This window comes from Pongo abelii, chromosome 3, assembly GCF_028885655.2.
Source record: "Pongo abelii isolate AG06213 chromosome 3, NHGRI_mPonAbe1-v2.0_pri, whole genome shotgun sequence".
NCBI classification, from domain to species: Eukaryota; Metazoa; Chordata; class Mammalia; order Primates; family Hominidae; genus Pongo; species Pongo abelii.
Window position 1 is genome coordinate 198,336,903 of NC_071988.2, and position 288,358 is coordinate 198,625,260.

At 36.9% G+C, this 288,358-nt stretch overlaps 4 protein-coding genes, 3 long non-coding RNA genes and 1 other non-coding gene across 22 annotated transcripts; 4 read left to right on the forward strand and 4 right to left on the reverse strand.

Annotated features, from left to right (window-relative positions):
- The first annotated feature begins 552 nt into the window (after nucleotides 1-552).
- On the forward strand, nucleotides 553-121,417 carry WDR17 (WD repeat domain 17). Of its 10 annotated transcripts, XM_054554739.1 has the most exons (31): nucleotides 553-791; nucleotides 30,666-30,788; nucleotides 48,566-48,694; nucleotides 52,776-52,959; nucleotides 57,021-57,251; nucleotides 62,250-62,501; nucleotides 65,950-66,072; nucleotides 68,769-68,953; nucleotides 71,768-71,936; nucleotides 74,172-74,263; nucleotides 76,538-76,620; nucleotides 78,629-78,715; nucleotides 83,509-83,673; nucleotides 85,593-85,795; nucleotides 87,256-87,405; nucleotides 87,493-87,623; nucleotides 87,916-88,041; nucleotides 89,260-89,415; nucleotides 93,542-93,606; nucleotides 97,419-97,551; nucleotides 98,347-98,438; nucleotides 99,511-99,610; nucleotides 100,590-100,729; nucleotides 103,541-103,561; nucleotides 105,774-105,885; nucleotides 109,493-109,634; nucleotides 110,384-110,486; nucleotides 111,740-111,841; nucleotides 114,171-114,269; nucleotides 114,585-114,768; nucleotides 116,507-121,417. In XM_054554739.1, the coding sequence occupies exons 2-31, from the start codon at nucleotides 30,723-30,725 to the stop codon at nucleotides 116,624-116,626; spliced, it is 3,945 nt and encodes a 1,314-aa protein (XP_054410714.1). In that variant the 5' UTR covers nucleotides 553-791; nucleotides 30,666-30,722; the 3' UTR covers nucleotides 116,627-121,417. The 10 variants fall into 10 exon arrangements, with proteins under 10 accessions (XP_054410714.1, XP_054410717.1, XP_002815355.2 ...); XM_054554742.1 differs by lacking the exon at nucleotides 30,666-30,788; XM_054554743.2 differs by lacking the exon at nucleotides 83,509-83,673 and having other exon boundaries at nucleotides 577-791; nucleotides 116,507-119,655.
- LOC112133274 (small nucleolar RNA SNORA51) lies at nucleotides 32,349-32,485 on the forward strand. The gene has a single exon (XR_002914944.1). It is a non-coding gene; the product is annotated as a small nucleolar RNA SNORA51 (small nucleolar RNA).
- Nucleotides 59,885-115,807, reverse strand: LOC129059149 (uncharacterized). Its single transcript, XR_008524885.2, has 5 exons — nucleotides 114,904-115,807; nucleotides 86,298-86,353; nucleotides 72,881-73,066; nucleotides 66,528-66,613; nucleotides 59,885-60,092 (listed from the first exon to the last, which is right to left on the reverse strand). It is a non-coding gene; the product is annotated as an uncharacterized LOC129059149 (long non-coding RNA).
- A 283-nt stretch (nucleotides 121,418-121,700) lies between the features above and the next one.
- Nucleotides 121,701-132,697, reverse strand: SPATA4 (spermatogenesis associated 4). 3 transcript variants are annotated; one of them, XM_054554750.2, is made up of 7 exons: nucleotides 132,400-132,656; nucleotides 130,513-130,642; nucleotides 130,022-130,140; nucleotides 129,691-129,911; nucleotides 125,160-125,276; nucleotides 122,879-122,949; nucleotides 121,701-121,927 (listed from the first exon to the last, which is right to left on the reverse strand). In XM_054554750.2, exons 1-7 carry the CDS (start codon nucleotides 132,615-132,617, stop codon nucleotides 121,919-121,921), a joined length of 885 nt encoding a protein of 294 aa, XP_054410725.1. In that variant the 5' UTR covers nucleotides 132,618-132,656; the 3' UTR covers nucleotides 121,701-121,918. The 3 variants fall into 3 exon arrangements, with proteins under 3 accessions (XP_054410725.1, XP_002815357.3, XP_054410724.1); XM_002815311.4 differs by lacking the exon at nucleotides 122,879-122,949 and having other exon boundaries at nucleotides 132,400-132,697; XM_054554749.1 differs by lacking the exon at nucleotides 122,879-122,949 and having other exon boundaries at nucleotides 121,701-121,918; nucleotides 132,400-132,653.
- Nucleotides 132,698-154,556: 21,859 nt separating this feature from the next.
- Nucleotides 154,557-213,723, reverse strand: ASB5 (ankyrin repeat and SOCS box containing 5). 4 transcript variants are annotated; one of them, XM_054554751.1, is made up of 8 exons: nucleotides 213,675-213,723; nucleotides 208,961-209,245; nucleotides 163,073-163,152; nucleotides 160,111-160,218; nucleotides 159,243-159,393; nucleotides 158,948-159,082; nucleotides 155,823-156,014; nucleotides 154,557-154,721 (listed from the first exon to the last, which is right to left on the reverse strand). In XM_054554751.1, the coding sequence occupies exons 1-8, from the start codon at nucleotides 213,721-213,723 to the stop codon at nucleotides 154,594-154,596; spliced, it is 1,128 nt and encodes a 375-aa protein (XP_054410726.1). In that variant the 3' UTR covers nucleotides 154,557-154,593. The 4 variants fall into 4 exon arrangements, with proteins under 4 accessions (XP_054410726.1, XP_054410727.1, XP_054410728.1 ...); XM_054554752.1 differs by lacking the exon at nucleotides 213,675-213,723 and adding an exon at nucleotides 212,984-213,145; XM_054554753.2 differs by lacking the exons at nucleotides 208,961-209,245; nucleotides 213,675-213,723 and adding exons at nucleotides 175,821-176,221; nucleotides 176,333-176,655.
- Nucleotides 163,801-197,735, forward strand: LOC129059150 (uncharacterized). Its single transcript, XR_008524886.1, has 6 exons — nucleotides 163,801-164,202; nucleotides 169,779-169,893; nucleotides 174,401-174,522; nucleotides 176,055-176,135; nucleotides 180,417-180,585; nucleotides 197,583-197,735. It is a non-coding gene; the product is annotated as an uncharacterized LOC129059150 (long non-coding RNA).
- A 28,036-nt stretch (nucleotides 213,724-241,759) lies between the features above and the next one.
- Nucleotides 241,760-261,444, reverse strand: LOC112133040 (uncharacterized). The gene is made up of 6 exons (XR_008524891.2): nucleotides 261,322-261,444; nucleotides 249,384-250,094; nucleotides 248,614-248,771; nucleotides 245,273-245,408; nucleotides 244,563-244,647; nucleotides 241,760-242,173 (listed from the first exon to the last, which is right to left on the reverse strand). It is a non-coding gene; the product is annotated as an uncharacterized LOC112133040 (long non-coding RNA).
- A 33-nt stretch (nucleotides 261,445-261,477) lies between these two features.
- Nucleotides 261,478-274,046, forward strand: SPCS3 (signal peptidase complex subunit 3). Its single transcript, XM_009240473.4, has 5 exons — nucleotides 261,478-261,869; nucleotides 263,839-263,912; nucleotides 265,845-265,921; nucleotides 268,927-269,042; nucleotides 269,965-274,046. The coding sequence occupies exons 1-5, from the start codon at nucleotides 261,727-261,729 to the stop codon at nucleotides 270,095-270,097; spliced, it is 543 nt and encodes a 180-aa protein (XP_009238748.2). The 5' UTR covers nucleotides 261,478-261,726; the 3' UTR covers nucleotides 270,098-274,046.
- The last annotated feature ends 14,312 nt before the right edge of the window (nucleotides 274,047-288,358 follow it).

Consider the following 288,358-nt stretch of genomic DNA (forward strand, 5'->3'; position numbering starts at 1 on the left):
ATCCAGTAGGAATGGCAACATCCAGCATTTCCATTCAACCAGATCCCACAGGGAAAATGTCAGTTTTGTGAAGGCAGATACATTAACCACATACAACTCGATTAATATAAACAAATAATCTTATCCATTGAGCTCTCCCACAGACCTTCTTGGGCCCAATCAGACAATAATGAAGTACAGGCAAGACAGCATTCTGCACTCACATTCCAGGCAATGGTTCAAGTCCCTCCTCCAGGTCCCTCAAGAAAGAGACAGGATGACTGACTGATTGTATATTTGACTCATTTTCCTAGAAAGTGCAGACTCGCTATAAAATGTGTTAGGTGGTGAGAACGCTGGTGGTTCACCGTTTTCCTCCACTTTCAGCCTCAGTGCAAACCCTCTGCCCAAAGCCTCGCTCCAGTACGGAGGAGCTGCGCCTTCAGCACACTTTCTCTGTTGCCAGGTAACCACTTCTCCCTCAGCCTAGTCTCCAGGGGTCACGAGCCACTTCCGCCTCCCCCTCCCGGGCGCTCCAATCAGCGAACTGTGTAGCTGTCACGTGGGCCTCTGGGGCAGACCCTGGAGAGCGGGCTCGCGGCGCCTTCCATCGTGGCTCCGCGCTGGGGCTTGCGGAGCCCGCTTCCCGCCCCTCGGAGCCCGCGGGCCCGGCCGCCCCGACCCCGGGTGCCCGGGGCGAGCAGGTGGGGAGGGCGGGGCGGGTCCGCGCGTTGGCGGTGCTCGCCGCGCAGCTGCGCCCGCCGGCTTCAGCACCTTCCGCTGTCCGCCGCTGCAGCCACCTCCTCCTCCAGGTAAGAAGCCGGTGGGGCCGCAGAGATACCAAGGCAAGCTCAGGCTTGAAGAGGGTAATGCTTGAACTGTCGCGGCGTCGTGCGAGAGGGGCTCTGACCTCCCTGTGATCGCGGACCAGGGTGATGTACGTCCTGCAGGGCTTTGCACACCATGGTGCCTAATGAGATAATCACCTGAGTTTTAGAGCCACACACCTGATTCTTGCAAGGCACAGCAAGCGGCGAATATTTATGTATCTAAACTACCATTGCAGTGTAAACTATGGACATTTCGAGGGACATTGTTTTATTTTAATGGCTATTAAGTATATGTCTAGAGCCTAGATTGCTGTTCTCATCCCTTCGCCGGCCAGACAGTTCTGTATAGATCATTTACCCCTTTGAAGATGGTCTTATTAGTAGGGTTGTACTAAGAAAGTTTTGAGTAAAAAGGAAATGCGTTCCAGAAAAAAAGACGGTATTGGATGTAAGACAGGTATACTATGTATTAAGTAGATCGTAAAATAGAATCTTTGCTGTCCTCCCCTCTCCAAAAACAGACTTGCTTTGCTTGCAAAGATTGGACAATTTAAGGACACCTTTTTACTATATTAATTAAAAGCAATTGATTTGAATGAAAAGTCCGACCATGTATCAAAAATAAGTTATTTTGCATGTTAATATATACATATACATACTATATATATTTAACAAGGGTTTGAAGAGAGATACTACATTTCTGAATCTTTCATAAATACCCTTTAGAGAAAACTATCAAAAAAACACAAGTTCGTTATAAAAGGATACGAAACGGCCAAAGCCCAACAATGTGAGATTATAGTTGCCATTCTTAGCACTCTAATAACATTTCTGCATTGTAAAAATTAGAAATAAATAACAATGAATTTATGAGAATTTATAAATTTGAACTCCACAAGAGTTTAAGCATTAATTTATTTGTAGATTTGTGCCTTATCATTACCCTGCTTGCCAGGAGCTGATACTGGGCGGGTGGTGATTACAAACTCTATGGAGAAAGCACTCTTACATCCTTTTGAGATTCTGCCTGACTGGCCTAAGTGTTCAAGAAGATGGATATAGTTATATCTAACTGTTTTGAAGGCAGACATCTGAGATAGGTGGTCTGAGAACCTTTCCCCTCCTATGATCTAAAATTAAATATAGTTATTAAGTGCTTTTGAAAAGTTGTCAATTCGTTAATATTTTGGGAAACATCCTTTACTGGATTGTTTGGAGATTAATGTTACAAATGGTAGCTTTAGAGTTCCTGGGAAGTTTTAAAGCAATGACTTATTTCAAAGGGCATATATGGAAAGTAAAGCTCTTGAGTTCCACAAACTTAATTATGTAAAAATAACTAGTTGAATGTTATTGTTTACATTGTTCTGACTTTCTCTTATGTTGGTATTAATAGAACTGCTTAAAAAACTGGACATCTGAAGAAGACGTTAAATATGCTTACTTGAAAGTTTTAACATTCTTTATTCTTATTTCTAATGATAAATAGTGGTGTTCTAAATATTTTAAAGTTACCCATTAGTCACATAATAATTCCATAGATTAGAAAGCCATAAATTAATTTAGGCCAGAAAAACAATGCTCCCAGTAGAGGGAAGACTAGGGCTAGAGTGCTTTTGTTGTTGCTGTTTTCTACAGAGTCTATCTTGTATCCTTTAGTCTGGAAAAGGAGGGGCAGGGCCAGTGGCAGTTTTTTAATTACTCGGAGAAGTTTAAGAACAGGTTTCTGTTTGTTTGTTTTACTGTTTTACTCTGATGGATATTAGAAGTCCAACATGAATGATTAGGTTGTCACTATTAATGAAATGTGTAAATTCTCCAGAGTACCTAATTTTGTTGCCTAAATACTTTAATGACGACTAAAATGTAATTCTAACAGTTTTGAAGGATTCACATTTTCATCCTATATTCCAGAATTTCTTTGAAATCTAACATATGCAAGAAAGGTAACACTTTGTCAGATTACTGAATTATAATACTGAATACTTAGAGTTTACCCAGCTATTCATGATAATTATGTATATGGAAGCATCATTGCTACTTTTGACAACTGCTGAATCATCTCATTTTACATTTTGTATACCTGTTCCATTGAACAGATGGAAATATTAAAGTGAAGTCATGTATCTTCCAGTGTGTCTTCAGGAACAAAGATTTCATCGAAATTATATTAATTTATAGAAATCATATGAGGATAGGCCGGGTGAGGTGGCTCATACCTGTAACCCTGCCCTTTGGGAGGCTGAGGCAGGTGGATCACCGGAGTTCAGGAGTTTGAGACCAGCCTGGCCAATATAGTGAAACTCCATCTGCATCTGTACTAAAAATACAAAAATTAGCTGGGTGTGGTGGTGCACGTCTGTAATCTCAGCTACCTGGGAGGCTGAGGCATGAGAATCTCTTGAACCCAGGAGGCGGAGGTTGCAGTGAGCCGAGATTGCACCACTGCACGCCAGCCTGTGCGACAGAGCAAGACAAAGTAAAAAAAAAATTAAAAAAAGAAAAGAAAAAGAAAAAAAGGAGGATATTGGAAGGAATTTTTTATTAATTCATGCTCCTTTTCTTTTGTATCAGAAACATATGAAACTCAAGATTTGTTTGGTGCTTTTTCATCCCCAAGACTGTGCTTTATCCTGTTAAAATAGTATCGTGATTATTCGTTCATTGTTGTTAAGACTATTCCTTGAAATTTGTGAGCAAGAAATTAGATATGGATACCTGAAGAGAATTTTAGAAATTCTCCCAAAGAATCTACTCTATAAGGAAACAAAACCTAGAGAAAAACATTTTTCTTATTTGAGTTTACTTAAAATGTTCACGAAGGACTTGCAACTTTGGTAATAAAAATTGGTAGAAATAATATAAAATGATCAACTTTGTATAGTAAAAGAAAAATTCCCATCATGATTAATTAGAAAGATTTGAAAAGATCCCATGCTTAAAGCATGGGCTGTCACATTAGAAAACAGAGTTCAGGTTGTTTTCATCTGATTTCAGTGACTAGACAGGTATAATTTCAGTGACTAGTCAAATATTTCAAATAGGCTAGATTTTGTAAGAAAAAAAAGAACTTGATATTGGAGCCACAGCTGGCACCTGCCTTCCAGATGTCACACTATCAGCTACTTGAGGAAAATAATTTTTATATATATTGATAAAAATCTTACTTTTTATTGTGTTAAATGTACTTACAAAGTATTGTTCAGTAAACTGTCTTATAAAATTCTGTAATTCTACATTCTAACTTAAAAAATGTACTGTAGAAATGGACAGTAATATAAATCTATAATTAAGATAATACAGGAGGTAATTTAACAATGTTATTTGCTATGATAAGGATGATTGATAATTGTCATATTCAGTTAAATTGTAGCAAAGTGTAAGAAATAAATTTCCATGTGTCAGTGAAGATGTTATAACAGTCAATACTTGTTTTGTACATTCAAATGTTCTGAGATGGAGAACTCAAGATAGAGGTCCTTAAATAATTTTTCTTATGCTTAGGTTGATTGTTTTCTTCTTCCGGATTCTTCCCATTTTTTTTAGTTGTAAGCATGTACCAGTAGCCCAGGCAGACTCATTTACTATGATGTGTAGTAAGTTCAATTTCGTATCACGCACACAAAAAACTTACTTTCAAATCGGAAAGTCGAAAATAATTTTTATTACACAAAGCACTCGTGTTTAATGTGCTATTAAAAAAACCCTTCATTACAATACAAACAGCTCCACATGGAGTATCAAAAAATGAATAATTGGTTAATAAGAAATAGCTAACATTTAATTAAGTTTGATTCTTTAAGATAAAGCATTATGGGTTACTTTTAATGAAAAGAATTATGCAACATTTTATTTTTAAGGTAAACAGGTTTGAAGGGGTCATTTTGGAATTTATGATAGAAGGATCCTGAAGACCAGTTACTCTAACACCGTTATTTTGTTAATGAGGACACTAAACACGTAAAAATTATGTTCTCAAAATTAATAAGGGAAAAGCTGGCTTAGAACCTCGGGCCGTGACACTCAGCTTTGTGCTCCCTCTCTAAAGAGCTACAGAATGTATCACAACATGGTTTTCTCTTATATTATATTTCTTCAAGTGAGTAAGTTAAAAGTTTAAATAATTAAAGTCTAAATCATTTTCGTGTGGTTAAAATAATTGTAGTTAATAAACAATATGCATGTGTTTTGGTCTCATCATATAGAAAGTTTACTTAAAATACTAGTTAAAAATTATTTTCCCAATACTTATATAATTTATTGATTTGCTTATTAATACAAGATTTGCTGCAAAGTCATTTGTGATTTGAGATCTGGTTACCTTAGAAATTTCTTATCCCAATGCACTCCATGGTACGTAAGTAGCCATCACGCCTAAAATTAAATGTTAAGAATATTAGAAATAAGATGTTTTTGGAAGTTGCATCTGAAGCCTGGATTATGGTTACCCTTAGCTACAATTGTAAGGTTGAATACATTTATTTCTTAGGCTTTCTCCCACTTTCGTACTAGATGCTACTTACAGCACTGTTACTCAAAGTGTACCTTAGACCAGCAGCATCAGCATCTCTTGGGACTTTGTTAGACATGCATATTTTTAGGCCAGGTCCCTACCGTATCAGAATTTCTGAGGGAGGGGCTCAGGAATCTGTTTTAACAAGCCTCAAGTGATTCTTATGCATCGTGGAGTTTGAGAAGTACTGATACCGAGTACTTTAAGCCATGCAGGTGAATGGGACATGAACATTATGAGCTCAACAGGCGACCAAGTCTCTTGGCAACTTGATCGCCTCATGAGCTAGTAATGTTCATGTACTATTCTACTTCTGAAGCTTTACTTGGGAGTACCATGAACTACTAAATAAACGAATTTATTCCTGAAAATATAATAGTGGATGTGTTTCATTAACATTTATATATCAATAGTAGCTTTTTGGGCATAATGTCTCACCTTCAAAATTAATTCATTAACTCATGTTTAGGGAGAATTTTGTGTTTTCTAAGAGCATAATATTTGACTTAGGCAGACTAATATGTAGATTACCAACCTATCAGATCTGTGCCTGGGCCCTGCCTTAGGTAATATAGCCCTTTACTTAGCAAATTAAAATCAGACTTATTTCAGGCCTCTGTCAATATATTGAATGCATATATTGAAGAAAGTTTCGAGTTTAGTTAATGTAGATCCTTTTTTCCCTTTTTTTCCACTTCTTTTTTCTTTTCTTTTTTTCTTCTGAGACAGGGTCTCCTGCTGGAGCGCAGTGGTGTGATCGTGGCTCACTGCAGGCTCGAACTCCCAGGCTCAATCAATCCCCCCATATCAGCCTTCTGAGTAGCTGGGACTACAGGCATGCACCACCACTCCTGGCTTTTTTTTTTTTTTTTTTACTTTTTGTAGAGAAGACATCTCACTATGTTGCCCGGGCTGGTCTGGAACTCCTGGGCTCAAGCGATCCACCCAACTTGGCCTGCCAAAGTCCTGGGATGCATGAGCCTCTGTGCCTGGCCCTGTTTCTGTTTTTTGTTTTTTGTTTTTTTTTTTTTAATATTCAAGCTTCTAAGCATCCATTTGATTTTCTTTCCTGGTTTTTCCGAATTGACTTGCCAAAATAATTTTTAACACTTTTTCCCAGAACATGAATATGCCAGCATTAAGTGACTTTCTGCCAAATGGGGAATCCTAAGTTTGATAGACAGGTAAGCATGAAGGCTCATCCTGCTTCAAAAACTCACCTACAAAACCCAACTCACAAACCAGATTAATTAGAAGGGGAGCGAGGGTCCTGGGGATTACATAGCAATTTATGGCAGAGTTCCTCTTTTTTTTTTTTTAAATCAGCAGTGATTTTATTTATAAAAATAGGGGTATACTTTTTGCCACACCCTATTGAAGAAATAATCTTGTATCTTTTTATGACAAATATTTACTTATTTCCTTTCATAGTGTTCTCGCAATGGAATATTTACTTCAAAAATTCTGAGTTTATACTTGAAAATATGTGATTTCTCCCTTTTCTTTTTTCTTTTCTCTCTTTTTTTTTTTTTTTGAGATGGAGTCTCACTCTGTCGCCCAGGCTGGAGTGCAATGACACGATCACGATCTAAGCTCACTGCAACCTCCGCCTCCCAGATTCAAGCAATTCTCCTGCCTCAGCCCCCTGAGTAGCTGGGATTACAGGTGCAGGCCATTACGCCCGGCTAACTTTTGTATTTTTAGTAGAGACGGGGTTTCACCATGTTGGTCAGGCTGGTCTGGAACTCCTGACCTCGGCCCACCTTGGCCTCCCAAAATGCTGGGATTACAGGTGTGAGCCACCATGCCCGGCCTCTCCCTTTTCTATTATTCTTTGGATACCTCTCTCAGAATGATCACATTGAAAGTATATGAATGAGCTTGTTGAAGTAGATGTGGATTACTTCTTTGATCAAATCAAAAATTATTTCCATGTTGCAGCACAAAACATTCTGTAATCCTCTAAGCATCTGGGTAAGTCTAGTTCCAGGATTCAAATTCATATAATTTTCATTTTCATAGCTAAAATGGAGGAAAGTGTAAAAATATATGTAAATAGATAATAAAGGTAACTCCATTCATCTTTCTGTATCTTTGAATCAGTGTCTTGCTCTTTTGATGTTCAGTATTTTGTCTTACATGTAACTCCTGTGTTTTGTTGACCAAGATGGAATTCATACTGGTATAAGTGGTCATTTTGTGAGTCCAAACTAGAACTGCCATAATGACCTTATTCTTCTCTACTTGCTACCTAATCCAGGATTTTAATGTAGGCTAATACTGTGCTTGTGACCTATTTTGTCTTCTAAGCTTTTAAGAACGTCACGATTTGACATATATTGGGAATGCTTAGATAACACTGCCTGTCAAGCATGTAAAAGGTAAACTCAGAAATGCTCAGGTAAACTCAAGCATGTGAAAGGTAAACTAGACATTTCAGAGATTAATCTCAGACAGTAGAAGATACCAGAGGCAGTTTTTCTTCCAACTCATCTTTATAGTCATTGAATTAGGCCAGTAGTTCTTAAGCCTTGCTGTGCATTCAAATTGTCTGAGAGTGATATTGAAAAGCTCCACTCCAAGGTTCTCATTTATTAGAGCTGGGATGTGATTCACAAGTCTGCATTTTTAGCAAGTATCTAAGTTAATTCTGATGCAAAATACTTGAGAACCACACTTTGAGATACACTGATTAAGAGATTTTTGAAATCCTATTTATTCTTGATAATGTATGATGCTATATGTCACAATGAGAATAATGCTCATTTAGAATTATGGATACAAGAAGAGCTCAAGTGAGTGGGCCAATGGATGAATTTTTAAAAATTCCTTTCAGTTTTCTGCATTTTCCAGATGTTTTCCAAAGAGTAACCACCTACGGATTATATGAGAAGACATATTTTTTGCATAGCTCTGAGTATATAGTATATTTACATTTTAAACACTGATATTTCAACAACATGTTTTTAGAGTTTTATTTTTTAGTAATAAAGGCAATACATTTACATTACAGAAAAATTACACAATTCAGAAGAGTATAAAAGTGAGTTTAACAAAACTACCTTGAATCTCTGCATCCTAGTATAACGCTCACCTTTTAATAGACATTTTTAGGTACTTTTATTGATTTTTTCTTACTGTTTCTCAGACATTCCCAGAAACACATCTCAGAGTCTTTATTTTTGTGCTCCCTCTTTTTAGCAAGCTTTTTTCACCAGATGTCTTTATATTTTGCTTTCCTTCAAATGTCTGCTTGGTATCACCTATGAGGCCTTCCTGTGCCATCTTTTAAAAAAATTACAATGTGAACTCTGTCTCCAGAACTCCTTTTTCCTTTTCCCTTTTCCCTCCATTATTTTTATTTTTCTCTATTCCACAAATTATCTTGACGGATATATATATAACTCAAGATAATTGTGATATATACTACACATATACATATATATTTATATATATAATTTACTTATTTGTTTTGTTAATTTCCTTTTTTTAAAAAAAGACAATCTCACTTTGTCATCCAGGCTAGAGTGCAGTGGCATGATCATAGCACACTGCAGCCTCGATTTCCTGGGTTCACGTGGTCCTCACACCTCAGCCTCATGAGTAGTTGGGACTAGAGGTACATGCACCACACCTGGCTAATTTTTGTATTTTTGTACATATAGGGTCTTGCTGTGTTGCCCAGGCTGGGCTTGAACTCCTGGCCTCAAGTGATTCTCCAACCTTATCCTCCCCAAGCACTGGGATTAAATACACGAGCCCCTGTGCTAATTTTGTGATTCCCTGCTACAAGAATAAAAGCCCTGGGCACGCAGGATTTTTTTTAATGCTCTTTTTTTCTGTTCTTGCCTAGCACATAGTTATTGCTCAATAAATATTTATTGAGTGGATGAGTAAATTGTGCAGTGATTACTGAAAGTTTAAAAAGTCAATGGAATAATAAACTTCCCCAAATTTTACTATCTAGAAATAGCCAAATATTTACCTTGAACTGTATATTCTTTTAGTTTTTAATGTGTATGTGTATATATATATATTATTTTTTAAATGCAGAAACATAATTCTGACATGCCTTTTAAATTAACTATATAGACTTTATCAAATGATTGATTTATAACTACTCTTTTCATATTAAGATGTTTTATGTATATGTTAATAGTTTTTCCAGTTTTTTCTTTCAATTTTATGATATATTTTAACAAAAATAATAAAATTCAAGATTTCATTTCATAATTTTTGTAATTTCATTTTTTTAATTATAAGATGACTGAGTCAATTTCTAATATTGTGAGTCAATTTTTCCCTAAATATCAGGAAACAAATTGTGTCTACTGATTACCTTTGTTAAATGAGAAATTTACCATATCTTTGTTTTCTTCTATTCTTCTCCTAAGCTCTAGTACCTAGGAAAACAATATGAGATTTTAAAGTTTTGATAATGAACATTTTAGGTTATCTGTCTTCTCTTTCAGTCATTACTTTGTCATTTCCATTTTCATAACCATATTCCAGTTTCTTTGCTTAATACATTTTAAAAATTACATTAACTTCCATATGTGAGCTCTTTGTTTTGATTCATTTTTAAAAAGACTGTCATTTTTTTCAAGTAATCTTTTAAGAAGAATACATGTGTAAATTGCCTTCTAAATCTTTCCAGTATGAGAATGTCTTTCTGTTCGTTTTCCCTTCACACATGTATGATACTTTGGCAAATTATAGAAGAGTGAGATCAGCATTTTGGGAGGAGGCAGGAGGCTCACTTGAGGATAGTTCAAGATCAGCTTGGGCAACATAGTGACACCCTATGTCTACAAAAAAGAAAAAGAAAAAGAAATTAGCCAAGAGTGTTAGTGTGTGCTGTAGTCTCAGTTCGGGAGGCTGAGGCAAGAAGATCACTTGAGCTCAGGAGTTTGAGGCTTGAGTGTGCTATGATCGGGACACTGCACCCCAGCCTGAGTGTTGCAACGAGACCCTGGCTCAGAAAAGGAAAAAAAAAGTGAGATCACAATAGTTCTTCAGTTTAATAAAGTTATTATATCACTGAATTTGGGAATTTTGTGCAGTGGTGAAAAATGATGCCAATCTGTTTTTTTCTGCTTGTACATAATATTTTTACAAAATTCTTCTTAGTTGCTCATTAGAGTGTAAAGAAATAAATTAGCCTTGAATTTGCCTTAATATACCTAGGTATGGATAGTTAACTATATGTTTACATATATATATATTTAAGCAAAATATGTGTATCTGTATGTATATATTTAAGCAAAATAAGTATATTGCTTAAAACAAAAGCACTTTTGATCTGCCTATTTAGAGTCTTTTTTTAAACCCAGTAAATGAGTTGTTGTTGTTGGTTGTTTTTTTTTTGGCTACATCTCAGATTGTTGTTTCTGTTTCTGTAGTTTTACTTGTGCTTTAGCTTTTTCTAAAAATATTTTTAATATTTTAGTTTGAGGTTTCATTCCTTGTATACTGTATCTTTCAATTTCTCTCTAAATTTAAAAAAATCCCTTATTTTCCAGTGTTTTGGAAGAGTTTTTTCACTTTGTTCTCTGAATCATTGATATGATTTTTTTTTTGCAATTTCAGTTTGGCTCTTTATTGCTCTTTAATGTGGATTTTTATTCTGCTATTGTCTTTTTTTTTTCATAATCATTATTTTAGCCATCTCATTCTGCAGCCTCTTTATCTTAGCTGATAGTATGCTCATTCCTACTCCTGAATGAGAGGCGGCCCATATAGGCTACTGATTACCAAAACACAGAATGTGTAGGTTTCTGCAGGCCCCAAACTCTTTCTTCTTGGATACTGGATCAATTATATCACTATTTGATCAATGTCAAATCTCCTTCTTATATCAACATTGATAAAAATCTGTGTCAATATCCTAATCTAATAGGCATTGTCTAGCAGACTTTCTATTATCTAGTAGATTCTTTTTTCCTGAGATGGAATTTTCTCCTTTCTGCATTGACTCAATCAATGGGGAAATGCATGAAAAAAATAAAAATACTTTTTGCTTCCACCTATAATATATTGCTAAAGAGCTACACTTCTTTGAGTATAGTACTGTTGTCTTATCTCACTTTTTCTCCCAATTTTTTTTTCTTTTTTTTTTTTTTTTTACTAAGAGCCGTAGTCACTGAGTAAATAATACAAGGGCAGAGGTCATGGACTGAGTGAAGGATAGAAGAGGCACATGATGGAAATGAGAAAGACAGTACTACAGCTCCCAGGCCATGCATGGTTTAATACCTCTGTTACTTTCTGGTTGACATTGATCTTGTTTTTCTAAATTGGGGGCATTTAATGAGGCAATGACAATGTACATTTATACATACGTCCTGGGAGAAAGGCTTCTAAAATTTCTAGCAGCATTGTGGGTGGTCCACCTGTGACACTCTGTAGTTCCTTTCACGTAGTACCTATGACACCGATTATAGTACCTTAGTGTTTAGAGGAAATTCCTCCCAGATTAAAATGTCGTTGATGCTGAGACCTTATTTTATGTGTGACTATGAGTTTTTTGGTGTATTTTTCCTGTGATAAGTGCCAATTAGGGTTCTTTCAGTTGTAGGCAACAGAAAATACACTCATTTTACTAGCTCACGTAACTTAAAAAAAAAATCTAAGGATAGAGTTGGATGATTGTATGTATCATTCATAACTAGCTTCATTGTTAAATTGATGTCATTGTGACTCAGCCCCTCTCTACTGTGCTGGCTTTTTTCAAGCTCCAGGTAGTAGCCTCGAGCAATTCTACATATCTCCTCATGATAGTAAAATATTATCTCTGATTTCACACTACCTGTGGTTTAGTCCACAGAAGAGAAAGCTTCTTTTTCTAGTAGTGCCCATAAAAGTCCTAAATTTCAAGATTAAACACATTTGACCCAGGCAACCACTAATTGCTTTCTGTCACTAAATATTAGTTTGCATTTTCTAGAACTTTCTATAAATAGAATGATACATTGTGCACTCTTTTTGTCTATATTATTCTACTCGGTATAATTATCTTGATATTTATGCATTTGTTGCATGTATCACTAGTTCATTCCTTCTTATTGCTGCAGAATATTCCATTATATGGATACATTTTTTAAATCCCTTTGCCTACTACTGGATAGTGGGTTGTTTTTAGTTTTTGGCTATTATAAATAAATCTGTTTGAACATTTATAATAAATAAATAAATAAATAAACACATTTGAGCTTTTTTCCCATCACTGAACCATTACAATGGCTAAGGAAATGACGAGTATAAACTGGAATCACCTGCTCTAGTTCAGGGACTGGAATTTTACCTAAAGCTGGACTGAAGCAGAGGAGAGGATCATCAAATACAAATGTAGTGATTGCACAAAGAAGGGAATGGAGGTGGTGGGGAGGCAAACAACAAGTCTTCATTATGGTGTTTAAGTGGAAAGTTGGAAGAGATTCTGTCAGGATCTGCTAGAAATGCTATTTTAACCTGGAACACTTGTATGCCTCTATAGCACAGATGACTCAGGCATATTGAACCTACGAACAAAATAGAACTTTGAATCTTGAAATTTGTGGGAACAAAATTCTTCAACTGGAATATAAAAGTATAAAATCTTCAATTAAAATTATATTTTGCTGCTTATCTCTCCAATTCTACTCATATTTTGATCTTTGTCATGGGCTTTTTGTCATTTTTTAATTAATTTATTTTGTTCATTGAAACGTAGTTATATGTGTTTATGGGGCACATATTTATGATACATGCAATATAGAGTAATCAAATCAGGATAGTATATCTGTCACCTCAGATATTTATCATTTCTTGTATTGGGAACATTCAAAGTCCTCTCTTCTGGCTATTTGAAAATATATAATAAATTATCATTAACTATAGTCTTCCTATGGTGCTTAGAACACTAGAACTTATTCCTTCTATATAGCTATAATTTTGTATTATTTAATCCATATTTTCTTATCTCCCCTACCCTGCTACCCTTTGTGGCTTCTCATAAGCAGCATTCTACTCTTTAGTTGTATAATACCAACTTTTTAAGCTTCTGCGTAAGAGTGAGAACATGCAGTATTTACCTTTCTGTTCTTGGCTTATTTCACTCAACATGTCTTCCAGGCTTATCTATGTTGCCATGAATGGCAGCATTTTATTTTTTTATGGTTCAATAGTATTTCATTGTGTATATATACCACATTTTCTTTATCCATTCATCTGTTGATGGACTTTAAGTTTGATCCTACATTTTGGCTATAGTGCTGCAGTGCTGCAGTAAACATGGGAGTGGAGGTATCTTTTTGATGTACTGATTTCCTTTTGTCATGGGGCTGTTTAATCAGTAAGTAAGTAATGAAATGTAAACTAATAAGAAATGTATTAGAATTGGAAAAATAAAACCCAGTTTTTATTAGCAGTACTGCAAGTAGTCTGTATTTCTTAATGCTTTTAAAAATTTACACATAGTCTTTACTAAAATGTCAACATACACATACACACTCATACGTATCTCAAATGGAATGTCTCTATCACCAGAAGGTGATTCATATTGAATCAAATTAAGGAAACATCAGTTATTCTTTATACCTAGTTGTCTTCATACATTTTCTGGTGCTTACAGAAGAATACCTGAAACTGGGTAACTTGTAAAGAAAATAAGTTTATTTCTTACCATTACGGAGGCTAAGGAGTCCAAGGTCAAGAGGCCACATCTGGTAAAAGCCTAAGAGCCTTCCTGCTGGTTAGGACTCTGAAGAGTCCAAAGGCAGTACAGGGAATCACAAGACGAGGGGGGTGAGCATGCTAACATGCTTAACATGCTTGTTGAGGTCTCTTCCTATTCTTATAATGCCACCACTTCCCCTCCCCTGATAACCTACTAATCCATTGAGCCACTAATTCATTAATCCATGAATGGATTAATTTGTTCACAAGGGCAGAATCCTCATGATCTAATCAACTTTAAAGGCCCCACATTTCAATGCTGCCACATTGGGGATTAAGTTTCCAACACATGAAATGTAGGGGATGCAGTCAAACCACAGCAGCAGTCATCAGTAGCTATTTATTATAGTCAGATTGGTGGCCATTTACTGAATTAGAAAAAAACAAGTAGGAGCATATTTTGTGGGGAACATCATAAGTTTTTCTTTTAATAACTTAAATTTGAGATTCTATTTAAAATTCATGTGGGGATGTTAAACAGGAAATTATAAATATGAATTAGACTCAAGATAAAAACTTGGGGGTAAATGCATATGGTATTTAAATTTCAAAAACTGGATGGGATCACCAAGAGAACAGGTGTGGAGAAGAAATCCAAGGACTGATCCCTGGGACTTTCTAAAGTTTGAAGTTCAGGGAGATGATGAGGAATCAAAACAAAAAGATTAAAAAAAAAAAAACAATGGGGAGAAGGCACTGAAGTAGTAGGGAAATCAAAAGAAAACTCTTTTCTAAAAGGCAAGTGAAAGAGATGTTTCAGGAGGGTGGATTCAACTGTGATCCAAAGTGGCAACTACTGCTGCTAAAGTAGCAAGTAAAATGAGGACCGATCATTGACTAGTGGAGGTTTTACTAATTTTGCTAATTAACAACCTACTTCTTAATCCTCAAATGCAGGATGAATACTTCAGTCTTAATTTTACTTGGCCTGTCTGAAACATTTAACCTGCTTGAGAACATTCTCCTTTGACAGTTAACATATTATTTTCTCTATTATTTTTATTTATTGTATCTCTTTGCTCAGTTGTCTTTTCAGTCTCCTTTTTCTTTCCTGTACTTATCCCTCAGACATTGGTGTTGCTCAAAATTGTGTATGAAATGCTTATCCGGACCTCTGTATTTTAATTTTAGGAATCTCCATCTACATGTCGCACTGACGTTTTGCATTCAATATCTTTTAATAGAGCTTTACCCCAGACCTGGAGCTCCTACTGAATTCTCTGTCTCAATGAATGGGGCTAAGTTATTCAGTCAGGCAGAAGTCTACAAATCTTAAGTTCTCTCTCTCCCTTGCTGCCAGTTAATTAGTTCAGCCCCTTGTCTTTCTCATCTGCTTATACATGTTTTGCCACCGTGTCCCCCAGAGGCCTTTTCAAAATAGTGTCAGGATGATATTAGTAAATCACAAAATGGGACTTTTGTGTGATTTTAAAATATCGTTAGCATGTTGAAAATGTTTCAAAGACTCCCCATCCCCTATAAAGTAAAATTCACAATTCTTACCATGATCTACGTGACTTTCCATCATTCCGTCTCGCCTGTCTGTTCATTCTGATGTTCCACTACTTGTTTTCATGTGCCATTGTACTTTAGGCACAGAAAAATAATTTCTGTCTCAAAGTTCCAACCCCACCTTTTTTTTATACAGCCTTCTTGGCCACCTAAATCATAGGCACATTTTTCTTTCTGTTCCTCCGAGTATGTGTTCATTCTCTAGTATAGCAGCTATTGCATATTGTTTCATACATTTATTTGTGTCTATTAGAAATGAAGTCAAGTGCAAATAACAGAAAATCAGTAACTAAAACAGACTTCCTTTTTTCTTATAACAAGATGCCTGAAGATGGTACAACAATAGTGTTAGTATTGCAGCATCTCTGCAGTTTTCTTGGCCTTTCCTTTGGGGATGCAAGACAGCTGCAGCGACAGCATCATATCAATGTTCCAGTCAGAAGGGCAGGAGAATAACACCATAGATTTCCACTTGTATCTCCTTAGCTGAAGCTGGATCAGATGCCCACACCTAGGCCTCTAATTGTCCAAGGATGATGAAATTACTATGACTGACAAAGACCAATCATCATTCTCCTCCTAGGAATAGGTAAACAGCCTTTCCTCCCTGAGATCAATGTAATTCCACCTGTACCAAAAGAATGTGGGACTCTATTGGCAGGGAAAGAGATGAGTGAGAATGGTTGTTGGTAGATTAGACAGCATATGTGCCTGCTGTGTGTCTAGCTCTTCTGCTGGAAGTTTCTTGAAGCAGCTTTTTTTTTTTTTCTGCTTTGTTTACTTCTTGTTTATCTTTGTATCTTTAATAACTGGCTTTAGTTCCTGGCCATGATTTATACTATTTGCCAAAATGAATGAAATAAAATGATGCAACAGATATATACGGATTAATTTTTTTCACTAAATAATATGTGATATTAATGAGATAGAAACATAGGCAAATAATACATTTGGTAAGGCAAAATGACACCAGTTCTGCTTATTGTATTACTATAGACAGTAATGACTGAATTTTAATAACCATGTATACTCGGGGTGATGAAACATGGTAATTATATTTAAAGACAAGAAATTAAGAAGGCTTTAATTGACATTATTGACTAATTGAGAATTCCACTTTGTAAAATATGATTTGAAAATAGGCAACCTAAGAGTTGACCTGAGGTTTGGCTGCATAACGGAGACATGCAGCATTACAGTGGCTTAAAAGTCCAGGTTTTCCAGGATTGAGACATCTTCCAGTTCCTGTTCTACTATTCTTTGGTATAACCCTTGTCCTTATGATCCAAGATATTTGCTAATGTGCCAGCCTTCCTTTCCAGGTTCCAAATGGAAGAAAAAGGGTGAGCTGAAAATGGTATGCCTTTTCTCTTAATGCAAACAATAAATCCCAATGCTTTTTATTTTCAAAAATTTGTGGAAATATAGTGTTTAAGATACTTTCCATTTTAAAAATTATTTTCTCCAATGTTAGATTCATCTGGATTTTTCAAAATGCTTTTCATGGGATATTTTTAATTTATTTACTTTAAGTCTTAGGAAATAGCAAAGATGAAGATGAATTTTAGGCAGGGAAATATAGGCTTATCCAAAAATATACATACTTTTGAACAGCTTATTATAATTTTTCTGCTGCATCAAGCCACTTTCATAAAAAAGTAAAATGTTTTTCTTTGAATTTTAATAAAGACTGCATTTATATTTCTTAGAAATAGAGTGTACTTAAACTGTTTGATAGATTTTCTTAGAAAGCCAAATTATATTAAATAGCAATTAACTTAGAAGTCTATTTTTTCCTCTAAAAATTAATAATATTTTATTCATGAGGCGCTGTGGCATATGTGGGACATTTTAGACTTGTTATATTACCCTAATGCAAGTGATTTTTTAATGTTTAGACTAGAACAATTAGGGATTCTGGCTAGGAATTTTCGTTAAATTTTCAGGAGATGGGGGCTGAGTAATTCATTAAAAAGAACTCATTGACTATGATGATTATGATTCATACTACACAGAGGCAATTCTTCCCTTAGGTTGTTTTTATTTTTGTTTTTAAGCATAAATAGAACATTATCAGCACTCACTACCACCACCAAGGATACCACTAACAGAATAGGTAAATATTGTACGTTTTTGTGCTTTGTATTCATGGAATACAATATTATTTTTATATCTGGCTTCTTTCATTATTTGTGAGTTTCATCTGTAGGGTTGCATGTAGTTGTTACTTATTCTCATTATTATAAACTTTTCCACACAGTATGAATATACTGTATTTATCATTGTACTATTAAAGTATACTTGAGCAGTTTATACTTTATAAATAGAAATACTGTGAATATTCTAATACATGTCTTTTGATGAACATTACCCATTGCTGTTGGCTATACACTTAGGAGTGGAAATGCTGGTCACGGGGTATGTATTTGTTCGGCGTTAGAGGATTCGGCCAATGAGTTGTCCAAAGCATTTGCTCCAGTTTACATTCTCCTGAGCAGTATATGAGTTTCAGTTACTCTGCATTGTCGCCAATCTGTGGTATTGTGCATTTTAGTCCTTCTGTTGGGAGTATAGCAGTATCTCTTTGCAGGTTTACTTTGTATTTCCCTTATGACTAGTGTTATTGAGCAACTTTTTATATGCTACTTAGTTATCTGGATGATCCAGGTTCTGAATTTATCTTCCCTTTTGTCCATTTTTCTATTGGTTTGCCGGTCTGTTTTTTTTTGGTTGTAAGTGTCCTTTGTTGAACATAGGTGCCATAAACATTTTCTCCCTTGCCTTTCACACTTTTAACAATGTCTTGATGAATGCAAGTGTTTTAGTCTGTTTTGTGTTGCTATAAAGGAATGCCCAAGGCTAAGTAATCTATAAAGAAAAAAGATTTATTAACCTCATGATTCTAATGTCTGGAAAAGTTCAAGATTGAGCATTTGGTTAGGGTCTCAGGCTGCCTCCACTCATGGCAGAAGGTGAAAGGGAACTGGTGTGTGCAAAGAACACACAGCAAGAAAGGCAGCAAGGAGCTGGGAGTGCCAGGGTCTTTTTAACAACCAGCTTTCCTAGGAGCTAGAGTGAGAACTCACCCTTTTCCTGAGAGAAGGCATTAATGTATTCATAAGAGAGCTGCCCCCATGATACAAACACCTTTCCATTACATTCATCACACCTCCAACATTGTGATCAAATTTCAACATGAGGTTTGAGGGAAGACAAACATCCAAATTATAGCAATAAGTTTGTAACCATAATATTGTCCTATATGTGAATGTTTTCCCTTGTGATTGGCATTTTTTGTGTCCTATTTAATGAGTCTTTTCCTATCCCTAAGATAAGATGTTATCGTTAGTTTTCTTTTAAAGCTTTAATACTTTACTTTTGTATTTACTTTTATAATCATCCTCTCTTTTTAAAATTAAGTTAGCTTACTGTCGAGATTTTATATATATATTTCATATATATATATATATATATATACACACACATACTTATATTTCCATAAGGGTATTCAATTATGCAGACTCATTTACTGAAAAGTCTGTTCTGTGCCCCACTGAATTATCACCTTTGCCATAAATCACTTAACGGTATATGAAGAGATCTATCCTGGACTCATGCTGTTCCATTAGTCAGTTTGTGTATCTTTGCATCACCACCACCCTGTTTTAATTATAATAGCTTTATAATAGATAGTATAACATTAGGCTTGTTCATACAAAACCTCAGTCTTTTTCAAGACTTTCTTGGCTATTCTTGGGCATTTACATTTTCATATGCATTTTAGAATTCGCTTGGCACTTTTCATACATAAAAAAAAATCTGCTAGGATTTTTGATTAGGATTGAATTAAATCTGAAGATTAATTTTGAGAGAATTTACGTTTTCACAACATTTGATCTTCTAATTCATTAACTCGATGTATCTTTACTTTTTTGTTTAAGATTTTTATGTTTAATTTATGAGAGACATTGCTGTGTAGTTCCCTTCTTACACGTCTTTTTCAGGTTTGGGGAAGATATAAAGAAGTGAGAAGTGATTCCTTTTACTATATTCTCAAAGAGTTTGTGTAACATTTCTTTTTGAACTATTTTAAAGAATTCTCCAGTGAAATGATCTGGGCCTGGAAGATTATGTGTGGGAAAAGTTTCACATGTAGACTTATATTCATACTCAGGCTAAATAGATTTTCTCATTCTTCTATCAACTTTGGTAACTTGTATTTCTTTTTGAAGAATGTGTCCATTCATCCAAGTTATCCAGTATATTGGTGTGAAGGTGGATATAGTATTCTTATTTTTTTATGTCAGTAAGTTCTATAGTGATGTATTTTTTTATTCCTGATAAGGATCTGATATGGGTATTTGTGCTTTTTCTGTATTTTTCTTGATCAATCCTTCTGCGAGTCGATCTAAGGGAAGCAGTGTTTGGTTTAGATGATTTCCTCTACTGAATGTTTGTAAACTATTTCGTTGCTTTCACCTCTTTTTGGAATGATTTCCTTTGCTACATTTTTTGGGCTTGATTTGCTTTTCTTTTTTCAGTTTTTAAAGATAGAAACTTAAATCTTTGACTTTTCTTCCTTCTCCCTTTCTACTAGAAAAAAGTGAAATATAATTGATGCTGTAATCCTCCCCCACTCAAGCATTGATCTAGCTGCAACCCACAAATTTCTATGTTTAGACTTTGCTATTTAGTGCTAAATATTTTCTAACTTCCATTTTTATTTCTTTTCTGATTCCAAGATTATTTAGAAATGCATTCTTTAATTTCTAGATAGTTGTAGATTTTGTAGTTTTATTTATTGATTTCAGACTTAATTCTATCCTGATTTTAAAATATACTCTGAATGATTTCAGTGTTTTAAAGTTTGGTTAAATTTTCTTTATGGCTCTGCACACGGTTTATTTTTGTAAGTAGCCCATGTTTATTTGAAAAGAATGTGAATTCTATCATTATTGGGTACAGTATCATATATGTGTCAGTTGAGTCCTTTTCTGTATGTTGTTCAGATCCTATGGGGTTTTATCTGTTTATTCTATCAGGTATTGAGATTTGTTACTTAAAATCTCCCATTATGAGTGTAGATTTACATAGTTTTCCTTTAATTGTGTCATTCTTTTTTTTTGTCATTCTTGCTTTATATAATTGAAAACTATGTATGTCATTTGGATGCAACCAGTTTTAGGATTATTATACATTTCAGTCTCAGTGTCACCTTTATCTTTAAGCAATGTTCCTTTCTTTTTGGTAATATTTCTTGCCTTAAAATCTATTTTATCTTTGATTTACATACGATCTTTCTTTTGGTTAATATTTGTATAGTTTATCATTTTCTGATCTTTGACTTTCAACCATTCTGTAACCTTTTATTAAAGTGTGCCCCATGTAAAGAGTTGAATTTTTTAATGTAGATGCTAATTTTATTTTGATTTGTAATTTTATTTTCTCTTATTCAATATATAACTGTTATAATTTTATTTATATATACAAAGTTTTTCTCATTTACAATTTTTGTTTTCTGATTTACAATTTTTAATTAATTACACTTTCCTTCAATTAACTTGCTAATAGTATGTTTATTTACTGTTCTTTTTTGTAATTACCCTGGAGGTTCCAGCATGTAAATTTGACTCATTATGGTTTAATACAAATGATTACTTTTACCTCTTCTTTAATACTAATACTAACTCCATTTATCCTGCTGTCTTTTGTGTTACTGTTTTCATATAATTTAGTGCTACAAATATTTTAAATTTCATAAGACATTACAGTGTTCATTTTATATAGTTAATATTTATTTATATTTAACTACGTATTTTCCCTTTCTGATGATCTTCAATATTTCTAACATTTTCATGTTTCTTATCCTTCTACCTAAAGAAATCCCTTACATTTTTTTTTCTAGAATGGGTCTCCTAGCAATGAATTTACTAGGTTTTGTTTGTATGAAAACTTACAATGAAAACGTTCATATTCTTCCATTTTTAAATAATACGTTTACTGAATTTTTAGTTATCTTTTCCTCAGCACTTTAAAACGTAATTTCTTTGCATTCTCACTTCCATTATTTCTGTTGATCTTTGACTGTAACATGACCATTTTTAAGATTTAATATTTTCTTTTTGTGGTTTTTGGCATTTTAGTGTGATGTGCATAGATAAGGTATCGTTTTAACTTACCCTGCTTGGAGCTTGGTAGCTTCAGAAATCTTAGTTTTAAAATCAGTTTCAGAAATTTCTCATTCTTTGTCTCTCTTTGGTTTCACTATATTATCCCTTTCCTCTCCTTCTTATACTACTCTTACATACATGTTTAACTTTTCAGCATACCTTATCTGTCTCTTATGCTTTGTTCTGTTTCTCTTTTTCTCTATGCATTGATTTTGGCCTATACCATTTATTTATGTTCCACTGCACTAATAGTGACTTTTGGGGTATCCAGTCAACTAATAAACTCATCCATTGAGATATAAATTTCAGCTATTGTGTTTCTCAGTTTTAGAGTATAATATTCATTTCATTTTTATTTTAATCAATTAATTTTTTTTTTTGAGATGGAATCTGTGTCACCCAGGCTGGATTGCAGCGGTGCGATCTCGGCTCACTGCAACCTTTGCCTCCCAGGTTCAAGCAATTCTTGTGCCTCAGCCTTTTGAGTAGCTGGGACTACAGGTATGTACCACTACACCCAGCTAATTTTTATATTTTTCGTAGAGACAGGGTTTCACCATGTTGGCCAATCTGGTCTCAAACTCTTGGCCTCAAGTGATCTGCCCTCCTTGGCTTCCCAAAGTGCTGCGATTATAGGCGTGAGCCACCATCCCTGGCATTTATTTTTATATATTTTTGTATATTCCAATTATCTGGTAAATATACTTCCTTTTTCAACTATTTTACTTTATTTGTTACTGCACGTTAAAGATAGTATATGGCCTAAGCTAAAGAGAAGCATAGTATATACTTTGTCACTAAAAACTTCAAACTCAGCCAGGAGGGTACTGTGATGCATGCTTGTAATCCCAGCTACTTAATGACTGAAGTGGAAGGACTGCTTGAGCCCAAAAGTTTGAGGCCAGTCTGGGCAACATAGTGAGACCCTATCTCTTTAAAAAAAATTTCAAACTGGAATCACTAATAATTGGAGAGTGTTGTCAGCTGCACTATTTTTTCTTGTTGTTAAAGGGTGAGCTTGGAATGTCTGATCAAAGTATGAAATACTGAAGCAGAAATATTTTTCTATGTAGATTTCTTCAGGCCTTTCAGAACATGATAGTGGAGATCTGCTCAAGTACACATTTTCTGTGGTAATAGTAAGAATTAAGGACGTAGAGGACCTGCTATAGATGTGACATGAACAGGCTGAGATCATTATGGCAAAGTCAATACATTTCCTGTTGGTATTTCTTTGGATCCCAAACACATTTCCTTGATCTAATCCATCTTCAGCTTATTTAGAAAGACTTCTGTTTTTATTCCTGCCCCATTATGGGGACTATTTATTTTTTGTTTCTGCGTTCTTCATCTGCTTGTCCCTGACATTGCTTCTAACAATACTTGTGGATTAGAGAAGAATTTGTACTATATCCCAGAGATAGATTTAAGTTGATGTGTCCTGAAATATTGATGGTTGGGGTTGGTGGACAGAAAACTCTAATGGAAAAGTGAAAAGGAGAAATGAAATTGCCCAAGTGAAGTTAGAAAATATAATCTAATTACACTGTATCTCTATGTGGACATGTTAATTTCTGCATTTTCCCCTTTTAATTTTGTTAATATTAGAAAGCACTGCTGTGGATTTTTAGTATGTAATTTCTTTTTATTTAGATTATATACCTGAAAGCAGAAATTATAATCTAATGTTTTATAGCAGCAAAATATACTCATTAGCATAATTAGCGTAAAATAAACGTTGTAAACTCCCTAGAAATCTCCCTCAGGGCTTCTTTTAGTTACAGTTTCTGTCCACCCCCCCCAAAACTCTTTCACAACTTCTAATAACACAGAATTAATTTCACTTATTTTAACTTACTATAAATGGAATCATGCAATATGTATCCTTTTATGTTTGACTTTTGATTATCATAGTTCATTCTAATTATTTTATAGTACACTAATGTAGTATTATACTACAATTTTGATCCCCAGTTTATGAGAGTCTGGTTCTTAGCAAAGATTTGTGGGTCTCTCCTATACCCCTAAACCCCTTTCTGTGGCAGCCAGTCTCTGCTTTGTATGTATGAGTGTTGAGTGTTGTATATGTGAGTGTTGAGTAAGAGAGCTTTTTTTGCATTTCCTCAAACAGTGGCAGATCTATGTCTTGTTTTTGGACAGAACTGGGGACTAAGTTTTTTCCCAACCTGCTCCCTAGGGTATGACAGCTTTTGCTTCTTCGCTTTTCCTAGAACTGGTGATTTTTCCCTGGTTCCTAGGGTCAGAAAGGAGAGTTTTCTATCCCTCCTCAGAGACAAATGAGGTTTGCTTTCACTCCTTCTCCATCGTTCCTGGAAATGAAGGTGTTCCATTTATATATAAGTGGAAACAAGCATAACTCGGAATTTCTGTATTTTTGCCTGCCTGGTCATTATTTTACTAAATGCTGATAATTTAATGTTATCTTCCTCCAGAGCGAATATACTTTTGCTTATGGAGGATATTAGAGTAGGGCAGTGCTATAGATTGGATGTTTATCCCTGAAAAATCCATGTTGAAATTTGATCCCCCATGTTGCAGTTAGGGTATAATGAGGTGTTTGGATCATGGAGGCAGATCCCTCATGAATTGTTTGGTGTCATCCTTGCACTAATGAGCAAATTCTTGCTCTATTAGTTCCTATTAGAGCTGGTAGTTTAAAAAAAAAAAAAAAAGAGTCTGGCATCTCCTTCCCCTTTTCTTGCTCCTTCTCTCTTTCCACGTCATCTCTGCACACACCAGCTCCTCTTCCCCTCTGCAATCAGTGGAAGTAATCTGAGGCCCTAACCAGATGCAAATTCTGGTGTCATGCTTCCTGTACAGCCTGTAGAACCATGAGCCAAATAAACCTCTTTTCTTTATAAATTACCCAGCCTTATAGCAAGACAAACAGACGAAGACAGGCAGGTCACATTATTCTAGTCATTAAATGAATTTACCCAAGTTGAGCTTCAGGCTTTGTGAAAAATGGTCTATTTCCATTTCTTCCTTATTATTAAGATATAGGCCCATATGGTCCTCACTGAAAAGACATCGTTATCACCCAATGCCAAGACCAGCTTGGTCAGGGAGACCCTAGCGGTACTAGAGGAATTAAAGACACATACACAGAAATATAGAGTGTGGAGTGGGAAATCAGGGGTCTCACAGCCTTCAGAGCTGACAGCCTCGAATGGAGATTTACCCACATATTTATTGACAGCAAGCCAGTGATAAGCATTGTTTCTATAGATTATAGATTAACTAAAAGTATTCCTTATGGGAAAAAAGCGATGGGCCGAAATAAAGGGATGGGCTCTGGCTAGTTATCTGCAGCAGGAGCATGTCCTTAAGGCACAGATTGCTCGTGCTTTTGCTTGTGGTTTAAGAATGCCTTAAGCAGTTTTCCGCCCTGGGTGGGCCAGGTGTTCCTTGCCCTCATGCCGGTAAACAACAGCCTTCCAGCATGGGCGTCATGGCCATCACAAGCATGTCACAGTGCTGCAGAGATTTTGTTTATGGCCAGTTTTGAGGCTAGTTTATGGCCAGATTTGGGGGTCTATCCTCAGCAACCTAATAGATATTTACAGAACATTTTATCCAACAGCTGCAGAATAGACATTTTTCTCCCCAACACATGCGTCATTTATAAGGGGAGACCATATGTTAGGCCACAAAATGTCTTAAAAAATTCAAAAAAGTTGAAATCCTATGAAATATCTCTTCTGGTCACAGTGGAATAAAACTAGAAATTAGTAACAAGAAAAATTTTGGAAACTCTACAAACACATGGATATTAAACAATATGCTCCTGAATGACTGGTGGGTTAATGGATGAATTAAAGAAATTGAAAATTTTTTGAGGCAAATGAAAATGGAAACACAACATACCAAAACCTATGGGATATATCAAAAGCAGTATTAAGAGAAACATTTACAGCAATAAATGCCTACCTACATCAAAAAAGTGGAAAAACTTGAAATAAACAAACTAATGATGCATCTTAAAGAACTATAAAAGCAAGAGCAAACCAAACCCAGAATTAGTAGAAGAAGTAATACATATCAGAGCAGAAATAAATGAAATTGAAACAAGTACAAAAGATCAATGAAGTGAAAAGTTCGTTTTCAGAAAAGATAAATAAAATCAACAAACTGTAAGCCAGACTAATAATAAAAAAGACCTAAATAAATTCAGAGATGAAAATAGAGATATTACAACTGATACTACAGAAATTCAAAGGTTCATTAAAAATGCTATTAGCAATTACATGCCAATAAATCAGAAAACCTAAAAGAAAAGGACACACAACCTACAAAGATTAAACCATGAAGAAATCCAAAACCTGAATAGACCAATAGCAAGTAATGATATCAAAATGATAATAAAAAGTCTCCCATCAAGGAACAGTTCAGGGCACAATGGCTTTACTGCTGAATTTTACCAAACATTTAAAGAAAAACCAGTACCAAATTTACTCAAATTATTCTGTAAAATAGAGGAGGAAAGAATACTTCCAAACCCATTCTTTGAGGCCAGTATTACCCTAATACCAAAACCATACAAAGACACAACAGAAAAAGAAAATTAAAGGCCAGTGTTTCTGATGAATATTGATACAAAAATATTCAACAAAATACTAGCAGACTGAATTCAACAGCATATTAAAAAAAGACCATTCATCAAGACCAAGTGGGATTTATCCCAGGGATGCAAGGATGGTTCAACATATACAAATCAAATTATACATCATGTCAACAGGATGAAGGACAAAAACCATATGATCATTTCAATTGATGCTGAAAAAGCATTTAGAAAATTCAGCATTCCTTCATGATAAAAACCTTCAAAAAACTGGGTGTAGGAGGAACATAACATGACACAATAAAAGCCATATACATACTGAATGGGAAAAAACTGAAAGCCTTTCCTCAAGATCTGGAACAATACAAGGATGCCCATTTTTACTATTGTTATTCAACTTAGTTTTGGAAATCCTAGCTAGAGCAATCAGACAGGAGAAAGGGATAAACGGCATCCAAATTGGAACAAAAGAAATCAAATTATCCTTGTTTGCAGAGGATATGGTCTTATATTTAGGAAAACCTAAAGACTCCACCAAGAAAAAATAGAACTGATAAATTCAGTAAAGTCACAGAATGCAAAATCAACATACAAAAATAAGCAGCATTTCTATATGCCAACAGTGAACAATCTGAAAAGGAAATCAAGGCTTGATGTGGTGGCTCACATCTGTAATCTCAGCACTTTGGGAGGGTGAGGTGGGTGGATCACTAGAGGTCAGGAGTTCAAGACCAGCCTGGCCAACATGGCAAAAAGCCGTCTCTACTAAAAATACAAAAATTAGCCGGGTGTGGTGGCGCACGCCTGCGGTCCCAGCTACTTTGGTGGTTGAGGCATGAGAATCGCTTGAACCCGGGAGGCAGAGGTTGCAGTGAGCCCAGATTGTGCCACTGCACTCCAGCCTGGGTGACAGAGTGAAATTGTGTCTCAAAATAAAAAAGAAAGAAAAGAAAAGAAATCAAGAATGTAGTCCCATTAATAACAGCTTCAAATAAAATAAAATACTTGGGAATAAACTTAACCAAAGAAGTGAAAGAGTCTATAATGAAAACTATAAAACATTGATGAAACTGAAGAGGACACAAAATGGAAAGATCTTCCATGTTCAAAGATTGGAAGAATCAATATTGTTAAAATGTCTGTACTACCCAAAACAATCTACACATTCAGTGCAATCCCCATCAAAATACCAATGACACTCTTCACAGAAATAGAAATAATAGTCCTGAAATGTATATGGAACCACAAAAGACCCAAAATAGCCAAAAGTCATCTTGTGAAAAAAATGGAGAAATCACAGACTACTTGTGTGCTTGACCATTCAATGCGTGCAATAAGTTTTCTGACAATGAAAACTACTTTACTTCATTTTCTATTTTATTTAAATTAGTGATATTTAATATTTTATTTTTTTCATTTATTTCTATCACCAATTTTAATAGGTAGTAAGGATTTTCTGGCTAAAATAAGTTAAATGGTGATTTTAATGAAATATCAATTAGACTCGTGGACATAGATACAGGGATGAGATGATGTGTAATAAATTTCCTCAAAAGTTTCTTCTTATCTCAGTTACTACTGAGTGATCATGACATGCTTCCCCTCTGATGTCAGGTAAAGGTTTCAACTCTGCACCCCAGGGAGGGGTAAGAGTTAAAACCCATTTACCATTCTTATACTAAATGAACCAGATCCCACCTATTCTCATATAATCAAAATACCTGGAGTACAACAAAAAAAGTATTTTTTATGCAAGATAACATTTAATCTGAGATTACATAATGTGAAATATCCTGCTTTTCTTATTCCTTGCAAATATAATAAATAGTGCTCATGGAAAAGTATCAGGACATAAGAAATAAGAACTATTATATGCTCTATGAATAAGGTATTTTATTTACACTGGATTTATAATAGTACAATAAAGACACACTTGGTGATGGCATGATGACAAAGAACTTTTACTCATTCAAGTTTTATTTTACTCTTAAAAAAACACCAAAAACAATTTCTTAAGTGATTTTGTTTAGCTGCTTCCCCACAAGGAATTGGATAGTAATCCCATTTTACTTAGATACATTTCGTTAGATCTTTTCCAAGTTTCAGTAATATATGCCTTCAGTTCATGTGAACTGTCACTAGGTGACCAACTTTCATAGCACTGCATGTGCCAATTCACTCAACATACATTTTGTATCTTCTATACGAAAATGATTAAGGCTTGGTCTTTTGGGGAACTCACAATTTATATCTACACAAATAATCACTATCTAATACCTACAAATATAGATATGAAGGAGCACAGACAAGAGATTTGAGGATTTGAGAAAGAAAGTCTTCAAAAGAAGGAGACATTTAATTTGAGTCTTGAAAAACTTGCAAGAGCTCACTACTCGCAGGAAAAGGTGAAAGGGGAAGCCTGGGCAAGACATTTAAAAGCTTCCAGGCAAAAAGCCTTGAAAACATAGAAGGACAACATATATTTCGGAAATAGATTGAAAGCAGAGAACAGTAAGTAAACTATTGCATTAGTTTGTACAGTACACAATGAAAGGTTTCATTAAAAGTAGTGGCGTTAGTAATGAAGATAAGGGCCTTCTGAATAGACTTTTTCAAAGTATTTGATAAGACTTGGTGATCAAATGTAGTAGTAGGAGGAGATGAGGTTGATGGAATAATCAAAGATGACTTGATATTTTCATCTCAGGTTACTATCTAGAATATAATGATAGTCATTGAAATGGAGAATGTAAGAGAAAGAATATTTGGGGTGGTAGAGAGGAAAACCTTACTTGAAAGAGATACATTAGGTTTTAAATATGTTAATATTGAGATTATCAGGTAAAGGGCTGAGAGATCTAGATTCAGCAGGTAGCTCGAAATGGAGTTTAGGAGCTTGGTATGGCCTGTAGGTTGTGTTATGAGAGACACACTGGAATCACTGAAGCAGAGACAAGGTTGGTAGAGTTGTTGGGCCAGTACTAGGTAAAAAAAGTTCAAGGTAGGGTAAAAAAAGCTGATGGCAGGACTTAGATAAAGAATTGCAACTCAAAATACAATAAGCCAGAGACAACAATGAAGAGAGGACAGATCCAGAGGATAGGATAAGGTAGGTGATTAAAAACCTGAGCAGATAGGCAGGAACAAGGGGCTTTGTGGAAACTAAAAGAGCAGGGCAGAATAGCCAAGGTAACGGATTCAAGGAAGTCATCGAAATGTAAACAAATTAAGCAAGAGATTTTGCCAGTCCTGGAGCTTATTGCAGAAGCAAGAACCTATTCCCAAGCATTTTGACTTGAGGCTTCACTCAGATATTATTGAAAATACTTCTAAAGAGTAAGGAATCACAGTAGAGATAAGGCTGTTCTCAAGTAGCTGCAGTGATAATTATATTTCATACAAGTGTATCTTCCCATGCCAGAACAAAAGCTTTCTTACTTTTTGGATATTGAAGAATGAAACACTCAAATTACAAAAATTGTAATTTCCCCCCTCCCCTACCTTCCTTCTTTCTTTTCGTTTGTTGCTTAATACTCTTTTTGTTACTTTACTCATTTTCTCTTTTTCTCTTCCCTTCCTCCCTTCTTTCCTCACTTCCTACCGTCCATCCTTCAACCGTTTGTCCTTCCTTCCTTTATTTTGTCTCTGTTGAAGAAAAGATCACTTAGAACCTGTTTTATGTTGAGTTAAGCATCCAAACATTATAGAGGATATTTTGAAGTCCAAATATTCTCCAGTGTAGGAAGAAATATCTTACTCATCATGGCTAGTAAATATTTCCTTCTAAAAATGAGTAAAACTAAAATTAAATTACATTCATGTGATTTTGACTCTGTTGAACATATTGGCACTGTATTAAATGGTGTCTTTAAACTTTTTGACGCAGTTAGGTGGTTAGCAATTAACTTAAACGTAAAATGATTTAACTCTCAACTATGGAGCTGGAAGCAAACAGAAATATAGGATTGGTTTTGTCATTGTATACCTTTTAACTTAGAAAGCTTCAGTTCCTGAGGTTGAAAATGTAAATCATTTTCTGCTGCCCGTTTTGTGATTTTTATGGATACCTTATTTTTAACTTGGTAACTTTTAGAAATCATTGACCTGTTTCTTATAAAAGTTGAATCTAAGATTGTTTTTTAAGAATGTAAACAGAAAGGTTAATAAAATATTTGATAATAGCATTCTCTGGTACTATCCAACATTATTATCGATTTTTTTCTTATTTTCTTATTTACTTGTAAATAATTAAAATTGTTTCAGCTGAAATATTTGTGCAGTTCTAGCCTTTTGTACTGAACATCATTTCACAAGGGAGATTTTGGTAAATCTTGTTTTGTTGAAACACATTGTTGTTACTTTAGGTGCTGACTATTCTGATGCCGAGTTTCCAATTGCCTTGATTAAAGTAGAAACATTCTATGGCTTGGATGACTTACATTTCAAATTGGTTTGAGCAAGATGATTGGTATGAAGGACTACAAAGAGTAAGATATATTTATTTGTAATTACGATTTCCTGTGATTTTTTTCTGCTTTGCTTCTCATATAGTTCTACTTCTGTGTAATTTATATTGTGGACATTTTCACATTGCAAAGTTCTGAGTGTGAATAAGACATTTATTTGCTAGTTTTAAAGCAAAAGTAAGAATATAATAAGGGTAATTATATATTGAAGAAAGGGCATTTTTTTCTATCCTAATTTCAGATGAGTTCTTAATGTTTTCAAATTCTCTTAGGCTTTAAATATAAAATAACATTTTATATATTGAGATTAATATATGAAAATAGCAATAATTTCAAGCAAGTCTTTCCCATAAAGAAAATCATTTAATGAAACAGAAGATAAATGTATGCTGATACTATTTATTAAACAAATATTTTAAAAGGAAATGAAAACAATTCTGAAGAAGAGTGCCATGTTGCATCTGATAAATTTTTAGGCACTTAATTATGTTTGAAAATAAACTGCATTGTTAGTGTGGCAACATTTGCATAGTATTTTGAAAATAGTATTCTAACCTATTATTACAATAATAGAAAAAAAAGCTATTTAAAATATACCTTGTCAAATGGATTTAGTCTAGAATAATATATGATTTCTCTTCGATTATTTTCACTTTTTAAATTTCTTGATTATTTAAATGAAGACAATTTGTGTATTTTTATTTTATTAATTAGTGGGACAAAAAAACCAGACTATGTGCAGTTTTACTAGATTTTTCACCACTGTTATTCAAGGGCATAGGCTGCCAAAGATATACAGTACTTTGTTTTTCTTTCTTTTTCTTGAGATTCCTATCCTAAGCACATTAATTACAGATATTTTCTCAGTATTACTTCTTTTTAATTATAAATCCTCAACAGTTTAAAGCCTTTTGGACTTTTTTTTCAGATACTTTTTTTATAAGCTGTGAAAAAATCTGGTAAACATCTCTGGAGCCAGTAAATATCTGACTCTGAAGAATCATACTCATATTGTAAATCCTAAAGCATTCTTCAGAAAAGGAGTTGAGAGTTAATGAGAAGTTTTCCATCCTGAGTTTCAATTTCAGGTATAAATGATGGAAATACTTCAGCTTATGAGTTTAATAGTAATACTTCAAGACCCACTTACACACACACACACACACACACACACACACACACACACACACAATGCCAGTATCCTTGTTTGTATTGTGTGCAGGAATGGGAACTGATTTTAAGAAAAATTCTTTTTAATGAAATGTGTTTCCTTTAAAATGACTTTAGAACAGCTCATGGAGATTATGAGAATTCAAAATCTTTCCCTTCTTGCCCCTTATACTACTATGGGCCTTTATAAATGAATGCCTGGTTTTGAAACATATTAAAAGTGTAGCTGTTGTTAAAATATAGAAATAGATTGACCCTAAAATTACTCTATTATTGTGAGTTTGAGCTCCTTCTGGCTTAAGTATTGACCAGCTCTCATACATATGTAGATGAAAATGAAAGATCCTATTCGGAATGAAAAAAATTGACACATGAATATTGACCTTAATTTCTTTCAAAAATCCAGCTTATGCCCTCATGGTGCTTACCACAGGCTGTGTTCTTACACTGACTGTATAGAAAGAGAAGGTAGAATAAACCTACCCCATATGCACTTCAGCCCAGGACCTGTGCTGTGCCTGGTCTGTATTGTGAATGGGGAAACATAGAATTGAAAAAAATTCAGCGTATTATTTTTCATGTTATTTGTATATGCATATATTTTATATATAATAAGCATTCAGCATAGCAGATCTTTAAAGTTGTTTTTTAAAATGTTCACAAGAAGAGATAAGTTGTGTTTTTGAGTTAAAAATTGTAAATTAGAAATGTAATGTTTGGAAAGTCACATACAAGTGTGAATTTGATCTTTAGAGCACTAAGTTGACATTGGTATTTTGACATAATTAGTATTTATGGCATGTGACTATGTTTATACAAACACATATATATGAACTTTTAGTTTTATAATTTTTGTTATGATTATTTTATATAATAATAATCTTACATATTTAAAACCAAGCTTTATTACCTATGCCAAACTAATGTAGATGTATCCTTATCACTTTTTTTATTCACTTTGCGAAAAGCATCTTCACCATCTATTCCCTATTGAACCTAAGAGTATATTTAGTATGATTATTTGTGTGTGTGTGTGTGTGTTTCATATGGTATGAGATTGAAACCAAAAATAGAGTTTCAGTTAAAAAAATAATATCATTGCAAGGGCTATAGTTGCCAGACTACTGATGCTGTCAGTTCTATGTGGGATGACACAATGCTCAGGGTTTCTTCCTGAATCCATTATAAATCTGCATTATTCAGTGAGCTACAGTGTTTAGTACTTCATTGGCAAAGTGTGTGTGTTGTTCCTGGGCCAAAAAGACTGTATTTTCTGAAGCAACAAATCTTTGAAATAGACATGAAAATTCTTGAGTGGTTCACATATTAATGAAACATTCTAAAGTAAGGGTATTAAAGGCTTTGTAAAACATTTATCTGCAATATATTACCTGTCACAATTAAATATGTTTATTTACCTTTATATGTGACATATTTTGTAGGATTTATATTTAAAATATAAATATATATTTTGAAATGGACCTTCAGTGGACCACTTTCTGTTTTTAGTAATGCAGAATCATGAACTGAGTAACAATTCATGCTGACTACAAAGATAACAAAAGGTTCTGGACATTTTGTTTCATCTCCTTGGCAACTGTAGATATAATTTAATGAAGACTGCATAATTATTACATATCTTTTTTAGTCCTTTTGCAAAAAAAATCTAGAAATTCACATATTAGACTTTGCTTGAATATGTAATTCAGATTTTAAATGTAATAATATATATTCAATAATGTATGATATGCTTTTTATCTTTTATTTAGAATCATAGATTTTTAAAAATATCTATTTTGTTTTGAAATAGCTATTTTGTTTTGTCCTATTTATTATTTTAATATCTGGTTTAGCAAGTTATTTGACTCTGAATTTTAAAAGGATTTAAGTTGTTGGTTTGTAAGACCTGTAAAAGCTATTTAAGAACAAAGGTACACCAAATTTTATGTCAACATAGAAATGCTTGTATTATCTAATTTTGGAAACTAAAAAATAATAAATCAAGATATACTCTGAGTTAAAGTCCAAATGTATTGGCATAAATTTAGAAGTTTATTTTTGTTTTTAATAAATAAGCAGAGAAACTGCTGGTTTCTAGTTCAGTATGTAAGCAGCTTAGAAGTTGCTACTCCATTTTAGCCAATAAAAAATTGAACGCATTGAAAAATCAACAACTCTTCCTAGATCCACCTGAAAAGTAAGGGCACAAGGCAAATCACTGCCCTCAAAATTATTGAGATAGAAATGCAGTTACAGAGAATCACAACTTACCAGAGCAGAAATGAATTAGCAGAAACCAACCTGGGCATCACTGCCAGAGTAAGAAAATCTGAACTGTAACTGATAAATTGATGGAAGCACAATATGTTCAAGACTGAGAGTTAAAAACTTCATGGGAACCCAGTAATGGGGGTGGCAGGGGATCTTTTGTAAGTTTTACTTCCAGGAGCTCTAAACGGGTGCTCACAGTGAATATTAGAGAAGAATATCCTCTTGCTTCCAGCAGGGAGAAGGGAAAAGAAACCACTTAAATTACACTAGAGCATTCTGTTCTTTATTTTTAACCAACTTTTAAAATAATTTGTGTAAAATTATGGAGTACAAGTACAGTTTTGTTACATGCATAGATTGCATATTGATCAAATCAGGGCTTTTAGGGTATCCATCACCTGAATAATGTACATTGTACCATTCAGTAATTTCTCATCATCCATCCCCTCCCACTCCTTCACACTTTGGAGTGTCCCTTGTCTAACATTCCACTTTTGCGTCCACGTGTACACATTTTTTTTACTACCCAGTTATGAATGAGAACATGTGATATGTGACTCTCTGTGCATGGCTTGTTTCACTTAAGATAGTGACCTCCAGCTCCATGCATGTTGCTGCAAAATACATGATTTTTAATGGCTGAATAGTATTCCACTGTGTATATATATGCCACATTTTCATTATCTGATCATCTGTTGATAGACACTTAAGTTGACTCTATAGCTTTGCTATTGCAAATAGTGCTGCAGTAAACATATGAGTGCAGGTATCTTTTTGCTATAATGATCTATTTCCCTTCGGGTAGATACACAGTAGGAGGATTACTGGATCATATAAAGCTCTAATTTTAGTTATTTGTGAAATCTCTTACTGTTTTCCATAGAAGGTGTATTAATTTTCATTCCCACCAACAGTGTATGAATTCTCTTTTCCCCATATCCTCACCAACATCTATTATTTCTGTCTTTTTAGTAACAGGCACTCTGAGTGGTGGAAGATTATATCTCATTGTGGTTTTAATTTGCATTTCTCTGATGATCAGTGATGTTGAGCATTTTTTCATATACCTCTTGGTTATTTGTATGTCTTCTTTAGAAAAATGTCTACTCATGTCCTTTGCCCACTTTTTAATGGGATTATTTGTATTTTTGCTGTCGTCAAGTTGTTCGGTTTCTTTGTATATTCTGGATATTAGTCCCCTGTTGGATGAATAGTTTGCAGATATTTCTCCTATTCTGCAGGTTGTGTGTTCTCTCTGTTTATTTCTTTGGTTGTGCAGGAGCTCTTTAGTTTAATTAAGTCCCATTTATCTATTTTTGTTTTTGTTGCCTGTGCTTTTGAGGTCATAGTATACATACCTTGCCTAGATGAATGTCCGTAAGAGTTTCCCCTAGGTTTTCTTCTAGTATTTTTATAGTTTCTGATCTTGCATTTAAGTGTTTAGTACATCTTGAATTTTTTTTTTTAATATGGTGGTAGATATGGATCTAGTTTTATTCTCCTGTATATGGATGTCTAATTTTTCCAGCACTATTTATTGAAAAGGGTATCCTTTCCTCACTCTGTGTTCTTGTTGGCCTTCTTAAAGATCAATTCACTGTAGGTATGTGGCTTTATTTCTGGAATCTCTATTCTCTTCCATTGAGCTATATGTCTATTTTTTATACCAGTACCATGCTGTTTTGGTTACCATAGTCTTGTAATATAATTTGAAGTCAAGTAATGCATTGCCTCCAGCTTTATTCCTTTGGCTTTGGATTGCATTGGCTATTAGTGCTCTTGTTTGGTTCTATATGAATTTTATTTATTTATTTATTTATTTATTTATTTATTTATTTATTATTATTATACTTTAGGTTTTAGGGTACATGTGCACAATGTGCAGGTTAGTTACATCTGTATACATGTGCCATGCTGGTGCGCTGCACCCACTAACTCGTCATCTAGCATTAGGTATATCTCCCAATGCTATCCCTCCACCCTCCCCCCACCCCACAACAGTCCCCAGAGTGTGATGTTCCCCTTCCTGTGTCCATGTGTTCTCATTGTTCAATTCCCACCTATGAGTGAGAATATGCGGTGTTTGGTTTTTTGTTCTTGCGATAGTTTACCGAGAATGATGATTTCCAATTTCATCCATGTCCCTACAAAGGACATGAACTCATCCTTTTTTATGGCTGCATAGTATTCCATGGTGTATATGTGCCACATTTTCTTAATCCAGTCTATCATTGTTGGACATTTGGGTTGGTTCCAAGTCTTTGCTATTGTGAATAATGCCGCAATAAACATACGTGTGCATGTGTCTTTATAGCAGCATGATTTACAGTCCTTTGGGTATATACCCAGTAATGGGATGGCTGGGTCAAATGGTATTTCTAGTTCTAGATCCCTGAGGAATCACCACACTGACTTCCACAATGGTTGAACTAGTTTACAGTCCCACCAACAGTGTAAAAGTGTTCCTATTTCTCCACATCCTCTCCAGCACCTGTTGTTTCCTGATTTTTTAATGATTGCCATTCTAACTGGTGTGAGATGGTATCTCATTGTGGTTTTGATTTGCATTTCTCTGATGGCCAGTGATGGTGAGCATTTTTTCATGTGTTTTTTGGCTGCATAAATGTCTTCTTTTGAGAAGTGTCTGTTCATGTCCTTCGCCCACTTTTTGATGGGGTTGTTTGTTTTTTCTTGTAAATTTGTTGGAGTTCATTGTAGATTCTGGATATTAGCCCTTTGTCAGATGAACAGGTTGCGAAAATTTTCTCCCATTTTGTAGGTTGCCTGTTCACTCTGATGGTAGTTTCTTTTGCTGTGCAGAAGCTCTTGAGTTTAATTAGATCCCATTTGTCAATTTTGGCTTTTGTTGCCATTGCTTTTGGTGTTTTAGACATGAAGTCCTTGCCCATGCCTATGTCCTGAATGGTAATGCCTAGGTTTTCTTCTAGAGTTTTTATGGTTTTAGGTCTAACATTTAAGTCTTTAATCCATCTTGAATTAATTTTTGTATAAGGTGTAAGGAAGGGATCCAGTTTCAGCTTTCTACATATGGCTAGCCAGTTTTTCCAGCACCATTTATTAAATAGGGAATCCTTTCCCCATTTCTTGTTTTTCTCAGGTTTGTCAAAGATCAGATAGTTGTAGATATGCGGCGTTATTTCTGAGGGCTCTGTTCTGTTCCATTGATCTATATCTCTGTTTTGGTACCAATACCATGCTGGTAATTAGGCAGGAGAAGGAAATGATGGGTATTCAATTAGGAAAAGAGGAAGTCAAATTGTCCCTGTTTGCAGATGACATGATTGTATATCTAGAAAACCCCATTGTCTCAGCCCAAAATCTCCTTAAGCTGATAAGCAGCTTCAGCAAAGTCTCAGGATACAAAATCAATGTACAAAAATCACAAGCATTCTTATACACCAACAACAGACAAACAGAGAGCCAAATCATGAGTGAACTCCCATTCACAATTGCTTCAAAGAGAATAAAATACCTAGGAATCCAACTTACAAGGGACGTGAAGGACCTCTTCAAGGAGAACTACAAACCACTGCTCAAGGAAATAAAAGAGGATACAAACAAATGGAAGAACATTCCATGCTCATGGGTAGGAATAATCAATATCATGAAAATGGCCATACTGCCCAAGGTAATTTACAGATTCAATGCCATCCCCATCAAGCTACCAATGACTTTCTTCACAGAATTGGAAAAAACTACTTTAAAGTTCATATGGAACCAAAAAAGAGCCCGCATCGCCAAGTCAATCCTAAGCCAAAAGAACAAAGCTGGAGGCATCACACTACCTGACTTCAAACTATACTATATGAATTTTAAGATTGTGGCATTCTGTTCTTAAGACCTACCCTCAAGAGAACCTGTTTGTCCAGAGCGTAACCCTCTGGGGTTTTAGAAGAGCCTTACCTACCTGGGAGAAGGAAAATACCCAACATCAGCCCGCTTCAGCCATCCTGTTCCACCTAAGCAGGGCTGGGGGGACTGAGAAGCACTGATCATGGGCACATGACTGAGACCTAATCATAGGACTTTAGAATGCTCACTCTACCCCCATATCTTACCACTACATTATTAAAGGCCTATTTACAGCACTTTCTTTTATGTAGTTCATCATGTGCACCTCACAAACATTTACATGATAAACAAAAAGGCAAAAATATACAGTTTGAAGAGACAGATAAAGCATCAGAACCAGAGTCAGATATGACAGAAATGTTGGTATTATCAGACAAGGAATTTAAAAAACTACAATTAATTTGCTAATAGCTTTAATGGTAAAAGTAGACAACATGCAGGAATGGATTGAAGGAGAACAAAGTTGGGTAATTAACACTACCCAACTTAAAGACTTACTATATAGCTCCAATAAAAAAGACAGCCGTGGTGTCTGCAAAAGGATAGACAGATAGATCAATGGAACAGAATAGAGAGCTTAGAAATAGATCCACATAAATATACTCAACTGATATTTGATAAAGGAGCAAAGGCAATACAGTGAAACAAAGATAGTCTTTTCAACAAATGAGGCTGGAATAACTGTTAAAAAAAAAAAGAATCTAGACACAGGCCTTATATATTTTACAAAAATTAACCCAAAATGCAGCATAGGACTACATGTAAAATGCAAAACTATAAAACTCATAGAAGGTAACATAAGAGAAAACCTGGATGACTGTGGGTTTGGCTAGCACTTTTTAGATACAAAAGATATGTTTTATGAAAGAAATAATTGATAAGCTGGACTTTATTAAAATGAAAATCTTCAATTTTTACAATATCAACAGAATAAGAAGGCAAGCCAGAGAATGGAAGAAAATATTTGCAAAAGACACATCTGCTAAAGATCTGTTATCCAAAATATACAAATAATTCATATAACTCAGTAACTAGAAGATTGAACAACCTGGTTTTAAAGTGGGCAAAGGGGCTGAACAGATACCTCACCAAAGAATGTATATACATGACCAGTGAGCATGTGAAAAGATGTTCAACATTATTTGTCTTTGGGAATTGCAAATTAAATCAATTAGATACCATACACATCTATTAGAATGGCTAATATCCAAACACCGGATGCTGGCAAGGATGTGGAGCAACAGGAACTCTCATTTCTGATGGGAATACAAAATGACACAGATCTTATGGAAGACAGTTTGATGGGTTCTTACAAAGCTAAACATATTCTTACTATATGAGCCAGCAGTTGTGTTCCTTGGTATTTATCTAAATGAATTAAAAAGCTGTGTCCACACAAAAAGCTGCACATGGATGTTTATAGCAGCTTTAAGCATAATTGCTAAAACACAGAAGCAACAAGTATGTCCTTCAGTAGACTGGTGGATAAATAAACTGTGCTACATCTAGATAAATAAATATTATTCTGCACTAAAAAGCAATGAGCCATTAAGCCATGAAAGGCGCTAGAAATTTCTCTCCCCACCTAGACAACAATTGCACTGGTACAGTCTGTCTCATGTAATTATTTTGTAATACCAGAATCTATGAAGGCTTGCAACTTCCAGGGGAAGGCCTGGAGGATAAATTGAAGTTAGTAAGTTTTAGTTCTCAGCACAGTGGCAGCTACTCATCCCTCACCTCAAGCCCCAGGGCAGACAACTGAGCATATATCCCAAAAGTATCTTGCAAGCAGCTTATGTGAACCAGGGTGGAAAAAAAGCACTCTGTCCTTTATATATCAGTGATCTTCTGCTTCTGATCACAGAAGTGCAGACAAAGAGGCGGGCAGCCATTGTTATTGCACCTACCTCCGTTGTTACAAGCTCCTCCCCCTCCAGCTGAAGTGATTTCGAGGGGACTTAAAGGGCTGAATCACTTAATTTTTTTCTTTTTACCCTATTGGGAGCCAGCCATTAAAGCCTATGCAATTAAAAGCAACTGCCTATACAAAGAAAATTAGGAAGTTACTGTGCATGAACAGAGAAAGACACAGGTTCAGAATAACCCTGAGAAGTCCTTATGTTTATACCTGAGGATGATCCTTGGCACAGAGACAGCCCACAACAATTGAAAACAAAAACTAAAAACAGAAACAGCAAGTACTGAGGAAGGAGACTCTGATTTCCAGTTACCATATAACTAGATTCAAGTGTCCAGTGTTCAACAAAAAGCCACAAGTCCTAAAAAGAAACAGAAAATTATGGCTTTTTCAGTGGAAAAAAAAATAAACAGATGCTTTCTGAAAAAGACCTGATGAAAGATCTACTAGACAAAGACTTTAAAACAACTGTCTTGGGATGCTTAAACACTAAAGGAGGATATGGAAAAAGTCAAGAAAACTATGTATGAACAAAATGGAAATAATAGAGAGAAAACCAAAAAAAGAATTGTAGGGCTGAAAAATATAATAACTTAAGTAAAATAGAAGAATTCAAAGACATATTTAAGAAGAAAATATTAGCAAATATGAAGATAAGACAATAGAAAATATTGAATCTGAGGAACAGAAAGAGATTGAAGAGAAGTAAGCAAAACCGAAGGGACATAAGGGACACTATGAAGCCCACCAATATGCACTCATGTGGGAGTACCAGAGGAGAAGAGAGAGAGATGGAAGAGAAGAAAGAATATTTGAAGAAATAATGGCAGAAAACTCCTCAAATTTGATGAAAAACATGAAGTAAATTTCCAGAAGTTTCAGCAAACTCCAAGAATTTGAACTGAAATAGACCTACATGGAGATACATCATAATCAAATCTTGAAAAACAGAGTGAATCTTGAAATCAGTAAGAAAGAAGTGATTAACACATACGTACAGAGATCCTCAATAGTATAAATAACAGATTTCTGATATGAAACTTTGGAGACTGGAAGGAAATGGGCCAATATATTTAAAGTGCTAAAAGAAAAAAAATGTCAACCAAGTATCCTTTATCCTGCAAAACTGTCTTTCAGAAGTGAGGGTGAAATTAATACATTTCCCAGTAAATAAAAACTGAGGGAGTTCATTATCTTTAAATCTGCTTTGGAAGAAATGCTCAAGGAAGTTCTGCAGGGTGAAATGAAATGAACTGGACAGTAACTCAAAGCCACATGAAAAAATAAAGAACTCAATAAAGGTAAATACACGGACAATTGAAAGTGCCAGTATTTGGAAACAATGCTATTGTTTGTTTTCATCGTCATTTAAGATAATAAAATATTTTAAAAATTCTTAGTATACAAGTAGTATTATTGTAACTTTGGTTGGTGATTCCACATTTTGTTTTCTCTTAATTTAAAAAACTAATGTATTTAAAATAATTAATTAGTTTGTGTTTCAGGCCACACAATATCTAAAGATGTAATTTGTTGACATCCACAACTTAAAGATGTGGGGTTGGAGTTTTAAAGGAGCTGAGGTTCTGTATGTAATTGAAGCTAATTTGGAATAAATTTAAATTAGAGTGTTGTAACTTTAGCATGTTAAGTTTAATCCCCATGGTAGCCACAAAGAAAATAGCTATAGGACATACACAGAAGAAAATGAGAAAGGAATTCAAAGTTTCACCGCAAAAATTAAACACAAAAGACAAAAGTGTTGCAGGAAATGAGGACAAAAAAGCTATGAAGTATATTAGAAATGAATAGCAAAATGACAGAAGTAAGTCCTTTATCAGGAATTATTGTAAATGTAAATGGATATTAAGTTCTTCAAACAAAAGAGATTGGCAGAATTGATTTAAAAAAAGATCCATCTATATGCTGTCTACAGTTGATTCACTTGCGATCCAAAGACACAAATAGATTGAAAGTAAAAGGATGAAAAAATTTTTTTCCATGCACAGAGTAGCAAAAAGAAAGCAGGCATGCCTATGTTAATATTAGACGAAATTGATTTTTAGTCAAAAAAGTTCAGAAAAGCCAAAGAAGGACACCATATATTAATAAAGTTTCAATGCAGCAAAATATAACAATTATAATCATTTATATACCTAAAAAACACCATCAAAATCTATGAATCAAAAACTAACTGAATTGAAGGGATAGATAGTTCTACAATACTAGTTAGATAATTCAGTACCCCATTCTCAATAATGAATACATCAGACAGAAAATAAGTAAGGAAACTGAGGACTCAAACAATATGTTAATCCAATTAGATCTAACAGACATATACAGAACACCCTACTCAGTAACTGCATACACATTCTTCTCAAATGCACATGGGACGTTTTCTAGGATAGACAGTATGTTTGGCCAAGTATTAAGCCTCAATAGATTTTAAAAAGTAGTTATCATACATTATGTCTTCTCTGAACACTGTGGGATAAAGTTAGAAATCAACAGAAAGAAAACTGAAAAATTCACAAATTTGTGGAACTTAACACACTCTCAAACAACCAATGGATGAAAGAAGAAATCTCAAGAGAAAGTAGAAAACTCTTAGAGATGAATGAAAACAAAAGCACAACATACCAAAACTTATGGGATGCAGTGGAATCAATGCCAGGGGGCAAATTTGTAGCTATAAATGCTTTCATTAAAGCATTTATAAGATCTCAAATTAGCAACCTATTTTTACAACTTAAGGAACTAACAAATGAATAAACTAAACCCAAAACTAGAATGAAGGATATAATATCCAAGCAGAGATAAATGAAATAGAGAATAGAAAAAAAAATAGAGAAAAATATCAACGAAATTGTCATACCTGTAGCTGGATAGACTAAGAAAAAGAGAGAAGACTCAAATTATTAAAATCACCAATAAAAGTTGGAACATCTCTACAGATTATAAAGAAATTAAAAACATTATAAGATAGTAGTAGGAACAATTGTACACCAACTAATTCAATAACCTAGATGAAATGGGCAAATGCAACAATTTTAAAAAGCCATCCTAAAATTGATATAGAAACTCAAGAGACCCTGAATAACAAAACTGAAGGACTCGCACTTTCTGATTTCAAAACTTGTTACAATACTACAGTAATCAAAACAGTGTCATACCAGCATAAAGGCAGTTATATAGACCAATGGAATAGAATAGAGACTTCAGAACTATCCTCTTACATATATGGCCAAATATCTTTTGACAAGAGTGGCAATACCATTCAATGCAGAAAGGCCAGTCTTAACATATGGTGCTGGGAAAATGAAATATCCACATGCAAAAGAATGAAATTGGACTCTTACCTAACACCATATAAAAAAATTAAAATGGATCAAAGACACTAAATGTAAGACCAATATCTATAAAGCTTTTAGAAAAAAACAGAGGACAAAAGCTTCACAACATTGGATTTGACAGCAGTGTCTGGGATATAATAACAAAGGCACAGACATCAAAAGCAAAAAAACATGCAAATTGAATTTCATGAAAATTAAAAATTTTGTGCATCAAAAGAAAAACACTGGCCAGGCATGGTGGCTAACATCTGTGATCCCGGCACTTTGGAAGTCTGAGGCAGGATGATCACTTGAGGCCAGGAGTTCGAGACCAACCTGTGGAGCGTGGTGAGACTGTTTCAACAACAGAAAATAGCCAGGCATGATGGCGCATGCCTATAGGCCTAGCTACTTGGGAGTCTGAGACAGCAGGATCATGTGAGCCTAGGAGTTTGAGGTTGCAGTGAACTATGATCATGCCACTGCACTCCAGAAGGAAACCTGTCTGTAGAAAAAGAAAAAGAAGAAGAAGAAAACAAAAACCCTATCAACAGTAAAGTGGACAGCAACCCACAGAATGAAGAAAATATTTATAAATCACATATCTGGTATGGGATTAATACCGCAAATATAGGGAGAACTCCTAAAACTCAACAATTACAAAGAAACATGATTTACCTGATTGAAAAATGGACAAGATACTTAAATAGATGTTTCACCAAAGAAGTTATGGAAATGGCTAAGAAGCACATGAAAAGATGCTCAACATTATTAATCTTTAGGGAAATGCAAATCAAAAGAATAATAAGACACCATCTCACACCAATTAGAATGACTATTATCAAATAACAGAAAATAGCACGTGTTGGTGAGGATGTAGAGTTATCCAAACACTTGTACCCTGTTTGTTGTAATGTAAAATGGAATTGCTGCTGTGGAAAACAGTATGGTAGTTTTGCAAAAAAGTAAAAATAGGATTATTATTTGATCTAGTATCCCACTTCTGCATATAAACCCCCCAAAATTGAAAGCAGGGTGTGGAAGAGATATTTGTGCATCCATTTTCTTAGCAACAGTTTTTGTAATAGCTAAAACATGGAAGCAATCCAGGTGACAATTCACAGACACGTGGATAAGGAAATATGGCATATATGCACAATGGAATATTATTCAGCTTTAAATCAGAAGGAAATTCTGACACACACTGCAACATGGATGAAACTTAAGGACATTATGTATTAAGTCTTTTGCCCATTTTTGAATCAGATAAATCATGTTTCTTTGTCACTGTTGAGTTTTAGGAATTCTCCCTATATTTGGGATATTAATCCCTTATCAGATATGTGGTTTACAAATATTTTTTCCCATTCTTTGGGTACTATTGATAGTGTTTTTCCCTTCCTTCCTTCCTTCCTTTCTTTCCTTCCTTGCTTTCTTTCCTTCCTTCCTTTTTTTCCTTCCTTCCTTTCTTTCCTTCCTTGCTTTCTTTCCTTCCTTCCTTTTTTTCCTTCCTTGCTTTCTTTACTTCCTTCCTTTTTTTCCTTCCTTCCTTCCTTTTTTCCTTCCTTTCTTCCTTTTTCCCTTTCTTCCTTTTTTCCTTCCTTCCTTATTTTTTTCCCTTTTGTCCCTTCCTTCCTTCCCTCTTTCCTTCCTCCCTTCCATCCTTCTTCCCTTCCTCCTGCCCTCACCCCTTGCCTCCCTCTCCCCTATCCCCCAAGACAGGGTCTCTCTCTATCACTCAGGCTGGAGTGCAGTGGCACGGTCATAGTTCACTGCAACCTCACATTCCTGGTTGTACATTATGAATGTATTTAATACCTTTGAATTGTACACTTAAAAATGGTTAAGAAGTTAGATTTTATGTTATGTGTATTTTACCACAATAAAAAAAGGAGAAAAAGAAAAGAAATGAGCTATCAAGCCATGAAAAGACATGAAGGCAAACTAAATGCATATTACTAACTGAAAGAAGGCAGTCTGTAAAGGCTACATATTGTACGGTTCCAACTATTTGACATTGTGGGAAGACAAAACTATGGAAACATTAAAAGATTAGTTGTTGCCAGGAATTGGGGAGGGGGAGGGATGAATAGGCAGAGCACAAAGGACTTTTTAGAGCAGTGAAGCTGTTCTTGCCCATACTGTAATGGTGGATACCTATCTTTACATGTTTGTCAAAACCTGTATGATGGAGAACATCAAGAATGAGCCCTAATGTAGACTGTGGACTTTGAGTGATAATGATGTGTCACATAGGCTCATCAGTTTTAACATATGCCATCCAGTGCTGAGTGTTAATAGTGGGGAAACTTGTGTTATGGGGTGGGGGAGGCTATGAGGGGTATATGGGAAATCTCTGTACTTATTGCTCAATTTTGCTGTTTTTCTAGGAATTATTAATTATTAAAAATGTGTAAAAAAGTTACCAGAAAGTGAAAATTTTAAAATGACTTTTATTTATTTATTTATTTGAGACTTGCTGTGTCTCCCAGGCTAGAGTGCAGTGGCATGATCACAGTTCACTGCAACATGCACCTCCCAGGCTCAAGCAATCTTCCCACCTCAGCTTCCCAAGTAGCTGGGGCTACAGGCACACACCACCACCCCTGGCTAATTTTTGTATTTTTGTAGAGATAGGGTCTCCCTATGTTGCCCAGACTCATCCGAACTCCTGGGTTCAAGTGATCCACCCATCTTGGCCTCCCAAAGTGCTGGGATTACAGGCATGAGCCCCTGTGCTTGGCCAAATGACTTCATTTTAAATGTGTGTTTAAAGATTTTTCTTTAATTATGTTTCTTTTCCAAATATAAACTCAATATTTGGTTAAACAGAAATCAAAAGACATTTTTACTTAGATGCAAATGTTATAAATAGTAATTTAATAGATCTCCACATAATCTCCAAAAGTCAATGTAACTCACATTGTGTCTGAAATAATGTACGTTTTCAGCGAAAGATACTGTAACATTACTAAGTGTAAAAAAAAAGAAGTGTATATCTTTTTTATTTACCCTGATGCTAATATTTGAGGAAATACAGGTGTTATTAGAGGAGGAGGAAAGTTTCTGAATACATAAAAGCACTCAAGATTGGTAGCCCTGTTTCTTTGTCATGCCAGTTTGTACTTCAAGTAATTTGTTTACTTTTTTCCTAAATCTATCACTAATTCTGCTCAGATAAGGGGATTTAATGAGATGAAGACAGAAAGAATTGGAGAAGAGAAGAGGAGATGAGAAGAAAGTAGATCCTTTTCAGAAGTGGAAATATGAAATAGAAAAGATAAAATGAAGAACGTAGTTTTGTAAATAAATATGAGTTAGTGATCTATGGGAGAAAACGTAACCATTTAAAATTTACTAATTGCTGAGCATTAAAAGAATTGGATTAAGAGTTGGAAGTTTCAGAGTATACACTGAACAAGCATCTATAAGACTTGAGATGTAGATCAGATGTGTATAAATTTATGTGTGTAGGTTTTGTATGTGTGATATTTTTACATGTTGTGGTTTTGACATTAACATTATGCAAAGCTTTTGAGCAGCATAAACTAAATATTGACTACCCAATGTATTAGTCACGTAAAACAAAATTTATTATAGCTCTCAGTTTTCTACTTAATTTTCCAAGCCAAAATATTTAAGATTATAATCACTACTTACATTTTTTCCTTATTTAAAAATCATGAAATTGACAATAGTGAAAAATTGAATTTGCCTAGTATGACTTTGTAGTAGTGTAAATGGAAGATAGTCTCTCATATTAGGAGCTCCTATCTTTATTTTTTCTTTATTTATTTTTATTTTTTTTGAGACGGAGTCTCCCTCTGTTGCCCAGGCTGGAGTGCAGTGGCGCCATCTCGGCTCACTGCAAGCTCCGCCTCCCGGGTTCACGCCATTCTCCTGCCTCAGCCTCCTGAGTAGCTGGAACCACAGGCGCCCGCCACCAGTGGACCCGGCTAATTTTTTGTACTTTTAGTAGAGACGGGGTTTCACCGTGTTAGCCTCCTGACCTCGTGATCCGCCCGCCTCAGCCTCCCAAAGTGCTGGGATTACAGGCGTGAGCCACCGCGCCCAGCCTGTCTTTATTCTTAGACCAGTATTTTAGACCGTAATGGAAAGATAGCTAATAATGGCTTGGATTCTACCTTTAAACAGTATTTTTTGTCAATAATTTCTTTTTAAATGTGATTTATTAGATAACCACAGTTTAATACTCTGCACAAATGTGTTTTTTGTCTTAGTATGATTTTGTTATGATGAGTTTTCATTATGATCATAGACTTACAGCCTCACCGTTTACTGTCTGTTCTCCAGTATCTTAGAGGAATTTAGAGTTTACATATAGATTCATAGCATTTTTTTGATCTGAGAGGAATCTGATAGAAAATATAGTTCAGAAGCTGTATTTTAGACACAAGAAGTAGAGACGTAAGGTTTAATGCTTGACTCCAATTCACACACTATGTGTGGTGCAAAGCTTGGTCTAATTCCTTATTTCCTGAAGTCTCAGCCCAGGCCTGCTTCTGCGGCACTACATTGTCTGCATCTCTGGGGTTGTCTCTTCCAACATCCTCTGTCCTGCCACATAGACAATTTTTATTCAGATGGTTTTCAGCTTCTTTCTGCCAGATCCTAACAGTGAACAGTATTGTTAACCTAGCTTGTATACCTGTCTTATGCACCTCAAATAGATTTTGTGAGGATGAAGAGTCGATGTAAAAACTGAAGTTCTATGACACAGGTCACAACCCTTCCATTATTGGCCCATAGTGTTTTAAATTTAAATGTGATGCCTTGAATGAATTGCCAGTATTGAAAAATGGATACATTTCACATAAAAATCTGGGTATTTCCGTTTTTCTAGGAAGTTCCATAAATCTTGCAACATGGGATGGCCTTCTTCAGTGATACTATTAAGACAGCATGTGCAATTTCTATTTCACTAGAGTTCCTGTCACTGTGTATGTGTTTCCCAGTCCTTGGCCAAATGTCAGCCGTCGTTCCTTCATTATCGTATTTCCTGCTTTCCTCATTTAAATTAGTTGCCTTGATGTCTGCAGACATTTAGGGAGTTCAACTGCTGTTCTCTGAAAATAAAAGTCAAAATTAATAGTACTAGTAAAATGTTTTTCAGGGCATACAGGTAAGGGTTGGGGAAGACAGATGTAAAACAATGAGGAAGTTTGTCAATAATGGAAATCACTGACATTTCTTCCAATTTGTTTCTCAAGGCAAACATGTCCCAGGTAAGGCAAGTGGGATTGCTGGCTGCTGGATGTCAGCCATGGAACAAGGATGTATGTGCTGCCAGTGGAGACAGGTTTGCATATTGTGCGACCCTGGCTATCTATATTTATCAGGTAAAATAATAATTCTTTTCCATTTTTAATTATATCAGGTAAAACTAATATTTGATTAATACATATTTTAAGTCCTTGTTACATGAAAAGCATAATGCTATAATTTCATTTATATTTATATTTTTAAAGTTTTGTGATTTATACCATATGTTTTAAAAGTTAAACCTTTAGAAAACACTTACATTATTAAATTATTAGTAAATTTGATATAAGAAAACTCTTTTTTAAGTTGAAGAATGTGGGTAGTCCATTAGAGATCATTATAGTAAAATTAGGACAGACATATATTGTGAGATATTATTGGGAGAAAAACTTGTATAACTATTTTTTTCATGTCCTAGCTCCATTCAGATATCCCTTATCAGTTCACAATTTATAGAGCCAAAAACCGCCTGGATTTCTTCATATAGAAGTGCCATAAGCATGTTAAAATCAAAGTCCAGTTATTCTCCTTAAATTCAAAGTCAGTATCTCAGTGTCACCAGCTAACCATGCATCTAAACCAGAAATGTGATAGTTATCTTTGACTCCCTCTTCCACTCACATCCCGTGCCCTTGGTAGCCAAGAGTGATTCTAATATGTTCCTCATATCTTTCTCACCTAAACTATTATAATAATCTCTTAATAGTCTCTACTTTTAGTTTGGCTCCCACTAATTTATTGTTCAGTGTGATCAGTTATCTGTAATGCAAATCTAAATTTTAAAGCTTTCAGTTGCTACTCATTCCCTAATAGTAACATGTAAACTTCATAGAATGGCATTCAAATGCTTTTGTGATTTTCCTGCCTCTCTCTTACTCTGTGTTCCAGACATACCAAAACAAATTACATTTTTCTAAGACATCTCAGTCTTTCTTATCTTGCCTTCGCTTACACTAATTTTTCAGTTTGCTTACATTGCTTGTCTAGAGAACACTCTCATCTTTCGAGTCTCAGCTCCTGTATGAACTCTTTTCCATATTCTATTTCCCCTCTTTCTTAGCAGTAAAGGACCTCATAAAACGGACTGCTCTCTACATGCTTTCATTTATTAGGAGTCTTTCCCATCTATTAATTCTCAAATTTTTGCACACTTTCTGGCACTTAGAAGACATTCATTAAATGTCTTAAATGAATGAATCAAGGAAAGAATCTTGAAACTCCAACTTATTTCAGTTAAGACTATCTTGTTTTATTCTAGAGTAAAAATTCTTTTCATTACTACATATTAGTACATTACTAATTGCATTCTGCTTTATTCAAAATTTAAGAAATATAGCATTAATGTATAAAACAATCCATTTTCCACAATATAGAGTAAGATTTTATGTAGTCCATTTCTTAAGACCGTAGAAATATCTAGCAACCAAAATGTAACTTCAATATAACTCACACTTCTTCATTTTCACCCCCTTCATACACAACGCAGCAGCAAGATTTCTAAATGCCTCTTTTTTTCTCCCATCTACCTCCTTTACACTCTTTATATACTCCCAAGCTTGTCACTCCCAAATCCCTCCTACATAATTTCTCTCCTAATCCTAAGTCCCTATCTTGTCTTTTATTTCCTCTTAAAGAAGAGACAGTTATCAAGCAAGTCAAACTATTCTTCTGAGGTAAGGATGGTAAAGAAACTCAGTGGATGAAACCGTAACTTCATTTTTTCAAGTTTCTATGTCTTAAATTTTGTGATGACATTTTATGATGAATATTTAAAAATACTGAGGTAAAATTAGTAATATAAACAATGTACATGAAAGTTGTCATGTCATTAAGGACTGAAACAAACTAAATATTATCCTAATTTAGAAGCTGATGCAAATAAACTTAGGGGACAGTTCATTACAATGTCCACTATAAAACCTTGTTTCAAAGTATGCCAATAGAAAATTACATAATTAAATGGTGACATTAATATGAAATTTATGTTAATAAGTATTGTTTTAAATATTATCATCTCAATTAAAGTGCTTTGAAAATTATGCTACATAAATGTAACATGATACAATTATTTTCAGAGGAAATATTTATTAAATAACACTTAGTGCCAATGCATAGTCAAAGTCTGATAATCGGTCACACTCTGGATAATGACACTCTTGTATTATATTTTTCTGAATGATTAAATGATAATGGGAAATGGTATTAGAATTTTTCTTTAACTGTTGTTTTGTAATGCACTAATATGTTAATGTGCCCTAAAAGTAGAGTAATTTATGGTCAATCTCAATGTAATAGTACAGTTCAATATTACTGAATTGTAAGTATCATAGGAATGCATTAGTAGATTAATTCCTGCAAATAGTTCAGTGTTCTCTAGTGTGCTTACAGTTACTATGTAGATAATTTGTATGGTAATGTCAGTGAAGATATGCAACATAGCTTCTTCACTCATTTACTATATTAATAGATTCTTCTACTGAATTTCTAAATAATGTAGGTTTTTTTCTTTTGGATACATTAGATACACTCACTGTATCTACCATAGGTGACTTAAATTGCTGAATAATTTAAAACTTAAAAACCTATTTATTCCTAAATGTATAGAAAACACAATTATGTATTTAAATAAGTCAACTTAAAATTGCTATTGCTGCAGTGCTAATCAAATTAAAACTTCATTGGTTTTGGCTTATCTTTACTAATGTTTTAATCCAAAGTTGTCCAAGAATAGCTGAAGTTATAGAAAGAGAGAGAAATATAGAAGAAAAAGCCTTAGAAAATACTTATGTGATTAGTCAAAAAGTTTACGTACAATGTTCACTGCAGCATTATCTGCGATGGCAAAAATTAAGTTACTTAAGTGTTAAACAGATCTTAAGTGTTTATTCTTTCAATATTAACTGAATCTCTTCAATTGGCCAAGCCGTACTCTGTACCAGGATCGCAACTATGAACAAACAGGCAGAGTCTTCTTGTGGAACTTATATTCTTGTAAGGTGTAAGGAAAGGTGATAAGATAAATAAGTAAACAAATAGGTAAAATTTTCAGAAAGAAGTGTGCTCTACAGAGGCTGAAAGAACAGGTATAATAAGATAGAGTCATGGGATAGGTTCTGGGGAGAGTTATGAATTAAGATAGCATGGTCAGAAAACATCTCTCAGAAGAGGTGCATTTAAACTCAGACCTCGGTAGGAGAATGAATAACCATGAGCAAATCAGTGGATAGAGTATTTAGAAGCCAAGGAAGCAGCAAGCAGAAGGCCATCAAGTGGAGGTCATTGGCTGTAATGGAGAAACAAGAAGTTCAGAGTGAACAGGGAGGAACATGATTTCAAATTACTTTGGCAAGATAGCAGAGATTTGATCGTGTAGAGATTTGAAGGCTGTTTATCAGTTAGGATTTTATTGCAAGCATAGAGCTTTAAAAAGTTTGATGTAATAAATATTTAATATCATAATGATTTTTAAAACTTAGAATAGCGCTGTGAAAGGCTCATTATATGCTAAAGGGGAAGAAACTACAACAAAAGGACATAAACAACATATTCGAAAACATGCTAAAAATGATAGAGATTAGTTCACTAATTAATGGAGGCACACTTACAAAAGAAATAGGAAAAATTAGGCTGTTTGTTTTTTCTATTTACATATAAAAACACGATATAATGTCCCATCCAAAAAGACAATAAAATAAAAAGAGTGAATGACATCATTGCTCTGGAAGCTTTGGACATCTTAATAGTTTAATAATGAGCAGTTGGTGTATTTAACCCAAATTTTCTTGATTCAAGTATAAGTGAAAAATTGCAGAAAAAAACATTCCAAAACCAAGGGTTTTTCTTCTCATAAATAGATATAGCTATGGAAAATATAATAAAGTTCTAAATTATTATGCATATTTAAATGTGAAACATTTATTTTTACTTATTTTTAAAATGGATATGTTTTTATTCTCTGTTTTTAATTTTTTTTTTTAGCTGGTTCAATATTCTTGAATACACTTGAATGTAGACCAAGGCTTGAAATATGTTCATATCTTTATTATTAGGTGAAATAATTTTCATGTATGTAGCTTTAGTTTTGTGTAATGTGACTATTAACAGTGTATTATCTTAAAAAGGAGCACTAAAATATTTTATTTATATATTTTGTTTTAGTTGGATCACCGTTATAATGAATTCAAACTTCACGCAATTATGTCTGAACATAAAAAAACAATCACAGCAATTTCTTGGTGTCCACATAATCCTGATCTGTTTGCAAGTGGCAGTACTGATAATTTAGTGATCATTTGGAATGTTGCAGAACAAAAAGTCATTGCTAAACTCGACAGTACAAAAGGTATAATTACAACTGGGATTTATTTTATGGAATAAAATATTTTTATTTCAACAAGCACTATCAATATTATTAGTTCAGGTTTTAAAACGGTGTTTTCAAACTTCCTAATGGTAATCTGTATAAGAAATAAATTTCACATAATGACTCGTGTCCATAGGTACAAAACTGAAACAAAATTTCATGAAATAATTATACTTAGAACGTATGATCGACTAAAATCATAGCCAATACCAAATAATTTTATTAATGTTTAAATATAATGTAAGAATTTCCAAAATAAATATAAAAATAATAATCAGAAAGATTTTCTTATTGAGACAAGTAACAAGCCTTGGCTGTTCATTACTCTAGTCCAACCTCTAAATTACAAAGAAAGTATTATGCATATATTTGATGCATTGTTGAGCTGGTTTCATGCCTTTGTTTTTAATTTGGTCGAGGTAGAACATCCTCATTCACACAAATTGGACTTTATGAATTGGAATAATAGCATTATACTCTTTCTACTTAGAATTGGGAACTCGCATTTAATCTTATCCCATCATAATGGTAAAGTTAAGTAATAATTATCCTGTGTTCAGTGTCACAGTAATTAACTCTCTTTTTGAGCACCATATTTAGCTTGATTGATTATGGTTTTGAAAGCTACTGCTAGATATGTTTTTCAATTCAGCTTCTTCTCTAAAAATAATTGTTATAAATTTGAGATATAAAACTGGACATGACAATCTCACTAACCTTATTTTGTTCAAATTTATTTGTAATATTCTAAGGCAAAAATACTGGGAATTTATGGGCAATTATCTTTAAATTTTGTTTCCATAATAATAGTAAAATAATATATTTTGTAACTTTTAGACATATTCGATATTTTTAGTATATTGGTTTGTCTTTTCAAATTTAGGTCATTAAGAGTGCTTCAAATATCAGTGTAATACATAAATTTTATTACTCAACTGTTAAAGATATTTGTCAAATGAAGTTAATTTTCAACTAGAAATATATGGATCTCATTCCCAAGTTTATGTACCCTGTTTTTTATTTTTACTTAGAACAACCAATGTATTAGACAGTGAGTAATGTTTGCTCCAATCTCTGAACAAAATACTGTAAAAAGTCAGCTATTCGGTGAGCTTCCATTAATGTAACTAGCAATTTTTCTTAAGGCTTTCCATGAGAAAAAAACAAATTACTTTTGGCACAATGCTTTGTGATATATAAATTGTGATTGATAGCCTCAATTAAGACTTTTCGTATCTCCCCATGTTTTCTGGTCATATCTGTTTGTCCACCAATCACAAATTCTACAGGTTACTCCATTACTGTTTATATTGATTGATAATGCATTTCCAAGTACTTTAAATCCAGGTTTGTGTGAGATTAATTTTAAATAACACAACAAATTTTTCTTGAAATTCTTTCCATATTTTATGTGCCATAAACTAAAATGTTGCATGATATTATTGTTCTCATAAAGATGTAACACAAAGTCAACGTTAGGTTATAACTGCATATAATAAACATAAATTCTAAATGTTTTGCAAAAGTAATGATTAATTTTATTATCACCTAGTGTATCCATGGATTTATCATCAAACACTATATACATCACATCCATTCATGGGGGAAGATTTTATTTATTCATCAGCTATATGCACCATAGTTTCTTTTGTCACTGGATGTACAATTAAATAATACTTTCTAATTAACAGTCCCAGAATGATTAGATAATTGTGGAAAACTTTTGGCAAATTTTTCATGTTTTTCCTTTCTTTGAAAATTTTCAGATATCAGTATCTCCCTTATCCAAATATCTTCTTAATTTGAAGATTGAAAGCTTTGCTATTTTATTTGCAAAAAAAATTATGACTAGTTTTGGTGATTTCCATCTTAAGTAACACCTTTGAAATGTTTTAGGCTTATTTTTCTTTTTTTTTTTTTTTAATAGATTTTATTTCTTAGAGCACTTTCAGGTTCACAGCAAAATTGAGCAGAAGGTACAGATATTTCCCTTATAACCCTGCCCCCAGACAGGCATAGCTTCCCGTCATTAGCGATATTTCCCATTTTTCTTTTCAGAATCCAGCTTAAGCAAAGTAGAAATTTGCATTAAGTGAACTTTTTTTTCAACTTCCAAATACAGTTGTTGAATTTGATCTTGCCTCTGTATTTTTACTTCTTCTTCCTTTTGTTTCTAATAATCTAACAATCCATTTAAATGAAAATGCATATTAGTTTTTCCAAATGTAAAATGTAAAAATTGTCACCAACTTGAAAATGTCACACTTTATGTAACAGTGGATAATAATACTACCTACCTATCTCAGAATAGTGTTGGGAGAATTAAATTGCAGCACTCATTGGAAGTGCTTGTACATAAGTCACTATAAAAGTGTTTTCTATTATTATTATATGACACTGTTTCTGGTCCTTTCACTTTCCTTGCTGTCTTTCTCTAAATATATAGTCAGAGAACCAGTATTCTATTGTCTTTCCTCTACTGTGTTGTGGTGGTTTGATCCATAGATCAAAGAGAGTACCTCATCTCTTTTTTGGGTAAATTCTACTTCTGTTAATGTATCCTAAAACCACATCAACAATTTTATTGGCCTTTTTCATGTATACATTCATTCATTCAGCAAATATTTATGGAGTCCTCATTATGGGTCAGGCCCTGAAGTAGGCATTAGGCTTTGTTTTTGCCTCTTGGAGCACATAGACTATTGACACAAACTGAACTTACTGTCAGTCAGGAAATTTCAACTCTGTGTCTTTGTTCATATCATTTTCTCTTCCTGGGAAATACTGCTCATTCCATGTATTTAAACTCTACCCCTCCTTCTAGGTGTAATTCAAATCTAATTTCTTTCCAGGACAGTAGCACAGTGGTTTCTAAACCTTTCTGCATATCAAAATCATTTGACGAAGCTTGTTAAAAATAAATTCCTGTGAAACCTCGTCTCTACTAAAAACACACACAAAAAAATTAACCGGGCGTGGTGGCGGGCACCTGTAGTCCCAGCTACTCGGGAGGCTGAGGCAGGAGAATGGCATGAACCCAGGAGGCGGAGCTTGCAGTGAGCCGAGATTGCATCACTGCACTCCAGCCTGGGTGACAAAGCAAGACTCCGTCTCAAAAAATAAATAAATAAAATAAAATAAAATAAATAAATAAATAAATTCCTTGGCTCAAACTCCACATGATCTGATATGTTATATTCCATTTCATGATTTTGATGCAGCCAACTAATATATCAGTGTTGGAAGATGCACAATCTCTCTCTCATAAATTTCTCATAATACTTATTTTATATATGATTTATTTGATCACAGTAGCAGGTATATTAACAATTAACTTTTATATTCCATCTTATTGATTAAAAGGTACCTTTACATAAATGATTATATTTCCTTGACTTTCATGTGAAATAAGTGGTCAGCTATTTTTATTGTTATCTCCATTTTATAGATGAGGAAACAGAAATTTAGAGAAATAAAATGACTTGTTTATCTGAGGCAAGGCTTAGATTTGAATCTAAATTCCTGATAAGACGTAGATTATAACATTAAGTCCATTGTTTTTACATCCTTATAGTAGCATTCATCTTTTTATTCACTAATCCCTGTCTCCCTAACACACATTTCAAATTCTCTAAAGCAGGAATCTTATCCCACACTACCTTGTATACCTAGAATGCCTAGAGGTCTTATATACAAATATACAGTAAGAATTTATTACTCTAATCTTTAATATATAGTCTACTAAAATAAAAAAATCTATAAATGTATTTGACTATATGAAGCAAATGATCATGTAAGTAGTATTTAAACCTAACTAGATACATTTTCTTTCATCATGGACTTTCCCTGCCTATGTTCCCTGCAATCTTTGGGATTTCTTTATAAATCCAATTCCCAAATAAGAAAGTAGTGTATCTTAAAAATAATAAATATGCTCTTGTATTTTAATTTGTTTTAGAAATGTAAACAGGGCAAGTAATATTTAATGGTATAATCTTATGCTATATCTCTATTATGTATCTGTATTTAATGTATTCCAGGGATCCCTGCCTCTCTTAGTTGGTGCTGGAATGCAGAGGATGTGGTGGCTTTTGTTTCCCACAGAGGCCCGCTGTTCATTTGGACCATCTTAGGACCAGATAGTGGAGTGACTGTACACAAAGACGCTCATAGCTTCTTGTCTGATATCTGTATGTTCAGATGGCATACACACAAAAAGGGGAAAGTTGTGTTTGGTCATATTGATGGAAGTCTATCAATTTTTCATCCAGGTAAGAATTTAATTAGCAAGGTATCTTAAATAGTATATTTTTCTTATATATAATTTTGTACTTGCTTGATCTTTCCAGTGACCGGTCCCTATTGTGAATAAAACCAAAAGTGACAAAATTTCAATTTTGATAATATTATTGTTAAAATGTTATCCAGTATTGTACTGAGTCTAAATATTCATTTGAAGTAATATATATATATGTATATATATAAATACATTCAACACAGCTGTTAATATTTTACTTGGAATTAACCTAAATCAGTCATTTTTCCCTTATTTGTATTTTTAATCAATTCTTTATTTCTGTACATTTACTAAAAAACAACCTGAGTGAACAAGGACATACAGCTAGAGGATGTGATGGTTTACTAATACTAAATATTTCCCCATCTGCTTGTAAAAATACCATTCTGATGCCACAGCTCCTTGGCAAAGGCTTTGAAACTGGCATAAAAGAAAAATGATAACCCTTTGAACCCCTAGTAGTTAATTGATTTGGCTGAATGAAAGGGTCTGAGAAATTAATGTTCACTTACAAAAGTATGATTAAAAAATCAAAAATTACCTGAATTACTTGCTTTCCCCTCAAAAATAAGTATTTTTAACATTTGGGAAACATACTTTTAGCCATCTAGTATCTCTGTTGATGTATGTGACTTCTGGCTGGCTAGATGGATGAACGAAAGTGCTTTCTCAGGAACACGATAACTACTTTCACAAAACAAATTACATTTAATTTATCTGAAATTAATAGAAAAAAGAAATTGAAATTGAACAAATGAAATTGAAAATTTAAACAAATCTTTCTTCAGGAAATAATGTTTCTAAAGTTAAAAAGGATTGTGTAAAACTTTGAAACATTGGGGCCATTATATTCTAAATACATTTTAAATAGGATCTATTATTTACCTTTCAAAGAAAGATAAAAATAAATGTTCATATACTTCTTCCCCAGCTTCTCTCTCAGCTCTTTGTACACGTCCTCTGTTGTTCTTTCTGGTTGTACCAGGTTTACGTGTGGACAGTTTCATTGATTTGTCAAAGATTAGTATGAGGAGGGATCAATGATTGGTGCTTCTTCTGGATTTGTTGTACCAAGTACCTGCACTGCAACTTACCTGTTCCATCCTTGCGTTGGAAGCAGATCCTGTTTTATAGTTGGTCATTAAGGCTCATAGTTAGGCAATATAATTCATAGCTTTCTTTGTTTTGGTCTGGTGAATACCACTTCTTTCTCTGTAACCTTTGTCTCTGGCAGTCTTCCTTAGTCTCAGGAATGCAATCTATAATAAATATGGCTGTATGCTGTGTGGTTCCTCCTCTTACCTCTCTGGGTTATGTAACCAAATCTCACTAGTGATATTCCTCCACTTCTTCCCTGGCCTGCACCCAAAGATTTCATCAGGATTGTGACACTTTCTTTTCAAGCTGGATCTGAAGAAGATATGAGGAGTGTGTTTTTATTTTATTCTAAATTGCACTCTAGATATTTTTTATATTTTATGATGTGTCATTTTTACCCTTTCCTTTATCATTGACTAAGGTTGTCTTTTTTCTTGCTTTATTATTATTAGGCATCTTTGAAAGTTTCAAGCCATAAGACATTGAGACTTTTTATTGTGTATCTAAAACATAAAACATTGAGACAGTGCATGCTTATTTTGACATAGAACAGAAAAGAAAAAAGGCTACCTTTGTTTTCTCTCTCTTAGGTTTAGAGGATAGAATGTTTAATATTTGAACAGTCTGAGACATGTGCCTTCCAGAAGAGACCATTGTTTTTCAATAACCCAATCTTCCAGTTGTTAAACCAAGTGAAACCATCTATACCCAAGTCAGCATGTGTTATTTTTCTGTTCCACCCATGTATTAGTTTACTAGCGCTGATGTAAGAAAACTATCACAAACAGGATAGCTTAGAACAACATAAATTTTATTATCTCACAATTCTTGAGGGCAGAAGTATAAAATAAGGTGTCAAGAGGGCCATGCTCCCCCTGAAGGCCGTAAGGAAGGATCTGTTCCAGGCCTGTCTCCTGGCTTCCTGTTCCTTGGCTTGTGGCAGTATAACTGCAGTCTTCACGTGGCATGTGGCATCCCTGCTGTGTGCATGCGTGTCTCTGTGACAAAATTTTCCCTTTTATAAAGACATAGTCATATTGGACTAGGCTGTACCCTAAGGGCCTCATCTTAGTTTGATCATCTGCGAAGGCCCTAATTCCAAATAAGATCACATTTGCAGGTACTGGGGCTTAGGACTTTAACGGCTTTTTTGAGGGAGCACAGTTCAACCCAAAACAACCCAATACAGACTTGTTAACCTCATTTATTCTGTAGGATTTATTTATCAATTAATATGCACAAAACATTATAAAAGGTACAGTCCTGATAGGTATTTTCCTTTTGCATATACATGAGCGAATGGATCATGAAGGAATCACTACCTTTTAATTCCAACACTACATTCTGGATTGTGAGTTAGAAACTGTTAGCATTAATACCAGTATAGCTAGGCTTCTTACTTTTCATGAGTTGTTAACCTTATCTTCTTGATGACTGACTGGCACCACAGATGGTTCTATCCGTATGTTACAACATAGGATTTCTGTCCTCCAGGTTTTTGCAGGAACCTATGACCTCAATATCTCTGTTGTTTAGTCCTTCTCAGAAGAAAAAGTAAATATTCATGAGAACTGGCCACAATAATGTAGTTCATCATTTTAAATCAGTAATTTTTGAACTGTGCTTTGTATGTCTGTATACTTATGTGTGTGTATTGAGGGTAGGAGGGCTTCATAGATGATCCAGCTGAGCTTTAAGCCTTCTTCTCCATTTCAGCCTGAAAAAAAAAAAAAAAGCCATGTTATCATGTATTATTTACTGGATTTTCTTGTAAACATTCTCATATGAACAGAAGATTCCAGGGCAAAAAAATTGGAAAACTGCTTTAGCTATCTCAAATTGTATTCTCAGGCCAAGTTCATCGGAGAAACTTTTTAAAAATCTTTATTATAATCATGTTTAAATTGAATTGATTTTGGTATTACTCCATGAATGTGCCTTAATAAAATTTGCCTTGTTTTATTTTAGGAATATTGTTGATGACACTGTCTCTATATAACTGTTACTTTGTGGAAAAAACAGACTCAGTTTCTCCTACTATACTCTCACAACACAGTTCTGATACTAGATGTGTGAGAGGCTTCTCCACACATTAAGCAAGCAGTCACCTCTACAGTAGACACTCGTTGAGTGTCCTCCAATTCAATTCCGACACTACCTGGAGATAGTCACAACACACACACTGAGGGATCAGTCCCCATGACTATCCTCTCTTCTGATGACAGTTGTAAACCCCAGCTTATTTTGCCTGTGCTTCTGAATGACTGGCTATAAATCGAGGTTCCCATGGCCCCCTCCTTGGATTTGATTAGTTTGCTAGAGTAGCTCACAAAACTCAGGGAAACACTTTCTTACCTTATTATAAAGAATATTACAAGGATACAAATGAAAAGATGAAAGGGATAAGGCATATGGGAAAGGACATGGGGCTTCCGTGCTGTCTCCAGCCATGCCGCCCTCCAGGAGGCTCCATGTGCTCAGCTCTCTGGAAACTCCCAAATTCTGCTTCTTTTGGGTTTTTATAGAAGCTTTATTATATAGGCATATTGATTAAAACATTGGCCCTTGGCGATCAGCCTAACCTTCAGTCCCTTTTCCCTCCCTGGACATTGGGGGATGAGGCTGAAGGTCCCAACTCTCTAATCAAGCCTTGGTCTTTCCAGTGACCAGTCCCCATTGTGAAGCCACCTAGTGGCCACCAGCTACCTAATCAACTCATTAGCATACAAAAAGACACTAGAGATTCCAAGGATTTTAGGAGTTGTAATGCCAGGAAACAGGGATGAAAATCAAACATATATTTCACGATATCATAGTCTCCCTTTTAAAAACACACAGGAGACATTTATTTCTGGTCTCAATTCTGTAATTATGGGATTGCAGCAAGAGTTGTATTATCTTTCAATTGTGCTTTTTAAAAAAGAAACACACTTCCTTTATGATACTTAGGACTAATTGGTACTTTCTCTTAAGGCTGTAGTCTCTCTAACTAGATGCTTCACTGCCTCTCTTGAGAATGAGAGGACTTGCCCAGTGGAGTTCCCATGTGGTATCTCAGCAGAATTATTTTTTTTCCATATTTCCAGTTGTGTACATAAATTACAAAGAACAAGAAGTTTGTTTGATGATCCTTTGCTCTATTTAATTAGTCTTGTTAACTCCCTATCTTTCTGGCTTCCCTATTGTACTGTTGGTTGGGTGGGAATTATAATTATGGCAAATGACAAGATGAATGAGAAAGGAATAACAGTAAATATTAAGATGCTGTTTAAAATGTGCACCACTATTCTAAACATTTTAATCAAATTCATTTAATCGTTTTTAAAACTCTGTGAGATAAGTATTGTTATATTCTCCATTATTAAAAAAAGAAAAAAGCCACAAAACTGAGGCACAGGGAGATTAAGTATCTTGTCTGAGGAAGCAAAGCTAGTAAGAAGCAGAACTAGGATTGGAACCAGGCAGTCAGCCAGCTCTAACATTTATCCTTTTAAATCACTATATGATATTCTTCATTTCAATAAGCATTTTCCCTATTTCTATGCTGCTGTAACCCAGTGAAATTTGTAATTGTTGACAAGATCTGAGTATATCATTTATCTGTATATTTTCTTACCGCTTTTCGGTAACAAATGGGAGACACATTTAAGGCACTGGAAATTGCCAAAACAGAGTATTGAGCCTGACTTTCATCATTAGGACAAACAGATCTTTCTGCATTCATATGTCAGTTATGCCTTCTGCATATAAGCACCACATTTGTATTTTCGATACCCTCAGAGATAGATATTGTACAAGGAAAAAGTTAGCATCATCTAAATTATTGATCTTTTTTGCAAGTTTTTTGGAAATAATTATCTCTGTATTTTAATAGGTAATAAAAATCAGAAACATGTTTTGAGACCTGAATCTCTTGAAGGGACAGATGAAGAGGATCCAGTTACGGCCTTGGAATGGGACCCACTATCTACTGATTATCTTCTAGTGGTTAATTTGCATTATGGAATTCGCCTGGTAGATTCTGAATCACTTTCTTGCATAACAACATTTAATCTTCCCAGTGCAGCAGCTTCTGTACAGTGCTTAGCCTGGGTTCCCAGTGCTCCTGGGATGTTTATAACTGGAGGTAAGCTAATCCCCATAACCCAGAGTTTTAAATATGTGTATATATTCTTTCATTGAGTTTAGGAAATTGTCCTTTATAGGTTGATTTTGTGTAAAATGTATTAATAGCTCAATTATTATTTGTACTAGTAATTTGTACAAATAATTTGTACAAATTTTTTGTACAATAATTTGTACAAAAAACTCAATTTGTACTAGTAATTACACTAGTAAATTACTAGTGTACTTTTATTTATATTGTATGTCATTAATGATAAATAAAATGAAATGACAAATAAAAGTGAAAAATAAGGTCCACTCTGCCAGGTTTCTGGAAATACCTTGGAATATATTATACATGTGCACACATGTGAGCATGTCTGTGTATGTGCAAAAGACAAAGAGAGTTTCATCTCAGGCATAGTAGGATGACAGTGAAGGTACTGACCAGAAAAACAATTACCTGATAGGCGCTTTATTAGCCTCACTGTCTTAGTCTATTTTGTGTTGCTATAACTGAATACCACAGAATATTCTGCTATAACAGAATACCACAAGCTGAGTAATCTATAAACCATAAAAGGTTTATAGTTTATAGTAATCTAAACTATAAACTAGTTTAGATTAGTTTAAGGCTAATCTAAGGAGGCTGGGATGCCCAGGAGCATGGCACAGGCATCTGGTGAGGAACTTTGTGCTGCTGAAAGCAAGAGAGGACAAGACCATGAAAGCGAGAGGAGACCTAGCTCACTTTTATAACAAAGCCACTCTCACTATAAATAACCCACTCCTACACTGTCTATATTAATCCATTCATAAGAGTAGAGCCTACATGACCTAACTGCCTCTGATTAGACCCTATCTCCTAACAATGTTGCATTGGGGATTAAGTTTATAACACAAGAATTTTGTGGGAGGCATTCCAACTATAGCACTCACTGATCCGTGGGTTGAACGAATACTCCTTCATGCTTTCCTAGTCAAGGGGTCATGAGAGAATTAGCAAAGCTAAGTAGTGATAGGGGATGGGAAGATGGGGGAATTGAGGAATAATTAGAAACTAAATGACTCTCTACTTTTACCATTTAATTGTGTTCAGAGAGAGAGACCTCTGAAAAAACAGAATATTTTCAGCTACTGTATAAATACTTCCCATATTTGCTTAGTGTAAAATAATAGGCAAAGACCATCCCCTCAAAATTTTAAAATAAATTATTTACTTCTTTAATACTTAACATAATAGTGACGCCACCCTGTATCTGTGGGTTCTGCATCCATGGATTGAACCAACTGTGAATGATAAATGTTAGGGGAAAAAATTTCCACAAAATTTCAAGAAGCAAAACCTGACTTTGCAGTGTGACAAGTACTACATTGAACCCATGTGAATAATGTGATGTGTAGGCTTTGGATTAGGTATAACAAGTGATATGGCTTGACTGTGTCTCCACCAAAAATCTCATCTTGAATTGTCATTGCCATGATCCCCAACTGTCAAGGCCGGACCCAGGTGGAGCTAATGGGATCATGGGGGCCACAGTTTACCTTATGCAGTTCTTGTGACAATGAGTGAGATCTCGCGAGATCTGATGGTTTTATAAGTGTCTGGCATTTCTCCTGTTTGCCCTCACTCCATTCCACTGCCCTGTGAAGAAGGTGCCTGCTTCTCCTTTGCCTTCCACCATGATTGTAAGTTTCCTGAGGCCTCCTCAGCCATGCAGAACTGAGTCAATTAAACCTCTTTTCTTTATAAATTACCCAGTCTTGAGTATTTCTTTATAGCAGTGTGAGAACAGACTAATACAATAATCTGGAAATGATTTAAAGTATACGAGAAAACATGCATAGGTTATATGCAAATAATATGCCACTTTATGTAAGAGACTTGAGCATTCATGGATTTTGTTATCCATGGGAGGTCCTGGAACCAATCTCCCATGGATAACAAGGGGCAACTGCCCATGGAAGTAGATGGATTTTTAATTTATATATCTTAATTACCTTTAACTTTTCAGGATATAATTAATAATAGGCATGGAATTTTTTTTTGAGACAGTGTCTCGCTCCGTCACCCAGGCTGGAGTGCAATCTTGGCTCACTGCAACCTCCACTTCTGGGTTCAAGTGATTATCCTGCCTCAGCCTCCCGAGTAGTTGAGACTGCACTGTGGCGCATGCCACCATACTTGGCTAATTTTTCTATTTTTAGTAGAGACGGTGTTTTACCATGTTGGCCAGGCTGGTCTCAAACTCCTAACCTCAAGTGATCCACCCGCCTCAGCCTCCCAAAGTGCTGGGATTACAGGCATGAGCCATCATGCCCAGCCCAATAGGCATGGAAATTTTTATTGTATTTTATTACCATTACTGAAATATGCTTCACATATAAAATTCACCATTTTTAAAGCATGCAGTTCAGTGGTTTCTAGTATATTCACAAAGCTCTACAATTATTACTACTGTCTAACTAACATATCATTATTCCCCCAACAAACCCTGTACTCATCAGCAGTTACTCTCCATTGCTCCCTCCCTGCAGTCCCTGATACACACATGTGCAAACATAAACTGCTAATTACTTTCTATCTCTGTGGCCTTGCTTCTTCTGGACATTTCATATAAATGGAACCATTCAGTCTGTTGCCTTTTGTTTCTGGCTTCTTTCACTTAACATACAGTTTTCAAGGTTCATCCATGTTACAGCATGTATCAGTACTTCATTCCTTTTTATGGCTGAATAATATGTCATTATATGGATATGGCAGGTTTTGTTTATCCGTTCCTCTGTTGATAGACATATATTGTTTCCACCTTTTTGCTGTTATAGATAATGCTGCTGTGAACATGTATGTACAAGTTTTGGTGTGGACTTTTGCTTATAATTCAGTTGAGTGTTTGTCAAGGAGAGGAATTGCTAAGTCATATGGTAATTCTACATTTAATCATTTGTGGAACTGCCAGACTCTTCTCCAAAACAGTAATTAAGGTGGGAATTTTGGAAGAAAGGAGACCATCTAATTGGTCTTCAGGTATATTTGACAATCCTTAATGGCTGAAAGTGGACATTGGAGCAGTTTATAAACATTTTAAAGGTGGAAAGATTGATTATTTAAGGTCAGAAATGGAGAGTTTTCTGTGGCTGGCCATTTCCTAGAACAAGTGTGTGTCAATAGGGTCTTTTTTTGTGGTTGAGTTATTATAATGGTCTTTATTGGAGGAAGCTGCCAAAACAGGCAGTTTCTAACCCTATAAAAGGTTTTGGAGCAAAAAAGTAGTAAAACATGCCAAAAATTTAAAGATTAAATAGTATTTCAGTTGTTTGGTTGTATTACTGTATGGTATTGTTATTCAAAGGATGTCAGTAATTAGTCCTAAAATATTTCCAGTTGAAATTTTGTTATACTTTTATGTCTAGGCATTTTAGTGTCATACAAAATTTGTTAAAATATGCTTTTTCCCTGATCTGACTAGATTCTCAAGTGGGTGTTTTACGCATTTGGAATGTTTCAAGAACAACACCTATTGATAATCTTAAATTAAAGAAAACAGGATTTCACTGCTTACATGTACTTAATTCTCCTCCAAGAAAAAAGTGTAAGTAAAAATGTTATCAAAATTTTAATTTTTAAAAAATATTGTATTTTCTATCAAATAAAATGGTATAGTGAGATATCAAATACTATATGCCACTGAAAAGCAATTTTAAAAAAAGGCTTTGATAATATATGTGCTCAAGGATCCATCAAAGCTACACAAGATCTACTATTACTAAATTGAAAATATTTAGAGTCAAGTTACATTTTTTTAATGCTACTAAGTAAGAATATTTAGATAATTTCAGATTATCTACATGGAAAAGATGAATCAATGATATTGATGAAAATAAGTTAGAAATATTAAGAGTGATAGGATTAAATAAGATTATCTGAACTGGGAGAATTTATGTTTTAAACATGGCTCATTTAAAATCTGTGCAGTTTACAACAAAGTTAAAACAACCTAAATATTCAAATTATAGGATCTAGAATGCATATTACATATTTGAATACCAGTTGTCACTGGGTTAGTAGTTAGTATTATGGATCTTCTGTGTCTTCTTTATTTCTGTGTATATTTTCTGTATCATTCATTGCCTCTGTAATTAAGAAAAAATAAAATACACTTAATTTATAAAAAGAAAAAATCTGGAAATTTGGGGGAGGTTTAGAATTAGAATTTTTTTCAAATATAAGGGAAAAGTAATAGACTTCCAGTTAAGTCTATCGTGATTACTCTGCATGTTTGGTAGTGTTCCCATTCTGTATAATACATCATAAAAAACACGGGGTAGGGAATTCAGTGATGAAAAATTTAGAGTGATTGTTTCCTTCTTACTCTATATAATATACTAAGTAATTAGCAATGGCTATTCAAAGTAATGTTATTTTGGTGTCTAATTGGTAGGCAATGGCAAGTAGTAGAAAATCTCTATATTTGAACCTATACCCCTTGTACAAAATTGTGAAGTCCCTAATAAATCTAGTGCCTGGAAACTGGAGGGTCTAGAAATATTAGGACTAGAGAAGTAATATGTTGGATGCTGGCTTACTGTTTAGGGATCTTGGAATTTTTTTGTCATTGTTAGTTCCTTTATTTGTTTAGAAGCTTTGAACTGCCATGTCATGGAATGTCTGAAATACCAGATTCTTTTCTTTCATTTTTTTTTCTTACTATAAAAGTAGCCCATGTCCATTAGACAAAGTCAGAAAATATAAAGAATAACATACCAGTCTTGTCATTTTCGAGCAATTCCTTTCAGATTACCTCTTGTTTGACTTCTAGGTTTTTCCCTCAATTTAATATAACAGAAAGTATGGAAAAAGAACAATTGTGAAAATGAAATTTTAAAAAATAAGCATACTCGCTGGATTCTGAAAAGCATGATTTACAAATAGATTGGTGCATAAAAGTTGTCTAACCCACCTATAATGTCAATTAAAGTGTTAGAAAAACCAATGATGGATTATATTAATTTTTAAACAAAATATCAACAAAATTTTAGTGAACCAAATTCATTGCTACCAAATGCCTCTTTTGTCATTTGTAGTTCATTCTAGTTTGGACTTTCTGTAATTCTCAGATTCTGAGAAATGAATATTATCCATAATAAATGAACTAAGAAAAATTGTATTGTATTTTAATTTTAAAAATACTGAGAAATGGCCGGGCGCAGTGGCTCACGCCTGTAATCCCAGCACTTTGGGAGGCCGAGGTGGGCAGATCACAAGGTCAGGAGATAGAGACCATCCTGGCTAACACAGTGAAACCCTGTCTCTACTAAAAATACAAAAAAATTAGCCGGGCGTGGTGACGGGAGCCTGTAGTCCCAGCTACTGGGGAGGCTGAGGCAAGAGAGTGGCGTCAACCCGGGAGGCGGAGCTTGCAGTGAGCCGAGATCGCGCCACTGCAGTCCAGCCTGGGCAACAGAGCGAGACTCCGTCTCAAAAAAAAAAAAAAAAACTGAGAAATATTTTCCATATTCCAGTGTATAATTAATAATAGATTGGTCTCATAATTTACTGTAGTGTCATTATTTTGGATTATGTTTGCAAGAAAATATTTGGATTCACATTCTAAGGAAGAGCTTTTTGGAAGAAGACAAAATATGGGATAAATAATATATAAAAATAAGCACAATGATATTTATGTAATTGAAAGTAGGAGAAATCCAAGTCTATAAACAGTAAAAAGAAAAAACAAACAAAAAAAATCTAGGAAGAAGAAAGAAAATTGAGATGCCAACACAGGTCAGATAGTGTTGTGATTCTTAATTTGTGATAAATTAAAATGAATTATGCATAATCTCAAAAAAATTATTTTCACTGGCTTGGAAATTGTTGGCAGAGTTATTTATATTAAAAGAAAAAATTATATGCATATATGTTTGTGTATGTGGAAGGAGGGAATGAGCTACTATGTCAGTATTTTGAAGGAAGTTTATAATTCAGAAATAATCATGCTGAGCTTTAATTTATGGGGTGATAAGAAACCACATATTCACAACAGATTGTGATTCCTCAACACACTAATTTTCATCTATTTGCTCCATCTGTACTTTAAAATAATATCCAATTTTGTGCTTATATTATCACATTTTTTGGCAATCCCAAAGAACTGCTTATGTGGTAGAAAATATGATCATTGCCTAAAGGGTTTACTGGTACAGATTCTGGTTTTTTTTTTAGTGAAGAATCTTTCTAAATTAAGCTCTGTGGTTTCATTCCAATAGGATTTTTTTCTTCTATTTTTAGTTTCAGTCCAATCTCCAACCAAAAATCATTATACATCCTCAACAAGTGAAGCAGTTCCACCCCCAACTTTGACACAGAATCAAGCATTTTCTCTTCCTCCTGGTCATGCAGTGTGTTGTTTCTTGGATGGTGGAGTTGGACTTTATGATATGGGAGCTAAAAAGTGGGATTTTCTTAGAGACTTGGTATGTATGTAGTCATTCCTCTATTATACATAACACTTTTTTGTGTAAACCCATGATCTTTACTTTTCCCTGTCTGAATATTATTTGAAATTATTTTTGTAAGTAATAATATATTAGAAATTTATTGTAGCTGGTTGAAACATTTTAGGAAATGCATAGAATGATGATAAAACTACTAAAATAACTTTTAACCGCTATACTTTAAAAGTCTTAATGTTTACTTATATTTTATGTACAATGGAAAATTACATAGCTGTAGTATATTTTGGAAGCAAAATGAGAATAGAATGTCCTTTCAAGAGAAAGGACAAGTTGATCTCTGCCAGTTACTCAAAGCCTTATTGTTCCCATTTGTTAATTGAGTAAGGTTGGATTATGTTTTCTAAGATTTGTTTCTATTGTTGAATCGCTATGATACTTAAGTGATTCTATGAATTCTGTTTTTATGATAATTAAGCCCCTATATAAGATAGAATACAACCTCCTTGAGATCCCACCTTTTTGTCCTGGTTGTGTTCTGTGGTACAGCCCCACTACCTAATATAGTATCTGCCACATAGCAAGACTATTAAATTTTGTTGAATGAATGAATGAAGACATGCAATAATACATACTGTGTTGTAATTACTGTTTGTCAAAAACCATCCTCTTTAATTTTCCCTACTTTAGAGTTTCTAAAAATGCCCCTGTCTTTTTCCACTGGTTTGAATTAGACTAATGTGGACATTTAAGAAACCTTTAAATGCTAATTATTTTCCTTTGATCTTAGAAAAAGAATCTAGAGATGTAATTGTCCTTGTAACTGAAGGGAGAGAAAGAATCCGTAGTATTGTATCATTTCAAGACTGCTCATTTAATTTTATCCTCAAATGAAAAAATGATTTATAGCAAAAATATTTTTAAAATAATCTGTAGCTTAATTATTTTTGAATTTTCCTTTTGTAGATATTCATTTGAAGATGACTTAATTTTCTTTTCACTTTAACTTTTCTTTTTATATGAACTCTTTCCTAGTGTGGTAAACTTTTTGTATACTTCAAATTACCATTTGTTTTCAAACAAATTTATGAAAGGGAAGGGAGAAAAACATAAGAATACACTTAAATCTATAAAAAGTTATATTAGTAGAAGAGAAGTCATGCAATCTAAATTCAATAAATTTTCTATGACACTTCATATTAAAGTGTGTTTTACTTAAAATCTATGTTAATTTATAATTCTAATAAATGCTGAATACTAAGTACTAAAAGCCGCTTGATTATAAATTATTTCAGTTGCTTTTCTCACTTTAAAATGTCTGCCAGTCAGAAGGAGGCAGTCATTTTTTCCTTACAGTTTCAATTTTCTTGACACAGATCCAAATTTGAAATTTCTCGAAGTGTTACCAGAAGAAACAACTCTGAACTGCTGTATGTATAAAGCATCTCCAAAGATTCCAGATTACATAGGATGAGAAAAATATTATTAATATTTTTTAAAATCTTACATAATTTTAAAAATCTTATTAATAAACATTCTAAAAGGTGTACTTCCATATGAATATTTGCTCCATTAAAATTAAGAAAAATGCCACAAAATTTTCCTCATCTTACCCACCTTCCTCTTGGTAAGAAGAAAACACAGAAGAAACATTTACAATTTCGTTCTTGCTATGTGAATTTTCATATTTCAAAAAATAAAATTTTAAGGCATAGCAGTGAAATAACATTTAAAACTGCATGTAAGTCCCTGCCTTGATTATGTTCCTAACATTGGAAATGACCACATGGGACAGCTTCAGCCAGGTGAACCAGTGGCTCTAACAACATTTTTACTTGCTAACCCTTGAGATTTTTCTTTCCTTTACCTCCACCTAAAGGAGAAACTTTACAGTACTTTTGTAGTTTCCTAAGGGTTGTGATTTCTGGTATTAATGGAAGTACACAGAGTTTTAAGGACTTTCTTCTCTACCCTTATTCTATTAGTTGAGGACTAGAAAACCCTGTCTTTTTCTTAAACTCCGTCTCTAGATCCCAAATGTTAGTTTCGTTTGCTTAAAGTAGAAATTTCTATTCCCATTCCCCAGCATTTAGAATAGTTGTAATTCTGGCTATTTATGCTGGACTCTTAACGGATTTTCCCAAAGGCCCACAGTAGTTAAGCACTACTTTACTGGTGTATGTTTACATGTATCTGCATATACCACTTTATAGTCTTGTGGGTGTTTGGGATCCAAATCATTGTGTAATGGGAACAAGTATTCAGGTTCCAAAGAATAGACTTGCTAGAAAATTTTGGAACAAGGCTCATTAAAAATTGGGGTTATGCCTGATTCTTCTGTTTCTGTCAAAATTATGAGGTGCTTTTGGAGTATGTTATTAGGATAAAAAAGGAATATTTGCATTAAATGACTTTTAGTTTGAGTTTCATCTTGGTCTTCTATTATAGTGCCAGATGACATATGGTAACTATTAAGAGTTAATTGCTTTATAGATTTCTAGCATAGTATCCTGTAAGTTTAATAAAAATAGAAAATATCTTTTGCACTGAATTTAAATTGAAAAGTGAGACTTCTGAACATCTTTGAGTTTAGTTGCTGATTTGAGGAACCGTGGTTGACTAAAATCTAGGTCTGTACAAAATAATGCAGTAATGGCACAGAGAACATTCAATCACTGTAGTGATTCCAGTTTTCTGTTTTTCTTGCCTATATATTTTTGCATTAATATTTGGAAAACCATATACATGTGTCGATTTGAGTATACATTGTGGTTCGTCTATTAATAATGTGAATTTTCCTCAATAATTATGACTTTTTTTATGCCATATTCCTAGGGACATGTGGAAACTATCTTTGACTGCAAATTCAAACCTGATGATCCTAATCTTTTAGCAACAGCTTCATTTGATGGCACTATAAAAGTCTGGGATATAAACACATTAACAGCAGTGTACACATCCCCGGGTAATGAAGGTGTTATTTATTCCCTTTCTTGGGCTCCAGGTAAGAGATATTTTATTGAAATTAGGAATACAATGAAATGGCTTTTTAAAGTTTTATTTTCATTTGAGTTACTTTCTTCCTCTTGATCTCATCTTGTTCTTAAATGAATGTAGAGCAAATTAGTGTGAACATATTTGTTGATTCTCTTTTTGCAAGGTTTAAGAAGAGTCTATCTGCAGAGGCACTTTGATTCCTGGTTTCCTCTATATAACAAGTCATATAGAAAAACCACAGTAAATCAGGATTATCTTTACCCGTCTAATATTAGTTGTATTTCTATAGCTATGCCTTTAAAAGTATAATACAATTTACATGATAGAAGTTTTCTGGAAAGTTTTAATGTAAATCCTGTTTATGGTTATATATCAAGTAACAGTTCACTTGTAACCATGTAATTCTGTATTAATTCCACCTTTGAAGTATTGAAGAACTTTTATGCCATCATAAGATCTTATCTCTGATCTTAGATGCCACCTTACACCTTGCTGTACATATAAAGGAGAGATGTCCTATGAAACCTCTGACATTTTCTCCCAAAACACTATTTCCCCATAACAAATAATTTCACACACCTATATGAATTTTTCACTTTTAAAGTATATGTAATGGTTTACTTATTTGGCTTAATAGTAATATATTAGTTCAATACATGTAATGTGGATGTAGCTCATCCTTATTTTTAAAATTATTTCTTCATACACAGGGATTCTTAACTTTGAATATTTGGGCCTCCAAGCGTTTTATATTTCATCAGCGAGTTTGAGAATCTCTGAGAAATTTATGAATAATTTTTAGTGTGTGTGTATATATGCCTATATCTGTCAAAGAGTATCTTAGTACTCAGATTTTCAGAGTTTCATGATATGAAAAAGGTTAAGGACCACTGCTTTATGTATCCTTCATCTCCTACAATGAGGAGAATTATAGAAAAAGGTTTTACTTACAACTCTTAATGACAATGTTTGTCCTTTAAGCAGAACATAACTGAGCCTATTCTCTTGATTATTGCAGTATGCACCTCCACTGTAGGTTAACTTGGCTAGCAATATAGGAATTGGACCAGCCAGTGCAGTCACCTTGCACTAGAGCTCATATTAGTTGAATACTCTTCATCCTACAAAAGTATTTGTCTGAAACATAAAACATAAATAAAACTTATGACTGTAAAAACTATTGTTTCAAATCATAACACAGAAGATCTAATCTGACTTATAGCATTCTTTCACTCTCTACATTGAGAATTTGCATCAAGAAAGTAAAAATGTTAGAAAATGGAAATTCTGTCATTTTCTGTTATGTGATTACTGGTGAATCATGACTTTGAGGTAAGTGGGGATGATATTTAAAAGATAAATGAGGGTTGACAAGGATGGAAATAGAGTAGGATATAGATAATTACATAATTTCCTCTGTATCTTAGCACAGATACCAGACGAAAAGAAAAAAAATGCAAATAAATTTTGAAACATATTCCCAATAATTTAAGAACCCCAAAAGGAGAGCAGTATAAAAATGTTAGAAATATGATGAGAACATTTTTAATGTGTATAATCATTTATCATTAAGTAGTTTCTCCATATTTTTACTCCTAGATAGCAGATAACAGCTGCTGCTTTGTTCTGATGGAGAAAACCTCTTCTTTCACTGTCTTGCAAAAGGCACTTATTTAAGTCCTTGACCATCTACTCACTTAGCAGTAGTTTCATTTTCACAAGTATTTTTTATTTCTTAAAACAGAAAGCATTGTTTATGTTTTTATGGAGAAACTGTATTTTTCCTGTGATCTGTTCATAGAAATACTTTCATAACCATGAAAATACTGCTAGATAATCATGGAAATATGAATACTGACTGAATATATAATATTGAGGAATTATTGTTAATATTCATGATAGTTTGGTCTTGATCAACAAAGAAGTCCCTGTCTTTTAGAGATGCATACTGAAGTTTTTATGGATGAAATAATATGATGTCAGAGATTTACTCCAAATAAATTCAGCAGATGCTATAAACAGAACAAGATTGGCCATATTTTGATAATTGTTGAAGCTGTGCAATGGATACATTAACTTTATTATTTTGTCTATATTTTTATACAGTTAATAATTTCCATTATAAAAAATTAAAGAACTAGTTTGCAAATCTCAGTTCTTACATTTTCACAAGTTACATTTTTTAAAAGAATTACATTTGTGGGAAACACTTAGTATAATGTCTAACAAATTGTTTCCTAAGGTGGTTTAAATTGTATTGCTGGGGGAACTTCCCGAAATGGTGCTTTTATTTGGAATGTTCAAAAGGGCAAAATTATACAAAGATTTAATGAGGTAAGATTTATTTATTGCTACTTAATAATATAATGTTTTATACTATTTTGTATTTTGTAAATATTTTCATTTCTTAATATAATATTACTTAATAATCAGGTGGTATGTGTGTTCTCTCAATTAGAAGAAAATCCTAGAGAATACTCACATACTAAAATGAATTCTGAAAATTGTAGCTGAGTCACCTGAAGTTGCATTAGAGAGTCAAAGGAATTTTTGAGTCATCCTCCACAAAATCTAGGCAAATACTAAATAATAGGAGGAAGACTAAACTCAAAGCAAGTCTCAAATTATAGTCCTGGTTCTGTTATTAATTAGCTCTTGACATAAGGAGAATCATTTTATTGCCCTAAACCTGTTTCTTCACCTAAAAAATGATGAAGGTGGATTATATAGTTTCTTAGATTTTCTTCCAGTTTTCAAATTCAATTATTCCATGAAGAGCCTTAGAACCTGCTCTCTTGTATTTGTAGCATCATAGATTTTATTTCTCCTTTGTCTTGGAGTTATATTGTCATCCCATATTTTACTGAGTTCCATTAATATTTGAAAAATACGTATGACCTGATTACAAAATATTAGGTATGAATCAGGGGAAAATGATCTAAGATTGTCTGTGTCTTGAAATTTCATTTATTTTAGATGATTACTATTGAAGCTTATTAAATATATAATTTCTTTGAAAATTGCTTATATATTTGGGGTTTTAAAAACATTTATACAGAGAGTATTATCCCTTTGAAGATGCTCCTTAGTAGTCCTGCTCCCCCACTACTTGTAGTAGTGTAGCAAATGCAGAGCTTTTATGAAAACTTTAGGGACCACTGTGAGCAATTTTGCACTCAAAAAAGGAAACGACAGAGGATTATAAAAATTACATCCTTTCCTTTCTCTACATATAACACAATACCCTTTCAGTTTAGCAATGCCCCAACCTGCCATCTTCCCTCCCATCACCAAAACAACAATTTATTCCATAATAAATAGTGGATTATAAGAAGAGATGAGCCTAAAAATGAAACTTATGGTCTAGATTCAAAAAAGTGTATATCTTTACTTATTAGATCTGTTGATTTCTTCTTATGGCATCTTGGCAACTTGGAATCTCACATATCTGCCCACTAGTACCTAAACACTTCCAGCCTGATTGTGGAAACCCAGCATTTTAGTATCAAGGACATGTCTTGTATTTCTTTATGTCTTTCCCAACATTCACTAGTGAAATTGCTTAAATCCTGTGTCATAAATAAGGGAAAAATTAACAATGCCAGCGTTAATTAACTAAGCTACGTGTGTTCCACAGAAAGAATTATGGGATAGTAGGGAGTCATAAATGCAATTTTCATGGGAATAAATGAAGCTGACAGAAGGCCTCCACCCTATAAACTGAATGAATAAAGGGACTAGTCCCATTTTTAAATCTGCCTGCATAAGTCTACCCTCCTTGATCCCCAAAGAGGTAAAACAGCAAACTGGGGATTGCTTTAAGAAGTTAAAACTATATTTACACAGCAACCTTAAGCTACAAGATAAAAAGTCACTTTAGTTTCCCCTTAATGGAATTTAAGTACTATATAAAGTAGAACTGTTTTTAATTAAAATTTAGAAATGGGTTGATTACAACTTTTATTTACTGATCACACCATTGATGAATGACATTCTCATGTGTAATATATTACTTCCAGTTTTAAAAATTCTTATAATTCCATCTATTAACTATATCCCCTGGCCCTTCCTCAGTCCTAGAAAGCAGAGAATCAAGCAAATATGAAGTGATTTATTATAGGAATAACGTGAAATCTATTCTGATTTCTTTATAAAATAGAACTTTGAAACTTAGAGAAACAACCAATAATAACTGCTTGCAACATTTCTTATACTGTGGTTGAAGTAGCACTGTGTTTGGAAGCAGATAGATAACTGTTTTCATCACCATACTGGTACTCATGGGAAAAGGCATTAAGCAGAGCTTAATTCTACAGATGACTTAAGAAGGACATTTTGACTCTTTACCTTGTATCCAACAAAAAGAAATGGAGCCACCTGATTTATGTCTTAAAACAACAGATTGGTATCTTAAAACACTTTTAAATTGTGACAGCTTTAGACATTTTTAAAGTATATATTCAGGTTTCTACTCTTGACAGTAATGCCTCTGTTAGTGTCATCTAAAGCACATTCCTAATAGAAAAGTAATACTTAGAAGAAGTAAATATATAAGAGAAAAAAGGGGTGAATTATTTCTTATTGATAGGTATTTTACATTTTTTGAAGCATGGAACAAATGGAATATTCTGCATTGCCTGGAGTCATAAAGATTCTAAAAGAATAGCAACCTGCAGCAGTGATGGTTTCTGGTAAGTACTATGTATGATACATGATATGAAATTACACTGTTTATAAAGCACTCATCTGATCATTCCAACTGTGTATCAGTGAGATTTCATTTGTACAGTTCTACCAACTCTCAGAAGCATTATTTTTAAGCCCATATAGGCACATACTATATTGCTATGATGTATCATTAATAAATAACAATTCAAGGGTATTTAAAATTTGTTTAATGAGCCATTCAATTGCTTTCTCAGTGAAAATACTACTTGAATTATTATGAAAAGACTCATTTCTTTGCCTCAAAGAAACTTTAAAGACTTTTCACAGTCTTAATAATTATCATCACATTGTTTGGAGAGTCGTATTTCAGTTTCACAGCTGATTCAGCAGATACTAAGTGCTGTAAAAACTTGTTTACAGTTTTGTAGATGCTTTTATTTATAAAGGGTTAAAAAGCCTTTGCAAGGAGAAATAAGGTCATGCATGTGGGAAATGCCGTTTGTTAGGAAATAACTTCACTAATCCTGTTTTAGAAGTATGTGCTTTCTTAATTCTGTTAAGTTCCAGAAATAAGTAAGTTTTCAAATAAAAATATGTAAGGAAAAAATGCCTGGTTTAAAAAACTTTTTAAAATCAGATGCTCCTCCCCTGTATCTGGTCTATGGGTATAGCCATCTTCGATAGGTGGACAGGTGGTATAGACACTCATAGTTCTTGAGAATACAGAAGTTGTTAGGTTTTGCTAAACCCACTCCAGTCTTCTCATCCTCACTTCTTAATTTCAGTAGAAAAGACAGTAGTTGTGGAAACCAAAGATCCTTACCGGGAAGTTAAAATTTTCAGAAACAACAATATTAGTGATTTTTTTTTTCCTTGAAAGGAACTATGTGCTAATTGGTAAATACCAAAATACAAAAGCACCTAAGAGTTTTTTGATTAAGTGATACAAAATTAGTTTGACCATGTATTTCAGGGCATTATTTATTTGACAGATATCACATTCAGTGACTAAACACCTGTAAGCATAAGTCACCATTACTCCCCAGTAACCTCAAAAGTGTTGGTGGGCCTAATAACATTTAAGACAGTCTTTTCCATAGACTTCTAAAACTTCATAATACATTAATTAGTACACACTTTTTTTCTAATTGAATCAATAGCTTTTGCATTGTGGTAATACTAGACTAGGGTAGTAGAGCTTTTATTTTTGCAGTTAAATTATATAGAATCCTTTTCTGATGGCAGGGGGTGGGGGATCATCTCTGAATTTTAGTTACATTACTGAGAATAAACAAGGAAAAGTTATAACTTAATGTCTTGGTTTTGCTGCAATAGTACATAAACCCAACTTCATAAATAGTTGTTTTAAACACTATAAATTTTGAACTACCACATTTTGAAGCTAAAAATTTAATGTATATGTTAGTTATATGATTATGTTTTAAAATGTATTCGACTATGTTTTCCTCAATTTAAAAAAATTCTATAAGAAAAAGGGTTTTTGTTGTTTTTCCATCGCTCAGGCTGGAGTGCAGTGGCACAATCCCAGCTCACTGCAACCTTCACCTCCTGGGTTCAAGTGATTCTCCTGCCTCAGCCTCCTGAGTAGCTGAGACCACAGGTGTGCACCACCACGCCTGGCTACTTTTTTTGTATTTTTTGGTAGAGATGTGGTTTCACCATGTTGGCCAGGCTGGTCTTGAACTCCCGACCTCAAGTGATCCACCCGCCTCGACCTCCCCAAGTGCTGGGATTATAGGCATGAGCCACCGTGCCCGGCCAAGAAAATAGTTTTTAAATCAAAATTTATTACCTTCTATTAATTGTAGGTTACCATAATTAATATTAAGAGTTGCAAATATACTCATAATTGGTAACATTTATACAGTACTTTCAAAAGTTCTTTGTGCTTTGTAGACAAAATCTCTATCCTGGAATATTTCTATTTGAAATTTACAATTCTGACTTTGTTTCCTTGAATAATGTATTTAGAATGTTGTTTTTCTATTAACATATTATAATTAATTCTAGTATTATTCGAACAATCGATGGTAAAGTGCTACACAAATATAAACATCCAGCTGCAGTGTTTGGTTGTGATTGGAGCCAAAACAATAAGTAAGTGTTCTTTTCCTGAAATAAATAATAACTACATTTTGGAAATTTTAAATAATCATAAAGTTTGGTGCTATTTCCAAAGGTAATATCTATCACTCTATTTATACAATATCCCCTTTGCCTAGCAAATGAGAAACAGCCTTGTAGTTGCTCATTTATTTTAGTTATTTTTATTCCATGAAGTTTTTACATGATTTACAAATATTGATTTCCTACTCTCAAAAAAACTTTCTAATACTTAGGAAAAAAAAATAATGCTAACTAATGAAAAATGGAAATGAGTCCATTGCATGTATGGCTTCTATCATAGAAATGTGGCCCTTTTTTTAATCTCACTTAGGAATCTGTGCGATGCCAGTGTTCCACTGTGACTTTGCATTGTCCCCCACCCGATGCTAATGCCTCTGGCACTGGGTAATTTTCCACGATGTGGAACTTAAGTGCCTGGTTTTGAAAGGTCGATCTTGTTTGACAGCCGAGTATTTATCATGTAAAAATCAGCTTAGATTTAAAATTACGTCCAAGTCAAATCTCCACTAAAATTAGACCTTTAACTCATTGCATTTCCTAGAATATTGTGTTTCAAGCCTCTTTTAATGGGATAACAATTATATCTAAAAATTCAAAGTTATTTAAGATATTGTCAAAAACAATGTGAATTATGTTATTTCATATGAAATGTGGGAAATATAGATTAAGGTACTGAAGCCTAATTATGCTTGTGTTCAGAGTCAAATCACACATTTTACAAAATGATAGACCTATGTATTTCCTCCATTAAGTGCAGAAGAATGTGTAAAAAACACTGTTTTTTGTGGGTTTTTTGGGGATGTAGTTTCGCTTTTGCTGCCCAGGCTGGAGTGCAATGGCACGATCTCAGCTCACAGCAACCTCCACCTCCTGGGTTCAAGTGATTCTCCTGCCTCAGACTCCTGAGTAGCTGGGATTACAGGCATGCGCCACCACGCCCAGCTAATTTTGTATTTTTAGTAGAGATGGGGTTTCTCCATTTTGGTCAGGCTGGTCTCGAATTCCCGACCTCAGGTGATCCACCCGCCTTGGCCTCCCAAAGTGCTGGGATTACAGGCGTGAGCCACCACACCCGGCTTTACACGCTGTTAAGGTTATATGCAAAATAAGCTCACTATCAGCTCATCCCCAGTATTTCCTATCTCAGTGGCCAATATTGCTAACAAGGAAAACTGCTAAAGCCAGAATCCTTAGCCTTTTCTTTTACACCTTTTTATATCTCACTTTCTGTTTTCAATCAGCCACCAATTCCTGTAATTTTCTCTGTCTAAATATTCATCTTGGCCAGGTATGGTGGCTCATGCCTCTAATTCAAGCACTTGGGAAGCTGAGGCCAGAGGGTCACTTGAGCTCAGGAGTTCAATACCAGCCTGGGCAACATAGTAAGACTTCATCTCTTAAAAAAAAAAAAAAAAAAAAAAAAAAAAAAACAGTGAAAAAATTCGTCAAACTGGTGGGGCACACTTGTAGTCACAGCTCCTCGGGAGGCTGAGGTGGGAGGATGGGTTGAGCCTAGGAGGTCGAGGCTGCAGTAAGCCATGATTGTGCCACTGCACTGCAGCCTGGGTGATAGAGCCAGACCCTGTTTCAAATTTAAAAGAAAAAAATTATAAATACTCCTTTTTTTCCTAACCATCAACTTGCCACTAAACCAATAACATTTGGGTTTTTTTAGAGTCCTGCAGAAACCTTCTAAGTCAGTTCTACAGTTTACACCCTTTATCATCACCTCCTCTCTCTCTACCCCACCTCTCCATGCTGCAGTCAGAATGAACATTTAAGACACAGAGCTGAGCACACCATTCTACTGCTTAAATCTTCCAATACTTTCCCATTAACTGCAGGATAAAATGAAAACTTTTAGCAAGCACTACAAGAAGGTCCCTGAATAATCTTTTTCCTATTTTATTAATCTCATTCCCAGGCTTGCTTTCCCTTACTCCTTGCATCCAGCCACACTCACTTTCAGTTTATGGAACTAGCCATCTGATTTTCACCCCAAGGTTCACTTATACTGGCCCCCTTACCTAGGATTCTGTTTCCCACCCTACACCACATACCCTACCTGGGTGGGACATAAATAACTGTTATCCATCCTTCAGCTTTCAGCTCAAAAACCACAGAAAAGTATTTCTTGACCCCCATATGAAGTAAGTTTCCCATATAATATGCCTTTGGAGCACTTAATATAATAAAATTAAATTTTATTTGTTGCCTGGTTGCATATTGGCTGTCTCACCCTCTGAAATGTAAGCCCTATGAGATCGCCAACTATGTTATCTGTGTTAAACAGCATATTCTTAGCAAAACAGAGTTGCTGACCCTCACTGCGCCTTGAAAAAAGGAGATGTTCAATAAATATTTGTTGAATATGCAAATGAATAGAATTACCTTGTATCTGACTAATAGAACAGTTCCACATTCTTATTTCTCTGTTTTATAGAGTTAATAACCCATTTGGCCAGTTGAAATAAAAGCTATATATTAATATAATGTGTTTAGTTAGTTAAGAAAGCTATATTTTCTTTTTTTTCATTTTTTTTATTATTATTATACTTTAGGTATATCTCCCAATGCTATCCCTCCCCCCTCCCCCCACCCCACAACAGTCCCCAGAGTGTGATGTTCCCCTTCCTGTGTCCATGTGTTCTCATTGTTCAATTCCCATCTATGAGTGAGAATATGTGGTGTTTGGTTTTTTGTCCTTGCGATAGTTTACTGAGAATGATGATTTCCAATTTCATCCATGTCCCTACAAAGGACATGAACTCATCATTTTTTATGGCTACATAGTATTCCATGGTGTATATGTGCCACATTTTCTTAATCCAGTCTATCATTGTTGGACATTTGGGTTGGTTCCAAGTCTTTGCTATTGTGAATAATGCTGCAATAAACGTACGTGTGCATGTGTCTTTATAGCAGCATGATTTACAGTCCTTTGGGTATATACCCAGTAATGGGATGGCTGGGTCAAATGGTATTTCTAGTTCTAGATCCCTGAGGAATCGCCACACTGACTTCCACAATGGTTGAACTAGTTTACAGTCCCACCAACAGTGTCAAAGTGTTCCTATTTCTCCACATCCTCTCTAGCACCTGTTGTTTCCTGATTTTTTAATGATTGCCATTCTAACTGGTGTGAGATGGTATCTCATTGTGGTTTTGATTTGCATTTCTCTGATGGCCAGTGATGGTGAGCGTTTTTTCATGTATTTTTTGGCTGCATAAATGTCTTCTTTTGAGAAGTGTCTGTTCATGTCCTTCGCCCACTTTTTGATGGGGTTGTTTGTTTTTAAGAAAGCTATATTTTCAAATGACACTGGAAGTCCTTTATATTTAACTATTATGCTTACCACCAAGAATACCTAATAAACTTCATTTTTAATTTTAACAACCTTTTAAAATGTTTTAATTGCTGTATTCATATTCCACTTAGTGTCTTAGTAGGTAAGTGAACCTTGAACATACTGAAGTTTATTTATAAGGTGTCTCTGACTGTATAATTTAGATATCTTTATGTGCATTCTTTAAATGTTTATGATATCATTTCTAAGACTTTATATTTATGTATCTGTATATACATATATATGAATATACTGATATGTACATGTAAATATATATATATATGCAAATTATATTTTCCCAAATGTAGAAACTGTCTTGTTTATCAGTGGATCTTGAGAAGATGTAATCTGCACACTTACAGATTGGCATGCCAGTTTGTAAACTGCCATATTTCTACATGTGGGCTTAAATAAATATAAGTATTATAACCCATGTGACAAAATCAACAGTTTGAAGTTTTGAAAGGGTTTTGATGACAGTTGAGATCCACAGTGTGTAACTGTCTTTCTTTATGTTTAGCATGTGGAGACTGTTTATATGATGGTTAGAGTAGATGTTCCTCAAGTAGACTATTCTGGCAGGTCCGTGATTTCCACAGGTCTGCCTAGTACTCATAATTCCTTTCCTAGCAGTATTCCAAGTTTGATCACGAAGGTACAAGTAGTTGCTTAGCTTATTCTCACTATTGTGAGAATAATGAGCAAAGAACATTAAAGTATAAGTAGTTGCTTAGCTTATTCTCACTATTGTGAGAATAATGAGCAAAGAACATTAAAAGATCATATTCTATTTCCAGGGGCTTCATAGTTGTATCAAACAGTTAAAGCATCTTAAAGAAGGAAAGCCATCAAAAAGGAATGGAAAACAGGACCTTGACTTCCTGTCCAGTCAGACAACCCTGGTCTGCAGGGAGCTTTTCCAGAAAACTTTCAGTGAGAATACTGTTGTTTGTGCGCATGCCACAAAAACAATCTAACAACTGGGCTAAGGCATGTAATAATAATTTGCCCACCAGCAAGTAAGCAAACGTCATCACTCACCATTTGGGATGCTTTTTAAGACCTAAGTGTTGCAAAATGTAAAGTTTGAGAAAAATTCAGAAAATTATGAGTCTGGTCATCTTGAAAAAGAACTTATAGAAATAGAAATACCGTTACCTCTGACCTAAAATAAATAAAATAAAAATTCAACCAATTAAAGGAAAACACAGAAAGAAAGTCTTTCCATACTGGTGCAGTTTCTGTAAATGAGCAGTAGCGTGATTATACATGATTTTTTACATATGTAAGTTTTTAGTCTAACTTCACTAAGGAAGCAAAAATTCTACTTTTAGAAATTAGAACTATGGTATACCTTTAATTATTAGTTATATATCATATTTATCCTATGTCAATATTCCATTGATGATATTTCAGAGACATGATAGCCACTGGCTGTGAAGACACAAATGTTCGTGTTTATTATGTAGCCACCAGCTCAGATCAACCATTGAAAGTATTTAGTGGGCATACAGCAAAAGTGTTTCATGTTAAATGGTCTCCTCTGAGAGAGGGAATTCTTTGCAGTGGTTCTGATGATGGGTATGTATTTTTGGATTCTAATTTTCTAGTCCTTAAAATCATAAGCTTATATTTTCCTAGAAATGTACATATTTATAGGAGATATATATACAGAGTCTCCCTCTGTCACCCAGGCTGGAATGCAGTGGCGTGATCTTGGTTTACTGCAATCTCCACCTCCCAGGTTCAAGTGATTCTCCTGCCTCAGCCTCCCGAGTAGCTGGGAACCACAGATTTAGTATTGAATGATTAAGCATTTTCATTGAATTTTTGGCATAAATCCAAATTTAATAAGATAAATAATTAGGAGATTTCTGTAGGTTATGACTTGAAATAAGTCAGAATGGTAGGGAAATCAGTTATACTGCCATACTCATGGCAGAACTCACAGATGCTGCGCTTCAGCCTGGAGAGCCTCAGACATTCATTTGCAGTGGGGCCTATAAAAGCCTTTCTTGGGTTTGACCAAAAAACATGCATTGGGACTTCAAAGCCTAACTACCTAACATGTCATAAAAGGAAAGACACCTATTCTAGTGGTCCCTACAATAACATTAAATTATTTTGATACAAATCCCTTTAATGTATTCTTATTTATGAAAGTATATCAAATGTAAAATATTTAAATGTTAGCATATATAAGAAATTAGCAACAAAATTTTTAGATTGTAATATACTTTGATATATTGTCATGTACAAGCTTAAGAGGACAAAGAAGAAATGAAAAAAATTTTTTTTTTGAGACAGTCTCGCTGTGTCGCCAGGCTGGAGTGCAGTGGCATGATCTCAGCTCACTGCAACCTCCGCCTCCCGGGTTCAAGCTATTCTCCTGCCTCAGCCTCCCTAGTAGCTGGGACTACAGGTGTGCGCCACCATGCCCAGCTAATTTTTGTATTTTTGGTAGAGACAGGGTTTCACCATGTTGGCCAGGATGGTCTCCATCTCTTGACCTCATGATCTGCCTGCCTCAGCCTCCCAAAGTGCTGGGATTACAGACATGAGCCCCCGCACCTGGCCGAAATGAAACTTTTTATATAAAGCAGAAAGGGATATGCCTTAGGAAATAAGAATATATCATTTATTTCCTATATAGTGCAAAATAGTAATACTTTTGAAGTACTACTATTTTGTTGTCAGTTTGGCATATATCTATGACTAAAAAATTATTGTAAATTGTCTAAGCAAAATTAGCAGTTGGAGGTCTTAAATTGATTGTAAGTTAAATTTTAATTTCAGTAACATTTGTACAATCAATAGATACAAGTAATTTCACGAATCCAGTTATATTTAAATTTTTTAACTTGATCTAAGATTTATTCTACACTGACTAAGCAACTTATATCACCGACAAAAACATGAAGGAATTATTTGCTGTATTGATTAAAGCATAAATATGAAGTGACATTTCAAATAATACACATCGTCATACATGTTATACTTTTATAATTTACAAATAATCTTAACATATTAAATTATTGTATCTGTATTATTAGTCATATTTTCCACTTTGGTTATAGCTGTTTTTGGTATTTCATTTTAACAAAGCAATTTTATTCACATAAAAACTGTGAAATAATATGTTTACTACCAGTAATAAATCAAGAGTAAAAGTCAAAAAAGAAAATATGTTTAAATAAGCTAGCACTAGCCTAGTTAAATATTCATTTCCATCTACTATAAAGAAAAGTATGTGAGGGGATGAATTTGTTAATTAGCTTGATTTAATTATTCCACATTGTAAGCATACATCAAAATATCACATAAATATATACAATTATTATTTTTTAAATTAAAATGAAATGAAGAGAACCTTATATCTTGAGACATAAAATGCTTCTAGATAAGCTAATAAATAATTATTATACTCTATTAAGAATATGTTAATACTCTAGATACATTATAACTTGAATGTTATCACACCCATAATATTCTGTTTTCAGTACCGTTCGAATCTGGGATTATACTCAGGATGCTTGCATCAGTATTCTTAGTGGACACACTGCACCTGTGAGGGGATTAATGTGGAACACTGAGATTCCATATCTGCTCATATCTGGCAGCTGGGACTATACTATAAAAGTATGGGACACTCGAGAAGGAACTTGTGTGGATACTGTGTATGATCACGGTGCAGATGTATATGGTAAAGTGTCTTTCATTCTTTCATGTATTTGTTATATTGACATACTAATGATGCTTATAACTTCTGAGGAATACAGTATTTTTGAAGAAGTTATACAGTGTTTTATTTTACAATAACATTTTTCACATTAGAAAATATACATGTTTATTATTATAATACCAGAATGTACAGAAGAAAAAGCCAACAAAAATTATCAGAAGATGACTATTGTTAGCACTGTTTTGTCTTTCTCCCCCCCCATCTGTGTTTCTGTGTAAACACACACACACAAACAATGCACACATATTGCGATGGGCATATATACATGTATGGCTTTTGTTTTTCTCCCTTCCTTTGACATCACTCCAGAGGTAAGTTGTTTAACAGGAAATCAGTAATAGAGTAGATACCACTTATTTAACCATTCCTCTATTCTTGGATGTTTAGTACAATGTTTTGTTTTTTAATATAATCCCGTTTTTTTAATATAATTAATGTGGTTCTGGAAAATCAGATTACTTACCATTTGCACATCTCTTCACTCTCATTCTTGTTTGTATTTATTCTCATCCTTCAACCCTGATGGGAGTAAATGGGCAGATTAAGAATCCAAAAATGATTTCTTAGAAAAAGTAACCTCAATCTAGACCAGATTCAGATCCATATGCTTGACCACAATGGCCTTTTAGCCAAGGCAATGCGGGACTGAGTGTGGGAGAGAATCATATTTGTTGATATTCAAACTGAAAGGTCCCCAACTCTTCATCTTTTAACTAGAACGTCATCTGCCCATCCACTAACTCATAGATACTATGTATGCTATTGGTTTTATAGTATACTTGTTGCTGCTTAACCACACAAAATATAATTGTAACATTTTCACCCCATGACCATTTGCTTTCTAATAATTTTTTTCTTTTTTCTTTCTTTCTTTTTTTTATTATTATTTTGTTTTTTTGAAACAGAGTCTCACTCTGGCTCTGTTGCCCAGGGTGGTGTACAGTGGCGCAAACACAGCTCACGTCAACCTTCACCTCCCAGGCTCAAGAGATCCTCCCACCTTAGCCTTCCAAGTAGCTGGGACTGCAATCATGTGCCACCACACCCAGCTAATTTCTGTATTTTTGGTAGAGATGGTATTTCATCATGTTGCCCAGGCCGATCTCAAACTTTTGGGCTCAAGGGATCCACCCGCCTCAGACTCCCAGGAAAGTGCTGGGATTATAGGCGTGAGCCATCATTTCCAGCCTCTCATAGTTACTCAATTTTATATTCATATTTATAGAATATATAAAATAATTTATTGCATTCTTGTATTATTTTCAGCCAGTATATTAAATGCAGATAGAAGGTTGACTGAGAACCTTTCCGTTACTCACAATATTTCTTCATAGCTTCAATTCTGTAGAAGTTTTATGAAGCACATATAAATAAAGAATATTTTTCAATGTTTACTTAACATAGGTTTTTATCTTCGTCAGGTTTAACCTGCCATCCCAGTCGCCCCTTCACTATGGCCTCTTGCTCCCGTGACTCTACAGTAAGACTCTGGTCATTAACAGCCTTAGTCACTCCTGTACAAATGAACATTCTGGCAGACAGATCTTGGGAAGAAATTATCGGGAACACTGGTATGCAACATATACATGTATTAGAGTTTATTTCTAAATAATATTTTATGAGAAATCTTTTCTCACTGAATTATGTCTGTTCTTCAGATTGTGCTGTAGAACCAGGCACTCCTCCTCTACTGTGTGGTAAAGTGTCAAGAGGTATTAGACAGGAAATAGAAAAACTAACCGCTAATTCTCGAGTGAAAAAACTAAGATGGTTTTCAGAATGTTTATCCGTAAGTATTACAGGAATTAAATGTGAATATTTTCCCTTTAGCCAACATGAATCATTACAACTATTTTTATTCACGTATTTACATGTACCATTCTAATTCATTGGGTAACTCAACATAATCTGTACACTGTAAGACAGCAAATGTAAAACTAGAAACAATACATGAGATAACATATAGTTATTTTGTTAATTTTTAAATTTAGATATGCCTGAATTATAATATTTTTGAAGATGCAAAATATTATGAGGTTTTTAATTCACTATTCCATATTTATTTTTTGTCAACTCTTTAGCCTCCAGGTGGCAGTGACAATTTATGGAACTTGGTTGCTGTGATAAAAGGACAGGATGATAGCTTACTTCCTCAGAACTACTGCAAAGGAATAATGCACTTGAAACATCTGATTAAATTTAGAACAGTGAGTAAAACATGCAAATATGATGTACTCAAGCAAATTTTTTGCCTTTTCACTATTAAAATATAAAAATGATTTTAAAAATATATATGATTAGATTGGTAGATTTAAATAAATGAACACTGAGGAGATCCATCTTGGGTAAAATGAATCATAAAAGTGAATTACTTGAGAACAGATAAAGTCAATCATGGTTATCATAGGTTGAGTCTCATGAAATTCCTTCAAAGTCACTTGAAACTCCTTGAAATGCTTTATCTTTCCCCTATTAGCAGATGATTGTGACATGTGGACTATTCTAATTTTAGTCTCAGAGGGCCTAATAGACTATTCTGGGATATGTTTTATAAAAAATGATCATATTATAGCTCTTAATGAATTTCAGTAAAAACTAATAGTTACCTCATCCCTGGGGTAATCTACGGCACCAACAACAAAACCCACTCTGGGACCAGAAAGAAAAAATTGCTTATATATTTTCTGAAATATCTATAGTTAATTGTTAGAGCATGGAGACAGTTGTGCCAGAGATGTGGATCTAATGCTCATAAAGAGCAGTTTTTTCCATAAAGAGGAAGTACTTTCTTTAATCACAAACTAAACACCTAATGACTGTAACCGCAAAATCTATTTGACAGGAGAAGAGCTAATTAAAGTAAGCCAGTAACTTTTTATTTTTACTAGAGGCCTGTCTGTATTGTTGTATATTACTTTATCATTACCTTTTATCTGTTCTGTATAACTACAACACCTGGAGAGGGTTAAGAACAATGGGATTCAGTCTCTCCCCTCCTGTATCCCACCCCCACACACCCCCCAAAATATTATGTTTAGAAAGATATTACATTTTATAGAGAAAAATATTTTTAAAATATTTACTTTCCAGAGCTATATGCTTTTGAAGTACGTATTCATGTAAAGTTTATATGATCATCTGTTATCATGAACTCTTGTAAAACAATTTTTTAAAATTTTTAATTATTATGGATGCATAATAGTTTATGGGGTATATGTGATATTTTCATACAAGCATACAATGAGTATTGATCAAATCAGGGTAATTGGGGTATCCATCACCTCAAGCATTTATCTTTTTGTGTGTGTTAGGAACATTTCAATTCCACTGTATTAGTTATTTCAAAATATACAACAAATTATTATGACACATACAAAACAAAATATGACAAATTTTTTAAAATTCTATTTTCTTTTTAAAACCAGTCTGAAGCTCAAGAACTAACAACAGTCAAGATGTCTAAATTTGGTGGTGGTATTGGTGTACCTACAAAGGAGGAAAGACTGAAGGAAGCTGCTGAAATCCACTTGAGATTAGGACAAATTCAGAGATACTGTGAACTTATGGTTGAACTTGGAGAGGTAATGTGCTATGAAAGTAAAACTAATGAGTTTAACATAGTAGTCTAAACGTTAAGAATATACTCAATTTTAAGTATTAAAAATAAAAAGCTCAGGACTTTGGAGGCCAAGGTGGGCGGATCACTTGAGCCCAGGAGTTTGATACTAGCCTGGGCAACATGGTAAAACCCCACCTCTACAAAAAACACAAAAAATTAGACAGGCATGGTGGTGTGCACTTGTAATCCCAGCCTTGGGAAGCTAAGATGAGAGGATAAGTTGAGCCCAGGAGGCAGAGGTTGCAGTGAGCTGTGATGGTACCACTGCACTCCAGCCTGGGCTACAGAAAGAGACCCTGTCTCAAAAAAAAAAAAAAAAAAAAAAAAAGCCTGAGCATGATGACTCACGCCTATAATCCCAACACTTTGGGAGGCCAAGTCGGGTGGATCACGAGGTCAGGAGATTGAGACCATCCTGGCCAACATGGTGAAACCTTGTCTCTGCCAAAATACAAAAAACAACAACAACAACAACAAAAAACTAGCCAGGCATGTGGTGCGCACCTCTAGTCCCAGCTACTTGGGAGGCTGAGGCAGAGGAATCGCCTGAACCTGGGAGGCAGAGGTTGCAGTGAGCCGAGATTGTGCCACTGTACCCCAGCCTGGGTAACTCCATCTCAAAAAAAAAAGAAAAAGAAATGTATATACCCTGCGTGCTGGCTCACACCTTCACACCTGTAACCCTACCACTTTAGGAGGCCAAGGCAGAAGGATCACTTGAGGACAGGAGTTCAAGATCAGCCTAGTCAACGTGGAGAAACCCCGCCTCTTCTAAAAATACAAAAATTAGCCCAGCGTGGTGGCGTATGCCTGTAATTCCAGCTACTTGGGAGGCTGAGGCAGGAGAATTGCTTGAACCTGGGAGGCGGAGGTTGCACAGAGCTGAGATCGCACCATTGCACTCCAGCCTGGCGACAGAGCAAGACTCCATCTCAAAAAAAAAAAAGGAAGCTTATTTTTTTACAGATCTAATTGATTCTCTACCAATCTGATATTAAGTGTAGATGTTAGGAGAATAGTTATCAATGTGTTCCAGGACAGCAGCATTGGCATCCCTGGGGATCCCTATGCATGTTTCACCTCAGACCTACAGAATCAGAAACTGTGGGGTTGGAGCCCAGCCATCTTGTGTTTTCATAAGCCCTCCATGTTATTCTGTTGCATGCAGAAGTTTGAGAACTACCGCCCTAGGCTGGAATCTTAACTTCTTACAAACAAACAAAAAACTATGTTGGCTAATTTGTTCACAGTAGAATCCCCTTGCTAATACTACTTGTCATAACTAAATCCCACAGTGGCCAGAAGAAGGGTTTCTGCTGCATATCATCTGATAAAGGATGATGATTGTTTAATGGAGGGCTAAATCAACAAAACTGATCTTTACAAAAAGGTTAGGATGAATTTATGCTTTTGCTACCCTTTAGTAGATGGGTAGTGACTGCAATGGAACACGGGAGAATGGGGCTTCTGTTTCTTGATCCTGGGTGTTGATTACGTGGGCATATTCAGTTTGTGTAAACTTATTGGACCTTTCCCTTTTCTGTATATGCATTTTAGTTCAGTGAAAATTCTTCCTTCCCCTGCCTCACCAAAACAATGGTTAGAATGGCGTGGACTTATCTCATAGCTTATCATCTTTTAAAAAGTTTAAGTTAGTTAACTGTGTAGCTACAAAGCATGATATTTAGAGTACTTGTAAATAATATAAAGTAAAACTAAGCAATATGGTTACATAAAATAAATCAAAACTAAATTTAGCTCACCTTTTTACTTTCCATATACTTCAAGAAAAACAATGAATTACTGCTTGACCCCAGATAATAAAATGTGCCATTTTAAAATGTTATCAAAAAGGCATTATAAATTTAAAAGTATTTAATTTAGGAGCAATGTAAAAATTTTCCTTGTAAAGTAGTAAATATTTAACTAAAAGTTACTTTTTTAAACAGCATTACTGCAGAGAAGATCTATCAAAAGTCAAGGAGAAAAGGAATTAATAAATTTTGGTACAACAGTGTAATTCTTTAGATTTCTGGGTTTTATATTTGATTAAATATAATTTAAACTGCCTTTAACTCAAAGCCTATTTCAATCAGGTATCTGTTTGGGAAGCTTAATAATTTTATTGTTGTGCAGGTTCATCGATGTACTTATAATGATCCATGAAACTGTACAAGTTGTTAGAAATATGGGTGTCCTAAGCCGGGCACGGTGGCTCACGCCTGTAATCCCAGCACTTTGGGAGGCTGAGGCAGGTGGATCACCTGAGGTCAAGAGTTCAAGAACAGCCCTGCCAACATGGTGAAACCCTGTCCCTACCAAAAATACAAAAATTAGCTGGGCGTGGTGGTGGGTTCCTGTAGTCCCAGCTACTCGGGAGGCTGAGGCATGAGAATCACTTGAATCCGGCAGGCAGAGGTTGCAGTGAGCCAAGATCATACCATTGCACTCCAGCCTGGGTGACAAGAGTGAAACTCCGTCTCAAAAGAAAAAAAGAAAAAAGAAATATGGGTGTCCAGAGAATCGTTTGTAATCATTTCTTAGAAATGTTTTTTATTTTTTTAAGCTTATTTATTAGACATGTTTCTATTGAAAGAGCTTGGTGAATTCAAAGTTAATTTAATCTACATTGCAACTTCTGTCTTCCATTAGAGAGAGATTTCCCCTGAAAACATATTTTAAGATACCTTTTAGGTAACATGATTTTAAATACGTAGTATTAAAAATTGCCTGTTTAAAATTTAACATATTATTTTCTGGTTAATAACCAATTTTCTAGTGATAATTGCAATAGAACCCTAGTGTTTTGAAGAGCCTCAATTAAAATGAAATTTTGATTCACATAGTGATATTTCAGAAAATTTTCCTCTCAGTTCCAGTCTAGACGGGAATTCAATGAAATCTGTATTTTCATATAACAGTAACAATCAGCCTTTATTAAACAATGAGCTTCTTCAATAGAAGTCCAATTTCTAAATGTGAAGACAAGTATTGTATTACCAGTTAAATGAAGAAATGACAATAAATAAAATTTATTAAAATGAGTAGGAAAGGATAAAATAGAAATAGATGGTATATTTGTTCATATAAGTAGCAGTGAAATAAAAATGTTAATATTTTGAACACCATGGAACAAATTACTCTGGAGTTGTATTAGAAGATGGGTCAACATATTTTTCAAAGTACATATTTTTGTTACTATTTCTTTTCTTCCCTTCCTTTCTCTCCCTAAGTCTCTCCTTCCATTTTTCTCTTTCTTTCTCTCTAGGTTTAGGACTGGATTTTCCCTAAATAATAGAATTTTACATATTTTATTTTAAAATATTTTAATATGTAGAGACTTCAAAAATTTGTGGAAAATGGAATTAAAAGATAGCAATAAAAAGTAAATATTTTTCTCAACTTCTTCAAGCTCCATCAAGTTCAAGACACTTTTGTAAGTGATAACAGCAGCCATTTAATCCTTCCCTAAGGAACCGAAGGGTACTTGGAATTTAACCATGTCAATACAGTCTTTTTTACTTTGTTTTTTTGTTTGTTTGTTTGTTTGTGTTTTTGTTTTTTTTTGTTTTTTTGTTTTTTTGAGACAAAGTCTCGCTCTGTGGCCCAGACTGGAGTGCAGTGATGTGATCACAACTCACTGCAGCCTTGAACCCCTGGGCTCAAATGATCTTCTCCACTCAGCCTCCCAAGTAGCTAGAACTACAAGTGTGCACCACCACACCTGACCAATTAAAAAAAAAAGTTGTTTTGGTAGAGATGAGGGTCTTGCTGTGTTACCCAGGCTGGTCTCAAACTCCTAGCCTCAAGCAATCCTCCCACCTCAGCCTCCCAAAGCACTGGCTTTACAGGCATCAGCCACCATGCCCAGCTTCTTTTATATTATTGACAGAGGTAAAATTAGTGCTCTTTAAAGATTTTTTTAAAACTATGGAACAAAAAGAAGTCAGAAGGTAACAAATCAGGACTCAAGAACTCAAGTATAAAAATACTATGTTATAAATACGAATCTATTTTTTAAGTGTCTTGAGAATTACACAGAGCAACCAAAATTAATATGCTCCTGCCCTTTTTGCCTTCTATTCTAGTGGGACAAAGCCCTGTCAATTGCACCAGGAGTCTCTGTGAAATACTGGAAGAAGTTAATGCAGAGGTAAGGCAGAGAGAGTCTGTTAAAATAGATGTTTTAAAATCATGTTAGAATAGAAGCAGTATATAAATATGGCAGTAGCTCTTGAAATTTCTTATTCTTATGTTGTCTTAAATAATAACTAAATTTTGTATCTACTGATACAGTAAATGAAATGAATCAGTTACAAGTAATTTTGGTGTTCTTGGATTTGACTTGACCTCTGATGAAGATAGCAGAAGGCAAATTTCCCCATGTCAATGGAGAGAACGACAGATCAGCAAACATACTCACTGATTAATAAGTTGCTATTGAAATATAAGTGGCAAGATTTTCTGAAGGTTAGCATAGGTTCGTAAAATACTATTCTATTAATTATCTCAAAAATTTTCTCTGTAGGCACTAATTCCTGCCATTTCTTCCATGGATATGAGGGAGGCACTGATGATAAAGAAGGGTCTGACCGCTGAGGAAATTAACTAAACATTCTTGTTTTAGAATGCAATAAACCAACAAGATTTTTTCTCAAGTGGATTAGTTTCCTGGGGTTGCCATAAAAAAAAAATTACCATAAAATGGGTGGCCTAAAACAACAGAAATTTATTTTCTCACAGTTCAGGAGGCCAGAAGTCTAAATCATGTTGTCAGCAAAGTTGGTTTCTACTGGAGGCTCTGAGAAAGAATTAGTTCCATGCTTCTCTCTTGATGTCTGGTTGCGGGCAGTCCTTGGCATCTTGTTGCCTTTTGACGCATCACTCCAGTCTCTCCCTTATCTGCACATGGCATTATTCCCTGTGTGTCTCTGTGCCCAGATTTCCTCTTCTTATAAGTCATGAGTCATATTGGATTGAGGGCCTACCCTAATCCAGTATGACCCCATATTACTTCAACTAATTACATCGGCTAAGACCCTATTTCCATATATGGTTACATTCACAGGTATCATGGGTTAGGACTTCAACATATTGTTTTGAGGGACACATTTCAACCTACAATGTATGATTATTCTCTGTTCTATTTTATTCTACTCTCTTCTGTGCTATTCATTCATTTAACAAATATTTATTAATGCCTACTATATGCCAGTCACTGTGCTAAGCTTATAGAGTACTATATTTTATTAGGTAATTACCTTGCTTCTGACATTAAAAACAGAAATTTGGATTTTTCTTTTATGGAACAAGGTTTAGTGGCAAAAAATCAACTGCTTCTTACAGACACAAGTAAAAATCAATCAAAGGCTAAACATAAAATTCAGAAGGATTAACACATTTGCCGTGAGAAAGTAGACTGTTCCCTAGCACCTGCTCCCAACAGTAAGTTAAGCAACAGGCTGATTGCAGCCCTCAGATTTTAGGCTCCCTCTCCTGAGCTTTAAGAATCCCCAGTGCTGTAAGTCCCTGTACCCTCACAGCACAATTGTGAATGTTATTGCCCTCACCGAATCCTTAAGAAAGTCAAGTTAGCAGAGGATATTTACTTCACAAAACATTATTTCAATCTCAGCAAAAACTTAATGGATTTCCATTTAAGACCAAAGTGGAGTCACTCAGTGTTAATATTGCAGAATAAAAGTAAACATATTTTGTATTCTATGTGATTATTGACATATTTTATTGGCATCTAGTCATATTAATATTCTACTACATTGCTTTCTGTGTTAGATATCTGTGAGTTTAAAATGTGGTGTATCCTCAGATAAATTGGAACAAAGGAAACCTGACCAAGATTGGTGTATATGAACTGAGCTATAAAGAATACGTAGGAGATAACCAAGTGAAGAGGCTAGAGCTAGCATCCCAGGCTTAGGAAGCAGAGTACAGGAACTCTGTGAAAGGAGGCTGCTGTAGCTGGAGTGCAGGAGCCAGGGGGAAGTGCTGCCAAGGGAAAGTGAAAAGGTAGGCACAAGCTGGACGTTTTAGGGCCTTGTAAACGTAGTAAGCTTTTTTATTTTTTCTTTATCCTAAGAGGAACACAAGACATTAGAGGGTTTTAATTTTAAATAGGGTAGAAAGTGATGTGACCAATTCTTCATTTAGAATATCCACACAAGCTAAAATATCAAGAACAGACTAGAGAAGGTCAATAGCAGATATGAGGAGGCCAGTTAGAAGGCAATTAGAATACCTGAGTCAAAAGACAGCAGTAGCGTGGATGCCATACGTAGTGATGTGGGGACTGAGAAAAGTAGACAAATTTGATATATCTAGGAGTTAAAAATAACTGGATTTGGTAATAGAGATGAGGAAGGTATAACAAATAATTTTTAGGTTTTAGGTTTGAAAAACTGGATAGAAGCTGTTGCTAATCACTGGGATTTAAAAACAAACAACTAAGACAACAACAACAGCAAAACCATTAGAAGAGGATTTGAATCAAATGGCACAAAAATCATTAGTTCTGTTTGGACATGTTGAGCTTGAAGTTCCTTGTGATTTAAGTGGCATTGTTCAATAGGCAGTCTTGATTTTGTAGCCCAAAGAAGAAATCTGGATCACATGGAGGTTATTGTTGATCTTAGTAAGAGCTGTTTTGGTAGAAAGAAGGAGACTGAAGCAAGATTAGAATAGATTTAGTGGGGAAGGAAAAGGAGGAGGCAAATGGGAATACACAAAACTCTTCCAATTCTATTTCATTTATCTTTGAAAGCCAACTCCTGATTTTCTCTGCCTCTTAGCCCATGTAGCTGCCAGAAAGTGGTCTCTCCACAACTCCTGCATTTATGCTTTATAGATCCAGCCATTCATCCAGATTGACAGTCTCTCAATCATAGTTTCAAATGCCCAGGGAAGTAGATTATTATTTCTAACCAGCTTGTTTCTAAACAGCTATAACAAGAAAATCAAAATCACATAGTAAAAACATAGCTGTTGAGGAATACTTCGATGACTCTATGAAATTGGAGACTGTTAACAGTGAGCTGGCAAATATCATGAAAAGTATTTTCCATTTTCAGCATGAAAAATATCTGCTACCCCTACCCAAAGATTAAAAATTGAATTCTGGTTTAATGTAAATGCTACCATAAAGTAAATAGACCAGGTTATTTTTAAACAAAACTGAGGTTGAACATTGAGGGCAGAATTAACGAGGGGGTTAGTCATTGAGAAAATACCTGAGACTTAGATGGGAAGATACACACACACACACACACACACACACAGATGGAGAGAGAGAGAGAGAGAGAGAGATGGGTGCAGAGAGACAGAGACAGATATACGGAAACAGACACATGTACACCCTTCACAATCTCTAAGATTACCATCCCCTTTCTCCCTTCACATGTCTGCAACATTATTTTTCTTTAATCTTCCTCACTTAGGGCACTTAAGACATTCTACATTTTATTGTTAATATTTATATTTCTATATTCTCCATCTTAGTGATTTTTAAGCTACTTGAGTTTCAAGGCTCTCTATTCATTGTTACGCTTCCTAAAACAATTAAAATTATCTGTCTTTAGCAATGTAGATACCCACATATTTGCTTAATCCTCCTGATATCCTATCACACATATCGTATATAAAACATATTTTTGAATAAATTAGTTGCCCATTTTAATAGATAAACCACATTGATTTTAATATCTAAAATGTTCAGGCATATTTTATGTCATGTTCTAAAGGCAGACAATTACCTATAGTATTTATTTTTTCATACAACTTTTATCTGCCTTCCACATGTAATTTGATTATAAAATGTCTTTTTTAAAAGTGATATGCCAAAGGGCTTTATGAAATCTGCTACAAATTTTAGCCATACTTTCAGAAAATCTCAATTCACCTAAAAACCTTCAAAATAATATATTGTTTAAAAAATTGTCCTTATTTTATTAGGAGAGCTGACCAATTAATCCAGGAAGATAAGGATGATGTCATTCCATACTGCATAGCCATTGGTGATGTGAAAAAGCTAGTCCATTTTTTCATGTCAAGAGGTCAGCTTAAAGAAGCTCTGCTTGTTGCACAGGTAAAACCACAGAACCCAGTCACATACATGGATGGGTGAACATGTAGAAGGGAGAAGATTGTGTTGACTGGCTCATCCTTACATAATTGACAAAGTCATAAAGGGCTTGGCTTCTGCCCTCTTCCCTGGCCTTCTTTCTCAACTTTTGAGAACATACTATTTTTGTTCTGGTCACAGCAAACTTATTTTATTTTATTTTATTATTTATTTATTTTTTTGAGATGGAGTCTTGCTCTGTCACCCAGGCAGGAGTGCAATGGCACGATCTCAGCTCACCACAACCTCCACCTCCCAGGTTTAAGTGATTCTCCTGCCGCAGCCTCCCGAGTAGCTGGGATTACAGGCACCCGCCACCATGCCCAGCTAATATTTGTATTTTTAGTGGAGATGGAGTTTCACCATGTTGGCCAGGCTGGTCTCAAACTCCTGACCTCAGGTGATCCTCCCACCTCAGCCTCCCAAAGTTCTGGGATTACAGGCATGAGCCACCACACACAGCCAAACTTATTTTAGATCTTTAAACATACAAGCATCTCTGAACTCTAAACTTTACACATGCTGCTGAATGTTATACACCATGCATTAGAACAACTTATTTTTAGTAATAATCCACTTGAAGCTTTTTTTGCTACACACAATTAACATCTCATTTCTCCTCAAATTCTAAAATTATCTCCAAATTATAGTATAAATTTCAAACAATATTTAAGTATACTTTGCTCAAAATAATATTCTGAAATGTGTCAATTATCAACAATTAGCTAAAGAATAATTCAATATTTAATTAAATTCTAGGCTGCTTGCGAAGGAAATATGCAGCCCTTACATGTTTCTGTGCCTAAAGGAGCTTCATATTCTGATGATATCTACAAGGAAGACTTTAATGAGTGAGTGATTTATTTGCTCTGGGTTTATATGTTTTATGGTTGTCTTCCCTTTAGGAATTTTTGAAGTCTCTATAATTCATCCTTCTTTGTATATTGATGACTTGACTGCCTCAACCGCATTCCTCACCATGATCCAGTTCCATTACAGTATTTACTCCTAGATGAACAGGGAAATTTCAGGCACGGAGACTCCGTTTATACACATTTTGTATAGCTTTCAGAAAAGCAAAATGCATTTTACTAGAGAGATTGCAGGTGAGGCACCTAAACACTTAGAAACTAATCAAACCTATTGGAGAGGACCAATGATGAAAATAAGATAGACTGCTTATTAATGTTTTACTCTAAAGTTAGTTTATGTAACTTCACAGTAATGTAGTTTATAATCCCATGACCCCAGTATTGGTATCTAGAATAACGTTTGGTCCTCTTTTAAAGAAGAAATCCTGATAGTTATTTTAAAAAAGAAATGGAAATGAGAATTTTTCAGCCTTCCAACCTTTTTTTAATCCAGTAGTCTGCCTTCCCCCATCCTTTCTATTTGCTCCTATTATTAACCTAGAAAATAGGATATTTAAACTTTTAAGACATTCATCGAGCAGAAGAGGATCGTGAAATGTTAAGCAAATAATGTGTTGGGAATACTGTATTCTTGCCGGATCTTTACTGCCGTTCTCTGCCATTTCTAAACTTGACATTTTAAAAAGCTAACACATGCTAGCTGTATTTTGGATACCACCCAAATTTTGAAAAATTTCAATTTGACCTGTAATTCTTCTACACTTAACTTTCCCTGTGGCTGAGTCATAAATTGTCCAATGCAGGATGGTAAGCTTTTAAAATCAGGCTTCTCTTCTGACAGTTGTGGGGATAGAGGGAGATAGAGGCTTATCAGACCATATACTTGTAAAGACCACTTTCCTGATTTATTTTTTCCAAAAACAAGTCTTTAAAGCAAGCATGTCAAATTAAATTTTATTTGATCTTTTTATCATACCTTTTAAAAAGTATTGGTTCGCTTTTATAATGGAATACTTGTGTTTATATAGAATACACACTTTTTTCTTTCTAGACTCCTGCACAAAGTCAGTAAAGAACTGGCAGAATGGTATTTTCAAGATGGTCGAGCAGTACTAGCCGCATGTTGCCATCTTGCCGTAGATAATATTGAGGTACGACATTTAAAACTGGTTTATGTTAATGAAAATTTTTTAGATATGTCATGGTGTTTGAGAGGAAAAGATATGGTGACTTTCTGTGTGAGATCTGGTTTTGCATGTCTTCCAAGCCTGAGTAATTAAGTAATTACATTCCTAATTAGCACACATAAACTATGAGCTCTTGTTTTTAAGCACACATAGACTATGAGCTCTTGTTTTCTTTTATTTCTACCACAAGACACATATTTATAACAACCTTGTTTTAAACATTTCAACATATATGAGAAGCGCCAATGTAGTAAAGGGAAGAATCACTGGACATGGATACAAAATATCTGAGTCTTTTCTCACACATACTGACTTTGGGCATGTCATTTAACCCTCAGAATCTCAAAGGTCTTCAATTCTAAAATGAAAATATGAATACCTCCCTTACCTATTTCACATATATTTGTTAGGCTTATAAGAAAAAATACAAATGAAAGCACTTATTTTTCAGTATATTATTCACAAGTTATATTTTTAAGGTACTTTCCACTTGACTCATTAATTTAGTAAGGAAAATGTTAATTACAGATACAGATTCTAGTGTGCATTTATCCTTAGATATATTTGCTTTAGGAAGTGATAGATAACTGTATAATCTTAAAGAAGCTCTTAAAAATTTACGTTTTTTTCTGATATGGAGATTGAAGGACATATTGAGAATATCGTAAAGTGTTATTAATTAATTACAAAAATAGAACCAAGGGTTCCAAACTCTTCAATTCTGACCTGATAAAATTTTCGGTATGTCTCATTAATAACTTTTCCCTCTGAAAATTGCAATTACTCTTACATAGCTACTTCATAGGAATATTACAGTCAATATTTTATAAGAATAATTGATTTATAGGTTAATACTGCTTTATCTGCTTTATGAGCTTGGAGGGGAATGATGATCCTACCCAGCTTCTGTGCAACTGAAGAAATTATTTTCTTATTGAGCAAGCTTGCTATGGCATACCTGATTCGCGGAAATGAACTGGAGTTGGCAGTCTGTGTGGGCACAGTACTAGGAGAGTCTGCAGCACCAGCAACCCACTATGCCCTAGAATTACTGGCGAGAAAGTGCATGATGATTTCAGTATGGTAAGAATTTTGAAATTCAAAGAATAATTTCATAGTGATGAAATACACTTTTAAAACATTATAAATTCCATTTGATAAGATATGCATTGGGAGAATATAGGATCACCTTGTTTATAAAGGATAAGATTGTGGAAGGAAATAATGATATAACAATGTCATAATGATGAGAACTACCATGGTTGTAGAATGAAATCTGCCATGGTCCATTCTGAAGTAGCCCAGTTGTAATTCCAGAATGTTTCAAGCACTTAAAGTATCATGAGACAACAGATGTGCTCTTCTTAAGATGACCAGAACACATTTTCCCACATCTTAAAATTCTGCATATCTACACTTTTTCTTGTCAGATCTTGTGTCCTATTTTAAATTTGGACAGTAAAGTCACTTATATAAAGCAGCAACAAAAATGGTTTTGCTGGACACTTGAAACAGGACACCTCCCCCAGAGTCTGGCAATACCCAAAGAAGGAGACCCTGGGAATTACCTGAGGTAGCCCGGAAATCCAGGGCAAAGCAATTCCAGCTCGTATCTGCAGAGCCCTGGCCTTAAGTCAAACAATCCATTATTACGGAGGCTGTATTAGGAAATATGGGATTCTGTCATTCCTTAGATGTTTATTGAATAAAGATTGTTTTAGATTTTTATCTTTTCTTTCCCTCAAATACTTAGACCTCAAGAAGTTTCTAAATGAATTTGTTTATCAGGACTATGACCTTTCCCCATTGCAAGTCCCATGCACACACCACCCTCCAGGGAGCTATACAGATGACTCTAACTATTGAACACTACAGGTGGTAATGATAATAATGAATGCTAACTAACACTTCTATACTGCTTACTCTGTGCCAAGCACAATTTTAAGTACTTTATATGTAAAAATTCACTAGGTTCTATGTGGTAGGTTTTAATTTTCCTGAGGTCACAGTAAGTGGTAGAGCCAAGATTCAAAGCTACATAAATCAGCTCTGAAGTTTGCATTCTTAGCTATCAGGGTGCTATCAGCTATTAGGGATGCTCGGGGTGAGCATCCCTAATCCAAAAATCCAAAATCCAAAATGCTTCAAAATCCGAAACCTTTCAGATGTTGACATGACAACCATAAGTGGAAAATTCCACATGAAAGTACTTAACACAAAAATTTGTTTAATGCACAAATTATTAAAAATATTTTATAAATTACCTTCAGGCTGTGTGTATAAGGTATATATGAAACATAAATACATTTTGTATTTAGACTTGGGTCCCATCCCTTAGATATCTTATTATGTATATGCAAATATTCTAAAATCCAAAAAAGTCTGAAATCTGAAATACCTTTGGTCCCAAGCGTTTCAGATGAGGGATACCCAACCTGTACCACTTTCTCATCTGCAGCCAACTCGGGAAAAGAACAACACTTACAGTCTTCTTTTTTGTCTGAATCTGAAGGTTTTACGGTGAATCAGAAATTTCAAAGTTGTTTTAATTTTTACATATATTTTACAGTAATGTAAGAGCTCCCTTCCCCCAGTAAAATGCAGTAGTACCCTACCATCAGTTTTAGACTTCAGTATACTTAATGGTGGCGCTCCTATGAGAGTATCTAGTTATCCCTCTATCAGAGCTATAATGGTCAACTACCTAGGGACTTGCCTTCATCTCAAAGCATGAAGCCTAATTCCAATTATTTATTCATGAAGGTGGCTGATTTCATGCTAAAAGTCATCATCAGATGAAAGAGGATTTGTTTTTAAAAAGTGAAGGTACTTCCCAAAGTGAAGTACCTTCCCAAAGGTGAAGCACTTTGGGAGGCCAAGGTGGGTGGATCACCTGAGGTCAGGAGTTCAAGACCAGCCTGGCCAACATGGTGAAACCCCATCTCTAAAATACAAACAAGAAAAACCCATCTACTAAAAATACAAAAAAAAAAAAATTATCCAGGCATGGTGGCAGGCACCTGTAATACCATCTACTTGGGAGGCTGAGGCAGGAGAATCACTTGAACTCAGGCAGTGGAGGTTGCAGTCAGCCAAGATCACGCCACTGCACTCCAGCCTGGGCAACAAGAGCGAAACTTCGTCTCAAGGAAAAAAAAAAAATGGCAACAAAAGAGAAATACAGTATACGGTTGACCCTTGAACAATATGAGGGTTAGGGGTGCCAACCCCCCAAGCAGTCCAAAATCCATCTATATCTTCCAACTCCCTCAAAACTTAACTACTAATAGCCTACTGTTGACTGGAAGCCTTACTGATAACATTAACAGTCAATTAACAGATATTTTGTATCCTTTGTGTATTATATACTGTATTCTTACAATAAACTGGAGAATAGAAAATGTTATTAAGAAAATCATAAGGAAGAGAAATCAATTTACTATGCGTTAAGTTGAAGTGGGTCATCATAAAGGTCTTCATCTACATCTGCTTCATACTGAGCAGTTCAAACTCATAACATTGTATGTTACATAATATGATTAAACATTTTTCAATTAACTGTATGTCTTAGTTACTTTTAAGAAAAAACAAACTTCTTCCTTGTAACGCCCCCACCTCAACAATTCTTTTTTAATATATCCATAGATATGTGTAACAGAAACTAGGAAAGTTTAAATACGGTGCTGATTAGCTTTATTTTCAGGAGAAATCTGTAATCCTCCTGGCTATTAGAAGAGCTGCACAAATTTTTAAAAAGATAGCTACATCATTTATAAAGATGTGCATAATTTTTAAGCTATAAACAGCTCATTTTTTTACATTTACTTTAAAAGTCTGTTTCTTTGTGGTATTCATCGTATAATCATGGTATTCATATTTAATATTTTCCTTTAGCTTTCCATCTGTTGGATACAGGTATTATCTACTTTTATTTAAGAACATATTCCTTTAAAATGCATACACTCCTTTATTTTATTATTTGAATACTATCTCTGTATTAAGAAATATTTATCAACTATTTTCACATTGTTTTATGGTTTGCCAATTCACATGTATAATTTATAGCATATAAAACCTGACTACAAAGTCATGAGAAAAGTTCCTATAATCACTCATGATTTTATACTTAAAACTTGTACAATAAATGAACTGTGATTTCCTGCAATACCAAATAATAGCTAACTCAGCTAAGCAGAATGAAATATCTGTTCTGATAGTGAAATTTTACATTTTAGACCATTCAATTGGTCTATATCATTTTTATATGTACATTTTTCCCCATTTGTGTACTGAACTCTCAAAAAAGAGTGAATTTGATTAAACATTGAAGGAAATTAGCTGGCCTTGCTAAAATTTCACTGTATGAAGACATAATTCCACATTAAGAAAGTCAAATTTTGTCTGTAGTTCAATGAAGTTTGAATAGAATTTTTAGCACAGCTATTTTATACACAGTAAAAACAAATGATACTTTATATTTTCATGGACATTATTTAAAACTGCTATTAAATTTTGATAGGAGGAAACACATGACATTATTCATACATTTTAGCATGAACAGCTAAACTACTCTAACTTGGAACCTGCCCAATGTAATAGAAAATGTGGCAGTTTGGAAAGATATTATGTGTAACTTTTAATGGCTAGAGGAAAATAATATGAAAAATTATTGTAATCTTTTATCAATTCTCTTTTGACATCATCTAGAAAATTACTTATTAGTAAAATGATGAGTTATCAAAATATTTTATGTAAAAAACTTCACTAAAGTTTTTCTTATTCTAAAAACATTAAAGTAAGCCTAAATGAAAACATTATTGTCCTGATAGTTTGTGAGGTGTGTGTATTTTTTATTTTTAGTAACACTTTGGATTTCACACCAGAGCTTGCCAATTATCTTTATTCCTATTCTATATTCATTATATTCTTAATTAAGCACCTCTTAAGTTTTAAAAAAGAATTGATTTACTTAAATGACTAATGTAGATTTTACTGACGTTTTCACAAAGAAGATGAAGTGTAGGGTTTTACTCCCAGAGGCCCCAGCACACAGCTTTATAAATTCTTATGTGAAATATCTCCTATTCTAATGTCACCTCTTCTGTATGGCTATATATCAATTTCTTAAAAACAATATCTTGAATTATTGAAAGTTAAGTGTTTTCTCAGTTATGATGTATGCATCCATTTACTCCTCACCTAGTGATTTGAAGAGGATTTTACAGAAAATGTTTTAATATAAATCTTCTAAGTACATACCATTTTATATTTTTAAAACCCTCAATTGCTTTAGTCCACTGATTGGATCTTTAATAAGTAAATAGGCCGGTCTCAGTGGCTCCTGCCTGTAATCCCAACACTTTAGGAGGCCAAGGTGGGTGGATCACTTGAAGCCAGGAGTTTGAGATCAGCCTGGCCAACATGGTGAAACCGTGTCTCTACTAAAAATACAAAAATTGCCCGGGCATGGTGGCACGTGCCTGTAATCCCAGCTACTCAGGAGGCTGAGGCAAAAAATTGCTTGAACCCAGGAGGCAAAGGTTGCAGTGAGCTGAGATTGCACCATTGCACTCCAGCCTGGGCGACAGAGAGAATGAGACTATGCCTCAAAAGAAAAAAAAAAAAAAGGAAATAAGAAAACTATCTTTAATTTCCACTTATCGTTTAAGAAATATGTGGGATACCCAAAATTATGAACTTAACTCAATATTCTACTGGTTTCACTGATCTGGCTGATACGATTTATCAATATTGACAAGCATAAAAAAAGTTGATGAGAGTTAACTTTCACAATGTTTGCTTTATAATTCACTCCAAAGAACATATTCAAAACTACTTAGAGAATTATTCTATAATGATAAAATTAATTATAAGTACGTTAAGACTCATGTATGTAAAGTTTAGTTTTTAATATTTAGGATTTATAAATACATTTGTTGTTCATGACCTTTGGTTTGGGTAATCTGCATTTACAGTAGTTTCATAATTAAGTAGGCTATTAATACTGTTTGTGTAAATTGAAAAGCAAGAGCGGTATATTATGTGAATTGCCCTTCTTTGAGATAGTTATGAATGTTATTTTTAAATTTTCTCTTCAATGAAGTGTCCCCTTTTGTTACGTTAACAGGAATTTGGCAGCCGATCTTCTGATGATGATTCCTGATAATGAACTACATTTAATAAAACTCTGTGCTTTCTACCCAGGATGTACTGAAGAGATAAATGACCTTCATGATAAGGTATCCTGATTATGTTAAATATTCTGGTTTGGAATGCAGTGCTATGATTTAATTAATTGTAAGTTCAAGCAAATAGAGATGCATGCAGAGAAACAAATGTATGGTCCCTTTGGGATACCTATAAGTACAACAAAAATGTTGTACAATAAGACGTAACATTTACTGAACTTCTGCTATGTGCTTGGCACTCTTCTAAATCTTTACATATATTTATGTCTTCATTCTCATAAAACTTTGAAAAGCAGGGGATAATTATACAAAGAAAACTCGGAGAAGGTAAGGAATTTGCCCAAATTAGTTAGTGGTGGAGTGAGAATTTCAACTTCAGCAAGTCTAACTCCAAATCCCAAGTGTTTTCCACTGTACACTTTGCATATTGAAGTATGTTGTAGGATAAATTTTTTAAATAGACAACTTAGAATCCTTAAAAGAATTAATGAAATATAATGAAATTTACATGCATTTTTCCAAAGTGCTTTAAAAATACTCCTCTGCAGAACATAGGAATCTATGCATCAATATTATATATAAAAACAACCAAAATGTTCAATAGGAAGATTATTTATATTAAATTACAGTACTTTTCTATATTTCAGTGCTATTAATCCATTAAAAATCATGAAGCTCTATTTTTATTGGCATGATACATAGCTATGAAACAGTTAAATAGAAAGCAGATCACAAAACTATGCATATGCCATATGATTTTGGTTTGAAAATAAATGTGAATGTACATATTTATGTTTATAGCATATTTAGGAAGATACAGTTTCTTTTAAGAAAATGAGAAGATGTAAGTACAATATTTTCTCATCTTGAACTTCTAAAATAACAAAGTTTTTCACTTATTTGAACTGTGATTTTTTTATCCCTAGTGAGTGAGTATCCCTATTCATTAAGCAACAGATATTTACTGAGTATTGTATTAATACAGATTGGCCAAAGGTGTGTGTGAATGACAATGTGTGGGTGGATATGTGTATGTGAATGTGTTTGTGTTGAGACACGGAAAATACTTGTGAAAGGATAAATGTCCAAAGTTACCAGTGGGTTGTGAGATGATGGGATATTTTAACTACTTTATTCACTTTGTAGTCTGTGAATTTTTTTTTTAAAAAGCTGTGCTTTGTTTTTTTAACATGACAACTAAAAGCTATTTTGTGTTGAAATTAAAATGCATACGAAAGAAAGTAGGAGTTTTTTAATTATACATTAACTGGTAGTGTTTGAAGTATACTAACAGATATCCTCTGAGGCAGAAGGTACAGATGTTAATATCAAGACTCAGAGAGGCTAAATGGCTTGTCTAAGCTTTAAGACTTAAGCTAATGACCTCACTTATTATTTTCAGATTTTAAAGATATTTCCATAAATATATGCTGTTAATTCAAATAATTTTATTTATATCATTTAGGACAACTTTAATAAGAAAACCACGCTAGTAATAGGAAATATTTAGTATATGTACTATTTTTCTGTTCCTATAAACTTTACTAACATTGTTGTCAAATCAATTATTTTCTTTTCTTTTTTTTTTTTTTTTTTTTTTTGAGATGGAATTTCACTCTTGTTGCCCAGGCTGGAGTGCAGTGGCACGAGCTCGGATCAGTGCAACCTCTGCCTCCTGGGTTCAAGCGATTCTCCTGCCCCGCCCTCCCCCAGTAGCTGGGATTACAGGCATGCACCATCACACCCAGCTAATTTTATATTTTTAGTAGAGACAGCGTTTCACCATGTTGGTCAGCCTAGTCTCAAACTCCTGACCTCAGGTGATCCACCCGCTTCAGCCTCCCAAAGTGTTGGCATTACAGGCATGAGCCACCGTGCCTGGCCAAATCAATTATTTTCTAGTGCAAGCTACACACAGTAGAAGAATATAGGCAGTTAGCTAAGACCGCTTTTAATGATAGGGCTAGAATATTATTCACCTTCTCTTTTCATCACACATTCTAAAAGGATATAATTAGACTTTCTGTTCAGACTTCATTAATATCTTTTTAGCAAGACTAGTGAGTATGTGTAAAAGTGTTAATAACTGAACAATTTCACAAGTACAGATGCTCCTCGACTTACCATGGGGTTACAATGGGTAAATCTATCATAAGTCAAAAATATTCTAAGTCAAAAATACATTTAACGCACCTAACCTACCAAACATCATAGCTTAACCTAGCCTTCCTTAAACGTGCTCAGAACACTTACATTAGGCTACATTTGGACAAAGTCATCTAACACAAAGCCTATTTCATAATAATATCTCATGTAATTTATGAATACTGTACAAAAAGTGAAAAACAGAATGGTTCTGTGGGTACTCAAAGTACACTTTCTGCTGAATGCATGTTGCTTTTACACTACCATAAAGTCAAAACATAAGTTGGGGACTGTCTGTAACACTAAAAACTACATATTCACATATGATGTTTACTTACATAACTTTTAGAATTTTAAAATATATAGGATAAAAATTACAAGGATGATCATCTTACTCTTTCTTCTTCTTATAGTCTATTTAAAAATGATATTTAAATGGGAATGATTTATTATTTCCTCTATGCCGTGAGCACATATCAAGGTGAAGAACCTATGTCTCTATCTAGCCAAGCACAGTACCTACCATATAGTAGTTGCTTCATAAATAACTGGCATTTAATTAATAAGGATGGGGAAACAATATCAAATGTTATATATATATGAGAGCCCCGTTAATTCAGTTTGTTGTAATTTGTTTGAGAGAGAGATTGAGATGTAAATTGTTCATTTTACCTAACTTTTAAATAAGAAATTTGAAATGATTAAATGAATATATTAATAAATAAATTGAAACAAACCATGAAACTATTTTATCCACATTGTTTAGCAACAGACTTGAACATTTAAGCTTCAACAATTATAAACACATCAGAATTTGATATAAAAGGTAATTTAATGCTTACCTACATTATAAGGAAGCAGACCAACTTACTTGAGAGAGGATTAGACTCTCAGTTTTAACAGAAAAAGAATTTTTTTTTTAATGGGGAATGTGGCTTTTTATTTTATAGTAATGAAATTTCATGGATGAAAAAATCTCCATTTCATGGCATTTCAAAATGTCAAAGCTAAAAACTTTTAGAGCTTCTACATTTTTTGTGTCTCTGAAATAAGGTTGCTTTGTTTCAGAAGCCAAGTGACATTAAATTGCAGTGTAGAGGACACGTAATAATGCACACCCTTTATGTTTGGTGCATTTAATGTCGTTTTTGCGCCGTTATGGTCAGTATATTTTTTCTAACATAATTAATTTCATCATTTGGGTGCTAAATGGCATTTGTGGGTACTAATTCCAGTATCACAATCAGGAAAATTTACTTCTATTTCTTTTATTAGGTATTTGTGTGATGGAAAACTACTAACTCATTAACTAATATCCCCTCTTACTGTTTTTAGATCTTAAAGGTGTTTCCATAAATATATTCTCTTAATTCGAATAATTTCATTTACATCTATTTTAGACAACTTTAATAAGAAAACCATACTAGGAAAGCTGAAAGTATTTTGTACTTACACTATTGCTTTTATCCCTGTGAATTTTAGTAACATTGTTTTCAAATCAATTATTTTCTAGTGTAAGCTACCCACAGTGGAAGAATGTATGCAGTTAGCTGAGACAGCCCATGCAGATGACAATATATTTGAAACTGTAAAATATTACTTGTTAAGTCAAGAACCTGAAAAAGCCCTTCCTATTGGTATTAGCTTTGTTAAAGGTAAGTAATTCGTTGGTGGTAGAATTTTAAATATACTCATTTATTTGATCTTTGTTTTCATATTGATGATTGTTTTAATTCATTTTTGCATTGCTATAAAGAAATACCTGAGGCTGGGTAATTTATAAAGAAAGTAGATTTATTGGCTCATGGTTCTGCAGGCTGTACCAGAAGCATGGCACTGGTATCTGCTCTGCTTCAGGTGAGGCCTCAGGAAATTTTTGTCATGGCAGAAGGTGGTACAGGAGCAGGCGTATCACTTGGTGAGAGCAGGGGCAGAGAGAAGGGACAAAGAGAGAGAGGAAGGGAGGTGCCACACTCTTAAACACCCAGATCTCGTGTGGACTCAGAACAAGAATTCACTCATCACCAAGGGGATTGCACTAAGCCATTCATGAGGAATCCACCTCCAAATCCAAACACCTCCCTACTCCAACCTGGGGGATTACATTTCAACATGAGCTCTAGAGAGGACGAACATCCAAACTATATCAATGATCAGCCTTAAAATCAAGAACTAGTCATCCTAAATTTAAAAAGGAGAGTGATGCTGATGTGCAATACGGCATCTCTTCTGATTTTATGGTATGGGGACCTGAGAGAGGATAAATAGGAAAATACTTGTGATCTAGAAAATAAAGAGGTAAGTAGGACTGACTGACAGAAAATTAATTATATAAGTTAAAAATGGATGAATAAATTTTGAGACTATTATTTAATGAATCTTCCATCTGGTTTAATTTTTCCAGAATACATCAGTAGCTCAGACTGGACTTTGGATACTGTATACCCTGTTCTTGACCTACTGAGCTATATTCGTACTGAAAAATTACTCTTGCATACGTGTACTGAGTGAGTATTTTTTCTGCAAAATATATAAGTGAATCTATTTGATAATTTTAAAGTGGCTCCATTGTTTTTGGTATTCAGATCGGGAAATAGGATTATCTTGGGCAGGTAGCTACACTTGTAGAAATATTGTATTTTTGTTTGTTATATATATTTTTTTCTTTGTTTTGAGACGGGATCTTGCTCTGTCGCCCAGGCTGGAGTGCAGTGGCGTGATCTCGGCTCACTGCAAGCTCCGCCTCCTGGGTTCACGCCGTTCTCCTGCCTCAGCCTCCCACGTAGCTGGTACTACAGGCGCCCGCCACCATGCCCGGCTAATTTTTGTATTTTTAGTAGAGATGGGGTTTCACCATGATGGCCAGGATGGTCTCGATCTCCTGACCTCGTGATCCACCCACCTCGGCCTCCCAAAGTGCTGGGATTACAGGCCTGAGCTACTGCACCCGGCCGTTTGTTATGTTTTTAAGAAAAAAATGTAGAGGTCAACTTGAAACAGAATATTAAATATTAGTGGTCCCACTTAATAATATCTAGTATGTGTATATTTATATATGTACACACATATGCACCCCTGGTTTAAAGAAAGCAAGTTCAAAGCTTTTGGACCTCAAGTCCTTAAGAAACTCATGGTCATATTTATTAAATATCCATTGTATGCAAAGCACCATACTGAGCTTGTGGGAAAGAAGTAAAATTGCTAGAAAGTACAAAATAGACATCATCCCGGGATTCGGGTACTATTAAAAGACATTATTATCTATATAACTAAAGCCCTCAGAGACTCTTGCATAATTTACAGGAGAGGCTTTGGGCTCTTTTTGTTTTAAAGCCTAAATGGAAAAAATGATGCAGCAGCCTGGGAAACTGGCTCACTCCCTCAGCAAGAACTGCAGAAGACATTCTTTACTGTGAGTCTACATGGTATTCCAGGACTCCCTCCACCTGACCAAAGGAGCTATTTAGGGATAAATTACATGAAGAAACAGCCAGGAAATAGAGAACAACAAGCAGGCAACAGTGAAATACTATTTAAATACGCTTATTTTGTAGTCTAATTGATGGTATAGCATAAATATCTGAATAGGAATTAAGAACTGATGAATAATTTTCCTTAAGTTTAGAAAATTTTCTAAACATATATTGCTATAAATGTCACCTTTCAGAATATACAGATACAAGTACATGAACTGTGTATCAGAGTAATGTTCTATGCCTCAAATTGTGGAATTTATAAAAATAAATATATTCTCTTTTAGAGCTCGAAATGAGTTGCTAATATTATGTGGTTACATTGGTGCATTACTGGCTATCAGAAGGCAGTACCAAAGCATTGTTCCAGCACTTTATGAGTACACAAGGTAAAAAAGGCTTTTTCTTCCATCATGACATTAGAGCAATTTCTCTTGCTAAGATGGATAGTCTCTAAGTGGATTATAGAAAGTCTCAAATATATTATTACAAGTATCCATCTATTTACTCAGCATGTGCTTTATAATAAAGCAACACATAAATTAGGATGCATTGGGCTGTAAATAATAATAATGTGAATACTAGCTTAAACTCCTAGGGTTTATTGATCTTTCATGTCAAGACACTTGAGACAGGCATTCTAAGGCTTTTACTGCTATGCAGTGATTTCTTCAAGGACCTGATACTGCCTTCTTTCCACTATGACATTTTTGGATTATTTCCTCTTGCTTGAGTATCCCATGGTTAGAAGACAAATGCTAGCCCTCCATGAATTACAACTACATTCTAAGTAGGAAAGAGGTAAGAGTGAAAGACAGAGACCACAAAGGACTTTCTCCTGGCAAGACCATTTTATTCAGGAAGGAAAGTCCTCCTTAGGGTTTTATGCCCACATCTCACTAAAAGAAAATAGGAAACTGAATATTTTAGCTTTTCAATCTCTACAGCAGAAAAGTCAGAGTAAAGGGAGTTTGTAAGTAGCAGGTTACTCACTATTTTAATATTTTATATTCAGGCATAACCTGTTAGCCATAGTCCTACATTTTCTAACAACTTGTTTAACTTCAGCACTTGTACTTAAAACTTCTTATACTATAAAATAAAATTCACAGTGCCTTCCATAAAAACCTACTTCCAAGTCTAGTAGTTAGCTAAATGGCTTAGTAGGTGACCATTTTAACAAATGCAGAGGGTCTGTGGTTAAGCAGTTTTATTGTTTGTTTGTTTGTTTGTTCATTTTTGAAACGGAGTCTAGCTCTGTCGCCCAGCCTGGAGTGCAGTGGCACCATCTCGGCCCACTGCAACCTCCACCTCCCAGGTTCACACCATTCTCCTGCCTCAGACTCCGGAGTAGCTGGGACAATAGGTGCTCGCCACCATGCCCGGCTAATTTTTTGTATTTTTTTAGTAGAGACGGGGTTTCACCATGTTAGCCAGGATGGTCTCAATCTCCTGACCTCGTGATCCACCCGCCTCGGCCTCCCAAAGTGCTGGGATTACAGGCGTGAGTCACCGCGCCCGGCCGGTTAAGCAGTTTTTCTGAGTTCACATATGGCAGAGGATTCTAAGAGAAACAGGTTTTCTCATTCCTAACTTCTCCCTATTGCGTAGGTGAAGCACTAGCTGTCACCTAGTACAAATAAGGAATAATATGGAATTAATACCATCAGCATGCTCAGGGAAAAATCTCTTTCTACATAGGTAGCATAACCAAAAATGGAAAGCAACATTTAACAGTATTAAAAGATATTATAGGAGGAGTAGGATATATCACATAGATGTAAAATCATGTTTAATGAAATATGTTCAGCTATATATAATGATAAAAGTAGAGAAAAATTCTTAATTAAGCATTAAATTAATATCAAAAAGAAAAAGAACAGTTTTTATTTGCAAGGGCAGGAGAGACTTGAGAGAATGTGACTAAGTTTAGTGAATGTGTTAGCTTAGAAAGAGAAATTAATAATTTCCTAATATTAAAGAATGTATCGTCTCTGACAATTCCATCTTTGTTGTCTTGCTGCTTATCATTATTTTCCTGACCCACTAAATATTTGAGTCCCCAAAGTTTCATTCTCTCATCCTCTGCTTCCCTTTTATCTCCTCTCCATCCCACTCTCCTCCCACGACTTCACTCCCTCCCCTCTCCTTTCTATACGGCGTCCTTCAGAAACCTCACCACTTTTTAGCTTCACCTGTCACCTCTATGGAGGTAACTCAGTGTCTTATATTCAGGCATAGCCTACTCTTCAAACTCCTATGTGTATACTCAGCAGCTTGCTAAACTCCAGCCTAAAAGTCAGTATGCTCAGAATTCAAATCATCTTTCTTCTCAAATCTCCTCCTGTATTCTCTTTCTGTCATTCAAGATTAAACGATCGGGGTCATGGTTAAGTGTTCTCTCTCACTGTGGCTGTTATTTAACATCACTTAACTTGTCCAACCATTCTCCATACATTATGCAGTTCATTTATTTATCTACTCACTCATTTACTCATCCACCCAATGTTTATTGAATAACTTTGACTTGCCAGGGACTCTGCTAAATATACAAGTGAGCATATATACACATATACTAGAAAATATTCTATATTATATATAATGTATAATGTCTGTATATAGAAATATATAAATCTAAAATCACATTTAAAGTTTGTTTGCTTTTTCTGATAACTTAGTTTTTGGTATCAGATGTTAATTTCCTTTTCACACGTTCAGTCAGCTGTTAAAACGTCGGGAGGTGTCAGTACCTTTAAAAATTGAATATCTTTCTGAGGAATTGGATGCATGGAGAGCTTGCACACAGTCCACCAACAGGTGAGTAAATATGATATAAAAATTGGAATGCAGAAGGTATTTGATGTTACAGACAAACTTGTTGGAAGTATGTGTGGTCTCATTAATTTTAGCAGAATAATGAATCTTGATTTGTTTGGCATATATGCAGTAATAATTTACAATACCATACTTTTCTGCCATTTAGTCCTTTGTTTTGCTATAAATTAAGTCTAAAGGTGATTTGTCTCCATCAATAAAGGGGAACTAAATAATCATCAGGGATAATTTCTAATCTAAACATCAAAAATTCTATGATTTGACAAAATGAAATTTTGACATCTGTTGAAAATATAGATCATTAGAAGACTCTCCGTATACACCCCCTTCTGATTCACAAAGAATGATTTATGCAACTTTATTAAAGAGACTAAAAGAAGAGTCACTGAAAGGAATTATTGGACCAGATTATGTGACTGGATCAAATCTTCCAAGTCATTCTGATATTCACATTTCTTGTCTTACGGGATTAAAAATCCAGGTAAAGCCTAACATCAGACATAACATGTGCATTTCACCATTTTACATGTTTATTTTTTGAAATGATATCTTAAAATAAGCCTAATTTGGATAAAAGTAGGTAATTTAGGACTGGGGCCCAGTAAGGAAATATTACCTCTAGTGCTTCCATAGTTAGTAGAAGTGGCCTCTTTCTGCTTAAAATAAATTCAGATGCAATCATCGTACTGACTCTTAACCACAGAAGCAATACATGAAAGTTTAAACTGGGAGGTTTTGGTGAGCCGAGATCGAGCCATTGCACTCCAGCCTGGGCAACAAGAGTGAAACTCCGTCTCAAAAAAAAAAAAAAAAAAAAATTTATATTAACCTCCCATTAATATACACAACTTATTGAGCAGATTCTTATGTATTTCTAATGCTTCCATGCTACGCCAATGAAGAAGACAGGTTTTGTCATAGCCACCCAAAATAAATGAAGTAGCTGGATACTGATGTAAACCTTAACTGTAGCTTAGCTTGCCACTGCAATCGTTTAGTCTCAAAACATAACCAGTATCTTCCAAAAGACAGGACACATAGTTGTATACACCTCTATTATCCATTTATGCTCACAAATAAAGAACCAAGTCAGGAAATTAAATAACTTTTAGTAAAGAGCAAGAAACATTATGAAATATTTGGAGCATGTCATCGTGCTATTCTCTGCCCTTTGTATACCATTTCTAGTACTTGGTACCTTCAGGTTTCTTTCCTCCTTTTCTTAAGGTTTCTTTTCTCCATCTGACCTTGACCTAAAAGATACTATCTAACCTCTCTGTAGCCAAACCTGCATCCAGGAAAAGAGCTACTAATTATCTCATATACACTGAGGCCCACATGACTGGTATAGATGGAGTACTGTCCTGCCAGGATATTTCTGTTTCAACAGAAAGTTGACGTATTTGGGTTCTAATTGTGAAATTTCTAGTGCCTACTTAATAAGAGCTGTCTACTTTACATACTCCTATGATGAGCTTTCCATTATCTAGAGATAATTTGCTAACAACAAGTTGTATCATTTGAAATCAGACCCAAAACTCAACAGCTTTAGAACCTAATTAAGAAAACATAATTTTATTGCATCTTGTGTTTTTGAAATTATGCTTTTCCTTATCAGAGCTAGGTAATATCGATTGAAAACGTTTCACATTTAGTTCTTTATAACTACCCTGGCATATATCATAACTGATGCAACTAAATTATAAATAAGCAAGAAAATCACATGGCTAAACATATTTTAAACTATATATACAATATAGAACAATATTCGTCATCTTCTGGAGAGCACATTTAAAGTTTCTGGCTTAAATAATTTCCCCAGCTGTATCGACGTAGGCTACATGAGTAAAATAGTGAAATATATTTAAGCCTATTACTAGGCATATATGCTTTTATAGAATAAGTAAACTTTGTGGCAGTTACCAGATTAACAAAACATATTTGTCATTGACAGTACTATTGTATTTAAAGAATTTAAATTGTAAACAATTCTATTTTGACAGATATTAGGGTATAATGACGTAATGTTAAGACATTTGAAAATGTTTCTATATTTGGGTCCAGCTCAAAAAAACTAATTTTCTCATAGTCTTAATTTTTTTATTAGCTTTGCCTAAATATCATGTTTTTTTTATTGCAGTGATTCTCTTTCTGAAAGTTTAAAAATACTTTGCAAATTTATAATCTCATCTTCTCTTTCCTCAACTCTCACTGTGCAGGGCCCTGTGTTTTTCCTTGAAGATGGGAAATCTGCTATCTCCTTGAATGATGCTTTGATGTGGGCAAAGGTGAATCCATTCTCACCTTTAGGGACTGGAATACGACTCAATCCATTCTGATAGAAGATTTTTGTCCATGCTTGATTTTTTTTTAAAAGAAAAACTTTCATGGGTTAGTATTACCTTAATCTTTGTTGCTCAAGTGCCAGAGGTTGGGAGAAGTATTGCAGGTTGGGAGAGGTGGGAAATAGCAGTGAATTTTGTTCATTAACTTCAAAAAATAAAATATGTATATAATTTAAAGGAAAAATAGGTGCCTCCTTTATAAACAGTAATAGCTACGTTTGGGAAGGAGGAAACATTTAAATTATAAAGGATTGAATAATCTAAAAAGCATATAAAAGTTTCACACAGCATAAAAGCTACCAAAATATCATATGGTTGAAATATTCAAACATATTAAATTGTGAAACACCTAGAACAGTGTTAGACATACAGTAAGTACTTAATGGATATTTGAATGATTGAATATCTTGAAATGTTGAAATGTAAGGTGTGTACAGTGATCTTCAACTTAACAAACACTTATGTTCTCCTTTATAAAATGCATAGTAAACCACTAACATTAGCTGTTTAATAAAAGTTTTCAGTTATAAGTTTAGTAAATATTAATAAATGGATACACATTCAAAATACTTTAAAAAAAAGAAAATGTTACCAGTTTTTTTATCTGAAGTTTAACTGTCCCATTGTAAAGGTGTAAGTTATATAGGCATGAAAAAAATTGGCGGGTAAAAATCACAAAATGCAGTGGAATATATATGAAAACTTGCATTAGGTGATAAAGTGACTATTTTAAGAGATTTGGCATGCATGGATATTAGTTTTGATTAATGTGTATAATAATTTACACAGTATACTCTAGTCAATTTATGTTAACTTTATTTAAAACACAATTTATTTGGCCGGGCGCAGTGGCTCACACCTGTAATCCCAGCACTTTGGGAGGCCAAGGTGGGTGGATCACCTGAGGTCAGGAGTTCGTGACCAGCCTGGCCAGCATGGTAAAACCCTGTCTCCACTAAAAATACAAAAATTAGCCAGGCATGGTGGCAGGCACCTGTAATCTCAGCTACTTGGGAGGCTGAGGCAGGAAAATCCCTTGAACCTGGGAGACAGAGGTTCCAGTGAGCCAAGATTGCGCCACTGCACTCCAGCCTGGGCAACAAAGAGCGAAACTCTGTCTCAAAAAACAAACAAACAAAAACCACAACTGATTTGATGAAAATTAGTTTTAAGTAAATGTTTGTAAATAGATATTGGTTGAATCTTTGGATATATTATGTTGATTTAACTTTTAAAATGTTTTTTAAAAGTGTAAAGCTATGAAAATCCTGATAATGTGACTACAAATATTTCAGTTGGACTAGAATTCTAACTTTGAAACTTATTAAATTAATGCATACTGAAAGTACTTTGATACTCAAGTTGTTTCACAAGATTTATAATAGAGATGTTTTTGTTTGACTAAAGAATAATCTCATATAACTAGAATACTTGTGGCTTTTATTATCTTTAAACTTGTTGCATTTAAAATATTTTTAAAACCTTCTTAACAAAACTTCTTAAAACTGGAAAAAATATATATTATGTATCTATGTATCATATTTATCACATGACCACTTTTGATTCCTCAAAAATACATTACAGGCTTAAATTCCATTTTATAAAAAAAAAAAAATTGCCTGTAATCCCAGCACTTCGGGAGGCTCAGGTGGGTGGATCTTGAGGTCGGTAGATGGAGACCATCCTGGCCAACATGGTGAAACCCTGTCTCTACTAAAAATACAAGAATTAACTGGTTGTGGTGGCGTGTACCCGTAGTCCCAGCTACTCAAGAAGCTAAGGCAGGAGAATCACTTGAATCCAGGAGGCGGAGGTTGCAGTGAGCTGAGATCGCACCACTGCACTCCAGCCTGGGTGACAGAGCAAGACCACCATCTCCAAAAATTATATATATAAAAATAATTAATATTATAGAAGAGAATATACACAACCCAGAGATGCAATGGATAATAAGAGTACCTGAGATGTATTTTTTTAAACTCTTAGAGATATCTGTAACTCAAATTTTTCTTAGGTGAGGAGTATTATTAACTGGCACATATGTACTAAAAACCCCTCACTTAAAAATGGCAGTCTCAATCCTACTGTCATTCTTTTTATTTTAAAATAAATAAATAAGCCTATCTTTTTTGTGCTTACATACTTAAAAGGATATCATTCAGTATATAAACAATCATTACTTTCTTCTGTATTTTTAATGAATGCAGGAAAATAATATTTTTGTGTATAGAAGATGAAAAAAAAATTTTGCAAGTCTTTAAACACATAAATACAACAGAATAGCCACCCAATTTCTGTCTGAAATCTAAATTGGATGGATTTGACCATCATTCTATTATCTTTTATTTCTACAATGTCTATATCTTATTACCTATAACTATTAATTTTTCATAGAATTATAAATGTCATTTGACTGTGTCAATCTGTATATATTGTACCTTAATATGAAAAACAAATTTTTTAATTCATAAAAGTATTTTTATTAGATTTCATAGGCATGAAACCCAAGCAAATTGTATGAATTTATTTTACTATTTGAAAATGTTCATATTACCAATAATGTGGAAAAATTACTTTGCAGGTTTAAATATGCCTCTATAAAGGAAGAGTCTCATTAGACAATGATTTTTAAAGCATTGGAAAAATATTTTGCCTGTAAAAGTTAGTAACCAGGTGGTTCACAAAATTACTACATCAAAATAGTTACATCTTCTGAAAATATATGATTTTTATGTCAATCAAGACAAATGAAATATATATGTATGTGTATATATATACATGTATATATGAAATATATATATATGTGTGTGTGTGTATATATATATATATATATTTCTATGAAATTGTCCAGATGTGTTCAGGAACATGATTGCATTAGAGCAATGACTGTATTTTGTTGTCCTTATAACATTTATATTATTTCGGTTTTAAGTCAAAAGGTATTCTGAATATAATAAAAGCCTCACAAATTATTTGTAAAATTTAGCAGTTCATATTTAGTATATCAGTAATATAGAAGACATCTTTATAGTCAATTCTTAATTAATGTTTATTGTACCAAATCTTTGAGATATTTGTACCTAAATGAAGTATGTACTTTCATGCTAAAATTATATATCATGACTGTGCTATAATTTGGCATGTCATTATCTAGATTTATATGTATGTATGTATTTCAGGTCCTTTAAATTTTAATAAATATTACAGTTAAATCCTGATATGACATAGTTACCGGCTAAGATGAGTAGTTGTTTCTTTCCCCAAACACCATTGAAAGACAAGTGTTTCTCCATAAATGCTTGGATCGGAGTCATCAGAGGTGTGAAAGGGCTCAGCTGTCCAACTGAGTTGTTACACTACTCAGTAACCTAGGAAAATCACTTCACTGAATTGTTCCAGAGGCTGATTCTTCACTATAGAAACACTGACTACAAAATACCCCAAAATTAGTATAAAAATGGAGAAAGCACTTACTCATTAATACAAATCCTATGTCATAGTAGCTTCTATTCCCATAAGCTACTCGGGAGGCTGAGGCAGGAGAATAGCATGAACCCGGGAGGTGGAGCTTGCAGTGAGCTGAGATCGTGCCACTGCATTCCAGCCTGGGCAACAGAGCAAGACTAGGTCTCAAAAACCAAAAATAAAAACAAAACAAAACCAAAAAAAAGAAAATGTTTTATTCCTATAGCATCTGCTATAGCTCCTAGAAAATTTCATTGCTTCCTTCTGTCAAAGATTCTTTTTGAAGTAAATGGTCTAAGATATGCCTGTAGTCTTGGCTTCTGTTGCACAATTCATCCTCAAGAAGCTCTTGAGGTTACCCACTTTGACTATCCTGTATCTTCATTTACATAATCACTATGTAATGAAGCCTACAGACTATTTCCTATTTTCCAGTCTCTATAGGTTCCGCAGGATTCTTGGGAACTTACCATAGTCGAGCCATGAGTGATGAGCTCTTTCAGGAGATTGAACACAGCACCACAAGGACAAAGTAACTTATTATTTGACTCTACCCAAAACTAATCCTCTTCTCTGGATCTTTTTCATGGCTGAGCTTCAGAGACTTGTTTCTCAAACCTTTTCCAAAGGAACTATATAGGTTAAAAATTATTCTCATAATTTTGTACTTTAGATTGTCCCGTGAGAATGCAAGACAACAGATACATTACTTATAGCTGATTAAGATATGCATTTGACCTAGATCTCTTACCTCAGATAAAACTGGATTTTGAACACATTCCCAGTAAGTTATCTGTATCATCCGGGCTTTCTTAGTCTTCTTAAATATTATCTATCTAAAAATGCAAAATTTAACAAGGAAGTCTCTGGAGGTAGAATTGCTAATAAAACAGTCTGAACTTTCAAAAATGCAGAAAATCTGGTAAGTTTAACTGGAAATTGACATTAGTAATATTCATCTTTGGAGTCAAATGAGACTATTAATGAGCTAGTATCAAACATAAATAATACCAGTTGAAAATTTTCCACATATAAAATATAAAATTACCATGTATATATAAAAGATTATTAGTTTTTCAAGACATCATTCTGCTTTTCTTTCCCTTCAGTTAAAATATGGGGCATAGCAGCAACAAGTGGGAACTTTTAAATTGAACTAAATGTATTGCTAAACACCAGAATCAAATTCCAAGAAAAGGATGATTTTCTTTCCCCACAACTTGTTTTCAATAGCAGGGACACCTATTTTTTTTTAATGGTTTAAGTTCAGGCTGTTCTTAGAGATGATCAAGATGTTCTATGGGCCAAAGTATAATAATCATTCAGAATACGATTTAATTAATGAATGTGATGTGTAACCATACAATAGGCAAAGCAGTAACTTTTAATTTCTAATAAGGAAAACATATTAAAAAGTAGATTCACCATTCCTACAAAATTATGAGAAAGAACTCTTACTCATCATGGTGAATTATGTTCATACCTTTAAAATTATTTTTGCTCATTCTGTACTAATTTATTTAATTTTGTATTTTCAACAATGCCTGGCATAGGAGTTTAATAAACAAATTGAATGGAAAAGAAATGTTCTTTAACACAACTATGGAAAAGACACCACTCTATTTATTATTGAAATACATCCAATACTAGGTGATTCTGTTTCTTTATTATGGCGAGAGATGGTGGCATCACTTCTTCAAAGCCATTTGACAGGTGCTTTTCAAGGTTTCTTGTCCATGTTTCTGATAGGTTTCATAACAGAGTAATAAGAATGTCCAGCTTGCTTCACATGTATTTCTCTATGTGAACTGCCCCCATTACCTATATTTGCTGGGACATTTAAATAAACAACATTAAAATCAATTCATGGTTACTAAATATTCATACAAGCATCAACATGTCTAATGTATCAAATATATGCAGAATGATTGGCAAGAGGTCGAGCACAGTTAATCTAAATGCCTGGTAAACAAGATTATTTAAATCATGTGTTATAGTACTCATGGATAAAAAAAGTCTGAATGTCAGCCACTTCTAAAAGTCATCAGCCTAAAAATCTCCAGGGCTTATTTTGGTGCATCTGATACTGAATATGACCCAACTATTCTTAGATATTGCTTCAGAAAGCAGCTGAGGCAACAGTAGCACAATTTTATACTTAGATTTGACAAACGTCCATGATTCATAATACAGTTTATGGAACTCTGATTACACTGAGGCATTCCAGCTAGCCACCCAGACTCTGTAGGTCACTCAGCTCTAATGGGAGGGGCCAGTGGCAACTAAGACATCTATATTCCATTGGCCCATAATTTTGCTAGATACTAAATTTTGGTAAACAAGTAGAGGAACTTGAGTGTTATAAAAAGAAAAAAGCAAAGGTAACAACCTGACTTACAATTAATTTTGGCCACCCTGTTTGATAATTAGAAGATTTTCAGATGAACAGCCTGTGATTTCAGTGCCATTATATGAAATCTTAGATGGTAAAATAGAGTTAAGTTCCTACAGTCTAGTGTTTTTGCTTCTCCTCCTTCCATTAACTATCAAACTATGGTAGCAGACCTGAACTATTTACTCTACCCTCTTATCAGAAACTGAAATGAAGTCCTTTGAACAAATTTAGAAAAAATTATTTAACACTTAATTGTTCTCATCCATATAATTACCAAAGCTGAATCCACATCATCCATTAATTTACTATGTGCCTAGATTAAGAGAATCCAAGTATATTATCTGGAACAGGATTGAGACAAGTAAAAACAATAAATGTATGTTCACCTTCCCATCCTGATCTACCTTGTCCAATGAAGGCTTCCATAAACCCATTTCTTTTTCCAAAGAGAGCAAGACTATTGAGGTGAAAGCGAATCATAAAAGAGCATCCAGAGAATCATAAAAAAGAGCAGTAGAGAATAAAATGGGAGGAGTTATTTATGGCCGCTTATACATTATTAAAATTGTAAAAGCAAAAATTCATTTTACTTGGAATCCTGTTCTGAAGTAATGATAGCATGTAGTTTTTCTAAAAACTCATATGTGAACCTTCAAGATTTTCAAAAAAGATAACAAAAATGAGAAATACTCTTTAGCAATTCAAATATCAGCAGGCATCAGTTTTTGTCTCTGGCCTATTTGCATCTCTTTCTTATACAGGAAGGAAGCCGTGCTGTGATTCATTACTATTCCTTTCTACCTTTTCACTGCAGGTCCCAAAGCAGGTGACCCTGCTCTTTCCCTTTCCCAGTGAAAGTCAGTTAATCAGTCATAAGGGGAACGAGGCAAGCAAGTTAAACCAAAAACAAAACTTAGCTGCAGTTTCCTTTCCATACCTCCTGATCCCCTCCTCCTATGCTCACCCTACCACGGTGACTTCACCTCCCTCCCTGCTGGAACTTTCACCACAAATGTCACCAACAGAAGAAGGTTGAGGCAGGCTGAAGGAGAGGATATATTCCTAGAATCTAAAGGTGAAACTATGGATGCATTTTATTCATGGAAACATTGTTATCCACTTCCGTTGGATTCTATTATGCTTACTATGCCTCAGGTGGATGAAGAGTTGAAGGGATTTTGATGGGCTGGCCTGATGTTTGGACATTAAAAAGTGTGCTATGAGGAACACTAGTTCTACAAGGCCACCAAACAAAGCAAAACCAAATAGTGATGTGTGATCAAATAGAGTTTGGAAAACACTTCATTCTGCCTCTCCCCTTTAGTATTTACAGTGCATATTAGCATATTAAAGGTTCTGAGAAATCATACGTTTTTTTTGTTTTTTTTAAAAAAAGGAACATTGGCACTGCTCTCAAAGACTCTATGTAAACAAAGAACTTTTATCCCCGGCGAAATCCCTCAACACGTCAGGAAACATAATCTGTAGCAGAAGTCCACACACATTTTCTGTAAAGGGCTGCAGAGTAAATATTTTAGGCTTTGTGGTAGGGTTGCCAGACAAAATATAGGACACCTAGTTAAATTTGAATTTCAGATAAATAATGAATAATTTTTAGTAAAAATGTGTCCTAAATATGCCCTCAAAGGTATTTGTCGCATTGCCCTGTGTTTTTATTTGCTAAATCTGGCAACTCAACTTTCTAGACTAGACAGTCACCTTGGCAACTATTCAACCCAACTGTTGTAGGGTCAAAGCAGCTGTAAGCAAGGCATAAAATGAACAGGAGTGGCTATGTTCCCTGTTATTTATGAGCACGGGAACTTGAATTTCATAGCATTTTTATGTGTCAGGAATTACTATTTTTCTTTTGATTTTTTTTTTTTTTTAACCATGAAATCCTAGCAGTTTGCGAGGCCGAGGAGGGTGGACTGCCTGAGCTCAGGAGTTCAAGACCAGCCTGGGCAACACGGTGAAACCCCATCTCTACTAAAATACAAAAAATTAGCCAGGTGTGGTGCCGAGCATTGTAGTCCCAGCTACTCAGGAGGCTGAGTCAGGAGAATCGCTTGAACCCAGGAGGTGGAAGTTGCAGTGAGCCGAGATCGCATCACTGCACTCCAGCCTGGGTGACAGAGTGAGACTCGGTCTCCAAAAATGAAAAAAAGTAAAAACTATTTTTAACTTGTGAACTATACAGAAACAGGCAACAGGCTGAATTTGGACCATGGGCTACAGTTTGCTGTAGTATAAATGCTTTCTGAATTAACAGGGTTTAATCAAGTGACTTCTTGTAATACAACTGATTGAGAATTCTTAGTGTGCAAGTATCTATATCTGTCTCAGGACTGACTGACTCATCCTCTAAGTACTGAAGAACTGAGCTTTGAACTCTAATGAGCCTGATGTGTTTCAGACTCACCTATTTAAGCATAAATCAGAACTCAGTGGATCTGATTGTAGCAGGCTGGGGAGGGGGCAGCGACTTAGCAGACCACATGTTCCCTTCACTTATCATAAAGAACTGCATACCAGTGTAATTGACAGTGTAGGACTGAATGTTGACCTACACCAACATTTTAACTATTTAACCGTTTTTTAAAACTTTAATTGAAGAAAGTCAAGCAAAAACAAATCAATTTTAAGAAGCAAAGAGTTAAAACTTACGTAAAACAGGGACAACTCTTCCTCTTTTAACTTTTGAATTATATCTGCGCCCAGAGGCTTGGGCAGGAAGGTGATTGAGAGTAACTTCTCCCACTGTTGGTTTCACATCAAACCATTCTATAAAATGTGAACACAAAAGTTATTTCTTAAAAAGCCATAGTGGCCATTGTCAAAATAAGATGCCATAATTTAAAAATTAAGTAAATTATTTAAATTTCTGTTTATCATATTCCTGAGTAGTGTGAATACATAGGTTAATAATCCCTCCCCACATTGCTCACAATATATTTAATACACAAATAGTTACTTTAAAAGTAATATATTTATGTTCCTGTTAGTCTTTGGTAAGTTTTTATTCAATTATAATGTATATACAAAAAGGTAAACAAACAGTAAGTGTAATTCACTCCAATGAATTTGTGAGTGAATACACCTAGGGTACCATCATCCAGATCAAGAAATGATGTATTACCAGTACCCCAAAGCCCCCTCATGTCTTTCCAAGACAGTATTCTAAAAGGAAAATGCTATCCTGACTTCCATCATCATAGGTTAGTTTTATGTATTTTTATATTTGATAAAATCATACAGTATCTTTCATTTAGCACATATTTTATACTATAAAAATTGTGAATTAAAATTATTTCCATATTTCCCATATTTCTTTTTAACTAATCCTGTAAACTGAAATACTTGGGCAATTTCCTTGTGCTTCTAAAGATCACTTCCTCCTCTGCAACTCATCCTTCACTGAGGCTTGAAGAAGTTGCTAAGTTAATTCCTATTCACCAGTCATGCTCTGTCAACACTAAACACAACTCTGGTCAGTAACACTGCCAGAACTATAGTTATCACAATTAATTACTTTGGCCACAAATGAGAAATGTTTAAAATCAGCAGTCTCAGGAATCAAGACTGGAGAAAGAGTACTGTTCAAGAATTGGAAGGGTTGAGATGATCTGTAGCTAAAGAAAAAATGTGTTCAAAAGACAACAGAGATACAGGTTAGTTTTCTACAAAGATAGACTTTTAAACAGAAAAGTCAATGATGTCTGATTTGTGGTGTTAAAATATAACTGGACAGAACTAAAATGCCAGACAACAAAAGAACTGAAAGGAGGTGAAGGGGTGGCAGCGAGGGATCAGTGTCATAGTGTTCTAAGGTCCTTGCAGTTTCAGGAAGAGAGTAAAGATTAATTTTAGACTAAGATAAATATGCATGCTAAAATGTACAGATTAGCACTAAAAAGAGTAGAGATTTAAAATGTTCAAAATTAGTGGGAAAAAAAATCTTTGGAAAAAAATTTAGTCCAAAAGAAGAAAAGATAGGTAAGATGAAAAGAAGAAACAGAAAGAGAATTAAAAAAAACTCAAAATAGTATGTTAGATATGAATACATATAACAATAGGCAGTATTAATAAATTCATAACAATAAATCGCTGTAAATGAAATAGAAACAATACTTCATAGAAGAACAAATTTTAGGACTTTACAAAGTATCAACACTAATTATAAAGCAATAATAATTAAGACAAGATGCTGAAGTGACACACATGTAGACAAAGTTGAATAGAAGGCTCAGAAACAGACCCATACATATACGCAAACTGAAAAATGAGAGGGCATTACAAATAAGTGGGAAAAGAATAGACTACTCAAAACATGGAGCTGAGGCAATTGGTTCTTCATATGGATTGCAGATGAAGTAACAGTGTAGCAGGACAAGCCGCAGACAAAACCCCTCAGACACCAAGTTAAAGAAGGAAGCAGTTTATTCGGCCGGGAGCTTTGGCAAGACTCCTGTCTCGAGAGCTGAGCTCTCTTGAGTGAGCAATTCCTGTCCCTTTTAAGGGCTCACAACTCTAAGCAGGTGCGCGTGAGAGGGTTGTGATTGATTGAGCAAGCAGGGGGTACGTGACTGGGGGCTGCACGCACCGGTAATTAGAACGGAACAGAACAGGACAGGGATCTTCACAGTGCTTTCCTATACAATGTCTATAATCTGTAGATAACACAACCGATTAGGTCAGGTATCAAATCTTTAACTACCAGGCCCAGGGTGTGGCACTGCGCTGTCTGCCTGTGGATTTCATTTCTGCCTTTTAGTTTTTACTTCTTTATTGGAGGCAGAAATTGGGCATAAGACGGTATGAGGGGTGGTCTCCTCCCTTAACAGCTTACAAGTTTTCACTTTAATCAATTTAAACCTTAAAAGGTTTCACTTTAATCAATTTAAACATAGGAGGATATATTTATAATCTCATTATGGGAACAGTGTTAACTATGAAGCTTGTATTCGGTTTTCATTCCTGCCATAACAAATTACCACAAATATCATGACTTGAAACAGCCATTTTTATCTCACGGTACAGAAGTCTGTGTCCTCTATTTAGAGTCTCACGAGGCTGAAAGCAAGGTATTGGCAGGGCTGCATTCTTTTCTGGAAGTTCTGGGGATGAATCTTCTCCCAGGCTCACTCAGCTCTTTGGCAGAATGCAGTTTCTTATGTTTGCAGGACTGAGGCCCCTGTTTATTGCCTGGCTGTCAGCCCAAGGTAATTCTTTTCTCCTGGAAGCTGCACCACATACCTTCTCATGCTTTCCATGTTGTCCCTTGCAGCAATAGCAGGTTGAGACCCTATCACACTCCAGATCTCTTACTTCTCCTTCTGCTACATGTGTCTTGATTCCAGTTGAAGAAAGATCTCTGCTTCTAAGGGTTTGTGTGATTAGATCAGGTCTGCCTGAATAAGCCAGCATACACACCCTATCTTGGGGTCCATAACTTTACATCTGCAAAGTCTCTTTGCCATGTAAAGTATCATATTCACAGGTTTCAGGGGTTAGGACATGGATAGCAGGGGGGCTCATTCTGCCTACTACAGAGTTTCATAAAATCAACTAAACTTAAAAATATATATGAATGAAATAAAAAATAATACTTAAATAGTATGTATAGGTAAATGAAATAGAGAATAATATATAAATAGTATGTATAGATTTTTTTTTTTTTTTGAGACAGAGTCTCACTTTATCGCCCAGGCTGGAGTGCAGTGGCACAATCTTGGCTCACTGCAACCTCAGCCTCCTGGGTTCAAGCCATTCTCCTGCTTCAGCCTCCCCAGTAGCTGGGATTAGAGGCACACACCACCATGCCCAGCTAATTTTTGTGTTTTTAGTAGAGACGGGATTTCACCATGTTGGTCAGGCTGGTCTCAAACTTTTGACCTCATGATCTGCCTGCCTTGGCCTCCCAAAGTGCTGGGATTACAGGCAAGCCACCATGCCCGGCCTAGATTTTTAAATCAAGGAAATTATAAACAAAGGCAGCAGGATGATAGTTACCCTTGGAAGGGAATGTGGAGAATGCAGTCTGAGAACACAAAGGGGAAGGTAAAGGCATTAGTAATGTTCTATTTCTTAACAGGTGTAGGGATATACAAATGTGTTTTCATCGTTAGTCATCTTCTTTAAATTGTACATATACATTATATACGTGCATGTGTGATAAATATCACAGCAAAATTCTAATGTTTAAAAACATGCAAAATGTTTCAAGATAAAACTCTCCTCATTAATAACCGGAATCATTTCTTTACTCATGAATTCATGAGTAAAGCCAGAGACGAGAAAAATCAAGGAAGAGAAAACAAAATATAAGAGATGGAAGAATGGACAGAGTAAGGAAGGACAAAACCTAAAATATCTGTCTCACAATTTTACGAGATGTTAAAATTGGTGCTTTCCTCTCTTGCTAGAAACCAGAGAGGAAATGGTTTTCTTCAGAAAAAGTTCATAGGGGAGAGAAATCCTAATGACCTACATCTACCTCTTTTCCCGAGTGTTTGGGTGCCACAGAAATGATGCGGTCTCTAGATGTCTGGAATCAAGTGAAATAAAATTTCAATACACGAGTGGTATCCTGAGTAAACTGCCAGAAAAACAAACAAAAAAATGTAGAGTGAAAGTTCAATTACTCTGCCACCTGCCAGTGACTCCGGCAAATGCAGATGGCAAATGCTTTCTCTGGGTACTTAGAGAATGATTTCAGTGATACCTCTGGAAAGTTGCCATGATCACCCCAATCTGCTCTACCATCTACATCCGAACAAGCCTACTATGGAAAGGATAACATTGTCCACACTGTAGAAAGCATCCACAGTGAATCATAGTAATCCAGGCTTTTCCCAAGGGATGAGTGTCCCGCTTAACTCTTAAACTCCTTAGTTACTTGATATATGAACTTATTTCTTGTGAAAGTTTACATGAATTTTTCATACACATATACATTTTTCTAAAAAGAAGTGTCTGTATACTATGTTAACATATGCCTTCATCAAAAAGATTTATAAACCACTCCAATGCTAATAAATCATTTCACTGCTAGCATTAAAGAAGTAATTTCCCTTTAAACCAGTAAACCAGTTACAGAAGATAGCAAAATGGGCCAGTGCCAACATTTCTTTCATCTGTGCTCAAGAATAGCCTGACAGAGCTTGGAAGAACTCAGCTGTTTCCAAGGAAAACTTACCTGGATTCAATTTTCTGCCTAATTTTCTTTGCAACATATGTAAAAGGATGAGGAACTCTGCTTTAAGTTCATTGGTCAGCATGTTGGGATTGCTTAGTAATTCTGATAACCTAATGTTATCTTTAATAGACTTCGAAACTGTAGACCTGGAAACCAGGGGTAAACGCATCTGGTAACTATAGTCCGTGAAATTCACAAAGTCATCCTGGATACTTTTAATTCTGGAAATAAAAAATAAAATACTGTTGACAAGCAACATTTTAGTAATGAGTTTTATATTATCAAAAGTTTCACATTAAATTGTGCTACTAGGAAATTACAAAGAACTTACTCTCGATGTGTTAATAAAGTGTAAACCTCTTCTATCAGTATTTCAGGCACTCCAGCTTTACAATGAATTGTTCCATGGATTAGTTCTTTAGGTAATTTAAATTTTTTTCTTGCCAGGAACTTTAATAGTAGAAAGAAAATGTTTTTATCATGAGAAATTCTATAAAAATCTCCAAGTACTATGAATTCACTGTAATCTCCCTTTTATTTACCTATCAAGTAATTTTTTGTGTTTAACGCATTAGTTATTAGAAGATAATATTCAGCAGGAAAACCAATCAGTATATATCATGCTAATGGAAATAATTATGCTTAGTTTCATAGGTGACTCATGACATAAACAGTTGGAATTTAATAAACTTTGTGATACACAGGAACAAGCTGCCAGCTCAGTATCACACAGTCACACACATACATGTAGAGATCCAGGAAATTAGGATGGCACACTTTAAAACAAACAACAGTTAAAAGTGTAAATGATTGCTAACGTACCTTCTCCAACTGTGCCCAGTTATCCAACTTGACTTTTAAAGAGGTCCCATTTTCAAAGGATGATAATTCAAGTTCCCAGGGGTAATATATACAGAATATTTCTGCAATTAGGAAGCCATTTGAAAAATCTCTGATCCATGGCAATTAGGAAATGAAATAAAGTGTAGTTAATTATGAGGTTTGTATTATTTTATAATTAACACTAGTCTAATATTCCATACTAAAAGTATGTTGTAAAATGAGTGTTGTTGGATCATTGCTCTAAGGAGAACCTACTGTGGAATTTTGCTAAGATTATCTACTTTTCAAAGGCTTTGGTGTTCTTTTGATGAACCCAAACTGTTAATTTGTATTGAATCTGCATTTCAACAAGATCCCCAGGTGATTCATATGCACTTTAAAATTTCAGAGGCATTGTTGTAAGCAATACTGAAGACAAATTAGTAAACTAGTCCCCCGCTTATCTGCAGTTTTGCTTTCTGCAGTTTCAGTTACCTTGGGTCAATCACAGTCGGAAAACATTAAATGGAAAATTCAAGAAATAATTTGTAACTTTTAAATTGTACTCTGTTCTGGGCAGTCTGATGAAATCTCCCTGCCTGCTCTGTGTTGCCTAGGATGTGAATCCTCCCTTTGTCCAGAGTCTCCACGTTGTAGACATCAGTTACCTTTTAGTTATCAGATCAACTGTACAGTGTGGTGTGCTTGTGTGCAAAGTGCAAGAACAGTGATGCTGTTGATTCAGATACGCCAGAGAGAAACCATAAAATTATTCCTTTAGGTGAAAAGATGAAAGTTCTTGACTTAATAGAAAGTTGTAAGAATGGTTAGAATGGTAGGAATGAAACTTGTATCCCTGAAATATGAAGAAAAAGAAATTCTTGATAGTTTCGCCATCACACCTCAAACTGAAAAACTTTCAGCCACAGTGTGTGATAAATGCTTAGTTAAGATTTTTAAAAAGGCATTAAATTTGTGGATGGGAGACATAAACAGAAATGTGTTCTGACAGAGGGTTCTGTAGTATCCACAGTTCCAGGCATCCACTGGGGATCTTGGAACCTATGCCTCTCTGATAAGGAGAGACTACTTTAAACCAGAGTTCTGCAAAAGATTCATTGCCTTTTTATAGAATTTAGTTTGCATTCCCAGAGCAAATATTAGCTGCCAGTTACATACAAAGTGCCTACAATTAAGCAGCAACTTTAAAAACTTGTTGATAACTCTCAAACTAGATACCATCTCCGACAGAGGGTAAACTGATCCTTACCAGTATTTTTTTTTTTTTTTTTTTTGAGACAGAATCTTACTCTGCCACCCAGGCTGGAGTGCAGCGGCGTAATCTCGGGTCACTGCAACCTCCGCCTCCCGGGTTCAAGCATTCTCCTGCCTGCAGCCTCCCCAGTAGCTGGGATTACAGGCACCCGCCACCACACCCGGCTAATTTTTGTATTTTTAGTAGAGATCGGGTTTCACCATGTTGGTCAGGCTGTTACTGAACTCCTGACCTCAGGTGATCCGCCTGCCTCGGCTCCCAAAGTGCTGGGATTACAGGCATGAGCAACTGTGCCCGGCCGTCCTCACCAGTATTAATGCCCAATGTCACTAAAGAAAAAGCTTTGACTATGTTAATATTTTTGTAGTCACCAAAGCATTCTATATTGTCTACAATTTAATGATTGGTTGATTAATTGAATAAACAAGATGTTTCGTGATATTTTGTTAAAGCCTTGTTCCCTAATAGTATTTTCGTGTGTGTGCGTGGGTGGGGGGTGGTCTTGATTTGAAACATAAGCCAGGCCAGGGTAGGCAATCTGAGGCCTGGCAGGCGGTGGAAAGCAGGCGGGGCGCCCACCGAGGGGGCCTAGGACTGGCTTACTCAAGCACCTGTTGATGTTCCTGGGGAAGAAGCTGAGATCCAGACCCTGAAGCCAACGCAGAACGGAACGAGACAGGTGGGAGCTCTTCGGCGCATGCGGATAGACCAGACACTTCTTAGGCCTCCCTCGGATGGGAGTTGCTAGCTGTGGCGAAAGTGACGGTGACTTAGCTAGGGCTGCCGCAGTCTGTGTCAAATACCGTTTTTCCCGGCCGGCGGCAGCCATGGCGCTTTCTGGGTTGCTAGGCAACAGCAGAAGGCGGGGCTGGGCCTTAGAGCTGGCGGGGCGGCCTCGTGGGGCGGGGCGGAGTCTTATGGGGCGAGACCTCAGCGCCTGCGCAAGCGCTGCAGCAGCCGCCGGTGCCAACGCTTCACTCCGATTTTGGAGCGCGGAGTCGGGTATTGAGGGACGCAAAGCTGTGGTCCCAGTGGTGTGGCTGCGGTCTGGGGAGAGCTTTCAATCTCAGATTTAGTTGGCCTCACTGTTAACATATTTAGAGCTTTTTTTTTTTCTTATGTCATTGTTCATAAGTTTTGTATTTTAAATATTGTTGGTTTCTGCCCAGCCAAAGGCCTGTTTTCAGTCCTCTAGTTTGAGGAGTGGTGTGAGAAGACTCCAGAGGCCAAGGACAGTTTTTGTTTGGGAATTGGAAGAGATGGGGTAAAAAATCTTTGAAATGGAAATGAATGTCCACAAAATTTAACATAACTGTTTCCTTAATTATTGCATTAAGTATTTGTAAACATTAATATTTGAAAACGATGTGTAGGTTAGATTTTCACACTTAATTAAAATGTCCTAGTAGGCATAATTCCTTCATTAATTCAACAAATATGTATTGAGTCCATATTATGTGCCATGCACTCATCTAGTCACTTGGGCTCTATCTGAACACAATGAAAACAACTGCAAGTTGGCATAGGCAATTATAAATATGTAAGCTTAATTATTAAAATCCATTAAAAATTTTTACAGCCACATTTTTTTTTTTTTTTTTTTTTTTTTTTTGCTTGGCAGGGCACAGTGGTCATGCCTGTAATCCCAGCACTTTGGGTGGTGGAGGAGGGAGGATCGTTTGAGCTCAGGAGTTCAAGACCAGCCTGGGCAACACAAGGTGGAGAGACTTTCGCTACAAAAAAAATAAAAATAAAAATAGCTGGGTGTGGTGGTGCACACCTGTAGTCTCAAGTACTCCAGATGCTGAGGTGGCAGGATTGCTTGAGCTCAGGAACTTGAGGCTGCAGAGAGCCAGGTGACAGGTGACAAAGTGAGGCCCTGTGGATACATACACATGGTAAAATATGGGATAGATCTTGATAATGATACTATGTAATATTTTTAATGTTTATTCATATACATGCTTATTAATAAAGTAAACCAATGTGTTCTGTATATGGTTAAAAAAGAAAACCAAAACTGAAGCTATGTAAGTGTTTTCTGTTAGGCTAAAAAAGTTTTAATGAATGATTCGTTCATTCAGTAAACCTTTTTTGAGGAACTATCCTGGGGTATGTGCTAGATCTTTACTATCCAATATGGTAGCCACTAGCCACATGTGGCTATTTAAACTTAAATTTAAATAAATTCAGTTCCACTGGCTACATTTCACCTGCTCAATAGCCATATGTGGCTGGTGGCTGCCATGTTGGTTAGCACAGACACAGCACTGTTCCATCACTACAGGAATTTCGATTGGGCAGTTCGGTGCAGCAGATCATTTATAAAAGATTCAGAGATAGAAATATCAGTGAAAAGATTACATACACTGAAAAGCTCTGCCCTGGTAAAAATATGTTAGCACCAGAAAGGAAGCAAATACTTTGGCCTTGGAGAGTGTAAGAAGTCCTCTTGTGTCCGGAATTGGTGGGTTCTTGGTCTCACTGACTTCAAGAATGAAGCCGCGGACCCTCGAGGTGAGTGTTACAGCTCTTAAGGTGGCGCCTCTGGAGTTTCTTCCTTCTGATGTTTGGATGTGTTCAGAGTTTCTTCCTTCTGGTGGGTTCGTGGTCTCGCTGGCTCAGGAGTGAAGCTGCAGACCTTCGCGGTGAGTGTTACAGTTCTTAAGGCGTCGCGTCTAGAGTTGTTCCTTCCTCCCGGTGGGCTCGTGGTCTCGCTGGCTTCAAGAATGAACCGGCAGACCTTCACGGTGAGTGTTACAGCTCATAAAGGCAGTGTGCATCCAAAGAGTGGGCAGTAGCAAGATTTATTGCAAAGAGTGAAAGAACAAAACTTCCACAGCATGGAAGGGGACCAGAGTGGATTGCCACTGCTGGCTCGGGCAGCCTGCTTTTATTCTCTTATCTGGCCCCACCCACATCCTGCTGATTGGTAGAGCCCAGTGGCCTGTTTTGATAGGGCGCTGATTGGTGCGTTTACAATCCCTGAGCTAGATACAAAGGTTCTCCATGTCCCCATCAGATTAGTTAGATACAGAGTATGGACACAAAGGTTCTCCAAGGCCCCACCAGAGCAGCTAGATACAGAGTGTTGATTGGTGCACTCACAAACCCTGAGCTAAACACAGGGTGCTGATTGGTGTGTTTACAAACCTTGAGCTAGATACAGAGTGCCAATTGGTGTATTTACAATCCCTGAGCTAGACATAAAAGTTCTCCAAGGCCCCACCAGAGCAGCTAGATACAGAGTGTCGACTGGTGCACTCACAAACCCTGAGCTAAACACAGGGTGCTGATTGGTGTGTTTACAATCCCTGTGCTAGACATAAAGACTCTCCACGTCCCCACCAGACTCAGGAGCCTAGCTGGCTTCACCCAGTGGATCCCGCACCGGGGCTGCAGGTGGAACTGCCTGCCAGTCCCGCGCCCTGCACTGGCACTCCTCAGCCCTTGGGCAGTCGATGGGACTGGGCGCAGTGGAGCAGGGGACGGCGCTCGTTGGGGAAGCTCGGGCTGCACAGGAACCCGCGGAGGCGGGGGAAGGCTCAGGCATGACAGGCTGCAGTCCGGAGCCCTGCACCGCGGGAAGGCAGCTAAGGCCAGGTGAGAAATCCAGCGCAGCGCCGGGTGGGCCGGCACTGCTGGGGGACCCAGTACACCCTCCGCAGCCGCTGGCCCGGGTGCTAAGTCCCTCATTGCCTGGGCTGGCAGGGCCCGCCGGCTGCTCCCAGCGCGGCGCCCGCCAAGCCCACGCCCACCCGGAACTCCAGCTGGCCCCAAGCGCCACACGCAGCCCGGGTTCCCGCTCGCGCCTCTCCCTCCACACCTCCCTGCAAGCTGAGGGAGCCGGCTCCGGCCTTGGCCAGCCCAGAAAGGGGCTCCCACAGTGCAGCGGGGGGCTGAAGGGCTCCTCAAGTGCCGCCAAAGTGGGAGCCCAGGCAGAGGAGGCGCTGAGAGCGAGCGAGGGCTGTGAGGACTGCCAGCACGCTGTCACCTCGCACTCTCAAAAGAGATGACCATTAATTTGGATCTTAGAAGGCGGTATCTTCAGCAGATTAAGATGAAAGCTTTGAATAGCTGTTTCTACTGTGAAAGGAAATTAAATCTTAGGACCCCCCCTCCCCAAAATCACTAAGCTAAAGGGAAAAGTCAAAGTGGAAACTGCTTAGGGCAAACCTGCCTCCTAATATATTCAAAGTCACCCCTCTGCTCACTGAGCTAAATGCATACCTGATTGCCTACTCTGGAAAGGCTCATCAGAAACTCAACAGAATGCAACCATTTGTCTCTCATCTACCTATGACCTGGAAGCCCCCTCTGCTTGAGTTGTCCTGCCTTTGCTTCTAGTTGTCCCACCTTTTCCAGACCAAATCAATGTTCATCTTCCACATGTCAATTGACGTCTCATGTCTCCCTAAAATGTATAAAACCAAACTGCTCTGACCACCATGGGCACATGTCAGGACCTCCTGAGGCTGTGTCACGGGTGCTCATCCTCAACCTTGGTAAAATAAACATTCTAAATTAACTGAGACCTGTCTCAGAGTTTCTGGGTTCACACTACCTTTTATTAGCTATATGACTTTGGGTAAGTTATTTAACATTTGTATTTGTAAAATATGGAAATAAATAGGATACACCACAGAGCTGTAGAGATTAAATACGTGAAATCTATAAAGAGCCTAAAACAACGTGCAGCACGTAGTGCTCGGTAAGCATAGATGATTGCTTTAAAGGTGATCTTGGAAATTTATTTGGATGATGAAGGGGCAGTCTCACACAGAGTGACTAATGGGAGCAATTGCATAGAAATATGAGGGGTTTTTTAAATGAGTTTTAGGAAAGAACAGAACCCATTAGGGTTAGAGAAAGTGTTTAGGCATTATCAACCAAAGAGACATCATCAACCAAAGGTTTAGATGATAATGGCTAGAGAAGAAGTAGGTTAGATCTACAGGTTAGGGTTTATTTGTTTTTGTTTTTGAGACAGAGTCATGCTGTGCCCAGGCTGGAGTGCGGTGGCGTGCTCAGGGCTCACTGCAGCCTTGACCTCCTGGACTCAAGTGAACCTCCCACCCCAGCCTCTCATCTCAGCCTCCCAAGTAGCTGGGACTACAGGTGCGAACCACAATGATTGGTCAGGTTTTAAATTTTTTATAGAGACGGGTCTTGAACTTGTGGGCTTGAGGAATCAATCCTCCAGCCTTGGCCTTCCAAAGTGCAGCAATTGCAGGCATGAGCCACCACGCCCAGCTAGGCTGGGGCTTAATTGTAAACAGTTTTGCTAAGGAGTTAGAAATCTTCCTGTAATCGATGTGCCAATTGTTAAGCAAATACATCCCTGTTAGAAACACTCCCTTCTCTGTTCTCAGTTCTGTGATGCCGAAGTTGGAACGCTGTGGCAATTTCTCCTTTGCTGGGTGGATGGTAAATTCTGCCAATAGAGGGAGTGAGAGAGTGGCCAGGAGGTGGGGAGCAGGGATTTGCTGTTTCTCTGCTTGCTGTTCAAGCCCCTTGTGTCACCACGGCAACAAAGCTTCACCTGGCGGGGCAGTTGGTTCCAGTCTCCAGTATGGTTGGTTGGTTGGTTGGTTGGTTTAGCACTCCTGGAGCAAGTTTCATCATACTCCCTCCGAGGTTTTAGCAACCACCAAGAAGTGGCCCTCCTTGGAAGTCTGAGACCCAATTTTACTCTCGGACTGCTCATGTGAGCTCCTGAAGTATTAGCACCAGCTGTGTACGCCCCCTCCTCAGAAGTCTAAGTCTTGAGGCTCTTATGCCTCCAACTCTTACGTTCTTATAACTTCAACTTCTTCCCTGGGGGTGGTAATTGCTTCCTGAAGTGTCTATCTTTGTGTTAATTTGATAGTCCCATTTTAGTTTTTCGGTTCTTCAACACCACCAGTTCCTTATACAGTTGATGCAGATTTGAACAACAGGATTTGGAACTGCACAGGTCCACTAATATGTGGATTTTCTTCCGCCTCTGCCAACCCCAAGACAGCAGGACCAATCCCTCCTCTTCCTCCTTCTCCTTAGCCTACTCAGTGTGAAGACAAGGATGAAGATCTTTCTGATGATCCACTTCCACTTAATGAATAGTTAATATATTTTCACTTCTTTATGATTTTCTTAATAACATTTTCTTTTCTCTAGCTTACTTTATTGTAAGAATACAGTATATAATACATATCACACAAAATATGTGTTAATTGATGTTTATGTTATTGGTAAGACTTCCAGTCAACAGTAGGCTATTAATAGTTATGTCTTTGGGGAGTCTACAGTTGGGTTTTCCACCATGCAGGACATCGGTCCCCCTAATCTTAATGTTGTTCAAGGATCAGCTGTTAAAATTTTTGCTGTTGAATACATGGAATTAGTTCTGTTTTCCTGATTGGATGCTGAATGACATATTGCTTGGTACCTGGAGTGAGGTTTTTCTCTACCACTAGCTCACTTGCATCTTTCTAAAGTATCTAAGGAACTTGCTTCTTCCTGTTCATGAGGTCGACTCAGCAGGATATCATCAATATAGTGGACTAGTGTAATGTTCTATGACATGTTAAGACACTCAAAAATCTCTGCCAATCTTGTGGCAGAGAGCAAGAAAATTGATCTGAACCTAAGGCAAGAGCTTGAATGTGTGCTATAGATCCTAATAGATAAAAGCAAACTGCTTTTGGTGGTTTTTGCAGACTGTTATGGAGAGGAAAAAGTACCTTCCAGATTAACATTTGCTGGGGACAGTAGGAATTCATTCCAGTAAAGACAATTCAGGCCAGGTGAGGCGGGAGGCCGAGGCAGGCAGATCATTTGAGGTCAGGAGTTCGAGACCAGCCTGGCCAACATGGTGAAACCCCCATCTCTACTAAAAATACAAAAATTATCCAGGTGTGGTGACACACACCTGTGGTCTCAGCTACTCAGGAGGCTGAGGCAGGAGAATTGCTTGTGAGGCGAGATCATGCCACTGCACTCCAGTCTGGGTGATAGAGCGAGACTCCATCTAAAAATAAAAATAAAAAATAAATAAAAAAATTAAAAAAAGACACTTCCAGTGGAAAAGCAGCTGTAATTGGAGTTAATTAAGTCTACAGTAATCCACACTCATTTATTAAGATTTCTCTAACCTGCCTAAGCCAAACAGACTTTACAGCTCACAGCATAGGAAGCAGCATGAGCTCTGTTCATGCCAGTACCTCTTGCCCCCAGGTGTCTCGGGATGACGTGAAGAGGCTCAGGTGGAAGCCTCACACACCATGGGTTTACATTACAGCTGAGGAATCCCAACCTTAGGGAAGCCCAGTCTTTTATAATGGGCTGCAAGGAAAACTGCCGAATCTTTGCCCTGGAGGGAAACATTGTTTTTACGATACTGGTCAGTAAATAAACCTGCAGTCTCCTCTGAAGGAAGATACTATATTTTTTAACACTGTTCACTATATGAGCATGTTTAAAAAGATATTCTGGAACAAAAGCTGCCAGGGCATCTGCTTGCAAGATGCACAGAAATGTAAACAACTCAAAATGGATGGATATACCAAAAAGCATTACCAAATCCATTTCCATTCCTGATATCTACTCCCCGTTTTGGTTGCAGCATCGAACTGCTTCTGTCTTCATCCGTATTTAAGTTTAACTTCTTGAGGAATCTCATCATAGAGCAAAATAGTATTTCATAATTATCATCAGACTATGGTTTTTCAGAAGTGGCTATACTGAGAGGCTCTGGCCCAGATTCTAAGGCACTCCTGATGGAGGAAATAATTTTAACACTCATGTCACCTCTGAACAGTTTTTCTGAGTTGAAAGGCATAGCAGTAAGAATGCAGTACACTAAACATATGAATTGAAAATATGGTCGATATTTAGGCAATCAGAACTATAAACTTAAATAAGACTACATCTACTACTTAAATTACTATTTAAATATTTTATGTTCAATATAGGTATCAAATTCTTAAAAAGTGACTACAAGGCCAAGTGCGACGGCTCACACCTTTAATCCCATTATGTTGGGAGGCCGAGGCAGGAGGACCACTTGAACCCAGGAGTTTGAGGCTAACCTAGGCAACATAGTGAGACTTCTGTCTCTACAAAAAATTGCAGAAAAAATGACCAGGCATGGTGGTGCACACCTGTTGTCTCAGCTACTTGAGAAACTAAGGAGGAAGGATCACTTGAGCCTGGGAAGTTGAGACTGCAGTGAGCCATAATTGTGCCACTATATTCCAGCTGGGGCAACAGAGTGAGACCCTGTCTCAAAAAAAAAAAAAAAAAAATGACTACAAGATTCAATCATTTACTTAAATGTCTTGATATCTCAGATGTTAAACTTCATATTTATTTTTGTTTTTTAGAGACAGGGTCTCGTTCTGTCACCCAGGCTGGAGTATAGTGGAACAATCATATCATAGTTCATTGTAACCTTGAACTCCTGAGTTCAAACAATCCTCCTGCCTCAGCCTCCTGAGTAGCTAGGACTACAGTGCATGCCACCATGCCTGGTAAATTTTTAAAATTTTCTGTAAAGACAGGGTCTCACTATGTTGTCCAGGATGGTCTTATACTCCTAGCCTCAAGCCATCCTCCTGCCTTGGCCTCCCAAAGCACTGGGATTAAAGGTGTGAGCCATGGCACCCAGCCCTTAAACTCTGATTTGACTGATTTTGAAGCTAAGTAATGTAGAGTCTTGGTTGTTCATCTCCACTTAATGTAATTTACTCTATCAGATTCAAGCCAGGTGCATATTAGAAGCATTTTCCTCAATAATGTATTAAAAATGTATTTGGCAACTTCATGTCTCTATCTGAATAGATGAAACTGTTGATAATGTTCACTAATATAATTGTAACTTCAGCTAAAGGTCAAGTCGGTTACAATTGATAATAACTATAGTGAGCTATAATGTCACTTTACAAATGAAAACTGATGGAAACAGATATCTTTCTCTCTCCACAAATACACAGAGATAAAATTAAACCTTTCCGATTATACTGTGAGTTTGTATAGGGATGAATCTAAGAGCTACAAAGCGATAAAGTGATGGGCAATATGTGAGGCCACTGGATCTTGCATAATGATCTTGTAGAAAATTAAAACATAGGCCAGGCGCAGTGGCTCATGCCTGAAATCCCAGCACTTTGGGAGGCCAAGGCAAGCAGATCACCTGAGGTCAGGAGTTCGAGACCAGCCTGGCCAACATAGTGAAACCCCGTCTCTACTAAAAATACAAAAATTAGCTGGGCGTGGTCCGGGCACCTGTAATCTCAGCTACTCAGGAGGCTGAGGCAGGACAATTTCTTGAACTAGGGAGGCGGAGGTTACAGTGAGCCGAGATCGTGCCATTGCACTCCAGCTTGGGTGACAAGAGTGAGACTCAGTCTCAAAAAAAAAAAAAAAAAAAAAAAAAAAGCCCAAAAAGTTAAAACATAAAAAAATTAATATATTAGTCAAGGCAAGTAATCATAACTACAACACACAAACTCAGAAATCTCAGTGGCTTAACACATCATGGGTTTATCTCTTCCTGACATTGCCCGTCTACTCTGGGGCAGTGAGGAGGGGAGTTTTCCACCTGCAGGAATCTAGGCTAGTGCAGACAGCACTGCCCAGAACATGTGGCCTCTGCAGTTGCTGTTTTGAAGGGAGATGGAGGATACACACTGGCTCTTAAGTCTCCTAGGCTGCAGGTGACACATGTCACTTCCACTCTTGTCCGTCGTGAAGTCTCATCCCACCTGTGTGAGAGTCCTAGGAAAGCAGAGGGCACGCGGGATATTTAGAGAGTGTGGGTGCCAGTCGCCTCAGCTATGCTTAGAAACCTCTTTTTAAAAGGGGCCTCATCCTTTTGGATGTGCAGCATGTGAGGAGATAAGAAAAACTTCCTTTAGCTTTTCCTTGAAAATTCAACCATACACTCAACTTGGGAGATTCTAGGTAGGAAATATTTTGTCTTCAGTAACTGCATTTCTTTATACTTTTGCTCTTTTCTCACCTGGTTTGTTAACTCAGAATTTTGATCGTAAATTTTGATTGTATGTCACTGGAAGAATAAAGGTGTTACATTAAAAACACTTCTTGCTAATGGGAAGGCTGTCCTCCTACCTTCGGTCAATATAGCCGCCAATCACAGGTGCTGAATATTCCACACAGAAACGTAGGGGGTCCCTTTCACTTCCTAACAAGACCAGGAAATGTAGGAACTGAGGAGTGAAAAGAAGAAATAAGATGGAAAAATATTCATAACACCGCAGTAGAAAGTATCTGTTTCTTATTGGTTATCCATTGTTGAACCATTCGAAAACATAGTGGTATCAATCACTCAGCAACAAATTTTGTTTCTCACAATGATGTGGGGCAGCATTTGGGCTGCGCTCAGGCAGTTCTGCTGGTTGTGCTTGAGGTCCCTCATGAGGCTTCACTTCTCTGGGACTCAACCTGGGCTGCGCCGTCTAAGAGGGTCTCAATCATATCCTTAGCAGATGGTGCTGGCTGTTGGTGGGCTTCTCACTCCACATGTTTCTCATCCCTTTTTCACATGGTGGTCTCAGGCTTCCACAAGGATGAAATGAGAAGCTGCAAGGTCTCTTGAGGGCTAGCCTAGAAATTAACCGAACATCACGCTACTCTGTGTCTTAGTCACAGAAAGAGACAGGACCCATCCAAATGCAAGACATGGGGAACGTGCCCGCTCCTCTTGTCGGGAGAAGAAGGCACCTGACATTGCAAAAAAGCTGCACAGGAGGAATTATTGTTAATATTTTGCAAGCAATCTACTCCTGTTCCTCTATTTCCTTCAAGTCCTAATGGAATATGATTTGGTTTGATGCAGGTAATTTTCCCACAAAGAATTCAAGAGAGTAGAGGGAGAAGTTACATTCGCAAGGAGAAAAGTTAGCTTTTTTCTTGCTGCTTTTTGCCTTCCAAGTGTGACCTTTTCCCTCCAGCTGTGTTAAGTCCCAGGCTAGGGTAAAGGAATTACCTAAGTCATTTCCATCTGATTTAACCAAAGAGGACAACTTCCCTCCAGATGGATGTTACGTACCAGCGTATGAGCTGGTGCATGTGCAGCAGAATAAGACTAGCTATGTAATTTGTAAGGCAAAGTGCAAAATAAAAATGTGGGCTTATTGATCAAAAATTAAGAATTTCAAGGTGATAGCGGATCCGTAAAAGCAAGCATGGGGCTCCTCTAAGTGTGGGGCCTTGCAGCCGAGTCCAGCTCAGTGTTAATAAAGAGGCATGGAAAAAAAGCACGTTGATCATGTAATTTGTCCTATACAACTCAAGAAGAAAGTTTATGAGATTTTAAAAAATAATCCTTATTTTTTTTTCCGAGAGAATGTGACTCAAAGGGTAAAATTACTGTCTTTCATTTCCCTAGACAGGGACCATTTGGCTGACAATTCAATTGAGTTCTTCCTTACAAGGAGTAATGTTTTACCTTAGCCAATGTGTTATTATGTACATAATGAATATGGTTCTACAGAATAATTTGAAACATAATAATGAGAAGTACTGACTTCACTTTGAGAGAGATACCTCAGAAATTATAAGGTAGTTAGGAAAATATTTCTTACTGTCACACTGGCAGGGAGGTCACAAGCCCCACCAGCTTCTGAATGTCTAAGTCCAACCCAGGCTTGCAGGCCTGGTCTCTGAGGTGTGCAAGCAGTGCAGCCTGGGAGGCTCATTGCCTAGACGGGTTCCATGCTTGGAACCAGTTATATAGTTGGTCCCATTCTTCAGTGATACTGTAAATCCACACTTCCTTTAATACCTGTCTGCACACAGCAAATATGTCTTCAGTTGTTTGCATATCAAAGGAATTACGTCTGTTCTAATGAAGTCACTGAAAGATTACTCTACATTTGTGGCTCTCAGTGGGGCAAATTTGCCCCCAGGGGACATTTGACAATGTCTAGGGACACCTTGTTTGTCACAACGGAGAGGAGACAGGGTGGGGTGCTGACAGCTCGGGGGAGGGAGCAGATTGCTGATATCTGGTGGGATTTGGTTTGATGCAGGTAATTTTCCCACAAAGAATTCAAGAGAGTAGAGGGAGAAGTTACATTCGCAAGGAGAAAAGTTAGGATTTTCTTCTTTTGTCAGGGATGTGTAAGTTTGTATCTCTTATCTTTTTATTTTGATTACTTGTTTTTTGTTTTGTTTTGTTTTTTTGAGGCGGAGTCTCGCTCTATTGGCAGGCTGGAGTGCAGTGATGCGATCTGGGCTTACTGCAACCTCCGCCTCCCGGATGTCCGCTGCTGGACATCCGACAGTGCACTAGACAGTCTCACACAATGAGAAGTATCTGGTTCCAAATGTCCACAATGCGGAGGTTGAGATATCCTGTTTTAGATTAACTCAAACTTGCAAAAGTGTACTGCTGAGTGGGAGATGGGGACTCCGAGGTGAGGATGGTGCTGTGAGCAGACGGTGTGGATTCCTGTGAAGTCGCCAAGGAGAACACAATGAAGGGAAGAGGGCAGCCCTCACATACCTGAGAATGGAAGGTGGGGGATGGGCGGGCAACGTTAGAACTGAGCTCCACAGACACTTATCCCGCCTCGGGAGGTGGAGAAAGGAGAACAAACAGCATGTGCATTTATGGACAGTGTGAACTGTGATAAGCAAAGGTTGAAATTATACACGTTGTTGCAGACCTTATGAATATTTTACTTCCTGCTGGTACTAACCATCACTACAGCTAGGTGACAGAGTTAATGCACAGCTGGCCCCGCTTATCATGAACAGGTCTTAGGAGTAAGCTAGTCTGTTGAACTATAAAGAGTCTCAAAAACATGCTCCCTTCCCTCCTGAGATCTGAAACAATTCTCAGTAAGACAAAAGATCAAAGCAGTTGGAAAAAAAAAAAACCCTCAAATCTGTCACTGATGGAGTTGTTATTTGAGAAGGTGCTTATGTCCATGGGCAAGCGTCTTCCTAATATTCAACTCCAGGTCTAGAATGATGCCTCTCCTAGTCACAGGCTTGTGGGACCTGGATGCAGGCAGAATCAGCTGCTGTCAAATGCGTGGTTATAGAGAAGCAGAACAGAGCATTTGCTCCCTGTGGCAGCTCAGACCAGGTAGGGAGAGGAAGGGGCTATGCACGCTCAGTTCTCCTTCCAGTTAACCAATCCCATTCAGTGGCTCCCTCTCTTGTAGGATTGGGGACTACTGCAGGTGGCAGTTATGGAGGATGGGGCTGGGGGTGAGGACAGAGCCCTGGAGTAATGTGCTAGTGGGGCTCCCTACACATGGGAGAGTACAATAGGAATGGGAGAAAGATGCCATCCTGCCCGCCTTGCAGACAGGATCAGTGTGCCTTTGGAGATAGGGAACCCAGCATTATGAAGCTCCTCCTTAGTATCATGAGAACAGAGGGGAATGGGGTTGAGGGAGGAGCAACTAGAAGAAGAAGAAATCCTTGCCATATATGGAACTGCTAAGGTACACTGGCTTCATTTTCAAAACTCCTCTTGAATAACCAACTGAAGTTAGGGGGCCCAAAAGGTGACCAATCATGTCCAGAAGGCTAGCTTCATCCATTTAGGGGAAGGAAGTGACTAAGAATCCAGCCTAAGCACAAGTATGGGAGAAGGAGAGATAGAGTCCCTGCTTCCTTCCACAGTATCCCCCAGCACCTACATAAAACCCAATTCTTTCTTTTTAAAAGCTTGGTGTGGAGGGTTAATTCCATCTTGTATATCAGTAAAGGGAGCTTGGAAAACACTATTTTCTCCAGGTCTTTATTCCCTTTGTTCTATCAGGTATGCTCACGCCATGATAAAGCAAGTTTGAAGGTCTGTCCCGCCGTGTGATATACCCTGGGCTACTCCTGCAGGGAAGCAGCCTTGTTCCTCATTCCTCTCATTTCACATATTCTCTCCCTACACTACTCATGTTGAATAATTTTACAGGGTCCTCCCTGTAGAAACCTGTCCTGATATCGAATATCCTGACTGACTACTTCTTCTACTCTGGATCAATAAGGGATCACTTTTCTGATCCTCTCGATCCTCTCCTGTTTGATGTCAAGTCTTATGCCCACCAAAACCCCCATCCTTTTCTTCCTTGAGTCTTTGGGAATCTTCATTGTTTAGTTCTCTAGCATGCTGTTAGTCTTCTGGCACAAAAACACTAATACCTCCGGTTTTTAGGAACTGGACTGCATCCGTTTTACTTGCCCCCCGTGGGTAGCTCAGATCAGGTAGGGAGAAGAAGGGGCTATGCATGCTCCCTTCTCCTTCCAGTTAACCAATTCCATTCATCCGTCCCCTCTGTTGCGAGGTGAGGGGTGCTGCAGGTGGCAGTGATGGAGGACAAGGGCTGGGGTAGTGAGGACAGAGCCTGGGGGTGCTGTGCTTGTGGAGCTCCCTCCATATGGGAGAAGAAAAATGGAAAAAAGATGCTATCCCACCCACCTTGCGAATGGAATGAATGTGCCAGTCACAGCCCTTCGTCATGCAGTCTGCATGAATCCACTTAGGACAGCAATTCCACTGGATGTTTTCTTCTGTATGTGTAGGGCATTTATATTCTCTAAAGTTCTCTCTTGAGCAATTCCTTTGAGAGGATATCAAAAGTAAAGATCCTGATATATTGGCTTTAAAAAGTTACATTACTGGGCTGGGCACAGTGGCTCACGCCTTGTAATCCCAGCAATTTGGGAGGCCAAGGTGGGTGGATCACCTAAGATCAAGAGATCAAGACCAGCCTGGCCAACATGGCAAAACCCCATCTCTTCTAAAAAATACAAAAATTAGCTGTACACAGTGGCAGGCACTTATAATCCCAGCTACTCAGGAGGCTGAGTCAGGAGAATCACTTGAACCCAGGAGGCAGAGGTTGCAGTGAGCAGAGATTTTGCACCTTTGCACTCCAGCCTGGGAGATAGAGCAAGACCCTGTCTCAAAAAAAAAAAAAAAAAAGTTACATCACTGGCCTGCAAGAGACAGAGATTTTAGAGCTCTGATCTCACCAGATTCAAGCTTTTAATTGCCTTATCTCTGCAGCTATAAAGATAATGAGTGTTGGCAGTAAGAGTTGCTGGGTCACCCTTATTTGCATCAACTGCAGAGGCATAGCTGCCAGTTCCCTTCGTAGGGCACGCAATTCACCTCTGTGCTTACATTCCCCATCAAGACGCACTTTGGCTGCTTGGACTTATGAAATTCCTTTTAAATATTTTAATTAGTTACTGTAAATTGTTCTATATAACCCATAAAAGGAACCTCCATGCCAGAGCTCATGAAGCAGCTAATGAATCCCAAAATAGTGTTTGCACAATGGGAGCATGTCTTCCCTCTGGGCTATTCCTTTAGATATTCATGAATTTGCCTTTATAGGAGGGACCATGTGGGATTAGCATAGGAGAAAAGCATTAATTGCCTTCCCAAGATAAATATTTCTGTAATAGGTTATATCATGTTTTTATTCCTGCTTTCTCTCATCTTTAGTATGGATATTTTGGACATGCTAAAAATGACCATCTACCCGGGCGTGGTGGCTCACTCTGTTCTTAGACCTTGTTGTCTAGGGTCCAGTCTGACAAGGACAATGACAATAGAGAGATTGAGCCTTTCTATCTCTGTTGATAATTTTTTGCTGGCGTAAGACCAGTTAAGCAGGTGTATCTTAGCAGGTGTATCTCAGTCTTCCATGAGGATAAAATTAGAAGTTTCAAAGTCTCTTGGGGCCTAGGCTCGAAATTAACCCAACATCACTGCTACTCCATGTCTTAGCCACAGAAAGAGACAGGACCCATCCAAATGCAAGACATGGGGAATGTACCCTCTCCTCTTGTTGTGAGGAGAAGGCAAGTGACATTGCAAAAGACTGCACAGGAGGAATTATTGTCAATATTTTGCAAGCAATCTACTCCTGTTCCTTTATTTCCTTCAGGCCTTAATGGAATATGATTTGGTTTGATGCAGGTAATTTTCCCACAAAGGATTCAAGAGAGTAGAGGGAGAAGTCACATTCGCAAGAAGAAAAGTTAGGATTTTCTTCTTTTGTCAGGGATATGTAAGTTTGTATCTGTTATCTTTTTATTTTGATTACTTTTTTTTTTTTTTTTTTTTTTTTGAGGTGGAGTCTTGCTCTATTGGCAGGCTGGAGCGCAGTGGTGCGATCTTGGCTCACTGCAACCTCCGCCTCCCGAATTCAAGCAATTCTCCTGCCTCAGCCTCCTGAGTAGCTGGGACTACAGGTGCGCACCACCACGCCTGGCTAATTTTTGTATTTGTACTAGAGATGGGGTTTCACCATGCTGGCCAGGATGGTCTTGATCTCTTGACCTCATGATCTGCCCGCCTCAGCTTCTCAAAGTGCTGGGATTACAAGCATGAGCCACCACGCCCGGCCAATTACTTGTATATTTTAGTTATCTCTTTTTGTTTCATCCAGTAGAGGCTCACTGATATTCTTTATCATAATTGGAGGGAATTGGGTGTTATCTGAATGAAGTGCCAAAGAGTTCATGTTTAGTGCTCATCTCTTCGGATGTCCTGCCAACTCTGAAAGTTCCATGATTCTCCATGATTCTGAAAGTTCTGTGATCCTCCTACTTCTGCTGCTGTGGCAGTTGGCCTCAGGTTGGGCTGCTTCAGACGGGTGGAAGGACAGGCAGGTGAACAAGGAAAGTCTTTGAAAAACCTGTCCTTAGAGACAGCAGTTCCACTTTCTATGCCATTGGCATATATCTGTGGCTCTCTGGGTCTCTTTCTTTCTCATGCCACCACAATCTTATTGTTATGGCATTTCCATTTCATATCATTTGTTATGTCTCATATCTCTCTGGTGAATGCTTTATGGGATATTTAATTTTTCAGCACTTTACATCAGAGCACCTCCTTGTCCCAGCTTGTCTTTCAAACCCCTGCCACACACCACAAGCCACCTGCCTGCCTGTCGTCTGCTCTTGGGGGAGATGCCCAAGCATCTATGAAGCGGGTGGTACATGATTCACATTGCACGTGCTGGACTTGGCAGTGGCCGTAGGCGTGACAGATTTTTAAGACATATTTTGTTCAGTAAAGATGAATAACTTTTGGGTGGATTTCTTTTTATTAGTGTGTTTGAGAAAGCCAGTCTTGTCTGATTGTAGAATTTGGGTTGCATTCTAACCCTATATCCCAGATTCCACCCATTGTGGAAGGGATTGTCATCTAACATTGCCCAGTGGAGGGGGAGTGAGGGAGAGCTCAGTGGTAACTGTCCCAAAGGACCTGGATCCGGGTTCCTAACTCCACAGATGTCTCCACTCCAAATAATAGAGCCACTCTCTTTACCCACGAAGTCTTAACTTCAATCTTTGCAGTAGGGACACTGATCAAGGAAGCCAAAGCCACTGAATCAGTTTAACATCTCCTTTCTCTTGTTCCCACTCTAGGAGAAAGGGTGCTATCTTTCCACATACAATCACACACATCCCTCGTGGGCAGAGAAGAAAAGAACTTTTGTGTTTCAAGCTAATTGAAGAAGCATGTGATGGCCTTTAAGGGGAAGGAAATGTAGATGAATCTTTGACTGATGAGGAGGGAGTTGTGAACACGACACAGTTCCACCTACAATAAACTCAGAGCCTACGCAGGAGGCAGACAAGCAAATAAAAGTTTGTTCTATAGTACTAGGGATGTGATTAGAAGAGGCCTGCACAGGGTCCCAAAGAGAATAGATGGATATGCAACCCAGACTGGAGGATGGTGAGGAAGGTTTGGCTGGGAGGAAGGTGAGGAAGGTTTCTTGGAAGAGTGATTGTTTAGCTAACTGTTGGTGGTAATGCAGCAGTTATTAAGATAGAGCATGGAGAAGGATGTGTTCCAGGCAGAGGGAAGAGCATTTGCAGTGGCAAGGAGGCAAAATGAGCTCTGGGAGGATCCAGTCTGTGTTTTGACTTTCACATTGGGAACTTTCCTTCTTTCTTTCTTTCTTTCTCTCTTTCTTCCTTTCTTCCCTTCCCGTCCCTTTCTTTCTCTTCTCTCCTGCTTCTTTCCTTTCTCTTTCTTTTCTTTCTTCTTTCTTTCCTCTTTCTCTCTTTTCTTTCTCTTTCTTTCTCTCTTATTTATTTATTTATTTGTTCATTCTTCTTTCTTGTTCTTTCTTTCTATTTCAAACAGGGTCTCACGCTGGAGTGCAGTGGTGTGGTCATAGCTCACTGCAGCCTCAACTCCTGGGCTCAAGTGATCCTCCTGCCTCATTCCTCCTGTATAGCTGGGACTACAGGTGCGCACCACGCCCAGCAGGAGCTTTCTTAAATCAGTGCAAAGGCCCTTTGTGATCTGTTACCTAATCACTGCCCCATATCACCCGCCTAACTCTCCTGACACACTAGAGTCTCCCAGAGGACAGGAGCATATGCATGCTCCCACCAGAAAGTGGATTTCACAGACATCTCCTGGAATTTAGATGCCATTCCAGGAAGAAATGGCACAGGGGTTGGGGGGGGCGGGGGTGGGGTGGGCAGAGGTTTGAATTGACTGAAAAGTTTACCTGAAAAGACTGAGAAAACACTGAATTGACTGAGTTTATCCAGGAATTTCCTGATTTCACTTGGTGAAAAGGAAGCTTGGAGTAAAAATTGAATTCTGTTCAGAATAATAAAACAAACTTTTTTTCAAACCTGAACATGTAATTTATAAAATTTGTACATGCAATAAGTTTTTCATAAACCAAAAAATAATTTTAAAAATGTATTTGAATTCCCTCACCCTTATTAAAAGACTCAATGAATTTGAACACAGAACTGAAAATGGGAAGGAAACCTATCATTTAAAAAATGTGAAAACTGGCTGGATGCGGTGGCTCATGCCTGCCATCCCAGCATTTTGGGAGGCCAAGGCAGGTGGATTACTTGAGGTCAGGAGTCCAAGACCAGCCTGGCCAACATAGTGAAACCCTGTCTCTACAAAACATACAAAAAGTAGCCAAGTGTGGTGACACACACCTGTAATCCCAGCTACTCAGGAGGCTGAGCCAGGAAAATCGCTTGAACCCAAGAGGCAGAGGTTGCAGTGAGCTGAGATTTGAGACTCTGTCTCAAAAAAAAAAAGAGAAAACTGAGACCTGTTGTGGGAAGTCAGGGACCCCAAATGGAGGGACTGGCTGGAGCTGCGGCAGAGGAACATAAACTGTGAAGATTTCATGGACATTTATCAGTTCCCAAATAATACTTTTATAATTTCTTATGCCTGTCTTTACTTTAATCTCTTAATCCTGTTATCTTCATAAACTAAGGATGTACATCACCTCAGGACCACTGTGATAATTGTGTTAACTGTACAAATTGATTGTAAAACATGTGTGTTTGAACAATATGAGATCAGTGCACCTTGAAAAAGAACAGAATAACAGCGATTTCTAGGGAACAAGAGAAGACAACTATAAGGTCTGACTGCCTGCAGAGTCGGGCAAAAAGAGCCATATTTTTCTTCTTGCAGAGAACCTATAAATGGATGTGCAAGTAAGGAAGATATCGCTAAATTCTTTTCCTGGCAAGGAATATTAATATTAATACCCTGGGAAAGGAATGCATTCCTGGGGGGAGGTCTATAAATGGCCGCTCTGGGAATGTCTGTCTTACGCAGTTGAGATAAGGACTAAGATACACCCTGGTCTCCTGCAGAACCCTCAAGCTTACTAGGGTGGGGAAAAGCTCCACCCTGGTAAATTTGTGGTCAGACTGGTTCTCTGCTCTCCAACCGTTTTCTGTTGTTTAAGATGTTTATCATGACAATACGTGCACCGCTGAACATAGACCCTTATCAGTAGTTCTGCTTTTGCCCTTTGCCTTGTGATCTTTGTTAGACCCTTATCAGTAGTTCTCCTTTTCGCCCTTTGAAACATGTGATCTACTCCCTGTTCTTACACCCCCTCCCCTTTTGAAACCCTTAATAAAAACTTTCTGGTCTGAGACTCAGGCAGGCATCACGGTCCTACCGATATGTGATGTCACCCCTGGCGGCCCAGCTGTAAAATTCTTCTCTTTGTACTGTCTCTCTTTATTTCTCAGCTAGCTGATACTTATGGAAAATAGAAAGAACTTACATTGAAATATTGGGGCAGGTTCCCCCAGTAGACACCTACATAGTGGAAATGAAATGATTTGCTTAAGGTCATGGAGCAGATGAAGAGCTAGTAATGCACTGAATTTTCTTAATAAATTTTCTTCCATCAATCTTGAAACTGTGAGAAAGTTCAGTTAGGTTTTTAAGAGAAAGGGCTAACCTTAAAATAAGCTAAATTCTAAATGATAATAATAGAGAAACTGAAGTAAAAAATTGGGAATAATCCAAGGGAAAGGATAATTTTTAAGTTATTTTGTAGCTGGATCACTAGTCAGTTGAGCTCAGTGCTAGATGGAACAATGAAAACCTTCTACTCTGAAGAGGCCTTTCTTTTTGACTACATATCTATTTACTTTCTCAGAAACACCAAATATATGCATGGTTATTAAAACAAGAGAATTTAATTACTTTTCTAATCCAAAAAAATTGTTTCAACAGTGTCTATCTACAGTTATTGTTTTACTAAATTTCTTAAATCTTATGTCACATAGTAACTATTTTATTTGTTTCTTTTACTTTGTGAAATTTTTCCTTGAAGTTTAATGTGTGTGTATACATATATGTATATATGTATAATATTATATGTATTAAATATCACATATATTATATGTATTATATGTCACATATATATAAAATATGTTTTGGATTAGAAGGCCTTTGAGGTATCTATTTTTTATTCTGTACTACTCTATCTTAATGCTCATGATTCAGTGATTTGGAAACTGGTGGTGAAAAAAATTAGTGCAACTGAGTCACTCCATGACCTTTCATTATAAAATAAAATAATGAGACAAACACAAAGTGTTTTATTCCAGTGAATAATAATCACACTTTAATATAATAACATACAATACGTTAAAGTTAGAACACTACTTTGATAAGACAATCATACTCAAGCTAAGATACAAGGTACAGATATACTGAAATTGTAAAGTGACCATTTTAATGTTTGATATTTACTTCTCTTATTGGCACAAGACTAATAAGATATAGTGTTGTATTACTCTTAGAATCTAAGACTTCTCCTCTAGCTCAGGGAAAATACTGGTGGAAAACTGTTTTACCCAAGAGCAGCTTTAATATCTGTTTAACCAGGTTATTCTATAATAAGAACTCCACTTTAATGCACATTATCCATTACAAATGTGTGAGATATTCTATAAAACACACATTTAAAGGTCCCTATCCACATAGAAAACATTGTTTAGTGAATATGCTACAGCTTTGTTTCTATGTTTGAAAATCTCAACAAACGTTTTAAATCACAACCGATTTTTTTCTTTCTGCGAAAATGCAAGCTTAGTGATCTGGGAGTCACATACAATCATAATTTATTTTCCCATAGTCTGGAAGTTAGCCAAGAAGTCAGAAGAAAATAAGCCCTGGGTTGTTGAAAATAGTGGTCAAAATATTTACTTTATCAAAATTTAATAAATCTATAAAACTCACCCAAAGTTGTTTTTGTTTTACAAAGAGTTGTATGTTGATTATCTTATTTCTAAAATCATAATAGACCCTGAATTACAAAACAGGCATAAAATTTTATTATGTTTTTTATTGCACTCAAGTATAGTGCAAATATATAAAGCTGAAGAGAATAAACATAGTATTTACCCTTGCAGAGGACTAGTTTAGTAATACCTTCTTTTATACAATACTCTCTTGCTATTACTTGCAAATACAGTATACTGTAAGCCCTTGTTTTGTGTAAAAAGAATTAGAAACAGTGCGATTAAGTTCTCTATATACATTTTATAAGGTCTCCAATGTGTTAAGTGGCACCCACTCTTTAAAAACTCTGCAATTTGAGTTTTTAATCTTCCATTTTTTTTTATATCCTTGGACTGATTTGATGATCCCCAGAATATGATCCAGGGCCTGTTTGTCAATTAGATATATAGTTCATTTTCTTAAGTCCAAGTATCACTAGCTATTGACAATTTCTGAAATGGGAGAAGGCTGCAGTAATATGCATATAACCGCCTTGATAAGAGATCATCAGGGGCTACTCCTGAGAAGGAGGCAGTCTTAAAATAGCCTTAGAAGGTGTGTAATGTTCTAAATATCTCAGGGTGAGAGGGCGGTATTGACCTTTCATCCTATCACTTTTCTGTAACAAGTCCATGTACTATGGAGAAGAGAAGTGACTTGTGAGTCCTTTGCCAGGGGTAAGGGGGTGGGCAGTTTATCTTTATGAAGTGGTCATTCTAATGACCAGTGGACATTCAACATAGTGGATTTCCTGAATGAGCATCACCTTGGTTTCAGAAAGCATATTAGTTGGTCTTTGCTAAGCCATATACATATTTTATGTCAATATCAATAACAAGTTAGCCAATTACAATAGCCAAAATTAAAAAGTTAACCCATTACTTGAAGAACATAGACCTTTTTAAATATAATATGAATAACTTTACTAAGAGCTTTATTTCTTTCCAATCCAAAAGAAAACATAAGATAGAGACTTTATTATTTTTTTCCTAAATAAACAAGAGGGTATACTGAAATAACAAAAAATAGATATTATAAATATGCTATAATCCAGACAGCATAAATGATAAAACAATAGTACTGATACACTTAAAATGAAAATTGATATTTTGCTGCTTCCCTGGGTGATCTCACACTCACTTTTACCCTGTCTTTAGCATATTTTAATATGAACTATTCCTTAAGCAAAAGAAATAGAAATTTTGATTTTCAAGGTATTTAGAATTACTTTACTGTTTTATCGATACTGTAAGAAATTCTTCAGTAACGTTGGCAGCTGGAGCTGTGGGATAAGGTGCAATCTTGGTTTTCCTATGTAGCTTCGGATACAGAGTCGGCAAAGTTGGTAAAGAGAGCTTGGGGTAGCTACAAGAAGACATGAAACTATTTGTTAATTAAAATAGAAATGAATTTTTTATTTTGTAAGGTACATAACATAAAACCATAAAAATTACAATGCTTTGTAGTAAACCTAGGATAGTATGACCACTATACTAGGGAAATTTATGTAAGCAGTTATATTGCTTTTATTTATAAGATCTTATTATAATTGAGATATATTCCATATACGTTCTTTAAAACATTATAATCCTCAGGCTTAGGAAACAATTGTTGAATTTAAAGCCTCAGAAATAAAGTCTGCTTTTTGAAGGAGATATAAATCAAAAGTCCTGAGATGTGTTATGCAATAAAAGGGGAAATTTTAAAATTAAGTTTAATATTTACCCTAAAAGAAATATTATAGTCCCTGGACCAGGATTAAGAAATCCTATTTTAGAACAAAAGTCTCAAATATAAAAATATTTACTAATTTTATTTCTATAATATGTTATAGAAGGTTCGTGCCCTTATAAAATAGGGCATGCTCCAAATATAAATCAGCAGATATTATACCAGAACTACATATAATGCATTACCGAAACTAATTGAATATATTTAATCAAAAAAATATGATAGTTTAGGTAAGATGAAAGAGAAAATTAAAATTATCATTTTTTTTTTTTTTTTTTTTTTTTTTTTAGACAGAGTCTCACTCTGTTGCCAGGCTGGAGTGCAGTGGTGTAATCCCGGCTCACTGCAACCTCTGCCTCCCGGGTTCAACTGATTCTCCTTCCTCAGCCTCCTGAGTAGCTGAGATTACAGGCACGCGCCACCACACCCAGCTAATTTTTGTGTGTTTAGTAGAGACGGGGTTTTACCATGTTGGCCAGGATGGCCTCGATCTCTTGACCTTGTGATCCACCCACCTTGGCCTCCCAAAGTGCTGGGATTACAGGTGTAAGCCACCACACCCAGCTGATATCTTCTTTACAGATAAAACCTAAGTTAAAAATCATCTACTTTCACAAATAGTATTCCACATTTTATGCCATTGTTACTTTCCATGCCAACAAAAACTCTCTCACTTTCATCTATTTTAGGCAAATATATTTTGTTTCTGTAAGTTTCCACATGTATTTTTCTAACCTTCATGTTGAAGCAGTATTCTTTCCACCATACTGCTAGATGTAGCTACATCTATAGGTCGCAGAAGCTCTGTATTTTTGGCATTGATATCTGCTCCAAATTCTAGCAGTAAGTTTACAATTTCTGTACTGGATTGTTGAGCAGCAGCGTGTAATGGAGTATCCCAATATTTGCCTTTCTGTACATCAGCACCTACATGTAATAGGGAGTGAAGATAAATATAAATAAAAATTATTAAATAAGCCAGCTGCCTCAGTGGGGATAGAAAAGGAAAGGCAATAGAGGAAGGTTACTAAGGAGACTTCAACTCTGTTTGTTTTGAGTTATTTCTTTATATATATACAGTATCTACATACACATATATGCCTCATATGTACATATACATATATATAAACTGGGCACATCTGAATAGGAGAGGGTACATACATTTGTTATGTTACTCTCTGATACTTTTCTGTATGCTTGAACTATCATAATAAAATTCTTTTTAACTTTTAAATGATCCCAAAAGTAATCATATTAACTAATATTATAAAGAGTGCACAATTAAGTTCACTCATTTTTATTTTCATCATGGTTGATAGCTTTTAGAATTATTCAGGTGCTTATTTCTATTATTCTTTTCATTTATTTAAGGCAATGAAGCTCTTTGGTTTTCTTGGGAAACTCTTGGATATGTGAGCTATTTAGGTAAAATGTATATAGATTTTCCTGCCATTTCTCACTTATGTAGTTTAAGTCACTAAGTATATAAAGATATTGAGCCTTTTAAATCAAAAGTCACATTGATGATATCTGCATGAAAGGAAAGTTTTTAAAAATGCTTATGTTAAAATACAGCCTACACGTTAAATTACCTATTGCATACTTACTTTATCCCAGTGCAAAGCCTGGCACATGGTGGTCATTCAATGCATTTGCAATAAATAAATGCTGTTTAGTACTGTTAAAAATAACCATCCCATTTTCTGGTACATAAACAGTTACAATACCAGAAATGTCTACCAATAAAAATGCACACGTTCTTTTCATAGTTCTGTTTCCCGATACTATCTTTAAAACTAATGACGTCTTTACGAAGCAGGACAGTTTAAGTATCCCTTTATGGACCTTCTGCTCCTTTCAAATTTCAATAAATGTAATCATTTTCAATATTTTTAAAACAAATATAAAATGTTTAGTGGAAAAATTAAATTACATTCCATAACAAAATTTCCATAGAGAAAGCATAAACTTTGTTGGTTATGTCAATTTTATGGAAGAAAAGTGTCTGAAAATAACAATCAACAATCACTAACAGTATTTTATATATATATTTATATATTTTATAAGATATATAAATATATATTTTATAACATATATAAAATATATATTTTATATGACATATAAAATATATATTTTATATGATATATAAAAACATAAAATATATATTATATATGATATATAAATATACAAAAATATATATTTTATATGATATATAAATATACAAAAATATATATTTATGATATATAAATATATAAAAATATATATTTATGATACATATAAATATATAAAAATATATATTTATGATATATATAAATATATAAAAATATATATTTATGATATATAAATATATAAAAATATATAGATATACAAATATATTAAAATATATATTTTATATATTTTAATATGTTTATATATATTTTATATTTATATATTGAAAATATATAAATTATAATATATAAATAAAAATATTTATATATAAATATATATTGATTATAAATATATATAATATAATTTATATATAATATATATAAATTATATAATATAATTTATATATTAAAATAATATATACAATAAGTTATATAAATTATATATAATATATAATATATAAATATAAATAAATATATATTATATATAAATAAAAAAATATATAAATAAATATATAAATCAAAATATTTATATATTTTTATATATTTTAAAATATATTTTATATATCATATTATATATATTTATATATCATATAAATATATATGATATATTTTATATGACAGATTTTATATATCATATAAAATATATAAATATATAATCTTAAATATATATTTAAATATATAAATATATAAATATAAAATATATAAATATATAAATATAAAATATATAAATATATAAATATATTTATATGATATATAAAATATATAAATATATATAAAATATATATATTTATATATAATGAGAATATATGTAATGAGAATGAAATAGTAGATGTAGACCCTGCTTGCAAGAAGTTTCTCAGTTAGCTAAGATAATGTGAGTAGTGCCTAAAAGGGCTACTAAAAATAAAGGTCAGTATATATCAGGGATCAAATGACTCTCATAAACAATAAATAGCATAGAACTCCATTTACTCATTTTATTTATCTTCTAAACATCTATCACATGAAAGGATGAGAGAGGAACCATGCTAGAGAAAAGAGGGATGGAAAAAAAAGGTATGATCCAAATCCTAAGGGTACTCTGAGTCCTGTGGTGACTGGGACCACCATGGTCTCAATGGGTTAGAAATGTTTTTCAGGGGACTAAAGCTGAATTTACTTGAAACAAACCTTGAGGAATTGATTTGTTTCAAGTAAGTGGAAAAGGGCAGTAAGTCTTTTCAAGTAAGCAGGACAGAAAGTACAAAGTCTAGAAAAGTGCATGAGTTTTTAAGGTTAGCAGAAGATGAGGTTGTCCAAGCAGTTACTATCCTGAAAATTTCTTTTGATGGATTTGTTCCAAGATATATACACACTTGGCAACATCATATTCAATCTTGAGGATCCTAATTTTATGACCTAAAAGTAGAGCTTTCAGAATCCATTACATAGCCAAATATCTGCTAATGCAGTGCATGTAAAATATGCACTGTGAGCATATTTTATACATATACATATTTATACATATACATATTTATGTATCTATCTGTGAGCTAGGAAGCCAACTTATCAAGAATGAGGTTCTTTTTTATTGGTTCTCTATTCATGTGTGAAAATGCTTACAACAAGAACATTTTTTAGCAATGAGATCTAATTTTTAAAGATGCTCATTTAGAGAAAGAAATAACTGCTTGTGTGTATGGACAAAACGGAAGATGTTTTAAAGGAAAATACCAGCATAAAGAAGCTTCCAGATGCAATGGAATTGCTGTGACACACAAGCTACATAGAGAGGAGTTCCCAAATGAGGAATGTCTTGGTCAACATCTACGCCCCAGGATATCAGGATGGCAAGACATTCATGGTGACCTGCCAACACAAAGTAGAGGAGTTTAACTTAATGCCCATTCACCCCACACACCTCACCCCAGGCCTCCCCTGTGGTGTCATTCATTAAAAGATCAACAGAGCACTGCAGGTTGCTAAAGAAACTTTCTCCCCTTGTCACTTAATCCCAGAACTAAGTTACCTTTACTGGCAGCCTCATGCGTGGGGGATGGAAGACATGACTCCAGCTGGGCTTTGGCGCCATACTCCAGAAGCAGCTCTGCACAGCTTGGACTGCCCTGGGAGCATGCGTTGAATAACGGAGTCACGCCATCTATCGTGACTGCATTTACCTAAACCAAACCAAAATATCCAAAAATAAGATTCATAAGTCATACATGATTAACCGACTTAGTTAGGCATTGTCAAAAGGTATGTGATTTGCTAACAGAAATACGTAGGAAAATGTGCACAGTAAATAGGACAAAGTATACTTTGCTCTTACGTATTAACAAGAAAAGCTGTAAAACAGACAGAAATATGATATGGCAGATAATTCATTGGAATGGGCATAAAACTGGTGGAAATCATGAAAAAAATGCATGCTCAAATAGCAATTATGATCTAATTCAATGATTAGATACTTTTCAGTAGGAGTAAAAATGAAGAAAAAAGTGTAATGATGATGAAGTTGTAATGAAGCCACATTGCTAGTTTAAAGTGGTAAAATTGGTAATTCTATTTCTGAGACTTTATTTAAGGAAAATCATCCAAAAGATGGGCAAACGTTATAGACCTAAAGATGTTCATCGATTGCTATTTACAGTCACGAAAGCAGGAAATAACCTACAGAATAGTCTATATTATGACGCAGCATGCTACCCATTTATGCAATGATTGGAAATCCTTTTTAGAGTGCAATAAGAAGACTAAGGAATTCAAGAGCTTTATTTTTATTCTGCTATTTTTGAAAACTACCGAGAATGAAGGAAAGAAAAGTAAAATGAGAACTCTGTTGGATTCTCTCCGTCAGTAGATGTTAAATGATTAATGTTTTGAAAGGTACTTACATTAGCTCCTGCTTCCAGCAGAGTTCTGGCACATGCCACGTGATCTCCAAGGCAGGCTTCGTGCAGTGGGGTGACATGGTCTAAGGTTACTGCATTTACATTATAACCCTAAATGTGGCATAATTTTGAAAGGTGAGCAAAGAGTTATATACTTTAAAAATCATCTATATGGATGTCACTAGAGAGTGATATATTTTAGAGATCAAAGAATCTCAGGCAAACGAGTTTCCAGTTTAGCAGAATAGGCCAGTTCAAATTCCATAGGGTCAATCCATTGTCCAGACTCCTTAGCCCTATTATTTTGGCACCATCATGTCTGGACCCAGTAATGCCTTAAGTATTTGGTTCAATAGATTCTGGCACATTTTCTTTAAATGTTGCTTTCTTAATTTTTTTTGTCCTTATTTTGTACTTTGTTTTGTAGAACTAAACACTCCTTTTTGTTTTGTAGAACTAAAGACTTTTTTTTTGTTTTTGCTTTTGTTTTTGTTTTGAGACGGAGTCTCGCTCTGTCACCCAGGCTGGAGTGCAGTGGCACGATTTCGGCTCACTGCGAGCTCCGCCTCCCGGGTTCACGCCATTCTCCTGCCTCAGCCTCCCGAGTAGCTGGGACTACAGGCGCCCACCACAAGGCTGGGCTAATTTTTTTGTATTTTTAGTAGACACGGGGTTTCACTGTGTTAGCCAGGATGATCTCAATCTCCTGACCTCGTGATCCACCCGCCTGGGCCTCCCAAAGTGCTGGAATTACAGGCGTGAGCCACCGCGCCCGGCCAACTTGTTCTGACTGAGGCTATAAAATTACAGGTCAGCCAAGAATGGGAGAAAAATACTCTATACTATAGTAAACAGTTTTGTGAACTTTTGTCCCTAAATAGGTATGATGAAGTTGTGTGCTAGTGGTTAAGAACTCTGACTATAAAATCAATTAGACTTGGGTTTGAAGCGTGGCTCCATCGTGAATAGTTTTAATTTGGACAAATACCTTAACCTCTAAATTTGAAGATTATCATGACAATTAAATGAGATCATGCATGTAAAGCAATTATCATTATAATGCCCAGCATATGAAGACATTATTTTATTGTAATTATTCAATCAAAACTAAGTAAACACTTTTTCACTGTATTCCAATCAAACTCAAAATATCACACTAAAATAATTAAATACTATTAGGATGTGAGATTGTTTGCCTTCTTGATATCTTTAGTATTTCATTGTCTATTGATAATCATACTAAGCACTGTAACAGGAAGAACCTCAAAGCCAAATCTTCATAACATTACAGATCACCAAAATCTGTAACACCAATGTAGACATGAAGAATTTTTAAATGAAGACAAGAAAACATAATCCTTTCAAAGATTTCCAGTTGGATAGCCAGCAGTCAGACTTGGGAAGCTCATCCCACACTGCCACACACTAGAGGGACCGGATGGCAGAAGCACCTGAGAAGGCCAAGACTCCCTTTCACGTCAGGCTCTGGGGACAGCCTCTCGTGATTCTTGGCTGAACTGTCAGTGGATTAGAGACACACGTTGAAAAATGTCCTAAGACTGCTCTTCTTCAAAGAACCGCATGGCCCTTTCTGAGGAATTACCCTTTAGAAATTGTTGAGCCCTTTTTAGTGTTTATTTTCCTCCCATCAAGTGATGAAGAAAACAAAACAGTCACATGGTTTTCACAGAACCGGAAGGCTCTAAGGAAGTGTCTCAGTCTACAGATGAGAAAAGGAGGCTCAGGTAGGTTGTGATTCACCTCAAGTGCCAGCCTAGGATCCAGGTCTTGAGACCCAGGCAGTGCTTTTTAAATCGGGCAACACGACCTTTCCTTTCTTTGTAGCCATCTGAGAATGTTCTTTCTTCTTGAGACCGGGAAACACTAGCGCATGACTTCCAGATCTGGATGTGCATCTGAATTTTTTTTTTTTTTTTTTTTTTTGAGACGGAGTCTCATTTGCTCTGTCGCCTAGGCTGGAGTGCAGTGGCGTGAATTTGGCTCACTGCAACCTCTGCCTCCCGGGTTCAATTGATTCTCCTGCCTCAGCCTCCCAAGTAGCTGGGACTACAGGCGCAAGCCACCATGCCCAGATGCCCAGATCATTTTTGTAGTTTTAGTAGAGACGGGGTTTCACCATGTTGGCCAGGCTGGTCTCGAACTCCTGACCTCAGGAGATCCACATGCCTCCGCCTCCCAAAGTGTTGGAATTACAGGCATGAGCCACTGTGCCCAGCTAATTTTTTTTTTAATTTGTAGTAGAGACGGAGTTTCACCATGTTGGCCAGGCTGGTCTCGATCTCCTGACCTCAGGTGATCCACCTGCCTCCGCCTCCCAAAGTGCTGGAATCACAGGCGTGAGCCATCGTTCCAGCCTAGCTGTGCATTTGAATTACATCAGAAGCTTTAAAAAAAAATACCCAAGCCAGAGTGTTTTCTGTTTCAATAAGGATTTGTGTTTTTCATTTTTCTTCTGGTCAGTCTGATGAGCAGGCAAGTATAGAAATGATTGTCCTATAGCTTTGTTAGGCAATTCCCCATAGCATATTACAGATCACCATAATATAAAAAAAAAGATTGCTTTGGCATCTGATCTGATGACTTCTTTTTGGATATGTTATTATTGAACTAAGTCTGTAATTAGCTGCACATATTGTGCAGAGTTAAGCATATTTAGAAAGCTCAATCAATAACACATAAATCCAATCATTACTTCTTTAAATGTCTATCGATGAACAAATATGCTGTCTGAGAAATCTGAAATACTAAGACATACAATTATATCAAAATATTTATAAAAGAAGTTTCAAAGATCAGTGAGAAACTATTGACTTCTCTGACATGAGTAAAATAAAAGGGCAGAAGTAAAATGTAAGTGGTTTTATTATATTTGGATTGATTTGTTTTGACCATGTTCTGTGCACATGGAAAGGGGGTATATTTTAAACTATATGTAATATATTACCTGTGATAATAATGTTCTCAGAGCAAGAAGGCGACCTTGACTTGCTGCTTCATGTAGTGGTGATCGATCTGCCCAGGAACCTGTCAAAAAAACAAAAAAGAAAAGAAAACAAAAATCTATGAGTCAAAGTGAATCCTAGTAGACACAATCAATACCAAGATCACATAAATTATTCACATTCAGTGTTCAACAGGGTGACCCATATACTTATACTGTACATTAGGAAATTTGACTCTTATTGTAGGAACCAGATAGGCAGTTCCCAACATGAGCCATGATGCATGCTCTGGAACTGACCCACCCCAGACTTACTGTGCCTTTTTTTATTTTTTTTACTTTATTTAATAGATGGAGTCTCGCTCTGTTGCCCAGGCTGGAGTGCAGTGGCATGATCTCAGCTCAGTATAACCTCTGTCTCCCATGTCAAGAGATTATCTCGCCTCAGTCTCTCGAGTAGCAGGGACTACAGGCGCACACCACCATGCCTGGATCATTTTTGTATTTTTAGTAGAGACAGGGTTTCACCATGTTGGCCAGGCTGGTCTTGAAGTCCTGACCTCAAGTGATCCACCTGCCTCAGTCTCCCATAGTGCTGGGATTACAGGCGTGAGCCACCGCCCCCGGCTTACTATGCCTTTTGAATTATCTGCATTCACTATTACCCCTAGTGACCCACCAGCAACATTTTTCTTCCTGACGTTATGCTTGGCTGGCCTAGAGGTCTTAGTTCCAGAGGGAGGAATGTTTCCACCCGGAAATACAACAAAGATTCCATTGCCATGGAAGCTGAGAATGAGCTCCTCCTGCCTCTGAGTCAATGGGCTAAGAAGAAGGGAGTTACGATGTTGACTGGGGTGGCAGATCCAGACTTCCATGGGGAAACTGGACTACTGCCCCACAAAGGAGCTAAGGAAGAGTATGTCCAGAGTACAGGAGATCCTTTAGGCCATCTCTTAGTATTATCATGCCCTGTGAGTAAGAGCAAAGGAAAATTACAACACCCAATCCAGACAGGACTATGAATGGCGCAGCAGGAATGAAGGTTTGGGTCATCTTGCCGGGTAAAGAACTATGACCAGCTGAGGTGCTTGCTGAAGACAAAGGGGTTACATAATGGGTACTAGAAGAAGGTAATTATAGACACCAGCTATGATCACGTGACAAGTGACAGACATGAGAACTATAATTGTCATGAGTACTTTCTCCCTATTTTGTTAAGAATATGTGGGCATTTATACATATATTAAGCAAATTTATCTTTATTTTCATTCCCTTCTTATTTCTTTATAGTTAACATAAGATGTACTGACTTTTTAAATCATGAGATATCAGGAAAGAAGTAAACATCATCCAAGAACTTTACCTCTTCTTCTGGAGAAGGGATTAGAGCGTTTTTTGTTATTGGCAGGATAGTAATATTATATCTGGTGGAGTCATTACCTTGTTGCTGCGTTTATTTTGGAGATGAAGTATAGCTTAAGAAGATGCATATAGGTGCCACGTGGACAAGGGGTGGATTAGTGATGGTAAATTTCAGGTGTCAACCTGACTGAATTAAAGAACACCTAGAGAACGGGTAAAGCATTGCTTATGAGTGTGTCTGTGAGGGTGTTTCCAGAGGAGATTGTCTTATGAGTAGGTGGCTGAGTGGAGAGAGCTGCTTGCAGTATGGATGGGCACCATCATATGGCTGGGGGCCTGAAGAGAACAAAAAACCTCTCCTGGAGTTGGGACACTCTCCTCCTCCTGCCCTTGGACATCAGAACTCCAGGCTTTCTCTGACCTTGAGACTCTAGGACTTCAGTGACCCCCTGGATTCTCAGGCCTTTGACCTCTGACTGAGAATTATATTGGCTTTCCTGGTTCTGAGGCTTTTGTACTTGGACTGAGCCATGCTACCACATCTCAGGGTCTCCAGCTTGCAGACAGCCTGTTGAGGGACTTCTCAGCCTCCATAGTCATGTGAGCCAATTCCCCTAATAAATCTCCTCTCATATATCTACATCTTTCTCTGTCTGTCTATGTATCTAGGTATCTATCTATCACCTATTGGTTCTGTCTCTCTGGTGAACCCTGACTAATGCACCTAACAGAGAAGAGGAGAATGAAGGTCACCAGATCAGCCACAAAAAAGTTCTGTTTCATGGTTTTTCACATTGAACCCCTCCTCTCAATTTTGTTTTGTCCCTTTAGCAGGAATAGCAGCTTGAATGCCCACCTCACCACACTCCCAGCTCCTTCTGCTATTTCCTGTGGTCCCCCCACCCCAGCTTGCCCGGGCTCTGCAGCATAGGGGCTGCAACATGTTGCCATGGAGGGCAAGTAGCTGAGCCCTGTGTCTGAAGTGAAGCATGAGCCCTGCTTCTGCACCCAAGCTCTCCTGAATGACTCTCAACAGTGTCCTAGTGGTTAAGCATTCTATTGCCTGTTGCTATAAAATGGGTATCACCATTGTGATAAGGAAAGACTTCCGAGGCAGCTAGTTATCTCCCCTGCAGTGAAGTCACTCTGCATAAACCAAAAGGCAAAACAAAGAAGACAATGTGTGGTCATGGCAGTCAGGGCTAGGAGCATCAGCTCTGGAGTTAGACCATATGACTCTCTAAATCATTACATTTCATCCAGATTTCATTTCCTCTACTTGAAGATGGAAATAATAATTATATATACCTCAAGGAGACATGAGAAACTAAATCAGATAATATACATTGTGCTTAGACTAGTGTACGCACATAATAAACACCATTCAACATTACCTGCTATTACCGTTACTTGTAAGTCAACAGAGAGAAGAGAGACTCTGCTTGATTTCCCTTAGGATTTCTATTTCTGAGAAAAATTCTGTAATATTACCAGATACAAAGGGATTGATGACTGGTAAATGACTTCTGCCCTCTGCACCAGGCTGGAGTAACGATCTTAACATTGAGAAAAACCAACTTATTTAATGATAACCTGATTGCCTAAATAAAAGCAGAGAACACTTACACAGTCCTCACCATATGCCAGGTCCTGCCCTGGTTGCTGGGCATAAATTTACTTGTTTTATCCTCACCCTGATCCTTTGAGGTTGGCGCTATTATTATCTCTGTTCTCCAGGTGAGGAAACTGAGACATGCAGAAGTTAAAAAACTTGCCTAAGGTCACACAGCTAGAAAGGGGTGGATGTAAAATTCAAACTGCAGCCTCCTACCTGCAGTGATAATACTTTTCACTTGTTGAGAGATAGCAATCCTATCTCCCAACACACACACTCTCTCCCTCTCTCATGCACAGAGTATGTGAAACGTTTTAGCCAATGGTAACAGCATACATCTCTCTGGGACATTTTGTGCCTGTCATTGATTTCATTACTATATTTTTCCTTCTAACACCCCCTCCAAAATAAAACCCTTCAGTCTAAAGAGAAGTTTTATTTCATTTTATTCTTAGCAAAAGTAGCCTGTTGCTTGACAAGATAAAGTTTACTGCAACAAGATACTACAGCAATAGTGCAGGAATGTTGTAATCCATGCTAAATTGTAAGTAAACAAATTAGGGAGGCAAAGGCTAACTATGATTCTAAGTTTTAGCAAGATCTTTTTAATTTAGTGGGATGAAAATCAAAAGTACTTTTCTCATATTGGGTTCTGTTTCTTAGATAGTCAGGGAATTTCTATTGTCTACACAGTCTTTATTAATCATCTCTTACTATTTTAAAATATAGTCTGTTTCATTCTGATTCCCTTTCAGCAAATTTCTTCTGCTCCCTGATTTCAAGAGAAAAAAAGACAATGACAATTAAGTCTTATCACGTGTTTATAAAAAGAAAAGCAATTCCTTGAATACGTCCCCGAAATGATAGAACTCCCAGCCAGTTTCTTGCACAGGTGTTTATCTTGAATTGCAGAATAACGATAAGATAATTGAGGTTTACAATTAAAGACATTACAACTCCCTAAAGAAGACTAATGTATACTTTCTCTCTCAATAACAGATATAAGTTTCCATCTAGTGTTATTTCTTGCTAATCTAGAAAAATTAGTAAGCCAGACACATAATTCTTTTGAGTTTTCATTTGCAACAAGTTACTGTGATTAGCTTTTGTGTATTACTTCTTTCTACTGTATGACAGTTCTATTATATATTCAAGGCAGAATTGCAATAATGCACACCAACAAATATTTTTTGGTAGGACAAAAATTGGTGGCAAAGTCATAACTTATAGGAAATTGGAACATTGTGTTATCATTAGGTAATATGCAAACGTTATCATCACAAATAATCTTTTGGGGAAAGCATTTTGCCAGTTCCAGCTTCTAAGATGAAATCTGATGCTTTAAAAATCATAGGCATCTGTTTGTATGATCATTAAACAACATGATTGCAGACTGAAATTCTGCAGAACTTCAGAACATATATCAATTTTTTGTGAATACTTAAATATTTAAGAAAATATGAAAATTATAATACTAACTTTGCAAACAGATTGCATATGTGAAGCCACTTTGTTCAGTTTAATCAGCAAAGCAATAATAAATTAATAAAAATTTTAGTAATCAATGCCTAAATGTGTTTAAATTTAAATAATCACTTATAATATTTATAATGATCAGTTTCCCTCTTGTATAATCGTATATTTCATTATCCTTAATTTATCTCTTAAACACAGGTGCTGAATTATATGATGCCGACCCATTATCCCTGCCTATTTTTCCATTGTCACTAGTTAACAGGACAATTAACCAGATGTTGCTGGGAATGGTAAAGGCCTAGAGACGTGGCCTTTGGGATTCATTCTGGACTCATTCCTTTCTAGTATACTATGATGACCTTTAAGGGGAAGGAAAGCTAACAATATTTGTAGCTGAGGGGTACTTGATATTCCTTCCAGCTAGCTCTTCTCCCTTGCATACTCATGTGTTTGTTCATCAAAATGATTGTATTAGTCTTCTGAACAATTTCAGCATTACTTGCTGGGGTTGAGAGAGAGAGAGAAGGAAAGGATTATTTAGAAAGCAGGCCACATAAGGGACAAAATAAAGAAACATAAGTATCCAAATCCCATCCCCCTGTTCCCCCAGGCTGTCACTTAGCTTTCTGTCCCCGCTGCCATTTTCTTTATCATCCAAACTTAAGTCCATGAAGATGAGGAGAGGAAAACAAAAGCTGAAGCCAGATATTACGTATGTGCACTTGCTATTATTTCTATTAATAGGACCTCCTTTGGCATGAAAAAGTTTAATGTCATTGTCATTCTCAGAAACGGGTTTTGAATGTTGGATGAGGGAGTCCTTGGCCCATCTTGCAGGAACAAAGCACATGTTATCACTTCATGAACTGAGCTCTGCTCGCCTGGAAAGGGCCTTGCAATCTCTCACTATTCCTTGAAGAAGGGGGTGGGAGTGGAGAGCAGAAGGAGGAGAAGAAAATAGAGAGCAGGAGGAAGTGAGAAATGGGATCGGGTGTAGGAAAAAAGCTGAGAGGCTGGGCAGGCCTGGATTGGCACCCCAGCTTAGGGCAGTGGCCTTTATAAAGTCATCTAACCTCCCTGAGGTTTTGTTTCCTCATCAAATGAGAAAAGCACAATCCATGAAGCAGGCTTGAGGGAGGATTAGAAATGAGCATGTTAAGCGCCTGCTCTCTAAATGCACAATAAATAATAACTATCATTATTGGCTAAACATAAGCTGGTAAATGGGGGAGATTTTAATATGAGTTTTAGGGAACAATCTTTTCTCCCAAGATAAGCAAACTAAAGTAATAAATAACATCATTTATTGACTAAAATATTTTTGTGCACTGTCACCTTAATTAAATGACATAAAACAATTGAGTGATTTATAAATATATATAAGCCAGCAACCAACAACTGCTGTTACATTTTTTCTTTCTGAAATAAGAAATAAAGCTATATCAAGCTATTAAAGAAGTAATTTCTAGAACATGTATACCACTCAATGAAAAAGAATCTTTTTATTTGTTTTGAATTCTGTATTTATTTCTCTGTAATTTATTTTCTTGTAATTCCTTAGAAGAATTTATGTAATTAATCTAATAACATATGAGAATCAAAGGATACTACAAATGTATATCACATTCCAATTTCTGTATGAACTAAGTTTTCACACCTTGTTTTTCCCCTTCAAAATCCGAAATTTAGCAACTACGTATTTCTATTCAAACATATTTAATACTAAATATCTTATCTTTCATTATCAATATGCTTTATATCAGAGAGATTTATGAGCCATCTCAAGACCAAACAAGATATAAATATCTTTATGTACAACTACTTAGTAATTTTATAATTGTGTTAGACTTTCATTGAGTGTCTAAGATAAAAGCAATGCAACCCTTACTTTAAAAAATGTGTAATTTAACTCTTTAGGATAAATTATTCAGTGTGAAATTGTTTTACAAAGTGTCTGTAACTTTCACCATGCTAATCAAATTCCTAGTTATTCTCTCTGTGTAGCTACACAGGAGGTGGCTCTGACTATATTTAGAAGCAACTCTTGTTCCGAGACATCTGGTATATAATTTACAGGGAGAGAACCTGCCCTGTTTTGTAAACACCACATTGCTAGAGAAAAACACTCACATTTTTATATCTATGAGATTTTGTAAGGTTTGATACCATACCTAAATCACCATCTCCCCACGGCACTTCACACCAGCCACTGTCGAGGTAAATCCGACTCATACTTTTTTTTTTTTTAAACAGCAAGAAAAGAAAAAATCACTTGTCATTTGCTGGTTCTGTTCAGCCATTTTAAGGAGCTCCAAGCTCCTTGTAATATGACCGTCGGCCTCCAAAAAGAAAAACAGCTTTTGAAAAGGTGATTTATTTCCAAAATTGCTTTTTCTTATTGATCACTCCTCTTTATGTGAGAAACTGCTGGTCCTAACTTATTTTTTCTCCTTACAGTATGTGCCCTGAATTGAAATAAAAGCACTACAGTTAGACCTCTGTCCATGGCCACGGAAAAACCATATTATTGTTAAAAATGTCTTTGTGGCCAGGGGCCGGTGGCTTATGCCTGCAATCCCAGCTGCTCTAGAGGCTGAGGCTGAAGGACCATTTGAGCCCAGGAGTTTGAGATCAGCCTGGGCAACATAGTGAGAACTTGTCTCTGCAAAAAAAAAAAAAAAAAAAAAAAAAAGGTAAACTAAAAAAATTATCTGGGCATGGTGGCGTGTCCCTGTAAGTCCCAGCTACTAGGGAAGTCCTGAGATGAGAAGATTGCTAGAGCCCGAATTTGAGGCTGCAGTGAGCTATGTTCCCAATACTGCACTCCAGCTTGGGCAACAGAGTGAGACTCTGTCTCAAAACAAAACAAAACAAAACAAATAAACAAAAAAGTCTTTACCTGCTCCCAACCTTAGAACATCCCATCAGCAGAAGCAGGATGTGGACTCAACAGAGAGCTAGCTTAGCAATGGTGCAGAGTTTAGCCACACCTGCTCTTCCTCAGTGTTCTCAAAATAGGAAAATTAGGGAATTAATTATAAGGAGAAGGAATAAGCAATGACATTTCATATAACATGTTCATTTCAGTAAAAAATGGCAATACCTTTTTTAGATCTCTTACCTATTATATATATACACACATACATATATATATATATATATATATATATATATTTTTTTTTTTTTTTTGAGACGGAGTTTTGCTCTTGTCACCCAGGCTGGAGTGCAATGGTGCGATCTCGGCTCACTGCAACCTCCACCTCCCGGGTTCCAGTGATTCCCCTGCCTCAGCCACCCAAGTAGCTAGGATTACAGACATGTGCCACCACACCCGTCTAATTTTTGTATTTTTAGTAGAGATGGGGGCCATGTTAGTCAGGCTGGTCTCAAACTCCTGACCTCAGATGATCCACTTGCCTCGGCCTCCCAAAGTGCTGGAATTACAGATATGAGCCACCAAGCCTGGCCCCTGTAAAATATTAAACCAACAATCATCTTCACAATGGAGGTGGATTTACCATGAAGCCAGTGAAACCCTTAACCTGCACAGACTCCCTTTCTAAGACTCTGTCCCTAATTTCATGTTAACTTTTCTTAAAGGAGCCCCCAAAGTGTATACAGTATAAGCTTCAGACTTGACAACATCTAGCCCATCTCTACTCACAAGTTTATAAGCAAATTAAAAATCACCAGGCATTTACTAGCCTTTATTGTATACTTTCAGACAACCACAGAGCCACAGAAATCCTTGAAACATGGTTTTAAGGGAAATAATGTCTGGCACCTCAATGCATTTCTAAAAGCCAACATCTTTCTCTTAAGACTAGCTATTCCTTTTTCACTTCCCTATTGGTTTAAACAGTGTTACCATTTCCCTCCATCACCTGGTAATAATCATATGGTCTCAAATTTAAGCACAATAATTTTCAAGCTATCAGCTCTCTCAATTAACTATTACTGATCACTGGTGCCATGGATACGGCATGCTGAATTTAACTATAAGATAGACCTGAGTTCAAATTCCAGTGTAGATATTTACTAGTTATGTGACCTTTGGCAGTTAACATCTTGAAACTCAGTTTTCTCAAAAAAAACAAGGATGAGTCTACCTGCCTCATTGAATTGTAATGAATGTAAAGTACTTAGCACAGTACTAAATGCATTTGAAACATCACAAATACAACCCAAATTTCATTTTAAACAATTACTTTCATATATCTTCCCCATCAGCTTTTAACTACATCTTCTAAACAGAAGGATAACTTATTTAAGATAAAGATGTTTTATCTCATCTTATTCCTCTTGGCTATATATCTGTAGGAGATAAAAATAGATATTGTCAAAATTTAGTAACAATTATTACATGCATATGGATTACTCTAATCTACATAGCTCCCACGCTGATCTCTCCCACAAATTTCAGTGCCACATGTTAAAATTTACTTCTGGGGATTCACCTAGATATTTTCCTGGCATCTCAATACATTTCTAAAAGCCAACATCTTTCTCTGAAGATTAGCTATTCTTTTTTCATTTCTCTATTGATTTAAACAGTGTTACCATTTCCCTCCATCACCTGGTAATAATAATATGGTCTCAAATTTAAGCACAATAATTGTCAAGGAAACTATATATATTGAGTGTTTCATGTGCTTCTTTGAAAGGAGTCAGTTATTTTTGGCCCAGTGCTTTCTTCCATTGTTGTTGTAGTTTCTTTTCCCACCTTGAGTCCTCATCATCCAAGCTTGGTCTTTGCATCTATCTACATTAACTCTTGAAGAGCTCCCTTCTAGTACCATGAACATAAATATTATCCACATGTTGATTACCCCAATTTTAGGTTTGGCTATTCAACTTCTCCACTTGAATATCTAAATAGGTAATACAACTTAACATGTCCCAAACTGAACCCTTGATTCGTTACTCCTAACTTCTCCCGATCCGCAAATGGCAACTTCACTTATCCAGGTGCTTCAAGGCCAAAACCCTTTGCATAATCCTTAGTTTCTGTTTCTCACGCCCGCCAGGCCCACACCAGGAAGTCATTTTGCCGCTATCATTTAAATGTATCCAAACTTTGTATCTCAACCTCCACCACTATACCCTAGTCCAAGCCACCATTATTCTCATCTGATGTATTGCAAAAGTCTTCTAACTAGTCAGTGTGTTTCTGTCCATGCCCTTCCAGTAGTCTGTACTACACATGGGAGCCAAAGCAATCCTTTGGAAGTTAGAAAGAATCCCATGGCTTCCCTTCTCACCTGGAATAAAATCCAAAGTCTTTGTCATGACCTATGAACTCTCCAGGCTCTGATCTCGGGTTCTACCCACTTTTTCCTAGGCCCATCATCCTCATCCAGCCATACTGGCCTCCTTGCTTTTCCTTACACAACCTTCTGTTTGCTCTTTCTGAAGTACTGCTTTCTGAGACACACATCACTTGTTCTCTGACTTTAGTGCTCTCTGAAATATCACATTATCAGAGAGGCTTTCTTGACAACCTGCTATTAAAAAATCCTCCCTGTCCCTTCCCCAACATTCATTCTTTGTCTCCTTTCCCTGCTCTACTTTTCTTCTCAGCACTTATTACTAGAATGTTAGACCTTAGAAAGCGAGACTCAGTTGATGTCATTCATTACCATATCCTCAATACCTAGCACATCAGTGAATGTTTGTTGCATGAATGAGTGCTCAAAGTCACATGATCACACCCAGCTTCATTAGAATCTTGTCTGAGCGGCCATATGGAGCTTTGTAATGGGGTTAAAATCAAGGGCTGTGAAAGGAGGCATATCCGAATTGGACTCCTGACTCTACCACATATTGGCTCACTCTGTTTTTTACATTGCGAAGTTTCAGTTTCCTCATCTATAAAATGGGGGCAATCATACTTACATATTCTAGTTGTTCTAAGGGTTACATGGACATGAGAAGTGTCTAACACAAAGTGTGTTCTTAAGAAAGTCAGTGTTATTATTTCCATTGCATTAGGACTTAAGGGAATTAAATGACTTGCCTCAAGTTATAAACAGTAACTGACAAAGCCAGGAAGCAAACTTGGTTCTTTTGAATGTCCAGTTGAAATTTTAGGGTACAATATTCTTTTCAACCCTAGAACTCATAGGGCACTTGGTGGACTGTTAATCCATAATGAGTCCATAATAAATATAACTAACAGACTAGACAAGTTAAGAGTTACTTCAATAAAAGGAAGAATTGTGGAATTGTGTTTTCTACATTTTCATATAATAATATGTATATTTGAAATAGTAGCAAAACACAGCAATACAGTACTATTAGCTGTAATACCTTATTGATTATAAAAGTTGTAGATTAAATAAATGAAATTTGACATACACAAGAAATCATAGTGCTTATTTCTAAATACAACCATTATAAACATTTTAGGGTGTATCTTTCCAACTTTTTTCTAAAAACACACATTTTTTAACTGATTTGTTTTCATTTAAGATATCTCATGGTCATTGTTCTATGTGAAAAAATACAGTTCTACCACAAGTGATTATGATATATTGATATGTATTTAATCAAATAGCTAGAGCATTATGTATGTATTTATTTATTTAATTATCTATCAAATGATGTTTAGGTGGCTTTTAGTTTTGGGAAATCCAACATTATTACTTATCTTTGTGAATAATTATCTGCTTAGGGTAAACTCCTAAAATTTGGACACATACCATCAAATTACCTCCAGCAAGACTGATCCTATTTACATTCTGATTAACAGCACTGGGAAAATGTAAAGCTAAATCTAGTGAAAGTATGCTAAGACTTGTCTTTTTTTTTTTTCTTTTAAATGAAAGCATGGGGGCATTTTTTTAATTACATTTTTTTTCTTCTACTTCTTTAAGAGACAGAATCTTGCTCTGTCATCCAGACTGGAAGGCAGTGATGTGATCATAGCTCACTGCAGCCTTCAAATCAGGCTCAAGAAATCCTCCTGCCTCAGCCTTCTGAGTCACTGGAATAACAGGTATGTGCCACTGGGCCCGGCTCTATATTTTCAGTATATTTAAGCCATGTCAAAAAAAAACTGTATACAAAATTAGATTTTTAACATAAAATGATAGCTTATTTTCAACTTCCTTTAGAGTCTCTATCTGCATTGAAGATATGTGAGACTCATCCAGGTGAATTAGTTTACTTAATTATTTTTTAATTTTTGCCATTGCCACAGTTCTATTATGTTGCTAATGCCTGTGGTTTAGTTCATAGTTAGGTAACTTACCGTTCATTTAAGAAATGACAGGATTGTCTTTATTTCTATAATAATTGCATTCCTTCTGGACTTTAAGGACCATGAAATGATGAGACTATTTATTGCTGCTCCCCGCCTCTAGCACAGTGTCTAGCACACAGTCAGCACTGGATAGGCATTTGTTGAATTGTTGAATTATCTTCTTTGTAGTCAACCACTTTTTTCCTTGCTTGTATATTTCTCAATTTTGTTGTTAATTATGTTGTTAAAAAGTAATAAAAAGGAAACATATATTGGGGTGGGAAGTAGGGATCCAGTTGCTTTCTCAAATTTTGAAAGAAATTATAGTGTTTTAACCTATTTGAAAATATGCTTTGTAGGTTTGAAAAACACAATCATTTATAGTAACATTCTTCAAGCTCCAGCTATTACATAGTAAATATAACTCTTACAATCTTGGGGGGCAAGAGTCATTTTATCTCTGAATCTGCATTTTCGACACTTAAATATATCATCTATCATACTGGTGTTCTACTAAAACTTATGCAAATGTAGGGATATTCCTTTTTAAAAATAATTCCTCCTCTTTGGTACTGTGCTCATTCTCCTTTCTATCTTTCATAGTTTTCTATCATTATAATTAATGACTTCGTGTCAGAACACTTTTAGGAAGTTGCTGTACTCATTTTCTTGCCTAAATCGTCCTCCTACTTGATGTCTAATTTACATGATTTAAAATTTCCATATTGCCTGTAAACAGTCTTTTCCTGCTTAATAGCATCTTTCCTTGTTTCCATACCAACTTAGAAACACCTGCTGAAACAGAAAGGTAAACAAACCAGAGTCTAAGAGTTTGCAGTCATGTTTAATATACAGTCACAAAAATGAGTCAGCCGATGCAGTTTCCATACACGAAAAGGCAAGAATACAGAGCGGTCCTTTGCCATGCCATACATGTACATTTCAATCCGCATTCTGGAAAGCACCCGAAGTTTAAAGTTAGTATTTGCAAAAACAGGCCAATATGGTTTATTTCAGGACACCGACAGATTTGAAATGGCTGCTATACTAACCTTGACTGGTCAGAATACCCCAGCTAGCTTTTCGTTTAGAAGAACATTCCTCTATACTCGCTAGCCTTCTTTTCGTGAGGACCTGCTTAATGCAGTTCATTTCAACAGCAATATCTGCGGACATAGTTTGGTTGATGTTTTTTGTCTGTGACAACCAGGTGTCATAAGTGCAAATGCTCTAGCAAGAAGAAATATCGGCGTCTGGATTTCTAACTATTTTTTCCTTCCCTTCAGACTTTCACAAAGGTTCCTGTGTGCTAACTTGAGAATGTCTTCAACATTGAACTCTATTCAGAAACACTTGGAGCAGGGCTGGTAGGTGCAATGTGGAGGATGGGCCAGAAATGCTGGAGCATTTTCTATTTTTAAAGCAGAGACATGCTGCAGCCGGAAGTCTTTAACTATTTGTGTGATATAGAAAGTAAAAAGTGGGTATAATTGCTTTTCCTAGTTGAAACAGAATAGAAATGAGCTCTATCGTTAAAAGATAAAAGCCTATTTAAATAACCTACAAATCAATCAAATGTAAAATTGCCTGTTGATAATGACTGCAGACAGAATATTGCAGCCAGAAAGCTCAGTAGTGATCAGTGACTAGGTTAGCCTTTCTCCTTCATCCTCAGGAGTAAGTATGAGATGTGCCTTAGGGCTGGGCATGGTGGCTCACACCTGTAATCCCAGCACCTTGGGAGGCCGAGGCAGGCAGATCACCTGAGGTCAGGGGTTAGAGACCAGCCTGGCCAACGTGGTGAAACCCCGTCTCTACTAAAAATACAAAAATTAGCTGGACATAGGGACAGGGCGCCTTTAGCTCCAGCTACTCAGAAGGCTGAGGCGGGAGAATCACTTGAATCCGGGAGGCAGAGATTGCACCACTGCACTCCAGCCTGGGCAACAGAAGGAGACTCCGTCTAAAAAAAAAAAAAAAAAGTGCATTACGGTCAGCTGGTAGCCAGCTCATGTTTTCATTTTGCAAGGATCTAAGTTTAGAATTGGCTTCAGTACAAAATCATAGTCCTCTTATTTATATAGGCACAGCTCACTATTGTGATTTTTCTAGAGGTCATTTCTAAATCAAAAGACGTCAGCAGTCAATTTAAGTACAGCTGAGATTTTTCACCCTAAAAGGCAGAGTAAAGGGTAGTTGGCAGGATGAGAGGAAAAACCAAACATGTGCCTGGTATTTTTTGCTGGCCTATAAAGTTGAAAAAGGCACACAGTCTATGATGGAATCAAGAGCAGCGACCGAACTGTGATAGGACTCCAAGGATTAAGTGAGCTGGTGATCACGTTACAGAGTATTAATATACTGAAATCTGTCTTGCTGAAATATGGTGACAGATTCTGTTATCTATCTTTTTTTCATCAGTATTTTTAAGGCTCTACCTTCTGCTAGTATATAAAAGGAAAAAAAATTACTGGGGTTATTGTCTTCATGTAACAAGCCAAGTAAGACAAAAAAAAATTATGACTGTAATTCTTTCCTATGCACTACCCTATTAACATTTGCTGTATACAATGTTAATTGTATACAATACAATTAACAATACAATAATTGTATACAATACAATGCCATATTACATTGCCAATGTTTACCTCAAGTTATCACTAATGAATACCATGCATATCTTTTCCTTATCTTGAATTAAGTTCTAATCCTACCAGCTGTTTGTGTGACCTGGAGCAAGTAGCTTAATGACACCATAGTTTCCTTCTCTATAAAATGAGGAGCTTGGATAAGACCAGATTCTATGACTAACACACAAAGGGTAAGAGAGTGTGTGAGCTGTAGACATATTATATTAGCACAGAAGAGGCTAGATATTCCCAGTGAAACTGAAACTCAGAGCCAGCTTGGCCCAGGCTATTTGTATGGGTGGCACATTCCTAGGTGAAGTTAGAAAAGACTGAAGGGGCCTATTCAGTCCAGTATATTTACATGAAGCAATTGTCATTCACCACTGGCTCTTTGTCACCTGGTTTGTACTCATAAGGGGAGTACGGTAATCTACACAAACAATACAGTAAAAGTAAATTTTAATTTTTGTTTAAAATTAAATTAAAAGAAATTTCAATTTTAAGCTTATACTTATTATTCTGTAACTACAAAAGCTTTATGCTTTTGAATAATGTATATTCCTACAGAATGCATAATAATGCATAATAATATTCCTACAGAATAAATGTAGGAAGTTTTATCGTAAGTATTGTGACAATTTTTGTTTTATCATAAGTACTGTGACAATTTTTGTTCTGAAAACAATTTTATACACCGTCTATGATAATGATCTATTTCTATGTGTGTCTCCCTCACTGGGTTGTGCACTCTGATCACAGAGACTGAGTCTATACAGCTGTTATTGCACAGGTCTAAGTACTGTACCTCTTAAGCCGTGGGTACTAAAAGAGTTGTTAAAGAGTAATTTGAATATGGAATTTCCTAGAATGCTTTAAGAAGGCTTTCTGTAGTCCTCAATGGTAGTAAACAAATTTCCAGGGCAGTGGGGAAAAAAGAAGCCATTGGATTTGAGCACAACTCACACTTAATGAACTGGGAGATGTGCTGGACTGAAGGCGGACTAAGGAGAACCTATCAATACTTAATTCTTTTAAAAATTTAAAATGGATCAAAAGCAAAAGTAATTTTTAAAAATGACTCCATGGAATTGGAGGAAAACGGTATGGTTAATTCACTAGAAAATAACAAGGAATGGAAGAGTGAATAGATTGAGTGTGCTCAGTGTACGTTCTGTGTGCTCAGCTGTATGGATTCATAAGAAGAAATGCATAGTGAGTGAACGTGTTAGGGACAGAATTGTTTAAATGCTGGATATCTGTGATTGTGCATATAAGAGAGCACTGTGAAATCTTGAGATATCTAGAAGAACATTAAGCCATATGAGTGGGCAGAAGTTTTAAAGAGAGCCAGTATCAGATAAAACACTAGGAAAATAATAAAAATTATAATCTATAGAAGATAATGGACTCTGAATAATTATGGCTCAGAAAAAGCATGTAAGATATACCATAGATGAATGATGGCCTAATGTTACTACCAACAAGGACTAAAATAAAATGTTAAACCTTATAAGATATGAAACAAAGGCAATTCTATCTCCAGGAACTATTGTATTTCCATTTTAACCAGTGCTAATGTCCCTGAAAACATGGGGACCTGTGTCTGGTTTGGTCACTAATCCTCAGTGGGAAAGTGATGTTAAAGCTGGAAAGTTTCAAAGAAGGGCACTGGAATCCATCAAAGACATGAAGACACTTCTGTCTTAATACTTATAGATGTTTCAAACTGGAAAGTTGAAATCTAAGAGGCATTATGACAGAAAGCTACATAATTATGGAAGGCATAGTTATGTGTGAGTAAACGTTTTCAAGAAATTCTGAAAAACTAGAAAGCAAGATCACCTTCTGACAATTTTTAAAGCTAAAAACCTGGGGACACAAATTTAGCTTTTTTGGCTTACACAACCAATCACAAACAAAGAGCTCACTGCTTCCAAGGAGTGGTATTTAGATAAATTAACAAATGAGTGATCCACAGATATGGATTTTTGAGAGTATATTCCTGAGTTTGGGGACTTAAAAGTAATTGTTTCTCCATTGTCAGAAAAAGAACATCAGGATAAATATATTCCTGCTTGGATCTGCGTTGGCAGTTTTCCCCATTTTCTGCCACAAAAATTTCAAACATATATGCACATCCATGCACAGTGTCAACAATTATCAACTTACGGTTAGTCTTGTTTCAACTATAACTCACCCACTTCCCCACAAAAACTCCTAGGATTATTTTGAAGCCAATCTCAGTATATAATTTCATCCATAAATATTTTAGTATTATCTCTAAATGATGAGTATTCTTTATAATTATAACCACAATATCATAATCGCAAAAACAGCAATACTATAATATTAACAAATACACGTTGATAATTTTTATTTTCTGAAAAGCAGCTCAGTTCACAAACTGCCTTCAATAATGATACTTAAGTTGATATAACTTTTAAGTCCTTTATCTCAGGACAAAATTCTGTGATAATCTTTTCATTTCTGAACGTCTTTTTAAAAGTGTAAGTTTCCCACCCTTAGAAAAAAATGAATGTTTACTCCAAAATTACTACTAAGGACTCACTAAGTAAAAAAATAAAACCTTCTCCTTAAATCATCACAAAGAAATCCTAAGGTTTTCTTTTACCTGTTACTGCCAAATTTCCACCATTGCAAAGACGCATCTGGAACGGACCATTATTCAGTTCTCAGAGGCTGTGTTGCTTTGGGTTTCTTTACAAGGCCATGCCCTCATACAACCTTTAGGAGTCATGTCTGAGCCCAGTTCTTGCTCCATTTTATTTTTTATTCTACTTTACTTAAACATGAGTACCTAAATCTGTTGGCCTAGTGGTGGTGAGTGAGGGCAGATGAGGTCTGAGAGTAAGCCTGACATAAGCATCTTGGAAAAAAATTGAGCAGTTGTTATCCAACAGTTAACCTTTGTTTCAAAGGTCATTCATTTATTGTATAAAGGTTGCTGGGAAACTACAGATGTCAATCTTGTGGTGAGTGATATCTCCTCTCCTATAGGAGAGAATGGAGTGGTGATCTGGAACCTATGGGGAAAAAAATCATGAACGTGTCTGTCTATCACCATCTTTGTCCTCAATGACGCAGATGACCTAAGGAGAAAAGGGTGGCCTTCATCACAAAACTGCACATACACCTGGGACGTGGAAGGGTCAAAGCGGAAGATCTGGTGAGAGGAGGACAAGCTTTACCTCCGCATGTTGCTAAATGACCAGTGACATGTGCAAACACCCACGGCACCTGGTACCCTACAGCAAAATTCAGAATCCCAGCCGCAGCTTCCTCACACTGCCATCCAACTCTTACATTATCTTTTCTTCCAATCTCACTTGGAACAACACAAAAAAGGGAAACAGATCCAACATAACCAAGCTGACACAACACGGAGCCACCACAGATGACAGGGTTACTTATACTTGACTTCATGACAGGAGTTTGGGACTAGTCTCTTGTTTTCTCTATTATTGTGGTTCACATACTAGAAATATTTCCACCTGTAATGCTTGGTAGAAGTCACTAGTAAAATTATCTGCTCTTGGAGTTCTTTTGAGGAATTTTAAAAGCTACTTATACATATACATATTTGAATTTACAACTATTTAAGTTCTCCCTTCTAAACTCAGCTTAGATCAGTTGTGTTATGTAGAAAATTGTCCATTTTGTCTTAATATTCAAAATTATTGGCATTATATTGTTATATAATAACCACTTACGGTAAAAATTTCAGTGATATCTGCTAATATATTCTCTTCCTAAATCCAGCTGTTGTTTATTTGCACCTCTATAACAATGACAAGTTTGGACAGAGGTTGTCCAAAGAACCATCTTTTTTGACTTTGTTGATTCTTCCTGTCTTCGTTTTTCACTTTATTAATTTCTGCTTGCAGCTTTCTTATTTTCTTCATCAGTTTGTGGAAAGTGAGTGTTTTATTCTTTACATAATTTTGATTTCTTGACCTATGAGTTACTTTAAAATATTTTTTCTTAACTTCCAAATAATTTTTTTTCTAATTACATTTTGTTAATGATTTCTACATTAAAATTACTGAGGCCAGTTATATGTTCCCTATCAGAGGTCAGCAAACTATGGCGCATAGGCCAAATTTAGCCTATCATCTGTTTTTGTAAATAAAGTTTTATTGTAACAGAACTAAACTCAATTATTTATATATTATCTATATTTTCTTTTACATAACATCAAAATTGAAACTGTACTCAACTAGTCCCACAAAGTTGACCCAGGAGACTAAAATATTTACTCTTTAATCTTTTACAGGAAAAGTTTGCCAACCTCTGGACTTTATAATGTTAGTCATTTAAAATTTACTGAGACATGCTTTATAGTCCTGTGTGTACTTAACTCTTACAAATGTTCAAAATGTCCATGAAAAGAATGTGGATATGAAGTTCCATATATCAATTAGGTCTATCTTTTTAAATTATTCTACATGTTTATATAATGAAGACATTTGTCTGCGTAACCAATCAATTACTAAGATAATTTGATTAAAATTTTTCTCCTTAAAAATTAGGTACATTTTTGAATTTTATATTGTAAAGCAATTTTATTATATGAATAAGAATTATTACAGCTTTTTAGTAAATTCAACCTCTTATTATATAGTGGCATCTAGTAGGTTTTTTCCTTTATTTTTATTTTTTATTTTTTTGGAGACAGGTCTTACTTACTCTGTTGCCCAGGCTGGAGTGCGGTGGCACAATCTCGGCTCACTGCAACCTCCATCTCCCAGGTTCAAATGATCCTCCCATCTCAGCCTCCTGAGTAGCTGGGATTACAGGCATGCACCACCACGCCCGGCTAATTTTTTGTATTTTTGGTAGAGACAGGGTTTCACCATGTTGCCCAGGCTAGTCTCGAACCCCTGAGCTCAAGCAGTCTGCCTGCCTTGGCCTCCCAAAATGCTGGGATTACAGGCATGAGCCACCACGCAGGCAATTTTTTCCCTTAAAGTCTTATTTTTCTCATATTAATATAGCAACAGCACTTTTAGTTAGTATTTCCCTTAGGCACATCTTTCTTGATCCTTTTATTTTCAACCTTTCTGAATCCTTATGTTTTAGACAGGACATTTCTAAAAATATATTGCTGGATATTACAAAAATTCAATATGAACACTGTAATCTTTTAACTGGAAAAGCCATTCAATTTATAGCTATTTAATCGCTGATGTATTTGGATTTATTTTTCCCACATTAGTTTGGTGCTTTGTATTTGACTCACCATTTCTATGTTTCTTTGCTCACTTTCTTTTGTTCTTTTAAATTTTTTTATAATCCCGTATTTCCCGCTTCTAGTCTGAATGGTATATATTATATTTACGATTTTTAAAACATTGTGCCTAAAATTTTATTCAGACTCAAGCATTAAGGAGAGCTAGAATAAAATTATAGCCATAATCTTGTCTACAGAAGTGACATCTTTCAAGTATAAGTTTGGGGTGATACATGCTTCATACACCAAAGCACAAATTCATAGATGTATGGGGCATACCACATAAACTGCACTTACATCCACAGCTACATACACCTATAGCACTGAATAAAAATACTGCCGTTTTTAATAGGCCAATTACTACTTCAATTGCTATGTATGATTTAAATGTGGAACAGCTGTTTAGAAACACGACCTCACTTCTAGTACAGGGAGGCACTGACTCTTCCTCTAACAGTGGCTATCTCTTTGATAAATCTCAATTTTATCCCACGACCAAGTGAAAATAGCCAAACTGTAAACAGTCACTTGAGTTAAGATGACTCAGGGGTTGGGCCTGGTGGTTCACACCTGTAATCCCAACACTTTTAGAGACGGAGGAGGTGGGAGGATTGCTTGGGGCCAGTAGTTTGAGATCAGCCTGGGCAACATAGAGAGACCCCCATCTCTACAAAAAATTAATTTAAAAATTAGCTGGGCATGGTGACATGTGCCTATAACCCCAGATACTCAGGATGTCAGGGCTTATCCTGAGTAGCTGGGACTACAGGCACACTACAGGTTCAAGTGGGGAGGATCACTTGAGCCCAGGAGTTCAAGGCTGCAGTGAGCTATGATTGCACCACTGTGCTCCCACCTGGGCAACAGAGACCCTATCTCAACAACAACAGCAACAATAACAAAAAAGATGACCCAGGCCTCACCTCAGTCACCATCCTCTTTATAAGCTGTCCCCTAAACCCAGCTCTTCAGGGTTTCCAGATAAACTTAATTATTCATTACCAGGAAGTGATGAGATATGTTATGAAGCTATGCAAACATAATGAAACACAAAGAAGTCCCCCATATTGACAAAGGGCTAATATCCAGAATCTACAAAGAACTTAAACAAATTTATGAGAAAAAATCAAACAACCCCATCAAAAGGTGGGGAAAGGATATGAACAAACACTTTTCAAAAGAAGACATTTGTGCAGCCAACAGACACATGAAAAAATGCTCATCATCACCGGTCATCAGAGAAATGCAAATCAAAACCACAATGAGATACCATGTCACACCAGTTAGAATGGCAATCATTAAAAACAGGTGCTGGAGAGGATGTAGAGAAATAGGAACGCTTTTACACTGTTGGTGGGAGTGTAAACTAGTTCAACCATTGTGGAAGACAATGTGGCGATTCCTCAAGGATCTAGAACTAGAAATACCATTTGACCCAGCCATCTCATTACTGGGTATATACCCAAAGGATTATAAATCATGCTACTATAAAGACACATGCACACGTATGTTTATTGCATCACTATTCACAACAGCAAAGACTTGGAACCAACCCAAATGTCCATCAATGATAGACTGGATTAAGAAAATGTGGCACATATACACCATGGAATACTATGCACCCATAAAAAAGGATGAGTTCATGTCATTTGTAGCGACATGGATGAAGCTGGAAACCATCATTCTGAGCAAACTATCGCAAGGACAGAAAAACCAAACACCGCATGTTCTTACTCATAGGTGGGAATTGAACAATGAGAACACTTGGACACAGGGTGAGGAACATCACACACTGGGGCCTGTTGTGGGGTGGGGGCTGGGGGAGGGATAACATTAGGAGAAATACCTAATGTAAATGATGAGTTAGTAGGTGCAGCAAACCAACACGGCACTTGTATACATATGTAACAAACCTGCATGTTGTGCACATGTACCATAGAACTTAAAGTATATAAAAAAAATTACACAGACCAAAAAAAAAAGAAATCCCCCATATTGATCTTGGTGTAAAATTAGTAATGGTTATTTAACTTAGGCTAATTAGAACTTGCTGTGTTGCTGTTAAAATATCAGAATTGCAAGAAGTGGGGGAAAATGTTTTACTGTATTTAATTTTAACCATAAGGAGAAAGGTTTTTACAGCTACTATAAGAATATTTATGGGTCAAGAGATAATAGGGAGAAAGGAAGAATGATGCTATTCGATGAGATTTTTCTGAGGCAATCTTCTATAAAGTTTTAAAAAATCTTATCTTAAGAAAAAGAAGAACCTTTCAGACCATCTATCAGATACATGCAGTAAATGTATGCAGGATGTAAGGAATGGACTCTGAAAGATAATTTCATTTAAACCAGTATCACAGCACTAGCCGTGACCACAGAGTACGAGTGTAGACAGTCCATACCACAGTGCAGTTGCTTATTTAGTGAATTCAGGTGCTGTGAACTGTTTCTCCAGATATTAAAGCTGAAACATGAACTACACCAATAATGATATGGGGAATGCTTTTTAAAAAATGCATTTGCAGAAGCAAACTCTCCTCAGTATACTGAATGTCCAGATGTGTGCACAGCTCAAAGTGAGACACTTCCTTAAGAATGGTAAGGGGTAGCTACAAAAACAAAACAGAAAACCTTCAGAAGACATGATGGTTAATGACGGAATGTTGAAGGCTTTCCCTCTCAATTAAAAAACAAAAATGAACACTCCCTACCACCAATCTATTCAACATCATACAGGAGGTTTAATCCATAGAATAAAGAAAGAAGAAGAAATAAAAATGGTACAACATTTAGAAAGGAAACAAAACTCTCATTATTGACAAATAATATAACTTTCCACATAAAAAATCCCTATAGAACCCATAGATTCCTATTAGAATTAATAAGAGAGCTTAGAAAATTTCTTTGGTATGAAGTTAATATACAAAAATTAATGTATTTCTCTCTGCCCTTGACAAACAGGTTGAAAATGTAAAAATTTATTAAGATATTATTTATGGTAGCATAAAACAATTTGTTACCTATGAATAAATTCAACAAATATATATAAGATCTCCCCAGGAGATGATAATAAAACATTATTGGGAGATATTCAATCAAACCTATATAAATGAGAAACTATATTACATTTATGATTGGAAAGCCAAGTATTACAAAGTTGTAGATTCTCCTTCAAATAAATGATTTATAGGTTCAATGAATTCCAACAAAAATGCAACAAGTATTGTGCGAACCACAGAAATTACTTCTAAAATTGATACATAGAATTTCAAATTACCAAGAATAGCCAAAACTGTGAAAAAATAGAAGAATGTGGGACATCTTGTTCTGTCTATGAAGACCTATTCTAAAGCTACAGAAATCAGTTTAGTGTAGTACAGGTCCAGAGCAATGTAACTGATAAGAGCCCATAAACAGACTCATACATGAAGAAACACTAGACTTACACAAACTGGGCACTGTAGTGACTATAGAGTATGAAATATAGAACTCACTTTCCAATACGTGGTGTGAATATAATTGACTATGCATTTGGTGAAAAATGGACTTAAACCATACAAAAAATTAATTTCAAGTGGATGAATTTCAAAGGAATGCTTTAAGAATATGGAAAAAATACTTCCATTACCTTGAAGTGCCGAAAGATTTTTAAGATGAATTCCACAAAAAGTCTTAATCAAAGTGGAAAAAATTTGTAAATTTCACTATTTTTAAATAAAGAGTTTCTGTTCACCAGTAGAAACACCAGTAAAAAGTGAAAAGTCAAGCCACGGAAGATATTTGTAAATAGTTCTTGTAAATGTTTTCATTTTCTTACAATTTTAGGATACAAAATAACTTCTAAAACTCAATTTTAAAAAGGGGGAAGACAGATGGCCTGATAGAATAGAAGGCAAAATATTTGGCAAGCACATTACAAAGGAAGAAGTACAAATGGTCAACAAAAATCAAAATGGCATTATTAGTCAGGGAAATGAAAATTAAACCATAATATACTCCCACATGCCCACCATATTGGCAATTTTTTATTTTTTATTTTTTCATTTTTTTGAGATTGAGTCACTCTGTCATGCAGGCTGGAGTGTAGCAACATGATCATGGCTCACTGCAGCCTCACCCTCCCCAGGCTCTGGTGGGTCTCCCTCCTCAACCTCTCAAGTACCTGGGACTACAGGTGCACACCACCGTGCCCAGCTAACTTTTGTATTTTTTGTACCGATGGGGTTTTGCCATGTTGCCCAAGCTGGTCTCCTGAGCTCAAGTGATCCACCCACCTCGACCTACCAAAGAGCTGGGATTGCAGGTGTGAGCCACTGTACCCACCCCACATTGGCAAACATTAAGAGTACTGACAATATGTGAATTCTCATAACCCGCTGGGGTTTCACCACAGATACAGCCACATTGGAAAACAGGGCAATACTATCTTAAAAAATGGAAATGCACAGGCCCTATGACCTGGAAATTTCACTTCTAGAGCTATAAAAACTTATTTATACTAGATGTTTATAGAAATATTGTTTATAATTGCCCCAGATTGGTAATGGAATTTACATTATTGAAAATGAATGAATCTAGATATATGTAGACAATTATGTCATACTGTTCATTGTAAAAGTAAATAACAAAAGAATATTTAGAGAATGATTCAATATAGGGTTGAAAAATAGGTTAAACCATATCAATATGAGATGTATGCATAGGAGCTGAAACTAAAGAAAGGCAAGAAAATGATTACTATAAAAAGTAGTCACTCGGTCTTGATGGGAGAAGAAGGTATTGTGATTGAAAAGAGATACATGAAGGCTTCTGGGGTTCTATTTCATGACTTGAATGGTGGTTATACAGGTTTACATTTTGTTTTGTTTTGCTTTGTTTTTTTTTTGAGACAGAGTCTTATTCTGTCGCCCAGGCTAGAGTGCAGTGGTGTGATCTCGGCTCCCTGAAACCTCTGCTTCCCTGGTTCCAGCGATTCTCCTGCCTCAGCCTACCGAGTAGCTGGGATGACAGGCATGGGCCACCACACTCGACCAATTTTTGTATTTTCAGTAGAGACAGGGTTTCGCCATCTTGGCTAGGCTGGTCTTGAACTTCTGACTTCAAGTAATCTGCCTGCCTCAGCCTCCCAAAGTGTTGGGATTACAGGCGTGAGCCACGGCATCTGGCCTATACAGTTTTTTTGTTTCAAAATCTTGTATTAAACTCTGTAAACAAAGTTCTGTCCATTTTCCCCAGTTGTGGTGTATTTTATGATCAAGAAAATACTAATTAACAAAAAGATCCCAGGTAAAAAGATTTTAAAATAGAGGAAGAGGTTAACAGAAAATGTGACACTCCCAATATGAGAAGAGAAGAGTAAACACTTGGCTCTTCTTACCCTGCTGTTCTTTATTCCAACCTGCAGTCTTACTGGGACTCCCTGCTCTCCCTGACTGGGAAGATCTGCTGAATGTCTGCTCTACCACTGAGGGCAATAAGAGACTTTAGTTCTTCTCCCATTGGTGCTGAGGAGTAACAGGGCATCCGAGAAGACTTAGGAACTTTCTCCTCATGAAACTGTGCTTGGTGGAGAGGATGAGAAAATATGGAGTTAGACGAGCGCTCCAGAGTGCTGGGGAAGCAAAATTTCCAACAGCATTCTTTAAGTGACCTTAGGCGATCCTTAAAAGAAAGTGAGTTGGCTGGGCGCGATGGCTCACGCCTGTCATCCCCGCACTTTGGGAGGCCCAGGCGGGCGAATCACGAGGTCAGGAGATCGAGACCATCCTGGCTAACACAGTGAAACCCCGTCTCTACTAAAAATACAAAAAATTAGCCCGGTGTGGTGGTGGGCGCCTGTAGTCCCAGCTACTGGGGAGGCTGAGGCAGGAGAATGGCGTGAACCCGGGAGGTGGAGCTTGCAGTGAGCCGAGATGGTGCCACTGCACTCCAGCCAGGGCGACAGAGTGAGACTCCATCTCAAAAAAAAAAAAAAAAAAAAGAAAGTGAGTTAAGTGCAATATCGCCTGCAAGGCCACAGGGAGTGTCCTAAAATAATGATCATTACACATTATTTGGTGACTCAGTGCAGCTGTTCTGAGTTCGGTCAAGTACATTTATGTTCTGGAATAGAGTGGCTGACGTCATGGGCGTGATAAATTCACAAAAGGTAACTTCGGTTCTTTGTGCTAAAAGTTTCTCTGGCCAGGAAACTGATTCACCAGAAGTCAAAATAAATGTGCATAGCATTATTTAGCATTCAGAGCTAAAAGCAGACGTAGAAATCATTTTCTTTAGCCATTTACAAATGGCTTCAAAGAGCCCGAGGAGTTCAATAAAGCTACCTCAGAGTGTGCTGGCAAAGTGTGGGCTCTGTTTCCCATCAGGGCAGCTTCCACTCTTAGCTTTTCAAAATGACCTTCCAGATCACAAAGGGCCAATGGCTTTAGAAAAGATTCAAAAACCAGTGATCCTGTCTAACTCCTTCATTTTGCAGATAAAGAAACAGGTCGAGAGAGGGGAGGTGGTATTCTCAAAGCGGCTCATAGGGCTCTCAGCAAAACAAGACAGGAACCGAGATTGTCTGCTTCCGACTTGGACTCTTTCCAATGTACTAGATTGCTAGTTAACGCCACATGCGAACAAATCTAAACCAGTGAACATAAAACAAGGAAGACAGAAACAGATCTCTCATCACCAGCACCTACATCATAAGGTTTTCATAAAGATTAAATGCGTTTATAACGCTACTTGTTTAGAGCAGCTCCTGGCATGTACGTAAGAACTGGGCATTTACCATTCTTATAAAATGACACTTTTCTGGTCCTTTCATTCTCTTTACCCGCTTTGTTCACACACTGTTTTATCTACCAACTGCCAGCTTGAAATTTTCAAAGGGTCACAAATCCATACAAGGAATGAAATCAACAATCTGTGTTCTCTAGTCTGAGGACAACAGCTGCCGAGGAGAAAATCTGATCTGCACCATGGACAAGGACTTAATGTAAGAACCATTTTACACATAATCCTTCTCCTCCCCACGGCTCTAGCCACAGATACATTTATCACCACTTAACCATGTGCTCATGGGAGGTTTAGCCTCTGACAGCAGTTGGGACGTTTTATGTTGATACTTTTAATGAAAATCAAACATATTTGCAGAAGTGTATCTTAAGAGCAGAAAGCACAGAAGGTCAGGAGTCCCAAATGTGCTGGCCTCAACTCCAGTTTTACAAGCCAAGGTGGCATCCTGTCCATGCTGGTAGGACAGCAGGTGTCCTGCAGATACTGTGCCTTTGTCCAACTATCTCCAAACAGGAGACCTCGCTCACTATGGGAGCTGCTTCCTTCTCTTTCCGTTGCTTTACAGTGACTGCAGGAAAATAGATTTCCCATTGCTGGAGACAGATCATCCCTCCCATCGGAATCTTCCAGCAGCCTATGTATGAATAAGCCAGTTGTGTGCATGCGCAAAAGTAAGATTTCTATTTTTTGTTTGTTTAATCATTCTTACTTTTGTTAACTAAAACAGATACTAAAGGATTTAAGACACAAGCATCAATGCAGAGTATCTGGAAGGGTGAAGACCTAAAGTCCAGAGTGGCTGTTTTTAGCAGGTACTGATTCTCAGTTTCATATCAGCCATAGCCCTTCCTGTGACACCATCTAACACTTGATAATTTTCTGGTCTGCTTGAGAGAAAAAAGAGAGTAATCTCCTTGTCAGTTATAGTTCCCATACCTGGTGTCTGTGATGTTTTCTCTTTGCCACACACACTTTGAAGTACCATATTGAGCATTCAATCTTAAATACACAAACAATGTTTAAAATGTTCCGGCCGGTTGCGGTGGCTCACGTCTGTAATCCCAGCATTTTGGGAGGCTGAGGCAGGCGGATCACTTGAGGTCAGGAGTTTGAAACCAGCCTGGCTAACATGGTGAAACCCCAGCTCTACTAAACATACAAAAATTAGCCAGGCATGGTGGCACGTGCCTGTAATCCCAGCTACTCAGGAGGTTGAGGCAGGAGAATCGCTTGAACCCAGGAGGCAGAGGTTGCAGTGAACCGAGATCGCGCCATTGCACTCCAGCCTGGGCAACACAGCGAGACTCTGTCTCACTAAAAAAAAAAAAAAATTGTTTGAAGATTGGCTCAGAAAGCTTAAAAGATTAAGAATAAAAGTGTATTCAATTAAAAATGGAGAATCAAAAGGTGAACAAGCAGTGTTCTTTACTTAAAGGAAAATGATCTTCGAGTTAATAAGACATGAAAAAACACTTGAATACATTAGCAGCCATTAACTGATTCTAGTTAAAAAGAAACACATAGGACCAGCATGATTGTTCACGCCTGTAATCCCAGCATTTTGGGAGGCGGAGGCGGGAGGATTACTTAAGCCCAGGAGTTCGAGACTACCCTGGGCAAGCAACATGGCTAGACCCCACCTCCACAAAAAATACAAAAATTAGCTGGGCATGGTGGTACACACCTGTAGACCCAAGCTACTCAGGAGGCTGAGACAGGAGGATGGATTGAGTCCAGGAGCTTGAGGCTACAGTGAGCTATGATCGCAGCACTGCACTCCAGCCTGGGTGACAGAGCAAGACCTTGTCTCAAAAAAAAAAAAAAAAGAAAAGAAAAGACAAGCACATAAAATATTTTTATTTGGCGGAGTGTGCAGGGGTGCTGTTCTAATGCCAATTTTATGAGGTTAAAAGAAATCGGGAAAAGGGACAATACGTCTGATTAAGAAGAAGGAATGGAAGGCATTACTTATAGATTCAACTTTGGACAGTATTCATTTTCTGTCTTCATTTGTTCTTTGAAAATTAACTTCCGGAATCAATATCCATTAACACTTATTCAGTGCACAGGCACCCACAACATTCAGCTAGGGACAATTGGAACAGGTACCATCCTGCATTGAAAAGGGTAACAAATTCCATTCACTTAAGTTTGAGTCCCCTCACTTTCTCCCTTCCTCTTTTCCTTTCTTCCTTCCATGAATATTCATTAAGAACCTGCCATGTGCTGGCATTTGTCTAAATTCTGAAGACGAAGTGAATCTGTCTTCATATGGCATACAAGCTAGTAATGATATTGACTTGATGAGATGGTCAGTATTGAGTTTGTTTAGGCTGTCATGAAAATGGGGAAAAAGCCACACAGAAAATGTTAAGATAATCCGTGTCTTGCTGGGGTTGGTACAAAGACTCTGAAAGACAGATTGCAACCCAATACAGATACTAGTTCTGGACAAAGGACACTGCCTGTTTCATAATATAAAGAAACAAAATCTCACAAATGCTAAGAATGTATGATGTCAGAAGCAATGTCAGAAGACCAGGGCTCACATTTTTACTTTCCTCTAAGATCAACAACCTTGAGCAAATGCCTCTGCAGTTTAAAGCCTTTTTTCTTCTCTACAAAGGAAGCATAACATAATACCATTACCTTATGTAGGGCACAGTTATGAGGATTATGGCATGTGTGAAAGTTTGTGAATTATAACAAAAATGTAATGTACTATCATTACATTAAAGTGTGAGGTAGGGCATGTTCAGGTCAAAGCCTAGGAAAAGAAAATGTCAAAAAAGACCAACTATACACATGTATTAAGTCCAATTACAAAACTTTGAGAAACATGAGACTTACTTTATGTTGAAGAGAATGTTTACTTTTTTCCCTTTCTCATTGTCTCCTGTCTTCAAATATTAATCACATAATATATACTGGAAAAACAACTCACAGATATACCTCAGTTTTTAAAAATGTAGTCTATAAAAAATGTACATTTATAAAACAAAGATTGTTTCTTTCCAAAGGACAAAATTCAGTGATTTACTAAAAGTTCTTTTATACACAATTTATAAAGCCCAACAGTGCACACATTCTGGTAAACTTTTTGACTGGTATTTTACCAAGTTTCAAACATAGCTTTTAAAGAACCTAGGATTTAGCTATTTTGAAAAATAGTTCATACTGATCAGGCAAAAACTGAAAGCATTCCTGCTGAGAACTGGAACAAGACAATGATGCCCACTCTCATTACTCCTATTCCTATAATATTGAAAGTCCTTGCCAGAGCAATCAGGCAAGAGAAAGAAATAAAAGGCATCCAAATAGAAGTCATTGAACTATCTGTCTTTGCTGATGATGTGATTCTTTACTTAGAAAACCCTAAGAACTCTAGCAAAGGTCTCCTGGAACTGATAAACACCTTCAGTAAAGTTTCAGGATACAAAATTAACGTACAAAAATCAGTAGCATTTCTATACACCAATAACACTCAAGCTGAGAGCCCAATCAAGAACATAATCTTGATTTACAATAGCTTGCATTTTACATTTACAATAGCTGCAACAACAATAAAATACCTATGAATATAGCTAACCCAGCGGGTGAAAGATCTCTACGAGGAGAACCACAAAACACTGTGAAAGTCCTCATAGATGATCCAAACAAAAAAATCCCATGCTCGTGGATTGGAAAAATCAGTATCATTAAAATGGCCATACTGCCCAAAGAAGTTTACAGATTCAGTGTTACTTCTACCAAACCAGGAACATCATTTTTCACAGAACTAGAAAAACCTATTATAAAAGTAAGATGGAACTATGGAACCAAAAAAGAGCCTGAATAGCCACAGCAATCCTAAGCAAAAAGAACAAAGCCAGAGGCAATCACATTACCAGAATTCAAACTATATTCTAAGGCTACAGTAACTGAAACAGCATGGTAGTGGTGCAACAACAAATACATAGACCAATGGAACAGAATAGAGAGTGCAGAAATGCTGTAGACCTATGGCCCTCTGATCTTCAACAAAGTTGACAAAAATAACAATGGGGAAAGGACTCCCTATTCAATACATGATTCTGGAATACCTGGCTAGCTATATGCAGAAAAATGAAACTGGACCCCTTCCTTACACCACATACAAAAATTAATTCAAAATAGATTAAATATTTAAATGTAGATCCTCAAACTATAAGAATCCTAGAAGAAAACCTAGGAAACACCATTCTGGACATCAGCCTTGTGAAAGAATTTATGACAAAGCCCTCAAAAGCAATTGCAAAAAAAAAAAAAAAAATGACAAATGGAACCTAATTAAAGTTTTGCATGGCAGAAGGAACTATTAACAGAGTAAACAAGTGACCTACAGAATGAAGAAGATATTCACAAACTTTGCATCTAACAAAAAGGTCTAATGTCCAGAATCTATAAGAAACTTAATTCAACAAGCAAAAAACAAATAACCCCATTAGAAAATGGGCAAAAGACATGAACAGACACTTCTCAAAAGAAGACATATAAGTGACCAACAAATATATGAAAAAATGCTCACATCACTAGTCATTGAGAAATGCAAATCAAAACCACAATGAGGGCCAGATGCGGTGGCTCATGCCTGTAATCCCAGCACTTTGGGAGGCCAAGGCGGGTGGATCACGAGGTCAGGCGTTTGAGACCAGCCTGACCAACATGGTGAAAGTCCATCTCTACTAAAAATACAAAAATTAGCCAGGTGTGATGGCGCACACTTGTAATCCCAGCTACTCAGGAGGCTGAGGCAGGAGAATCACTTGAACCCGGGAGGTGGAGGTTGCAGTGAGCCAAGATTGCACCACTGCACTCCAGCCTGGGTGGCAGAGCAAGACTCCATCTCCAAACAAACAAACAAACAAACAAACAAAAAACCACAATGAGATACCATCTCATATCAGTCAGAACAGTTGTTATTAAAAAGTCAAAAAACAACAGATGCTGGGGAAGCTGCGGAGAAATGGGAATGGTCATACAACATTGGTGGGAATGTAAATTAATTAAGCTGCTGTGGAAAGCAGTTTGGAGATTTCTCAAAGAACTAAGATTTGAACTACCATTCAACCTAGCAATCCCATTACTAGGTATATACCTAAAAGAACTTGTTCTAACAAAAAGGCACATGCACTTGTATATTCATCACGGCACTATTCACAAGAGTAAATATGTGGATTCAACCTAGATGCCCATCAGCAGTGGATTGGATAAAGAGTATATGGTATATACACACCATGGAATACTACACAGCCATAAAAAGAACAAAATCATGTCCTTTGCAGCAACATGGATGCAGCTGGAGGCCATTATCCTAAGCAACTTAATGTAGGAACAGAAAACTAAATGCTGCATGTTGTCACTTATAAGTGGGAACTAAACAATGTGTACTCATGGACATAAAGATGGCAGCAGTAGACACTGGGGACTACTAGAGAGGGAGGCAGAGATGGGGGTATGGGTTGAAAAACTAACTACTGGGTATTATGCTCAGTACCTGGGTGATGATATCAATTGTAACCCAAATCTCAGCATCATACAACATATCCAGGTAACAAACTTGTGTCCCCTGAATCTAAAATAAAGGTTGAAATTATTTTTAAAAAGAAAGAAAAATAGCAAGTATGTTAGAATACTACTATTCTGGTATTATCACACAGAACTGGATTTCTATAATCTCAGAGAACAAAAGGTCATTATTGTATTATTAGTATTATTCCTTAAAAGTCTATTAGAGACTAGCAAGACTGAGCTATGTCCTAAAACTTTTAAGGGCTGTCATATATGACTGTGTTATTCAAAAACGTTACTCTCAAGTTTGCAGTTCACCATAAGATATTCCATTTTGAGAGAGTTCTTTGTCCTTCATCATATTCCTGCCAAGCTTTGAGTAGTAAAAACTCATTTCTGACTTGAGGCTGAGATTCACACCTGCCTACCCTACATCACATAGGAGAAAGCTAGCATCTCAGATCTTGCAACTAAGAGCATTAATTTTCCCATTGTTTTTATTATAATTTTGTTCCCTATTGTTAACATTTATGGTATAATGGTCTCATAGCGAAGAGAGAATACAAAAACCACTCTTTGCTTTTCATTATTTTCTCATTGGAGGCTTAGCCACCTTCAGACAGGCTTTGCAGTGGCCTGGTAAAGGGGCAAGGGTTCCTGGAAAGCTCAATTTTAGGATCGATATTTTCTAAACCTGTGCATAAGGCTCCAGGTAATTCAAAATATGAATTCAAGTTTGAGGTCTTTCAATGATTCTATGAGATAATTCCATATCTTTATTTCCAAATATACTCTGCTTATTTTTAAATGGTTTGTTTTTCTTTTTTCTCATAAGGAAAAAAACTTTCTGTAAGATATGACAAGGAAAACTATGTTTTGCCAGGCGTGGTGGCTCATGCCTGTAATCCTAGCACTTAGGGAGGCCGAAGCAGGTGGAAGGCTTGACCTCGGGAGTCTGAGATCAGCCTGGGCAACATGGTGAAACGCTGTCTCTACAAAAACTACAAAAATTAGCTGGGCATGGTTGCTTACACCTGTAGTCCCAGCTACATGGGGGGCTGAGGTGGGAGGATTGCTTGAGCCTGAGGCAGAGGTTGCAGTGAGCCAAGATTGCACTACTGTACTCCAAGAAAAAAAAAAAAGAAAAACTATGTTTTGGTCACTTCCTGAAGAGATCAGCTGGCAGAAAGGAGCAGAGAAAATAAAGGAAAAAAGCCAAATCCCTGAACTAGCTGACTCAGTTCTTTGTTGTGAATGTTGTCACTAGATTTTGTCTTTTGCTATCAGCTGCCAGGGATTATGAGAAAATAAAATAAAAGGACAAGAGGCTTTTAAGAAGGATGGTTTGGCAAAGGACATTACTATCTGGTGCTTTGTTGTGTGCTGGAGGTTAAGCAGCTTTGACTCTTTCCATGGCACTGACTATAAGGGAGAGCCAAGAATTTGCCGACTTGCCATTGCTATATGCTGTTATGTAACTCATCAAAGAGTTCTTTCAGAGCAACCCAGGCTTTCCCACAGGACAGCCATGACCAGGTATTTGACCAAATGTGCCCAGGAAAACATTTCTGTTTGAAGAATTTCTGTCAAGAAAAGTTTCTTGGACAGAGTAAGATTGTAGAAGAAATTTCTGCAAGTAATTCTAAAACTCCCAACTCTGAACTAGCCTTCCCAACCTTAACATTCTGCCTAGGTCCTGGTCACACTAGCCAAGCTCTGCATTACTTTGCTCCAATCCTATGGAACAGCTCAGAATGTCTTACTTTCCTTTGTATCAGAGGGAGTACCTGCAAAAACATACCTTTAGTCTTAAAGGCATAAAATAAATGGCTTATTTTTGGCAAGCTTTGTATTTTCTGTCTTTTAAAATAGTTATAGTTCTCCAATATCTTTCCTTTTATATAGAAAGGGCCAGTTGACAAGGCGCACGGATGGCACAGAGACCTCATGCACACAAGGCTTTGATTTTGCCACTCACCCCGTGTTTATTCGATGAGAAAGACCATGGAGTGGAAGAGGAATCTGGGTTGGAATTCTGCTTCTTCTAGTTACTACCCGAAAAAACTGACAACTTACTAAGCTCTTTAGAGCTTCAGTGAATTGTTACGTTTGCAGATAAATCAAGCTGACCTCTGAAACGATCTAACCAAAGAGCTAATATGATTCTGGGGTAGAACACGTGCTTAGTAGACAGATCCTGGTATTATATTATGTGCTGGTAGCAACCGTTTGGCAAACATAGTTAATTCATTAGAATGTTACTTTACTATCTTTTCCTACTGATGCTTTCCTGTGTTACTAAATTATAGGCAATTCTATCCTGTTTTTGAATTTTTAAAAAAGTATGATATAGAAAGCTAACATCTATAGAGTGTTGACTTTACGCCAGACACTGTGGTAAGTGATTAAGGTAATAAATTATATCTCATATAAGATTTCTATGAATCCTCTCAAGTAGTATCAATACCTCCATTAAACTGAGATCTACAGACATTAAGCAACTTTCCTGAGATCACACAACTAGAAAATGCTACAACCATGACAAAACAATTTATGTCTGGGTCAAACATTGTGCAATATGCAACGGGTTTTTAACCTCCATTTTCTCTTTTTTTAAGGTCTTTTATTCATTCTACAACCATTTGCTGACTTTCTTCAATATCCAAGGCAGTGTTTTTCCTGCATGCCATTGAGAGTTATTTCAAGGACCAAGTGACTTTCGTCTAGGAAATTGCAATTTTCTTCTCCATGATAAAAGCAGTTTTGACTGATCTACTTTTCTTGTAGCCCGTTAAAATTCAGTCTCTAGTCAAGTATTCGGCAAGAATCACAGGTTTGTCTCATGAGCCTTAGGTTAATTATAAAGTACATAGTTTTTTTTCTTCTACTTAAAAACATTGTCTTTCAAAAGTAATAGAATATTCATTATAATGCTATAGAACCAGGTTTGTAGTCATTTTGTACGTGCTTTCTAAAATGGAGCTTTAAACCTACAAAATCTCAATCACTGAATTCAATTAAGTTTCATAAATAAAAATAAAAGTGCTTTTTCAAAAAAATATTATCATCAGTTTCAGTAGACTCCAAATACTAAGCTTACTTAAACAGATTTCTTTTCACATTCTTGGAATGTCACACCAATTAGATATGCAACTATTGTTTTGGGACTTAATGTTCATTAAAGGTTTTTTTTCTCCAACCAGAGCCAGTCTTGTTTTGTTGGTTTATTTGAGTAATGGTAAGTAGCCAGAAAACTTAGCCCCTATACTAGATTCTACCTGAGCATTTTCATCATAACTACGGTGGATGGGAGAGAGAGAGAAGGAGAGAGATGCTTACATTTTCATTTTACTCCTTTTCTTTTAGTTCTTGGAGTTACAATGAAGTATTTATTGTTTCCTGGATGCAACAGATCTGCGACCTGTGTATTTGAGCTCTAAAGAATTGCACTTTTTCCTTTTCCGAATTCATGATTCTAGATCACTGTGATTCCATCACAGGTCAAGATGGAAGTAAAACACAAAACTTCCAAATTCCAGAATTCATTAGGTGCATCATTTCATTCTGAAAATGAACTATTACTTTTACTTGATGAATGATGGAAACACCATTTCTCTAGTGAATGAAGTAGAATTTGGAAAACATAAGTGCACATAAATCTCCTTAGTGGCTAATCAAAGATGTATTTGCTTGCTACTGAGGGGTTGAGTCACTACCAAAGTCACCGCTGTTTCCATGGTCATTATTTAACAGCTCTTGTAGTGCATTGAGTCTGCTTTAGAAGAAGTCTTGAGACTTCTTTAGAAGAAGGATTACTTCCTTTCTCACTTTGGCAGCCGTACCTGATTCAATTCACTAACAAGGGACTTTGCGGCATTATGACAGTGAAGAGCAGATTTCCAATGGATGGGCCTTAACTTAAATTTTATAATTGTCAGCTTTCATTTAAATCACACTACACACTTGACAGTTGAGGTGAGCCAGTGCTTCTATTTAAAAACATGAATGGCATTTTGGTGTTACATTTCAGTTTGTTTGTACTCTACCAGTAGTTTAAGACTATAAGCCTTCTGGAAAGAGTATGTGTATTTCTGAAGGTTTCTATTTTACTCAGTGGGTACTGGTGGCATGGAAATTTTAGCTGCCCTGATAGAGAGAGGATGCCTTCCTGACATTTCACATAGTTATGTGCATGCCTGACAGACCCCAAATGTTTGCTGCTCATCTAATCCCTAGGAAAGAATTTTGAAAGGATATTCAGTTATGACTCATATTATCAGATGGTTAGGTTCTGTAAAGATATGTGAAACAAATAATATTTTCCATAAACTGGGACAGTCTAGTTTTAAATATTATTTTATCCCTTTCTTTGCAGAAAAAAATTATTACTATTTTAAAGCCCAACTTATGAAGATTTATGGAAGTAGAGTTGGTCTGTTCAAAAGGGAGAAGGGGACCCATGGGGACCTTGCTCCCTCACACCACCCTAACTTCTCAGCCCCTGACGGCCTTCTAGAAAAATCTTAAATCTACCTTAAATATGGGATATTAATCTATCTTAAATCTGTAAGACAGATTTTTAAAATCCTTTTCCATGGTAACCAATGAGGAATTGTAGAATGAGGATTGAGAAAAAAATCATCTAATATATGTTCACCTTTAACCTAAATTTCACAGAGTGGACTTGTTTAATCACAGACCACCTGGAAGATTCTTTCAGTGGTCATTTAACAATTTATGATACTCCTTAAGCCTCTCCTTCCCTGCCATGATATTCTCTGGGAATTTCCAGTCTAAAAAGCCAATGGTCTGCTTTGTAGCATTGCTGAGAAGGCTGGAAAGAATAAATGACTTGTTCGCTATGCAGCTGATAATGTTTTGTTTTGTTGTTGTTGTTGTTTGTTTCTGTTTGTTTTGTTTTTTTGAGATGGAGTCTAGCTCTGTTGCCAGGCTAGAGTTCAGTGGTGCAATCTCGGCTCACTGCAATTTCCACCTCCCAGGTTCGAGGATTCTCCTTCCTCAGCCTCCCGAGTAGCTGGGATTACAGGCGCGTGCCGCCAACGCCCAGCTAATTCTTGTATTTTAGTAGAGATGGGGTTTCACCTTGCTGGCCAAGATGGTCTCGATCTCCTGACCTCGTGATCCACCCACCTCAGCCTCCCGAAGTGCTGGGGTTACAGGCGTGAGCCACCGCGCCGGCAAGAAATGCGAAAAGTTCTACATCACTAGTAAGCAAATGCTTGCTTTCTTTTTAATTTTTTAAAATTATTTGAGGGTGGCTTTGGAGGAAGAGGTGTTCCAAATACTTCACCTGCTTTTAATGGCATGGTTTACCTGTCACTGGGGATAATTGTTCTTCTCTCCTCTGCAGTTTAGAAAATGGGCTTAATTGCTAAAATTGTTGCCCAAATCCACAGAATTACCATGGAACCACTCTAAGGATGTGCAGTGCTGAGTCAGTGTTGGGGAGGTATTCCATCTTCTCTGAGATACACTTCATGAAACACACATAATGACATATTAAATCATTATACCAAGTATTTTGTAAAATATTTATGGTGGTAATTATTTCCGTCATTAGCTAGCGACCCTTTTTCATATGCTGAATCTTGTAAAGGCATTAGAAAGTTCTTAACAGAATTTCTGACTTTTAGATGTATGATTCGAAATGTGTGTTTATTTTTCCCATTAGCATCAACCACTCAACTTATGTTTCTTCATCCCTAACATTTATACTTCCACCTTTGCTCCAGATGAGACAGGCTTGTTTGGCTCCACATTCTAAACTTTTCCACTTTTTTTCTTTATATTTAGCTTGGTTTCATCTCCACATCTACATAACCAAATATGTTCTGCCTTTGGATTTCTGCCTTAAGCTCTGCTTTATTTGTGAAGTACTTACAGTCTCAGATGACCTCAATCTCTTCCCTTTCTGACTTAGAGGAGAACATCAATTGCAAAACTTGACTGTTTTCCTTTTAGCACCATATGGTTTTCTACCTCCTTGCTGTTTAGGTTGTCTTACTTCTGCAATGTTTGGCTCCGCTCATCCAAGTCTTCTGCTTTTACTCATATATCACACATGGCAAACATATACATATATATAATATAGAAACTATATACATGATATAGTATGCATTTTATGTTTATTATATATTAGTTATGTTACATATTATAGTTATTAAATACTATGTATATTATAGATATATTGGTATATGTGCATGTAGTACACAACATTGTGCCAGGAAGAGAGTAGATATTCCAATATTTATTCAACTAAGCTACATTCAAAGCTATAGCAGTTATGGCAATGAATAAGAAAAATAGCTTATTTTAATAATTCACTGTCTTCTAAAAGAGATAGTAAATAGAGAAGCAGAAAGTTAAGACCTAGTTTTCATTCCTTTACTACCTTTACTATGTAAACAATTTTAAAACATTGACAATATCAATGTCCCCTATCAAAGTACACAAAATCCATTTTGAAATTTTTTCATCAAAATATTTTTCATTTTTCACAAAGCATACTTGTGTCCTTCCTAAAAATAAATTCTTTTAACAACAGAACTCTGAGCCTAAGATAAAGCTTTAGGTAAGGGATATATGAGTCAGAAATAACAAACTGAGAAGTGAAAAATTTGGTAGGAAGTGAAGGTGGGGACTTGGCAAGTTTTTGAGCATTGTGAATAAGAATGCATGCTTAGTTGTGTGAGAGAATGTGTATATTGTTAGTACGGCTTCTGTGTAACTGGCATATCCTAGGCGGAACCATTCTTAGCTCTACATACATTTCTCTGTATAGCACCTTCCCATAGCACCTTCTTTAATCTTGTAAAATAGCAATTACCATGTTTTAAAATTACTTGCATATCCATCTTTCTTCCACTAAACTGTGTACACTGTTGGGAAAGACAGTGGTTAGTTTCCATAGTTTATCCTTAGGGCCTAGCACAATGCCTTTGACCTGGTAGATACATAAATAAGTGTTGGGCAAGTACATTATGTTGAAAGTAATAAATGAGCAACTAACTGAATGATTAAAGGAAGGAAGAGATGAACAAAAGATATAAGAATATTCCTAGGAAAACTGATCCCTCCTAAGCTATCACCACCTATGTCAATTTTTTAACTTACAAAATTTATGCATTTCTCCAAATCTAAAGTTATTAAGTGCCATGGTTTGGATATTTGTCCCCTCCAAACCTCATGTGGAAATTTGATCCTCAATGTTGGAGGTGTATAGTCTAATGGAAGATGTTTGGGTTATGGGGACGGATCTCTCATGGATAGATTAATGCTTGCCCTCCCTTCCTTGATGCTGAGTGAGTTCTCACTCTATTCGTTTCGGAGAGTTCTGGTTGTTGAAAAGCACACACACCTGTCCCCACTCTCTTGAGTCCTCTCTTACCATGTGATCTCTGCACATGCTGGCTCCCCTTCCCTTTAGTCATGAGTGGAAACAGCCTGAGGCCCTCAGCCGGCACCAGAATCATGAGCTAAATAAACCTATTTTCTTTCCCCAGCCTCAGCTATTCCTTTATTGCAACACAAAATGAATAAGAAACAGAAGGAGAGGAAAAGCATTAATACATTAAAATTTGACAGTCTTTTCTAAACTTGGAAATTTGTTCCCAGATTTCATTTTTGATTTGCAGGATTATAATGATTTCTTCCACAAAAGTATTTAGGCATTTCTGAAAAAGTAGAGCTTGGACAAAATTAAAACCTCTCTGAAAAAAAAATTAGTAGCACTTTTGAGTATAATGTCATGTATTTTGTCATACAAGAGCAGTTCTATCGATTCCAGTTATTCTTCTGTGGAGTTGTTCCACCTACGTATAGAAAATGTGTCCAAAAACTTCCACATATTGAGAATATTTACCTTTATAAAATAAAGATATTATTAAGAAGTCATCCTACAGATTTGCTATAGATTCTTTGCTGAGATTCTCAGAATGTCCCTAAGATAACTAATCTCATGCACAGGTAACCAGCAGCACCAAAAGTCACAGGAAACAAGTTGCTCCTCAGAAACAGGTATAAAGAATACTACTGCTTCTACTGCTAGCATTGGCTGTAAAGCTAAATTCCTAAAGTTGGTTTTAAACCTAGGATGGAGTTTATTAATGGAGAAAAAAAGATATTACATCAAATTCTTGCTGCTTTTCCTATCCAGGTTACACTATTCTCCAAAATGCCAAGTTTCCCTGCCATTCAGCTTAAGGTCACACATTTATACTATGTCCTATTTCCAAGTGTCTACCACAGACTTGACAAAAAAAATTGCATGATTAATGGCAACCCTAAAACAAAACTTATGAAATCACAAGCATAAATATTCTATACGATGATTCTACATACATCGTGTATTCTACATAAAATCTCAACCGTGAAAGGAGCGCCTGAAGAGCTTGAGTGTCACCAGATTGTTTCTCAAGCAGCCTCACAGAGACACGTTATCTTGATGAATTTTCCACAATTCAAAATTTGGTCCATGGCCTTGCAGGCTCAGAAATCTGTCAGCAAAGCTGGAGCAAATTTACATCTCAGAAGTGGACTTACAACTCAACGAACACAAAATACTGTTGATTGATATCAAGATGCAAATATATTAATTTGCAATAAGACCTATAAATGCCAGATGGACTAAAACAGTCCTGAGGGCAAGCTGGCACATTTTCTTTCTGTGGGCAGATCGAGATGGGAGCCACGTCATAATCAGAAGGCTTGGTGCTTAAAAATATAAATTGGAATGAAAAGAATACATTAAATAAATCAAATGCAAGACTAGAATTCAGATTCTAACTCTAATACTTCCTGATTTACCTTGATATTTCCCAGTAGGGATAGGTATGTAACCTACCAGACTCACCAAGCTCTAAGGGTCCACTTTCAAGGGGTGGCCTTGGCTGGAGGCTACAGACTTGACCTGTGTGGCTAATCAATCTTCTGATTGACATGTTAATATCTAACTCCGGGAGAAAAAGCTATGTTAAAATGAAAAAAGTAATATGTTAAAATGTTACTCTAAGGTAACATTTTCTCTTTCTGCCAATTTAAAGGCTATTTGAATGCTATTTACAGGTATCATCAGATTCTTTCTTTCTTTCTTTTCTTTTTCTTTATTTTTTGTTGTCATTCTATGTTTTCTGTCCATACCACTATTACCAAACTAGTCTAGGTCCTCATCTCCTCATGGCAAGGTTCTAACTGGTCAACTTATTTCAAATCTCTCTCGTCCAACTCCAAAGAATATTGCTATATAAATCTACTTTAAATTATGGTTTAATACATACCCTTTTTTATTTTCCCACCGTCTTTCATACCAAAAACTTTCAATGACTCCTACTGCCTTCACAGTTAAGTCTGAATTGTTTAGCATGGCATTCAAATTCCTTCACATCTGGGCCCAACTTATTATTACTTTTCTACTGCATGAACTCTCCACTCCAGCCGAATCTACTGACTCCCAACAGTCCATGTGCACCCATAAATCCATGCCTCGCTCATTCCTGGAGTCACCTCAAGATCTGCTTCCTCTTTGAAGATATCTCTGAAAGTACAGATTAGAAAATGACCCATTCATGCTTTAGAGTCATTTGGCAGTGAGTGTTCTGGAAAGTGACTATTATCTGTAGATAGCCTATCTCCTCAATTAGAATATAAACCTAAGGATGAAAACAATACATTTTGCCTTTTATGTATACCATATCCTCAGTGTCTTGATATCAAGGGTGCTCAAAAAAATCAATGCTTAGAACTTGTCCTGTCCATTTGTAGCAAAAACTGCTAAACTTCTTCAGAGTCTAACACAGAACTTGAAAAGTATTGCCCTTAACGGAAGAGAAGGGCTGCCTCTTGAAGTATCTATGGGAGTCAAGAAGTTTATGGCTTCTTCTAGGCCTTTGGTATGATTTCACCAAATTAATACATTTCTTCACATCCTCATTCTCTCTGTACACTGTGTAATATTTCAGTATAGCCTTGAAAGCCTGGTAGTCTCCCTGTCGGTTTCAAAGTAATTTACAAGAAAAAAATAAACAACCCCATCAAAAAGTGGGCAAAGGATATGAACAGACACTTCTCAAAAAAAGACATTTATGCAGCCAAAAGACACATGAAAAAATGCTCATCATCACTGGCCATCAGAGAAATGCAAATCAAAACCACAATGAGATACCATCTCACACCAGTTAGAATGGCAATCATTAAAAAGTCAGGGAACAACAGGTGCTGGAGAGGATGTGGAGAAATAGGAACACTTTGACACTGTTGGTGGGACTGTAAACTAGTTCAACCATTGTGGAAGTCAGTGTGGCGATTCCTCAGGGATCTAGAACTAGAAATACTGTTTGACCCAGCCATCCCATTACTGGGTATATACCCAAAGGACTATAAATCATGCTGCTATAAAGACACATGCACACGTATGTTTATTGCGACTCTATTCACAATAGCAAAGACTTGGAACCAACCCAAATGTCCAACAATGATAGACTGGATTAAGAAAATGTGGCACATATACACCATGGAATACTATGCAGCCATAAAAAATGATGAGTTCATGTCCTTTGTAGGGACATGGATGAAATTGGAAATCATCATTCTCAGTAAACTATCACAAGGACAAAAAACCAAACACCGCATGTTCTCACTCATAGATGGGAATTGAACAGTGAGAACACATGGACACAGGAAGGGGAACATCACACTCTGGGGACTGTTGTAGGGTGGGGGGAGGGGGGAGGGATAGCATTAGGAGATATACCTAATGCTAAATGGTGAGCTAATGGGTGCAGCACACCAGCATGGCACATGTATACATATGTAACTAACCTGCACATTGTGCACATGTACCCTAAAACTTAAAGTATAATTATGATAATTAAAAAAAAAGAATAGACTAGGCCTCTAATATATATAAAGATTGTAATCAGGACACTTAGCAGCAAGGATGATACAGGAGGTAGTTATACAAAAAAGCAAAGCAAAGAATAGGCCCCTGCAGTATGATGATGAGGGTGATAAAAATCTTTAGAGATGAAAAGATAGATTTGTAAAGTTTAATGAAATAGCAAAAGGATCCAGAAGGAAATATCTTAAGCTATTTTTAGATACCATTTAGCTTTTCAGCATTCTTATGGGTAATCATACCTTGGTCTCAAGCCTGATAGGAAAGAGCTTTAAAAAAAAATCAGATATTTGTCTAATACAATCCGCTGATTTACAATAATATCTAAGAAAATTAACAGTTCCTTTTATTTCACACCAAAGTACTACTGCTCATGGGGAGGGCATCCAGCATGTTGTCAACAGGGTCTTTGGTGGTTATGAAAGACATGAAAATATACACACCATCTCTTATTTCATGGAATTTGGCAACTCCACATCAGAAATGTTGGGGAGCAGTCTGGCTAAGCCTTGAAAGTAGGAATGAGAAACCCAATTCAAAGTGGAATGAAGGTGATAATCTCTCCCAGGAAGGAGGAAATTGCTGGATTAAACAGAGATAATTAAGCCTAATTAGTGACTTATAAAGACACAAACAAAACAAAAAAAATAGTTTACTTATAGTAAATAAAAGAAAAAGCTATGTTAAAATGGAGAAAGTAATAATTTTCCTGGGCAAGAAAGAATGAATGCTTAGAAGTAGAAGATTAAGAAAGAGTTTTATAAAGTACCTGATTTGTTCTCTTAATGTTAAAATAAAATTGGAAACAAATTATGTTTACATTGAATAAAAATTATAATACTATATTCTATTGTTTCATATACAGATTAATGCATGATATTAGAGGGGAAATTTTTGTTAAATAGATCTAACATTAAAAATAACACAAAACAAAATTTTTAAAAACTTTGCTTCCATTTTATATTTCCAGGAAAAGTGTTTCCTATTAATTGATATTGATTTCCTTTTTTCTTTCCTTCTTGAGACAAAAAATCCTAGAGTTCTAATTTATTTTAAAATAGAATCCTAAAAGTATATGGGAACGTGGAAACCATTACATATATTCCCATGATTTCCCAGCGTAAGCACACTGAGATCAGTCTAATGAGGGGATGAGTGTTTCTTTTTATTTGAAAATATGTACAAAAAGGAGCTTCCATGGCCTCCTCTAAAACCCTTTTCAACCCACAAAAAAGTTTCTTCTGTTTAGGCAATATTTCATGTGTTAATGTAAAGCAATTCTCATAACACATAGACAAGATCTGATTATGAAGTAATGTGCTATAGGCTGCCCATGAGGGTAAATTTTACCACTTTATGATCATGTAAGCTGTTTACTTGTATATCTGCAAATATGGCTTTTGTTTTAAAATTTAGTTTTCTATGTTTGCTGTTTTGTACACAAATATTCCATTTGCCAGCTAAATTTTTTATGTACAGATGAATCACATAGTGTATATGTCACATTTTGATACAGTTCAGGCCTGGCATGGAGGCTCACACCTGTAATTCCAGAGCTTTCAGAGGCTGAGGCAGGAGGATCGCTTGAGCCCAGGAGTTTCAGACCACCTTAGGCAGACAATGTTGAGACTCTGTCTCTACAAAGAATAAAATTAGCCAGGCATGGTTGTGTGTCCTAGCTACTTAGGAGGCTGAGGCAGGATGATCCCTTGAGCCTAGGAGTTCAAGGATGCAGTGAGAATTGAGCCACTACACTCCACTACACTCCAGCCTGGGTGATAATGTTAGCCCCAGTCTCCATAAATGCATAAAATATAGTTCTCTCTGTTCTAAGGCAGAGGTGGTAGGTAAAGGGTTAAATACTGCCTGTGTACTTGAGATTTTATCTTCCCTAAAGAGATTCTTATGAACATTTAAATTTTCCTCATTTTGAATGAGAACATCAATTCCTCATGTTGCAAAATTGCAGTCTTCCTCAGGAAACATGTACTCACTACCTCACACACTAAAAAAAGATTTTCCACCTTCACTCAACTTTCCATGTACTAATAGAGTAACGTTAGATTTTAAAATGAGTTGCATCCCACATTGAAAAATGTAGGAACATGGATTTTAAGAAGGCAAGCTTTCCACTCTAAGTGATTTTTCTTTCAAGTTTACATGTTTAAATTGTGTGATAGTAAATTTCAATGCTGACAATTTAAGTTGTTTGGAGGTATTTGGGCTATAAATATTCATGCATGCCTGTTGATTTTCAAATCAGAAATGAATCTGAAGACTATGAGAATTTAAAAATGGCACTTTAAAGCCTGCCATATGAGTCATTTTTATTTTTTAGAGTACCAATACAATAGAACCTAAATGGTTTTACAACCTTTTGAAGTCTATGGGTAATATTATTTCTCATTTGGTTTCATACCACAGTTTCTTCTCAAGAACATGGATGCACTTGGCTGCACACATATAAAATTTATTAATTATGTTTCTATCCTTTTATAATCAATTTTTTACAAACTGAGCTAAGCAATAACAATTCCATCAGAAAAACACATGCCGTCAATCTTCTTTTTGTGTGTGCTTTTAGAGTCAAATGGTTATCTTATTAAAGTTGTGAGAAACCAAATCTTGAAATCCCCCTCTTTTTAATAACAATTATTTTACATATAACTAGAGATTTGATTTAAAATTATACAATCCAGGTACACATTAGAGGACGACTGAAGTGCAGTCAATTACTTCTAAAACTAATCTCTAATAGTATGACTTGGCAGATCAAATGTTTAACTTTTTAAAGTGTTTCTTAATAGGAATATATATATTTCTATTATATATATGTATTCCTATTATATATATAGTATGCCTTCCTTAATCTCTTTTGCAATGATACTTTGATTTTAACCCAAACATTTACATTAAAAAAGTAATTTTCCTTTTTATAAAGCCACGAAGTGAGTTACAAGTATTTCCCTTAACAAAAGTTTATAAAATATTTACCTTGAAGCAGTCTAAAAAGAAAACATGTAATTGTGGATCAGATGAAAGTTAAACTCCACTTGAAACAAGAGAGGATTATCATAAACATACCTTGTCCTTGGGTTACTCCATAAAATTCAGCTGCTATCCTTGCCGCTTCCTTGCGGTTGCCTTTCACTATGTAGAAATGACTGAGGATGGCAAGGCTGATTTTCACAAAAAGCTTAAAACAGAACAGTGAAAGTATTGTAAAGTAGACATTGGATAATTGTTGAGCAAACGGTCGATTTTCTTCTAACACCGACATTGCTGCAGAAGAATCTGCGGCGGTCTTTAGTTGGATCCAAGTCTCAAATGTGCCTGGCTCTCGTCCGGGATGCTCCTGAACAGCTGGTCCTGAGGAAAGAAAATATCAGCTGGTAATGATGCCTACAGCTCAAAATATTTATACACTCCATAAAAGTTCTTCGCAAACTCCTATTGGTCTGAAAATATTCCATGGAAGCAATTGCATCACGTGTTGCAAGTCTCCTGACTTTCCATTCTCAATATAAAATGACACTCCACCTCTGTGCTCCAAATTTCAAAATCCAGATATTGAAATATATATGCTTATCCTTTCCATTTTATATATTTAGTTATCAAGAAAAATTTGAAGACAGTTTATGGGGCTCCCATTGTTAATGTAAATGATATTCATAACATCAAGTAAAGTTGTCGATCATTTAAGGCTTTAAAATGGCACTGTACTATTTGTAGACCATGAGCTAAATCAGCACACAGTCCATGGCTTGTATCTTAATGACTACTCATCAAATTAACCAATTATGTTATTTTTACAGATTTAGAAAAAAACATTTTTCTTACAAGTCATTACACTGGAACATCACAGATTAATAACTTAACACGGGTCCTTCATCCAATGGACACTTTTTAAGAACTTGGTATGTGTCAAACCCTTTGCTAGATTTTGAAGAGACAAAGACAAGTAGAATGGTCCCTGCCACAGTGAACTTAGAGTCTAGTGGAGGAAACGGAAACGAAATCAGGTAAATATAAAGAAGGTAAAAACAGGTATTAAGGGAGCACAAAGAGGAAGCATGTAATCCTGGGAAGGAGGCATCAGAAAAGACATATCCAAAAGAATTATCAAGTAAACATATGCATTTCATCAAGACTGTCCAAAACCAAGGAAAACAATATACTTTTTAGGCCTATAATCTTTGTTAACCCCAATATGTTTTATTCATTAATGAAATGCATCTGTATATAGGTATCCTTAGGCAAGTTATATTTTAAAAGAGAAATAGAATAAATTATTAAGAAAATGACATAGAGCAGCAAGATTTTGGCATTTAAGCCAAAAATGATATGCCAAAATACAAAATATCATTTCTTACAGGGAGCTTATTTACAAATTTCTATGACTGGGTTTGGGGCATGTTGATTGTGGTATTTGCTTCCTAATTCATCTGAGAAGTTCCAAAATAACAAAAAACAAACATAAGAAAATAGAAGTGGCCATTCTTGGAATAGGGAGCATACCCATGACTGGTCATACTAGTAAGTGTTGTGTGCTTCTCTCCCTCGGTGTATCCATTTTATGCTGAGTATCTTAACTGATTGGACAGATTTACCTGACACAATCCAACACAGGAGAAATGGCTGTAAAATAAATATGTCAAATAAAGCAGGCTGCTTCTTTCCCCAGTGAATGAATGGCTCTCAGAAAAAAATAATAATAACAATTAGATCTATATATTAGAAAGAAATTACCAAGCTTCTTATGAAAATGGCCCCTGGTATCATTTTCAGAGGCAGAATACTGGCTAGGCAGACATTAATTAGACCCAGTGTGCCATTTCATATGTGCTTTGGGAGTCAGTGAAAATTAACTTCAAATAGAAGATTAACAAATTGTTCCTCTCTTTCACTACTGGTAAGACTGTGTCAGTTGAGTCAATACATGCTGATTCTTCTATGGTGAGTCCTCCCTCTGGCATGGTGATGCCTGACTCCACACTAGAGAGGTATGCCTGTGGACAGCTGGGCCATCATAGTGCTCTGAGTCACTGCAGACTTCCCCTTTAGTGCTTTGGGATTGGAAATAAAACCCGCCTTAGTCACGTCTAAGTGCCCATCTAAGGTTTCAGTCCTTTCTCTTTACCAGTAAGTGCTATTATAAATAATTGTCTTCGTATGAGCTAATCAGGAGCCTGGATTCTTTGGGGTTAAGAAACATTTTCATTTCACTAAGGCTGGAATCATTGGTGCATTAAGTTTAAATCCTTCTAGTTTTACTAGTACAAAAAACGACAGTATAATATTTAGGATTTTATGTCAAGTCATCAGGTTTTGTTTTTATGAATTACTTGATTCCCATTTGTAGGTTCTGTTCGTATACTTTCCCTCAGCAAATTTTACCATCTCTGAGTCTGTTAATTACTAAATAAAAATTAAGCCCAAATAAAATAACTCATAGCATATGAATTCTTCATGTGGAAATTAGATGCTGTATTTTTCATATTATAAACACTTCCAAATAACACTATGAACAACTCTGTTAATATTTAAAAGACACATAACCACATTAAAAGTATTGTGCATCTATTTTCCTGGCATTTTCATTTCCTCAAGAAAATAAAATATTGATTAGTCATTGAAGTGACTTACTGAGATAAATGTTTTTATAATATACCATGTTGAGAGACTGTGGTAGCAAGGTCTAGTTGATTAGCTCAGTACATCTCAACTTTCCTAACCTTGCTAGCTTCGATCAACTAGTCAAACTAAAATGTTGAAACTGATCTCAACATTGTAATACTAGAATGAGTGATGTGAGAAAAGTTAAAACATAGGAAAAATCATTTATTGAGGGTATATTGGATGCTACATGCATATGTTTATTTATTTATGAATTTATTTCATCTTAGGGGGGTGAATATTATTATTCACATTTTAAAAATGAGAAAAGTTGGGCTCAGAGAGCTTTAGAGACCTGCAAAAGTTAATTATAAAGAACAGCACTATTTGAACATAGTTCTAACTAAAATACATGCTCAAGTTGCCTCTAAAATTTTCTATTTTTAAGCACTTACAATCTGATTGAGCAAACACGACTCATACATACAGAGATTGAGACAGAGTCACACAGATTCACAGCCACATACACATACTTCCCCCACCCCCGACACACACAGAAGAGATCATACAAGATTATATGTAATCAGGAACCTAAATTACTCCAGTAAGCTGCATACACGCTACGACGATTAAATAAGATGGAACTTTGTGTGCGCTTACTAAGTGGGAAGAAAGAAAGAGGGGCTAATGCTGTTGGACTATTCAAAGCTAAGTGTTGGTGAGTGGTTTCCACTAAAACAATAGAAAGCCAAGTAAGGTAGTTGAGAGTTAGTACATTAAAAAATATTGAGTGTTCAAGGTAGGGTCCAATGATTAAGAACTATTAGGTTGGTGTAAAAGTAATTGTGGTTTTTGCAATTGCTTTTAATGGCAAAAATCGCAGTTACTTTTTCACCAACCTAATAAAAGGATGAGGATAAAGGAAAGGATATTGAGTCTGGCCAGAAGAAGTTCACTGATGACCTTCAACTCAGTATTTTAATAAAATAATAGAGTGGAAATCAGGACATCAGTGTTCAGGGGATGATCCTTACAGCAACTCCCGAAGAAGAAAGGCTCCCTGGCTTTCCTCCTGCTGTCACCTTTCTAGGTACTGCCTCTTTTTCTCACCTCCATGCAGGTATCAGAGGAGAGACTGTACAGCCGACCCCTAGGACTCCCCACCTACCTCCTTGTGAGTTTCTTGCTCACTCTTCTCCTTCAGTGTCCCAGGATACTACATGAATTGTTGCTGTGTTTTAGGGACTTAGTTTCATGTCACTCAGAAGTTGAATAGGAAAATGACTTTCAAATATAACCAGATTAGCCTTTAAATTCTCATAAAAGAGGGAATTTCGCATCTAGAGATTATGGTACTACACTGTTTTGACTTAGCTACAGTATTGATCCAAGCTATTAGATTGAAAATACCAATGGGATATAATAAAAATTGCCTGTTTCTAGTGCTTTCCGGTTGCTAAATCTTAACAGAAGGGAAATACAGTGACCCACCTTCGATGACCTTTTTTTTTCTTTTTTTTTCTTGAGACAGGGTCTTGCTCTGTCACCCAGGCTGGAGTGCAGTGTCATGATGACAGCTCACTGCAGCCTCGACCTCCCAGGCTCAAGCAGTCCTCCCACCTCAGCCACTGTAGTAGCTGGGACTACAGGCATGAGCCACTGTGCCCAGCCCTTTAAAAAAATGTAATTTTTAATTCTCTGGTAGACATCTAAAGGCTCTAATTGACTTTTTTTATTCTTAATATTCCAAAAAACAAAACCACAGGGACACATTTCAAACAGCAAGGTTGCTAATGTTCAGCATAATGGCAACATGTTCCTAGCCCTAGAACAGGGTTGTTGAGGATTATTTGTATACAGTGAATACAAACTAAGAAAAGTCATTTACCCATAAATTTGAAGGCCAATGATGGCTGATAAAAGGAAAGAGAAAAAATTATGCAAGTTGTCACGGTAATATATTCACTATTGCATTTAAAACACTACTGAAAACATAATCCTCATTTTTTTGTTTTGTGAAATCTCATGAGAAAAAAAATAAAGGCAAATTAAGCCTTAGATGTACATGGGAATTTGAAATGAAAACAGCAGTGTTTACACTTCAAGTTAAATTCTTTAGAGGGAAGGAAAAACCAAATTTAGCCTTATCTCCATTCAGTAGATTCTGTTCATCTTCACTTACCCCCAAGCTGCACTAATGGAAATGGATACTTTATAAAGGCAAAACACATTTTCATAACTCCTGATGCAGACTTAGATATTATGACATAATGCTTCTGTCATAGACAATGAATATATCACAGCAGAACTATAGGCACTCATGTCTCAGGTTTCTATGAGAGATCCATAGTTATTGATGAAGGATAAGCTCTCTTAGAGATTGTAATTATCACATAATTATTATTTATAATATTGGCTGGGGAAAGTTTGGGTGAGAGCTATTTTGTTGGACTATCCTACTGGGCGGAATTTGTATACAGTGAATACAAACTAAGAAAAGTTGTTTACCCATAAATTTGAAGGCTAATGATGGCTAATAAAGGGAAAGAGAAAAAATTATGCAAGTTGTCACGTTAATATATTCACTATTGCATTTAAAACACTACTGAAAACATAATCCTCATTTTTTTTGTTTTGTGAAATCTCATGAGAAAAAAAAATAAAGGCAAACGAAGCCCTTAGATGTTCATTTGGTCTCTTGCCATACTACCAGTATGATGGAACAAAAGAGTAATTTCTGCTAGCATTGTGATAATCCATAAAAAAGATATTTAGCCACAAAAAGGGTCATTAACTTAGATTGCATCCAGGTTCTTTGGAGAAAATCACTAGCTTTCCCCAGAACACAGAACAGCCTTTATCCTAAAAATTGAGTTACATCAAACATCACATATTGAGATCTGCCCTAACTAGAAATTGCTTTAGGTTAAATGAGCTCTATTCATATATATGTTGTCCAGAAAAACTTGGCTGAAAGCTGGTAGTTCTGCATATATAAGAGTTTAAAAAATAGATTTCTTAAAATCATTAAAATTCTTACTATATGCCAAGAAATTTTCTACACAGTTTATTAGAATGAAATGTTAGGAATTTGGTTTTTTGTTTTCTTATAAACCCAGCATTTCTTTAATGGATCATATCTTGCCCAGCATAAGTCCATGTACTTATCTCCCGGCTCTAGAGAAGGTTACTTGACCAAAACTAGCCAAGAAAGATATTTCTGGGACTTCTGCTGGAGTTTTGGAAAGAGTGCTCTTCCTCTGCAGGGGGAGGCTAAGATAGCAAGATCTAAGCTTAAAGATGCTGGAGGTATAACTGACAGTAAAGAAATAGCTCACCTAGGAATTCAGCCAACAAAAAGAAACGCACAGCTGAGATTTGGAAAGGCAGCATCACAGTACCTTCATTGGAGCACCTGGATCTAGTTAGTTGCACCTGAAGTAGCTGATCTGACAGTAATATAGATTTGACAGTAATACGAAGTAATAAATCATTTTTGCTGTTGTTAATCAAATCAATTTGAATTGAGGGCTTGTCTCACTTGTACGGAAAAAAAAAACCCTGATATATTTTCTGGAGTCCTTATAAAGAGAAATCATGAAGCGGGTATCATTATCCCTTCTGTACAACAGATGAAGAAACAGAGACTGAAAGAAGGTAAGGAATTTGCACAAGATTATATATCTTGAAGTGGAAGTACTGAGATTCCGACCCAGGTTTTTTGCCCTGCAGTGCCTCTCAGGTTATTATTCAGATGTTAGCGTTGAAACATGGATAATTGCCTGGTTTAACCACTGTCCTCTGAGGTAGCCACACCCTGTGATCTACAGTGTACATTTGTGCCCTGTGTGGGTTATAAATAGCCTTTGGCTAAATAGTGGAGTATGTCACTGGGCCAAAGCCGATGTGCCTCACCCAAATCTTCTATGATTAAGAATTTGTTCTAACCATCTCATTTTAACTAACCACATATTTAAAAGACTATTGAAAGGGAAACCTTTCAATAACATCATTTTGAAGATCCAAAGCATGAGACCACATTAGAAGTGAAATGATACCACAGTGATCTTTCCAGTACTTCCAGCATAGCAATTTTTTTTTTTTTTTTTTGAGATGGAGTCTTACTCTGTCGCCCAGGCTGGAGTGCAGTGGCACTATCTGGGCTCACTGCAGCCTCCACCTCCCAGGTTCAAGCGATTCTCCTGCCTCAGCCTCCTGAGTAGCTGGGATTACAGGTACATGCCACCATGCCGGGCTAATTTTTGTATTTTTTAGTAGGGACAGGGTTTCACTGTGTTGGCCAGGCTGGTCTCGAACTCCTGACCTCAGGTGATCTGCCTGTCTCGGCCTCCCAAAGTGCTGGGATTACAGGCATAAGCCTCCGCATCAGGCCCTGCATAGCAATTTGATTAGCATTCTTATACACGTGTATGAATTAATAATGATCATTTCTTGAGGTAAAATATATCATTTACCCTGGAACATGGCCAATTGGCTAATAAAATTGGGGTCTATGAGGACCCTGTTTAGGATTCTAAGATTATAGTTTCTTTAACAACATAAGTACTGCCTTGTGTGCATGCATTTCAAATCTATTTTAACTCCAGTTATGAATTTTAGAGAAAAAAATTATATTTTAAACATGTTCTTATTAGACTTATAAATTTAATACTTTTTATATAACATGAGCAATACTAGTACATAGTTCACCTTTCTCCAGTAGTTTACACAGTCAACTTAGTACTCTTCATGCTTCCATCTCCCAGCTCCCTACGATCCCATAGAATATGAGCAAAGGGGAGCCTCAGCACATGTCTGCTGGGGCTGCAGGAGTCACTCTGGTGACCACCACTCAGCCTCGGGCTAGTCCCTGCTAGCCTCTGGTGCTTCTACCCTGGAGGAAGGAAGATAAGCACTAGTCATGCACTAGCTGGTAATATTCCCATCTTCATACTTGCAGGCAATAATACAAACCTGGAAATTGGGAACCTGTCAGCTGTCTGGGGAATTCAGCATCTGGCTGAGTCCCCTCTCCCTCATCCCCACTGCAGCGAGGCAAGCAGGAGGCAGAATTTGTTCTTCCACCTGTGTATAGAAGACAGAAAATGAGCTGGGCTTCATCTTTTCCTTGTTAAGCTTAATGGGATAAAATAATATATGAAAAGGATACTACATATTCAACCTTGCTCTAATTTCAAATATCTTACCCAGTGTAGTAAAACATAAACTAAGTTCAAGTATTGCCTCTACCATAGATGTGTAATCTTGGACGATCTGGTAACCCTCCCTGCACCTCCACTTCCTTACCTGTAAAGAGTTCCATGATAAAAGTATCTACTTCACATGTAGGGAAGTTTAAATGCAATAATTCATATGAAGCACTCACTGGCCTGCACTTTAAGAGCTCAACAAATATTAGCTACATTGTAATTATTGCTATTACTTTGTTATTTAAGTTAAATTAGAATCTGTTGCCTGCCAGGCACTGAAATTTTACTGTGTGCTTGTCTAGTGAAATGTCCAACTTCCAACAGTACTATACTCACTGCCTACTGTAGACATGTAGCTATATAAAGGAAATCAATCAGCCCCCCTCTGGTGTTAGGAATTATGTCCATTTCTATAATCACAATTCATAACCAATGTTATATATAAAACAAATGATGTATTTTTTTGCTCCATGGTATGAAAGATAGCTGTAACTTCTTAAGAAATGTACACATCACAAATATTCTGAGTAATTTCATCTTCCCAGGCTCCATAACAAAGTTACTCAATAGTTTGATATATCCTGGGAAGACAGCAGATATTTTGGGTTTTAGAAATAAAACGTATCCCACACTGGCATCCATGGCTCCTGATTTAAGAAATCAAGGCTCTGGAACTGGGAACTCTTACCTGAAGATGTGATCGTGGCAATGATAATAAGAATAGTAACAGCAAATACATCTTGTTGTATATTACTGTAACCCTAATGCAACCCATGAATTAGCTGAAGTTGTACCGGTAGGGAAATGAAGACAACAAAAACTACATGGCCACCTTAAAGCCTCGACATTTGCTCTGATGAGCATCCAGCAGCTGACATGCTGCATGTCCCAGGAAAATCAGGATAAGTCAGCAGAAAGTGGGAGGCAGGCAGGGCAAGATCTTTAGAAGAACCAGTTGCTCTGGTTATGAGCCGTGTGAACTTGGGCAAGTTCCTTAATCCCTCCGAGCCTGTTTTCTCAACTATGAAAACAGGAAAATAGTTATATTACAGGCCCATTGGAAGGGTGTATGAGAATATGCCCTGCATTTTGTTTAATTTCCTTTTAAAGGCAGCCCCTCAACTGGTGAGCCCCTGATTTTATCCTTTTCAAAAACAATAAACAAACCTGCCCCAGAGTAATTTTTCAAACTCCAGCTTACTGCTACCAAATAACTGCAGCTAACTGCTCTGCGTAGCAAGTCAAGACATGGCTGCTTCATTCACACACATCTCTTGAGCGCTTCCCGTGTGCCACGTGCTATAGGGCACACAGCAGTGTGGGGATTACAGCAGTGAGCAGGCAGGTGAGGACTGTGCTGTCATAGTGTTAAACTCATCAACTGACACAGTCGGGACTTGCAGCAAGTAAAATACCCAGTTTTTCAAGCAATCGATTTTCTCTTGATTCTGCACTTTGTTTTGCTCTTTCCTTTATCTAGTACCAGAATGTCAAATCAATAAAAAGTCGAATGAAGCCTTTATTTGTCCACCAACCTCAGCATTATTTAGTGTTTATATTCTCTCCTTGTCTTTCTCACTTGGACAGTTCTCAAGCCTCTATTTTGCTTTCCAGTTACATTCTGGCTTCATTTTTTTTTTTTTTTTTTGTGGTAACTGCCTCCGAGCTTGGCTTGGTCACACTTTCTATGTAGAGTTCTTTGGGGAGCTCCCCCGCCTGGCCTCTGTCTGTAATATCACCAAAGGCAGTAGTGGGCTTTGGCAGTGTTTTGCAAAGACCAACAAAGATGAATATGCATTACACTGAGGTCCATGAAACCAAGATCAGATTTTTTGTGTGTGTGGCAAGGGAAGGCAGACTGCACAAGAACACTGAAGGGACTGAACTCTTCAGCCTCTTGCATATTTATCACATGAATTTGGCAACTCATACATGGAGAGAATGAAAACTCGCTCCCTGAACAAGTGAGGAAACATTCGTGAGGAACTAAATAGGGTCAACAGGTAAGCACGCTTTGCCCATATTTGACTTGTGGAGAGTCTCTTCAGTTTACCAACCTTGCTACTCAAATGGGCACATTTTATATGTACCTAATTTTTGTGCAATGGTTTACTATAAAGAACATTTGCAGCATATTAAAGGGGCCTGGTTATTTATTCTAAGGTTATATGAGATTACGTTGGAGGCATTCCTTGCTCACATATGAACATCTCTAGAGAGGCAGCATTGCCTCTGGAGCCAGAGCACCTTGGTTTGAATCTTAACTCTCCTACATCTCCTCCTGTGACCTTGGGAAGTTAATTAACCTTTCTGTGCCTCCCTTTCGTAATTTGTAAAATGCAAATACTAATAATAACTATCTCAATAGGTTGTCAGAATGATTAAATATTAAATATGTCAGTACTTAAAAGTATTTGGAATAATGTCTAGCACATACTAAGTGCTTTATAAAAATTTGTTAAATAAATAAGTTTTGAAATAACAAAATATATGACAAGTAAAACCAACTGTTGAAGGCCAAGTTGGAAGATGAAGCCTGGTATGTAGCTTGGTGTAAGAAACTCCAATAACATAGCTATATCCTAAGTTTAAATATGAATGGCCTCTCATTACCCACAAGAAATTAAAATTCAAAGGAATCCTGAGCATGTTCATAAAAAATATATTCATATTAACCAAAACTGAAAACAACTCAAATTTTCATCAAGAGGAAATAAACTAACTTTGGTACATTTACATAACATAATACAATAGAGCAATAAAAGAAATACACTACGAATATGTGCAAAATGTAGATGAATTTCAAAAACTTACTTTGAGTAAGAGTACATTATATGATTTATTTTATATGAAGTTTAAAGTCAACAACATAAATGTATGACTATTGAAATTAAAGGACGTTGCTGAGGGGGGTAGGATGAGTTGGAGATTTGACTAGAAGAGGAAATGTGGTAACTTTCCAGGAATATTGGAACATCATCTGTCTTTCAGTGATGGTAACATGGGAATACACATTTGGGGGAAAAACACCCTCAACAAATTTTCATTTAAGATGTGTGCAATTCTACTCTGTGTAAATTATACTGCAGTTAAATAAAAACTATATTGCAAAGATAAATAAATCTTCAGTTCTGGTAATGGCAGGCTAGTTAATTCAGAACAAACCTCCCATTGGAGACAATGATTTCTAGATGAAACATTAAACCATGTTTCTAGTTGCATCTACAAGCTATAAAGAAAATGAGAAAGCATCGGACCAAGAATTCAGGACAAATAGAAAATCCGAAGAGGAGAGCATGGACTCTGGAACCACTTTTTTTTTTCAGGTGCCTTTTTACTTTTTTTATTATTATTATTTATTTTATTTTAAGTTCTGGGATACAAGTGTAGAACGTGTAGGTTTGTTTTACATAAGTATACGTGTGCCATTGTGGTTTGCTGCACCTATCAACTCATCATCTAGGTTTTAGGTCCCACATGCATTAGCTATTTGTCCTGATGCTCTCGCTCCTTCACCCTCCAACCCCCAACTGGCCCCGGTGTGTGATATTCCCCTCCCTGTGTCCATGTGTTCACATTGTTCAACTCCCACTTATGAGTGAGAACATGAGGTGTTTGGTTTTCTGTTCCTGTGTTAGTTTGCTGAGGATGATGCTTCCAGCTTCAACCATGGCCCTGCAAAAGACATTATCTCATTCCTTTTTATGGCTGTATAGTATTCCATGGTGTATATGTACCACATTTTCCTTATCCAATCTATCATTGATGGGCATTTGGGTTGGTTCTATGTCTTTGCTATTGTAAATAGTGCTGCAATAAACATACATGTGCATGTTCTTTATAGTAGAATGATTTATATTCCTTTGGGTATATACCCAGTAATGGGATTGCTGGGTCAAACAGTATTTCTGCTTCTAGATCCTTGAGGAATCACCACACTGTCTTCCACAGTGGTTGAACTAATTTAAATTTCCACCAAAAGTGTAAAAGTGTTCCTATTTCTCTGCAGCCTCACCAGCATCTATTATTTCTTGACTTTTTAATAATCACCATTCTGACTAGTGTGAGATGGTATCTCATTGTGGTTTTGATTTGTATTTCTCTAATGATCAGTGATGTTGAACTTTTTTCATATGTTTGTTGGCTACATAAATGTCTTCTTTTGAGAAATGTCTGTTCATATCCCTTGCCTCCTTTTTGATGGGGTTGTTTTTTTCTTGTGAATATGCTTAAGTTCCTTGTAAATTCTGGATACTAGACCTTTGTCAGATGAGTAGATTGCAAAAACTTTCCCTCATTCTGTAGGTTGCCTGTTCACTTTGATGATAGTTTCTTTTGCTGTGCAGAAGCTCTTTATTCTAATTAGATCTCATTTGTCAATTTTGGCTTTTGTTGCAATTGCTTTTTGCGTTTTTGTCATGAAGTCTTTGCCCATGCCTATGTCCTGAATGGTATTGCCTAGGTTTTCTTCTAGGGTTTTTATGGTTTTGGGCTTTACATTTAAGTCTTTAATCCATCTTGAGTTAATTTTTGTATAAGGTGTAAGGAAGGGGTCCTATTTCAGTTTTCTGCATATGGCTAGCCAGTTTTCCCACCACCATTTATTAAATAGGGAATCCTTTTCCCATTGCTTGTTTTTGCTGAGACCACTTTTGCTCCAGGAACATTTGCTATGAGGAAGAGATGGCAGGGAGATAAAGCAATCCTCAAACAGTCTCTTCAGGAAAGCGGAAATAAAAGTTGAAGAAAGGCCTACCAAGATTGAGGACCATAGCAAATGGAATGCTGAACACTTAGACTTGACATCCAGAAGAGCTGAAATCTAGCAGTAAGAATGAGTAAGCCAGAAGTACATAAGCCCCTTCAATGTCTGCATGGGCAATAAATTTTTTTTTTATTATTATTATACTTTAAGTTTTAGGGTACATGTGCATAATGTGCAGGTTAGTTACATATGTATACATGTGCCATGCTGGTGTGCTGCATCCAGTAACTCGTCATTTAACATTAGGTATATCTCCTAATGCTATCCCTCCCCCCTCCCCCCACCGGACAACAGTCCCCAGAGTGTGATGTTCCCCTTCCTGTGTCCATGTGTTCTCATTGTTCAATTCCCATCTATGAGTGAGAACATGCGGTGTCTGGTTTTTTGTCCTTGTGATAGTTTACTGAGAATGATGATTTCCAATTTCATCCATGTCCCTACAAAGGACATGAACTCATCATTTTTTATGGCTGCATAGTATTCCATGGTGTATATGTGCCACATTTTCTTAATCCAGTCTATCATTGTTGGACATTTGGGTTGGTTCCAAGTCTTTACTATTGTGAATATTGCCGCAATAAACATACGTGTGCATGTGTCTTTATAGCAGCATGATTTATAGTCCTTTGGGTATATATACCCAGTAATGGGATGGCTGGGTCAAATGGTATTTCTAGTTCTAGATCCCTGAGGAATCGCCACACTGACTTCCACAATGGTTGAACTAGTTTACAGTCCCACCAACAGTGTCAAAGTGTTCCTATTTCTCCACATCCTCTCCAGCACCTGTTGTTTCCTGACTTTTTAATGATTGCCATTCTAACTGGTGTGAGATGGTATCTCATTGTGGTTTTGATCCCTGAAATTGGATTAAAGTGATTCAAGATTGCTAGTGCCCATAGGCACCTAACAAAAAGAAACAATACTCTCTGGAGGACGGTAATGTTCTAGGGCCTAAATTTTTCTATACATGTTTTTCAAACAAGTTTAGGACCCATTCAAAAATAATAAGGAAACACACAGAAAGACATATCAATATGAATGAGAACTGGCACAAACAACAGACCCATAGTTATTTCAGATGGTGAAATTTCTGAAAGTAAATGTATTGAGTATTTTATTAAGCTCATAAAGATAGAAGTCAAATTTTAACATTTCAGCAGAAAAGTGGAATCTTTAAAAATGACATCACAGATTTAAAGCAAAAGAAAAAAATGAAAATGAAAAGAAAAAGAGAAACCCTAGAACTGGAAAACATAGTATCTAAAATTAGTAACTCAGTGGATGGGTGTATCATCAGCAGACAGATGTAACTCATAGTTAGCACCTCTGAAGATGTCAGGAGAAACTATCGAAGATGAAAGAGACAGAAGCAAGAACAGGAGGAATTGAGGATATAATTAGAAAACCTAACATATATTTAATAGAGGTCATAGATTTAAAAAATGGCCAACAGCAAAATTTGCAAATGTAATGGCTGAGAATTTTGCAAATCTAATGAAAGCTATCAATCCACACATTGAAGAAGCCCAATGACTCCCAAGCAAGCTAATTAAAAATAAAAATCTGGGCCAGGTGTGGTGGTTCAGGCCTGTAATCCCAGCACTTTGGGAGGCTGAGGCAGGTGGATCATGAGGTCAAGAGATTGAGACCTTTCTGGCCAACATGGTGAAACCCCTTCTCTACTAAAAAAAAAATACAAAAATTAGCTGGGCATGGTGGCGCTTACCTGTAGTTGCAGCTACTCCAGAGTTTGAGGCAGAAGAATCGCTTGAATCTGGAAGGCAGAGGTTGCAGCGAGCTGAGATCATGCCACTGCACTCCAGCCTGGTGAAAGAGCGAGACTCCATCTCAAAAATAAATAAATAAAATAAAAATAAAAATAAAAATCTGGGCTGGGGGCGGTGGCTCACGCTTGTAATCCCAGCACTTTGGGAGGTTTTGGCGGGTGGATCACTAGGTCAGGAGTTCGAGACCAGCCTGGCCAAGATGGTGAAACCCCATCTCTACTAAAAATACAAAAATTAGCCAGGCACATTGGCAGGTGCCTGTAATCCTAGCTACCCGGGAGGCTGAGGCAGGAGAATCGCTTGAACCCGGGAGGCAGAGGTTGCAGTGAGTTGAGATAGCGCCACTGCACTGTAGCCTGGGTGACAGAGCAAGACTCTGTCTCAAAAATAAATAAATAAATAAAAAATAGAAATGTGATACATGCTGAGGAGGCGGGGCCAAGATGGCCAACTAGAAGCAGAGGCATTGGGAGGCTCCTATAGAAAAAAAAGAAAGGCATAATAAGCATGTGAAGCCTTCACCAGCAACCAAGGTATCCAGGTTCTCTCATCAAAATTGACTAGAAGGCTGGCGTGACCCATGGAGAGAAGGAAGAGCAGTGTGGTGCAGTGGCCCACCTGAGAGCTACATGGGGAAGGGGAACAACCTCCTCCCAGCCAAGGGAGGTGGTGAGGGAGCTGCTATGTAGCTGGGGAAACTGCTTTTTCCACAGAACTGTGCAATCCACAGATCAGAAGATCCCACTCACAAACCCTTGCTACCAGGGCCTAGTGTCCCCACCCCAGAGCATCGGAGCATGCAGATTCTTTTTTTTTTTTTTTTTTTTTTTTTGAGACAGAGTTGTTTGCTGTTGTCACCCAGGCTGGAGTGCAATGGCATGATCTCGGCTCACTGCAATCTCTACCTCCCGAGTTCAAGCGATTCTCCTGCCCCATCCTCCCAAATAGCTGGGATTACAGGTGCCTGCCACCACACCCAGCTAATTTTTTGTATTTTTAGTAGAGACGGGGTTTCACCATGTTGGTCAGGCTGGTCTTGAACTCCTGACCATAGTTGATCCACTCCAACCCAAATGCCCATCAATGACAGACTGGATAAAGAAAATGTAGTACATATACACCATGGAATACTATGCAGCCATAAAAAGGAATGAGATTACGTCCATTACAGAGACATGGATGAAGCTGGAAGTCATCACCCTCAGCAAACTAACAAAGGAACAGAAAACCAAACACCACATGTTCTCACTCACAGGTGGGAGTTGAACATTGAGAACACATGAACACAGAGTGGGAAACAACACACACCAGGGCCTGTTGGGGGGTGGGGGGTGAGGGGAGGGAACTCAGAGGACAGGTCAATAGGTGCAGCAAACCACCATGGCACACGTATACCTATGTAACAAACCTGCACGCTCTGCACATGGATCCCCCCCTTTTTTTTTTAGAAGAAATAAAGAAAAAAATAAAAATAAACAATAAAAATCTTCCTTGTCAAGAACTGTGAAGAATGTGAGACTACACTATTTGTAATCTAGTAAGTTAGGCTGCCATAATTTTGTGGCTGTTAACAAAACACATTAGCCTCCGAGGTCAGCCACTTTATTTCAAGGCACAGGATTTTATTACTCATGGCACAGCAAGCTGCAAGACTACAGTGTTTGTATCAGTTCCTCTTGCCCACGGGTCAACAATGAAGGGATGAAACTAGTGTATGTGCCGTGCATGCAGCAGTTTCATGTCGTGGCTCAGGAACTCCAAGCTTTAGGAACCCAGATCTTTTATAGTGGGCAGTAAGCTTACCTACACTTTACCCTGGAGGAAGATCACTACACTTATTATGCTGAACAGTAAACAAAACAAGCCCACCCTCTGATCCAAAGATATTTACCTCCATCTTCCAAGCTATATGCTCTACAAATATCTTTGAAAAGATAAGCCTATATAAAAAAGGCAGCAAGCCCCTTTACGCAAAAAAAAAAAAAAAAAAAAAAAAGCACAGGCATATGAGACCCATGGAGAACTGTCTGCCGATCTTATTCACTCCTTTTTACACCATCTTGGCTTGTAATAAATTTTCCCATTATGTCCACTGATCTATCAACTTTTGTGACTAATCTGATCAACAGAAGCTAAGACCAAATATATTCAATTTGTTTTCTACAGAACATAATGAAGACTACTGTTAACAGGACTCCAAGCAATAGGATGAGGACAGCCTAGAGTATTGATTTCAGCCATTCCTCCCAGAGTTCTGGACCCCATCAGCTGAACAATTCCCACAAACAAATTCCCACAAACCTGCCTTCCAGTGCTGAGGTTTCATTGATCACTTTAGTTAAAGTTCGGGGCAAATTTTGCATCAACCTTTCTAATTGGAGGACTCTCATTGTAGAAATAGTTACCCTCAGATATGCATAAATAATGAGTAAAAATTACCCTCAGAGTACGCAAAATTGCTCTAGGGAGAAATTTCAAGTAAACAAGAGTAGCTTCATTTTGGAGAGGTCTTTGCAGTCGTCTGAGGGATACATGATCTATTGGTGGTATTTTTCTGAATCACTCTTTAGGTACAATCCTCTTAGTTTTCAGGAGGAAGGCAAGGTTATGCATGGCTTCCACACAAAGTGTGCAACCCCATGAATTCTCATAGTGTCCTCAGAAAGTATTGTTCGAACTGTTGGGCCACTCTAAGTGATAGGTACATTACATGGGGATGGAGGAACACAGGTTGACTGTGCCTGTAATGTGGCTTCCCATGGGCTGGGAAATCTTAGGCTTCCCAGTTTAATTTTATAATTGAATCTAGTCCTCATTTTGGAAGAGACTGCCTGAGAGCAGTCAGTGCAACTTGTCCAGTTTATCCATACCATAGCTGGTGACATTTGCCCGCTCCATGGAAAAACTGCTTGATGGCTCAGTGTGGGGAGTGCAGAAGACATCTGGAGACATTGACAAGGAGGCAGGAACTGAGCCATCTCCTGCTGTTTCCAACAGAATTTACAATATGGTTAAGGAGAATGGTGGTCAAATTGTGGTTAGAGCCCTTAGGCTGGAGATGCCAGACCTATTAAACTGAAAGCTGCCTACTACAGTTTGAAAAGTCTGCAACAGGCCATTTTTCTTTTTCTTCTGCAACACGCCTTTCCTTCATAAGGAAGGCATTCAGGGCAGATCTGAAGGGGAAAGATCATCAATGTCTCTCTCTTCCTATACCTCCCAGGGTCTAAGGTGTTCACTCTTCATGTTTCCAGGTTGCAGCTATTCCAATAGCTCAATCTTTACCTTTTTTCCAATTATCCACTACATACACTCAGACCTTTTGTCCAGAAGGGTCTGATGCAATAGATAGAAAGGGATTTTTATAAAACAGGGAGACCCATTATATCTTCAAGTTTAGCCTCTGTGGGCCATTGTAGTGGGACTTGACAAGCAGTGTTCACAATGAGTCATCATTATTCTTGTCATAGTCTGATTGTGTTGCTATAATAGAATACCTAAGTAATTTATAAAGAAAAGAGATTTATTTGGCTCACGTTCTGCAGACTGTGCAAGAAGCTGGCATGAGCATCTGCTTCTGCTGAGGGCCTCAGGCTGCTTCCACTCATGTCAGAGAAGAGAGGAGGCAAGAAAGGGTGTGAGATGCCAGACTCTTTTTAACAACCAGCTTTCCTGGGAACTATTAGGTTGAGAACTCACTCACCCCTTTCCCCACACTCCCTGCAACCGGGAAGGCATTAATCCATTCATAAGGAATCCGGCCTATGACCCAAATACCTCATTAGGCTCCACCTCCAACATTGGGGATCAATTTCCACATGAGGTTTGGAGGGGACAAAAGTCCAAATTATAAGATTCCTCATGATCTATGAACATGCCAATCCCCCCCAAAATTAACCCATGTGGCTTAAGTTTAAATCTCCAGGAGCCCTTTTTGACTGGGCTGCCAGCAGAAAGATGTACTTACCAGGTTGGCCTGGATTGCTATTATGGGAAAAGAAAGGTGCATTATGCCCAGAAATGCTCAGGGCAGAATCCCCAGCTTTCAAAACACATCTATGTCTCTCCCCACCCCTTTCATTCTGATCATTACCCAGGAGGCAGATGTGGATGTTCCTTTTCTGGGAATAGCCACATTCAGTGACCAATCTGCCATACCACAGTGGATCAGGAGGAGAGGAGGGAGATAAAGTCAGAAGTCTTTTTTTACTTTTATTTTTTGAGGGAGCTGTTCCAAAGCTCAACAACATCTGATGAGTGGAAGCATGGAAGGTCTGTCAAGTACCTTGACTATCCATGCACTGTTGAGGAGCTTTGATAAAAAGCACACCATTGTCAGACTGAAAATAATCCAGAAAGCTGAACACAGGGCATAGATTAGCTTCAAGGGCCACAATGGTTAGCTGACTGGATTGTGCTATGGTTTGAATGTTTGTCTCTCCCAAACTCATGTTGAAATTTAATTGCCAATGTAATGAGGTTGGGAGGTGAGGCCTTTCAAAGGTGATTAGGCTCCAAGGGCTGCCCATCATTGGTGGGTTTAACACCTTAATATAAAAGCTTTCAGGAGTGGGCTCCCTCTCTTGGTCCTTCTACCTTCTGCCACATGAGAAATAGCATTTCTCCCCTCTGGAGGACACAGTGTTCAAGACACAATCTTGGAAACAGAAATGGGGCCTTCACCAGACTCCAAACTTGCCAATGCCTTGGTCTTGAACTTCCCAGCCCCTAGAACTGTGAGATATAAATTTCTGTTCATTATAAATTACCCAGTTTGTGGTATTCTGTTGTAATAGCAAAAATGGGCAATGGACTAAGATAGATTGGAAAAAACATGTCACAAGTAGAAAATGTTAATGTTTGTGAGGCACCACTGATAGCCCCAGGAGAGGGTCAAAGCTCTGACATAGTCTGCCAAGAGTATGTAGGGCCATGCCCCACACCATGCAGCCTTACTTACAGGAGACAAATTAGACACCTTCTGATAGGAGTCCCACGTATGAGGCAGTGGTGACCTCTGCATCACAGTCCCCAGTCTCCGATGGCAGCAGTCTAATGTTACCATGTTCAGTGTGATAATGAATCTAGGAAAACTGAGTGGTGCAGACTCAGTCAGCAGCTTGAGTTGGTTTCATCTTATTGATCTCATCAGGATGGGCCCTTACAGGCATCCACATGAGTGACCCAGATGGTTCATTTGGTAATTGTGATTTGTTTCCATAGCTTGTGGCCCCTAAATGAGTATCTTTAATTTGCCAGTATGCAGTTTTCCAAGGGGCAGACCAAACAGCTAGGCTATTGGCAACAGCTCAAGAATCAGTAAAAATAGCTTCATCCAGGGGAGGGCCATCCTGGCCAGAGTTAGGAGAATGGAACTGAATTATGCCCACCGAATGGAGTAACCACATTCATTTTCTGTTTTGCACCATTTGCACTGAGGCTGAACAGCCCAGGCAGCCCAACGGATGCCATCTGGTTTGCGCTTAGCCAAACTGTCAGTGAACCAGGCCCAGGCACTTAGTTGATTATGAAAATAAACTATAGCTACACAAATATGACTTTTACAAACATCATGTTAAGAAAATGGTTTCCCCATACCAAAAAAGAATACTACAGAATTTCATTTATAAAGTTCAATAAAGGTAAAAGTGAACCATTGTGTTTAGGGATACATATTTTGGTGCTAAAAACCATTCTAGTGTTTACCAGGTTAGTGATTATCTTTGGGGGTCAGGAGGTATGACAGGGAGAGGGCCATGCCCTATTTCTTAAACTTGAATGATCACTTTATAATAATTCGCTAAGATATATACTTGTTTTGTGCGTATTTCAATATATTGTTAACTTTCTAAATTTCTTAAATGGGATGAATCCCTTAGCATGTTAACATATAAAAGAGTTAGAGTCCAAAATGCAATTCGCTTGATCTTGTGAATTACCAGAGTCAAATAAATCTTAAGCTACATTAAGATCCAAATATGATTTTCCTAATTTCTTATTCTGCTCAGGTTCAGTCTGAGGGATTCTCAGGAAATGGAAAGAGTTGGAATTCCTGCAGCCTTCCCAGCCTTGTTCTCATTTGAATGACTGTAATACCATTAGGGCATCAAAAGCTGCATTCACTCAATGCCAGGTCTCTTGTGTTCCTCATTTATCAAAGTGTCTAAAGAGATACAGGACATATAAGATTATCAGCAGCCCTGGCCCCATACCCAACAAATGCAGAAAACAAGCCAATCCTCTGCTGATGGCAATTATCCCAGGAAAAATTACATTCCCACCACCCGGTATCAGTGTTGCCAAAGCCAAGGCGGAAACTCAGTAGTATCAAGTGTAGGGGGTGGATACACAAAAACAAAATCTGGGTTGTATCTTCACCAGATTGTCTGTCAAAAGATGCCAAATTGTACAGCATCTACAATTCTGAACTTAAAGAGAACAAATTTCTCAGCACGAGCTTAATTCGAGTACTATAAATTTACCATATCTGGAAAAGAAAGCCCACCTATACATAATCTTTCCTCTTTCAGAGAGTGATGTTTGTGACTAAAGTCTTTTTGCAGAGATTTGAATGCAATGAAGACAGTTCCAGTCACCAGTCTTATTTAAAGTTCCTTCCTTCCCTTCCTCCCTCCCTTCCCCTTCCCCTCCCCCTTCCCCTTCCTTCCTTCCTTCTCTTTTCTCTTCCTTTCTTTCCTTTCTTTCTCTTCTTCTTTCTTTCTTGCTTGCTTGCTTGATAAGGTCTTGCTGTGTCACCCAGGCTGGAGTGGCAGTGGCCCGAACACAGCTCACTGCTGTCTTGACCTCCTGGGTGCCAGCAATCCTCCCAATTCAGTCTCCTGAGTAGCTAGGACTACAGGCATGCACCACCATGCCCGGCTCATCTTTGCATTTTTTGTAAAGATGAGGCCTCCCTATGTTGGCCAGGCTGGTCTTGGACTCCTGGGCTCAAGTGATCCTCCCTGTGTTGAGATTACAGGCATGAGCCCCATGCCCGTCTAAATATTTTACTTCCCAACCAGTAAAACATCATAATTTCTATTTCCCTTTTGAGCCTCATATTTCTGATACTAACGCTTTATGTGTGAGCTCTAGAAGGTAATATGGCCTCCTGAGAATCTGGTAACCAATCATTTTTAGTCTTGTGCCTCAGAAGTTCCTGGCTCTGTCTTTTCTTACAGAACTGCTTAGGTTTAAGAAACTGGTATTGAGAGGAAGTGTTCACCAAGTTCTCCGCCTTTGGTTCACCTAGAAAATTGCCCTCAACAAACTCCTGAACTGAAGCTGCATTGGGGAATTTTAATGTCTGCTCCCTGAGAGCCCTGGAGAGGCCTGTGTAAATTTCTCTAGCTACTATCTTTTCACCACTTTGAATTCTACAATCATCTCAAGGATGTTCCTTCAATCTGGGTGGTGCAAGTTCGACCAGCAGCTTGGTTCATTCCCTCTATGTCACTTCACAGTTTATCTATTGATTCTTCCAGTATTTTTATATTTGATCCCACAGATCAGCCACATGAATTCAAGGTTATTGTTCCACAGTGCATCTTGTACCTCAGGGCAGAATTTGGGGCATCCCAATTTTAAGTGTGGAATCTTATTAGTGTTTGGTAGGAACAAAGCTGTCAGCTATCCTGTCCTGTAAAAGCAGCAGATACATTCTGTGTCCTAACATTTAAAAGGTCTGTATACAGAAAGACCTTCCTCTATAATGAATCCTCATTCCCTCTCGTGTCACACTAGCACCTATTGAGGCCCTTCACTCTGGAAATGTTTGCCAAGTGTACCCTAAGGGGAAGCCATAGCAACCTGTGCCCTGGGCAACCTTGCTGATATCCTTACGGCTCTGCTTCAGAGTGATGCTGTACACATGCTGTTTCCTTAGAGCTTCTCACGCTTGTAATTCAACCTTCATTAGCAGCAGCCACTCACGCGTGGACAGAGCAGAGTGGCCATAAGGTGCATGCACCCATCAGACCAACATCCACATGAACCACTTTACTAAGGTCAGAGCAGTTAAAAGCCGACTGCACCACGGTAAATGGCTGACCAGACTAATAAAAGCCTCCACAGGCCATCAAGCAGGAATGCAAGTATGATCTTTGTGGGCCCTGTGCACTTTTGCCTTTCAAAGCTCCTTTCATGAAAAATTCTAAGAAGATATTTAAAAATATGAAAAGTTACGTTTTACATTTGCATTGGTATAAAGAACACACCCAAGCTGGATTATATGTATTTCTTTTCTTCAGAGTTTAAAGACATGAAAACCTTTCTGTGGGCTCCTGAGAGTGTCATGGGCCTTCGGCATTACGCCTACTGTGACTACAGATTAAGTCAGCCCCAGTGCCAGGTCAACATGCCCTGCTCACATGAAAGTCTAAGCCTAAAGCCCAGGCTTTAATCACTCCATATGGAGTTTTGTTCTTCATAACGTATTTCTCAGTGATCCTGGACAATGTAACAAAATGGTGACGTTCTGAGGGAACTGAATAAATAACACCTTGACACTCCCGCAGAAAGAAGGCAAATGAGAATCAAAATATCACCTTTATTACTAATAGATGCTAGGGTGAAGAATATCATCCATTTGACTTCTACATTTATTATATAATTGGGAAGGCCAGGCATGGTGGCTTATGCCTGTAATCCCAGCACTTTGGGAGGCCGAGGCAGGTGGATCACCTGAAGTCAGTAGTTCAAGACCAGCCTGGCCAACATGGTGAAACCCTGTCTACTAAAAATACAAAAAAAAATTAGCCTGGTGTGGTAGCAGGCACCTGTAATCCTAGCTACTCGGGAGGCTGAGGCAAGTGAATTGCTTGAACCCAGGAGGTAGAGGTAGCAGTGAGCCGAGATCAAGCCACTGCACTCCAGCCTGGGCAACAAGAGTGAAATTCCATATCAAAAAAGAAAAAAAAAGTTGGGACATGTATCCCCCAGTCGCAGGCAATGCTGGACTGAAGCAGATTGCTCCAGAAGGCACAGAAATGCTTGTTCCTGCAGAAACAGCAGAGAATGCCCCTTCCTGATAAGAATCTAGCTCCTACAAGGGAAAATATGAAATGGAGAAGCTGAGGTGAGCATATCCATATTGTTCTCCAAAGACTTGTCAATCAGATTAATCACTGTGTGACAGGTGCATCTGACAGCAATAAGTTAAGCATACCCTGAGAATGACCCTATGGTCTGAGGTAAGAACTCTTGTGTCTTATCTATGAAGAACATTTGAATCCCTGGCCCATTCCATGGAGCGCGGGCCGTACAGGAGATGGAGGCCTTTTGTTTTGTGTTGAATGAAGGTTGCCAGGAGGAGACTGCTAAAGAGAGGGTGATGGGTGAAAATGCTGTATAAACGGCATGCTTCTTACAAGTGTCTGCACTTCTCCTGTCCCGCCTGCCCCCACTGGTCCAACCTGTGTGTAAATCCCTTCAATAAACCCTACATCTCATTCACTGACTCTGGGTTTCTTTTTCAGCCTCTCAAACATAGTGCTATCCCTATTGAAGTCAATGGGAATCTGGCACAAAAGTCACTCGATGTTGGGGTCAGGAAAGAGAGGAAGTCAATAAAGTAGTGGAGAGAGACACCAATTGAGTCTCTATGCCTAGGAAAAGCATCAGCTCAGAAGATGCATTCCTCTGAAAAGAGGCCATGTTAAATGGTAAGAACATTTAGGGGCACTCAAACAACAGGCAGAATAGGAGAGGAATTGTGTTCAACATCATTTTGACATTTTAAGTGTCTTCTACAAGCAGAAGAATGAATGAATGAAACTAAAGTCTTATGTCTTATACTCAACAAACCAATAATCCTTATTAAAATGGCTATGCCTAAATCTTATAAAAAGGAAAGTGATTAAAAACTTTGCAGTACTTTTTTTCAATACATGCTCTAGAAGAATAGGCATTCATTCCTGGTAGAGTTTAGTAAACAATTATAGTATATATAAGAAGAAAATACGTCCTTGCACTTGAGTTTCTGTTGATTAGCAGTACTAAAAATAAACAAAGTAGATAAAATTCTTTAATGAAATTATCCTCTACTGTTATAGAAGAATTCTTGTCTAATTCCATTCTCAAATCTCTGTGACATTCACTATTCAGTCAAAAAATATGCATTAAGGACCTTCTATGCTTAACCGAGAATACAATGATAAGCAACACAGTTTTTGTCTTTATGGGATTTACATTCCTGCATCTTAAAAAAAAGGAATTCAAAAGGCTCATATACTGAAAGGAAATTATATTCAAGTTTTTACCCACACTTCTCCCAATGATAAGCAAAAAACCCAAATATTATTTGTAAAAAAAATGAGAAGACAAAGAGTAGCCTTTGAATTCCTGGAACTACAATGACCAGTAAAAATGACCTATATTGGTTAGTTATGAATCATACGCATTATTGCCAACTCATTTTTCTCTTTTATATGCTATGTGTAGATACAGCAAGGAATTGCCATAATATCAGGTCTTAGCAAGAGGCAGCTTTGTTCAATGGTAGTTTAATTGGAATACATATCGCACAACATTTGGAAACTTTTTTATTTTAAGGTCTTGAGGCTTTTTGCTTGCTCAGTTTTATCTCATGATACTCTACTTTATTAATTAACTTCCAGCTTGTACAAGACACATTTAGTCTTAATGGAGTGTTGATTTGTGTCATCAATAACCTTCTGGCGAAGTTTGCTAATGAAATTTATGTTATGGGCCTTGTATAATTGTGTGAGGTGACCTTCTAAGGTGATTATCATTTAAATTTACTTCAACCAGATACCCTTTCCAATAACCACACACTTAGACTTTCTTTGTAATCCATTTTTTTGTTTTTCCATTCTTGTCCCTGAGCAACACATTGGTACCTGTTTTTGATTTACTTATTATTATTATATTAATGGTAACAATGTTGTGCTTTTCCAGTAAGACAGTTGCTGTAACAATTACTGTCCTTTTAATAACTACATTAAGCTTGCTTTGATACATTATCCATCTTAGTTATGTATTAGTATTAATTATGTAATTGCCACAGTATGCCAATGCATAATCAACCTGATCTATCTGAAATGGACGATCATGAAGCTTCTATAATGCAAAAGCATAGTGAAGATTTTTATTACTTCATTCGATATAGACTTATCAAGCACCTACTCTGTGCCACAACTATATTAGACATCAGAAGGACAAGTGTCAGTAAAACAGGTTTCCCTTTTTTCATGGACCTTATATCCTTGTGAAGAAGTCATACAATAATGATTTGAAAGATTCAAAGACTGATGATTGACATGTAGGAAGTAAATGCAGTGTTGCAATAAATAAATAACAGTGCTGACCCACAATTAAGGAAGCAAGGACATATTTTTGGAGGAAGCAATATTTAAGCAGAGACCTGAAGACTCAGAGACAGAGTACCAGCCAAATAAAGAGCTGGGGAAGAGCATTCTCTTCCCCAGCCAAATAAAGAGCTGGGGAAGTCACAGGACAGACAGTGCAAAGATCCTGTGGCAGTAAAGGATTTGAGTTTCCTAGGAACTGACACACAGAAGGCCAGTATGCCTGAAGCGTGAGTGAGAGAAAGTGCTTGAGAAGTGGGCAGGGCCCACTGTTTTGGGCCACATGTGATCCTGTGATGCACCACCCAGATTTCCCCACAGAACTGAAGCATTTATTCTCCCAGCTGCTAGTGGTGCTGCCTGCCGACTTCCTTTAGCTGTCCTCTTTGACTTTCATGGCCCTAATCAACCTCTCAAAGACTTCTTGAGGAACCCAAACTGCAATACCACAGTAAGTATGCGGGATTTTACACTAAGTTAAATGCGAGGCTATGGAAAGGCTTAATAAAAGCAAGGGAGGATCACTTTACCTGATATGTGTAGAATTAGGGCAGAATAGAATCAGATGGCTGGTTAGGAAGCTATTGCAGTAATCCCAGCGAGATGATGATGGCTGGAACTAGGGTTATGGGAGTAGAAACTGAGAAAAGTGGATAAATACAAGACACATTTAGCGGTAGAATTGGTGATTGGCTAGTGAGAGAAAGGAAGTACCAAAGAATAACACCAAAGATATAGGGCAACAAATTTTTAGATGTGCAGCAGCCGAAAATGTAGGGCACCTGAATTCAATACTGCTTTGTGAAGCTTGACTAAGTACTGAGAAAGACCCATGCTTAACATTCTGTGAAATAATATTTTGGGTTCATTTTAGAAATTATCCCCAAAGAAATGTGTAATCAGCATGAATTAAAAACCATGGCCACAAATGATTATGTTATATATTGTAGTTTTTTATACTCAATGGTGTTTGAAAACAAATAATTGCAAATTTGTCACTATCTGGCACTTTGTAGCTAAGCTGAGCTTAAATATTGTAAACTGAATTAATGAACGTAAGAGAACATGGTTCACAGTTCTTATGATGCACTAGCATGGTCTCAGAAGTCAATAATGGCTTGATATTCCAGAAAACAGACTTGTACTGTTAAGTCTAAGGCCACAAAATCATTTTTAAATAGGTATTATACGAAGTCAGCATTTGTGAATGACTGTGGAATAAAAGAGAGTAGAAATTAAATAGCTCCAGAAATATTAGGAGTTATTTTTAGAGTCGGTTTTCACTAACTTAAGATTTTTAAAAAATAAAATAAAGCTCTCATTTAACAATTATTTTTCACTCAGATTCCTGATCTATCATATTGTGTATTTCACGTGCGTCCATGTGAAGAGATCACCAAACAGGCTTTGTGTGAGCAACAAGGCTGTTTATTTCACCTGGGTGCAGGCGGGCTGAGTCTGAAAACAGAGTCAGCGAAGGGAGATGGGGTGGGGCTGTTTTATAAGATTTGGGTAGGTAAAGGAAAATGGGGGGTTGTTCTCTGGCGGGGAGGGGTGGGGGGTCACAAGGTCCCAGTGGGGGAGCTTTTGAGCCAGGATGAGTCAGAAGGAATTTCACAAGGTAATGTCATCAGTTAAGGCAGGAACAGGCCATTTTCACTTCTTTTGTGATGAAATGTCATCAGTTAAGGCAGGAACCAGCCATCTGGATGTATACGTGCAGGTCACAGGGGATATATGATGGCTTAGCTTGGGCTCAGAGGCCTGACATTCCTGTCTTCTTACATTAATAAGAAAAATAAAACAAAATAGTGTTGAAGTGGTGGGGCAGCGAAAATTTTGGGGGATGGTATGGAGAGATAATGGGTAATGTTTCTCAGGGCTGCTTTGAGTGGGATTACGGGCGGCGTGGGAACCTAGAGTGGCAGAGATTAAGCTGAAGGAAGATTTTGTGGTAAGGGGTGATATTGTGGGGTTGTTAGAAGAAACATTTGTTGTGTGGAATTATTGGTGATGGCCTGGATACGGTTTTGTATGAATTGAAAAACTAAACGGAATAAGAGAAGGAGAAAAACAGGTATTAAAGGACTAAGAATTGGGAGGACCTAGGACATCTAATTAGAGAGTGTCCAAGGGGGTCTAGCATAATTACTTGCTTGGCTGGCAAGATTTTGGGCTCTATCCTTGAGTTTTTTATGTTGTCATACACCAGGCCAGATTGATTTAGGTAAAAACAACACTCTTCATTTAAGAATATACAGAGTCCTCCTTTTTCAGCAGTGAGTAAGTCAAGGCCTCGGCGGTTTTGGAGGACAACTGCAGCTAAAGCGTCAACTTGGGCCTGGAGGACTGATAAAGTTTCTGATATGTCTGTGATGCTAGCAGAGAAGTCATTAGAGAGGCTACGGAAGGTCGTGACAGAGGTTGAAATGCCTGCTATTCCAGTACCGAGAGCAATAGTGGAGGCAGAAAGTCCTAAACCGACAAGCAAGGGAATTAGTGGAATAACTCGTTTTTGTCGTGTCGGTGTCATGAGGGGAACAGGGAGCTCTTCGGTCCTATTTGCAAATTGAATTTTGGGAGTAAGGAAAACTAGTGTGCATGTGCCTGTCCAATGAGCAGGTAGACACATGTAGGTAGAGGATCCACAGAGGATGAAGACACCTTGTGCGAAGCGTGTGAAGCAAAACTGGAGATGCAAAGTAAAAAGATGAGAAGGAGTGCTGAAAGGGGTGTCTTGTACCCAGACTCCTAGGGATCCAGCTAGGGCCACAGCTGTCAGAAGTTGTAATGGGGACTGATGAGGTAACTGCATAGAGGAGGAGGTTCGATTTTCATGGTGTATGAGAAAACGTTGAGTATCTACGAGCAACCTTTCACTGTTATTTACAGGGCTGGGTATAAGTAAACAAGAAGAGGGCTTTGGAGATGAAGAGTAAAGAAACATCGAGAAGGTGAAAGGTTACCCAGGGGAATTCCAGTGGCCACAGGAATAGTAGTTCGTGTTGTGAGAGGTCCGAATATGGGGGGAGTAGAGTTGATATAAGGAGAAAGGTTTTTTAAGTAAGTGCGGAGGAGGGCGGCAGCTTGCTGATGTGAAATGTCTTGCTGGACCTGTCTAGAAAGTAAATGAGTTCTTCAGGAGGGTAAAGGTGAGGGCTGTTAAAGGAAGTTCGGAGGTGTAGGGAGACGGGAGATGTTGCCTAGTCTGCATGTAAGTGGGGACAACTGTGTAGGCACTGGAAGAAAAGGAAATGCAAAGCCAGCGGTTGTTCGCTAAGGAGGGATTAGAAACGGCTAGGAGAGAATAGTAAGGTTGATAGTGTGGTGGAGATAGCTGGGGAGAGGTAGAGGGTGGCATAAGAATGGGAATGAGAATAAGAGTGAGTATAAAAGTAAAGAATAGAACTTCATCAGGGTGAAAGTATTGGAGGGTCCCCTGCCAGCAAAAATCATCTATCCACTTTAAGAGGGAGTTAAGAGTTGCCAGTCCTGGGGGCGGGGTGGGGGGGCAAATCCTCGAGCTTGCTGTGTAGGGAAGGGAGGGGGCCTGAATAATCCCTGAGGAGTAGTAGAATAGCAGATGGAACACTGAGAAGTTATTTCCTTGAGGATAGACTCCCACGATGGAAAGGAAATGAGAGGTTCTAAGAGGTGGGCTGGTGGCTTGTATTATAGCATAGCCTGCCTTTGCTGGTGTGTGGTGATTAGGCCTGGTGGAACTACTATCAATAAATCAAATGTGATCAGGGTGAGGAACAGGGAAGAAGGAAATATGGGGAAATGGGGTGAATGTCAGGTGGATCAGAGAGATACAGTCATGAGGGTCAGGTGTGGTATCCAGAATAATGTGGGAGGCCGGATTGAAGTCGGGCCAGGAACAATGGTAATTGTGGGAGACTCAACAAAGAGTGAGTACAGCTGAAGGAGCCGGGGAGCAGAAAGTATATGCAACAGGTGTGAGGAAGAAAATAGATTTTGGAAGTTATGAGAACTGTAGAGAGGGAGTTGAGCATAATTTGTGATTTTAAGGGCCTCTAAAAGTATTAAGGCAGCAGCAGCCACTGCACGCAGACATGAGGGCTAGGCTAAAACAGTAAGGTCAAGTTGTTTGGACAGAAAGGCTACAGGGCGTGGTCCTGGCTCTTGTGTAAGAATTCTGACCACACTAACCATGCTTAGGAAGGAAAGGAGTTGTTGTTTTGTAGAGGGATTGGGGTTTGGGAGATGAGTTGGACACGATCAGCAGGGAGAGTATGTGTGTTTTTATGAGATTATGTCAAGCTACGTAACAGATGAGGAAGAAATTTGGGTTTGACTGAAGTAATGGGGGCTGTCTGTGAAGTCTTGTGGCAGTACAGCCCAGGTAATTTGCTGAGCCTACTGGGTGTCAGGGTCAGTCCAAGTGAAAGCAAAGAGAGGCTGGGATGAAGGGTATAGTAAAGAAGGGAATAGTAAAGAAAGCATGTTTGAGATCCAGAACAGAATAATGGGTTGTAGAGGGAGGTATTGAGGATAGGAGAGTATATGGGTTTGGCACCACGGGGTGGATAGGCAAAACAATTTGTTGATAAGGCGCAGATCCTGAACTAACCTGTAAGGCTTGTCTGGTTTTAGGACAGGTAGAATGGGGGAATTTTAAGGACAGTTTATAGGCTTTAAAAGGCCATGCTGTAGCAGGTGAGTGATAGCAGGCTTTAATCCTTTTAAAGTGTGCTGTGGGATGGGATATTGGCGTTGAGCGGGGTAAGGGTGATTAGGTTTTAATGAGATGGTAAGGGGTGCATGATCGGTCTCCAAGGAGGGAGTAGAGGTGTCCTATACTTGTGGGCTAAGGTGGGGAGATACAAGGGGAGGATGTGAAGGAGGCTTTGAACTGGGGGAAAAGGTGGCAATGAGGTATGGCTGTAGCCCAGGAATAGTCAGGGAAGCAGATAATTTAATTAAAATATCTCGGCCTAATAAGGGAACTGGCAGGTGGGGATAACTAAAAGAAGTGCTTAAAAGAGTATTGTCTAAGTTGGCACCAGAGTTGGGGAGTTTTAAGAGGTTTAGAAGCCTGGCCGTCAATACCCACAACAGTTATGGAGGCAAGGGAAACAGGTCCTTGAAAAGAAGGTAATATGGAGTTGGTAGCCTCTGTATTGATTAAGAAGGGGACAGACTTACCCTCCACTGTGAGAGTTACCTGAAGATCGGCATCTGTGATAGTCTAGGGGGCTTCCGAGGCGATCAGGCAGCATCAATCTTCAGCTGCTAAGCTGAGAAGATCGGGGAAGGAGTCAGTCAGAGAGCCTTGGGCCAGAGTTCCAGGGGCTCTGGGAGTGGCTGCCAGGTGAGTTGAACAGTCCAGTTTTCAGTGGGGTCCTGCACAGATGGGACATGGCTTAGGAGGAATCCTGGGCTGTGGGCATTCCTTGGCCCAGTGGCCAGGTTTCCAGCACTTGTAGTAAGCTCCTGGGGGAGGAGGTTCTGGAGGAACCCCTGGCAGCTGCGGTTCAGGCGTTTGGAGTTCTTGTGTGCTGGAGATGTGGCTGGGGTTTGTCTCACAGTGGAGGCAAGGAATTGCAACTCAGAAATACATTGCTACTTGGCTGCCTCTACTTTATTATTGTACACCTTGAAGGCGAGGTTAATTAAGTCCTGTTGTGGGGTTTGAAGGCTGGAATTTAATTTTTGGAGTTTTATTTAATGTCAGGAGCGGATTGGGTAATAAAATGTATATTGAGAATAAGACAGCCTTTTGACCTTTTAGGGTCTAGGGCTGTCTCAGCGTTGCTGCCAAACGAGCCATGAACTGGGCTGGATTTTTTATTTGATGAAAAAGAGCCTAAAAGCTATCTGATTTGGGATAAAGAAAAAGGAGCATTAACCTTGACTATGCCTTTAACTCTAGCCACCTTTTTAAGGGGAAATTGCTGGGCAGGTAGGGGAGGGCTAGTCGTGGAACGAAACTGTAAGTCGGACCAGGTGTGAGGAGGGGATGTGATAAAAGGATTATAGGGTAGGGGAGTGGAGGCTCTGACCTAGCTCGGCCTGGCGAGGAGCAGCCTGGGGAGGAGGGGAGCGGTCAGATGGGTCTGTAGAAAAGGAAGACTGGAAAGAGGAAAGACTCAGTGACGCTTGGGGTTGGGACTGAGAGGACAGGCGGGAGGGAAAGAAGGAAGATTTGGGATGAGCTGCATTGGAAACAGACTAGGGAGGGACCGACGTGTAAAAGAATGCCCGGATGTCAGGCACCTCAGACCGTTTGCCCATTTTATGACAAGAATTATTTAGATCTTGTAGGATGGAAAAATCAAACGTGTTGTTTTCTGGCTATTTGGAACCACTGTCAAGTTTGTATTGGGATCAAGCAGCATTGCAGAAGAAAATAAGGTGTTTAGGTTTTAGGTCAGGTGTGAGTTGAAGAGGTATTAAGTCTTTGAGACTAATACAGGCTAAGGGAGAAGGAGGAATGGAGGGTGGAAGGTTGCCTATAGTGAAGGAGGCAAGTCCAGAGAAAAGAGAGGGTAAAGACACGGAGAGAAGGGGTGGGGAGTGCTTGCCTCCCAGGAAAGTGGAGAAGGGGTAGAGACATGGAGAGAAGGGGCTGGGGGGTTCTTGCCCCCTAGAAAAGCAGAGAAGCGGTAGAGACAGGGAGAGAAGGGGTCGGAGGGTTCTTGCCCCCCAGAAAAGCAGTACTTGCCACTAAGGGTGAAGGACCAAGGCAGGCATCCCCACGTGGTCAGACACCTCTGAAATGTGGGTGAATAATCAGGCAGGCATCCCCACATGATTAAACACCAAGGGAAGACTGTCTTCCCGAGTCTGTGACCAGCACCGGAGTTTTTGGGTCCACGGATAAAACGCGTCTCCTTTGTCTCTACCAGAAAAGGAAAAGAACTGAAATTAAGAGAAGGGAGAGATTGAAGTGTGGTGCCAAGATTGAAAGGAGAAAGAGGTTGAGGGATAGTGAGAGAGGTTGAAGAGAGTAAAAAGAGGCTGCTTACCAGATTTAAAATTGGTGAGATGTTCCTTGGGCTGGTCGGTCTGAGGACCCGAGGTCGTAGGTGGATCTTTCTCATGCAGCAAAGAGCAGGAGGACAGGGGAGTGATCTCCCAAGGGAGGTACCCTGATCTGAGTCACAGCACCAAATTTCACGCGCGTCCGTGTGAAAAGACCACCAAACAGGTTTTGTGTGAGCAACAAGGCTGTTTATTTCACCTGGGTGCAGGCGGGCTGAGTCCGAAAAGAGCGAAGGGAGATAGGGGTGGGGCCGTTTTACAAGATTTGGGTAGGCAAAGGAAAACGGGGGTTTGTTCTCTGGTTGGCAGGGGTGGGGGGGTCACAAGGTGCTTGGCAGGGGAGCTTTTAAGCCACGATGAGCCAGGAGAAGGAATTTCACAAGGTAATATCATCAGTTAAGGCAAGAACAGGCCATTTTCACTTCTTTTCTGGTGAAATGTCATCAGTTAAGGCAGGAACCAGCCATCTGGAAGTGTACGTGCAGGTCACAGGGGATATGATGGCTTAGCTTGGGCTCAGAGGCCTGACAGTGTATACTTTGCCAGCGAATGTTACTGGTTATAGAGATTAGAATCCATGCCTGTTTAAGCAGAAAGAGATTTATTAAGAGATATTAGGAAGTTGTCCAATCACTGAAAGTACAGGTGGGGCAAACCTAGGTTGACCTGGGAACAGCTCCCAAGACCACATAATAGAAATTGCCTGTTGGGGGAGAGGCTAACTCATCTGACTTTAAACTTATGCTGCCTCTACCATAATCTAGAAAGAACCATTGCCACCAATGACCACCCAAACTATGCTGCTTCTGCTGTGATTCCAAAAGCACTTCACTTACCCTTAAACTCAGAAATACCCATGCTTGCAAATATGGATGTCACGGCACTATTTTGCCAAGCAGTTGATCAAATCAAAGGCTCATTAAGCTGTATCTGATTGGTGAACTCTAAGCCACACGTCTGTACTCTTAACAGCAAGTTGTGCTGGGTGATGTAGTTTTTTCAATTCTGTGTTGGGGAGGCACAATGCACAATGTGGGAAACTATCACCACATGGAGAAATCATTGAGAAAAAAATCTTCTACAAATAATAGACATGAATGACAGAGGTCCATCATAATTAATATTCCAATTTTTTTTTTTTTTTTTGAGACGGAGTCTCGCTCTGTCGCCAGGCTGGAGTGCAATGGCGCTCTCGGCTCACTGCAACCTCTGACTCCCTGGTTCAAGCAATTCTCCTGTCTCAGCCTCCCAAGTAGCTGGGATTCCAGGCACGCACAACCACGTCCAGCTAATTTTTATATTTTTAGTAGAGATGGGGTTTCACCATGTTGGCCAGGATGGCCTCGATCTCCTGACCTCACGATCTGCCCGCCTTGGCCTCTCAAAGTGCTGGGATTACAGGCGTAAGCCACCGTGCCTGGCCCATTTCAAAATCTTCACTCATGGTTAAGTTCTATTAATATCATTAATATACCCCACTTTCCACTGGATAATATATACTGACCCCTGAAATAATTTTTAGAAAAATTTAGGAACCAAAGAATTGTATACGCTTGATTTAGAATGTTCCTCATGGATAATGAGTATTGAAATCTGCATTAATATCTTCAGTAATGAATCAACTACCCCGTTTTTAGCAAAGTCAGATATTAAAAAGATTTTCAACAAAACTATAATTGATTATTTGAGCTCACCAGATAGGATTGCTGCTTAAGAGACTTATTTATAGCATGTTAGATCTAAAACTGTCTGATAGCACTTTAATAATTCCACAAGGTCCTCAAATAACTCACTCCAAGATAAATCAGAGACAGCGAGGAATCTTCTCATTGGATGTGTCTGGGCACCATCCATGGTCAGTAAGCTCAGTGTGCTGGAGTTCAGGGTTTTCTATTTTCTTTGTTTCTACAGTTAATTTGTTAGCATGTGAATTTTCAGAAGTAGGTGGACTGTTATCAGTCCTTCTGGTATCTTCCAAAGCAAGTTTTTGAATAGAGCATCTACTAGAGTTTCCAGTACAAGGCTCTATTTGAATCCTTCCAATAGTTGTAGAGATTTTGCCTGCTCTTGTTCAACTTTCTTTTAACAGCTTCTCTTCTTTATTACCAAGAGTCTTTGTGTTAGGCAGCAATAAAACAGATGGTGAACAAGTCTTCATGAAAGCCATCTTTTATAGAGACAAAATTCCTCTAGCATAATGACCCTAAATCAGATCTAAAGAAAAAATTCAATGGAAACGTCGTACCAGTGTTTCGTGGCCTACACAACAGACTCCTACCCTTTCACATGGTTGGCTTAATTGAAAAATGGTTGGTTTTTGTTTTGCCCAGTCTAATACTATTGCACTTAGGAATAATAATTCTATTAGCATATATATATATATGTTTCTAAATCTAAAATATTTAATTCTCGTAACAGTGAGTGAACAAAAGCATTGCGTGGGCTAAATGTAGACTACAAATAAAAATGGCCATTTAGATTCTAATACTACATTATCTAAAAAGTTACCTTCAATCACTTGCAATCATTAAATATTTTACTTTTACTTAGGCAATAATGACATTACCTAACAGATAATTCTTCTTTGGAGGTCTCTACTAAATAGCTCTACTTAAAATAGCAGAGCTGAGTCAACATCTGAGAATGCATTATGAGTGTAGGCAGCAAAATGACTCACAAAATGGTAAACATACGAAGAAGCCAAACCTTCACTTTAAAAGATTAATGATAGTATACAACAAATGACAAAGTAAGCATCTATCTCTACTACCTCTTACCTGTATTTCTCTGGATTCTAAATAAACATTCCATACAGATATTCTATAAGTTTATATTGAAGAATTTATATGCTTTGACTGTGCCTACTCTTTTTCACTGTGCCACAAAGCTGTTGAGCTTTATACAGAACTTCAGTTTAGTGCATTTATTTGTCAAGCTATAGGTGTAAAAGCCAGATATTCTAGCATTTACCTCATTGGTTCAGCTTCTTCTTCTGACCACCCTTTCCTTCTAAGATTTTTCTTCACCATCCTACCTCTTTTTCTTTCTTCATATCCTTGGTATAAAAATGTAAATAGTTTTTCAGCTAGAAGGAACCAGCAAAGAGGTCCCCTAGGTTTCATCTGTATAGATTACTGGTAAGTTTATTACCTCTAAGAGCTAGTTCCTAACAATAGCTCTCATCTGCATAGTAAAGGGCCTCCTTCATCCCATTTCTTACATCCTTCTAGATATCCCAAAATAATTTAAACACTGTCAGCAATTCTCTGTCTGAAAGCTCCGTTAGCCCATATACTATAGAACCAGTCTGGGATACTCCCGTTAATGGTACACTCATCCTATGGCTTAGATCTCCCATAGAGTGGCATGGATGCCCTCTTGCTCTGGTAACCCTTTGGTCATCTTCTCTCTGTGTCTGAACCTGCCCCCTATGGCCCTGGCCACATCTGCCTCTAGATCTAGTCATCTGTATTCACTACTGTCACCATTAAGTAGGAAAACACTTTTTCTTTAAGTGCCATTCTTGGCAAGGCAGAATAGGGGCGATGTTGGGTTCTTAACATTTATTTTGGTTAATTCATCTTGAATGTGCACATGGGTATTCTAAATCCAAGACAGCTTTGTTACTAATTAGTTTACAGTAAATAATAAAATTATTGGACCATTTCCCCAAAACTTACCTTGGAACAAAGGGATGAAAGCAGCTGGAAACATCTCCTTCATGAGTGGCCAGACACTCCCCAGGTAAGAAAAAGAGAACAACAAATTTTCTTCTTTTACATACTTAAGAGAGATGGCCTGCTTGCTACTCATTTCCTAAGAGGAGAGAGAAGAACAAAATCAAAATATTTGTTCCTTAGAAATAGGATGGAGGCTGGGCATGGTGGCTCAGGCCCATAATCCCAGCACTTTGGGTGGCCGAGGTGGGAGGATCGCTTGAGCCCAGGAGTTTCAAGACCAGTCTGGGTAATATAGTGATAACTCATATCTACAAAAAATTAAAAAATAAGCCGCGTGTGGTGCCACATGCCTGTAGTCCTAGATATTTGGGAGGCTGAGATGAGAGGATTGCTTGAGGCAGAGGCTGCAGTAAGCCAAGATTGCACCACTGCATTCCTGCTTGGGTGACGGAGGGAGAACTTGGAAAAAAAGAGAGAGAGACAGAAAGAAAGAAAGACAGAAAAAGGAAAAAAAGAAAAAGAAATGGAATGGAAAGAGTGCTGGGTTCTCACCCTAACCTTTGGGAATGTAAATGTCTTTATAGATAAACCCAGATCCTGGCTTTTATAATCTAAAGACATCTCCTAAATTCGGGATTCATCTCTTTTGCTATGTAAATACCTAGAAGATAGTGCTCCAGTCCTCCTGATACCTTGGGACTTGACTTAGGGACCTAGTCTAGCTGTAACCATTTGGCTCTCAGGAAGACAGGAGAAGTGTTATCTTTTCAAATCAGAAATAGAACTACTTCTAGTATATGAAGAGTAAGATGCTTCAGGGGAAGTCAAAGCAAACACTCCCTATCTGCATATCAGACTCATCTCCTTGCCTTAGGAAACTAGGGCTTCTTATAGGAACACTGGGAAAACCAGGAAAGTGTTATTTCCACTGGAGAGTGTGTGTCCTTTTCTCAGAACAGAATTATTTGAATAGCTAGTGTGAAAGGAAAATCTTGGAACCCCAAAACTGCTAAGCTAAAGGGAAAATTCAAGCTGGGAACTGCCCAGGGCAAACCTGCCTCCCATTCTATTCAGTCATCCCTCTGCTCACTAAGATAGATGCAGATCTGATTGCCTCCTTTGGAAAGGCTTATCAGAAAATCAAAGAATGCAACCATGTCTCTCACCTACTTGTGACCTGCAAGTCCCCTCCCTGCTTCGAATTGTCTCCTCCTTTCTGGACTGAACCAATGTACTTCTTATATATATATATTGATTGATATCTCATGTCTCCCTAAAATGTATAAAACCAAGCTGTGCCTCGACCACCTTGGGCACATGTCATCAGGACCTCCCGAGGCTGTGTCATGGGTGTGCATCCTCAACCTTGGCAAAATAAACTTTCTAAATTGAGACCATCTCAGATATTTGGGGTTCACACTAGTAAAGATGTTTTGGTGGTGGTGGTTTGTTTTGTTTCTGTCTTTTTTTTTTTATTTTTTTGAGACGGAGTCTCACTCTTGTCACCCAGGCTGGAGTGTGGTAGTGCAATCCTGGCTGACTGCAACCTCTGCAATCCTCCTGCCTCAGCCTCCCAAGTAGCTGGAATTACAGGCATGCACCACCACACCCGGCTAATTTTTGTGTTTTTTTAGTAGAGATGGGGTTTCACCATGCTGGCCAGGCTGGTCTAGAACTCCTGACCTCAGGTGATTCGCCCACCTCAGCCTTCCAAAGTGCAGAGATTACAGGCATGAGTCACCGTGCCCAGCCTGTTTCTGTCATTTTTTAAAAGGTTTTCCATGTCCATAGCTTTCTCCTCAGACCAGGGTGGGAAGCAGTGGTAGTGTCTTGTGCTCAGTACCTCTTCACTTAAAGTGACATTTTCTGCCCTGTCAGGAACGTTGTTCTCTCTGGCTATAACTTTCATCAATATCTTCTGCATTCTCCTTACTGTCTATAAACCGCAATTATGGGCAAGATTCAAGTTCTTTTCTGTGAAATTCTTAGGTTTCAAGAAAATCAGGAGTTATGATTAAATATAATGGAGTGTCACCTAGTTCTGCATGTTAGTGTCCATGAGCTGTTGCTCATGTGCAGTTACTATTTACAACCTAGAGATGATGTATAAGATAAATCTAGTTTATAATAAAATAGCAAGATTGAATAGATCATAACTGTGTCAGCTGTGGTGAAGGCACTAAAAATTAAGTTATTTTTCTTTTCTGAATTGACAGATAATGACAATAATCACATATTATTGTTTGTATTAGATTATTCTTTCAAATATACTTAGTATTCCTTGTGTCAAAGATATTGTTTTCTTCCAAGTCATTTTATATAAAGTAATATCCCCCTACACTCTGGCATAATAAAGCAACCAACTCATATTGCAAGTTTTTTTTTTCAGACAAAAAAAACCAGTTAAGATATATGAAATTTTGCTATTTTATTATAAATTATATTCATCTTATTCATCATCTTTAGGTTTTAAATAGTAGCTGCACTTGTAGTTAAATGCTATTTTAATTATCCAATGAATATCTTATATATAGAAATAAAGAATATAAAACTCTAAAAGTGCTTTTCATGCAGTTTCTCATTTATACTCATAATACCCCCTTATCAACTGAAGTGTGTCCCCACCCTCCCCCTCCCAAATTCATATGTTGAAGCTCTAACCCTCAGTGTGATTGTATTTGGAGTATGGCCTATAAAAAGGTAGCAAAGGTTGAGTCACAAAAGTGAGTCTTTTTTTTTTTTTTTTTTTCTGAGACGGAGTCTCACTCTGCTGCCCAGGCTGGAATGCAGTGATGTGATCTCAGCTGACTGCAACCTCCGCCTCCCAAGTTCAAGCAATTCTCCTGCCTCAGCCTCCCAAAGTGCTGGGATTACAGGCATGAGCCACCACGCCCAGCAAGAGTGAGTCTTAATCCAGTATGACTAGTGTCCTCATAAGACAAGGAAGAGACCTAAGAGGCCTCTCTCTCCCTGAGTGCACATGGAGAAAAGGCCCTCTGAGGATTCAGTGAGAAGGCGGACCTCCACAAACCAAGAAGAGAGGCCTCACTAGAAACCAGTCCTGAGGGCATCCTGATCTTGGACTTCTAGAAATGTGGCAAATTAATTTCTGTTGTTTAAGCCACTCAGTCTGTGGTAGCTCAATTTTATAAATAAGAAAAGAGGCCCAGGAAAGGTTCAGAAACTTGCTCAAGGTCACGAAGCAGCCGGCAGATTTTCAGCAGACTGGATAGCTACAAGATCAGTCAAAATAAGTTAGAAAAGATTTGAAAAGAAGTGCCATAAGCAAGAATATTTAATACACAGAGTATAGTTTTTAACAACATAGCAAGATTGCTTACAGCCTAACTGGATTGCTGGATGAGAAATTCAGGCAGAGAGAAGCAATCTTGTAGAGAACATCATGTGACTCAGAAAAGGCAGAAATAGGCATTTATCTGTTCTTTTGAGGCTGGATAACCTTTGGAGCCAATTTAGGAAGAACTTTCTAGAGGTTCACCTAGGGAAAGAAATGAGAGAGTAGCTAGATGATAAAGTTTGAGACAGTAAGATATCCACTAATACAAAATAAGGAAAAAGACTACTTCCCACTGTGTTTAGAATACAGTTCAAATTCCTTAACATGGACTATCTTTGTGGTATAATGCTATAATTTATTAACCAATCCAGGACATTTTTTGAAGTCAAAGGGAGTGCTATTACAATTTTTCCAGGAAAATATGGTTAAACTAGGACAGCTCTGGGCAGACATGTATATACAGTTACCTTGGCGATAAATGAAGGCCCTGCATCATCTGACCACATCTTGTTAAATTTTCCCCATTCATTGATCCTACTGACTTTCTTCCAGTTCTTTGAACATACCCACCGCTAAGCTCGTTCTTGCTCAGGGACCCAACACATACTTTCAGTCTATCTTGTTCAGCTCTTCTCTCTTTGCCTGGTTAACTAATAATCTCTGTAGTGATCACACTCTGTAGGCCAGTTACCCAGCAACGCTTCCCTACTTTTTTCTCAATTGTACCTGGATTTTGCCCAGCTGTCCCTCACACACCCTCTGTCACTTGAGAAACTCTGTAACTACAACCTTAGTCCAGGGAAGAATACTCACAGGAAGAAGTCGGTCAGCCGTGGCATTCCTCTGTCTGCCAACAACTTTAGTTTTCAGAGTCTTGCTCTGTTGCTCAGGTTGGTGTACAGTGGTGCCATCATAGCTCACTGCAGCCTCAAACTCATGGGCTCAAGCGATTCTCCTGCTTTAGCCTCGGAAAGCACTGAGATTACAGGTGTGATCCACTGTACCCAGCCTTGTCTGGGCAATGACTTAAAGAAAATATATTAGTTTGGAGCTTCACATGGCAGAAAACTCTCCTAATTAGTGGTTTGAATGAAAGAGAATTCGTTTCTGTCCCTCATTTAAAAGAAGTGAGGAAGGAGACAGCCGGGGGCCGGGATGGCGTTATAGCTGTCAAGCACTCAGGGTCCATATTGCCTTGTTATCTTCACATGTGGCTGCAGATCTTCAGATCATATTCAAATTGCAGCAGCAGGAAGCAAGAAGGGACAGGGAAGGGTACACCCCTTCCTTGTAAGAATATAGCCCAGAAATCACCGCCACTTACCTCTATTGCCAAAACAGTAAAAAGGGCATACCTGGTTCTCAGGAAAGCTGGGAAATGTAATCTTCGTTCCAGGTGGCTCTGTGCCCCACTGAAAACTTAGGATCATGGATCTTGATGCAAAACTAGCAGTCTTTCTGCCACGGTGCACCAATTAGCCCGAAGGGAAGGACTCAGTCCTAGCATACTCCTCTTTCCCTCTCCTGCTGGACATGACCAAGAAGACAAGAAATCCAAGTTGCAGCTCTTTAAGTGAGAGAAAAATAAACATCTAATTTTTTTTGAGACTTCTTATAACCATAAAAAGACTCAGGCTTAAAAGGAAATTGATACTGGGGACAGCAGAGCCAAAACAAGAACCCAGGCACCTGATTATATGGTTGAGCCACTGAAACCACCAACTGCAAAACCTGCTCTAGCTCTCCATGAGCTACCGAGAGAAGAAACTTCTTTATTGCGCAGGCCACTTTGGTTCAGAGTTTCTTTTCCTCGTAGCTGCAAGCATCTTAACAAAATTCCCTACAGGTGCCCTACACACTCAATCTCTGTTATAATTTAACTTAGTAACCTCTTATTTTCCTTTATAGCCTTCATTATAATTTTGAATCATTTGTTACTTGCTTGAAGTTTATCTCCTCTGCTAGGCTGTGAGCCATGACCTTTGGGTCTAGATTTGTTTTGTAATTTATTGTATACCTGGTGAACGAAACGAAATGGCTAGCACGATGCTTGGCACACAGTAGGTGTGTAAGTAAATGGTAGCTATGATAAAAATGATGTTTGACTAGTAAGCCTTGCTCATTCAAAGAGATCACTTCTCCTTAAAGGTAGCATTGAAGCCACATGAAGTAATGAAGGACAGTTTGGGGAGTCATTTTCTCCTTTATTCTGCAGGATTTTGTCATATACTACTCATTATTTCAACTACATCAAAGATCTATTTTATAGTTTTGGTGTGACCTCAAATTTGAATATTGGACTACTTTGAGCTATAGCTTGGTCTTAAAAGGAACGACTGCAGAGCTGAGTGCCTAGGTGACAGTCACAGCTGCAGCATCGGTGGTCATGCTGTTGCTTTCACTCAGATATCACAGGAGTGGTGACTACATAAATGTGACTAGAATAGTTCTCAGTCTCTTCTGTCACACTACAATATTGAAGTGATGTCTTCCCAAACACTGGAGGCCTTGCCCTCTCATCTGCAGATGGCAATCCTATTCACGTCTAGCTTTTAGGCACACAGTTTTCTTCCTGAGGGCATGTTTCTTGATAAGTTTTCTTTTTTATACCCCCTTCCCAAAGCCCCAAAACCTGTCATTTTAATAATTTAAATAATATGTTTATATCTACAGGTAATGTCTAAAGTCTTTATATTCCACATTGAGGCGTACTTCTAATGTCATTTCCGTCTCATCTACTGTTTGTTTATATACCTAGGACATTAATTTTTAATTACAGTCATGTGTCACATATGATTCGGTCAAGGACAGACTGCATATATGTAATATATAAGATTACATATATAATACTGTATTCTTACTGTACCTTTCCTATGTTTTGATATATAGATACACAAATACTTACCATTGTGTTACAGTAGCCTACAATATTGAGTACAGTCACATGCTGTACAGGTTTGTAACCTAGGAGCAATAGGCCATACCATATAGGCTAGATATGTGTTAGGCTATGCATCTAGGTTTCTGCAAGAACCCTCTATCAGGTTTACACAATGATGGAATTGCCTGACGAAGCAGTTGTCATAACACATCTTTGTTGCTAACCAATGCATGACTGTATTATTTATCTCAGTTCTCCATTCTATCTAAATGTGATTAATTACTACACAAAGTGCTTAGGAAAAAAAGTGTAACCATGGCATTAATCATTGGTAAAATATATAAGTCTTCACTTTCAAAAACTTTGTTCAGATTTTTTTTGACTCTTAGCAATGGTGATACTAAATAGGTATCATTTATTGAGTCCCTATACTATTCCAGGTATTATGATAGATAGTTTATATAATGCAAGCAGAAAAAGTATGCATTTAATCAGTGGGCCAAGGGTTATACTACAAGCTGCTCTATGTTATACAGAATGAATAGTTGGAATGGTTCAATAACAGGAAATTATCTGAATTTAAAACATTTTAAATTATCATTTGCATTTAGATGTTACTCACTGAATTACAGAGTAACTAAAAATTCACACACACAGATCGAAAATACATTTTTAAAATTTGATAAAGTTCACAGAATGGGGAGGGTTAAAAGCAACTCATCTTTTTATTTGTATGAGTATTTTTTAGATTGATAAATATCCCTATTTTTAAAATTTCTGAGATTTAATTCACTCACCTCACCTAATCATGGATACTTTGTCTTAAAATGGAAATAAAAATAGGCATTTAATCTCTGCCCTCCCACCCCAGTATCTTCTCCCCCCGGTCCTCTGTTTCTCAGCTTCTGATGGTCACGATCCATGACTTCCTGACTTCTCCCTCTAACTAAAGCTTCAATTTTCTAGCTGTTTAGTGTATCCTATCACTAAACAGGTGTTGAAGGCAGATATCAACACCTTCAATGCCCTCATGCTCTAGAGTTCAGCATAATTAATTAATGATCCTTCACTGGAATCTGGGAGCCCAGCTATGACAGCTTTACTCCTTGAGTCTCCTCAGTGAGTAGCCATGTGTGCTCATAAAGTGCAATTTTTCTTTCCCATTGCCATCATCCCCACCTTATATTGAATTGAGAGTCTGCCATGGTCTCTACTTCTAAATTCAGCCAGATTATTCAACTTACTACCCTGGGAGTCTTGCCCCGAATACCTACTAATACCCTATACCCTCTTTGGACACACATTAGCCTTCACTTGCCTAATGCCTGGATATTGTCTCTACTGTAAGTTTCTCAACACTGGGTTCTTCTCCTATGATCAGAAAACTAAGCCCAATCAGAGCATGTAATATGTCAAGGTTATGTGCCTAGAAAATGCAACTTTGGAGAAAAGATTTACTAAGAATTATTTCTGTAAGACTTAATGGAAATGGTCGAGATGTATTTCCAGATCTCCATCATCTATGTGTTTTATTCTAACAACTCTCTCCCTAAACCTTTAAATAACTTTTATATTATATAACATACAAAAAAATGATTCTTGCCTTAAATATACTGATTCTAGGCTTGGTAGAAGGACTGTAAGTAAACTCTAAGGTGTTAAACAGAGAAGTGCAAGTGCCATGTATGTACCTCTCTGTATTCACATTTATATCCAATGGCTCAATGAGTACTGAAAATGGAGAAATGTAATTGGTGGGTCGACTAAAGGTTATTTCTTCTTTATCCCTGTTTGAGAGAATAAGGAAGAAATGATTGATTTACTGTTTTTTTTTTTTTCTGAGGATAATCATGTCAAGAATCATTTGGAATCACCTCCAGGAAAACTGTCACAAAACTGACCATCTTTTAAATATGGTAACTTACAGTGAAGCGTGTCTCACACAAATGAATGACATAAATGCAGAAAGATATCTGCAGGGTTCACACATAACTTACCTCAGATGCTGATTACTGCCAAAATTACAACTGCCCTGCACCACTCTTGGGCACTGAATCTTGCCTGTCTAGATGATAAAATCAGTGTGCACAAGATCATTTTCTTAGCATCTATGACCAGATTGCATGCCAGGCTATGAGTTCTTTTCTTCCCTACCCACTCCTAGAATATCATATACCTTATGATAGTCCCACGATTGGACACGTTTCAATCACTGAAGCAGAATTTCTGCTTCAAAAATTTCAGTTTTAGGAGTATATCCACATCACTTGAATGGTACTTTTTACTGTCTTCCAATATAAGGGTTCCCAGAGTGTAATATGAGAAAAAAAAAAAAAACATATTCTCCAGCACCCAGAATCTAAAACGAATGAATTACTTTAAAACTTTTTTTTTCCAGAATAGACCTTTCAAAGGAAACCAAGAAAGATTCAGACATTTCCTTATACATTTTTTAAGTTACCAAGTGGAATAATAGAGTTGCATATGAATTTTTAGCTCTGTAGGTATTCTCAGTTATAAAAACATGTGCATGGCTCATCTAACCTTCTCTTTCATACACTGATTTTAAATTCTTTTCAGCTTTATATATATAAGTAAGGAGCATGAAAGTGGCAATAGGTCCACAGAAAGAACAGACCTTTAACAGTGGATTTTGCCTGATTTATTCCCTTTACATGGAGGTCAGATAAGCTGATGCCTCAATGGTTAAGAACAAGAGGTGAAAGCATTCTCCTTTGCAATTCTGAGTATATGTGTGAAAGAATAACACTGAAAATCAAGACTGAGCAGCTATTAAATAACTCGAGGTCAAGAACCTAGGGAGATGGGTCCATGAGAGTTAACATGACGGGTAGAGCCTCAGATGGTAACTGGGAACTAGAGGGCAGAAGACAAGGATTCTAAGTGTCAGGGAGAATAAAACCGAGGTACAGCAGGTCAAAATGTGTGAGCAGTATAGCATCCAGAACAAAAGACTGAGATGACTAATAGGACTTAGGATAAAAAAAAAATAATAATACCCCTCCAATTACAGAAAAGAATGGGGCTAAGTTTCCCTAGGCTCTGCAGAAATCCTTAAGACATTCTGAATATGAAAAGGTATGAAATGGGAGATAGTCCTTGTGTTTAGGGTTCTCAAGACCAACCCACCAGAAGGGCTCACAGGATTAAATATATATAATCATATTCACAGTTAGGGGTATTACAGTTAAAGGATATACAACAAAATCAGCAAAGGGAAAAGGTGCATGAGGAGAAGTTTGGAAGAAACCAGGCACACACTTCCAAGAGTCCTAATGGAGTCTCACAGGATGTGCTCAGTTCCTCCAGTAACAGATTTATGTGAAGCTATCAACCAAGAGAGCTCATTAACCAGTGCTCAAGGTTTTCATTGAGGGGTGGCAATGTAAGCACCCTCTGCCTAACACATACCAAAATTCCAGACTCCCAGAAGGAAGGCAGGTGTTTAACATAAACCACATTGTTTCTACAAACAGTTTAGGCCATTCTTATCATTTAGGGAAAGTTTTATATCAGTGTAGGAAACTGTTTATCAGCCAAGTTATCCAACACCAGCCGAGAGCCAACCTTGCAAGCAGGTCTTTTTTAAGAATAGAAGCCTCAGGTCTGTTATGTTAACTCCTTTCTACACAGTTCCCACAATAATTTTCCCTCTCTGTTTCCTTTTCAGATATAGCTGCTTTTGTTTGCAAATGGGGATCCAGAAACTTTCCTATAATCAAAAAAACTCAAGTAAAATAATTAACTCACCATCTAGGACCTTAATTTCTGGATCTTATTTATTCTAGAGCTTTAGTTGTCTCAGTGTATCATAAATGGGGATTAGCCCGACTTCAAGTAGCAGGTATTTCCCTAAAGCCAGCATTTACATTGGTAGTGATTTCACAGGTCCATTAACCTCAACTGGGACTAGTTTCTTTAGAATGAAAATGCAGTGATACAAATTACAACCTAGGTTCTCTGGTGACCAGATGTTCACGATAGCATATTAGAGATATAGTTTCAGCAGTAAGTTTGTGGGTGAGTCAGAAAAGGCCAAGAAGACCGAAAAGTTTACTAGGTTCGTTAACTACGAGAATGCTACAGGCTTCACAAGGAGCCAAGCAAACTCTCTCACTTTCCTGAAAAGGATAGTTGTCCAGATAATATAAGCAGAGAAGCTGAATATTAACTGCTAAAACTGTTCAAAGAATGCCAATAACTTTTGGACGTCCTTGACTGTCTAGAGAATATGGAAGGGCGGCCTTCTGTCCATTTTCCTTGGGAGGGTGAGGTACAGATTCTCAGAAACCAATGATCTCTGGTATCCTATCTGGTTCTGCTCTTAAGGATGCACAACAAATGATTCTGACATGTGCATGTGGGCCAGGCAGCTGTGAATACATGAGCTAACTGCTCAAGCAAGCTCAGGGTCAAGTGCCTACAGGTGGGCTAGAAATATGGTTCAACAGCTAGGTTCAAATAGTAAGTCTGAGAAAGGAGGGCCTGAGATGGGAATGAAGAACTAGAGTGAAAAGCCAAGACGCAAAAGAGTGACAGTGATGGGAGAACAAAAGGAAGAGAAGCTGCTTGGAGAAATACTATACCTAGAGGTCTGTGGTGGACAATGGGCTTTTTATAACTTCTCCATGGTCTACTGAGTGAATAAAATAGTTCTGTTTGAAGGGATCTGAGCTGAGTAGGCAAACTTAATATTAAAAAAAGGAAAATAAATGAAGGAAATATACTATAATAAAAATTAAAATATATTCTTAAATTTTCTTATGTGCTATAGGAATCATTCTTAAAAAAGCTTTCAACAGCAATAAAATGACCTGAAAGCAATGTTTTTAAACTACTGCAACAGGCCTGAGATATCGATCCTTAGAAAAACCTGTATGCAAGGTTGGCCCTTAGCTGGTGTTTGGGAACGTGGCTGGTAAACAGTTCCCCGAACTGATAGTAAACTTTCCCTAAGTGATAAGAGTGGCTCACTGTGACTAACTGTCCACAATGTGGTTTTACGCCAAACACCTTCACACAGTGTCCCAGCTTTCCTTCTGGGAGTCTGGAATTTGGGTACATGCTAGGCAAAAACTGGTTTTCCTTCTGAACTTTTTTTTCCTCTTTAAAGAGATTCACAAACATAGCACTCCTGGAATTATCACACTGGAATAGTCTACTTACCAGTCTTGACTGATTATAAATCTTTCAATTAACCAAGCAAGTATCTTCAAAACAGCAACTATAACAAAAACCTACTGCAATAACTTCTGGCCTGGTCCGCAAACTGGCAGTCTCATCCCTCTCAAAGAAATTATTTATCTACTGAGAGCCTACATAGTCATGACACTCAACTGATCTAAAATCCTCAGAAGTTCGTTATTGTCTCCTGAATTATGATCAAACTTATTAGCCTGGCACTCAAGCCTTTTACAATTTGTCCTTGGCCGACATATTCAATTTAGCTTTACACTTTACCATTTTACCCATTTACACTTTAAGTGTTTGTTACCTGTGTGTGACATGTATGCTTTCCATGAGAATTCTTTCAAAAATATCATGATCTATGATTTCAAGGTATCTCAATTCAATAAGAATTTTTTTGACCATCTACTATGTGCAAGGCTCAGTGTCCTGGGCACTGAAAGGGATAGAAAAATGAACAAGACCTGACCCCCACTCTCTATGATGAGCAATATAATTCATAGTCACTTTCTGAAAACCATTTGAGTCCTTAACGTGCTAGATCTATAACATGCTCCATTGCAAGAACTTCCCTGGGGAGCTTAGTGCTTGTGGACTCTTTGGATATTCCCAATAACACCATATTTAATTAGAACGTTTTTATTGGCCGGGCGCAGTGGCTCATGCCCATAATCCCAGCACTTTGTGAGGTGTTGGTGGGCGGATCACCTGAGGTCAGGAGTTCAAGACCACCTGGCCAACATGGTGAAACCCTGTCTCCACAAAAAATACAAAAAAATAGCTGGGCGTGGTGGTGGGCGCCTGTAATCCCAACTGCTTGGGAGGCTAGGCAGGAGAATCGCTTGAACCCGGGAGGCGGAGGTTGCAGTGAGCCGAGATCGCGCCATTGCACTCCAGCCTGGGCAACAAGAGCGAAATTCCATCAAAAAAAAAGAAGGCTTTTATTATATCTTTAAGTTTATCCCCTTTTTAAAAAGCGTTATCTGTCCATGTGCACACAGCTTTATTTAAAGATTTCCTCATAAAGTGATTTATTGTTCTTACCTCTTCTTAGCTTGGTGTTACAGAAGAATAATTATTCGCAAATATGAAGATCAAAACTTTACATTTATTCTAGGTTTCTTTCTATCTTTCAGAAATACAGTTAGGCATGTCTTCCCCAACTGATCATTATTTACTCAAGTGCTGACAAAGCATGCCAATTGCTCCCCCCATTACTGCCACTAGGTTCGGAGTTGACCTCATTAAAGAGTACAAGACACTTAGTTTAAAAATGCTACGTACTAATTTAAGGTCTGTAATACCATTTCAGATAAACAACAGCCTCAGTTTCCTTCAGTACAACCTCAGTGTTTGACTAGTAGTATTTGCATCAAAAAGCATTAAAAATAAAATAACACGTTACAATGTTGAAGACTACCATTCATAATGAAAATGTAACTATTATTAATACTTGCTTACCAAATAATGTATCAACAATTTTTGTGATGGAGAAACTATAGGAGATGTGAGAATAAACAGACAAAACACAGTATTGGAGATTTTAACAAATCTCTCAGAATCCAAGAAAATGAAGATAACAAATATTACTACAGATGTAAAAGACACAAATAACATAATCAATAAGGCAGATTTCATAGGTATCTATGAAATTCTATATACTATTAAGAGGAAATACCTTCTTTCAAGTTGCACACTGAATTTTCACAAAAGTGACATTTTAAGCCACAAAGAAGACCTCAACAATCCAAAGAATAGAAATATACAAACAGCATTCTCTGCCTACGTGATTTAAAATCAGACATTAATTTAAAGCAATCAAAAGGAAAAATGGTACTTTCTCTTGGAAATTCATAGTCAGACATTTTAGGATACAGCTAAAGCGTTACCATAACAATAAACGTGAAAAATATACCAACTAAATATCCAATTTCCAAAGCTAATAAACAAAAAAAGTGGAATGAAAAAAGTTGATAATGTTAAAACCAAAAATTAATGAGTTAGAAAAAAGTAGAGGTAATTAGTAAATGCAGAAGTGCTTTGAAAAAAAACAAGAAAAAATACTAATTAAAACAATAAAAAGGTAGAAAGCACAAATATACATAATTAGAATTAATAATAATAATAAACAGAAGAATAGACTCCCTTGGGAATTTCTATCAAATTTTCTATCAAATTTTTAAAGGCCAGATCCAAATGCTACTTAAAATATCCCAGTGCACAGAAAACTAAGGAAAACTTATTTTCCTTGTTATATTACAAATATATATTTTCTAATTTGAGTATAATATTACAATCAAAAAAGAAAAACACGTTTCACTATGAATATTGATGACACAAACTAAAAAACAAAAAACCCCAAAATTAGCAAAGAAAGCCCAAGAGCATATTAAAAACTAATTCATCATGACCAAGTGGAGTTTATTCCAGGAATGCTTAGTGGGTCAATATTATAAAATCTATTCATATAACCCATTAAATAAGTCGAGGAGAAAAATTATATTACCACCTTTAAAGATAGGGAAAATGCATCTGAGAACAATTTAGCACTTGTTTATATTTTTAAAAATTTCCCAATAGGAATAGATATTTCCTATCAATATGCAATATATATTATATAATGATACATGTACACACACACACACACACACACACACAATTTCCATCTCAAAGCCAACATCTTACTTGATGGAGAAATGAAAGGAAATTTCCTGCTCAAATCAGGAACAAAAAGATATCAGTTGTCCCCATCTGACTGAATATCATGTTGGAAATATTAGCTACTGAAATGAATAAACAATTGGAAATATAATAATTGGAAAGGAAAAGGCAAAATGATATCTAATTTAGGTGATATGATTAAACGTCTAGAAAATCTAAAGAAACACTTGGAAAAATAAAACAGAATAAGAAAATTCCCTATCCCATCTGTATCCTGCTTTTTTGTGGACTTTTATGTGTTTTTAGCACTACCAGTGAGTCAAGTTAAAAACTATGGTGTCATAATAATAATACTAATTTCATTTGAGTGTTCACAATCTGCATTCACTCTATGCTTTGCAGACCCCCACTCTTATTTAGGCAGTTGCTAAGTCACATAGAGTTTGTTTCTGAAATGCCCCTCCTATCAGTCTTCCTTTTGGGTCCAATCACTCACTCTCCACATGTAACTGGTAAATGGTTGCCTGTGTAGCGATGCTTGTTTTACATGTAATTTCCCTGATATAAAGTCAACTTCTTGACCTGGTTTTCTACCATAACTTACCTTTCCAGGCTTATTTCTGCTTACTCTTTTATACATGCATTGTTTATGAGGACCAGCCTTCTGAGTATCTCTTCGATATATCCATACTTGCAGTTCAACAACAAGAATTATTTCCCTAAAACATGCTATAATAATAATGTTTATTGTTTAGGCTTTGTGTTAAATAATTTGCACACTGCGTTTTCCCACATTACCAGGGCTGTGATTCCTTCCTCCTTTGCTATGTAACTTCCCAGGGTATTTTTTTGTTTTACACTTCAGATTTGTTTTTATTAACTCTACCTGATTATATACTTTTGAGTGTAGAAAGTGATCAGTACAATCTCTGTATCACTTGCAGTATGGATGGCATTCAACAAAAATCCCCCCCCTTTTTTTTTTTTAACAAACTGTGCCAGCCTGGAAGTTAAAAACTAAGATTTTAAACGCAACTAAGGATCTCCCTTTAGCCTCTTATTTTATCTATTTTTCATTAGTTGGCTCTATTCCATTTGAGCAGGGAGTCTGCCTTATTAGTGCCGTATTCTCAAGGCTTAGAACTATTCCTGGTACACGGTAGGCACTTAGTAATAATCCTACCTGTATGGCTATACAAAAATTAATTGAATGGTCATGAATAATGCAAAGAAGCAAAAGCTTAACAAAAGACAACATAAGCCAGTATCAAGGTCGGATGTTCACAATTTTCTGATTTGTTCCTGATCACATTCTAGGACAGATGTTTTTGTTTTGGTTTATGGACTGAAATTAAAAAAAAAAAATTATTTCAGCAGACCCTGAATCCATTTTTATAAAAATCCTTAGCTGTGAAAGGAACAAACTTTCTGGCAGATAGTATAATCAGAGTCAGGATTGGCTCGGTTTGAACCCTAATGCCCTTCAGGATATTGAAAATGTGATAAAATAATTGCATTATTAATGACCTAACGAAATTCTTATACATTATGCTGTAGAGCAATTCCGCAGCCATTATCTTCTTTGCTCCTAAGAACCCAGAAAGGTTATCCTTTTATTTGTCAGAAATCACCATGTTAAAATGCAAATACTTAGGATTGGTAGCCTCAACCCTTATCTTCTAAAACATCTTTAGCTATCCATAGAAAGCAAAGCATTAATAGGAATTGGACTGACGTTGGAGGTGGAAATACTGATGCACGTGACAGCTTTAAGGACTTGGGCGGCCAATTCCCCACTCCCCACTCCTCCTCAGATCCTCCAAAAAAAGCTCAAGTCCTAACTTTGACCAGGTTTGACAAAGAAGGGAGAGGACCAGGCGTTTTGTAAAGTGCTGCTTCCAAACGCCACCCGTCAGGACAGATTCGAAACCACTTTAACTTGCTGCCGGTTTCAACTGAAAATACATGGTACATAAGTAATCAAAAGTCGCAGTCTCAGACCTCTGACCAAAGAACCGAAATAGGACAGCGAACGACCGATTCCCAATTCTCCGAACCGAAGGGTCGGAGAAGCAGTTTAGAAGAGGAGTGGGTGGGTCTTCCACGACAAACTCCGCCCCTCCCTCACTCGTCGCTGATTGGTGGCTGCGTTAGGCCGCGACGGAGGGGCGGGCCCGCGGCTGGGTCTCTCCCTTTCCGCGCGGTCCCGTGCGCGCTGTGGGTGTGCTTCGGGAAGCGGGCGCGCGCGCGCTCGCGTCGGAGGACCGGAAAGGAGGCGGGGCCGCGGCGGCGCGCGCTCCCGGATCGCGCGCACCGCAGACGGCGCGGATCGCAGGGAGCCGGTCCGCCGCCGGAACGGGAGCCTGGGTGTGCGTGTGGAGTCGGGACTCGTGGGAGACGGTCGCGATGAACACGGTGCTGTCGAGGGCGAACTCGCTGTTCGCCTTCTCGCTGAGCGTGATGGCGGCGCTCACCTTCGGCTGCTTCATCACCACCGCCTTCAAAGACAGGAGCGTCCCGGTGCGGCTGCACGTCTCGCGGATCATGCTGTGAGTGCGGCCGAGGCCGGGCTGGCGGTGCAGGACGCCGGGACGGAGCTGGGGTGGAAGCCGAAGCCGGGCCGCCGCGCCGGGGCTGCCGTGCCGGGGCCGCGGGCAGGGCGTCCGGATCGACCTCCTGAGCGGCAGTTCGCCCCCGAGGGCGGTCGTCAGGGGTGGACGTCGCAGGCTTTTCCGGCGTCCCCTCGAAACTTGCACCCCTCCACCGTAAATTCCCGGGCTTGCTCTTAAATTTTAATTTTGAGCGTTCCTCAGGTCGGTGCCTCCGCTTGCTTCCTGTTCCTCACTTCCCTCCACCCACGCCTGGCCAATGAGGGAGCAACACAACAGCAGAGCCGGCGCCGCCGCCCGCCTGGGCTGGCGCCTCCCGCGCGTCCGGTGCCGCTCGTGGTCCGCATGCGAGGCCCTCCAGGCGCTGCCGCCGCACTCTGGGTCGGGCTTCCGTGGGGTTTCCTGGCGGCTCTGCGGCTCTGGAGGCCACAGGATGGGGTTGTCTTTGTGTCATTCATCACCCGAGTTTGCCCTGTTTGACATTCCCTTTACAGTTGTTGCCTTTGTGCCTTCAGAAGGCAGTAAACAGTTGGAGCTGCTTTGAAGTTGGCCAGAGATGTTGGGCACTGAGAGAATTAAGCATCTTAGCCTTCTGATACAGCGAGATTTTTGTTTCTTTGGGTTTCTTTCTTTCTCTCTCTCTTTTTTTTTTTTTTTGCCAACCACTTGAGGAAGTCTGCGAAAACGCCAAAAAAAATGCAGTTCGAAATGACAGTGCCATTTCGCTATTGCCTATTTTGTCCTTGATTTTATTCTCTGGCACTTTTGTCTTTAATCGTCGTATTTTTACCCCCTCTCTTGTTCTCTTACCCTTCTACTCTATTCCATCTTCCAACAGGTTCTTTAACCTTAGTTTATTTCTTTGTCAGAATTGCCAAGAAGCCAGTCATCAAATAGCGAGCCTTCTCCCCCGACCTTTTTTTTTTTTTTTTAATTACTGTACTGATGTTTGTTAGATATTGTTCGAATAGAACTGGGGTGGAAATCAGCACTGCCATTGTCAGCCCTATGAGGGTTAGAAGAGCTTGGTGCATATTAAACACTGAGCAGATGTTAGCTGTTGTTGTCTTGAGCAAGTTTCTTACCATTCTGGGCCTTAATTTCTTTTTGTTTAAGATGGAAGTAATACCTAATTGGTAGGTTGTGAGAATTATTTGAAATGTGAAAAATATTGCCAGTGGGTCTGACCCGCAGTAAACAGTAAATAGCAGCTGGTTACAGTAGTATCCCCTTAATGGGGTAGGTATACGTTCCAAGACCCCCAGTGGATGGCTGAAACCACGGATAGCACCAAAACCTATATATACTTGGTTTTTTCCTATACCGTACATACGTACCTACCTATGATAAAACTTACAAATTAAGCACAATAAGAGATTAACAGTAACATAATAGAACAACTGGAACAATATACTATAATAAAAGTTATGTAAATATGATCTCTTTCCCTTTCTCTCAAAATAACTTATTTTACTGGACTCACGTGTTTTCACACCGGGTTGACCGCGGATAATTGAAACCGGAAAGTGAAACCTCGGATAAGGGGGTGATTACTGTATCATCCTTTAATATGCCATCTGTTAGTATTCGTATCACCTTGTAGTCATGTGTAGCTTTCTTCTCCCCATTCTGCAAAATTGCTTTACATCAAGTATTTACTATTCTTTTTAGAAGTTTTTTATCCCCTTCTGAGTTTTGTTAGGGATTCTCTTGAGGTATATGCAGTTAGCTGAAGACCTACTTTCATATTGGATTAGAATGTTTCTCCAGGTTTCTCTGGTGTTTACTCGTTTCTTTGTGGGATTGCTGTTTCACCTGTGCACACAACTGTATTCTTTCTCTTTAAGAAGTTACGTGTATTGTATATGTTCTGTTGGAAGGATGGTAAAACTTTTATCTTTATTCCTAGAAAAAATGTAGAAGATTTCACTGGACCTAGAGAAAGAAGTGATCTGGGATTTATCACATTTGATATAACTGCTGATATCCTTTAAGAAAATATTTCATTGCGTTTTCTATAGTTTTATAATGAGATATGTGTTGTTTAATGATTTGGGAGACAGTGTGACTATGTCATTGAATCAGCGAAACCTTGGAAATTCCGCCTTTTTCATCAGTAAAATAAATGTTAATACCTCCCCATCACACTTGGAGAAAACCTCATAGATTCATGAGTAGTTGTGTGAACATACTTTAAATTCTTAACCGAAACATTAAATTGATTGAAAGCTACATAAGAAAGTTTGAATCTGTATTTTAGAAAGAAAAAATAAAATTAGATCATTTGGATAAGAAGGAAAAATATTACCAATGCTCAGCCTGCCTACGAATATTTCATGTACAATTTCAAATAATATATCCATATTTTATTATAGCAGACAGAAACATGTTTAAAAAGTGAATTACGTGTGTTATGATTTGAAAAGGTCATATCAAAATTATTGGTAATCTGTGGTTGCTTTTTGCCGTCATAACTCTTTTTATAAGGACTTTCATAAAAGTCAGAAAATATTAACAATTATAAGAGTTTCTTTGGTGGTGATATTTAAATATTTTCTCTTGACATTGAGTTTCTATCTTTTGACAACTCTGATCATTTTGGCCAGGCTAGTCTTTTTTACGGTCTTTCTTAGGTTAATATCTTGGCAATCTCTGCCATTTCTAGCCTGATCTCATATGCCTTTTTAATACCCCATGATTTAAATGGTTGTGGAGATTGAACAATCTGAACTTGTGTGAAAGTACCTGTCTGAACAGTTAAAGCTGATCATATACTTGGGGAATTTATCTAATTTACCTTTCTATGACCATGAAATTTACTTTTAGCTTTAGTTTTGATAATTATTGGATTTAGAAATAGGCTAAGAATTAATTCTGTAGGTACCTTTTTAGGAAATAGAGTGTACCATTGGAAGAGTCTTATGCTGAATTTCATGTGTATCTTTAAGTCTTTGTGTAATTTTTAAAAATCTACTCAAGGGAATTTAGGTCTACTGTGAGAGTAGTAATTTTGTGTATCCAGAGAATTATAGTGAGATTTCCTGGTATCTATGGTATTTATATATTACCAATCTCATTATTTGTAGTTTCTTCAGATTTTCTTAACGCTGCTGCTACTACTACTTGAAATTGTACCTGTTCTTGTAAACAGCAGTCCTAGACTTAGTTCTAAAAGAGTGATTCTTAGTGGTTATACATAATTAATAATGGAATGTAACAAATGTGTTACTACCAGTATGGAAACTCATATAGTAAAATGAGTTAACAATTAACGTAATACTTAAAAATCCAAATATTAACTCCGCTTATTTCTTGGTATTGGCACCAGTCTTGTTAATTCTGGTGAAGTTCTTGTCCTCTTTGGGAAACTGAATTGAGCCACATTGGTGTCATTTGCATCTTTGAGAGACATTTTAATGTCTACTTGCATGTGACCAAAAGTGACATGTACGATTTATTATACTTGGTTAATTATTGAGCCTTGTTTATGTTTGCATATTGTTAAATTTAAATAGTGGTGATTGTTTATACTTTACAGCTCCAGTGGAATTGTATTTGCTTGAAATATCAAGTCCTCTTTTTTCTTTTAATTTAGTTGATGTTACAGAAAACCAAATTTTGGATTTGTTCTTTTCTTACTAGTCAAAGTATCTCAGCTGGTAATCCTTGGAGGAGTATGGGAGGATGCCAGTAATCTCATACTGACATTTTTTTTGTTTTGGAATAAGCTGGATTTCACAATGTATTTATCTTCTGCATATTTTCATTAAATTAGTGGCACATTATGTTTCTGGGCCGCCTCTCTCTTTTCTACTTTAGTATTACTGTTATGGATAAATAACCTAAGAATAATTAAGATCTATTTAAAAGTGATAAATACTGCTCATAAATTTATATTTTCCTTAATTTACTTACATCTAGAGAATATATTTGATTGGAATGTTAAGCAGTTGTTTCTTTATTTATCAGCAGAATATTCAACAAAAAATAATGTAAGTATATCTAATTAGAAGTATTTTAATAGCTAAAGTCTTATTCTTTATGAAAGAATACACATTTTTATATATTTAAAATACCTGACCTGAGTTACCTAGCAAAAAATCACAAGCCTGTGGAGGTAGCTCTGTTATGAAAACGTTTGCTCTTTTGGGAGCCTTTTTGTTGTTATTGTTGTTGTTGTTGTTTGTTTGTTTTCTGTTTGTTCTATTTAGCTCTCTAGCATTGGGGTCTCCAGAATGGAGACTTGCTATGTGAACTGATGTTAATGCTCATATTCAGCCCTTGAGTTCATATTCAGATAGATGGGCACGTGCCTTCTACAATATGCAGATATTCTGGAGGAAAGGAGGAATTCTGTAGGTCAAGAAGTTCACCATGCTACCTAGTATTTATTCATTTGCTTTCAGCATGTTGCAAAATATTGCAGTATATGCAATACATAAGTGGATTATATTATCAAATTTTAGCCAATCCTTTCAAAATGGAAAAGTGGCTTAAAAAGATTTCTGCAAAGAAATCACAGATTGAAGATAATGCTAATAATCCATACATATATAAACAGTAGGAAAATGGTGGAGCTCATACTTGTATTCCTCTTCTGAGCTGCTGTGTCACACTGAAGGATAAAAAAAACACACAACCTAGATAGATCTGATAAGTTGGCTTGAGACACTGTCAATGATATTAATTAACAATAGTGCATATGTATTACCTACATAATTTATAACAACACATATTTTGAGGATTTGTGATCCAAAAACTGTTGGAGACCACTTTCAATAGTAAGATCAGAAAGATATTGCTGAACTATCAACTAGGAAATGGAGCGGGTAGCCGGTAGTATTGCCACCACTCAGCTGTTTCCTTTTTTTTTTTGAGACAGAGTCTCGCTCTTGTAGCCCGGGCTGGAGTGCAGTAGCGCTGTTGATCTCAGCTCACTGCAACCTTTGCCTCCTAGATTCAAGCAGTTCTCCTGCTTCAGCCTCCCAAGTAGCTGGGATTACAGGTGCCTGCCACCATTCCCAGCTAATTTTTGTATTTTTAGTAGAGACAGGGTTTCACCATGTTGGCCAGGCTGGTCTCGAACTCCTAACCTCAGGTCATCCGCATGCCTCGTCCTCTCAAAGTGCTAGGATTACAGGCCTGAGCCACTGCACCCGGCTGTTGTTTACTCTTTAAGCTAAAATATTCTCTCTCCACAGCTACAATTAGAGAGCTGCATGGTGACTTACTTGAATCAACAAAATTTGAGACCTGTGATTATAATTCTCATTATGAAGATATATAATCCAAAGCTGTAAAGATTGTTAATAATTTTTGAACCTTCTGAGATTATTTTAAAAACCATCTTAGTACCAGATACCTTTCTTTTTTTAAAAAAACAAAAAAAACCCAAAACTTGGTGCGAGGTGTTTTGGTAGTCTTATTAAGCCATATAGCTACAATTAATTAATATCCCTACCTATTGAGAACAATTTGCCTTTGTTTTGGGGTTGCGTGGGATTCATTAATCTGAGTATCTGAGTGGTTGAACTGTTTTTTTTGTTGTTGTTGTTTTTGTTTTTTTATTTATTTATTTTTAACACAGAGTTTCACTCTTGTTGTCCAGGCTGGAGTACAGTAGTACGATCTCAGCTCACTGCAACCTCCGCATCCTGGGTTCAAGTGATTCCCCTGCCTCAGCCCCCCAAGTAGCTGGGATTACAGGCACCCACCACCATGCTAATAACTTTCAGTCATAAACTAATAGTTTTAATAGGTTTTGATATAATGGTTTAATAGCTTTTAATTATAAAACGTATTATGAATTATAATTTGTGATTTAAAAAACTAGTTCAGGCCGGGCACAGTGGCTCACACCTGTAATCCCAGCACTTTGGGAGGCTGAGGCAGGTGGACCACCTGAGGTCAGGAGTTCCAGACCAGCCTGGCCAACATGGTGAAACCCCATCTCTACTAAAAATACAAAAAATTAGCCGGGCATGGTGGTGCACGCCTGTAATCCCAGCTACTCGGGAGGCTGAGGCAGGAGAATCGCATGAACCTGGGAGGTGGAGGTTGCAGTGAGCTGAGATTGTGCCATTGTACTCCAGCCTGGGTGACAGAGCAAGACTCTATCTCCAAAAACAAAAAAAAAAAAAAAAAAAAGAAAGAAAGAACTGCTCTACATTTCTTTTTAGTTAATGTAGTCATCATACACTGAGTAATTGGCCTTAAAAGCGAGTAGATGCTAACTTAATAAGAACAAATTCCTTGGGATTTGTAGTGGCCACAAATTTTTTTTATTTCCATTTCATACTTTTAATTTTCTAAATGGGACTTATTTGTAATATGTTGAAGGAGTAGCTTAAAAGAATTGTCTGACCTCTAGAATTTTGCCTTGATGAGACAACGATGCATGTATTTTTTTAATTAAAGGGAAAAAAGATCTTTAAAAGGCTTCATTTCTTTAGCGATTTCTTCAAGATTTTGTAAAGAAATCTTGGAGAAGATTTCTTATAAATTTTCATGACATGATTAATCAGCAGTAACCTGTATTAGCAGTGTGATGGAACCAGGGATTGGCTCTGTCTGTTTTCCTGGCACCATTTAGGATCCATGCTGAGCTGGAGGGTCTTAGAAATTTTATAGGGAAAAGTGATTTAAAAGAATACTTCCCTTCTAGGGATTTAATTCATCTGTTCGTCCAAAGGCCTCACTTTTTGGAGATCTTATAGATCAAAAACCTTGCATTAAGTTATGAAGGGCCTAAGTAATACAGTTGAGTTAGCAGAAGGAATGAATTCCTTCAGGGAATTATCATTCTTCTCTCCGAGAAAAATTGGCCCCTTTTTTGTATCTCTCTCTTTGCTATCATTTGTATGCATTAAGATTTCAGCAAGTTCCTCAAAGTTGACTTCATTAACATGTCAAACTATTTGCTTACTAATACTTTTAATTTGAAGTAATAAGATGGTATTTCTGATGAGTTATCTAATTAATTTTCATTTTAATATAGGCTCTGAACCAAGTTGTCCTATGGGACAAGATTGTTTTGAGAGGTGATAATCCGAAGCTGCTGCTGAAAGATATGAAAACAAAATATTTTTTCTTTGACGATGGAAATGGTCTCAAGTGAGCAATTCTTGGTCATTTTTTTACATTTAATAGGAGGTGAAAAAGAGAGAAAGATGTATTTTTATTTTAAAGAAAAATACTTGAGAGTAAAAGGAGAAAAATTGGGGAAGAAGTATTTATGCATATCTGAACTGAAAGATTGGGTGGAAATGCAAAGTGAGATCTAAGATAAGCAATTCTCTTGCAGTTTGTGAAATGTCATATTCAAACTAATAAAGCTTCTATCCTAAGCCTGTACAAGGAATACGGGCTTGTTCAGATGTGGTAGGGCTGTGGTTGTCAAATTAAAGGGCTCCTTTCTGAGTGTGAGTCAGGAAACCTAAGAAGCAGCATGTTGGGTCTAGGAGTTGATAATAGTTAAAAGAAGTAGTATTGGTTCTCCAAACGTGACTTCTCTAAAGCTCAGTTTACTCAGAGTGATTGATCTCTCAGGTTATTTTTACCTCTTAGACTCTAGTGATAAACATTGGAAATAATTTTAGAAGAAAGCTATTTTGACCAAGCCAAATGTCTGTATTTGCAATGAAAGTTTCAGAACGTGAGACTTTTGTTAAGGTTTGTCCATCTAGATAATTGACAGAGTTAGGCTTCAAATCATTGCTCTGATTCTTAGCTCATCTCTTTTTACATTTACTGTTTTAATCATTTAAACTTGTTGGTTGATAGTTCTATTAACTGCAGCTGTGAGTTTAGATGGGCCATCCTGGGATATCAGTAAATGTAGTGCCCCTGTCTTCTAGCATTGTCCTTGGATTTTAAGTGACATGAGAAAATAGTTCTTTTTGCAGATTAACATATTAGGATTTTTGTTAGGAATAGATGGTTATAAATAAAGTATTTGGCATCTTAGTGTTTGTCTTAAAAATTTTTTTTGAACTACTAGTGTTTCTGATGACTTGTGTTTATAATCTTTTTATAGGGGAAACAGGAATGTCACTTTGACCCTGTCTTGGAACGTCGTACCAAATGCTGGAATTCTACCTCTTGTGACAGGATCAGGACACGTATCTGTCCCATTTCCAGATACATATGAAATAACGAAGAGTTATTAAATTATTCTGAATTTGAAACAACATATTTTTATACTTAATGAATTGTATCTCATTAATCTCTTCCCTTACATCTTCATTTATTGTTGGTTTGTTTTTTGGTTTTTGGTTTTTTTTTTTTTTTTGGTATAAGAACTAACATCAAAAGGCCTGTTTGAAGGGAAAGGTTAATGGGCTACTTAATATTACAAACAAAACAAAAAAACAAGGCTGCCACAGTGGAATATTATCTTACAAGAATAAGAACTACATAAAACAGATTTGTAAAAAATACATATTTGAAGTATTCCCTGTATTTCCATTATTCTTTATGGAATATAAAGTGAGCATGAAAGGTAGTTAAAACTTTCAGGTGCCTGTAGAGTCATAATAACTCTGTATTTTATGCCTTGCATTCACGCAAGTTCACGTTGGATGTGATTTAAAAGTAGACATTCTCTTTTTCCTCTTTTAGGATATGTTTGATTACTGGAAAATTAATATGGTTATTTGTTAGAAGTCTGGTTTATAAAAAAGCCAAAAGTGATGGAATTTTATTCCACTTGTCTTAGGAAGGCCCATAATACTTGTTTTTCTTACATGTGACTAGCAACTTTCTCCACTTAAGGACTAAATACCTCTTTATATGATGTAAATTATTCTAATTCATTTCTAAATCTTTTAGGTCAACAAAATGTGTGTCTTCAGTGCTTTCTCTAAAAACGTTCCTGTGTAGCTTTGTACTTTTTTTTTAGCATTGCCATTGAAAGTTAAAATGTTTGCATGGTTTACCCTCTGAGTTACGTTTCTTCTAGTGAGCATGCCTACTGTCACTAAGTGAATTATTTACTACTTTTTGTAGGTCTATATTTTAATAATTATTGGGATAATAATAATTGTGGTATGCTTTCCATTTACAAACCACTCATATACTTTAGTGTATGTCATCCTCAATAATCTAATGAGGTAAGTAGTATAAGTGTTAGCTCTTTGCAGATAAGAAACTGAAACCCAGAAGTTTATTGAATTGCTCCATTGTTACCTAGCCAGCAAGGAGTGGAGTTAAAACTTGAACTCAGATCTTCTAATCTTCTGAGCTCATCCTTTCTCTTATACCTCAGATTGCAGACTAATCAAATTTCACTTAAAACCTTCCTGATATTTTTGTTACCCTGGACACCCTTTCTATTCTAGAAAAGGTTTCCCATTTTATATGGAAGTGACTAATTTTCAAGCTGCCAACAACTTATATCGAGGTAATATTTTATTCTCTGAATAAATTCATTTCACTTATATTAAAAGCATAAGGAAATCTACATGTATGTAAAAATAACTTAGAAATTCAGTACATAATACATGATTGAATACATGATCGTATTTAACATGATTTTTTTTTTCTGCAGTGGACAAATAAACATCCTCAAAGTAGCAACTGCAATCAGTTACCCTTAGAAAAGCAAGACCAAACACTGTAGTTACACTATTAACAGTGACCCAAAAGGGCTAATATTTTCTAAGAATAGTTTAAATTACAAACATTTGTTATATTTACCTTATGTGAAATACATCACTATTTAATTACATTAATTTTAACATCTGTTATATGGAGTTGTATAGTTCATGCAAAAGCCTGTGGGTATGGGTTTTTCAAACCAGCAGAAAGGTCAAAGGTACCTGAATGCTAAACTGCTTGGCTCCCAGCTTTTTCATTAAACTTTTCAGGGTCTTGGTTTCTTTATCTGTAAAATGACAGAGTTGGACTAGTTAACTTTAATGGCGATCCTTTTACACCGCACAAGTTTATAAAATTTATCTGTTCAGCAAAGAGATTGAACAAGAAAGCACGTTAGTAATATGAAGACAGGAAAATGAATGAAAGTCTAACACATAACTCATATTGATCTACTTTATTTCTGTTAGATTTTACGCTCTGAAAATTTCACCTCATTTAGTTTGTACAAATACTAGACATGAAAACTTAAAATGTGCAGGTGTCAAAGCTTAAAAATCAGGTGTGTCCCCTTTAAAGAAGGTATGTGCAATAAGCCTGCAGTCTTAACCAGACCTGGTACCAGTTTAACAGTTCATTATACTTCTGTGATGAGTGGATCTGTTAGTCTGGTAGCGATTAATGTTGAAATTTACTTGAATTACAGTTATTTGACAAGCCGCCTTTTTTTGGAGTTTGGTGAGGAAGAGAAGTAAAAATGCCCAACTAGTACAATGTGGAGAAAGTTTTCTGTTTGCTTGACTAAGGGAAATTGCTCAGAACAAGAATGCTCCAACATGGGAATAAGGAGCCTCAGTCTCAGGAACTCATTTTTGGGTGCAGTTTCTACATTTAAAAAATTGACTTGTGTGCAGTTTGATAACCAGTTCATTTGCTTTAGTCTCAGTGTTTTAAAGAAGTCTCATAATGTTCTACAAAGACACAAAGCTTCAGGCTTATACAAAACTGAGTATACACAAATGTTCTACAAAGACACAAAGCTTCAGGCTTATACAAAACTGAGCCCAGAAATGATTCTGAGAAAAGAGAATAATTTCAAGACACTTATTTAAAAGTAATTATGGTTAGAAATGAATTAATTTAAAAATGTGCTCACATATCCCTTTCTCTAACAGTTTAACCTAGACAAACATTGATATCAGTGTTTTTTTATTCCCCTAATTGATTACATTTGGTTTCTTTATTCTGAAAGGAAAATAACAAAAACCTCAGAAATTCCTAAGGGTGTAATAAGAAAGTGGGTTTTGAGTTTCCTTTCCTGGAATTATTTTACAGTTCTTTGGTGGATCTCGTCAGCCAATTCATAGCTGGGCCTTAAGATTATCATCTTAGAGATGATAGATGGGCTTTTGGAAGATTTCATCTTAGAGATGAAAAGCTGGGCTTTTTCTCTAAGATGATAATCTTAAAGCCCAGCTATTAATTGATAATGAACATTTTTCACTATTTTTTTTTTATCTGAAGCTTAGAGATCTAGAGCTTTGGATCTGTGGGGTATATGTCAATGGAGGTATCATTTTATAATACTTTGCATTGATATGAAGTGGGTTCATGGGGGAAAAACCATAAGCTGTGAACATTGGTAGCAAACAAGCATATATTCATTTCAAAGCTTTCCTTGCTTTTAGCAGAGAGAAGCCTGTATATGTTACATGTGTGATTTCAGTAGTTTAAAGAGATGTTTCAAAAAGTTGTTGCATGTTTTTGATGCAATTTGGGGAATTGTTTACTTCACAATGTAGTCATTCATAAAAAAATTCATGAAAATACTGAACATATGTTTGAGGATTTTTATTTTCCTTTTTTTTTTTTTTTTTTTTTCTGAGATGGAGATCTGCTCTTATGCCCAGGATAGAGTGAAGTGGCGCGATCTTGGCTCACTGCAGCCTCCACCCCCCAGGTTCAAGTGATTCTCCTGCCTCAGCCTCCGGAGTAGCTGGGATTACAGGCGCCCGCCACCATGCCTGGCTAATTTTTGTATTTTCAGTAGAGACGGGGTTTCGCTAAGTTGGCCAGACTGGTCTCGAACTCCTGACCTCCAGTGATCCACCTGCCTCGGCCTCCTAAAGTGCTAGGATAACAGGTGTGAGCCACCATGCCCGGCCGAAGATTTTTCTTAATTGCAATAAATATTCAGCATTTTTTCTAATGAAAATGAATTTTGTTTACGAGTAAAAGTGTGCATTTTAAAAGACTTTCAGATTTATGCTTTTTACGTGAAGCTGCTAAACTAAAAGTAAATGGAAGAAACCAAGTCTAGTAGGTTTTTTGTTTTTTTTTGGTGGGGGTGGGATGGGGGAGGTTAGTTACACTTAAAATATCTTCTCCAGAGACTGTATGCTCCTCTACTAGACTGTAAGCTCTTTGAGGGCAGTCTGTCAGATTTATCTTTGTATCTTCCCCAGCGCCTAGCATAGTGCCTTGCACATAATAGGCGCCCAATAAATATTGATGAAGAAAGAAGGCATTGTGTTTCTAATGTGACCAAACCATGGGGATTCTTTGTCATTAATACTGTCCTCCTTTGTAAGTGCTGTTTTTTTTTTTCATTCTTGAGCTCCTAATGACATTAGATCTTATCAAGGTCAGTTGGACAGTTCAGTAAAGGTAAATGCTGCTCTTGCTCTAATTGCCGTGACCTATGTTCTTTCTGACTTCTGCTAAGAGAGCCAAGTGATAGTGGCTAGTGATGAGATTGATACATAAATTGCTTTACTTTAAAATAACAGTGGAAAACCCTACCATAGACCTGATCAAGAAAAAAAAAATCTCAGGATGCATGTTTAAAGTATAGCTCAGGAAGAAATGGGTTAAAACAAATAGCTGACTCTTTGAAAGGCAAGGGTGTTGGCTGATCCTCCACCAGCTTCTTGGGCACATTGGCTGGTCTGGCTCACTAAGGGAACATTTATTTACTAGTGAATTCAGACAATCAAAACAGAAATACTCCCTCAAAACAACAGAAAATCATTGCATTTAGAGGGTAAGGGATTTTAACCTAAGTGTATGTTATCAGGAATGATAAAAGAGGTCAGCTACATTTTACTTTGTTTTCTCTCAACCTGGGCAAGTGTATACCAGAACTTTCTCTTTTAAACGTTTTTCCTCATAGTCTCTTGTCCTTTTCCCTCTCTCCCAGTGAAGTGTTAAGAATTCTGAGTTCAGTAAATTGTTGCCTGATTAATGAGTTGCCATGGCCAAAAGAAAACTTACCACTTTAATAAGTTTACCTTTATATCCAAATAAACCTCAAGCTTGAAGGAGCTTTGAAGTATTCCCTTCTCATGTGCATAATTTATACACATTCCACTTGTGTATCTGTTGAATATAGTTGGAAACAGGCACCTAAGAGTTGAGAAGTAAAGGGACTGATTAGTACTATACTGGAGACAAAGCCTCTGTGCATTTCTTCTACAAACTACCATGTTTGTGCTCCTAAGCCCTACGCTTGCTTGTGAGTGGCTTGGAATGGCTGCAAGCTCCCTAGTGACTGAGTACAAAGGGTGGGAAGGAATCTAACAGATGTGAGTGGGGAGGAAGTGGGTTCTGACATGCGCTGAGGAATCTGAAACAAATTCATCTTAGAAGTCTGCTCAAGGTTGTGTGGGTCTCGCTCAAATTTACTTGAGAAGTCCATGGCTTGTCCAACTGCTGCAGCCTCTGCTGCTGCTTTAAGAATCTCTAAATGTTGTTAATTCTCTGCACGTGCACCGACAACCCAGGATGACTAAAAGTCTAACTGGGAATCACACTTAATTGAGATTAAGAGATTGATTGATTGCTACCTGACTCTTGCTCTCATCTCAACATTTGAAAGTCTGATTAAACATTCTGTTAGTTAAAATAACACCAAGTGCTATGATAGGTAACATCAAACTTGGTAGCATAAGAAAAAGTTTGGCTGGGCACGGTGGCTCACGCCTGTAATCCCAGCACTTTGGGAGGCTGAGGGGGGCAGATTACAAGGTCAGGGGTTAAGACTAGCCTAGCCAACATGGTGAAACCCCATATCTACTAAAAATACAAAGATTAGCTGGGCATGGTGGCATGTGCCTGTAATCCCACCTACTGGGGAGGCTGGGGCAGGAGAATTGCTTGAACCGGGACCTGGGAGGTGGAAGTTGCAGTGAGCCAAAATAGCGCCACTGCACTCCATCCAGCCTGGGCTGCAGAGTGAGACTCCATCTCAAAAGAAAACAAAAGTTTCTTGTTTTTACAAGGAACCAATGTGGGTATTGAGGCAGCTTTCCACATGGTGTGATTAAAGGACCCAGGTGTCTTCCAGCTTGTGACTGCCACCCCAGGGTTGACAAGACTTCACTTGAAGTTGGCAGTCTGGGGTTGAGGAAAAGAGTGGAGAAGGCCCACCTGCTTAATTAGCTTCGCCCAGAGTATCACACCGCCAACTCGAATTCCAAGGGTGAAAACAAATTGCACGTCACTGTGCAGATAAGCAAGGGGCATCTGGGAAGTACAATCTTTAGTTGGGTAATCACTTCTCAGAAACAACTGTGTGGTGGATGGGAAGCATAACTCTTTCTCACATAGTCATTCTATCACTTTCTGCTTATGCTCACCAGCTTAAGCTGACCAGCCCCTGTTATATCCCAGCAGGGAATACCAGTTTATTATAGTCAACATTTTATTTATTTTTTTGTATCTTGTCTGTAGTGCATTAAGGATTTTCTGAAGGTGAGCATATTAGATGTTAAGGGTTAGATTTTAAAGCACTTATCAGGCATGAGTTACTTGATCTAATCTCTAGCCTAATCATCCAGTACTTAATTTTCTTTTTTCCTGGAACGTTATTTCCTTACTTTGCAGCAGCATTTATAGCTCTTGCTGCCCTTGGGAATACACACACACATACATATATATGTTTCATGTTTGTCAGTTTCATGAGCGAGAAGGCTATGTTGTTCATTTTACTACAAGTCACTACATATTTGCTGAGTAAATTGAATTAAAAGCAAAAAATGTGTGATTAATAAATTTTAGTTATATTGGCTTACACAGGTGTTTTGTCTCATGTAAGGTAGGCATTTCAGGACATTCCATGACAGATTTTCAGAGGATAAATGAACTGGGTTTTTACTGTAAAATGTTATCTCCTAGTAGTATCTCAGTGACAAATGTTTAACATTAATGGTAAAGGGAGGTATATGGAGTAATTTATATTTGAAAAGTATTAGGCTAAGGACAGTCATAAGTCCTTGTGAATTAATGTCTTTCACCTTTTTTTTTTTTACATTTGTAACGGAAAAAAGGAAATGTGGAAAAGTTTATGAGATATTTGCATATAGTTTACTGAATAATATAAAGCATGTGCTTTTGTAACTACTACTCAGATAAGCAGTTGGAACAATACTATTACTCCATGCCTCCCTCCCTGTACTTCTTCTGGATCACAGCCTGTTACCTTTCTGCTATCTTCACTTTTGTGTTAGCCATTTTCTTGCCTTGCTTGAAAATTTTACTACCTCTGTTGCATCCTATCAACTTTACTGCCATCATGGACGATAGGAACATCTCAGTGGCTTACAAAAACAAATGTGTATTTCTTGCATCAATAGGGGCTTAGGATATACTCCTCACATCTCTTCATTCCAGATTCCACATTGAGAGAACAGTTTCTTTTGGGATTCCAAAGGGCAGTTAGAACTGTTGGAAACTCTTGGAGCCTCTGATTGAAGGTGATGAGCATCAGTCTACTCCTTTAATTAACTCAAGCATGTCACATGGCAAAGCCAAGGAGTTGAAGGGTTGGGGAACTAGATTCCATAGGGAAAGAGCACAAGTCACATGGCACTGAGTAATACTTTTACAGGAAAGGAGGAGGGAATTCTTAGAAACATAATATAAGCTATCACACATTCCTAAGCTATATAGTTTAGTTTGATTTGGTTATGAACATAAATGTAATCTTACCATAAGAATTTTTGGTCTTGCTGCTTTGGCTCAGCATTAACTTTAAGATAATCATTTATGTTTTTGTGTGAAGGTGTAGTTCATTTTCATTGTTAGGCAGTAATTCATTGTAATATAGTCATCCGTAGTAGGCATCTGGAATAGGCATAATTAATTTACCTGTTCTTTTGACAGACATGTGCTCTGAATGTTCTTGTCCAGGTAGCCTGGTGTATGTGTTTCTCTAGGAAAGGGATCTTCACATTTTGTTGCTTATATAGCACATCAAAGATTTTTTTTAAACTTTCTTAAATACTGAAAAATTTTCATCTTGTTATAGAATGTGATTTTTGGCACATTGCAAATATTAACATTTTAAAGTACAAGCTGCACGTTACTTTTTTTTGCATTACTTTAAAAATGTATCTAAATGTATCCAGTGGAATATGGTATTTATATGATTTGATACAGTCATTCATTTTCTAATGAACAAATTCTTCCTTAATGGTCAAAGTTCTTATCATTTCTTTTTCAAATTATATTTACATGCCTCTAGCAAAATTTTGTCCTAATGGGTGATACTCTAGGGTGTGCTATTTTCAAGTCTTTTATTGATAACTCTACCACATTTCTTTGTAACAAAAATGTGCATGTAAATTGAAATTTATCTTTTACAATTTCCTCTGACCCCAATATTCTAAGTTCTAAGGGTTTAAAAGTTATTCTGGAGTAAGTTAATTCTGCAATTATCAATAGTACACAGTTGATCAAAACAAAAAGTATATTAGAAATGTGATAGATAATCGTAACTCTTGATGAGATGGAATTAGATATGGGAGGGGATAATTTATATTGCTTTCATTAAGGGAATTATTAAATTGTTTCTTTGTCCCCAAGGTTTGATGCCTTGTGGCAACGCACCATAGCAAGATTCTGGATGAGGTGAGGCTTTCTATTGTGAAAAGGATGATGGAGGTTAAGAACCTCAAGCCTGGGCGCATTACCAGCCAGATCACTTTAGAAGTACGCATGAGAGCAGAGGTGATTTCCATACAGCTCTCTGTCACCATGCACAAAGTTCCATGTTCCTCCTAATCGAAGACCACTGCTCTAGCATGCACACCTAAGATTGGAAATTCCTAACTCTTGTGGAATTCATGTCAACATCTTTACTATATATTATCAAACTTTCCCAGAGTGGTTTTTCCAAGTGTGAGTTCTCTTTGCCTAAATTTGGGTTTGCAGACTTTAGTTTTTGCCAAGCTGGTGAATATCCATTGGTATCTTATTTTGGTTGTAACTTATATTTCTCTGTTTGCTAAAATGAAAAACTTCTGTTCATGTTTATTGTTCATTCGGATTTCTTTTGTAAGGTGCCTGTTCAAGTTTTGCCCGTTTTCTATTTGTCTTATTGATTTGTAGGATTTCTTTATATACTCTCAGTTTGAGTCTTCTAGCTAACACTTTCATTTTTTTATGGTTCCTTTTGATCAATCAAGCTTCTTAATATAATCAAATGTATCAGGCTTTTCTTTCATTGAATAATGCTCTTTTAACCTTTCTCCCAGCTTCTACGGTGTTATGAAATAGAAAGTGTCTTAGTTTTGAAGTCAGCAATATCTGGGTTTGGATTCTGGTATGGCCACTTTCTAGCAATGTGAAATTGGCTAAGCAATGCCCACTAGAGTAAGTTGTCTAAGCCTTATGTTTGATATTAATTGTTTGTGCCTGGCATTATTATGTGTGCTTTGCATATATTAAACTCAGTGCTCACAACAACCCTATGAGGTAGGTACTATTATCATTCTCATTTTAAAGAAAAAGAAGCTGAGATCAAGATAGGTGAGTAACTTGCTCCAGGTCAGTATGGTAGGTAGTGGTAAAGCCAATATTCAAAGCCTGGCACCTGCACTAGAGCCTGAACTCTCCTTCATACAGACTGTGCTTCTTCCTCAGAAACATGGGAATGAGAATACCTTTCTTTTAGAATTGCTGTGAGCAAAAAAATATGTATGGGAAAGGACCTCCCAGCATTTTGAGTACATAGCAGGTTTTTGTTATTTCTGTGAAATGTAGGGGAGTTGAGGACACAGACCTAAACAGAACACAAACATTAAAGTCTCTTTGCAAAGTCATGTGTATTTTTTTTTTTTTTACAGATAATTGTAGAGCAAATTGAATAATTCTTTTACCTTGTTCAAAACAATGAGTCTTTCTTCAGTATCTTTGATGTAGGAGACAGATTTCTCTGAACAACAGACTTAGTATTTTTCTGGTAAGAATAGAAAAAAATCAATTTCTTAGCTCAATCATATAGATTAATTTTTTAATGATCTTGAAGTGTATAGGAAAATATACCCTCATTTTAACCATGTGGACTAAAAAGGGCCAGAGAAAACAAATAATAAAGCTTTGAATGGAAGTTGGCGTGAAAGACAAAATGCACCAGACAATAAAGATAATTTTGCTCTAGATATTACAATAGGGAGAATTTTCATTTCTGCAGCAGAATGCGTCAAAGAAATGAAGGAGGCTTGGGGTTTTATAGAGGCGGGTAAACAAGGGAGTCAAGGGGAAGGATGGGGTGTCAGTTCTTGGATATGCCAAGGGAGGTGGTTCCTTGAAGTTAACTGTTTCTCACAACATAAAAGGTGGGGGAATTTTTTTTTTTTTTTTTTTTTTAACCATTGCTTTTTCCTGGGAGCACAGGGCTCTGGAAATTTTCAACATTGTCCCTGCCTTTAGGAAAGCTAAGAAAAATACGGAATCCTCTACTGTAACAGCAAGGATATGGGTCAGTATCCAGGCAGTCACAATGGTCAAAGCAAATGTGTAACAAACCTAATCAGGAGCCTAATCCCCCCAAAGAGATGAGGAACCCAAAATCCGAAATGATATATAACTTTAACTTAAAGACGGATAGTTCACTGGCCACCGACCAGCTCTTTGCACTTGATTGTAAATCAAGAAATTCAATTAAATATTTGCTCAGCATCTTTTTTTTTCTAGCAAGTTCTTTATTTTAATTTTAACTTGCATTATATTAATAACTCCATTAGTCGTTTGTCTGCTTAATCTTTGATGATCTTTCCCATAATGAAATGATCCTATAAAACCATTGACAGGTTCTAAGATTTTTCCTTTGTCTACCCATCCCTACTAACTAGAAATACATTTCTGGGAAGTAATCTAACAATAATTTCAGTTTTGAAAATGGTCTTGGATGGTAAGGAGACTATATTGTTTAAAGGCCTTTATTGATCCTTTTATAGATTTACTGGAAGTTGAAAACTAGCACAAAGAGGTCCCCTGTACCCTTCACCTAGTTCTCCCTCATGGTGACATCTTACTAACTATAGTTCAGTATCAAAACATGGAAATTGACGTTGGTACAGTTAATAGACTATTCAGATTTCATCCATTTTACATTGTTCATTTGTGTGTGTTAGTATCTTTAATGGGCCAGACACTGCTTATACTCTGGAATGGAATGTGGTGATACAGACAGTTCTTCAAAACACTTTACACTTTCTTGGGAGGTGTTTTGTTTTGTAGCGTGGCCTCAATTATCAAACCTGCCTTTAAGATTTCTTCACTTGTCTTAGAGAGTCAAGAATTAAAGTATTGCAACTGCAGTGATCATTAATTAAAGAATAAATATATTAAAGTGGGTTGGAGGCAGGGGGGTAACATGTCGCTTGTCACATTGAACCAGCTAGTTAGAAGTCTCCTGACGGATGCAAAGGCCGAGGAAGCTTAAGTTCCTAGATCGCTGAGAATCTTTGCCATGAGTGAAAACAATAAGGAACATCACTACCTGGTTGGAATTGCCAAATTTGGCCGGGAGGATCAGTCCTTTCAAATCTAAGTCTCTGTGTTGGTCATTTTCCTTCCAGCAAGGAAGATCTATTATTTAAGAGGTATATGATCTCCAGGAAAACCTATGAAAGATCTGTCAGTATCTTTTGTGCTTTTATAACACATTCATAACACACACACAAAATTACAATTAAAGTTTCACAAAATACATTTACGGGGGTATGCTCATTTATTCTTTCATATCTTTTTTAAAAAATTGGTGGTTATTACCTGGTAAATCAATTTCAGGACCATTGTTTAAAAGAAAAGTCAGTTCAAACAGTGGTAAGAATTGTTAGGTTGGTGCAAAAGTAATTGCGGTTTTTGCCATTAAAAGTAATGATAATAAGAGCCTAAAAGTTTTCATAATAAGAGCTACAATTTACTGGCTACCTATTATGTGGTAGGCGATTTTCCAAGAAAATGACCAGTCATAACATTTTTGGGATTCATTCATTCAACACATAGTTATTGTGCTCCTATTTGCTAGGCATTGTTCTAGTTGACAGAGCAGTGACCAAAGCAGGAAAAAAAAAGTTCGCTAATGGAATTTACAGTCTAGCAGGGAGAATATTTAACAGACACATGAGAAAGTAATCATATTTCATGTCATAGGATGTAAGTACTATGAAGAGAAATAATTAGGGAAGGGAGATAAGGAGTACTGGGATGCTAGGTTAAGTAAGATGGTCATGGCAGACTTCTTTCACAAGGTGATATCTGAAGGAGATGAGAGAGAAAGCCGCAGGGATATTGGGTGGAAGAGAAATCCTGTCTGAAGGTGTAGGAAGAGCCAGACCTTGAGGCAAGACACATATTGGAGAATTCAAAGGCTAGGACAGTGGAGTTACGATTCAAAAGCACAGCAGGCTCAGGACATTGAGCTCAAGGTCAGACTTAGAGGGTCCTGAACACAGGTCTAGCTGACTCCAAAGTCAGTGCTCTATTCATTACAAATAACCACATATGCTAGTGACTGCTCATTTACTATGTGTCATTATCCAAACTCTTGCTCTAAATATTTGACGACCATTTAATGTTTTCTGGTTAACTAAAGGAGTCAAATTACCCTTGCTAGAAATCACATTTTAAAGGAAATTGTCAACAAAAGAAAGATAGGACTACAGGCTTTCCAAAGATTAATAAGAGGCAAATATGTCTAGTGCATTACTGTTTCAATTAATTAAATGATTAGTGAGATAGCACTGGAGCATCATTTTCGCTATAAATGAAATATTTTTTAATCTAGTGTAAGCAGTAAAGTCACTAGAGAAGAAAGTAATTTTTCCAGTTTCTTGATTTAAAAATTTCTTTCTTGACGATAAAAAGTGATAGCACCAGAGAGCCTTTGGCAAGGCATTATGCACTGTGTAGACCCGATACCCTGAAGCTCTGTATTTCATGTTACCTTTATGAGGTGGAAAGTCTTCACACTGGCCAGATACATGCTTGTGAAAAGGTTGGGGAAAAACAGTACAATCATTCCAGTGGCTTTTTCCCAAATGGGTTTTGTTTTTTTTTTGGCTCATAACTGGTCCTTTGGTGCCCTCTGGTGATATAGCTGATGAAAACAAGTACTAGAGCTCTAATTCTCTCCCTCACACTATATAGTATTGCCATCTAATGTACACAATTTACAACACCAAAATGCATGAAGAAAAATTACCCATAAGAATAATTGTACACTTATCAGTTTATTTAGTCTTGCCTCACATAAAAATTGCTAAAAGCTTTGAGTTGAGAGTGGTAATGTAAGAGAAAGCAATCTCTAACTTTGTGGGAGTTTTTTGTTTGTTTGTTTGTTTAGTTTTTAAAACATGAGACAGCTTCTCACTCTGTCACCCAGGCTGCAGTGCAGTGATGTAATCTGCACTCACTCCGGCCTGGACCTCCCAGGCTCCAGCGATCCTCCCACCTCAGCTCCTAGAGTAGCTGGGAACATAGGAACGTGCCACCCCACCCTGCTAATTTTTGTATTTGTAGAGATGAGATTTCACTATGTTGCCTGGGCTGGTCTTGAACTCCTCTGAGCTCAAGTGATCCACCCGCTTCAGCCTCCCAAAGTGCTGGGATTTACAGATGTGATCCACTGCACCCAGCAGCAATGTCTAACTTCATAAACCGAGACTACGCTAATCAGTGGCAAAGAACAAAATTTTTGAATCTCTAACAGACTAACAAATAAATCAGTCTTACTACTTCTCTGTGCAGATTGCCAATAAATCTCCTTTCATTGAAACAAGGCAAATAAATTAAAAATGGTGAATAACCCACTGACAGAAAGCATGGTATTTTTCTGGGCAATCTGAACTACAAATTGGTTGACAATAGGAAACAGTATGGCCCTACACTACATGATTTTCTATCATTAAAACTATGGAAATACTTTCCTTGTCCTCATGTCCTCATAGATATGTCTCTTTTAAATAGTGTAGAGCTGGATTTTTAAAATCCAATCTGGTAAGCTATTTAAATTTAAGTTGGCGGTTATAGTGATTAATTTGGGCTTGTTTTGCCCCTCTTATTTGTGTATAATGTATTTTTATACTTGTTTTGCTCATCTTGTTTTATTTTGAATTAATTGAATCTTTGTCTTTATTTTATTATTTTGTATTCATTGATTTAAAAAATTTTATGTTAACCTTGAAATACAGTCATGCAGATTTAATACATTCTTAAGCTAATGATTCTTACTAGTTAAAAATGTAAAGTATTAAGAATGTGAGCTCCATGAGAGCTGGGATTTTTGTCTTTGTCCACTGCTGTATTTCCAGAGTCACAGGATCCTTGGGGTGTCACTTTTCCAGCCAGAAACCTCTGTGGCTGCTGGTGCCTTTGCCCGAGTTTCACTCAGGCCTGCTGGGCTCATTCTGCCCACTTAGCCTGGCAGGCTGTGCTCGACTCACGTTACTGGCCTGGATCCCTCACCTGCCAAGGGCAACCCAGGTGCAGAGTATTGAGTGGTGTGTGAGCAAGCGAGTGTGGGATTTAGTCACTGCACACACTGAGGTACGCCAGCTGTGGTGGGGTGGACAGCTCCAGGTGCTGGCAAGGGTGCTGGCTCCCTGCTAGACTGTGGCTGGACCAGGCATACCACAAGCATCTTCCATGGCTGGCACTGGGGAACATGGTGGTATCCACAAGCTTGGAGATGCCAGGAACTGCAGAGCCCCACTGAAGGCCTCACAGCCCTGGCTTGGGAGCTCCTAGATCTGGGCTCCTTGAAAGGCTGCAGGTCTTCTCTTTTTCTCTCTTCTTTCCTTCTTGTTGCCTGCAATGTGGTGAGCAAGGGGCGTGTTTCAGCCCTGCTTGTGTTACAGCTCTTTCAGCCCTGCCATATTTGGCGGTTCCTGAGTTCTTGTCCCATGTCCAGAAAGAATAAGGTATGTGGACAAGTGGAGAGTGAGCAAGGCAAAGAGATGCTTAATTGAGCAACAGAACAGCTCAGAGGAGACCACAGAGGTAGCTCCTCTCTGCAGCCAGGTCAACCTGTTGTCTGCAGCCCTTAGTGGAGAGGAGGCCCAGAGTTGGTAGCTCCTATCCACAGGTAAGTTGTCCCATCCTCTACCCAAGCCTGGCTGAGTCTGGTGGTTTTATGGGCTTTAGAGGGGAGATACTGCATGCTGACTGGTCCATGGACAGCCATGGGCAGGCCTGGAAAAAGCACCATAAGTTCTCTATCTAGTCTGCAGAACTGATAACCTGGCCCCCAGGCTTCACTCTGTCCCTGGCTTGAAGGTAGGGCTTCACTGGGGGACCTGATCCTTTGTGCCCAGGGGCGTGTCTACCTCCTGCCACCATCAACCTGCCATCCACAGTGCCCAGGCTGTTTATGCCAAGGGATTCCTGTAGGCCCTGTGCTGAGCTGCCCTCAGCCCTCCCTCAGTCTCCCTCCTGTGCTTGTCAGTGCCTAAAGTCGGGAGGGGGCTGAGGTGCCGGGGGGCTGGCATGTCAGCACTGCCTCAAGCACACACACACCCAGCTAGGCTGTGACAGCACCCAGGCTCATCTTCAACTTTACTACAAAATAGGAGCAGGTGCCAGAAACAGGGAGAGGCCAGGCATTGAGAGCAGGCAATTCCAAGTCTGTGGGGGCAGGAGGGTTTCCTGGGCTCTGGAGAGCACAGGTGTTGGGAACAGGCCCCCAAAATCTGGCCATAAACTGGCCCCAAAACTGGCCATAAACAAAATCTCTGCAGCACTGTGACATGTTCGTGATGGCCATGACGCCCATGCTGAAGGTTGTGGGTTTACTGGAATGAGGGCAAGGAACACCTGGCCCACCCAGGGCGGAAAACCACTTAAAGGCATTCCTGAACCACAAACAATAGCATGAGCGATCTGTGCCTTAAGGACATGTTCCTGCTGCAGATAACTAGCCAGACCCATCCCTTTATTTCGGCCCATCCCTTTCTTTCCCGTAAGGAATACTTTTAGTTAATCTATAATCTATAGAAACAATGTTTATCACTGGCTTGCTATCAATAAATATGTGGGTAAATCTCTGTTTGAGGCTCTCAGCTTTGAAGGCTGTGAGACCCCTGATTTCCCACTCCACATGCTGTATTTCTGTATGTGTGTCTTTATAATTCCTCTAGCACGACTGGGTTAGGGTCTCCATGACCAAGCTGGTCTCGGCATGCAGGGATGCCTGGGTCCGCAGCCCTGGCTGAGCAGCTGCAGCTGCATCCTGGAGGGCGGGGCTTCTAGTCCTCGAAATCAGAAGTGAGTGAGGCTTCTGCCTGTTCCTGGCTCCTGCTGGATCTGTGGAGCACACAGCCCTGGCCATGCCTCCCCCACTGCAGCTGGTGTTTTCACAGCGGCTGCTCCAGATGGGCCACTGCTGCCATCACCAGCACCTAGAAAACTTCTGGGCAATAAATAGACCTCAGAACATCTTAGCCACATTCACCTGCTCATGACCTAATGCTGCTGTTGTCCATTATTTTACTTCTTTCTTAGAGTTAACAAAAGTTGGACATCATTCTCATTGTGAACCCTGAATATCTGAGATATGTCTCAGCCAATTTAGGAAGTTTATTTTACCACAGTTAAGGATGGACACCCGTGAGAAAGCCTCAGGAGGTTTTGATACCATGTGCCCAAGGTGATCCAAGCACAGCTTGGTTTTGTACATTTTAGGGAGACATGAGACATCAATCAATATATGTAAAATGAACATTGATTTGGTCTGAAAAGGTGGGACACTTCAAAGAAAGGTGGGACAACTTGAAGTGGGGAGGGGGCTTCCAGGTCATAGGTAGGTAAGAGACAAATGGTTGCATTCTTTTGAATTTCTGATTAGTTTTTCCAAAGGAGGCAATCAGATATGCATTTATCTCAGTGAGCAGAAGGATGACTTTGAATAGAGTAGGAGGCAAGTTTGCCCTAAGCAGTTCCCAGCTTGACTTTTCCCTTTAGTTTAGTGATTGTAAGGCCCGAAGACTTATTTTTCTTTCACATTTCCCCTACTTTTCTTTTAAAAATCTTTTTGGGGGAAGTATTTTAAAAGAAAATGAATCTCTGGTCTTAGGTTTTGTCTGATCTCTCATGGCTAGGATGGTTTATTCCTAGACAGGAAGGTCCTGAGTTATTAGGAAAGCTCATTTTCACAGGTTGTGAAGTCTCATGTCCTATGAAGAGAAAATAGGGGGAAGAAGGGAGAAAACAACCAACAAAAGAGCAATCCTGGAAGATCAATATAGGCCACACTACTCTGAAGTCCATACATTAGTAGGCAGGTATGAAAGTGGCTTATGTATGTAAATAGGTTTCTGTTACTTTCTTCTGAAGTTTAAGTTGCCTAGCTTTAGTTCACAGGGCTTTAAGAAAACACAGCTTAGTTTTCAACAATTTCGAATTAGGAAAAATAGGGGTAAAAAGGAAAAGAAAGAAGAAACACATTGAAAACATTATTTTGGAGACATTATTCATTACAGCCAGGAAAAAATATAATTCAGTCCAAACTGTAGAAAATAATAAAAATGGAAAAACATTAGGCAAGACTAGAATCTAACAATGGGTGTACTATAGTTTTTGAATTTTTCTCTCTCCAGTTTGCCATTTTTACCAAAGACAAATCATGGTAAGAGTGATTTGTTTTATTATACTTGGCCAGATTATTTGTACAACATGCAGCAAGAGTAATTATTTTTCACATAGGCTTTTTAATTTTGCTTTGTTAATTAATTAATAATTTATTATTAATTATAGTTAATCATTAATTTATTAATTAAATGGAGCTTTGTTTCATAGAAGGGATCTCAGATAAGACTTTTTAAAAGCTCAGCCATGGATTTGTACCATCAAATATCTACAAGTTGGGTAAATTCCTCTCCTCTTGAGGTCCCAAGAAAACTTGGGACTCCTGAGCCTGTCAGAAAGTGACATTCTTTACTTACCACAGGTCAGGAACCCTGTACAGAAACTGTGTAGGCAAGGTATGAGGCCAGTTTTCCCAAGAGGCTTTTATTGGTTCTATAAGTCAAGCTTGATTCCTTAAAGGAAAGCACACCATTCCAGTCAAAGCCTTGGTAAAATAACCAGTTTCTCCAATGATGTCCTGTTGCAAAAGAAAGTATTATTTGCACTTATGCAAATAACTATATTGCCATAAATTAAAAATACTCACAAAAGTTTACAAATTCTGGAGAAATCAGGTAGAAACAGATATGCTCCAAATTTTGTTCACAGGAGTATACTTTACTCAGTTGCTACAAGCTGTAAATAGCTCAAAAGAAAAGTTTTCTTGTTTCTGAAAAACAAAACAAAGGATCAGCAATGTTTTAAGCAAAAAGGCCAAAAGATTAATTCAGTCTTCTATTAGTTCAGTCCATATAGTTAGCTCTTGTTCTGCATGGTATTCATGGACATTCCATCTCACCATAAGAGTCCTGAAAGTTTTCCTCTATTTTAATGTCACAATCTCCAATGTTATCAAAAACCTGTATTGAAGAACACCTGTTAGAGTTTTATAGCTGATTAAAGCCACCTTCTAAAAAGGACCAAAA

Coding starts and splice junctions, on each gene's coding strand:
- WDR17 (XM_054554739.1), top strand. CDS start 30,723: ATGGCTTGGATGACTTACATTTCAAATTGGTTTGAGCAAGATGATTGG. Junction 85,796..87,255: donor TCACGGTGCAGATGTATATG/GTAAAGTGTCTT, acceptor TATCTTCGTCAG/GTTTAACCTGCCATCCCAGT. Junction 110,487..111,739: donor CTCTTGCATACGTGTACTGA/GTGAGTATTTTT, acceptor ATTCTCTTTTAG/AGCTCGAAATGAGTTGCTAA.
- SPATA4 (XM_002815311.4), bottom strand. CDS start 132,617: ATGGCTGCCGCCGGCCGGGAAAAACGGTATTTGACACAGACTGCGGCA. Junction 130,643..132,399: donor TTCCCCAGGAACATCAACAG/GTGCTTGAGTAA, acceptor GCCATGGATCAG/AGATTTTTCAAATGGCTTCC. Junction 125,277..129,690: donor AGGCAGAAAATTGAATCCAG/GTAAGTTTTCCT, acceptor CACATTTTATAG/AATGGTTTGATGTGAAACCA.
- ASB5 (XM_054554751.1), bottom strand. CDS start 213,723: ATGTGTTTTGCCTTTATAAAGTATCCATTTCCATTAGTGCAGCTTGGG. Junction 159,083..159,242: donor GCATGAGGCTGCCAGTAAAG/GTAACTTAGTTC, acceptor TTGTGTTGGCAG/GTCACCATGAATGTCTTGCC. Junction 154,722..155,822: donor AATACTGCTTCAACATGAAG/GTTAGAAAAATA, acceptor GTCTTCTTGTAG/CTACCCCAAGCTCTCTTTAC.
- SPCS3 (XM_009240473.4), top strand. CDS start 261,727: ATGAACACGGTGCTGTCGAGGGCGAACTCGCTGTTCGCCTTCTCGCTG. Junction 261,870..263,838: donor CACGTCTCGCGGATCATGCT/GTGAGTGCGGCC, acceptor CTTTATTCCTAG/AAAAAATGTAGAAGATTTCA. Junction 263,913..265,844: donor CACATTTGATATAACTGCTG/ATATCCTTTAAG, acceptor TAATTTACTTAC/ATCTAGAGAATATATTTGAT.